The sequence below is a fragment of the Dendropsophus ebraccatus genome, chromosome 6, assembly GCF_027789765.1.
Source record: "Dendropsophus ebraccatus isolate aDenEbr1 chromosome 6, aDenEbr1.pat, whole genome shotgun sequence".
In the NCBI taxonomy this organism is placed as follows: Eukaryota; Metazoa; Chordata; class Amphibia; order Anura; family Hylidae; genus Dendropsophus; species Dendropsophus ebraccatus.
In genome coordinates this window covers 36,785,341-37,070,468 of record NC_091459.1, presented here as the reverse complement: position 1 = coordinate 37,070,468, position 285,128 = coordinate 36,785,341, and the positions used below count along the sequence as shown (strand labels likewise).

The 285,128-nt window shown below is 42.0% G+C and overlaps 2 protein-coding genes across 5 annotated transcripts; one reads left to right on the top strand and one right to left on the bottom strand.

The window, feature by feature from the left end:
- Positions 1 to 12,452: 12,452 nt before the first annotated feature.
- SCML4 (Scm polycomb group protein like 4) lies at positions 12,453 to 81,334 on the top strand. Of its 3 annotated transcripts, none has more exons than XM_069973617.1 (9): positions 12,453 to 12,649; positions 52,544 to 52,754; positions 60,016 to 60,135; positions 66,412 to 66,541; positions 67,813 to 68,013; positions 73,101 to 73,295; positions 74,096 to 74,371; positions 76,847 to 76,992; positions 81,026 to 81,334. In XM_069973617.1, the coding sequence occupies exons 2-9, from the start codon at positions 52,557 to 52,559 to the stop codon at positions 81,149 to 81,151; spliced, it is 1,392 nt and encodes a 463-aa protein (XP_069829718.1). In that variant the 5' UTR covers positions 12,453 to 12,649; positions 52,544 to 52,556; the 3' UTR covers positions 81,152 to 81,334. The 3 variants fall into 3 exon arrangements, with proteins under 3 accessions (XP_069829718.1, XP_069829717.1, XP_069829719.1); XM_069973616.1 differs by having other exon boundaries at positions 74,093 to 74,371; XM_069973618.1 differs by lacking the exon at positions 60,016 to 60,135 and having other exon boundaries at positions 74,093 to 74,371; positions 81,026 to 81,333.
- A 29,949-nt stretch (positions 81,335 to 111,283) lies between these two features.
- Positions 111,284 to 263,360, bottom strand: SOBP (sine oculis binding protein homolog). Of its 2 annotated transcripts, XM_069974802.1 has the most exons (8): positions 262,913 to 263,360; positions 261,722 to 261,778; positions 220,829 to 220,964; positions 206,623 to 206,817; positions 199,017 to 199,168; positions 160,205 to 160,300; positions 131,332 to 133,265; positions 111,284 to 113,229 (listed from the first exon to the last, which is right to left on the bottom strand). In XM_069974802.1, the coding sequence occupies exons 1-7, from the start codon at positions 263,006 to 263,008 to the stop codon at positions 131,334 to 131,336; spliced, it is 2,664 nt and encodes an 887-aa protein (XP_069830903.1). In that variant the 5' UTR covers positions 263,009 to 263,360; the 3' UTR covers positions 111,284 to 113,229; positions 131,332 to 131,333. The 2 variants fall into 2 exon arrangements, with proteins under 2 accessions (XP_069830903.1, XP_069830904.1); XM_069974803.1 differs by lacking the exon at positions 261,722 to 261,778.
- Positions 263,361 to 285,128: the final 21,768 nt, after the last annotated feature.

Genomic DNA, 285,128 nt, shown 5'->3' with positions numbered 1-285,128 from the left:
ATCCCTCTTTCACGGAACATGGGAATAAGCCCCTAGGTTGCACACAGGTGGTCTTCATTTCACTAAGCATGCGAATATGGCTATGTTCACACAACGTAAGTTTGGCGGTAATCATGACCGTTGTTACAACGGCCGTGATTTCTGCTGTACTTACGTTGTGCTGCAGGCTGAGGGAATCCTGGCCGGAGTGTATACACAAGCTATACACTCCGGCCCCGATCCCTAGCGGCGCCACAAGAAACTGACATGTCAGTTTTCTGCGGCTGCAGAAAACCCTGTCAGTACACATTACGGAGCGTGCGGCTGTAGGCGGGCACAGATGGGCCCGCATCAGGACTCAGCGGCACTAAAGATCATCCGGCCGGTACTGCAGTACCGTCCGGGATGATCTTTTCTGAGACCGGCTCTTCCGTGACCCAGCCGGTCTCATACAGTGTCTGAACATAGCCTATGTCTGTATGTAAGACCTCCCAGCTGAACTGGACCCTGTGGGAATGTCCAGAATTTTAAGGACTTCAGCTCTCAATGTCCCGAGAAGTCTGCTACATGTCCAAGAAATCCTGGTGAGCATATCATTTTAGCTGCATCTATGTTTTCAGTATATACATGAAGTTGAAAACTATACCAGATCAGAGAGCCATTGACTCCATTGCCTCCATTGCAATGATGATATTGCATTGCCTCATTGCATCAGGCGCCAACTGCTGTCAGAAGGAGGGTAGCTTAGGAGGTTAAAATTCTGAGGCCACCCCAGCCAGGTTACATATCTTGGGCTGCTTGCCAGGGTGTCATCACCATCAGGAGCACCACCCAGCCCTTTAAAGAGGCTGTCCAGGAAAGAATGACTTTTTAGGGGAACAGTAGGAGAATGCAGGGGGTACAACCTCAACCACCCCCGTGGGCTCTATTCCTAAGGAGGGGCAGAAAGAGCTGAGTACAGCGCTTTTCCGGCATCCTCAGCTCTTTCTGTCACTCCAGAAATTAATAAAAACACGGGTTGCACGGGGCCCTGTAGAGGCTCTATCCATAACAGAGCCAGTGGGGCCCGATGCGGAGATCGGCGGGGGTGCAGAGGTCGAATCCCCTGCAACCATCCAATTTTCCCCTGTGGAGGGGAAAAGTAATTTTTTCCTGGACAACCTCTTTTACTGTAAGTGCCCCTGATGAGCAGTAATAATTGTCGTGCTCTGACAGCGAAGACGCATTGGCTCCCCGCCCTGCCAATCAATTCACCTCTTATGGCCATAGATAGCTTCTACATAAGGGAAATGCCTACATAAGGGATACAACCTATACGGGTGTGTGTGTGTGTGGGGGGGGGTTTGCGTTATTGCCTACTGAAGGAGCTACGGGGAGATGCCTACAAGGGGCATACTACCTACATGGGGGATACTACCTTCTGGTTGGTGTAACTACCTGGGGACGCTATCTACAGGTGCATACATGGGGGTACCACCTACATGGAAGCTTAATTTATATATGGAAGCTGCACAGAGGTGCCCAAACGGGGGCACATAGGAGGGCGTTACTAATATTTGAGGGACAGGTCTTTACTATTTTGTGACCCTATTGTCACCAATAGGAGAGAAATAGCAGCATATCAGGAGGAGGCAAGGTTATTGAGTAAAAGTATAACTATATTAGTTGACACGCAGACCAAACAAACTCCCCATGCCTACTGCTTTGTCAACGGAGAACTAGCCAATAATAAACATTAAAATACTAATAAAATATTGTCCTCCAGCACCTCCCAAAATGGTAAAATCTATATAATGTTGTACATTTTATTGTTCCAGAGGTTATATTGTGTCTTTAAAAGTGTATTGTTTTATTTAATTTTAGCAATGCTGCTCTCTAGCATGTAGTGGTGTGCGACTGCACTCTTCCTTTTTATAACTTATTTATGTTTGCACCTCCTCTTTAATAAATAAATCTGTCATGTATTGTAACTGTGGTTGCATCGAGGGATTTACTGTAACTGCAGCCTTTGTGGCGAAGAACAACTGCTTGTGACAGGACAGATACTAGATCTCTCCGAGGGATAGCCGCTACATCAGAGCAGTCTCACTCACTAAAAATGCATCTATTTCACATAAACATTACTAGAATGACAAGGGAACTTGGCAGGAATTCACAGAATTGGCCACCGAGGTGTACATTTACTTCCTGCTGTAAGAAAGTATCAAACCAATACAATGCACAAGCTAAATTATATTTTTGATATGCATAGACCATATTGAAAGGCCTTTTATTAAATCTACAAGAGTAAATTGCTATTTTCCTGATTGGTAAAGTGAATGTGTCATCAATAAATGAAATATTATTTCAATAAAGTTATGTTTTTATGAATTTTTCTTGTTGTGTTCTGAATTTTCATTTTGCTATATACATTAGAAAATAATTCTGTAATCCTGCAGATTTCATTCTGGCCACTAAGCCTAACAGTAAGTGAAAGGTGACACCAGTATATAGATAATAAGGAAACAGGCCATTCACATTAGGTGATGGTCAGAGTGCAGTCTCCAATTCCTGCTCACTGACCTTTGCACAAGTCACAAAGCATGCCTAGAAAACTATATTTTAAAAGCCAATAGGTGTCACTACAGTCTTTCGTGACTTTGTTTATGTGGCCCCATAATAATGTACATTAAAACATTGGATTACGAGCATAATTCATTTTGGGGATGTGCTTGTAATCCAAATCACTTGTATATCAAAGCAAATTTTCCCCTTAGAAATAATAGAAATATATACAATTTGTTCCACAACCCAAACATAAGAAGGGTAAGGTGTTCTGTATCAATAAAGAACACTGGATCAGTAAGGAAAGGGTTAATCAGTTAACTCTCTCTCTCCCCACACACAACTTCCCAAGTAGCTGCAAACCTGCTGGTGCTGGTACTAGTGCTGGCTGCCTGGAGCAGCTATAGGTGAAGGGCTTAATTCAGGGGTCAGAGTAAAGGAGCAGTGATGTGGAGAGCCGGAAGGCGTCCCATTTCTGGTAGAGATCACTTTACTCAAAATGAAAGTATTGAGAAAAAATAGATTACAAAGCTAAGAGACCGTATTTCAGTATCTGACTCTAATCAGATTCTTACATAGAAATGAGCTTTGTCTGGTATTACAGTTTAGTCCCATTTACTTAAAATAAATGCATCAATTGTTTTCAGTATTTGCCACTCCTAGATAGTTATTATAACTTTCATTTAGTTTTGAGTGACTTTTAGTGTTTGTTTTTTTATTGAAATCTGCACGGATAAGATGAAATTTAATTTTAGAATATTGTTGCGATTTTTATTTTTGCATTTTCATGTATATATCATAATGCCAGTAAGGTTACATAGAGAGAGCTGAGAAGGCCACTTAAAGGGGTTATCCAGCGCTACAAAAACATGGCCACTTTCCCCATACTGTTGTCTCCAGTTTGGGTGCAGGTTTTGAAACTCAGTTCCATTGAAGTAAATGGAGCTTAATTGCAAACTGAACTAGAGACAACAGTAGGGGGAAAAGTGACCATGTTTTTGTAGCGATGGATAACCCCTTTAAAGTGACACTGTCACCCCCTTTGTGCATTCTGACATCTCTACACAGGTGTAAAGGGTAAATTTAGCGTTTTTCATACCTTATTTCATATCATACGTCATGGTGCTTGTTCAAGTAAAAAGTGTCCGCGAGGCCACGCCCACTTAATACAATCTGCAGTTGATAAAAGATCACTTTTTACTTGAACAAGCACCATGACGTATGATATGAAAAAAGATATGAAAAACGCTAAATTTACCCTTTACACCTGTGCAGAGATGTCAGAATGCAAAAAGGAGGTGACAGTGTCACTTTAAGTACAAGGTGCAGAATGAGTAAAAAGAACCTATGGTCCCTTGTGGATTCTGCTTGTTCTGTTGGTCTTGATTGATAGATAATACACCACTGAAAGTATAAGTCTGTTTGGGTGGCCATGGGCCCCCCAGGAGCTCAGGGCTTCGGACTTCTGCCCAAAACAGACCTATTGTAATCCCCTACTAACTGAAATATTCCCCCCCCCACCGCACTAGAGATGAGCGCACCTCAAACATGCTTGAGTTCAGTCGTTCACCATTTGATTACCAGTGGCTAAAGAAGTTGGATGCAGCCCTATGGAGTCCGGAGCTTATGGCTGTATCAATAAATTTGAGTTTAAGAAAAAAGTTTATTATAAAAACAAAAAACAATTTTTTTTCCACGTGTACAGGCACTGTAGCTTTATGTCATGTACGATTTTAGGCTGCTTTATTTCCAAAACATGCATAGTGTTCGATTATGAGAATAAGCCAGGCTCTCCTCTCCCCTTGAGAAGGCACAGGTGTGTGAAATGGCTGTTGGCAGGTTGGCTTGTTCTTCCTACTGAACACTGTGTATATGTTGGAAAAAAGGAGCTTAAGGGTACAAACACATTGGGCGTATCCCCAGCGGATTTCTCGCAGACAAACTCGCAGCGGGATGGACATATCAGCAGCCCGCCCCGTTAATCCCTGGCCGGCCGGAGCGTATACTTCACCTGCTCCAGGCTCCTGCTTGCTTCGGCAGTTCCCGGCACGTCCCGATTGGCCAATCAGTGCGCTGCCCTGCCGCAGTGCACTGATTGGCTGAGTGGGACGTGAAGACGTCGAGAGCCCCGAAGCAAGCCGGAGCGGGGACCAGGTGAAGTATACGCTCCGGCCGTCCAGGGATTAACGGGGCGGGCTGCTGACATATTCTCTATGGGCAGACTCCATCCCGCTGCGAGTTTGTGTGCCCATAGAGTGTACAGGGCAGAGATCCACAGCGGATACGCTCAGTGTGTTTGTACCCTAAGGATGAAATGCAAAAGCTCACTGCTCCTGTAGATATAACATATAGTATAGTATAGTGCTGGCTTCCAAGGCACATAGGATGTCACTTGAGCCAACTCTTGATGCATTCACTGTAAGGAGAAGGAAGGAAGACCCCTGGCTCAGGATGTATATAAAAATAATATGCTTTATTTGATCAGATTATAAAACTATTAGGCCTTGTGGCATAAAAAGTGCAGACAAAACACCAATGTGTTTCAAATAAATATTCTTAATGGCATAAAAAAAATATACATATAACACGTTCTTAAATGGAGTTCATAATGGGAGAGAAGCATGATGAGAGTCAGCCACCCCCCACGGCTTTCACATAGAAGAATCAACACTGAAACCTTATTACACAACCAAAATAGGATATGAAAGGGTGAAGCTTGCAAATATGCACAAAATAGTGAAGCTAGTAAAATATCTACTACATTGCATGTAACCAAATAAACAAAGAGGCATAAAGAAAGTACAATTTGAGCATGGTAGCATCTAGCATTACAGTAGTCTAGTTTTAGGCTATGTTCACACACTGTATATTTGCTTGGTATTTTGCTCAGTATTTTGCAACCAAAACCAGCAGTGGATTGTAGACACTAAAAGGCTATGTTCTCATACTGGTAAAATTCGGTGGATGGTCGTTATTTAATGGCAAATAGTGGCTGTTATTTTATTGCAGCCCTAGGGAGTCCTGGAAAACATGGATATAGCCTATGGCCTATGACTGTATCCATGTTTTCCAGGACTCCCTACAACTTTATCAGCCACTGGTATTTAAATGATGAGCAGTCAGTCTTGAACATGTTCGAGTCAGGCTCATCTCTAGTGTTTGGTACAGCTCCCTCCCCTGCCATCCTATACACTGCCTGCAGCTGCCTCTATTAGATATAAAGGATGATAAACACCTGCTAAAATGTAAATGACAGCACCAGTAAATCTAAAATATTAATAGGGGAAGAATTTTGCATTTAGGTAGAAATCTTAGTGTCCTAGATTCTAAAAATGGCAGAAATGCTGAGGCACAGTAATTTAACTCATAATACGTAACAGCTGCTAGGCCGCCGATATTTGTAATAATTCCCGAAGAATAGTCTTAACAGACTGTAAACCTGCACCAAGGTAGAAGATGTCAAGATTTGTTTGTTTTTTGTAGAATATTGTTTCAAAGCTTTCTGGGGGCAGTAGCCTAAACAGAGTATGTGGGATGTGGAAAGAGTAAAATTGTCATTTGTCATTTTTATTTCGTAGTATGGCAGATAGTGTTATAGGAAATGGGGCTCTGGGCAACAAGCAATGGAGGTTCTCATATCTCCCTTTTTTAAACTTTTTTTTAATAATTTGTGCTAATTCGAATAATCAGGGATCACATGACTGGCCCTTTAAAAAGAGTGTAGCTCAGAGTGTAGTCAGACCAGGTTTTCTGGCAAGTGCTATTATTCTGTGAATCTAATTTGGTATCTAGATGTATGGACTGTATTGTTCATTATCATATATGGAGCAAGGTTTTATGCCTGCATGCCCATTATGTCAGGATACCTTAAGGTTGCATTCACACGTACCAAACCGCAACGGATTTCACGCTGCAAATTCTAAGCGAAATCCTCTATGGATACCTTCCCTGTCATTTTCATTTACATAAACATATCACTAATCTCAGGGAGACCAGCCAAAGATAACATTGCCGGCTGCTAGCCAAACTCTAGGTGAAATTATAGGTGCATTGCTCCCTGGGCAACATTAATATGCAAAAAAGAGAGCCTGTGGAGCCTCATTTAAGAGTCTCGAAACACAGGACTAGCCAGACATCCCTCCGGGAAGGTCCCAGACAGGGGGTGGCTACTGTAGGGAATCCACCAAAACCACCATATTATTTGCCCAATGTCAATGTAATGACAAGGCCAGTTATCCGTCCACAAACAGCTGTTTCTAGGTGTTGCCTCTCATCAGTGTGGAGCAGGATTCTGGCTAGGCGGGAGCAATGCCTAGTAAAGCTATAAGAGAAACAGATCACTGATCTTAGTCCTGTGTTTTGAGACTCTTAAATGAGGCTCCACGGGCTCTCTTTTTTGCATATTCATGTTTCCCGGGGAGCAATGCACCTAGGATTTCACCACATTGAGAGCTTTGCCTAGCAGGCTACTCGCAGCCAGATTGCCAGTATATGAATGCCGCTCCCCTTAACCACCCCACTGCCCGGAGTATACTTTACCTAATCCACGCTCCGGCTGCATCTGAGGCTCCCTGAGGTCCCGCTCAGCCAATCAGTGACTGCGGCAAGGCAGCGCACTGTCTGGCTGAGCGGGACGTCCAGACGCCAGGATTCCCCAAAGCAAGCAGGAGCGTGGACCCGGTAATATATGCATCGGGCCACGGGGGGTTAAGGGGGCTGTTTTTTACATACTCACAGCAAGATGACAATCCCTATTGAATCCTATTGAAAGTGACAGGAGGGGAATTGCAGCAGATTTTGCGGCAGGGAATCCGCTGCAATTCTGTTACATGTGAACCCACCCTGAGGCTAGTTGTACAATAGTCTGGCTTTGTGGACTGCAATTTTCTTGCATGTCCCATGCATTTCATTAATTGGTGGATTGCTGGTCTATTTACATTTTCAGTAAGGTATACTGATTTTCCCAATGATCGCCCCATGTAAAAAAGACTCTAAGGAGCAAATTCAAGAAGAAAACAACTGGGAGAGACAAAGGCAAGTACAAGATACAGAAATAAGGCCTACACAGTAATGAACCAAGACCCAACTGCACTGACTAGAAAACTAGAATAGAAGAGGCAGGACATATGCTTGCATTTGGGCGGCCAGCTCCTACATTAACAGTGATCGCTAAAATATGGGATAGCACTAAAACATTGTTAGGCATAGAAGGGTTTACGATTTACACTCCCCTTTGGAAAAGTCGCCGCTGAATATCAGTACATCTATGGACGGGTGGAACCTCAAGCGGAGGCCGTGCGGTGGAATCTGCTTGACATCTCTGCGCATATTCCATAGTGTGCACATAGCCTTAGGGAGTATTCAGAAACTTCAAATATCACCTGAGCTGAGCAGAATGATCCGCTCATCCACACTGATCAGCTGTGAAGCAGTTTGCACAAAAATCGCAGCACAAACAGGCAAAAGAGTGATGTAAAGTAAATAGTAAAGTACTATAGGGTAGGGACTTTGTGTGAACCTAGTCATAATCTCTGTAGGGGTTACTAGTCACTCACCTTTCTTGGTTCTTGCAATGCCTGCTGGAGATGAGCATTCTGACTACTGAAACTGAGTGAGGAAAGCGTTTTTGTTCCTCTTTCAGGTTGTCCCTGAGGGTCCCATACATGGTTGGTATAGAGATGACTCCTTTTTTATGTTGCAGTTAACAATGCAGGCAAAAACCTCTTCTTAACCTAATGTTAATCTTTTTCCTTACATACTCTAAACCCCATAGCAATAACATTACAATAATGTACTTATGTATCATAGAGGGAGTTACTGCAGCTGGAGGGGGAGCACCTCTCAGGGTAACCTCATTCATACTTCTCATATGAACTCTTAGGGGGACATTTATTAAGTCCGGCGTTTTCTGCGCATCTCCGGCGCTACAGAGATTTATGTAGAGGCGGACTGCCTCTACATAAATCCCGTGCGAGCCGGTGCGCACGGCCGAAAACCTACGCCAGCTGAGGACTGGAGTAGGTTTTCGGCGTATGTTTAAAAAAAAAAGGAAAAAAAGATAAATCGCGCGGACTATGAGTCCGCGCCCCCGTTCCGCCCCCTCCACACCCCCTCCCCGCCCCCCTGCGTACCCGGCGTAAAGAGCCAATTTGCGAATATTTTATTCGCAAATCGGCCGTTTTGCGAATAAAACATTCGCAAATCGGCTCTTTACGCCGAAAAAAAAAATACGCCGGATGATACATGTCCCCCTTAATGTATAGTATAAGGCTTTTTCTGTTCAAGGCAAGTTTGAATTTATTTTCCATTATTTAAAGTAATGGATAGATCCAGGGGTGTAACTACCACTGTAGCAGCCATAGTGGCTGTTATGGGGCCTGCCGCATCAGGGGGCCCTGTGGCCCGCTCCTGCAATCCACCGGGCCCCACAAGCCATCATCATTTGCAGAACCAGGTGGCCGAGCAGGCCTTGCGGGATCTGCAAATATCCTTTTAAAGGAGAAGTCCGGCCAAAATTATTTTTTTATATGTTATTACTTATGGAAAGTTATACAATTTTCTAATGTACATTAATTATGGGAAATGCTCATATACTGCTGTTATCCTTAATTTAGTGTATCAGGAAGTGTTAGAATTCTCTTAGAAGCAGTGACGTCACGACGAATGGTGTAATTCCTATGGAGTGTCCAGCAGGGGGCGCTCTATATATAAAAGTCAAGGAGTACCATTGACTTATATATATAGTGCGCCCCTGCTGGACACTCTATTGAATCATTTGATGTGTATGTAATGTTATGTTATGTACTGTAGTTTGTGATTGAATACATTTATGGAGTACTTTGGGCAGCAAGTGTCCTTGCTCCCTAAAGTATCCCATAAATGTATTCAATGAATATTTGCAGGGCACCGAGCAGGGAGGGAGAGAAGTGCCATCTACCTCCCCCCTCCCTCCCTGCTCGGTGCTGGGCACGTATACAAAGTACTACTCCCCCATTATCTGCAGATAATGGGGGAGTAGTACCTGTGCTATCTATGCCCATCATACGCCCGCTCCTCACACTATCCCGCCGCTCTCTGCTCCTGCATGCCGGCCGCGTCAGCCCTCCCCCACCCCACTAAGGGCACCTGATATATACTGTTTCAGTAGCCCAGTAAAAGGCACGTGATACATATTGTTCCAGTAACCCAGAAAAAGGCACGTCATACATACTGTTCCAGTAACGTTCGTACAGCATGATGCGTGATACGTGCAAACAACATGACGCTCTGCGGACGCACATTGGAATCATGTATGTAACACTGCTCAAGAAATACGAAGGAAATGTGTGAACATTGCCAAAAATGTTCGTAAAGCGTTCACAAATATTTTTCCTTCGCAACTGCGGAGAGTGGCAATATACTGCAATTTTTGGGGTGTTGGGTGCACCCAGGCATGCTCCCCCTATTGTCCCAGTGTCATTCCGGAGGTGTTTGCATCGTTTAGGGAGGTTTTATGAGGGACTTGGTGACCTCCAAGTGGTCGAATTTAGATTTTTAAGTGCCGCAAATTTTCCCATATTGGATCGAATACTCGTTCAAATAGTTGAATATCGGTGCCTATTCGATTCAAATTTTTGAAAGTGGAATATTTCACTACTCGCTCATCTCTATTAATTATCTCTTCTTGCCGATTGTGACTCAAAACTGTTTTGATAAAATCCTGGCTCATTTTACATGGTTGGTGTCAATTTTTTTTAACACTGCATATTTCCTGGTTTTCAGGCCAGAGGTAAGGTGTAGGTCAATGAACAAATATGAAACACATTACAAACTGTTCAATTTTTAGGGGTTTCTAGGTTTATATATTTTTTTAATTGTTTAAACACACAACATGCTCTATTTGTAGAAACTGTATTGTTCCCCATGCAACAAAAAGTATGGGCGAAGAAGGCCATGTGTGTGAAGGATAGTGTTCAGTTATACATCAATGTACTAATTATTATTTCTATATTTCTTGTAAAACCTTGTGTAGTAAATAAGCGGAAGTGAACACCTAAGTGTGCCGTATTCACTTCTGACTTATGAGTGAGGACACCACAACACAAACCACATGTGACAGGGCGGAAGAGGTGAAGAAGTAGCTGCAAGCTCTTGTGATCGTAGAGATAATCAAGGTTTCGTCTAATCCACTTGAACAACACTATATATATATATATTTATACATATATAAAACTAACTTGGATTAGGGGGGGTTTGCAAGAAGAGCTCACAGTTTTTCAAAATTGTAACTTGGTTTAAGAGCATTGCTTTGGTTTAAGAGCTCCCTGTACTAGGTGGGAGCGCGAGTGGGTGAGAGGCATGGTCTGCATAGCCTGGTCTACAGCACTGTACTCTGACCATGGAAGTCTCCCTCACCTTCCAAATCATAGCAGATCCACTTCAGGCTGGGGCTTACATCAGGGGACAGGACTGTGGAAGCAATCTCTTCATAGCTGTAACCCCTCTATGTGCCCACATATGCCCTGCTCCTTCCTTCATGCTACCTGCAGTCTCTGTCAGTCCTTGTGTTTTCTATCCTCTCCATGCCTGCTATAATGTGCCTGCACTTACACTCAGCCATTCACACTGCTGTATAGAGAAGTTACTGTCACTGTCCTCCTGCACAGCTCTGTGATTCTCACTTCCTGATTGGTCCATGCTGAACACACACCCCTTCCCCACTGCTGTCATGTGACCACACAGACCTCTGACAGCAGCCCTGCTTCTCTATTCTAGCCTATGTACTACACTACTGCATTATGGGGATCTGCAGTTCCATCCTGTATCTACAAACTGCTGCTGTTTCTTCAGGTTTATGCCCTTACTATACATTATACTCCACAGGCTGATTGCTATACTGTACAGTCACTTATAATATCACATGTTTAGCTGTTTCAAAATTTTTTTTTTTCAAAAAATCATTATTTTTGGGATATGGAACCAATTGTCTGCATTTCAGTCATTTCTTATAGGAAAATTTGCTTTGATATGAGAGTGGAATTGGATTACAAGCACGTCCCGGAATGAATTATGCTCGAAATCCAAGGCACCACTGTATATATATATATATATATATATATATATATATAAAATGTGTCTTCTTACAATATTTGCACCACATGCCCGGATCATGCTGTTATGAATCAAAAGCCCAGTTAAGGTTTAGTGTGTGTTTTTGTTGGCAGCTAGGTCTTGTGGTGCAGGAAAGGACTACAATTAGGTGGAGGAGGGGAGAGAATGGAGCTGCAGCAGCAGTGTCTCCCCCCCCCCCCCCCAATAATATTAAATTCACAATCACTTAGGCAGAGATTATCCCAATGATGAATTTTCCGTCTACTGATTGAAAGGCGCTCCAATATTCCTGCATCTGCATGAATAATAACGTGTGTACACCAAGACAATAATTGCAGGCTGCCATATTCCCTTGCATGTCAATTGCCCCCAGCTTCTTCTTTGTATCTGTACGTGTGCATTGCTCACCCACTGCTAATCTAGGGAATATCCATACAGTCTATGTGAGTGTCATGTTTTTTTGCTGTGTTAGAGAGAGAGAGGACTTGGCTGCTGCATGATGAGGACAAAGACATGTTACAGTCTGGTTTCTATGGCAACAGAAGGATCCAAAAAATTCTTTATAATATCCAAAATGTTGTGAGTGTGTGTGAGTGTTGTGGAGGATTGTGAGCTGCACATTGGAGTCTACGACTACTTTTTGCAGAGTGACATTTTTGGGCTGAGGAAGGGGACACAACACACAGGCCCCTGTTTTTGTGTGTGCATAAATGTGTGTGTTCTGTACAAGCCAGTGGTTGGCTGCTTTTCCGGACATGATGTGGTTGAATCTGTCATCGTAATGGAAATTCATTGCTGTAGCTATGGTAAATGGAGTTTTCTGCCTGTGCTGAATGCATTAGTCTAATGAGATGTTTGCAGCTGGAGAGCTGAGCTGCTGCTGCTGCTGCTGGAGGAGACTTACAGCCTGAGAACAGACAGGGAGAAGATGGCTCTGCTGCTGCTTCACTGTCTGCATGCCCTGGCCATCAGCTGCTGTCCTCCCAGGCACAACACCCTGTGAACACACTGCCAACTGCTCTGCAAGAAGGAAAAGGTAAGGGCAGAGCTGCTGCTGGCTGCCATGCCCTTCTGCCAGGGCACCATTTGTGCAGAAGGCTGCAGCTCTACACATAGATGCACTGGGCAGTGATTTGTACAGAATATGGAAATATCACTTATAGGCACTGACCATATCTGATGGATATAGCATAGTAACATGTATATGCACAGCAACATGAAGGAATTAAGCAGTACAGCATATGGGGTTCTGTAGAATTCAGGCAGACATTTCCTATATATAAATCTGCTGTGTGTATTAGTGTGTTAGCTGCATTATTGTCCTTGTTTTGTTGTTGTTGGTATGTTTGTAAATATTATGCCTAGTGATAGTATAATAATATTCTAATTCTATAGTAGTATTCTAGTTCTATAGTATAGATAGTATAATAATATTCAAATTCTATAGTAGTATTCTAGTTCTATAGTATAGGTAGTATAATAATATTCTAGTTCTGTGGTAGTATTCTAGTTCTATGGTACAGATAGTATAATAATATTCTAGTTCTATAGTATAGGTAGTATAATAATATTCTAGATCTATAGTAGTATTCTAGTTCTATAGTATAGGTAGTATAGTAATATTCTAGTTCTATAGTAGTATTCTAGTTCTATAGTATAGGTAGTATAGTAATAATCTAGTTCTGTGGTAGTATTCTAGTTCTATAGAATAGATAGTATAATAATATTCTAGATCTGTGGTAGTATTCTAGTTCTATAGTATAGGTAGTATAGTAATAATCTAGTTCTGTGGTAGTATTCTAGTTCTATAGAATAGATAGTATAATAATATTCTAGATCTGTGGTAGTATTCTAGTTCTATAGTATAGATAGTGTAATAATATTCTAGTTCTATAGTATAGATAGTGTAATAATATTCTAGTTCTATAGTATAGATAGTATATTAATATTCTACTTCTATAGTATAGATAGTATAATAATATTCTAGTTTTGTGCCTCTGTAGTATCCTGCATGTATTTGCTGCAGACTCTGTATCCATAATAGAAAATTACATTTATGAGTGAACTGTCATGGGAAGGCTACAATTCTTCCAGGTGAATGAGCTTGTAAACTGACCTGTCTGGGCTATAATAGTAGCACTTTGCACAGTCAGTTCTACTTGCAAGTGTCAGACTCATGTTAGAGCTGCATGGTTAGTCTAGTAATAGAAAGGATAGAGCTCCCTGAGTGGACAAGGCCTTTTAAAGGGGATTGTATATCCTGCTGGTCATTTGATTGTTTCCTTGTACACTCCAGTTTTGGAAATAAATAATGTAATCTCAACCAATGTGGCGTTACTCGCAGCCCTTGTAATGTTTTCACAAAGCCATTCGGGGATTTCATGCAAGCTAAATTGCTTTTAACCCCTTCAAAACACAAGCATGGAATTCTTAGACATCTGCCACTGAATATACTCTCAACATGGTCACTTCCATAGATATTTGGCTCCTCGGACATGCTAAGCAAAGTTTGACAGCTGACAGCCTTATGGCTCAGAGGTCAGGCTGGTGGCTACTGCTGTCATCTCATTCAGATTTATTAAACTTATGAGCAATTGTACTAGAAGGGAATGAGAATGTGATATAAAGGAAAAGTATTAAAGAGGATGTATCACCAGGTACATCCTCTTTAACCTGACCAATGGATAGAACGGCGCCGTCACGGGGAAGCCGGTGCTGCGGTCCGTTTCTTGAACCGCGGCCCGGTTCCCGTGTACAGCGCTGTTCTATCCACGGGTATCGGGCCGGGGCTGCAGCACAGTAGCCGGGCCGGCTCGCTCCCAGTGGGAAGGAATTCCCTCCCCTCTATGACGCGGCTCCATTAGAATCAATGGAGCCGCATCATAGAGGGGTGGGGTTTTCCTCCCACTGGGGGCGGCCCGGCCGGCCTCTTGTGCTTCAGCCCCGGACCGATATCTGTGGATAGAACGGCGCCGTACACAGGAACCGGGCTGCGGTTCAAAAAACGGACCGCAGCACCGGCCTCCTTGTGACGTTCTATCAGTGGGTCAGATTAAAGAGGATGCCGCTTGATTTACTCAGTGTGAACAAACCCTTACAGATGATCAAGCGACAGCAATGCAATACCTGCTTTGTATGCTTTGGCCTATATTAGAAATATGTTCCAGAAAAAATAAACTGCAACATGGTTGTTGCCCTTGTTTGTGTGAGGGTGGACTCAGACTTGACTTTTTCCAAAAAATGCCAGTATTGACGCTTGGCTCTTGCAGCGCCCAGATGTTAGCTGAGAGTCAATGAGGACATATGAAACGCGATGACTTTCTGGGAATTTTTCAGGGCATTTTGGTGTTTTTCTGCTCTTTTGCAAATCCACAGCAGGCTATTGCTTTGGGTGTTTTATCATAGAAAAGTTGGTGTTTTTTCCCTCTAGACTTATAAAAACACCAGAAAAAAACATCGGGGGAGATTCACCAAACATGGTGTAAAGTGAAACTAGCTCAGTTGCCCCTAGCAACCAATCAGATTCCTCTTTTCATTCCTCACAGATTCTTTGAAAAATGAGAGGTGGAATCTGATTGGTTGCTAGGGGCAACTGAGCCAGCTTCACTTGTTTGATAAATCTCCTCTGATGATCATGTCTATATCTGTAGAAATTCTGAAATTACATGATGAAAGTAATCACATGGCTTTTTTAAAAAAAAAAGTATATAAAACTGCTGTCAGTTTTTTGGGCATTTTTTGCCTGCTAAAAAACTGCAATGCAAAATTACTGTCTGATGAAAGCCTTATAAAGCTGTTTATCACAATGCACATAATATAAACTGAATATGCAAACTCACATCTAGTAACCTAGCAACATAAATAGCGTAATGTCACCCTGGTAGTAATGTGCTTCAGACAAGCACGTATAGAGCAAGATGGATTTCACTCATTCAGTGTCAACAATGAGCGTTTGTATTTTTAGTACAATCTATTTTAAATGAAAGAACAGGAGTTATTAGATTGTATAGCTGCATCTACAACCTACCAATGTAGTGTTTCAGTGCATTTTTTTTTCATCTATTGACACCCCAAACATAGGAGTGTCATATCTTATAATAATGCTTTGTTGTCCTCTGAGGATCATTCATCTTTACGTATATACTGGATATTCCCTTTTTGAGTAATTTAGCTGGTTTCTAAAAGGTCATTTCAGTTTACATATACAGAAAGATTTTTGAAGTGTTTACAATTTTTTTTATGGTGTTTGAAACTGTATATCGTGTTATGTTGGTATATAGCGGAAACCATGCATGTATAGTAAATTGTGGAGCAGCAATGCGACATCTCTTATATCCACAACATAAAAAATTTGGGTAGGCAGATTGTGCAGTGCTTCCCTCCGGTGACAATACTACTAACGCCCACCCCCTTCCTGTCAGGGTGAGGTACAGAGGAGTCTGACTGATATACAAAGGGAGACCTCAGTTAGCCTCTTCTGTGCTCTCAAATCACCAGGCTCATTTGTAATGTCTAACATGTTAATATTTCTTTTTAATTGCTTTTTCTATGGGAAGCGACTGCCTTGGACAGGGTGTGTCTGTGAAGCCTTAAATACTGTTATATTTTTAGGTAGTCTATTCTTTCTTATAGAAACGAAAACCATAAATGGCAAACATATTTATTATATAGTCCGGGTGACTACTAATCCTCTGCACTGCAGTTGCCTGATATTAGCTTTTACAATATTAGATTATACACTGTCAGGCTGGGTTCACATTACGTATATTTCAGTCAGTATTGTGGTCCTCATATTGCAACCAAAACCAGGAGTGGATTGAAAACACAGAAAGGATCTGTTCACACAGTGTTGAAATTGAGTGGATGGCCGCCATATAACGGTAAATAACTGCCATTATTTCAATATAACAGCCGTTTTGAAATAACAGCAAATATTTGCCATTAAATGACGGCCATCCACTCAATTTCAACATTGTGTGAACAGAGCCTTTCTGATCCCCCCCGGCATCAGCACCTAGGAAGTGCTCACCCGCCTCCCCTCCTCCCTCTGATGCTGTAAGTTTGATTGTAAGTTTATGCCTTTTTTGCCAATACCGTATGTGTGTGTCTTTAAGGCAGAAATTTGAAGATACAAATAGGTTATGGGGGCCCATACACATTTTTTGCACAGGGGCCCTCTGCAGTCAGTGTCCGCCCCTGGCGGAGATCCTTCATCTTTAGGACTTGTTAGGATACCTGTGATTGGACCCATAACGGTCAGGAAGTGACGCTATCTTATGCCGTATCTTGTTATGAAATTACACACCCCTCACTCCCACATTTTTGCCAATGTTGGTTGATTTGCAATGCAGAATTGAAGGAAAGCTAAATGACTAGGTAAATCTGTCAGATAAATCTGGCTGTGTAAACCCAGCATTACTCACAACAACTCACTCGTTAACTGGGTTGTAGCTAGTAACTTGGCTAAACTTTAGAGATTTCCCAATCTTCGGGAATTCTCCTGTCAGCCAAGCTCTACTAACTCTCTATGAAGAATTGATCTGGCTTTTACCTCTGAATAGCATCTCTGTTCATGTGCCTTTTGAAATTGTCCTTACTCACGTCCTTACTCAGCCAGTAGCTCGCCCTCCTAAAACTTGGCGACCTAATCCTTTCTGGTAAGTGGATTCTTTGGTGGAGAAGAGAAAATGGATACATGTTGGCAGCTTGATGGTGGCTCCTGGCTTTAAGGCCGTAATGTGAGGGCTTTATTTACTGCCATAGCTGCTTACAGAGCGGAATTGTCTTCAAAACTTTCCTCCCTTGAAATTACTCTATTGTCGGCAGAAAATACCTACTGTATGTCTTTAAACCTACAGCAGACAAAAAAACATCTTGGTTAGGTGCGTAGCTTTCGCCCAGATGCAAGCAGGCTTTGCAACAAGAGATAAAACTACACAGGCCTTGCCTTCCTTGGAGGAACTAAGGCCCCTCACACTGCTGTGGCAGCTATTGCCTCAGATGAAAAAGACATTAATAAAGATGCTAGAGCCATATGTGACGCATTAATTTCTTATTATAACCAACTATATACCTCTCGATCTGTCTCCTTTAGGGAAGAGGGAGAGAGATCTGGCTAATGGGGGACCTATTTAATTGGAGAAACCTAAAGGTTGCACCTACCTAATGAGGAAGACTAACTACAAAGCGGACCTACATAATAGGGGTAATTACTTACTGGGGGCACCTGACTTCCTACTGGAGCAACCTACCTAAGTATTTGAGAGCTCTGCCCTTGCCCCAACCCACTAACCTATCCACTTTACTGTTTGAGACCAGGTAGGCCATTATTACTGTTTAGGGCATTGTATTGGGGAAAGGTAAGAAAGATAATAATAAGAAATTATTTGGGCTGGATAAAAAAGAAAAGGGAAAGTGAACAATCTTGTGCTAGGTAATATCATTATGGGCTCTGTATGGTCTATGGTGGTAATGATAGCAGTCATGGTGGACAGAATTATTGAGGCATTATGTAGGGGTATAATTGGTAATTCTGTTCTGGGTATAGGGCGTTTTGTTCAGTAGCAGTATAGAGGTAATAAGAGAAGATAGTCCTTTAATAGTCCCACCATGGGGAAATTAAGTGTGTTACAGCAGCATAGATATTACAAATATAAAAAGGTCCAAGGTAAAGTAATGGCATTACAGTTATAGTAGACAGAGAAAAAAAAAGGTAAAGAGATACAAAGGTAGGAAGGATATCACAGGCTTAAAATATTTCACCTCTCTGTATGGAATGATTTCTGCTTAGGGCGGTGTTGGTTGCAGGCTCGGACTGGGCCACCGGGGGGCCGGGGAAACCCCCGGTGGGCCCCGAGCTGGAGTGGGCCCCCTGCTCCTAGGGGGGCCGGGGGCCGCACCTCCCTTTTTAACTGGAAGCGATCGCAACAATCGCTTCCAGTTAAATGTAAGGAAGTGTTCTGATTGACAAAGCGGGAAGCCGTAGGCTTCCCGCCCTGTCAATCACTCTTGTGACCGCAAGCAGAGATTTGCTTGCGATCACAAGAGTGTCGCAAGCTCCGTTGCGAAGTGCCGCCAGCGCCATCACTGACCTCAGTGTGCGCCGCGGCGGCTAGGACTTCCGGTTCATGGAGCGAATACCGGAAGTCCCAGCCACCGCGGCGCACACTGAGGTCAGTGATGGCGCTGGCGGCACTTCGCAACGTAGCTGCTCACCTGTCAGGAGAAGAGAGAAGAGGAGGCCAGCGACCGACGGGGGATCGTGTGGTTAGGTGAGTAGTCTTGTGTTTTTTTGATTTTTTTTTATCAGAGGGGGTAAGATAAGGGGGGGGGGCTGTATACAGGGGGAGGACAACATAGGGGGGGTATATACAGGGGGAGGACAACATAAGGGGGGCTATATACAGGGGGAGGACAACATAGGGGGGCTATATACAGGGGGAGGACAACATAAGGGGGGCTGTATACAGGTTGGAGGACAACATTAGGGGGGCTGTATACAGGGGGGACAACATAAGGGGCTATATACAGGGGGAGGACAACATAAGGGGCTATATACAGGGGGAGGACAACAGAAGGGGGGCTATATACAGGGGGAGGACAACATAAGGGGGGCTGTATACAGGGTGGAGGACAACATAAGGGGGGCTGTATACAGGGGAGGACAACATAAGGGGGTCTGTATACAGGGGGAGGACAACATAAGGGGGGCTATATACAGGGGGAGGACAACAGAAGGGGGGCTGTATATAGGGGGAGGACAACATAAGGGGGGCTGTATACAGGGGGAGGACAACATAGGGGGGCTATATACAGGGGGAGGACAACATAAGGGGGGCTATATACAGGGGGAGGACAACATAAGGGGGGCTGTATACAGGGGGAGGACAACATAGGGGGGCTATATACAGGGGGAGGACAACATAAGGGGGGCTGTATACAGGGGGAGGACAACATAAGGGGGGCTGTATACAGGGGAGGACAACATAGGGGGGCTATATACAGGGGGAGGACAACATAAGGGGCTATATACAGGGGGAGGACAACATAATGGGCTATATACAGGGGGAGGACAACATAAGGGGGGCTGTATACAGGGGGGAGGACAACATAAGGGGGGCTATATACAGGGGGAGGACAACATAAGGGGGCTGTATACAGGGGAGGACAACATAAGGGGGGCTGTATACAGGGGGAGGACAACATAAGGGGGGCTGTATACAGGGGGGAGGACAACATAAGGGGGTCTGTATACAGGGGGAGAACAACATAAGGGGGGCTGTATACAGGGGAGGACAACATAAGGGGGGCTGTATACAGGGTGGAGGACAACATAAGGGGGGCTGTGTACAGGGGAGGACAACATAAGGGGGTATATACAGGGAAGGAAAACATAAGGGGGGCTGTATACAGGGGGAGGACAACATAAGGGGGGCTGTATACAGGGGGGAGGACAACATAAGGGGGGCTATATACAGGGGGAGGACAACATAAGGGGGCTGTATACAGGGGAGGACAACATAAGGGGGGCTATATACAGGGGGAGGACAACATTAGGAGGGGGGCTGTATACAGGGGGAGGACAACATAAGGGGGGCTATATACAGGGGGAGGACAACAGAAGGGGGTCTGTATACAGGGGGAGGACAACAGAAGGGGGGCTATATACAGGGGGAGGACAACATAAGGGGGGGCTATATACAGGGGGAGGACAACATAAGGGGGGCTGTATACAGGGGAAGGACAACATAAGGGGGGTATATACAGGGGAAGGACAACATAAGGGGGCTATATACAGGGGAAGGAAAACATAAGGGGCTATATACAGGAAAGGACAATATAAGGGGGGCTGTATACAGGAAAGGACAACATAAGGGGGGCTATATACAGGGGAAGGACAACATAAGGGGCTATATACAGGGGAAGGAAAACATAAGGGGCAAGGACAACATAAGGGGGCTATACGGGGGAATAGACAACATAAGGAGCTATATGGGGGGTAGGGATGGCCAACATAAGGGGGCTATCTATATGGGGGGATGGATAACACAAGCGGGCCAGTTATAAGGGGGATAACACAGGGAGCCATCTATAAGGGACACTGGTTGGGGGCAATTTATAAGGAGGACAACACTGAGGAGGCATCTATAAAGGGCACTACACAGAGGGGGACAACAATGTATAAGGGTAACTATACTGGGAGCGGTGTGTATACAATAGGGCATGCACAGAGAGGGGCATCTACTTTAGTGGACTACACAGAGGGGTCATCTATAAGGGGACTACACAGAGGGGGCTATATACTATAGGGCAGGAATAGGGAACCTTGGCTCTCCAGTTGTTGCAAAACTACAGCTTTAGCTGTGGCTGTCCAGGCATGATGGGAGTTGTAGTTTTGCAACAGCTGGAGAAGTTCCCTACCCCTGATATAGGGAATGCACAGAGGTTGTCATCTACTGTAAGGGGATTACACAGAGGGGGATCTCTACTATAGTAGAGGCACACAGGGCCATCTATATGGAGAACTGAACAAGGGGCCATCTACAAGGTGTGTACACTATATATATATATATATATATATATATATATATATATATATATATATATATATACACACACACACACACACACACATACACACGCTACAAATAGTCAGGGCTAATCACTGAGAGAAGGTGTAAAGGGGCCAGTACAGATGTGCAGTGTGTAGAGAGATGAGGATGGTGACAGAGTGAGGAGCCTAATATATTTCTCTGGCAGATTCTGTGGATTCGTGGCTCGGAGAAGTTCTCATAAGGGCCCAGGGCAGATGGAGAAGATGAAAAGGGAAGAACTCCGATCAGAGAAGACGTCCCCTGTGAGTCACTAAATCTATGTGCACTGTAACGTATATAGTGTAGAGCTGGGGCTACCTCTATATGACTGTATGAGGGGATATTGATCTTTTGTTCAGAGGATTTTATTCAGTAGCAGCGGTGGTGTTAGTCAGTATTTGGTGGTGTTAGTCAGTATGTGGTGGTGTTAGTCAGTATGTGGGGGTATTATTTGTTACTTGTAATCTGGTGTGGTGTTCATTGGTCTTAGTATACCAGATTTGGTCAATAACAATATGGTAGCAATGGTTGTGGTGTTGCGGTAATATTTCCCCCTTGTGTACTGGTAATATTGGTCTCAGTATACAGGATTTGGTCAGTAACAGTATAGCGGTAATATGTATGGTGATACTATTTCCCTCCTGTATACTGGTTTATTGGTAATATCGGTCTTGATAGACAGGATTTGGTCAGTTACTATATAGCAGTAATATGTGTGGGGATATTTGCTCTTTGTATACTGGTGTTATTGGTAGCTGTATGACTTGTATCTAAGTATACAGCGCTATCATGCAAAAAAAATTGTCTTATAGCCCAATTACACCGACCAATAATTGGTAACAAGTGCTCCTAGGAAGTCTATTCAGCCGATGATCGGCCCATGTAAAAGTGCCAGAGATCTGCTGACATGCAAGCAAATGTCCCATAGTCGACTGATTTGATCTTTTGTGCGGCTAAGATCATTGCTGTCGGCTGCACATCACCTGCCCTGCTGATTAGCAATCATTTGCAGCCCTATGCTGCCCCATATCACGCCGTGTTAATGGACCCTTATTAATGTTACCATAGATAAGTGCGGTGGCAGAAGGGTGGGCCCCAAGAATGATTTCCCCTGGTGGGCCAAGGCACTCCAGTCCGACACTGGTTGGTTGTATAGCCTAACCACAGCAGGGAGGAAAGACTTCCGATAGCACTCCTTCACACACTTTGGGTGAAGCAGTCGGTCACTGACAGTACTGCCTAGTGCTATCACAATTTTGTGCATAGGATGGGAGTCATTCTCCAGCATGGACCACTGAGAAAATCCTTCTGTCCCCTACCACCTGCACTGGGTCCAGGGGGCTTCCAAGGACAGAGCTGGCCCTTCTAATCGGCTTGTCCAGTTTGTTCCTATCCCTGGTTGATATGCTGCTTCCCCAGCAGGCCACTCCAAAGGCCCTAAACCTCCTGAGAAGGTTGAGCCTCTTGTGGTCTGTTTTATACCATGTGTCCATGTGATCATCCCAGTCCAGCTTATTATTGAGGAGCACACCCAGATACTTATAGGTGTTGACTGTCTCAATGTCCATCCCCTGCATGTCCACTGACTTTGAAGGAAAATTGCGCTTGCGGGAATCAACCACAATCTCCTTGGTCTACCTAGCATTAATCCTAAGGTGAATGATGGCATCATCCACCCCAATGTCCGGCCGATAAGCAAACTGGTGAGGGTGCATAGCCAAGCTCACTAGAGGGCGGAAATGTGTGAGAACCAATCTCTCCAAGACCTTCATCAAGTGGGATGTCAGTGCTACAGGTCTATAGCCGTTCAGGTTCCTTGGATGTGGTGTCTTTGAAACTGGTACCACACAAGATGAATCGCCTAGTAAGCATAGGGAATAAACTACTAATATCACGGAAACAGCACAGAGGATGAAGGTAAGGAAATTACCTTCATGCTCAGTGCCCAGGGCACTATAGGGACAAATCAGCAGGTTAGATTCTTCTAACCTGCTGATAGTTTCCCTTTAGGGTGCCTTCACACCTACCGGATGCGGACACTGCGAGTTGGTTAAAGCACATACTCACAGCGGGATGTCAATCCTGCTGCGAGTATGTGCTCTATAGAAATGAATGGGGCTGGATCTGTAGCGGATCTTGCTGCGAATACGCAGCGTGAAATCCGCTGCGGATCCGGTAGGTGTGAAGGCACCCTTAACTGCAGTTCAGTAAAGTCAGTTTTTCCCATGGTAAGTAGTTTGGATCAAACTGGTAAATGCATACAACTATATTGGGGAAATTTATTAATACTTTCTTTAGAAAACCAGGAAAAGGTCATACTTTTTATCAAATAAACAATTACACAAAAATTTGAGACCTAAAAAGTCTAACAATGTCAGATCATCAGGATAATCCCTATATATCAATAGTCATATCTGTCAGATGCAATTATTATCTAACCTGCATTAATAATTATGCACGTATGGTAACACTGCCATAGTATTGTTGGTAGATAGCTAAGCTTCATATTGCCAGACTGGGAACAATGGGGGAGATTTATCAAACATGGTGTTAAGTGAAACTGGCTCAGTTGCCCCTAGCAACCAATCAGATTCCACCTTTCATTCCTCACAGACTCTTTGGAAAATGAAAGGTGGAATCTGATTGGCTGCTAGGGGCAACTGAGCCAGTTTCACTTTACACCATGTTTGATAAATCTCCCCCAATATTTATAGCAAAATAGTGCAAATAAATGCATTGCTAAGGCTTCCAGGCTATTCATTTTGTGGACTTCCTCTGATTGGAGTCTTTTATCTCAGGGTAAGCACAGTGTAAGATGAATGCCTGCAGTTCCATATTGTAAGTGTTGTGTAGATCTAGTACTAGCAGACATGCATACTGCTAGCTGCTTGGAGAAGGCATGAGCTGAGGGATTTACCCTTCCTCTCCTGTTATGCATTACAGATGGAGCTGGTACCATGGATATTTGGGATTTTGCTCTCTTTATGTATATACGTACCACATACTACTACATAGTGTACATTCTCAGCTCCTCGGACTCTAAATGAATGGAAATGTATCAATGTGCGTATTGGACCTGCAGCATAGTGATCTATAAGAAAGCATTGTGGAGATGTGAAAGCCTTCCAGAGCTTTCAGAATTACCTGTGCTACTAACGTGTTTCCCCGAAAATAAGTTATTGCTCCTAAAGAGGCACTATGGGGAAGATCTATCAAACTGGTGTAAAGTAGAATTGTCTTAGTTGCCCCTAGCAACAAATCAGATTCCACCTTTAATTTTTCAAAGAATTCTGCGATGAATGAAAAGGGGAATCTGATAAATCTTCCTATGTCCTATTTGCGGGGGATGTCTTATTGCTTTGGTAGGATAAAGATTCATTGTGGTATTTATGAGTGACAACAATAATATATAGTAATTGTAGCTGGTATTAGATATCTGTTTAATACAGTCTGCTTACAGTCTAATAAATCACCACTTTTCCACTTTTTTTCTCAGCTTGTATTTTGTTGACTCACCAGAGAGTAAGAAACTGATAAATAAGCACATAAAACGTCTGCCACCTGCCGGAGTCCACATGCTGGTATTAAAATGAAAATATATTAATTACACAATGCTTGCCTGGAATTTTTTTTTTATATTTTCTGAAAATTTCTCTCACTCCCACAGCATTAGTCAGATTGGTCTAGCTTTAAAAGTTCCCAATCTAGTTAATTCTGATTGCAAATTGCACATTAAGTGTCAAATGTTATATGTATTTCCAGCCTACTGCACAGCAGGTGAGTGTCTGCAAGGATGGGGCTACATCAATACAACTCAATGGAAGCATGCCTGTCCTTGTTTACTAAGATGAGGCTGTAGCCGCTGTGCAAGCTCCTGGCTCCCCCATTCATTCTGTAGCAGCACATTTTAGCAATTGTTGTAACACAATTGGGCTTTTTTTTATTAAAGCAATCTAACAGAAAAAAATGTCTTTGTTGCTCAAAGGTTGACTTCTATTTCTTAAAGGGAACCAACTACGCACAAAAACGCTGTAAGGGCGCGTTCACACCTACAGGATCTGCAGCAGATCTGCAGCAGATTTGATGCTGTGTTCAGTTATTTAAATGAAATCTGCTGCAGAAAATCAGCTGCAGATCCTGTAGGTGTGAACCCACCATAAAGCTATAAAACATTGAAAATATATGATTACACAGACTGCCCAAACATCTAACTATTCCCTCTGTCCCTGCTCGTTGTGTCCCGAATACATACTTTGATAATCTCCCAGGCTCTATGTAAATTAGGGTGAACTAGTCATTTGGCTAGTAGTTTGGCCCGTCTGTCCAAACTAGTCACATTACACTTGTCCAGTACTGTATACTTCAGAGGGAGCTGGGCCTGGCCTCTTGTAACGTTCCCACGCCTGTATTTTTTACATGCAGCACGGTAGATTATTAAAGTATGTTTTCAGGGCACAGAGGGACAGAGGGAATGGTTATATGTTTTGGCAGTATATGCATTCATGTATGTGCAATGCCTAAAAGTTATATAGATTTGTAATTTACTTCTATTTAAAAATCTCAAGTCTTCCATTACTCACAAGCTGCTGTATGTCCTGCCGAAAGAGGTGTTTTCTTTCCAGTCTGACACAGTGCTCTCTGCTGCCATCTCTGTCCATGACAGAAACTGTCCAGAGCAGGAGCAACTCCTCATAGAAAACCTTTTCTGCTTTGGACAGTTCCTGTCATGGACAGAGGTGGCAGCAGAGAGCACTGTGTCAGATTGTGAAGAATACACCACTTCCTGCAGTACATACAGCAGCTGATAAGTACTGGAAGACTTGAGTTCCCCTTTAATAGCTTTACATCATTTTAGGACATGATAGTTTCCCTCAACATTATGGGGGAGATTTATCAAAGGGTGTAAAATTTAGACTGGTGCAAAACTGCCCACAGCAACCAATCACAGCTCAGCTTTCCTTTCAGCACTGCCTAAAGCTGAGCTGTGATTGGTTGCTGTGGGTAGTTTGCACCAGTCTAAATTTTACACCCTTTGATAAATCTCCCCCTATATCTCTATTGTGGTTCTGCCTGCCTGTAGCCAGAGTTCACTGTATAAACAGTATAAAGTGTAGTCCTAAGCCTTTCCAAATGGCGGCTGCAGGCTACCTTTTCTCTGTGGCTATACAGATAGGGTGGAGCTTCATATCGGCTCCTAATATTGAACCGCAACTTCTGTAAAGTCATATTGATAAATCATTAGCAAAAAAACCTAAACAGTATTTAGCCTGTTGTGGACGTAGACTGTTTTTTTTTTTCTTTTTTTCCTTCTTAACCTTAACCTTTTTTACATCAATATAGCTGCATTGGGGGGGGGTATTTATCAAACATGGTGTAAAGTGAAACTGGCTCAGTTGCCCCTAGCAACCAATCAGATTCCACCTTTCATTCCTCACAGACTCTTTGGAAAATGAAAGGTGGAATCTGATTGGTTGCTAGGGGCAACTGAGCCAGTTTCACTGTACACTATGTTTGATAAATCTCCCCCTTGTCGCTCGAACCTATGAAGAACAGGTAAATCCCATACAAATGTTGCCCTAGTCACATTAGAATCCTCCCATGTGTCCCTAACATAGTAGCAGATGTCCAGCAGTGCACAGTACATGTACGCCTGGTTGACTCATAGATGATTTGTTTTTGCATGGATCATTTTGAACATTAGTTTAAATAATCATTGAAATTGTTTATATTTCTCAAAATTATTCTCGGAGGAATGACTGTAACTGTGCACCTACAAGAACATGTGCACCCCGCTCCTGGCCTGTCTGCTTCTGGGAAACAGAAACAGCTGTATTTTGTTTGTTTATGAGCAGCAGTATATAGACACCTTTCTTTACCTCACAGGGTATCTGTGTACATTATGGACTGTTATAGAAACTGAATAAATAATAATAATAATAATAAATTTATTTGTATAGCGCCAACAGATTCCGCAGCGCTTTTTTTTCTATGCATACAGTACAGAGGTACATAATACGCAGTTAAATTGGAATAAATAATTACATAGTTAATAAAAATAAAAAAAAAATACAAAATACAGAGTATAGACGAGACCTGCTCATTGGAGCTTACAGACTAATTTTCATAGACACCAGGCATAAGTGCTTTATTTGTCCATGGTCCAGCCATTGTACATAATTAGAATTACAGGATGAGCCAGTAACAACGCCAATGTCTGATGCAGGTAAACATATAAAGTGCAGGAACAGTCAGAGAAATAGAGCAAGGGAAACAGAAGGGGGAAACAGTTTAGGGAACGTTATAAGCGAGCCTGAAGAGATGAGTCTTCAGGGCACGCTTGAAACTGTGGGTATTGGGTATTAGTCTGATGTGTTTGGGTAAGGCATTCCAGAAAATTGATGCAGCACGAGAGAAGTCTTGGAGGCGGGAATGAGAGGTTCTGATTATGGAGGATGTCAAGGTTAGATCATTTGCAGAGCGCAGAGCACGGGAAGGATGGTAGGTGGAGATGAGGGAGGAGATGTATGGAGGGGCAGAGTTGTGGAGAGCTTTATGGGTGAGGGTGAGGAGCTTGAAGTGGATAGCCATTTGTCAATGATGCCTGTAACTACGGTCCATACTAGGGAATGTCAGTACTTTTTGCGGCACAGATTATGGGCTATTTGCAGATCTGTAAAATTACGGATGTGTGAATAGCCCAATGGGAATAAATTGCTCCTTATATTTGTTTGCAGCACCAGCCGGTGTGTTGCAAGGACTTTATCCTATATGTTGCTGAGCACCGTGGATCCGTGATTTGAGTCCAGGTGAGCCAAATCCTGCTATTTCCAGGACGGTGGTGAGGCAGTGCCGTGACTCTATAATATCTACTGGCTTGTAGCTCCTTATATTTGTCTGTAATTGTGGATCCGCAATAAGGCCTAAGGCCTAATTCACACATCCTGTGAAGTTGTGATCAAGGACAATTTTAGGGCCTGTTGAATTCTGTGTATTCAACTGATCAGTGCTGTCATTCGTGCCATGAAAAAAATTGGACATGTCCTAGTGCGCAGCGGGATCACGTCACAGATTACCTATTACAAGTCTATAGGATCAGTGTTTTTTCACAGAATCCACGAATGCCACACCTGTGGAATTCTGTGGAAGTCATTAATGTGATGGCACCAGTGGGGAAATTAGGTGGGTGCGCGAGGGGTGTGAACATAACCTCCTCCATAACTTTTGCTAAACCAGATCTCAAAGCTTTTAACAGAACTATAGTGTAATCTCAGTCGATCGGTGCAAAAATAGTTTCTTCATGAAAAAATATTAATATAATTATTCATGGATTTTTTAAAGGTCAGTTTGGGTCAGAAAAAAGCTCTTTGAAGAGCAATTTATAATTTATTCTTATCACAAGATTAAAATAAATTATGTTTTTACTTTTAAGAATTTTTTTGCTCTGTTTCTTACAGTAAGTTAATCTATTGGGTGGCGCTTGTTCGGCGAGGACTTTGACCTATTACTTTCACTTTTGCTTCTCAGCTTATATGAGTTCACAACAGGCCATTCAGTTGCCGCCATAGAGAAGGGGTTACTGAATGGTGAATTATAAAGGGCCACACAAGGACAAAGCCCCATAGGTAATATTTATGCTCAGTCATTTTGATTTTAGTAAAATCAGGTGGATCTTACTTATCAAATATGTGAAGGAAGAAAATATCACAGTAAAAGAATAGGGCCCAATTACACCAACAGATTATCTGACAGATTTTTTTGAGCCAAAGCCAGGAATGGACTATAAACAAAGAACAGGTAACAATGGAAAGACTGAGATTCCTGGTCTTTTCAAATCCATTACTGACTTTGGCTTACAAAAATCTGTCAGATAATCTGTTGGTGTAAAAGGGCCCTTAGAACACTACATTGGGGATAGATGGTCTTTAAAGATTATTTTCTACCATAAACAAAACAAACAGTAAGCGGACATCAACAGTGAAGTTGTTAAAAATTATAAACAGCCATCTTGTAAGTCGTCTTTCCACGTTTCGAAAATTTGAATAATTTTCAAGTAACTCTTACAGTAATCTTCACATGTATGTACTTGTTCAAAACAACTGTGAATGGTTGAAATTATGATTGCAGATATTCAGGTACACATGGATGCAATGGCTCCATGGTTAGGCTGTGAAACCAAACCATGCTGCCCCCCCTCTGTTTGGTATGACGTCATTTACAAGTTTGTAAATGTTCGGCCTTTGCTAGGTCCTTCCCTGGAAGGATATCTGGCTAGTCCTGTGTTTTGAGACTTCTAATTGAGGTTCCGTGGACTCTTTTGTATATTTATATTTCCCAGTGGGGTAATGCACCTAGGTTTTCACTGTGTTGAGCACTTTAACTAGCAGCCTACAGTGCCCTCTTTAGTTGGTCTGCTTAAGATCAGTGATTTTTTTGCTGTAGTGGTCTTCTAGGCATTGTTCCTGCCTCGCCAGAATCCTATGATAAGGGGCAACACCCTGAAACAGCTGTCTGTGGATGGATACCTGCCTTTGGTATTTCCCTTGTCATGTCCTTAGACTTGTAATTAACTCGCATATTGACTAAAAGGGCCACTTAATATGGTGGTTTTGGTGGTCTTCTTACAGGAGCCACCTCTTTGCTAGGTCCTTCCCTGGAGGGATTTCTGGCTAGTCCCGTGTTTCGAGACTCTTAATTGAAGCTCAGCAGACTCTTTTGCATAGTTATTTACTAGTTTGTAGGCCTAATTGTTTATAGGTTTGTATCCCTCATTGTTTTCAAATGCATTTTAGTTCTACCCATAAATTTTCTGAGATTGAAGTCAAAATTTGTTATTGCCACTCCAATACCATGTTGTCCTAAAGCCATTTTACCACAACATTGATAGTATGCTTGGGATTATTGACCATTTGGAAGACCCATATGCATCTACGCTTCACTTCCTGGCTGATGTCTTAAAATGTTTCTTCAATATCTTCACACAATTTATTTTCTGCATTATGCTATCTACTTTGCAAAGTGCACTGGTCCATTCTGCAGCATGGCACCCTCACAATGTGATGCTACTAGGGATGGTCCAAACCCTCCGAGGTTCGGGTTCGTATGAACCCGAACGCTCGGCATCAGATTCCCGCTGTCTGCCCACTCTGTGGAGCGGGTGGATACAGCGAGAGGACCGCCTGGAAAACTGGGATACAGCCTATGGCTATGGCTGTATCCCAGTCTTCCAGGCGGTCCTCCCGCTGGATCCGCCCGCTGCATGGAGCGGGCAGACAGCGGGAATCATTACCGAGAGTTCAGGTTCGTACGAACCCGAACCGAACTCGGTTCGGACCATCCCTAGATGCTACCAACCTTGGGCTTCATTATTGGAATGGGGTTCTTTGACTAGTAATCCCCACACTATGGTCATTATGGCCAACCTATTCCATTTTAGTTTCATCACACCAGAGGGCATTTCTCCAAAATCAGGATCTTTGTTACCATGTGTAACCTTTAACCTTTATTATTGTGGTTTTGGACCTTGCTGTATAGTTTTTCTTGTCTACATGAGACATGTATTATTGTTGATTTTAACCTTGCATATTATTAACGATGAGCGAAGTTACATTACTAGCGAAATGAAGTGTTTCGCTAGGCTTGGCAGTTGGCTTGTCAGCTGACTGCCTTTGAACTCTGTGCTGCTCCGGTTTGGGTGCCTGGAAACGCTGGATTCAGTCCTGGGAAACTTCTCCCAGTTTCCCAGTATCGGATCTAGCTTTTCCAGGCACAGAGTTCCAAGACAGTCAACCGCCGAGCCTGCTGAAGCACTTCACTTCTCTAGTACTGTAAAATCGCTCATCCCTACATAATATCGTCTGAACAGATGAACATCTTGCTTCTAAGGATGAACCAGACATGTGGTGGTGTACGATTCTATTTCTGGTGTGGTGCGTGATCTCCCAGAATGTCAAGCAAAGACTTAAGTAGGCCTTAAAACCTGCCACAGGTGCACTTCCATTTAACTTATCCTATGTCAATTAGCTTATCAGAATCTTTTAAGGACATTACATTGTTTTCTGCCTATGTAAAAATCTGACCCACTGGAATTTTGATCTAATGAATTATAAATAAGGATAAGTGAACTTCGTCTGAACCTGAACGGTTGGCATTTAACTCTTGGTGGCTGGAGAAGTTGAATGTAGCCCTAGGGAGTCGTGGAAAACATGGATACAGTCATAGGCCTTAGGCTGAATCCATGTTTTCTTGGTAGCTCTAGGGCTGCATCCACCTTCTACAGCTATGGGAGTAAAATCCCAAATGTTCAGGTTTGGCCGAACTTGAACATTCGGAAAGTTCGCTCATCACTAATTATTAAAGTTTATGTTTGAATTGGATCTCTTAAATAACCTGCTATAGTTTCTGCACATGCAATATATGGAGGGGTTCCACATGAATTTTAATGACTTGAACCTAAGTATTTGTAAATGTATGACTTCCCATCTATGTCTGGGAAAGGTTAGTGGCCATCAATATGACTGATAACAGGGGCTTGTACTCATTTTTAGCAGTGGTGAATGTTTCCACTTAAAATCCACTATACCTGAAATCCCAGTTAATGCTATCCCTGTCCATAGACTGGTATAAATGAGACGTTGTATTATGTCTGATTTTCAGCTCTGTAATGCATATTGATTTTCTGCTGGAATGAAGACTTTGCCAGACAGAAGGACTCTCACATGGAAGTTTTTTTTTTCACCCTGCGTTATTTATTGAAGACAATCCTAATTGTACCTATATATCTGCCTCATAGTAAATCTACTGTGCATGACTGGAGTTTATATTGGATGGTGGCTGAAGAGTAGATCTGCAGCTTATTTCTGCAAGGAGCTACTATATTTTGTATTGATCGTCGCTACCACATGCATGTCATGCTGTAAGAAAGGTTCAGCTGAATGTTTGTACGTAGGTTATGCAAAAGATGGTAGCCATATTTTATTATTATTATGTCACCATTGAGCATTTTTATTATCTATTGTATGTACAGGTGTGTGTGGATAGATAGATAGATAGATAGATAGATAGATAGATAGATAGATAGATAGATATATTGGGGGAGATTTATGAAACTGGTGTAAAGTAGAATAGTCTTAGTTGCCCCCAGCAACCAATCAGATTCCACCTTTCATTTTTCAAAGAATCTGTGAGGAATGAAAGGTGGAATCTGATTGGTTGCTAGGGGCAACTGAGACAATTCTACTTTACACCAGTTTGATAAATCTCCCCCATTGTGTATCTGGATGTATTCTTAATAAAGTACCTCCCTTCTTAGTGATATTGCATAGAATGAACTAGAAAGCTTTTATTTGGTGAATAATAAAAGTAGATAAAGACATTTTCTTTGGGCATAGTGGAAAAAATGTCTTTAGTAGCAAAAAATGCATAAGCGCACCCCTCAATTTACTCAAGGGTTAATGCAAGGGCACCAGGATCAGGCCATGACCACACAAGGTCTGTTTTTTGGGTGGCCGTCATTTCACAGCCAAATAAAGTCAGCTTTTTCAAGACAACGGCTGTTATTCCACAAACAACGGCCATTGTTTTGAAATAGCGGCCGTTATTTGGACGCGAAATGACAGGCATCCAAGAAAACGCCCAGCAAATGACCAAAAAAAGACCTGTGGTGGTGGCCTCAGTGTCTTCTCTTCTTCAGGTCATGCTTTGATTTGTGACCACAGCTACTTCTGTGTGCAGATTTTTCCAGTCTTGGTATAAGATGTGATAAAAGAAATAGTAAACCTCAACGCACCCATCACCTCAGCAACTTAGGTCACAAATACCCCTACCAGGGGCACAGCAACAGTCATTCCCTTTTGGTCTGACATGTCACACCACTAAAATAAACACATTTTTAAAACAACACAAGTAATAAAGTTTATTAACAGAACTATAAGCTGCATATAGAGAAAAAGAGCCATTATCGGTGATGCTAGATTCAACTTGGCTATGTAAAAATAGGGGTGTTCTAAATATTCATCTAAACCCTGAAGATTTCTTTTGAACAGAAAACAATGGGAAAGATCTATAGGTCAAAACACATAAACACAACACAAAACACACACAAATAAAGGTGTCCTTCTTTATCTTGTAGGTGGGATAAAATATGGCAGTTAGTGCCCCGGTGTACCCACACCTGGGTAACTGTGTGAAAAAGCCAAGGGGTAAAAACGAAAGTACAAAAGTCGAGAATAACATCTTTATATTACAATGGACTAAGTGTATCTCCTGCAGGCAATCTATAGGAGGTAATATGTATTTAGCTGAAATACTGTCACTGTGTTCTGTCCAGGGCATATACTGTACCTTAGATATATAAACTGTACCTCTTATATTCCAAGACGAAATATTTGACACCACAATTTAAAAAAAATGGGAAAAAAAAGAAATACTCTCTCCTCCTCCTCCTCCTCCTCACACTGCCATCCTTTCCTTACACGCTAGCAGAGATGCCCCACTGTGAACGCTAAAGCAATAGAAATAAAACAAAACCTATAGTTTATAATATCCCTAACCCACATAATACTACTACCTACATTCATAACTTTATGAAATGATCACAATGTAAACTACTATTAGAATCAGAAAAAAACACAATATACACTATGATCAATACATAAAAATTATATAAGAATTTGTTCACAGAGTATTGTTAAACCTGAATCACAGCCACATCCAGCAAAACACAAATGGGTGTACTACGGTTATAAATTGCTTAAACTATGGTTTGAAGATCGTTTCGCGATTTGTCTGTGGTTTGAAACGATTGTTGTTTACATTATAAGATAAATCGTTCCAAACATTCTTTGTTTCGATTGCCTTAATATCCTTCAACAGATCATTTATGAATCTGCAAATGACTGTTTAGACAAACCGATCTGCAAAATCTCAGCAAGAGACCAGCGATTATATTAAGACATGTTAAAAAGGTCATGATTGACGATTTATCGCTTGTTTTGGCTTGTTAGCTGTAGGCACTAAATTTCAATCACTATCGCAAATTTTTGAACGATGATCGCTATGTGTAAAAAGACCAATAGTTAGAGTTTTGTGATGCTGTAATTCAACATGTCAATTCTTTGGGCAAGTGGCGGAATCCGTCGGCAATTATTGAGTCTATGGAATGGGCGGAACTTTAAGTGGAGGCTGGCTGGCGGAATCCGCTTGAAGTCCCTGCGCGGATTCCACAGTATGAACGTACCCTAAGACCTACATATCAAGTCTTTAAACAGCATCAGACATGGGGTTAGAAGACAAGCCTTGTCTTTCTACATAGCTCTCAACTAGAAGGAGAGCATGAGGACAACTTCATAAACTTCTAATTTCTGGCCAGTGAGCAGTACTAGTAGCCCTTAGGACAGGCTCACGCCTCTAAAAGAATCTGCAAATGAATGAATGCATGAATGAATGAATCTGAAAAGTCTTATTTTTAGAAATTGGAATCTACATTTCTGTGAGCAGACAGAGATTAGTGGCTTTTTTCCTTTAGTTTTTTTTAGTTTAGTTGTGTGAATGTAATTGTAACATGTATAAAACATTTAAAAAAAAATAGCCATGGAATCTGTTAGCACTATACAAATAGGTATTATTATTATTAATAATAATAAATCTGTCTGAAACGTGTGGGTGTATTTACCATTTGGTGCACCAGACGCAGACTGCAAAGAGTGTGTGTGCAAAAACACTGTTTGCGCCACTTACGCCAATGCGTAAATTGTAGTTGAAGTCCGTGTTAGCTCTGATCTTTACCTTCTTTATCTTGTAGGCGTCTTCTTTATCTACCGCCTTAATAAGGCTGTTTATATACCAACCCAACTACTTCAACTTGTGACGAGCAAAGCACATTGAGTAAAAATGTTTTTGACATTTTTTGGTGCTGTTTATCTTTAAAGCGTCTTTTTTTTTTACTGACAGATTTTAATTTTAGTACATAATTATGGAGCCAGCCATCTTGTTTTTAGTAAAAATGGACATACTGTAAGTTCAATGAACACCCCCAGACCCCACCCTTTGTATGGGGCAGGCTTGTGACCTGTACAAAGGTCATTCTACAGGAGAAGGGAGATGGAGCTCCATTTGTCACTTTTTGCTGTAATTCTGTACAGATCCAGCAGCTTCTTTCTTATCATCACAGACAGGACAGGAATCTCAGCTTAGTTTTAAGCATACCAGTCACAATGAAAACTGAAAGATTGCAGGGTTGTTTTGAAGTATAGACCGTAAATGGAAAATTGGAGAAAAAACAGCACTCATTTTTGACAAAAAGCTTGATGTAAACAATAAGACATTGTTCCTTATAACACATTGCCTTTACGCAACTTCTGATAGTCACTGTATATGTAAGGTGGAGGAGGAGATTGTGCCTAGAATGGGCTAAGGAGGTGCACAACTGAGGACAGGAAAAAGATGGCCTTACCTCCCCGATAGGTGTAAGGAAAGCTGAATCTTACTTCTATTGTTTTTGAGACAATGCCTGTGTACAGCACTGGGTGTATTTAGACACAAATAATCCAGTATTTCAGACCTTACAGAAGCAGACATGTTAAAACAGACTAGAGGAAGGAACAGCAATAAACGGAATAATCCTAAACGGAATGTTTTTCTATAACCTGTGAGGTCCTTTTAGCCAAGCACCCTTGTATGAAGACAGCTGCTACCCTTGGTGATGTTTGGTTCAGCGCTTCTCACACATAGGTGCTAACATACAGAGAAATAAAGGAACCCCCGAGCTGCCTGACCCTTGCCTGCTTACAGTAAAAAAGTTAAGTCCTTATATAAGGCAAGAATAAAAATAAGCAAAAGGGGCAAGTAGCCTGTAAACAAGCAATATTTGGTAATATGAGCACCCCTGTGTCCCCATCCTGATACTTTACTGGGTAGAACCCTCTTATTTTAAACCACTGCTTCCTGATAAACTCTGCTGCTGTTTGGACGCCATCCGGCTCTTCTGCAGTGCCTGTCAGTGTCAGGGACCAGAGCCGGCATCAGCACAGTGCCGGGGCCCACAGCGACTCTAGGGGCCCAGAGAGGGAGAAGAGCCTGGTGTTCTGATGTTCAGCCCACTCACTATAGTGCAGGGTAAGCGCTGGACATCAGAAGACCCAGGAGACAGAGCAGGACCTGCACAGAGAGAGAAAAGGGTGAAGGACCTGATCACTTAATCCAAAGGTCCTCAACCTCACAGTGTGGAAAGTAGCCTGACAGAGAGGAAGAGGGAGAACAATGAGCTGTAAGTGCTGTGTGTCAGTCTCTGAGTGTGTCAGTGTCAGTCTGTCAGTGTCTGTGTCAGTCAGTCAGTGTCTGTTTCAATAATGTGTGTTTGTATATGTTAGTGGTGTCTCAAGTGATAAGGCTTAGTGGACAGACGAGGGGCCAGCTGAGGCTCTATTGCCAAAGGGCCCACAAAAACCTGGAGCAGGCCCTGTCAGGGACCCTGTAGAACTGTGGAGATCCTCCTGTGGAAGCGAGCAGCTTGACCTTATCGCCTCTCCCTGCTGCTGGAGGACTGAGTGTGAGTGAGGCTGTGGCACCCTCCTACTAGCTTAGATTCTGCATGCATAGATGTAACCTATGAGGTGAAAAGACATCTCCACTGCTGCCACGCACATGCTGTCGTTATCTTTGGTACACATGGCTCTGGATGGTGTATAACTGCTGCTTCCCGCTGACCCAATTAACAACAATTAAAAATCTAATTCAAAAAGTTGCATCTAATTTGGATAGTCTTGTCTAAAAAAGCTTCATAAATTCATATTAGATTTATTTTGAGTGCAAACTAGATATATTAGACTAAAAACAGGTGCAATTAGTTTGATAAATGTCCCCCTAAGTGCTTATCTAGAAGCCTAGTCATCCAGAATACCCTGTCCTTTCAGGTTCTTCTCCAGGGCAGAGGGCAAATATAAGGCTATGTTCCCGCAGAGTTATTTTGAGTCTTAAAAAATTGTCATTGGACAGGGATAAAATTGTGAAAAGTTCATGTCTCTTTGCATTTAAGCAATTTTGGACCCTTTTAAAAATATATTGTTTTCAGTTGTTTTTTGGACTACAGGGAGAGCTATAGCCCAAAACCAGCTCTGTGCAATTGAGAAATTTCAAACTTGACTTTATATGCAAGAAAAAAATAATGATCACATTCTATTGATCTTCTCTCTAAATTGAAGGAAATGGTTAAATCTAAATTGCCTACTAATGCACAGGCATGGATCGACTGTGTCCTCATTACACATAAGGCCTTGAACATGTAGAAGCCGACTCAGCAATAATGTCAGATGCAGTCGTTTTCTAGAAATACTGGCAGCAATAGATCACTGGAAGACACACCATTATTAGAAGACTGCGTCATGTCTGACCCGTTTGAATTGTAAAATAATAGCAGCAATTACATTCATAGTCCACTGGGAACTGGTGTCCATATTTTACACCTTCTCACTCTACTCCTATTTATTTCAATGTCCCCAAAGCATATTATATAGAGTCACCAATAAAAGATCTGCCTGTCATCAAGTCTCTCAATAACAGCACGGCAATTCAATGTTAATAGGTTATCCTGATCCAGCTACATGCACTCAATGACTCACTTAGTACTTACTAGGATTAGGCCTCATGCTTGCTGCAGATTTGTGTGCAGAAGGGTTTAAGTTAGCAACCAGCTTGTAGGCCCATACCAGGGCTTGACTGGGACCAAAGATTAACTCTATCACACAACCCACGGCAGCCCACACATAATATAACATTTAGTATAGCAGAAATATATAATCGTAAAAAAAATTATTGGAACATACAAACAAAATATCACAGGGACAGGCGTACCCTCACTTTTTAGTTAGGAAAGGTGTACGTTGCCACAATATCCACATAAATATAACCAACATATGCCCCCAAATAGCGATAATATAGAGATTATAGTGCAGTTACATACAGTGACTCATAGCTGAAGTTTCCTTGTTTTCTTTTCCCTTTTTGTCTCTCTCCGGCTGAGACTGCCATGACACCTGGAGCCCACAGGACAGGTTAGAGGGGTAGAGAGCTTATAGATCTGTAGCTAAAAGTGAGACACACACATCGATCATCCTGATACTATCTAGAAAGGACGATATATGTGTGCAGGGCAGGCTCCAGAGGGCCTTTTGTTCAGTAGAGCCTTAGGCCTTATTCACACATCCACACTTTTTTTTAGAAAGTTAGTGCACATAGTGTACGGCAAGATGTGAATAGAAGAGAGATGTAGCTTCTGTCATCTTTTGTCCTCACATATTTAATAGAAGGAGCAGGCACTGGTGTAACATAAAGGAATCCCCTTGCTTAATGACTAATCAGTATACATTAGATTCTGTCGGCTTTCATATGGCTGAAGTTGTATTGATTTCCTGGGATTTATAGAAACAGGTTATATATAGCTGTTCTAGTCCTGTTTTCTGGCTAAGAACACAGCGGCTGCAGCAGACGGACACTGACTAATAAGCTTGAAATTTCAGTCACGTAAGTCTTCAGCCGCCCATTTACTCCTAAAGGAATAAAAATGTATGCTGTACATTTTTTCACTGTATCCCAATGCATAGGAAAGTGTGCTATATATTTTTTACACAAACAGAAGTGTGAACAGAGTCTTGGAGATACATTTGAGTGTATTTTTAGTTTTTCTTTTCCAGCTTTCCCCAGCTCCTGAAGTGCAGCAAGCGTACTCCCCTTCCCATACTCCCATACCTGACCATGCTTAGGTCCTCCAGGTGTCAATCAAGCAGGAAGGGGGAAGCAGGAAAGCTTTCCAGCTAACAGCTAATCAGTAGCTTCCTTGACTCTTTGTACCAGAAGAAAAAGTATTTTTCTTCATTGTGGAAGCTCAGACAGATATATGACAGACACCATGGGGGAGATTTATCAAACATGGTGTTAAGTTAAACTGGCTCAGTTTCCCCTAGCAACCAATCAGATTCTACTTTTCATTCCCCACAGACTCTTTGGAAAATGAAAGGTGGAATCTGATTGGTTGCTAGGGGCAACTGAGCCAGTTTCACTTTACACCATTGTTGAAAAATCTCTCCCAATGTGTCTCCTTGACCTAACAGCTATCTAACAGTCAGCAGTTTGGATCATTACAGCTGGAAGATTGACTTTAAGGCTTTATACACAAATTATAGAAATGCTTGATGAGTGCAGATCTTAGTGGTTTGGTAAACTTGAAGGATTTGGATCTTGGGTAGATAACTCTCTTACATGTACACAAATGCTTCTGAACATAGCGGGCCAGGGCTTCACAGTTAGAAAGTCTGCTAAATCTACCTCACTGAGTTGGGTGTAAGGGTATGTGTTAATCCGGGCAGATCAACCGCCACGCATTTAATAGTTCCCCCCTCGCTCGCGGGCGTGCGCATCACCACCCGTGCCATAGACTCCATTCTATGCACTACCAGATTCCACTGTTCGCCCGAAGAATGATCCTGTTCATTATTCGGGCGGATGGTGGAATCTGCCAGACCATAGAATGAAGTCTATGGGACCGGTGGAGATGTGTACGACTGCAAGCGGGGGTGAGCTGTGTACCTCCACTTCTACCATTATCTTTCTTCATCTTTGGAAATCCCTTATGCTGCGTTTACACGAAACGATAATTGGCCCAATCGTACGAATAACGATGTCGGAGTAACGTTTTTTTTTTTTTCATAACGATCAGCGTTTAGACGGAACGATACATCGTACGGAAAATTAGTTTTGTGATCGTTTTACGATCTCACACATTGGTTAAATCGGCGAACGACTGTTTACACGGAACGATCTACGAATTTTTTATGAACGACGATTTGAGAACATGTTGTAAGATCAAAATGAACGATTTCTCGTCCGCTGCGTTTACACGTACGATTATTGTTCGAATTCGATCATTATGGCGCAAATTCGCACGATAATCGTTACGTGTAAACGCAGCATTAGACTCTTTAGTGGAAACATGCTTTATAGTTTTAAATATGATGCATTATAAACTATTGGTATAGGCAAAATCTGAGACATAGCTATAGGGGATACAGATTAGTAGTAATAGCACCTGACCTTGGTACCTGAAGGGGCCCAAAGATCCTTCTCATATATAAGACATCATTATTTTAATTGGTGCATTGTACTTTGTTGCTTTATTAAAGATTTTGTATTGGAGCCCAGAAGCCTAAAAGGAGGTCTTTGGGAAAATTAATTTTAATCGAAAAAAGTCAATGCCGATTCCCCTCTACTATGTTTCCCCCCAAATAAGACTTATATGTCTTATATACATTTTTGCTCCCAAAGATGCGCTAGGTCTTATTTTCAGGGGATGTCTTATTTAACATAAAGAAGAAGTCACATGTCACATGCACAGAAGGAACAGAAACATAAAAAAAACATTAAGAAGATCCCTGGGTCCATCTAGTCTGTGCTTTTAGTATTTTCCTTCTTATTATCTTAGGATAGATATATGTTTATCCCTGGCATGTTTACATTCAGTTATTGTAGATTTACCAACCATATCTGCTGGAAGTTTGTTCCAAGCGTCTACTACAGAGCGTACGGTATGGCCTCGTCTGGCCACCAGGGGGAGCTAAACACAGCACACTCGCACAGCACAGAAGAGAAAGCGTACAGTATGGTGGCAGGCAATGGGATAAAAAGAATCGCAGCTGCATGCCGTGGTGTTCTGTTCAGCTGGCATGCTTCTAAACAAAATCTTTGCTTTACTTTTGGGTGAGGCCTTATATTTAGCAATTCAGCAAAACCTCTACTAGGTCTTTTCGGAGGATGTCTAATTTTTGGGGAAACAGGGTAGTGCCATTCTGCAGGTACCAGTCCCCGATGTTGATTGCTCCCTACGCTCTTCTTAAAGGAGAAGTCCAGCTAAAATTTTTATTACAGTATTGTATTGCCTCCCAAAAGATATACAAATCACCAATATACACTTATTACAGGAAATGCACATAAAGTGCTTTTTTTTTCCCTGCACTTACTACTGCATCAAGGCTTCACTTCCTGGATAACATGGTGATGTCCCTTCCTGGATAAAATGGTGATGTCACGACCTGACTCCCAGAGCTGTGCGGGCTGTGACTGCTGGAGAGAATGATGGCAGAGGGATGCTCAGTGTCCCTCCAGTGCCCTGTGTCCCTCAGTGTCCCTCTGCAATCATCCTCTCCATCAGCCACAGCCCGCACAGCTCTGGGAGTCGGGTCGTGACATCACCATTTTATCCAGGAAGTGACATCACCATTTTATCCAGGAAGTGAAGCCTTTATGCAGTAGTAAGTGCAGGGAAACAAGCACTTTAGGTGCATTTCCCATAATAAGTGTATATTGGGGATTTGTATAGCTTTTGGGGGCAATACAATAAATAATTTTCGCTGGACTTCTCCTTTAACACACAGAAAATCACTGGCTGAGGCGGGTCACTGCTATGGCAATTTTTACACCTATTTTAGTGCCGTTTTGATTTTACATTGTGTGAACATAGCCTTAAAGGGTAAGTATAATTTTTCGCGAGCAGCAGGATGCTTTTTTTTCACAGCATATCCTGCCTTCCACTAAACATTATAGTTACCCTTTAATTAAAATTCCAAGGTCAAACTGTTTTTTTTTTTTTTTTTAAATAAATTTTCTAGTTTGAATTTCCAGTCAATATTTAATTATTTTTTTGCTGATACATTTGAAGCATTGCCCTGAAATATATTCAACCTATTAAATTTTATTAAGAAATATATGTCAACAAATTTCCTAAATGTTGGCGTTTTGTCATCCCCTAATATTATTCAGTTCATTAATGTAATCATCGTCTCCATCATGAATATGCCAGTGTCATCCGCGGGATCCGATTAATCCAATTACTCTGAGTGATATTTTTGTTGTATATTTCATGAAATTAGCCGCTTCATTTTTTATCTACCCACTTTGAAGATACATTAAAGCTGCATATAATTACCGGATCACAGAGTATGGTAATAGTCACCTGCACCAATCATGCATAACGTATTTTGTGACTAGAGTATGGTTTTATTTTTAATGTAAGGTAAAAATTTTGACTTGCAGAGATGGAAAACAAAGTGACGCTTAGTGTATGCGGCAGTCATTGCCGTGAGCAAACAGAGACCTTTTGTCGGCAGGGGTATCTCTTGATCACTGTGTAATCAACGCTGCTAAAAGGCTGGAGGGAGATCATTTGTCACAGTGTCCAAGCTGCAAACCATTGCTAAAACGAATACATCCAGTTATAGAGAGAGACACTGAATAAACCGCTCAATAAATTGTTTGAATATATACATTTTTTTATGTTGTATATTTTGTTTCGCTCTTTGGGTCATCACGATGAATGACAGATTTTAGATATGGGCCTCTCCAAGTAGATGGTGAAACTGTTTGTGGAGTATATGTAGGAAACGTTATTTGCCTTAATAAGGAATTGCTTTATACCAGATCTGGCTTTTTTGTTGTTGTTCTTGTGATGGTATTTACCCTGTTTTTCAAAAAATTATCCGTACCTTGATTTTGCAGGGTTTTTTTTTTAAAAAAAAATATAAGTACTATCCAAAAATAATCCCAATTTAGGATATGTGCGCACTACGGAATCCTGAGGGGACACCCATCGCGGATCCTGCAGTTCGCACCCACTCGCGGACTCTGGCGGCATGCACGCATCTCCGCTGCTAATGTAGGCTTCATTCTATGGTTCTGTCGTCTGCCCGGAGAATGAGCGGGTTCATTCTTTGGGCGGACGATGGAATCTGGCAAACCATAGAATGCAGTCTATGGTAGCAGTGGAGATGCACACGGCCACCAGCAGGTGCTAGCTGTGGAATCCTCAACGAGTGTTCTGTCGGGATTCCAAAGTGTGCACATACCTTACAGTCAGCTTCTCCAGTGCTAGGTTATGTCATGTGACATCACAGAGATGGAGAATAGCCATATCGTAGCTCCCAACCATCCTGGACAAGTCCTCACCATCCTCAGTCCTCAGTCGCTTACCTGCTTCATAGTCCCTCTCTAGAGTCCCTCCTTCCGAGTCCACAGATTTGGGCTGAATCTATGAATAGATTCACTCAGCTCTATTTGGTATACTGTAACGGTACATTTGTACCCACAGACGGCATGAGTTCAAAAATCAAAAGCTACTCTGTAGAGTACAACAAAGGAATCGAGCATAATGTGTCATTGTTGTTCATGGGGGGGGGGGGGAGGGGGGGATCTACAAAAATAAGCTTTTTTTTCGGAGAAGCCAAATAAGCCCCTGTATTATATTATATTATATGGTATATACTTCTGTCAGGAAGGGGTATTTTTTAAACTCATTATTCATAGCAACCCCATATTATTTAGATTTTCTAGCTTTTTTGTATTTTGGCAGCACTACAGTATTAAAAAAATTTATACAAAATATTGCAATCCTCTAACAGTCAAGACTAGCAATAGAGCCGGCTATTGTCATTTTCCAACCTGCTGCAAAGTGAAGAGTTTATCTGCAGGGTAATTTCATTTTAACAATAGATAGAAGATTATAATAAGAGAATGACAGCTCTATTATATTGTATATGTATTTTTTATTGTCACTTTTACTGTCTACTAATATATAGTGAAATATAACTGACTGTACCCGGATATAATAATATGCGCATAACAGCATCATTGTTAAGTTATCCATAAGGACTGTGACACCCTTTGTATATTTAAATGTAAGCTATGTCCACAAGGGATGGGGACAAAAATCCAGAATTTTACACATTTATCGGTTAAAGGGGTATTCCAATTAATTAAAACTTACTTGTCCCCTATCCAACCTCCATACCCCTCAGCCCAGCCCATCTCCAGATCGGCCTCCGGTTCCTTTGTCATGAATATGACCCGCATCTATATTAGTTCTCTATGAAGCTGCCGATAGAGCTGAGTGCTGTACTCTGCCCTCTCTGGTGGCTCCATAGAGAATGAAGGGAGCTGCTGGTCATGTGCCAGGGATACTCTGCTGTCCTCAGTGATGCATCTGGCTGACATTCATTAGAGGGCACTCTCACTTTCAGCTCGTTCATTCTCACACATCGGATTCACAGGTTTGCGTGGTCTCAGCAATGCTCATATATAACAGTGAAGAAATATATATATCTAATACTGTTAAAAAGCCCACTAAGGCCTCATTCACATGTTAAGTAATTTTTCTGGGCCGTATTTTATGTCTGCAATCACATTCTGCAATTTGCAAAAAATTCATCCATGGTGCATCTGCAATTCATATTTCCAAATCTGGGAAAATTGGGAAGGTGATAAAGGTAATCCGTATTTTTTGAGGATGTTACATGTACGCAAAAGATACGGATCACCTTAATATCAGCAAAAATGCAGATCCCATTGACTTCTATATGCTAACTTTCTCACAATTACTGCCCACACTAGGACATGTCCTATTTTTCTGCAGAACGGATTGCGGAATTGTAAAACTACGGATAGTGTGAATAGCCCAATAGAAATTAATGGGCCCTAAATGTTTCTGTAATCCAAAATTATTGACAAATTTACAGATTGTGTGAATAAAGTCTAAGGTTTTTTTTTTATTTCACTTGCAAAACAAAACATTTGGTCACTAACATGTACCTAAATTGACTCTGTACCCACAATTTGCCCCCCCCCCAAACCGCTTGTATCGTCAGATAGATGCTTTTACTATAAGATCCTGGGGTGCGTTCGGCAGGTGATGCAGTTATTGTCCTAAAAAACAACTTTTGATGTTGCAGCCCTGTGGCCTAGAGTGTGTGCGCCCAAGTTCTGCACCGCATCCTGCCCAGGGCATTCCTAATAATGAGGAGGGCAGGGAGGAGGGACGGAGAGGCGGTGCAAGGCTTGGGCACACGCACTCCAAGCCATGCCAATTTGATACAGTGCTGCAAGTTTAAAAGTTGTTTTTTAGGACAATAACTGCATCCTTTGCCAAATCGACCCCAGGACAGATCTTGAATTAAAAGCAGCTATCTAAAGGTACAAGCGGTTTGGGGGATCAGATTGTGGGTACAGAGTCGCTTTAACAACTATCCGTCATTGGTGACCAAGTTGATCCTTGACAAAGTTGGGCGGGTCCTGATAAAAAAACGGTTGGATGGTCAGATGGGTTTAATTAGTTCTAGTACATAATCATTGTGTATATTTTAAAGTGAATGGTATGACAAAGCGTAGCACTGTTTACAGCCGTACCAGGTAGGACTCCACACCCCACATCTATTTTTTTTTTGTTAAATATTTATTTATTAACTTTACTTACAAACAAATCAAATCAACATACGTCCATTAAATTAGGACAACAATATCACATACATATACAACCCCACATCTATTTTTGATTTTTTGCTTTTGAGTATTGCCTGGACAGACCAATTTTACTGTTATTTTATTCATGTTTCCAGTAAAATGTGTAATTTTTTTTTTTATGACAGTGTCCCTCAGCTAATGCAATGAAAATTATTTTCCTCTTCTCTCTGTTTCTTTTACCAGTGCCACCCAACTCTATAATTACCTATTGACTAATGGTACTATCCTTTGGGAAAACTGCCAGATATCCCAAGTAGATAACACTTATCATCTTATACCAGTTGGACTATTAGGGAATTTCGAGGCTTATGGAGGCTTTTTAGACTAAGAGACATTCACTATATAGAAGCAAGTGGAACTATAGAAGAAACAGTATGAAGATAAATGCTCTTCTATAATATATACTATATGATAACAAATGCTCTTCTATAATATATACTATATGATGATTAATGCTCTTCTATAATATATACTATATGATGATTAATGCTCTTCTATAATAGGGCTCCTCTGTGAAATATGTAGAAACCCATAGCAACAACAGATGGACAGTAACATAATGTATGTTCCCTAGTAGCTTGGGGTCATTAAATACAGAAGCCATCAATGTGAAAATATAATGCACTCTGGGTGTTGCTAATATCTCCTGAGAGAGGCTTAAATGGACGGCCATTGATCCGTTAAAAGAAGCTGTGTTTAGTTCTTCAGGATCCCGCATCCCAGCTAAGATGTCAAGTAGCATTTTTCATGATTGATTATCTAATGTTTTGCATTTATAAAGCTAAATTTGGATTTTTTTTTTACCATAAATAAAAAACCAAACCCAAAACAAGGAGCTGCTATGGGGGTTGACTTATATATACGGTAGATATGGTGACACTGCATCTTTAATGAATGTAATTGAATCACTTGCTCACACTTGGCTTCTGAGGGATTGGATCCATTTTTCATTCCTTTTATTGTAGTGAAGGATCAATAAGCACTGATAGGTGAGGAGGTTTGTGTATGCACAGCCTATGTGCACAGAAAAGAGCCCTATTCTATATATGAAGTGTTTTGGGGATGCATGTTCTTTTGGACATTTATAGTGTGCAGCTCATTACTAGAAGCCTTATGGTGCATTTACACAGACATATTTATCTGACAGATTTTTGAAGCCAAAACCAGGAACAGACTATAAACAGGGAATAGGTCATAAAGGAAAGACTAAGATCTGTCCTCTTTCCAAATCCATTCCTGGCTTTGGCTTCCAAAATCTGCCCGATAAATCTTTCTGTGTAAATGGACCCTTAGCCAATAGAAGTAAAAGCTGACATGGAGGCACCTGTAAGGGTCTTATTACATGGGGCCATTATCTGCTGAACTAGGCAGAATCAGGCAGATGTCCCTATATGTAATAAAGACAATGATCAGTTAAGGTGGCAATTATCGGCTGATCGTTATGTTTCAATGTGAAAATATCAGTTAAATGTTAAAAATCAGCCGTCAGTAGCTTATAATAAAGATATTTTTCTCACTTGTCCCCACTCCCCCTATGTCCTCCTTGCTTGTTTCTGGGATTCCCTGCTCACTGCAGCCACCACTAACACTCCTGAACCTGTCTCTGCAGTGACAGGCTACTCGGCCAATCACTGATGTCGAGACACGTGATCTCCCTGAGGTCAACCAGCGTCCTTTTGCATGCACTTATTAGGCATTGCTCCCACTAGCCAGAATCCTACTCCACACTGATGAGGGGCAAATACCCCGAAACAGCTGTCTGTGGATGGATACCTTGCTCGGGTGGTTTCCTTGATTGGAGACATTCCTTGGCTTGGCTGTTCCTTCCCAGAGTAAGGTCTGGCTAGTTCACTGCCGTCGAGACATGTGATGGTGTCTCTGCAGTGTTCTTTTGCATATTTGATTTCCCAGGGGGCATTGTTCTAGAATGCACTGACGTCAAGACCCGTGGTGGTGTCTCTGCAGTGTTTTGGTTGATCTCCCTGAGGTCAACCAGCGTCCTTTTGCATGCATTTACTAGGCATTGCTCCCACTAGCCAGAATCGTACTCCACACTGATGAGGGGCAAATACCCCAAAACAACTGTCTGTGGATGGATACCTTGTTTGGGTGGTTTCCTTGATTGGAGGCATTCCTTGGCTTGGTTGTTCCTTCCCGGAGGAAAGTCTGGCTAGTTCACTGACTTTGAGATATGTGATGGTGTCTCATCCAATTGCTGGCCGGCTGTGGTGGTGTCCCGTCTTGGTCAGTGATTGGTTGATCAGCCTATCACTGTAGAGATGACTTCGGAAGTGTCAGTGGCGGCTGCGGTGAGTGGGGAATCCCAGAAACAAGCCAGGAGGACACCATCTTTCTTATTTTACACCTTTAGGCTATGTTTACACAATGTAGTCTTTTTTTACAAGAACGGCTGATGTTGCTGGTTATAACAACGGCCGTTCTTGTAGAAAAAAAGTATACACTGTTGAATCCTATGATGATTGTATTGCTCAACGGCCGCTGTTCACCTATGGCCGTGGAAATAATTGACATGTCAATTATTGCCGGCCAGCAACGGACATTGTTCACATTCTGTTCCCACAATGTATGACCATTTAGACGTTGCTTACAATATCTGTACAGACCTGCTAGCATAATTATTAAGACGTGTAATATGCTCGGTAAGCGAGCACCAGTCTAGAAGATTGGGTCTTCTAATACGGCCTTAACTAAATTAATCTATCTAGTCCTGCAGCCCTTTCTCTTGGATAAACATTGGAAAAGGCCAGAATCTGCGCCTTCTCTCTGGCATACACCCGGCACGCAGCCTTCATAAATCATCCCCCATGAAGAGCAGTTTGCATCGGCGTAACCATTTATTTTTGTACTATCCTTAACACAGTCTATTAATACCTGATTACACGAGGCCTTCCTGTCAGCTGAATAAAGTCACCACTACACTATTTGCCCCCTGCCATTGCTTAACAGGCAAAGCACTATGGGGGAGCTTTATCAAACTGGTGTAAAGTAGAACTGTCTTAGTTGCCCCTAGCAACCAATCAGATTTCAACTTTCATTCCTCACAGACTCTTTGAAAAGTGAAAGGTGGAATCTAATTGGTTGCTAGGGGCAACTAAGACAATTCTACTATACACCAGTTTGATAAATGTCCCCCTATGTTTTTTCTTCTGGCTGTGTCTGGCACTGCAGCTCACAGAAGCTTTCTCCCACTTAAAAGGGTAGTCCAGGGTTATAAAAACATGGCTGCTTTCTTCTAGAAGTGATAACACTCTTATCCTTCTTTGTTTGTGGTATAGTTTAAATGAACTAAATAGATCTATATTGTAACACCACACACAACCTGAAGGCAACTATTGTATGTTTTTCTATTCTTAGATAATCCCTTTAAACTGCTGAGCTGCATACCAGGCAACCAAATGTATGTGCTACATCTAGCATACAATCAGGACGTGTGAGACCATTAATGATCAATACAGCCCATATAGTCAGCTCATTTATTGATATCCTATACTATATTATACTGTACATACCATGGTGGTTCATTGGTTAGCACTCATGTGTTGCAGTCCTGGAGTCTTGGGTTTACTTCTGGCCAACATCAACATCTACATGGGATTTGTATATTCTCCCCAGATTTGACTCATCAAAGGATAAGTTAGAGCATACCTATCGTGAATTTTTAAAGAAATCAACAGAGGTTTTGATCACAAGCAGTTTTGCAATATACTTGCTTTATTTATTGATTTATTTTTATGTTTTCTATGTTTAAATCAATGGTATACATATGGCCAGACTGTTGTCCATGATCCCATATGGTATTTTCTCTGTTCAAAAAAAGAGACCAAACACAGGAAGTCCCAGTCCTTTTCCTTTGTGCGCTCACGCAAGGAAAGACACCTGTCCATCGTGCAGGTTGTATATCAACTGAGGGCAATTAACGTAGGCTAATTATATTATCAACTCTGCATGCTAACCAGGGGACAATGTTTGTTGTTATGCAGCAATTCGGTCAGTGTAATGTCACTGTGTGGTTACAGAGGTTTTGGTGCTGTGTCCAGGAGAGCTGACCATACAATGCGAGCACCCTCGGGATTCACTGCTACTGACTGTGGTGGCGCAGCAAGTGTACACATGCACAGTGAAGGGAGACACCTAGTGGCCATATGTATAACATTGCTTTAAACATTCAAAACATAAAAAAAAAAATAAAGCGATTTTTGGACCTTACTTCAAGGATGGGAATTCTTGCCACTATTTGCAATTTTTTTCTATAACATTTTGTTTCTGAGGGCTCGATGTTATGAGTCTAGTTGTATGACACCCTGATTTTATGACCCATCGAGGTCTGCCTGTACATTTTTGTGATTATTATGACGAATAAAATTATATTTACCTACATTTTTTTTCAATTTTCAATATTTGTTTTTTGCGACTCGATATATCCACATGACATAGAGGCAGCATGGTATCTGGAGTATAGCAGTGTTTTTTGACATGTTATAATGAGATAATGAGCAATGTGTTCACTTATGTAAAGAAAAGATCAGATTAATGAGAGTCCCAGTCTAGTAAGCTAGTTATGCCTTCATCTGACTACTTCTATTTGGCAACTGTAACAAATCGTCTTCATATTGAGGTGTGCCTAATGAGCCACCATAACACCCGCATGACAGGTTTCCACAAAGAAACTCAATATTTAGCACTGTGCATCCTTTAGTGAATGGTTTGGCCATACAGCATTAGTTCTATCTCTCTAATACATTGAGCTATTGATAATTTTATGTTATAGTTATTGCAGCAATATTATAAGTAAGTCTGCATATACAGCAGGTTGTACTTCAGCTTTATTTCTTACAAGGAATAAGTAATGAGTACCTTACTACCATGACATGGCCCAAATAATAATGATTTTAATTAATGTTGAGGTAATTTTAAATATTTACAGATAGATTGAGATGGACCGACCAGTGGTGAGGCCGAGTAATCTCATGGTTGGTACAGTTGGTCCACCGTAGAAAAAATAACCATAATAGGCTATGTTCACACAACGTCTATAGGCAAAAAGACTGTTTTTTGATAATGATGGCCGTTAATAATAATCGTGATGACACACAATGTCTTTTTTAGGCACAAAAATCTGCTGTTTTTTGATAATGACGGCCGTTAATAATGATCGTGATCATTAATAACGGCTGCCATTGTAAAAAACAGCAGTTTTTTTTGCCTAAAAAAATAGTGTGAACATAGCCACATAAAGCATTCAAAAATAGCTGTACAAGTAGTAGTTTGATAGCAGCTTGTAATGAATTAGGAAGGTATTTAGGCCATGTTCACACTATGTATGAACGTTGGCCGTTGTCTGACATGGCCGATGTTTGCTGTGTCAAACAATAGCTGATGTGTGTGATGTTCACCTGGCCGATATTATAGGCAGGCACATTTTGGTGTACCTGGGCTCCAATTTGCCATAGCACACAATGGAAAGTACAGCCGGGAGTCATACTTTACATTGTGTGCACAGTCTATTTTGTGCGGCCGTCCATTATTTTGTGCGGCTGCTGAAAAAACGCAGCCGTAGTGCATACAGTGTATATGCACTATGACTTTGATTCTATACAAATTATTGTAGTGCCGCAGTGTCATTAAACAAACGGTCATTGTTGTAATCGGCAAAAAAAAATCTGTGTGAACAACATGAAATAACGGCCGCTGTTCGCTCAATAACGGCTGAAAATTAAGTGACACGAACATTAATTTGACAGCCGTTATTTTATACATAGTGTGATCTAATGGGCGTTGTTTCCATAGACTTCAGAACAACTGTTGTTATTTTAAATTAAAATGGTGGCTGTTATTTTACTAAAAAAGACAATATGTGAACATGGCCCCGATGTGCAGTTATCTTTATATTAGTAGATAAACAGATCCACCAGAATGCTGAAGTGTAAGCTCCTGGGCCTCAAAGCAAAATCTGTTACAGATCTCCACCCCCCATACCATGTATTATTTATAGCGCTGGTCTTGCACTTTGGGCCCAATAAGGTACTAAGGATTAGGGTACAACTGCATCCCCTGCATCCATGTAGCTGTGTCCCTGCCCTGCATCTACGGAACAATTTCTGGAATTTTTTACAGGAATAGTACTACAATAATACTACCAAACATACCGCACTGGTATTTCAATGTGTAACATTTCAGCACAATGGAGCTCTCGGATCTTCACAATAAATGTTTGTTTAAACAGAGAGAACAGTTTTTTTTTCTTTCTTTCTTTTTTTTTTTTTTTTAAGTAACTACGCCCATTTTTATTTGTGCTTTACAAAGAGAAGGAAAACAAGTGTGACAAGCATAGACACTATTGCTAGATATACTATACAGGATTTTGTTCCCAGGTTTTACATTTTGTAGCCTGTTATTTATCAAAGCCGTATCCTCCTCCTTGTATTGTCCAAGTGCATCTACAATAAATAATTAAACAATTTTACAAAATCCAGTCTAGATTATAAATATCCCATTGGATAGATTCATGCATCTCTGTCTGCCTACCAAATGTACATCAGCAAATAGCAAAGCATAAAAAGGAATATGGATGAGGCTATGTTCCCACACAGTATTTTTGCTCAGTATTTTGCTACCAAAACATGGAGTGGATTGAAAACATAGAAAGGCTATGTTCCAACACTGTCGAAATTGAGTGGATAGCCGCCATTTAACGGCAAGTAATGTCTGTTATTTTGAAACAATTAATGCAATAATTTGCCATAACATGGCGGCCATCCACTCAATTTTGACAGTGTGAGAACATAGCCTTTCTGTGTTTTCAATCCACTCCTGGTTTTGGTTGCAAAATACGGAACAAAAATACTGTGCATGAACATAGCCTGAGATGGCACATTGATGTATTAGTGTTTGACTGTTCATTCTACGCAGTCAGGATTTGATACCTTCAAAATGTCTTTGTTAACCAAACAGTATTTGTATATTAGAGTGTTTTTTTTTTCTTTCAGGTCTGTTTGATAAATGAATCGCTCTATACTTACGGTGAGAGAGCACAGTGCAGAGATGCAGTCTCCTCGAATACCTGGCAGAAAACGGGGGAGACCTCCACTCCATTCCAACCCCTTAAAAATGACTGTCCACAACTTATATTCGGGGACTGCGGGGTCCATTCCGACTGTAAAAATTCCAAAGAAGAGAGGCCGAAAGCCTGGCTTTAAGGTATTATTCTGGACATATCTTTACACAATGCTTGTATATAATCATTTAGTTTTTGTGTATAAAAGAAATAAAACCTTTTGTTAGCATCAGACCCAATTTTCCCAGATTACTTTTGCAAACTCAGACGCTATCACTTCAAAAATTCTTTGACTTGACATACAGATATGTCATAATTTTGATCAGTCGGGGTCTCATTGTTAAGACCCTGGCTGATCACTAGATATAGCTTGGAGAAGTGTACAGCTGTGTGCTTTACTCCCCATCTCCCTGCTCGATCATTGCAAAGATGGGTTCCATAGACATATAATGGAGTAAGACTAAGTAGAGAGCCTTGGAGTGCAAGACTCCCAGCTATATCTAGAAATCTGTGATTTTTTTTTTAGACCTATAGGAAACCCCACAATTATTTGTTATGGTTGTATTATCTATCTAGTAAATGAGACGAGAATTAGGGAAGCAGAATTTTTTGCAAACCTGCATGTACAATTATATGTATAGTAGATCTAACACTAATAAAAACTATAGTGTCAGCGACGGCAAACACAACCAGACAGTGGGCCCTGATCTAATCCCACCCACTGTCCCTGCCTAATTGCCTCAGTCGACCCTAGGCGGTCGCGGACAACCACGAAGACGTTCCCTGTACTGAATATGTGGAACACAAAACACGACAGACGGACAAAACACAATAAAGAGAAGTCAACAAGCCAGGTCAAACCACACGGGCAACGCAGTACAGAATCGGCAGGCAAAGAATAGTCACAGGTCAGGCGGAGGGTCAAGAACACGAGAAGACAAGCAGAATGGGATATAGGGCAGGGAACGCTGGGACGGAGCAGGGGAGCTGGAACTAGAAGAACTAATAGCCAGCAAATACCAGCTGGCTTTCACATTACTTTATACTGGACCAGGAGCCCGGACCAGACACTGATTGGTCCGGTCTCCTGATCCAGCAATCACTGCAGCTGCGGTGCTGCAGACCAAGTGGCAGAGCGATCTGCCACTCAGCCCTCACGAGCCGCATCAGCTGCGCTGACCGGTCAGCTGACTGACTGTCACGTGAGACCGCGGCGCCCCCGGTTACTAGGGACGCCGTCGGGTCTCCGTGACGTCACTCTGCTCCGGCGGGCGGAGCTTCGGCGCGTTCTCGAGCCGGCCGCCGGAGCAGAGGCCGGGGAAGACGCCGCAGGAGCCAGGTCAGGTGAGTTCCTGACATATAGTTTATCACTGGTGGTCCAGCGTCAGTGTGCTTCCCACAGAGTCCCTCCCTCATGCCGGCAGAGTCCGACTTCTCACCGGGGCCCCGCTCTTATTATAGACCCTGTCTCACCCTTAGCCTGAAGAAGGGCTTTCTCAGCCCCAAAGGTTGCACAAAAAAATATTGTACTGCACAGTGTCATCTTCTATTTTTGCGCACATGGATAATGATAATAAAGTCTACTAGCAAAGCATTTTCCAATAGTCTGTTCTACTGTCTTGCAAATACTACAAGAGCGTATTCATTTCTGGCTTACTAAAGTGGATTTCTACCTAATCATTCTACACTTTTCCCCATCACTTTAAACAATAGACCCAAGTCCATTAGTCAGCATAGGAGAAGCAGGCTTTAAATCATGTGCTGATAAAATAAAATAGGGTTATCATTCTAAAAAGCACATAAACCTTCTGTTTATTGAGAAGAAACCTATAAGGGAACCTAAGGGAAATATACAGTAAGAACATCCACAAAGAATGTTACCCCCACATTAACCCTGAATAGATGGTCTTGACTTCTGTAATTAAGATATAACAAGTTGTGTTGAGTAGAGATGGACGCAACATGAGCGTGCTCGAGTCTGATCGTTCGGCATTTGAATACTGGTGGCCTAAAAAGTTTGATGTAACCCTAGAAAGTCTGGGAAAACATGGATACATGGAAACATGTTCACATTTGGTAAGAGACCAGCCGTTCCGTGACGCAACCGGCTTCAGAAAAAATCATCCCGGCAGTTACTGCAGTACCGGCCGGAAGATCTTTAGCGCCGCTGAGTTCTGATGCGGGCGCATTCGTGCGCACCCGCATCAGAACTCACCACAGCACACAATTTCTCGCAGCGCCGCTGGGGATCACATGGTATACACTCCAGCGGGGATTCCCTCAGCCTGCAGCACTACGTAAGTACTGCAGAAATCACGTCTGTTACAACTGCTGTGATTTCTGCGGTATTCAAATGCCGATCAGACTCGAGCACGCTCAAGTTGCGCTCATCTCTAGTGCTGAGCAGAGAGACTGAACTGTTTGCGTTCGGCGACGTTCTCTGAACCCAAACGCTTAGCATTTGACCCACTGTGGCTGCAGAAGTAAAAAAATCAAGGGTTGGGGGTTCAGAGAACATTACCAAACCTGAATAGTTTGGCCTCTCGGCTCAGCACTAATAACAAGGCATTGGGTAGTAATAATTTCTTTATATAGTGCCAACTTTACTTAGCTTGTCATTACTCAAATCTATGCCTTTCCTCATTATGGTTTACAATCTGAATTTTTAATGGATGTTTTTGAAGTGTGGGAGGAAACTCGCGTCAGCACAGGGAGAACATACAAACTCCTTGCAGATGTTGTCGTTGGTGCGATGTGAACCCAGGACACCAGTGCTGCAAGGCTACAGTGCTAAACACTGAGCCCCCATGCTGCCCACCATAGCACACAATAACACACAATATTACAAGATAAGAGTACGTGAGAGGTATTATGACAGTATACTGAATAAGGCTGACCATCGAAAAGAGATGGGGCACAATGGTGACAGCAAGTATGGTGATTATACACTAGCACAGCAGTAAAATAAATCTGTTACATCAGCATTAAGACATAAAGTCAGCAGACACAAGCAATAAAATGTACAATATTTCATCAAAACGGAGGAAAAGGCAGAGTTGGCACCAGATGGCCGCGAGCAGAGGAGGTCGTACTTGGAGCACCATCTGGAACACTGCATTTTTGTAATCAAAGGAAGAATCTCTGTTATTAATGAAAATATTTGGGTGTTTTACAGCTTCTCATTCACAACATGTAGTCTACAAGAATAGGCGCTTGACATTAGGTACAGGGGCAGGACAAGTTCTGTTGGTGCCCAAGGTAGTGATATCAGAGGCTACCAGGCACCCTCTTCCTCTGTCTCTTACATATTGCTTACTAACTGTGCCTATTGCCTCTTCCCCACCAATCCCCACTGTTCTTATTTACATAGCAACATTAAAAAGACAATATATTGTGTTTTTTCTTATTTAAATACATTGCTCCCCACCCCTCACTGGTACGCCAGGCAACCGCCTACTTTGCTTACCCAATTACCCATCCCTGATTACAAAACATCACACGTCCCGTAAAAATATTTGTGGTCGCTGATCTGTGACCACAGAAAATTTTAGGAACCATTCAAGTGAATGCAGCAATGCACATGATCTGTGCCACAACGTCCTCAGCTGGACATGTAAGATGTTCATACATGATCCGCTTATCCTAGAGTTCTGGCCATGCCATTTTCACTAGGTTCTTGTTCTTATATTAGCATTTTTATTGTATAGATTTTTTTTCTAAATCTCCTCCATCCATCCCTAAACTCCACAGCTTGGGGATTTTCTATATCCTCACTTGATTAATTTTGTAAATTGTTTCTACTTTTACTACACCCACTCTGACAATTCTGGCAGTTATTAGGCATTTCGAAATGTCACCGATTATTCAAACAGCTTATTAGAACTCATCAGGAGTAGGCAATCCATGACGCTCTCAATGACTCTATCACCATGGCGACAAAATTTAATCTGGAAAATCAACATTGGCTCTCTAAGGTCTGCTTTCTCTTAATATTTCTCATGTCGTTTTCTGTGATCTAATCTTTGTGGTCTGTGTGTGCGAACCATACAAATTACAAATAAACAGGAAACACTGCAGTGCTAAAGAGGGTAAAAAAAGATTCATCATATTTATCCCTTGTGAGCACAATCGTAAGACACAATACAGGCCTTTCAGAAAGGTTAATTGATTTGTCAGCTTAAAAAAAGTATTTTTTTTTTTTAGAAAAGAATTCACTTAACACTTTCACACCAGAGAATTTTAATTTATTGTATAATTAAAGTTTACCTGTCATGAAAAACACACACACACACACACACACACAAAAAACTGAATGTAGTTAATGCTTGCCTTATGCATGTCATCCATTCTGGTTTTAGTGCCCCATTGTGCTTCTCATAGTTTACTTTAAGGGTGGTGGGCAGACTTTTTACTTTTCCTTAGATCAATTAGTTTCCTCAGCAGCATCAGTGCACAGGGGTGTGTACAGGGGTGTGTATGCCTACAGAGGACTGAGTTGCAATCAGAGACACTGGCTGACAACTGAGCGAGTAGGAGGCTGGGCAGCCTTTATTATTCATGAAGAGGAGGGAGAGGAAGGAGTGGAGAGGTGTGCCAGTGGCACAAGCAACTCTTCTTCGCGTCTTCAGTACAGTAGGAGATATGAAATTGTGCATGATCCACTGCACGCAAAATTACCAAAAAGCACCATGCTCACTAGGGGACTGCCAACTACAGCACACTGTAAGTACCTTAGATAGGTCCCAGGAGCTGACAGATTTCCTTTAACTACAGTTTTAGACTAAGAGAGACATCTAGTGGCCAATTTTATATCATTGTATTCCATATAGAAAACAGACAAAAATGAATAAATAAATAAATTAATTAATTAAATGCAAAGATGTAGTATATACCTCCCCTGCTTATTGTAACGACAATGCACATTTTACTTTATAATGTGTCAGCATGGCAGTTTTTATGCCATTAAATGGTGGTTCATAATTCTCCAGAATGGTTGGTCTAAAGGTAGATTTTAGTTTTTTTTAGAGTTTGTCATATATTTCTGTTATAGTACTCCTTACTGTCTAACTTGGCAAACGTTTGGGTTTGGCTGAACTCTTGGCTTTTGACTCCCCCTGCCTTGAGGAGTTAGATGCAGCCTATGACTTTATCCGTGTTTTCCACGCCTCTCTAAAAATCCATCCAACTTCTCCAGCCACCAGAGGTCAAATGCCTAGGGTTTGGGTTTACCCGAACCTGAATGTTTGGCAACGTTCATACTATCAAAGTATTATTCCAAAGTTGTGTCTTTAAGATCATTTGGCATATTATTGTGGTACATTGTGCCATAAATATGTGAGGCATAACAGTATTGCTGCACAACATTTTCAGTTATAGTTATATTGAAAATCGCCACATAATATACTGCTACATAATACAGTATATTAACCTACAATAAAACTACTACATGATGTATAGTCATGTGAATTAAATATGTCCAAACCAAGTAAAGTAAACATGAAAATTTGAACAACCCGTGTAAAGTTATTTATAGGGATGGTCCGAACCTGCCGAGGTTCGGGTTCGTACGAACCCGGATTCTCGGCAATGATTCCCGCTGTCTTAAACCTCCATGCAGAGGGTGGATACAGCGGGAGGACCGCCTGGAAAACTGGGATACAGCCTATGGCTGTGGCTGTATCCTGGTTTTCCAGGCGGTCCTCCCGCTGTATCCACCCTCTGCACGGAGGTTTAAGACAGCGGGAATCATTGCCGAGAGTCCAGGTTCATACGAAACCGAACCTCCGCAGGTTCGGACCATCCCTAGTTATTTATTTTAAATTTTTTGGTATTAATTTGATCTACATTTAACCGGTATATCTACTAGACTTTGATGTGAACAAAAACATTGATAAATTGACTTTTTTGGTAAGTTTCAATCTTTTGGTTGCAAGATGGTCTCACATTATCCTTAAACACCTTCTGGTACACCAAAGAAATCCATTTAATAATGATTCTTCGCCTATAACCTTTCCACCACTATATTAATAGCTGGTAACAGGGTTTTTTTTTTGTATTGACCTAACAAGTCTTTTAGAACTACTGCCAAATAATTCTGCCTTTGCTGTATTCGTTCAGGCACTGTATTTAGGAAGTCTTCATTTTTGCTCAGTTGTTGTTTGGAAAACTTTACCATTCTTTCTAGAGAACAAATTTTTCCTCCTTGTAAATCTCACACATGGTTCTATTGGCAGGAGCTACATGTAGGCCCCATCATTCTGGACTTTTAACCTATTTTCCGCATCTTTTGTTCTATTCTCAGACTGAACTTGTGACAATTCATAAGAAAAGTTCAACGTAAACAAAATATTTATTTTGTATCTTCCAACCATATCATAATAGTGTATTTCTAGGTGTAAGAGTAGGTGGCAACGTTTTAGTCCCTCTCGAAGCTTTGTTAAGCCGTAACCACTCTGAAGCAGATCTAGGTGCGAGGAGGTCTGGTGGATGGATAGATCCACGACTGAAGATTATACATAGATATAGTATATCCACGCACCTTACACACCATGTCCAAGACAATAATTTACTACTGTTGTAATCTGAAGTGATAGTCACTAGAAATTACCTAACTTATAGTAAGTTCAAGTTCGAAAACTCCTGGATGCTTGGCATTTGACTCCCAGTGGCAAGAGAAGGGGGATGCAGCTTGAGAACTGCCTAGAAAACACGGATGCAGTCTATGATGTATCCATGTCTTCCAGTCAGTTTTTGGGCTGCATTCACCTTCTTCTCCGGGAGTCAAAGGCCAAGCGTTCTTGAGTTTGCAAACCCAAAGTTGCTCATTTGTGAGGTTGCTCATCTCTAATATTGACTCACAGTAATATCCCACACCATTTCTCAGCATAATTTCTGAATAGTGACACAGGCAAATTACCCTACAGAAATGCAAATTAATATTTGGGCCTTGTTATATGGTCTACAATAAAGCTTTAGAAGCATACAAATGCTCTGCATCAAAACCATGGTGCCCACCAGGGATCTGCTGCTGGTGTGCTTCCCCGCATGAAGACACCGGTAGATGAGGCTCTTTTGCTCATTTTATGCTGGTATTATAAACAAATATCAGAACAGCCAGTGACAGGAGCCACTTGGGTATGCCACATAGATTGCCCCTACGTAAGTGCTAACAGGAGTTGGTTTTTGCATCTATTATAGCTATAAAAGCCATGAGTAAGCGTGCTTATTTTCTGAACTATGCATCATGTCTAAAGTCCATGTGCATCTCTGAACTAATCCCAAAGGACATTTTATAACATATGTATTAACAGCAGTGTGATTCATTTCTATGCATCATTTGTAAAGACGAAAAGGGTGGTGTATCCATAATGGGAACTGATAGTGCTGTTCTCCCTTATGTTTTAGTATATAAGGGCTCCTGCACCACTGTTCACCTTACCCGATGAAGGGTCCATAGCCAACTCGAAACGTTGTTACTCTCTGCATGCCCTCACAATAAATCTTCAAGCATTGCATCTTCAGAGTGTGAGTATTTGATTTTTTTTATTATTTTTTTTAAATTCAGGATACACCACCAACCTTTTGTCTTTACATGCATACATTTTTCTGGGGCAAGAATAAGCCTGAACTCATTCGTGGTTTATTTTTCATTTACAATAAGCGGAATAGAAATGGCTTTCAGTTATGTGTTAAGATTTCACATAATGTCAATCCTATCAAATTCTAACATTTCTTACAAGAAGGTGACCTTTGATTTGTAAAATCAGCTGAGCATAAATTCAACGTCCAAAGACTGCAATACAAATATATTCATTTCACTAAGACAGTACCAAACAAATGTTTACTGGTAAATGCTGGGCTCACACAGAAAAACAGCGAGCTCTTTCCTTTTTGTACTATTATTATACCTTAAAGGGGTATTCAACTCAAACATAACTATTGATATGTTGCTGTCCATGGTGAGACTAACAATTCCTTCCATACTTGTTATTATTTAGTCTCCTACCCCTTGTTCTAAGCTGCTACTTTCTGCTGAAAACACAAAAATCTGTGTGTGAGCCTTGCTCTCTATCTCCCCCTCCTCTCTGAAACGGCTGATGTAAACAAGTCCCTGGCAGGCTTTATCTGTTACATTGTAGCTTCTTTGTAATCCTGGGAGGGGGGAATCACACAAAGTTCATTAGCAACTTGACCTTAAAATAACCCTCCCAGCATTACAAAGGAGCTACAATGTTGCAGATACAGCCAGTCAGGGACTTGTTTACATCAACTGTCTTATAAGGGAGGAGGGAGAGACAGAGAAAAAAAGCTTACACATAGATTTTTCTGTTTTTAGCAGAAAGCAGCAGCTCAGAACTGGGGGAAGGAGACTGCTCAGATAATAACAAGTATGGAAGGAATTGTTAGTCTCACCATGGACAGCAACATATCAAAAGTTATATTTGAGTGGAACACCACTGCATAAAAAAAAAATATTCCATGACCATGTCCATTATTAGGCAAGATCTTTAATATCTATGAAATGAAAAATGTATTTAGTCCCTTGCTAATTCCTTGTGTTTGGGTCTTCAAACAAAATCCTAATATAAGACAAAGACAACTTAAATAAACACAAAAGGCAGTTTGGAACAATTACTTTATCTACCACAGTCAGGATTTCCTATCCGGATTTCTTATATAAATGTATACAAGCCCCACATCATGACAGGGCCACAACCAGGATGTGATGTTCCTATTGTAGAAGGCTGGGTCACATAACACATGCATTCCATACCTTCCAGACGAAAAGAAACCCACAAAGCATTGTCTCAAAATGTTTTTTGCGAATGTAAGGCCTCGTTCACACCTTCAGTAATTTTTTAGGACTGTATAATATGTCCGCAATACACAAAAAAGTTGTCTGTAGTGCACCCGTAATCTGGATTTCTTGTGGATCTGCAGAAAAAAATGGGAAGGTAATTAAATTAAGGTGATTAGTATTACTTGCAGGCGTTTTGGTCATTACATCCGCAACGTCTGCAAAAAATGTGGATCCTATAGTCCTCTATTTGCTAATTTGTTCCACAATTACGGTCGATACTAGGACATGTCCTATTTTTTTGCGGCACGCATTATGGATCTGTAAAACTATGGAGAGTGTGAATAGCCCAATAGAAATGAATGGGCCCTAAATTTGTCTGTAATTGCGGATCTACAATTACGGACAAATTTAGGAAACTTGTATATATAAGACCTAAGATTGGTACTTATTTTCCTCTTTGTTAGTAGCCGTCTTCATTGTACAACCCCCTTTTTATACCATTTATGCCCAGTCAGGCCATGTTCAGACCTCCTAAGAAAGCGTCCGTTCCGTGACCCGCAGTATCGGCCGGATGATCTTTAGCGCCGCAGAGTTCTAATGTGGACGCATTTGTGCGCGCCCACATCAAAACTCCCCACTGCACACTATGTAGCGTGTGGTCGGAGCCGCTCGCTCCATAGTGTGCACTGACAGGGTTTTCTGAGGCATTCATAAATAGCGGCCGCAGAAAGCTGACATGTCAGTTTCTTGCTGCGCCGCTGAGGATCTTGGCCGGAGTGTATACTATGTGTATTCACTCAGGCCGGGATTCCATAGGTGGCAATGTTACGTATATTTTCGTATTATTCACGGCCGTTGTTGCGATTGGCAACAATGGCCGTAGTTTTACGAAAATATACGTAGTGTCAACATAGCTTCACTCTGTAGTTATCTATGTTACCATATTTTCTGGCGTATAAGACGACTGGGCTTAAAAGATGACCCCTGACCTTTCAGGGGTTCCTCTTATATGCCGGAAAATGTTAACCCCTGCTTGACCCTAGCAGGGTTTACTAGCTGGAGCCCTGCTGCGGTCAGGCAGGGGTTAACTGAAGTTGAACACTTAAAAAACAAACGATTTAACTCACCTATGACCCGTTCCTGGCAGAAAGTCTCCCGCCACTTTCTCATCGTAGAAGCTTAGAGACGCTCGGATGCTGGAAGACCTTCGGGAGAATGGCAGAGGCTTCGGGACCTTCCGTCACCTTTGCTATTCTCCCAAAGCTCTCCCAGCAACTGAGCGTTTCTAAGCTTCTCCGATGAGACACTCGGCTGTCAGGTGAGCTTCGGGGACATCTGGCGCAGGCTGCCGGGAACAAAGTGAGTTGAATCGTTTGTTTTTTTACAGGGGTCACCCCATACGGTGGGGATGCAGCCGTTTTTGAGCTCCCCCACTGTATGCAGCGACCATACCTGGCGTATAAGACGACCCCCAACTTCTGTGAAAATTTTCAGGGTTAAAAAGTCGTCTTATACCAAATACTGTATATAAGGTGAGTGGGGCCTTTCACTGTTTAGCTGCAAGGGTATATTGAGTTTTCAGTACACTTGTGGAGAACCTTTAATGGGTATGCCACTTGTATTAACATTTACCAGAGATGAGCGCAACTCTGCATTCAACTTGTTCAGCCATCGGTATTCAATCTGATCTGCCTTTTAGGCCGTGCCCATTTTTGACTAAGCAACTCCTCTTTCCCAATAACTCTTATCAGGCAAGGCAAAAAGTATCAAAAGTTAGAAAAATCCGCAGCACTCCACTAGCCGGCCATAGGGCCATGTTCACGCTTGAAAAATTAGACTGCAAGGTTACCAATCGAGGCAAAAAGTGTCTAAAGCACATAATAAATAGGATTTTGTCATGAAAGCCAATTTTTAGAGCAATTTGCACCAGAATTCTGGCACACTAGAAATTATAAATCTGCCCCAATATCTTTTATTGTACTTTCATGGAGTCTCATAGCAATAAAAAAAAATCGCTTTGTATGGCTGTATCCATGTTTTCCAGGTAGCCTTAGGGCTTCATCCAACTTCTGCAGCCAATGCTAATCAAATGCTGCATGATCGGACTTGAGCATGCTCAGGTTGTGCTCATAGCTATAGGCTTCAGTTGACCAAATGTAGTCTGCTTCTGTGGTCTTTTGATGCTCATGGCTATGCTGGTATTCTTTTTATTTTAGGTATAGAAAAGTTTAAAGCGTAACTGTCATTTCAGGGTCATTTTTTTGAAAACATTAAATATCAACAGTTCAAGCGATTTTAAGAAACTCTGTAATAGGTTTTATAAACCAAAAGAGTTTCCTTCTGTACTGAAAAAGCAATCTCCCAGCCTCCCCCCTCACTTCAGAAGCAGCAGGATTTCTGTCCCATTATGTGGCTATGGAGAGGGGAGGGGCTGTTAGGAGTGACTGAGCACGGAGCAGTCTTGCAAAGCACAACACCCTGCGATCTTCTCTCAGTAAGTTCATAGATAAGCACTGACCTTTCTGACCCCAGAATCCAGCGGTTTAGGTGCCCAGAGAGTCTACAAACAGCTGACCTTCATGTCCCCTCTTCCTGCTCCCTCATCTCCCTCAGCCCCTCCCCCCTTGATAGGCTTACAATGGAGAGAGCAGAGCCCGTCTTCACTGGCTTCTCTGTAATGAAGACGTGTTTGCCTGATAATGCACAGATAAGAAGTCAGGGGGGGGGGGCTGGGAGATTGCTTCTTGAGTACAGAAGGAGGCTTTTTTGGCTGATGAAACCTATTACAGAGTTTCTTAAAATCGCTTATATTACTGATTTCTGCAATAAAAAAAAAATATGACAGTTACGCTTTAAACATTATAAGCATTAAAGTATAGAATATAGTATCTAGTATAAGTATAAACTATATGCAATAAATAAAATGCATACAGACATAAAAAAGACCAAACATAGTCAAACGTTGGGTTGTCTTTGTCTTATATTATATTTTACTACAATATTTTTAGGTATGACACATACCTTCTTTATGTGACTGTATATGTGTAGTAGGTGTCATTTATTTAGTAGAGACTGATTTACAGCCTGGATGATTTTGCGTTGCTTCATTGCTTTAATCTTTGGGACACTTTACTGCTCCAGTGTGTTTAAAGCTTGAATGACATTACTCGATTTATATTCCTCTCAATAAATAAATACGCTTTTAGTTGCTGAGGATTAAGCACACTTGCTTCCAAACACACTGGAGGCCATCGTTCTGTGAGTTCTTCCAATATTTCTGGAAATATAACCGATCAATTCCCTGCTTGCATCTGTCAGGTGCTTAGTCTCAAACAGGGATGTCTCAAAGATCAAGCAATTGAAGAAGGGCCTTAGGCCACCAAGCCTCAATGGCTGTAACACTTTACTATTTGTGGATTTATACAATTGACATTGACTTTTCTTTATACACAACGAGTTTTATATAATCTTGTGAATTAATATTGATTATTGTTACAGTGAATCTAGCACCGGGTTACATGATGCTAGACTCACTTTAAAGTGTACCTGTCACAATTTTATTTTTAAAAGAAATCAACAAGGGTTGTGATCGAAAGCAGTTATACAATATACTCGCTTTATTTTTTAAGGTTTTCTATGTTTAGATCAACGTTATGCATACGGCCAAACTGTGGTCCATGCTCCCTCTGTGCCGATAGTTGGTCATTTTTATGTTAAAAAAAAGAGACCAAACACAGGAAGTCCCAGTCCGTTGTGCGCTCATGCAAGGAAAGACGCCTGTTCACCATACAAATTGTTTATCAACTGAGGGCAAGTAACTTCATTTAATTATATCATTAACTTATGCTAATTATATTACCAGCTCTGCAGCTTACCAGGAGGTAATGCTCTTTAATATGCAAAAATTCAGACAGTATAGTGTCACTGTGTGGTTACAGAGGTTTTAGTACTGTGTGACAGGAGAGCTGACCATACAATGCAAGCACCCACCAGTCTATCTGCTACTGCATGTGGACGTGCAGCATCTGTACACATGCACAGTGAAGGGAGACTCCTAGCGGTTATATATATATATATATATATATATATATATATATATATATAATGTTGATTTAAACATAGAAAACATAGAGAAAAAATAATAAAGCAAGTATATTGTAAAACTGGTTGCGATCACAACCCCTATTGATTTCTTTAAAAAAAAAAACTAATTTAAAACAGTGCCTCCTTAAAGTCTGTCAAACAGTTTCTTCATAGGGATCACTATAAAGATGGCCTAGGTATTATAACATGGCTGTCAAGAAAACATTGTAGCATATTACATTTTTTATAACATACATATTTGCAACCATCTCATTTTATTGGTTTCATTTAGATTAAGATAAGTAATAATTTTTAATATTATAATTTAATACGTAACCCAAATACAAACAAAATATAGCATTAAAGTAGTAGTGTGTAGTGTAGTGTCCATGTGAGTACTGTGTTGTCCTCATCGTCTACTAGACACGGTGGCGTATATTCGGCAGCAGTAGTATTGAAGCTCATCCTATTGACTCTTACTGATCTGATAGGCTAATATTATTTGCCTCCTGGAAAACCTGTTAAATAAAATAAATACTGAATATTGATCAATTGCCCGGTAAAGTGAATTTTCACAGTTGTATTAAAAATTCCTCAATATATGTCTAGAACCTGAATCACTCCCCAGTGTACGTGTGTAAACCTATGCATTAAATTACAAGTTCCAGGGGTTGCTGCATAGTTGCATACATGGATGACATATTTTTTACTACTGCTCTCTGCATCAAAGAAACTGAGCAGAGGATCTATATCTATATAGATTCTACCCCCCCCCCCCCCCCCACACACACACACTAAATCCGCATTATTCCTTAGGGTGCTATACATACAGACCATCTTATTTATTCAATTCATTTGTGACATAACCTGACAGTGTCCACATTTTTCCATTGAACATTTTCCATCTGTTCTTGCAGCTGAAATCCCGTGTTGTAATGACCCCATTAGCAATTTCGCCTCCTCGCAGCACTCCAGAACCCGACATCAGTTCTATTCCTCAGGATGCAGCTACCGTGCCCAATTCTGCTGTCCCACAGGCACTTACAGGTATAAGATGGTGATCTGTGTAATCTAGTCTATACATGGTATGTAGGAGTGTGATGACAGTGTCAGTGTCATCTGTCGGGAAGCACCTTATTTCCAGAAGGAAAAGAACTTGCTCTACAGTGCCACCTACTGGGGGTAGCTTCCCCTGAAATCAAAGTTTAGAGGGAATTTATCATGTAATTTATCTATCTATCTATCTATCTATCTATCTATCTATCTATCTATCTATCTATTATCTATCTATCTATCTATCTATCTATCTATCTATCTATCTATCTATCGGTTAAATGTATTTTAAAATGTTTTATTTATTTTTTTATTTTTTTTTATTTTTTTAAAATTATTTTAGTTTATTTACTTGTAAGGGAATTAAATTTTTTTTCATATTTCCCACTGTTGACTAGCAGAGGGAGTTAAAATTTTAACCTGGCACTTTTCTGACACCAATTGATCTAAAAGAAAAAAAAATTCACTGGAGTACCCCTTTAAGGATTGGACATTGATTTGAGTGGAAGCTACCTCCAGGAGATTGCACTTTAAACTTTTCCTTCTCTACTTTGCATGTTTTTTTTCCCGTGGATAATTGCAAGGACTCCATAAGAAATCCCACAACCTATTAAGAAAAACAAGGATCAAACCAGGGGTGTAACTACCACTATAGCAGGCATAGCGGCTGCTATGGGGCCCACCACATCAGGGGGCCCCATGGCCTGCTCCTGCAATACACTGGGCCCCCTGAGCTGTCATCATTTGCAGCACCGGGTGGCCCTGCTGGTCTCCTGGGTTTTGCAAATGTCCCTTTAACTGCAAGCACTCCTGACCAGAGCTAGCAGTTATGTAGTTATGACTTCACTTGACGTTTAGTGGTCAGTCGGGGGGGGGGGGGCCCAATCAAAAGTTTGCTATGGGGCCCAGCCATTTCTAGTTACGCCCCTGGATCAAACGTATGGCATTTTAATTGTCTAATGACTCCCCCCCCATCCCCCGCCACTTATCATCATTTGACTATAGAAACAACATGTCAGTTCTATTAATCTGAATAGGAGTTATAATAGAGTAGTTGATGAAACAGCCATATGGTATATGTGTAATATCAGAATAATGATAAATCTAACATAGTAGAGTATATACATATATATCCTTGCATCATAACATTATAGGGTCTCGGCAGGCAGTTAAGCATCTATGTTGCAGTTGTCGGGTTGTAGTTACAGTATTGAATTATTACACAAAACTAACAGAATGTTCTTCTTTTCTTCTTTAAATTTCAGTTTGTATTTATGTGAACAAACAAGGTAACACTGGACCCTACCTTGACAGAAAAAAGGTCCAGCAACTCCCCGACCACTTTGGACCCGAGCGTCCTTCCATGGTGCTACAGCAAGCAGTACAAGCCTGCATTGACTGTGCTCATCAGCAGAAGAGCGTCTTCTCCCTAGTAAAACAGGGTTATGGAGGAGAAATGGTTTCAGGTAATGAGAAATCAGGCAATGTATCTGCCTAGATTCTGTGTAGCTTTTATTATTTGTGTTCCATATTAGGGCTGGGTTCACACTACATATATTTCAGTCAGTATTGTGTTCCTCATATTGCAACCAAAACCAGAAGTGGATTAAAAACACAGAAAGGATCTGTTCACACAATGTAGAAATTGAGTGGATGGCCGCCATATAACAGTAAATAGCGGCCATTATTTCAATATAACAGCCGTTGTTTTAAAATAACATCAAATATTTGCCATTAAATGGCGGCCATCCACTCAATTTCAACATTGTATGAACAGAGCCTTTCTGTGTTTTCAATCCACTCCTGGTTTTGGTTGCAATATGAGGACCACAATACTGACTGAAATATACGTAGTGTGAACCCAGCCTAGAACTGTTCCGTGTCTGAAGGGTAGGGCATGTTTTGAGCTGATAATATTCAGGGGAGATGTCAGAGATTATGATAATGATCAGAAGAACATAACATCCATATCCTTTAGTTATTGTAAGACCCTATTACACAGAATGATAATCTGCCAAATCATCGGCTGATCGTGTCTTTTGGACCTGCCTAAAAATCATCGTCCGCCAGGCGCACACGGCTACATGTAATGGTGATGCATGGCTGATGACTGAAAAAAAAAATTATTATACTTTATACATACCTGTCCACGCACCCTGGTGTTCTTGCTTCTGCCCGCTCCCAGCTGCTGCCGCTTCTACATTGGTCTTTGAAATCACTGGCCGCATTGCTGTCCCATCTCAGCCAGTGATTGGTTGTGCAACCTGTCACTTCACAGACCAGCTCTAAAGGTCCGGCAGCGGCTTTGGGGAGAGGGCAGAAGCGGGAAGGACACTGGGGAGCGTGGGCAGGTATGTATACAATTTATTACGCTAACGATATATATATATAGCATTTGCTGCACGATTATCGAGCCGTGTAATAGGCTCAGTAAGGGCCCCTATTCCACCGGACGATTATCGTTCAGATTATCGTTAACTCGTTCGAATCTAAACGATAATCGTTCGGTTGAAATGCAGTTAACGATTAACGACCGAAGGAGAAATCATTGATCGCTTTATAAGACCTGGACTTATTTTTATCATTGCTCGTTCGCAAAATGTTCGCAAATAATTTGCATTGAATAAGACGTCGTTCGGTCTTTCACAATAGATACGAATGCAATAGCGAATAAATAGGGAAGAAAAACCGACCGCAATTACGATCATAAGTAACGATTATCGTTCCATGGAAATGAGTGAACGTTTTCAGGTCTTTCGCAATAGCGGTCGTTTGAGATCGTTAATTGTTAATGATTATGCAAACGATAATCGTCCGGTGGAATAGGGCCCTAAGTAAGCGCTGATCTAGCAGATGGCTAACATGGCACTGCTACACATTGTCATTAGAATAAAATATTACAATACTGCCACTCATTGTGGCTCTTGAATGGAACAGCTTGGAATATGGCACTGCCTCACAATGTGCTTCCTGAATGCAAAAGTGTCACATACTGTAAGCCATGAAAACAATAGCCCCATATACTGTGCCTCCTGAATATATTGTGTCCAGGTGTTACTCACCATATCCCCTAAGAGGAATTAATTAAAGGGCTATTCCACTCAAACATAACTTTTCATATGTTGCTGCCCATGGTGAGACTAACAATTCCTTCCATACTTGATATTATCTATTCCGTCTCCTTCCCCCAGTTCTGAGATTCTGCTTTCTGCTAAAGACACAAAAATCTGTGTGTGAGCCTTTCTCCCAGTCTCCTCATCCTGCCCCCTCCCTTGGGAGGGTTAATCTGAGGTCAAGTTGCTAATGATATCACTGTGGTTATCCCTCCCAGCATTACAAAATAGCTACAAGAAGGTAGCCTGGAGGAAAGAAGGGACATAATTGAAACCTTTAAATATGTTAACCTAAATAAGATTCAAGAGGTGATTTTAAGATTGAAGGAAGTGATTTTAATATGAAACTAAACACGGGGGCACAATCTAAGGTCAATTGGGGGAAAGATCAGAAGCGATGTGCGAAAATATTATTTTACCGAAAGAGTAGTAGATGCTTGAAACAAACTTCCAGCCGATGTGGTTTATAAATCTACAATAAAAGAATGTAAACCTGCCTGGGTCCATCTAGTCTTCCCTTTTAGGATATATATATATATATATATATATATATATATATATATGTATATGTATATATTTATATATATCTCCTAAAAGGGAAGACTAGATGGACCAGGTGATTTTTTTTCTGCTGACAGTCCTCTGTTTCTTTCCTCATTAAAATAACTATAACTATCAGCATTTTCCTGAGTCAGGCTCTGTTCACACAACGTAAATTTTCAATTAATCACGGCCGTTGTTGCTGATTTGCAACAACAGCCGTAAATAGTAGAAAACTTTCATTGTGCTGCAGTCAGAGGGAATGCCAGCTGGAGTGTATACACATAGTATACGATCTGGCTGGGATCCGTAGCAACCACAGCGAAAACTGACATGTCAGTTTTGTGCGGCCGCTATTCATTGAATAGCAGCCGCACAAACCTGACAGGTCATGCAATGTAGAGTGCTTTCTATTGTTTGCAATAGTGAATTGGGATGCGGGCACACACACATAGGCCCGAATCCCAATTCAATAGAAATGAAGTTTATCCCGGCCAGTACTTGAGTACCGGTCAGGATAAACTTCACTGACACCATCCGTTCTGTGACACGGCCGGGTCACAGAACGGCCGGTGTCATATATTGCGTGAACGTGGCCTCAAAGTGCATAAATATGATGTAGTTGGGAAGAAACTAATTGTATCTAATCTAAGCACTGCTCTGCTATAGCAGCATGTTCTGCAGAATGACACTTTGTAGAAAACTAGTAGAGAGATTTGTACATGTTGATATATTTGGCTCTGAAAGCTTTTCCTAGACCTGATACAACTGTATCCACATCACAGCTTAGAACAGGACAGCTTTTAGCCTCTGCATATAAATAACCACCTCCTCCAAGAATATCTGAAACTTGTATAACTTAGCATTATTATAGTGAATAAGCATTACAATCACAAAACTGGAAACCCCTGTTTAGTCTCTGTTACCCTGTGAAATGGCAGCAGTTAACATCCATGGCCATTTAAAATGGTATTTTGGAAAGGGATTAAATATCACCAGTCTTAAATGAGGGAAAAAGATAAGGCAGGCATGACTTGGAGTAGAAAGTCATCTAAACACTGTCACATCTAAAGGGAAGATGCTACATAAGAAAAATAAGCTTTGAGGAACTGCTCAGCCATTCATGATTTGGTGGCTGCGGAGATAATTAGTGAGCTGTCGTTCCAACAAAGAGAATTAATTAGAGCAAGAAAAGATCTAGCACACACTTAAAAGTGTACTGACAAACCTATGAATACTATAGTAGACGGCAGAGCCGCAGCTAATGTATCATCATGCTCCGCAATTTACGACACCATCAGCGAGTGTCATAGAAAAAAAAATGTATTCCAACAGACAAATCGGCTGACATGGAAAGGATAATTGGATTGGGTAAAGATTGGATATTCTTCTAATATAGTATATGGAGAGTATTTTCAAACTATTTGATCTGGAATTTCTTATAATAGGACTTCTCAAATTATAAATACAATGTCATGAAAAAAAAACCCTAAGATTATTTAGAATACATTTACAACTAAAATGTTCTTACTTCCAACCAACCTATTACTGGTATGGAGAAATATGTTTTTTCCCCCTAAATATTTAAAGGGGCAGAAAAAAATATTTCACATGTTCCGAGCCTGGTTTGTAAATATGGAATATGTGCTATGGAACAGAGCTCGGAGCTCCCGGCATCGTTATGAATGATGATACCTGAAGTTCAGAATTCCGGTCCGTAGTATATCGTTCATCCACGGACCGTAATCATGGAATTCCCTATATTTAGGCACTGTCAGTTAGAAAACCTGGTAATACATCACGGGAAAACATCAAATGTTTTGATCGGATTATGATCAGACTCCTCATCAGGAGAATGTGCTAAGAGAAGTGCATTTAATTCCCATGCTCTCAGCAATCCTGTCCTGATGCTTCATTCCGATTCTAAAAGAACGGAAATGATTCTCATGTTAGCTTCTATCTATATTATAAAATAATCTGGAAATCTGGCAGTTTCCATTCTAACCACTAGGGCTAAAACTGAGCTAAGACTTCCTGTTCTGTCTGTAGGGATAAAAGGAGGCTGCTGTAAAGCAATCTGTACAGCATTACAGCATCAGGCTATGTTCACACAACGTACGTTTAGCATAAATCACGGCCATTGTAATTTGCAATAATAGGAGTAATTTATGCTAAATATATGTTGTATTTAAATGAATGGAATCCCGGCCGGAGCGTATACACATAGTATACTCTGTGGCCGGGATTCCATCATTCATTGCATAGCGGCCGCGGACATGTCAGTTCCCGCAATGGAGCGTGCAGCTCCGCTCTATTGTGTGAACTGACATTGTGTGCATCAGTAAATTGGGTGCCCGCATCCGAATTCGATGAATGGTGAGCCCGCAGTGTGAATCGGTGAGTTGTGCGCCCGTATTCGAATTCACCGGAAACAAAGATCATCCGACTGGTACTGCAGTACCGGCCGGGATGATCTTTAGTAACACCAGCCATTCTGTGACCCTGTATGAACATGGCCTCACCATGTAATCAGTACAATAGCAGCAGCCTGTGAAATTACCTCTTTTAAAATTCTTTTGTCGGAACATAGCCTTACCCAATTTCCCTCCCAAGAATAAAAATTATAAAAATGATGCAATAAATTATACATAATTTAAAATAAAAAAAAACCCACCACAACTTTCTTCCTGGCAAAAAATGCCCGTATTCAGGAATTTTATGAAAGAAAATAAAAAGATAAAAAAGTTCACAGAACTTGGCAACACAATTTTTTTTTAATCAAACACATTTTTATTGTGCAAAACTACAAAACGTAAAAAAAACCCCATATAACTATATGGTATTTCCACATTAGTACCGACTATGCAATAAATACAATGGTGTTTCATTTTTTTCTTCAGTTTCTGCTTCATTTGAAGGAAAGCAGCATCTTCTCAGCCTTCCTGTGGTGAACAGCATAGGATATGTTCTGCGATTCCTGAAGAAGCTATGCCGCAGCCTCATCTGTGACAATCTGTTCAGCAATCAACCCTTCATACAGTATAGCACCACTTCAGACAACCCCAAGGAATATGATACTGGCAGGATGGAGTCAGGTAGGCGGACAACCTGGTGGACAAGCTGTGGATAATCCAGACAAAGAAGCAAATGTTAAATGGTTATTCCGACCTTTTTTTTTTACTTTAGTAAAATTACAAAACTTTGTAATCCAACTTTATATTACAGTTTGACTTTTTGTTAGATAGTATTAGTAAATCTGAGCCACTGGAGTAAACATTCACAGTGCAAAGAGCTAATTGGCAAAAGGTGGGGTAGTTACAGTAAGAAGGTTGGTAGTGTGAATTTTAAAATTAAGGGCACTATTACACCAAACGCTTATCAGCAGTACTTGGCCAGTTACCAGCCGTCCCGGCCAATAATCGTTTGGTGTAATAGGTCATGCATTGCTAAGAGGCAACGATCAGCCGACATGCACAATGTCGGCTGATTGTTGTCTTAAAGCATGTTTTTAAAAAACAATCACGATAGTGAAGATCTGCTGGCCGTTGCTGAGCTTAATAGATGTGAAGATAGCCTGGTGAGCACCACCCATAGGGTCAGTTAACACTACGGAATTTGTGCGGAATTTCAAGAGGAGTCTGCGCCACGGACCCCGCTTGACCCATTGATTTAATAGGATGTCTCACAAGCACTCCTTTTTTCACCCAAAGAATTGACATGTTATTGTATGTTTTAGTTTAGGTAGATTGTGTTTCATTAGAATTTTGACTTGGATAACAATCACATATTATTACTAATCAATGAAGAAGTCCAGTAATTCCAAAGGGTTCGCTCACATTTTATATGTCTATATATTATGATTTAATTGCTTACACAATTGCATTTTCCCCAGCAGAAACTGTAATTCCAGAAGATTACTTGGTTGATCCTGTGAATACAAAACGATACAGCGTTGATCCTTCTGATTCCGCCTACAACTACATGGGTTCTCTGTACTCTGTGAGACAGAACAATGCAGATGGACGGCTCGGAGGCGGTAGTGGTGGAAGTTCCTCCTCTTCGTGCAACCACAGGTCCAGCCAGATGTCTTTGGGAGGTCAATCCTCAGCGGGATTAAGACGTCAGACATCGAGTCCCACTAGAAGTGGAAGTTACCTTGAGGGAAGAAGTGGTAATGAAGCTGAATTATTTCCAGCTATGTTCATTTGTCCATTAGACATGTGTCTGTCTTTATTTTGCCAGCTCTTTGACATTAAAGGGGAACTATATGCAGGGGAGACTAATCTAACCTGCTGATAGCCCCCTAATGCACACGTGGCGCTGAGGAGGAAGGTATGTCTCTTACCTTCCTCCTCGGCACAGTTCCCATGCAGTTAGTAATTGAATTTACGACCCAGAGCACTGCCCTACCCCCCATCGCTCCGATCCAGCCTTCCTGCTCCATTGTGTATCATCAGAAAGAGCGGTCCCCCTCGGCGTGATGGAGTTAGTGCTCCTAACAGTGCTCCCGGCCGGGGATTCAGCTACTAACTGCACAGGAACAGTGCCAAGGAGGAAGGTAGGTGGCATACCTTCATCCTTGCGCCTGCTGCGCATTAGGGGGCTATCAGCAGGTTAGCTTCTGAAAGTTCCCCTTTAATACTTGTTCTTGGCCGGTTTGCTACAGTTCACAGTATTATCTATTAACACCTTCCTTCCTATAGTCTAAACACATCATCTAATGCAATTACTCTATGCAGTTAAAGTATAACTATCTATTCACGTAAATACTAATCATTCATTAGTATAGATCATAACTATAAACTTAATAAATCAGTACAAATTACAAATTCAAGTACAAGTACAAGTACAAAGTACAAATTCTCCCTTTTTCCTGCCTAAATCTCCAGTTATAGTTCCCATTGTCATGTCAAGCCAACCACCTCACTGAGTTAGGAGAGACTTGTACTCGTCAGTTTCTGTAATTTGGTCCCAGTAGACATTGGGATATGTCTGATATGCAGACATATCAAATAATCAATAATATCCTGCAAAATCTCTTATAGCTCTTATGCCACAGAATTGTTTCCCCCTGTCGGGTCTCATCACCCGATAAGTGAGCGGCAGCAGCTCTGAGCATAATTGAGGAGCTGCACATGTGATCACAGACTGAGCATGAGCAGACTGAGGAAGGACTTTGTCAGTACTCAGCGGCAGCTCCTGATTCTGATAGCCGGTGCAGGCAAGCTTGTGGACGGGTGTTGTTGGGGGGACTGACTTGCTTACTCAGTAGTCGTCCCTACAAGAGGCAGGAGATGCATAACAGGGGCATAAGGCTCCGTCCCACAGAATTATGACAAAAAGTTATGACATAGTTTGACAATAGGGATGGCGGTGTACCAGGACAGAACGCTGCAGCAAGATGATAAGAAGAATAGGGAGCCTACTATGGTATTACAGAGAGGCAATGGGGGCATGATTTTTTTTTTTTTACATGGTCAAGTGATAGGTACACTTTATATATATATATATATATATATATGAAAAGTTTAATAAATGTACTGAACAGAACAAAACCCTGTACTGCCCTTGTATGATTAGTAACTGAGACCCTATTTTTACATGAGTGACAACCCCAATCTTTTATGTGTGATTTTATCAAGAAATGTGGACACTTGTCTAGCTCATAATGAAAACTTATTAGATTGCTGTGACAGAATCAGCCTGATAAACCTATATTGATACTGTGTTATGAAAAATATCACCATATCTTAGTATCAATAGAGAATTAGTGGAAAGAAGTGTGAGCATGGGATAGTAAGCACACAACTGTTAAAAGAGAACTCCGGGCACATCTAAAAATCTGGTGCGGGCAGCGAGTACAAAAACCTTAGAAAAAACTTAGGCGAATATGTCAGCTTATATGAATGGAACAAAGGATGCACACCCCTTTTTTTTATTTCCGAGCTGCGTTGTTCACACTACGTAAGTTTCACACTACGTGAGAAAACTTCAGTTCACACTACGTAAGAAAACTTCAGCTCACACAATGGAGCGTGCAGCTCCGCCGCACGCTCCATTGTGTGCAGCGGCTAATTTGGATGCGGGCGCGCATGGGTGCGCCCACATCCCAATTCATCAGAAGTGAAGATCATCTGGCTGTTAACGCAGTACCGACCGGGGTGAACTTCTCTGACACCGGCCATTCTGTTACCTGTTCTAATTGTTAATAACTAGAGTCATTAATAACTAGAGAGATATTAAAGCTAATTTTTAACCCTCAACTGCCCACTGAGCTGATGGCACCACTGGATAGATATAGATGAGAACTTTAAGGACATAACTTTGTTTCCCCTGTCAACGTGGTATATATGAAGAGATGCCAGAGAAAGAAGAGAACATGGTGCCGATCCATGTTTGGAGCAAACTGCCGACCAGCTTGCCCCATACACGGATCTCCACCATCATAGAGGAAGTGGTCTGTCAGCTCCTATAGTATCTTCAGTGTCTAAGAGGGTGAATCAGCTACTGCACAACATCACAACACAATGTAGTTGCTGAAGACCCTGTTTTTGAGGAGACATTTTTAAAAAGGTATATTCATGTGTAAGATACATCAGCTCTATTACTATTACTATTATTATTATTATTATTATTATTTTCATAGCCTCAAGCCCTTCTCCTGAAAGCCAGGAGACAGTCAGACCATCTAGCAAAGATCCATCTAATTGGACTGTAGAAGATGTTGTCTGGTTTGTGAAGGATGCCGATCCACAGTCATTGGGTCCACACGTTGACCTTTTCAGAAAGCACGTAAGTAGATTTTTGTTTAAAATGCATTGGACAGTAAAATTTTGCTAAGTTTCTCCTCTGCAGCCTGCATGTTCCTGTATCTAACACTGGTCTTAACTAATTCAATGCCAGGGCATGAGCTCACAGGATTTAGACGGAGGCTTAATCTAAGTTGATTGGTAACCAGATCAAAGGTCACATTTAATTATGCAGTACTAAAAATTCACTCAAAGGTGTCCATAATAACTAATAAAAGGATGAAATATCTGAAATAAAAAATAAAGCATCAACATTTTTTTTGAGAAATAGTGCCACACTTGTCCATGTAATGACACTTGAATAAAGCTGAGCAACAATACAAGACAGTCACCAAATGTGTAACTTAAAGGGGTTGTCTGAAGATAGGTTTTAAAAAATAAAAAAATATTGCTGCTGGTGCATATATAACAATAAACATATTATCCATACCTGTCTGCACTCCCTCTGTGTCCTTCTTCGGTGTTGCTGGTGTCCCCCACTGACTGCGGAGCCTCCACTTCCGAGACAAACTCCTCTTGGGAGTCACAGTCTGTTCAGCCAATCACTGACTGAGACGGGACAGTCCTGCAACCAATGATTGGCTGAGCAGGCTGTTACCCCTGAGGGGAGGTTATCTCGAAAGCTGTGGCTCTGCAGTCAGTGGGGGACACTGATGACACCAGAGGACGCCACAGAGGGAGTGCGGACAGGTAAGAATAACATGTTTATTGTTATATATGCACCAACAGCAACAAATTAAAAAAGGCCAGACAACCCCTTAAAAGGGAACCTATCATCATCAAAATACTATCTAGCTATCATGTTATAGAGCAGAAGTCACTGAGCGGATTGATATATATCTTTATGGGAAATGATTCAGTATAACTTGTAAATTATTGATTGAAATCTCTGATGTTTCCATGCTAAGGAGTCCAGTCCATTAAGTGACACCACCCACTGGACTCCTTATCACCGAATGAGCAGTGATTGAGAATGAGCAAGTTATACTGATTGTTTTCCCATAAAGATATATATCAAACTGCTCAGCTCTTCCTTCTCTATAACATGACGTCCATAGATTAGATAGCATGGTCTTGATGATAGGTTCCCTTTATTTGAAAAGCCCACATACAGCCCTTATAACTGCCCTTAGTCACCTTGAGAGAACAGGACACCTTGACCACTATCTGATTTGCCCCCCTTTAAAACCATCTCAAGGGTTATGGAAAGGGGCAACTAAGATGAATCTCTCCTGTCCACATTAGGTGCAGGGAGATGTAATAAAGACTTCATTTTCATAGTTGCTATGGAATCCCCTCTGCTTTCATAAAAGTCCTGTGAGAAAGTTTAAAAAATAAAAATAAAAACCTATCCTTTCAACATTGTCGCTGTAATGAAGATTTCACAACAATTAAGTAATGAATCCTTTACTATTAGCTCTGTATTTATTTTGGTACTTAACGGTGATTATCGACATTTCTCACTATTGATTTGTCCATCTGACAAGGGAAAAGCTGAGAATATTTGTACATTAAGGGAGGCAAACCGTTCTTACCGCAAAGAACACAAAGTCCTATCAGGATGAGCTTTGTGAACTACATTTTTATCTAATTCTTAGCTCAGAATTTACCAGGTCTGGAAATGTCAACATCATCTTATTAAATACAGCCCTGAGAAATCTGTTTAACTCTCTGTTCTTTTTATGTCTCTAAAGACAATGTTGAAAAGAGCTTCAGGACGACTTTATATGTACTGTATCACAGTAGTTTTCAGTCTTAGTTCCTCTGGTCATATGTAATTGCAGAAATTATAGTGGAAATAAGGTATTTAAAGTGACTCTGTACCTACAATCTGACCCCCCCAAACAACTTGTACCATCAGATAGCTGCTTTTAATCCAAGATCTCTCCTGGGGTCCATTTGGTAGGTGATGCAGTTATTGTTCTAAAAAACAACTTTTAATTTTGCAGTCCTGTGTCAAATTGGCGTAGCCGAGATTACCCATGCCCTAGGATTGCGACGCCCCTCTGCCCCGCCCCCTTCATCATTAGGAATTCCCCTAGAACAATTTCTCCTATTCATCACCTGTGTGAACACTGCACAAGTGCTGGATAGTTAAGGCACCTGTGCAGTGTTCAGACAGGTGATGAATAGGAAAAATCCTGCCTGGGCCATTCCTAATAATAAAGAGGACAGGGAGGAGGGACAGAGGGGCGTCGCAGTCATAAGGCATGCATACTCTAGGCCATGCCAATTTCACACAGGGCTGCATCAGTTGTTTTTTAGGACAATAGCTGCATCACCTGCCAAATGGACTCCAGGACAGATCTTGGAGTAAAAACAGCTATCCAAAGGTACGAGTGGTTTGGGGGGGGGGGGGGGGGGTTAGATTGTGGGTACAGAGTCAATTAAAGGAAACTGCTAAACATGTTTCTTCTTTGCTCTCAAGCCGTACGATGCTAAATACAATAAACCCCATGCATATGCTTCCCTGAGATTCCCTCCATGGAAGCAGTTCTGTCAGAGGTAAAGAGGGGGGAGTGTACAAGTAAGGCTTCATACACACAATGCACAAGCCTGGAGAACACAGAAATGGCTGCACATCGCACCAATGTTTGATACAAAAGCATATTCAGCTACATTAAAAACAAACATCAGAAGTTGATATATAATTTGAGCAGACCATATTGCCTTATGTACCACGTGTAGGTCTTCTGATATACATGAGTCCCTACACTAGCCATGGTGCAGTGTTGGCCGGCGACCACCACAAAGCCAGTGCCCATAGGGGGTAGGAACCCAGTGGTCCAGCGACCCCAGTGTCTGTCTGCCAACACACTGTGTGCACAGTGTGAACAGTGGTTGCCAGACCGCTGGGCTGATCCCCCCTGTGAGCACGCTAGCTTTGTGGCCGTTGTGGTCACCGGCCAACACTGCACCATGGCTAGAGTAGGGACTCATGTGTATCAGAAGACCTGCACGTGGTACATGAGGCAATATGGTTTGATCAAATTATATACTAACTTCTGATGTTGGTTTTTAAAGGGAACCAATCAGCCCAATCGGGCTGATATGGTTCCCTGAAAAGCTGTATACAGCTTCTGAGCGGCCCGCGGCATGAACCGTAAAATATAGCACTATACCCAAAAAAACACTTTAATCGCCTAGGCGCATGACAGGCAGAGGCGGGGAGGTAGTCATCTGGGCGGCTCCCCGCCTGTGTCTAGTCACCACTCTCTGCCTGTCAGTGCAAACAGAGGGATGATTGACAGGCAGAGAGGCAAGTAACAGACCTCTCTGCCTGTCATTTATCCCCTCGGAGCGTGCTTTTAATGTGGACTTCATTGACCTTATTGATGTTTTACTTTTGCTAATTATACATACACTATTATGTTCTATATTTGCTAGTATGTTTTTTTCTTGAGGACTCTCTCGGTTCTATACATTTTTCGCCTTGCACCCAGTGTGAACAGGGTCACACATTTGAGAGCTACTCGGTTTTAATAATACTAACAATAGTGGTGGGACACACCTGTCTCTTTCTCATTTCGAAAGGAACGGCCATAATGTCCGTAGGAAATACAGATCCAGTAGGCTTCTATTAGTGTGTCTGTGCCGCAATCATTGTAGTAATTTGTCGAAATAACTGTAAGAACCCCTAACACAACACTTGACTGGACTATATATCTTTATGTAGGTTCCATCTGGCCCCATAATATGAAACTCTTCTCTTCTAGAAACATTGCTTCCATGAGAGACTGCCTCCAATATATGGTGCCATACAGTGTAAAATACATGGCTCATGAAGTGCCTATGGCTCTGTAGTATAGAACAGCAAGGACATCATGCGCCGCTGTATAGCCTGTGTGCATGGGGCCTAAGATCTGCCAATTTACTTTCCATATATACTATATGTGTGCGTTTTTCTGTGCTGCTCTAGTATCTTTATCTCTGTACAATGTACCATGTCACCATTATATGCCACTAAAACTTTACCGCTCTAATATTGTCTCTTTTTTTCCCTCTTTTTCTTATAGGAGATTGATGGCAATGCCTTGCTTCTTCTGAGGAGTGACATGATTATGAAGTATTTGGGACTAAAACTGGGACCTGCCCTTAAACTTTGTTACCATATTGATAAGCTGAAACAAGCAAAGTTCTGATCACTGACTAGCATTAATCCTGTAAGATGGTAGTTGTAACATGTTGCCTTATGAAAAGGCCATTCTGACACCTTTTTATTTCCTCTAGGCTCGTGTTAGATGTCATTTTCATCTTGGCCTATCTTTTTTTATTACTTAAAGTGTCACTGTCGTTTTTTTTTTTTTTTTTTGCAGAAATCAATAGTACACTCGATTTTAAGAAACTTTGTAATTGTGTTTATTAGGCAAATATGCCATTATCTGCATTCAAAAAGACTTTCCCCAGGTCTTCCCTCCCTCCCCTCTCTCATTCACTGCTCATTAACAGGACGTGGCCTGTGTAACCTATGGAGATGGGAGGGGGAGGAGGGAGATTAATCAGCAACAGAGAGCAGAGAACAAAAGATTACGCAGCGGGACCTGTGTGAAAGCTGATATTCAGAGGTCAGAGGGGCCAGTGCTGACTTCAGAAGAGATAGCCCGGTGATGTAGCAGTAAATTAACTCTTTGTTGTCCTTTTTTGGTGCCTCATCTCCCTCCACCCCTCCCTTCTCCATAGAAAACAATGAAGACAGGGGGGAGAGCTTCAAACTGCTTTTTCATGATAAAAATGGATTTTTGGCTAATAAACCCAATTACAAAATTTCTTAAAATCGCCTGTACTATTGATTTTTGAAAAAAAAAAAAAAAAATGTAAACGACAAGTACACTTTAAGGAGGTCTGCAGCTTATTTCTCTGGACATAACATCAGTGTAGACCACTATTGTAACACGTTGGCATAAGCAGCATGGAATCCCAGAACATTCCGTATGGCAGGTGTTGTGAGATATTACTGTATACTGACAAAGATGATTGCCGTATGAACTTAAAGCTCCTAAAAACCCTGAAAATATTAGCTTTGTACCACGAGTGTATGGCATTTCTCTGACACAACCCATTTTTATAAAGCTGATCCCCAATGCTTGCAGGGATAGTTGTAGCTGTCCCATAACCATAGTCATTTTTGTACTAGCAGTATGTATCTGGTCATCCTTGCAATGTGTGTCTGCTGTTCACGGTGATACATATGTTGAAGCTTTCTGTATGCATTCACCGCTTGTGGAGTGACCTAACGTTTTATTCTAAGAATATACATTTATATACATTGATTTACTTACTTGCCTACCCATAATCCAGAGATCTCACCCATGACTCCTGTATAGCAAAATCTTTGCAAAAGATCTATTAACTTATAGTTGGAAGATAGCCAGCTGTTAAAGGGTTACTCCAGCGGGAGAAAAAAAATCATCTGGCGTCAGAAAGTTATATAGATTTGTTATTCACTTCTATTAAAAAATCTCTAGTCTTCCAGTACTTATTATGTCCTACAGGAAGTTCTGTATTCTTTTCAGTCTGGCACAGTGCTATTTGCTGCCACCTCTGTCTATGACAGGAACTGTCCAGAGGAAATCCCCCTAGAAAACTCCTGCTCTCCAGACTGGAAAGAATACACCACATCCTGCAGGACATACACCAGCTGATAAGTACGGGAAGACTGGTGATTTTTAATAGGAGTAAATTATAAATCTCTGGCACCAGGTGTTTTGAAAGAAAACATTTTTTTTTTTGCTGGAGTACCCCTTTAATCTAGCTTCCATACAAAGCACATGCATAGCATTTCTACTTAAAGTCTAAAGTCTTTACATTTCAGTTGTTTTCTAGAAGAACTGTCTGGCAGCACCATGCGTATCCTCTCCCCATTAAGAACACGTAAAGGCCCCTGACCAAGCCGAATTATTAGAAGTTTCCTTCAGTTTTGGAGCTGCAGAAACCTGTCATGTGACCTCCAGAGTAGTCTTCTGGTTCTTCTATATATCAGGTGCTGTTCATCTATTGGATGATCTACACAGTCATCATGTTGGCCCCAATGTACGTGATGTCACTTCTCTGCTAGCCCGTCCACGGCCATGAAACTGGTTTGCAGCCTCTCTCTCTTTTTATGTCCCCCCACCCGCTAGCCTCTTGAAAATAATACATGCATTGTAAAATGGTGCAATTCTACTGCAATTTAGATGATCATGTTGAAGGTGCTATTTTATAATAATTTTGCAACTTGCAACATTTTTTTTTTTTACAGCAAATTTGGAAAAAATCACAGTAAAATGTGGCTTTGCCTCGTATAGATACCTATGGGCTAGTATTTAGTGTGACACATGCACCACTATTTCATAACACATGCACTGTTTCGAAGAGGCCTGTGGGCGAGGTGACATGGTAGAGTGTAAACACAGCCTAAAAGAAGGAACACTTCCCTTCTAGATCCAACTTGGCTATGGGATGAGCTGACTGCTAGATGGAGGAGTAGTGGGAGGGAACAGAGCGGGGAGGCAGATTGGTAGGAGGAGTAGTGGGAGGGAGCGTAGTGGGGAAGCAGATTGGTAGGAGGAGGGAGCGTAGCGTGAATGCAGATTGGTAGGGGGAGTAGTAGGAGGGAGTGTATTGTGGATGCAGATTGGTAGGAGGAGTAGTGGGAGGGAGCGTAGTGGGGAAGCAGATTGGTAGGAGGAGGGAGCGTAGCGTGAATGCAGATTGGTAGGAGGAGTAGTAGGAGGGAGTGTATTGGGGATGCAGATTGGTAGGAGGAGTAGTAGGAGGGAGTGTATTGTGGATGCAGATTGGTAGGAGGAGTAGTGGGAGGGAGTAGAGCGGGCATGCAGATTGGTAGGAGGAGTAGTGGGAGGGAGTGTAGTGGGGAAGCAGATTGGCAGGAGGGAGCGTAGCGGGGATGCAGGTTGGTAGGAGGAGTAGTGGGAGGGAGCGTAGCGGGGATGCAGATTTGTAGGAGGAGTAGTAGGAGGGAGTGTATTGGGGATGCAGATTAGTAGGAGGAGTAGTAGGAGGGAGTAGAGCGGGCATGCAGATCGGTAGGAGGAGGGAGCAGAGTTGGGATGCAGGCTGCTAGGAGGAGTAGTGAGAAAGAGCAGAGCGGGGATGCAGATTGGTAGGAGTAGTGGGAGGGAGCGGAGCAGGGATGCAGTTTGGTAGGAGGAGGAGTGGGAGGGAGCGTAGCGGGGAAGCAGATTGGTAGGAGGAGTAGTGCGAGGAAGCAGAGCGGGGAAGCAGATTGGTAGGAGGAGTAGTGCGAGGAAGCAGAGCGGGGAAGCAGATTGGTAGGAGAAGTAGTGCGAGGAAGCAGAGCTGGGATGCAGATTTGTAGGAGGAGTAGTGCGAGGAAGCAGAGCGGGGAAGCAGATTGGTAGGAGAAGTAGTGCGAGGAAGCAGAGCTGGGATGCAGATTGGTAGGAGGAGTAGTGCGAGGAAGCAGAGCTGGGATGCAGATTTGTAGGAGGAGTAGTGCGAGGAAGCAGAGCGGGGAAGCAGATTAGTAGGAGGAGTAGTGGGAGGAAGCAGATTGGTAGGAGGAGTAGTGCGAGGAAGCAGAGCTGGGAAGCAGAATGGTAGGAGGAGTAGTGCGAGGAAGCAGAGCTGGGATGCAGATTTGTAGGAGGAGTAGTGCGAGGAAGCAGAGCTGGGATGCAGATTTGTAGGAGGAGTAGTGGGAGTGAGCAGAGCCGGGATGCAGATTGGTAGGAGGAGGGAACAGAGCTGGGATGCAGATTGGTAGGAGGAGTAGTAGGATGGAGCAGAGCTGGGATGCAGATTGGTAGGAGGAGGGAACAGTGCTGGGATGCAGATTGGTAGGAGGAGTAGTAGGATGGAGAAGAGCTGGGATGCAGATTGGTAGGAGGAGTAGTAGGATGGAGAAGAGCGGGGAAGCAGATTGGTAGGAGGAGTAGTGCGAGGAAGCAGAGCTGGGATGCAGATTTGTAGGAGGAGTAGTGCGAGGAAGCAGAGCTGGGATGCAGATTTGTAGGAGGAGTAGTGGGAGTGAGCAGAGCCGGGATGCAGATTGGTAGGAGGAGGGAACAGAGCTGGGATGCAGATTGGTAGGAGGAGTAGTAGGTTGGAGCAGAGCTGGGATGCAGATTGGTAGGAGGAGGGAACAGTGCTGGGATGCAGATTGGTAGGAGGAGGAGTAGGAGCGAGTGTAGTGGGGATGCAGATTGGTAGGAAGAGTAGTAGGATGGAGAAGAGCTGGGATGCAGATTGGTAGGAGGAGGGAACAGTGCTGGGATGCAGATTGGTAGGAGGAGGAGTAGGAGCGAGTGTAGTGGGGATGCAGATTGGTAGGAAGAGTAGTAGGATGGAGAAGAGCTGGGATGCAGATTGGTAGGAGGAGTAGTAGGATGGAGAAGAGCTGGGATGCAGATTGGTAGGAGGAGTAGTAGGAGGGAGTAGAGTGTGCATGCAGATCCGTAGGAGGAGGGAGCAGAGTGGGGATGCAGGCTGCTAGGAGGAGTAGTGAGAAAGAGCAGAGCGGGGATGCAGATTGATTGGGGGAATAGTGGGAGGGAGCGGAGCGGGGATGCAGTTTGGTAGGATGAATAGTGGGAGGGTACAGGACAGGGCTGCCAGAGAATTACTGACACTTCCCAACCATGGGGGTTAGTGCACAATAAACAGCAATGCTCGAGTACTGTAAATATAAAAGAAAGATGCAAAAACATATCAAGGTATAGAAATATCTTTACTTATGCATGTCACATTTTGTAGAACTTCTCAATGTCCTGGATAACCCCTTTAATTATAGGGGTTAGGTGGCGAAAACTGGTTAAGTACACTTATGGACCAACTTTGTGGCTGTGTGTTGAGTTAGAATACTAACTTTTTTGTGACCCTATGCATTTTTTCTGGTGCTTCTGGCATTTTTTAGATTTCTAAAGAGGAGCTTAAAGAAAAACAACAGAAAAATAAAGCCTTACCTATACCAAGTACCCAAGTTAATCACTAGAGTAAAGAAAAACAGCACAGTATTGTTTGGAGTGCATTATTCATTTGTTGGCTAGCTTTCAGCAAACATCTGGTCACACTGTTTAGTGCAACAAAAAAAGCCATGTAAAACACTGCACAATGGGTCATGTTTCCTGAATATGCTATGTATAAAATGTGAAAAAATGTAATATGAACCTTTTCTTTCATATAAATATATATATATATATATATATATATATATATATATATATATATATATATATATATTTCATTCAGATTAATCAGTCTGCATGAAAAGACAGATTTGCTTGTAGCAACCAATCACATTGCAGCTTTCTTTTCTTAATGAGCTCCGGAAATATGAAAGCTAAGCTGTGATTGGTTTCTGCACAAAATCACCTACAAATGAAATTTTTGGGAGGGCAATAATAACAAAACTTAGACTTTTTATATTGATTTCTACAAGAGGAGTAAAACCCCTAAAATGTAACAGAATCAAATTATACATAAAATAGACACACAAATCTAGTAGTGAAAAAACATATTGGGGGAGATTTATCAAAGGGTGTAAAATTTAGACTGGTGCAAACTTCCCACTGCAACCAATCACAGCTCAGCTTTAGGCAGTGCTGAAAGGAAAGCTGAGCTGTGATTGGTTGCTGTGGGTAGTTTGCACCAGTCTAAATTTTACACCCTTTGATAAATCTCCCCCATTGTATACAGTAGATATAAATGGTGAAATAACCGACCACAGACATATCAGTACTGTAATATAATGTATACATATCAATGATGAAATAACATACCATAGACATATCAGTACTGTAATATAATGTATACATATCAATGGTGAAATAACATACCATATACATATCAGTACTGTAGTATATACTTATCAATGGTGAAATAACATACCATAGACATATCAGTACTGTAATATAATGTATACATATCAATGGTGAAATAACATACCATAGACATATCAGTACTGTAGTATATACTTATCAATGGTGAAATAACATATCATAGACATATCAGTACTGTAATATAATGTATACATATCAATGGTGAAATAACATACCATAGACATATCAGTACTGTAGTATATACATATCAATGGTGAAATAACATACCATAGACATATCAGTACTGTAGTATATACTTATGAATGGTGAAATAACATACCACAGACATATCAGTACTGTAATATAATGTATACATATCAATGATGAAATAACATGCCATATACATATCAGTACTGTAATATAATGTAAACATACCATACTATATAGACCGATCAGTACTGTATTAATAAAAGGTGCTATAGCATGTGGTTTACACAATGCAAATTGTAAGGTATTTTACAGTTGTTGAGTATCTGTTCTGTGATCATATACTGTACCTTACTGAATGCTTTGTAGACAAAGTGATGATCATACATTAGGGCACTAAAGCTGCGCTCGCACTTGTATTGGAGGCTCTGTCTGTCACAAATACCATCATGTTTACCAGAAAAATTAGTGTTGCATACCAAAAAGATGGACACAATGGATCCCCAATGGACCCCTAGAAAGTTAAATGGGGTCTGTAAGGCAAGGTTGATGTCCATCATGTGACAGATCCAATATGGCTGTCATTGTAATGTTTCTGTTCCTACAATGCTGTGATGGGAAATGTCCGGCCTACAAGCCAGCAAGATCCTTTCATCGTGACCCCATACTGATGACATCATAATATACAGAGGCACAGGTGGCCCCCAGAGTCCAGTTGTTTGGCATTTGAATACTAGTGGCTGAAGAAGTTGGATGCTGGGAAAACAGCATCCAACTTCTTCAGCCAATAGCACTCAGATGAGTTGCTCATATTAGTAATTTCCTTTTCTCTTCCTCAGATGACCCCTTTGAGTGAAGTGTTTTACAAATCTCCTTTTCATCATTGCCTAAAATATTAAAGTCGTAGTGATCTTTCAAGTTAATTAAACAGAGCATGGTATGGTCCCTGAGAGGAGATCTTATAAGCTGTAGTCGTACAGACTAAGATTTACAAACTTTTTTGAGGGATGAGGAAAGCATCCATATTTATGAGTGCCGTGTCCATGGATGGAGTTTATAGCTCTCTCTATAGCTGTGGCCTCTGAAATCTGCACATGGGACTAAGTTGCTTTTGAGAATGTAAGCGTCCTGAAAACCCCCTTTAACTTTGAGGATGTCTTCAAAGAATACTATGGATGACTTTAAAGGGACAAAAAGCAATTTATCCCTCAAGAACTCTTCTTAAGAAGCGAATGTAAATAGAAGGTAGGCAGGAACTAGAGCACTTGTCCGTGTGTGAAGATACTTCCACTTATTATTTGGATAGAATTTGAGCTTCGCCGAGTAAAATAAATGTCTTTGTTACAAATATATATATATATATAAATATAATTGATTCAAAATTGTTAAAATTTTTTATAGTTGATAAAAGTTAAAGAAAAACACATTCCTGGTGCTTTTTTAGATTGTATAGTTTTCTGTATTTGTTTTGTTCTGGAGATTACAGTAACTTTTGTTGTTCTTTTAAAGGACCTCTAATGCAAAATGTATAGCTTTTGTGGGAGATTGATCAAACTTGGTGTAAAGTGAAACTGGCTTAGTTGCCCCTAGCAACCAATCAGATTCCACCTTTCATCCCTCACAGACTCTTTGGAAAATGAAAGGTGGAATCTGATTGGTTGCTAGGGGCAACTGAGCCAGTTTCACTTTACACCATGTTTGATAAATCTCCCCCTTTGTCTTTTCTTATTAGGCACTAGAGTTGAGGGAATTTACAGTATGAACCAATGCGCTTTGTTAGCTCGGTAATCGGCTTTTAGGTGACTGCCTTTGAACTCTGTGCTGCTCCGCTCCGGGTGCCTGGAAAAGCTGGATCCAGTCCTGGGAGTGGAATGGCACAGAGTTCAAAGACAGCAGACTGATAAGCCGATTGCCAAGCTAACAAAGCACTTTGCTTGGTTAATACTGTAAATTCGCTCATCTCTCAGGCACCCTAGATGACCATGAAGCAAGAAATAAGTATTTAATTAGTATTTTTGGAGTGAAACCGTACACAGTATGACTCCTTTATGTAAAACAAAAAAGGCAAATACATCCAGCCATAATCCACCTGCCACCTATCTATCACAGCTGATAAATAAAGATGAGTGAACGCTGCATAAGAACCTGAGCGATCCGCCATCTGCCTTGGGCTGTATCCACCTTCTCCAAACAGCAGGATTCAAGTGCAGATTGTTCAAGTTCAGGCAAACCCAAAAGTAGAGTTCGCTCATCTCTACTCTCCATTTTGTCCACACTACTTTTTGTATATTCTGTGTTTTGGTGTTCTGCACAGATATTATTACTGTAGACAGATAGACCTGTGGCCACCAATGGCGCATGTACTTCGTAGCATTATTGGATAGATTTCATACCAATAGGTACACAGTGTATATGTAACGATTCTGTACATGGTGCTAAACAATACAATATTGAATCTTTACTATAGTCCTTTTCTTCATGTCCACTATGGGGGGAATTTATCAATTCTGTTTAAAGGGGTAAGCCACTTCATAGTAAAATAGTTCAGTGTACAGTACTAGTAAGTGTACTCACTGTATATACTGACAGCAGCTCCCTGTGTACCTCATAGAGCTAAAATCAGACTCCCCTAATCCAGGCTGGGCCGCCCTGCTCTGTGGTGTTTCTGTCCATAAAATGGCCGACATGGAGGAGCATGTGACCATGCCCTGCCCCCCATTGTCCACCACTGGGCCTGTATATGTCTATGGAGGACACAAGGGGCCTGGTCACATGCTCCTCCGTATCAGCTATTTTATGGACAGACTCACGACAGAGCAGGGCAGTCCAGCCTGGAGGAGGGGAGTCGGATTTAAGCTCTATGAGGTACACAGAGAGCGGCTGTCAGTGTATACAGTGAGTACAGTTACTAATACTGTATATTGACCTATTTTACTATAAAGTGGCCTACCCCTTTAATTAATTTACCTTATTTTCAGATGAAGAATGAGCGTTTGCTTATTCATCGGCTGATGGCTGGGTCTATTACATGCGGCAATATTGGTCTGGTCGCCCATGTTATTCTCTGTATACGGAATGCAGGTTTTTTTTTCTTCTTGTTCAGCTCAGGCAAGATAGCTTTGCTTATCAATATTCAATACTATGTACAGTTTTACAGCATTATATATATATATATTTTTAATCCTGGCAATAAAGTGATTTTATCATCCACCTAGATGTCCACTTAGAAACAAAAAAACACTTTTTTAATTGGCTTTAAATAATAAGAATCCTGTCCCTACAGTAAATATTTTATGAGTTGAAGTGACATTGTCACCCCCCCTTACTCTATGTGCGGTTCTTCTCACCATCCACAAGCTCAGATGTTGCACATTCGATATATACCTGTATAACACTTTTCGTTGTCTTCTTTCTGCTCTAAAACATCTTCATCAGTGGACAGTGTCAACTGGGTGCGGCTTCATGGCAGCTGGGCACTTTCCAACTGCTGTTAAGCCCCGCCTAGGTGACACTGTCTACCAATAAAATGAAGCGATTTTACAGCAGAAAAAAGACACAGATAAGTTTTATACAGGTATATATAGAATGTGCAACATCTAAGCTTGTGGATGGTGCGGAGAAACGCACATAGAGTACAGTAGGTGGTGGTGGTGGGGGGGGGGGGGTTGGTGACAATATCACTTTAAGGTTGGCTTCACTTTCACAAACTTTGCTTAGCTGCAATAAATATGCCACAGAGTTGTCTTCTCAGTGAAACCACTTAAAGGGTAATCCTATTTTAAACTTTTATAGGTTATCCATAGCACGCCTTAAAGTTTACACTTTTAAACGTCAAAATTTTTGATTAGTTAGCATCTGGGTGTGGTCTATGTGGAAAGCAGCTGATATAAATGAATGAGTATCCATGTCTCCTGATGGACATGGATAGAACATAAATGTTGAAAATAATAATACTCCTCTAACTCCAATTGGAGAAGTGATGTCATAGCTAAACATGATGACGGAAATTCATACTTATTATTTAGCTCTATTCTTACCTCCAGAATCATTATGTGTATTTTCTACATATGAATATACTGTAAGTACAGTATGCAAGCCTACCAGGATACCGGATGTGTCATGAAACTGTATGTCTAGATGCATCTGTCTCTCATGCACAATGCTAACCACATGCAGAACAGCATGTTTTCTATGGGTGGTGCCAATTTGTTTATGTCTACAATACTACCAAATGTACAATATAAAAAGTGTCAAATGTGCTCTCAGTTTTCATATATTTTCTTTGTAATTTATTAAAGTGTATGATGTCACTATTTAGAGGCATGTTCTGAATATTGTAATTGTATATTGACTGTTCTGTGTATTGTATCTCTGATGTTTGCATATGAATTACAATGGAATATACCTGGCCTTAATGTTTTTAATTACTTTTTAGTTAGTTACTTTTTTTTTTTTTTTTCATATAATGATGCTATATGTTTTCAATACTGTCAAATAAATAACTGTGATTAAATACAAAGATTTAAGATGTTTTCAAGATGTCTTAATTGTCTAAATCTCTGTAAGGCTTCATACTCACAGTGCGGAGGCCGTATGGAGGCCCCCGATTTATCAATCTGTCAGCTCATTCTAAAGGCCGTATTACACTGCCTGATGTTCCAGGGGGAAAGGGGCCCCCGGGACCTGTCAGGTCAGCGCTCGCTTCCACTTCATTTCCCACTCGCTGTCTTTGCTATTACACACACAGACAGCGAGCGAGAAGCAGCGGGAGGGGCCGCCAAACAATCATTTGATCGTTCGGGTTGCCCATTAAAGTCAGTGGCGATCTGCTGCCGTCACTTCTATCACATAGAGCATGACTGCACACACTGTGATCTTTCAACATGTTCTATTACACTAAACGATTACAGGCCGCTAATCAGCCAAATAAGGACAGCTAATCATTCCATGTAATAGGGCTTTAAAGGGGAACTCCAGGTAGAGGTAAAAAAAATGTACCTTTTGCAGAAGCAAATAGCATTACTTACCTATCTATCCCAGTCTTGAAACTACTAAAAATCCATTTGCTTTGGGGTCTTATTGTTCTGTATTGCGTTTCTGTACTTCCTGGTTGAGCAGTTGTACATAGTACTACAGGTTCCGGAATGCACTGCTTTCCCTCAGCTGTTCATTACAGTCCATTACACCCTGCCCATTCCCCACCCAAATCTGTTGCAGAACATCTAGGCTGTGATCACACATTGCAGTTTCATTGTGTTACTGAATTATTTGCAGTACTTTATCATTTCCTTGTGTTCCCACCCCCACACAGCGCACTGTTACTACCTGAAATACCGATATTGGAATAAAGTAAGGAATTTTTAATTTTAATCTTTTTTTTCTTTTCATCTCCACGCACATACTGTATTATGATCAATCTTTTATCTTTGATGTTGAGCCACACAATAGGGACTTAATCTAATATTATCTTACATGGGATATTCTGTTTATACCTCGTTTTTTCCTCCAAGTGGGATTGGCAGTGCCGGCTCTGATCCTCTCTGCCGTTTAGCATCATTTAATTGTGTTACTGCATCATTTTTGTGAAGACGCTGCAGTACTGCAATGAAACTCCAACATGTGTGAACACAGCCCTAATTTCACTGCAGACTTTTGCACAATCAGTGAAGTTGCAGCACCTGCTTCTGGCTGATCAAAGATGGTGAATCACTCAGGGGATTGGAGGATCCAGCCAAGCCTCCTGTGACATCACACCTCTTTTGTTGTACTGCATGTAGTCCCTGATGGTGCTCATAAATATACTCCACTAACCATTTCTACTGAATGTGAGTAACATGGCAGTGAACACAAGAGTGTAGCAATATGGAGGTATGACCCATTACCCAATCATGAATACAAGGCACCAGTCAAATATTTGCAACTTAAATTGATATTGTCACTAGAGATAAGCGAACCTGCGGGATTTCTGGTTCGTACGAATCAGAAATCTCGGCATCTGACTCCCACTGTCTGCCGACTCCGTGCAGCAGGTGGATACAGCGTAAGGAACGCCTAGAAAACTGGGATACAGCCTACGGAGCCGGCAGACAGCGGGAGTCAGATGCCGAGATTTCTGGTTCGTACGAACCAGAAATCCGGCAGGTTCGCTCATCTCTAGTTGTCACCCCTTTCCATATCAGGAGTTCTTAGCTCCATTCTTAAGCCTATATACGGGACATTTCATATCTTACGGTACAACAGATTTCTTGGTGGTCTCTCCCCTTAAAAATGCATGTTGGTGGACAGTACCATAGGGGCAGGTCTTAACGGCCGTGGTGTCCCATATCTCCACCGCATTGATGCCGTAAATCCCACACCTTCAGTGCCATCATCGCTGTCTAAGCCCCGTCCCCTCCGCAGCCATTGAAATGGGTCGAGCTAGAGGGGATGAGGCCTAGGCCTCTAGGTCGCCCCATTCCAATGGTGGCGGAGGGGCAGGCATAGACACTGATGGTGTCACAGAGGGGCGGGCCTATGGCATCGATGTGGGAGAAGATATGAGGCACCGCCATTAAGCCCCCTAAGGCACTGTCCACCAACAATAACATTCATATTTCTAGGACCAATAAATCCTTTATTTAGTAAGATATGAAATGTCCGGAACATTAGTTTAACAATGGTGTTGAGAACTTCTTATAAAGAACGGGGGTGACAATATCACTTTAATCAAATAAAAACAGTATATATTGCAGTAAACTGAATTTAGGCCTAATTCTGGGACATATGACTGGTATAATCCAGCATATCAAGGACAAGTGACCTTTTCTAAATTACTAATTGGAGCACATAAAAAGCTTTCCCTGGATCATCTAAAGTAAGCAGGGCTCATGTCTGCAGAAGCCGTGTGCCATGGAAGTATTATTTCTATTAAATTGCTGACATAACTCACTAATTATGGGGCCTTGATATGGATCTGACCTTCCTTTGCAATAATTAAGGGAAGATCTACAAATTGTCTTTTCTCATCATTTTCATTAATAAGAATTAACTTTCTCCTTGAGCAATTCTGTGATGAATCTCTAAAACTATTAAATACACATTTATTTTAATGAATAGCTGTCAAATGAAATAATTACAATCATGATATATGATAGACTGCCTGTAGTCTCTCCATGTCAAGTTAAGGAACAATGGAAACTAGTGTAACATTAACCTTCCAACCTCAAGCGCAGAAGAAACACAACTACAACAGTTGTACAGTATATCCTACTTTTACCTAATTTTGTATTTAAAACATTTTATAACTTGCAAAGCCTGACGAACGATCTGTAGGGATCAAAACAAAAGGTCAAAAGGAATGGGGCTGACTCAGTTCCACACATGGGGAAGGTGCATGGATAGAGGCGGGGAGTAAATAGCAGATCTATCCAACATATGGATAGAGGGGATCTCCATTAGGATGCAACCCCCCCCCCCCCCCCACACACACACACACCCACGCCATCACCACACACACATATTCAACAACCATGGGGAAATTGGTGGAATCTAGGGAGAAGCAATGTGAATTTTAGCTGCTGTGCACTTAAATTGGGACACCTTGGGGGAGATTTATCAACGGGTGTAAAATTTAGACTGGTGCAAACTGCCCACAGTAACCAATTACAGCTCAGCTTTAGGCAGTGCTGAAAGGAAAGCTGAGCTGTGATTGGTTGCAGTGGGCAGTTTGCATCAGTCTAAATTTTAAACCCTTTGATAAATCTCCCCCCTTGTGTTGGTTAAAAGAGAAGTACCAGGATGGCCTCCCAAGGATACATCGAAGTCACAAACGAGAAAAAAAAACACCAGTTTAAACAAAACTATACTTTTCTGAAACATACAATGGTACCAAGGGTACTAGCAACTCAAATATCACAAAATTGCATAAATCAGGCTTAGGCTCCTCTGCTACACAGTGCGTCGCCCAGAAATATGTCGTAAGAGTACACACACAGTAACTTTACCTACTAGCGAGCTCAGATAGTCTGGCTGCCATTTACCTATTAATTCCCTGAATAAACAGAAACCAATATGTAAGGGTGCGTCACATGGGTGTTTGTGGTGTAGCACAGCAGCTCACAATCATATAAACTATTTACACTGTTTCTTAAACCACAAATAACAGTATAACAGGACAAATGGCCGAGTATGCTGTGATGTTCCTTACACAATATAATGTGGCCTGTCACAGACAATAGCCCTGACTAAACTATCTACAGGCCCAATATCTGTCGCAGAAAGCTTGGCGTGCACAGTTAATGACCCGGGTCTCCTTTAGGCTAGGTTCACACATACCGTATGCGCAGCACATTTCACGATGTGACTTCGCAGCAGCTGTTATTTTCAATGAGGTTACATGATCACAGCAGGATTGTCATCCCGCTGCGAGTATGTAAATGCCGCCCCAGGAGCATACATTACCTGATCCACGCTCCCGCTGCATCTGAGGCTCCTGGTCCCCGTAGGTCCTGCTCAGCCAATCAGTGCCCAGCTCTGCCTCAGCGGGATAATAATCCTGCTGCGAGTATGTACTCTCATTGAAAATGACAGTTTGGCAACCGCAGCGGATTTCGATGCAAACTTGCATCGTGAAATCAGCGGTGGATACGGTGTGTGTCAATCTAGCCTAAGATGGTTACTGAACGAGGGAGCCCCTCTGGCCAAATGTCTGTTGCAAAGATGGCGGTCAATTCTCTTCACAACTGGATTTGACACAGCTCCTATGCTGTCTCAGCAAATCTCTCTCCTCTCAACAGGACCCAGTCACAGACTAGTATAGCTGCTCTCCTCAGAAGTTATGGGGTCCTAGAAGAAATATACTTCATGTGGATGGCACCAGGTCTCTCAGTCTGCATCTGCTATAGCCAGCTCTCTCATCAAAATGGCTGCTCCACACTTCCCTCATCTCACATCTTCCAACTGCCAGGTTTGTCTCCCTTGACAACAACACAATCTTAACAACACAGGCTGTGTACTGCAAAACAGCGACATCTTGTGGCCAAATGCAGAGTGTCAGTTTATCATACCATATATCAGGGGAGATATAACAGGGGAGATGCCTACCACGGGGAACACTAGGTGAGATGTCTACCATGGAGTTATTTACCACTCGAACCTTCTCACAGGTGGGTCAGGGATTACAGTAATCCAAATAAACACCAAACCCTCAGGCCGAAGCCCGGGGTACAAAAACCCCTTTAATTGTATACACCCCTCTAAAATTTAACTTTTATTAGATAATAGTTAAAATAATGAACTGATTAAAAGCACAAAATACCCAGTACTATGAGCACTAATCTCTACTAGAAAGTATTCAGGGATATAACCATCCTTCTATCTTACTTTACCACTACCACAGCCTGCAGTACTGCATAGGATAACTAATAGAGATGAGCGAACCTCGAGCATGCTCGAGTCCATCCGAACCCGAAAGTTCGGCATTTGATTAGCGGTGGCTGCTGAAGTTGGTTAAAGTCCACAGAAGTTGGATAAAACCACAGATCATGTCCAGGGCTATCCCCATCACCGCCGCCACCGATGCCGCCCCTGCTGTCACTGGTACGTCCGTTGGGTCCGCTGCTGTAATTGAGGCCCCGGTCTCAGGGGGGAAGTAGGCCTGAGACCGGGGCCTCAATTACAGCAGCGGACCCGCCGGACGTACCAGTGACAGCAGGGGCGGCATCGGCTGCAGCGGTGATGGGGATAGCTCTGGTACTACCAGGGCATATGTGGCGGCAGTGGGGGGGGGCCAGATTGGGAAAGGCCCACTGCTGGACACTCCATTGGAATTACACCCTGGTTCGTGACGTCACAGTATTTCTTAGCATTTGAAATCTCCATGATATACTAAATTAAGGAAAATAGCAGTAAATGTGCATTTCCCATAATTAATGTGCATTATGAATTTGTCTAACTTTCCATAACTAGTAACATATTAAAAAATGCTTTCGGACGAACTTCTCCTTTAACCCTTAGATGACCCTGGGCGTACAGGTACGTCCAGGATCGTCTACGGGTGTTCTGAGCAGGGCCTGTGCGCCGACCCCCCTCTGAACCGCCACAGTCCCGGGTGCCGCATGTAGCCCGGGACCGTGGCCATTAGCGGGCATGGTCCAATCGCCGTGCCCGCTAATTAAGTAATAGATGCAGCTGTCAAAGTTGACAACTGCATCTGATCACTTGCTGTAAGCCATCCCTGGTGTCTAGTGGGGTGGATCGCCCCCCCCCCCCCCCCAGGATGTTGTCCCAGAGGAGCGAGCCACACATCCGGCAGTGGTCGGGGTCTGCGCCGTAATGACGCTGATCCCGGCCCGTCACTCGATTGTTTTCGGCTGCAGCAGCCAAAAGCAATCCAGTGCCTATCTCATTGATCTATGCAGTATATCTTTACTGCATAGATCTCAATGAGAGATCAGTGTGCTTATACTAGAAGTCCTCCAGAGGGGCTTCTAGTAAAAGTGTAAAAAAAAAAAGTGCTATTATTAATAAAAAGCCCCCTCCCCTAATAAAAGTTTGAATTACCCCCCTTTTCCCATGTTATAAGTAAAAATAAATAAATAAACATGTTTTGCATCGCCCCGTGCGTAATCACCCGAACTATTAATTTATTTCATTCCTGATCTCGCACAGTAAATGGCACAAGTGCAAAAAAAATCCCACAGTGCGAAATTGCGCATTTTTGGTCGCATAAAATCCTGAAAAATTGTAATAAAAAGCGATCAAAAAGTCGTATATGAGCAATCAAGGTACCGATAGAAAGATCACATCATGGTGCAAAAAATGACACCCGACACAGCCCCATAGACCAAAGGATAAAAGCGCTATAAGCATGGAAATAGAGTGCTTTTAAGGAACATATATTTGTTAACAATGGTTTGAAAAGTTATACATGTTACATATCGTTGTAATCGTAACAACTTGAGAAACATAAATAACAAGTCAGTTTTACCCCAGGGCGGACAGTGTGTAAACAAAAGAAATACGTTGTTTTTTTTTTCAATTTCACCACACATTACATTTTTTCCTGCTTTTGCAGTGTACTTTATGCAAAAATTCAGCCTGTCATTGCAAAGAACAATTAGTGATGCAAAAAATAAGGGCTCACGTGGGTTTCTAGGTGAAAAAATACAACTGCTATGGCCTTTTAAGCACAAGGAGGAAAAAACGAAAACGCAAAAATTTAAATTGGCAGGGTCCTCTAAGGGTTAAGGCCTTGTCTGTGCCTTTAATATTTACAAGCTATGAAAGGCATTTCATTTGCATTTGTCTTTTATCACATCATTCCCTGCTTGATTTACTGATATACTTTGTAAATGGGAAGTTTTCATATAATGTAAATAGCCTGGAAATGATAGCTTTTATATACGGTAAGATGCCCACACGCTATGAAGTCTCAGTATCCATCCTTATGTCTAGTTGAGAATTATCTGTCTTCCAAAGTATGTATCAGTAACCAGAAGGATCACTACTGACATCTAGTGGTAGAAAAGTAATAAGGGAAATTGTGTTAGAGTTCACTCTATAGAGATATAAGATAGGTTCAGTAACACCACTGGAGGTCTGGCTATTGCAGCTGATGCAAAAGTGCGAAGGCATTATGGTTTTCTGAAACCAGGTTTCTAAGAATCCAAAAAACAGAATTTACCCACTTCATCATTAGTATATATATTTTTTTTTTATGGACATCACATAACTCAGTCCTTATCTTGTATGACACATGCACATAAATCCCACTGTGTTGCTGGGCATGAAAAATGAATAATTATAACACATACAGTATTCCTGCACAGTCATTTTGTTATTTTTTCCTACATGATAAAGCCGATGCTTTCCTAATCCGTTTTAAAGTGATCCATCTTACATCTGTTCATTTAATTTTATCTTTTGCTGTTACGGTTTGTCAATAATTCAATACTAACAATTGAAGTTGAGCGAATCTCAAAAATTCTTTTCAGATGGATTATGCTGCAGTAAATATTTTCATTTTGATTTATGGGGCGATTTACATTCTGTTGTTCACTCACTGGGCCGGGGGCAGCTACAGCAAATGTATTAGTAAGTGTAAGTGACAATACATAGAGTATTGCCCCTAACTCTGAGCCAGTGTACAGAAGCAGGGACTCCTGTACATACTGAGCAGTGAGGTATACACTGCATGCCTTGTTGTGGCCAGACACATACATCATGCTGCTTACCACTGAGCGGCCAGACACATGTGCCACCTCACTGCTCAGTTTTCAAGAAAAAAGACTCCAGTACTTACTGGCAAATATAATGTATGCATTGGTGCAGGGCAGTTTGGCCAACATTAGTAATAATTTTACATAATCAGATCAATGTAGATAAATTATGTCTGCTCTAGCAATCAAATCCCATTGCCAAATCAGGTTCATGCATTATTATGTGTTTTACTAAATAAAACTTTAACTACTAGAAGCCAACATTTGTTCTAATACACACCAGACTCCCTCTTCATTATATTACACACTGAACCTCCTGGGATTCATTCTAATACATACCATAACATCATTTTATTATAATACACACTGTGCCCCTAAAATTCCCTATATTACACACCATTCCCCCTTAAATTCCTTATATTACACCCAGGGGCGGATTAACTTTACCATAGGCCCCGGGCTGTTCACCAAGCCTGGGCCCCCCCGACCCCACTGTAACTATGGAAGCACTAGCCTGGCGTTCATAGTACAGGATAGATAATGTCATGATGTCCTGACTTGTGCAAAATTGCCATAAAAAAACTGTGTTTTTTTTGCAAATCATGGCAGAAGTGTAGCCAGAAGGCAGTCAGGGGCTGGCTGGCAAATTTTAGCCCGGGGGGCAAGTACACAGCACTGGCCCATGAGTAGCAGGCTGGCGGCCCATCCTTAAAGGACCACTCTGGCCTCTAACCTCTTACCTATAACATCTTCGGTCCTTCCAGTCATTGGTGACCAAATATCCTACTGTGCCCTGTGAAAGGGTCAGAACTCACTTTCCTGTATAAGTCTATTGGGCGGCTCAGTGATGACACGAAACGGTCCCATAGACAGATGCTAGGAAAGCTGGGTGACCTCTATCATACTGAGTATAAGATGCTGGAGAGCTGGGTGACCTCCATCATACTGAGTATAAGATGCTGGGAAAGCTGGGGTTACTGTATTTTTACAATAGTTTATATCACTCGATGTACTTCTGTATATATGTCTCCTCTATGTACTCCTGTAAATATGTCTCCTCTATGTACTCTTGTATATATATGTATCCTCTATGTACTACTGTATATATGCCTCCCCCTGTATATATGTATCCTCTATGTACTGCTGTATATATGTATCCTCTATGTAGCAGGGACACATGCAGGCAGGGGCATTTCCGGGATAAGCGAGGGGGTGGGGGTGGGGATAGCGGGACACATGGTGCCTCCATCTGGGTAGAGTGTAGTAGTGGAGGTATAGTGGATAAGGGGTGTAGTAGTACAGGTATAGATATGGGGTGTATTAGTAATACAGATGAGGAGCATTAGTAGTAGTAGTAGAGGTAAAGATGAAGGGTGAGGTAGTACAGGTATAGATATGGGGTGTATTAGTAATACAGATGAGGGGGATTAGTAGTAGTACAGGTAAAGATGAGGGGTGTATTAGTAGTAAAGATGAGGGGAATTAGTAGTACAGGTATAGATGTGGGCTGTAGTAGTACAGGTATAGATGAGGGGTGTAGTAGAAGTAGTAGTAGTAGTACAGGTAAAGATGAGGGGTGTAGTAGTAATAAAGGTATAAATGAGAGGTGACAGGGGCATACTGGGGGAAACTGGGGCAGCTGGGCGTGATTGGGGCAGGAGTGCACATATCCCTCCTCCTCTCACCCCGGCACACAGGTTCCCCTCCCGGCCACACGTGCCGGGCCCCGGTCTCTGGAGGAGGCCGCAGGCAGGGCTGTATTAACAGCTGTTGCTGCCCTAGGCACTAAACCTGAAGACGCCCCATCTTCAAGCACCTATTGGCGATACCAGACCTGACCAATACCACCATACCCCCCCACCCCCCTGGAAAAGACACCAGATTTACTGGCAAGTCTGAACGGGAGAAGGGAAACTAAAAAAATAAAAACAAAAGAATTAGTTTTTTCTGTCCCCCTGCTCCCTGGTGCTGCCCCCCTGCAAGGTGCTGCCCTAGGCATCGGACCACAGGTGCCTAGTGGTAAATACGGCCCTGGCCACAGGGACTCTAGTGGTGATAGCGTCACTGCCATTACTGGAGCTGTACAGCGGGATCGGGGGATGCAGATCCCGCTGTTCAGCTCCAGGACCTGAAGCGACGCTATCACCACTACAGTCCCTGCAGCCTCCTCCAGAGACCAGGGACCTGCACGTGTGGCCGGGAGGGGAACTGGACGTGATATGTATAGCTGGGGCAGGTCAGTCGCGGCTCTGTTAGGCGGACTGCCCGACTGCCCTGCACCTCACCTCCGGTGCGACACTCCACGCACCACCGCCCGCCATGCACCTCACCTCCGCGCCGCCTGCTTGACCTGCAACTCCAGCCCAGCCGCCAACCCATCACTCTACGCTGCTCTGCCTGCAGTGATTTTTTGTGAAAATTTAATTTATGATTTTAATCGAAATCGATTATAACCTTCTGGGCAAATTTATTTGATTAATCGCCCAGCCCTAACTCCTCTGTATGTCTTCTCCTGTATATATGTATACTCTATGTACCCCTGTATATATGTCTCCTCCTGTATATATGTCTCCTCTATATACTCCTCTGTCTGTCTCCTCCTGTACATATGTATCCTCTATATACTCCTGTGTATGTCTCCTCCTGTATATATGTATCCTCTATGTACTGCTGTGTATGTCTCCTCCTGTATATATGTATCCTCTATATACTCCTCTGTATGTATCCTCTATGTACTGCTGTGTATGTCTCCTCCTGTATATATGTATCCTCTATATACTCCTCTGTATGTATCCTCTATGTACTGCTGTGTATGTCTCCTCCTGTATATATGTATCCTCTATATACTCCTCTGTATGTCTCCTCCTGTATATATGTATCCTCCTGTGTAGGTCTCCTGTATATATGTATCCTCCTGTGTAGGTCTCCTGTATATATGTATCCTCCTGTATATATGTATCCTCTATGTCAGGAATAGGGAACCTTGGCTCTTCAGCTGTTGCAAAACTACAACTCCCATCATCTATGGTAAGCCTATGGCTGCCCAGGTATGATGGGAGTAGTAGTTTTGCAGCAGCTGGAGAGCCTTGGTTCCCTCCCTCTGCTCTATGTCCTGCTGTGTAGATGTCCTCCTGTGTAGGTACCTGGCTTCCTGCAGACACCATCTTCTCGGTCTTTATGCTCTTCTAGCCCAGACACAGGAGAACCAGCTGGGAGGAGAGAGCGGCCTCTGGTGGCCGGAGGAAGATACTGCGTACAGCAGTTTGCTTTTTACCATAAGCCTCATAGGCTTATAGGAAAGCATAATGGCCATAAAGGAGGTGGGGCTTAATGTCATGGGGGGCGGGGCTTCAGCGGCCGCTTCCATCACAGTCCGGATCCACAGCACAGCCACAGGTAAATATGACAGAAGAGGGCGGGGCTGTAAGCAGGGGAGGCACTGAGGACTCCAGCCAGCTGTCAGCAGCCATGCGGCCCTGACAGCTGGGGGAAGACCAGCCCAGGGGGCATATGCCCCCCTGCCCCCCGGCCCAGCCCGCCCCTGGAGACAGTACACCACTGAAAGTACAGTGGTACCTTGGTTTAAGAGTAACTTGGATTAAGAGCGTTTTGCAAGAAGAGCTCACAGTTTTTCAAAATTGTGACTTGGTTTAAGAGCATTGCTTTGGTTTAAGAGCTCCCTGTACTGGGTGGGAGGCGGAGCTGGGGAGGGGAATGGTCTGCATAGCAGGGTCTACAGCCCTGTACTCTGACACAGGAAGTCTCTCTCACCTTCCAAATCATGGCAGCTCCACTTCAGGCTGGGGCTTACATCAGGGGACAGGACTGTGGAGGTAATGTCTTCATAGCTGTAACCCAGCCCCCTCTCCCCCCGGACAGAGAGAGAGATGCATGTGTGCCCACATCTGCCCTGCTCATTCCTTCATATTCCCTACAGTCTCTGCCAGCCCTTGTGTTTCCCATCCTCGCCATTATGAGGATCTGCAGTTCCATCCTGTATCTACAAATTGCTGCTGTGTTATCAGGCTTATGCACTTACTGTACATTATATTCCACATGCTGATTGCTTTACTGTACAGTTACTTATAATATGACATTCACCTATTTCTAAATCTTTGTTTTATTAGTTTTACATGTTATTCAGATTTTAAAAAAATCATTATTTTGGGGGTGTGGAACCAATTGTCTGCATTTCAGTGATTTCTTATGGGAAGTTTTGCTTTGGTTTAAGAGTGGATTTGGATTACAAACTCATTCTCTGAACCAATTATGCTCGTAATCCAAGGCACCACTGTATAAGTCTTTTTGGGTGGTCATGGGCCCCCCAGGAGCTCAGAGCCCTGGGCTTCCGCCCGGAACGCCCCTATTATAATCCACTACTGACTACACCATACCCCATGGAATCTATTATAATACACACCATACTGCTATTATTTAATATAATAAACACTCTTCCCCTAAAATGCATTATATTACACACTGTTCCCCCGGAAATCAATTAGAATACATACTGTGCCCATTGAAATTCAAGATAATATACACCTGCACACACACTACTTTTTGCAGCACCAGTGGTAGTTTTCCATCCCAGCAGGACAAACCTGAGCACAGATGCTGTGAAAGGTAAAGTGTGCAAGTACAAAACAGGGTAAAACCCTACAAAACAATAACCTCCCTGACAGCAGATACTGTATCTATTAACAACAATACCCTACACAATTCCTAAATAATACTGCCACACCATGGCCACTGTCATTACCACCACAAACTATACAGGCCCTATAAAGGGTTACAGTATGCCAATGTCTTACCTGATTGGAGCCATTCACTTCTCCCTCTCTTCTCCATCCAACCCAAATGATTTTTTCGGTCACAACTAGTCTCCGTAGAACTTGCCAGACAAACATCTTAGGCTATCACATTCTTCTAGCTCCCTTTGTGTCCCCCCCCCCCCATTTACTGCCCCAAATGTTAATAATGACTGATTGGTGTCTTTCTTGACAGGTGTCCCCAGAGGGTAGTTACCCCTATTAGGTAGGTTCCCCAGTACCTAGTCTTTCTCATGAAAACTGCCCCTATAGGTAGTTTCCCCAAGTAAGTATCCCCCCATATGTAATTTCCCCCATTATTCAGGTCTCCCCATACGTAAATACGCAAGTAGCCAATTAAGTTCCTTCCTTATCCAGGTCTCTCTGTAAGGGATATCTCCCTTTAGAAAGGTTCCACCTGTTGGTAATTTCTCCCAGCAGCTCCCTTTGAGGTAATATCCTCCATTAGCCAGGCCCCATGTAGGTAATATTTTATTTTTATTATCTAGGGCCTGTAGATAGTCTCCCCCGTTAGCCAAGTCCTCCATGTAGGTAACATCCCCAGTAGTTAGGTCCCCCTGTAGGCAGTATCTTCAGTAGTTAGGTCCCCCTGTAGGTAGTATCCCCAGTAGTTTGTTCCCCCTTTAGGTAGTATCCCTAGTAGTTAGCTCCCCATGTAAGTATTATTCCTATTAGTTGCACCCCCTGTAGGTATTATCCCCAGTAGTTAGGTCCCCCTGTAGGTAGCATCCCTAGTAGTTAGGTCCCCCTGTAGGTAGTATCCCAGTAGTTAGGCCCCTATGTAGGTAGCACCCCCAGTAGTTAGGTCCCCCTGTAGGTAACACCCTCAGTAGTTAGGTCCCCCTGTAGGTAATATCCCAGTAGTTAGGTCCCCCTGTAGGTAGTATCCCAGTAGTTAGGTCCCCATGTAGGTTATTTTAGGGCCCCCTGTAGGAACATTTTATCTGCATTGATCAAGAGAAAACAAACTGAAAAATAAGCTGGAGTGGTCCATAAGGTAATGGACAAAGCGACTCCTTGTGTTCTCTCAGATCATTGTAGCCCCTTCTTTCTGGGTAAGTGAAAGGGCAAGGATAAATTGGACCCAAAAGACTAAGATTAGTTTAGGGATTATTGAATAATAACTTCTCTGAGTTTAACAATTATCACACTGTGTAATATGACCAGTGACAACTACAATATTTTAAAGCAGAAACAAGATAGAAAGTGCATTATGCTTGGCAGTTGCAGCATAAGAGTCTAAGATGCCAAAAAAACTAAAATAACAGTCTGTGCACATCCAAATTGACAGTGTGATTATTCTGTGTTATAAAGGGAGATGATGAAGACAGAATTGTGGGTGTCTTGTGTATGGAAGCTAGTGGAAAATTCTGACTGGCTCAGTATAGTAAATATGTGTGTACTGCTTGATACATGTGTAACATTAGAACATGTTCTGTTTCTTCTTCATCACTATTTGAAGCATTAATATAGTAGAGTGAGCACAGGAATGAATTCTTCCTAGTTTCAAGATATTTGATATAAGCCAAACAGAGAAACATTGGAAGCTAGAAAGTCATAAATTATCAGGCTTGTGTACAGCCAGAAACATGGAAACCAAGATGTGTGCCAAAGAAGCATGTCATCATTTCCTGCAATAAACTGGAAAGGGAAAGTGGCCATGTTTATAGAATAGAAAGACAATGTAAAAAAAGAAAAAACATTGAATGGGCCAGTAATATTGCAAAATGCCTGTAGTATGTACAGGATGTAGACGACAGCTACATGAGTTTTTAAAGGGGTACTCCGGCAAAAAAATTATAGGTTTATGTACTTAGCATGAAAGGGGTACTGGCTCAGCTTATCATGAAGACTTCTTCAGCCATAAATCTGCCAGACAAATGTTTTAGGCTCCTCACTCCAGCACAACCCTCATCTCTATACAAACTCCCCATGTGTATTGCTCCACACTGTAACAGTGCTGCCTCTGTGCCACCATATAAGCAGCTGGGCCCAATATATGCCTCCAAAGTAGTAGTCCTATAGCTGTCCTATAACCAAGCTGAGCACCACTGAATTGATCATATGTGGAACCGATATCTTTGTCTGCTGGAAGTTGTAGTACTGGTGGAATCTCTTGCTGGAAGAATAAGACAATTCTGTACCTCCATATGGTAGTTAGGCCCCTCTGTGCATCCATAAAGTAGTTAGGTCTCTTTTTGCCTCCATATAATAATTAGGTCTTTCTGTGCCCTCATATGGTAGTTAGGTCCCCTTAATGAATCCATGTGGCCTCCCCAGTTGTCAGCCCATTCAGAAAGTGGAATGTAGCTATACCCCCATAGGTAGTCCCTCCTAATTCCCTCCCCCAGGTAGATAATCCCCTGTAGTACTCCCACTGTAGGCAATTTCCCTGTAGTAAGCCCAGTTACCTTTAGGGGATCTTCTCTCTGTAGGCAATCCACCTGTAGATAAACTCCCCATAGGTAATCCCCACCCCTGTAGGTAATCCTCCTGTGGTCCCTCCTCTGTATCTAATCCTCTCTTTATGTAATCACCCGGAAGGTAATTCCCTCTGTAGTAATTCCCCTCTGTAAGCAATCCCCATGTAGATAAGCCCCCTAGGAGGGTGTAGGTGATTCCCTTGTAGAAACCCCCCTCCCCTGTATGCAATACTTTACTTTAGGCAATCACTTGTAGGTAATCCTCTTGGTATTAAGACCCCTTTCTTGTAGGCAATTCCCCTGTCGATAATCTCCTAGTGGTCCCTCCACTGTATGTAATCCCCATCTTTAGGCAATTCCCTGTAGTAATTCCCTCTGTAGTAAGCCCCCTTCTCTGTAGGTAATCCCCCTCCGTAGGCAATCTTCATGTAGATAAGCCCCCATATGTAATCTCTCACCCCTGGTAAACAACTCCCCTGTAATTAATCCCACTGTGGTAAGCCCCCTCTTTGTATGTAACCCCCCCCACTTTAGACAATCCCCTGTAGGTAAACCATTAGTAGTAGTAAGTCCTCTTCCCTGTAGGTAATCCCCTATGACTTGTACAGGAGCTTTGGTCACTTCTTGAACCCGTGGTCCAAGAGTAAAAGTTTTCTGTCTGATAGTGATGACAACGATATAAATATTTTTGTACAAGCAATAATTATCAGTATGGTGACCCAGGGGTGCGAGCTAGTAAATGCAAGAGCTTATGTTGCAGTATCACTTTGGCACTTGTTACAGCGCTGAGAATGGTATTAGCACTCCCTATGTACCAGGACACGCCCGTTAAAGGCTTCCCTGGTGCCCCCTCTGTAATGTGGTAGAACAGGAAGGACGGCACTTCGAGGTTGGTGGTGCTCGAGGTGGAGGAGTCCAGCAATATAAAGAGAAGAACCCGGTACTCACCAAGTAGTTTTGTTCACTTATTTAGTGCAGAATGCATCAATGTTACACAAGTTAAACAAGTACATGTTTTGGCCAAACATGGCATTCATCAGCTTGAGCCAAACTGATGAAGGCCATGTATGGCCGAAATGCGCACTAAATAAATTTGTAATGTGGTGATGCAATGTAGGAACACACAGACTCCAGAACAACTAGTGTTCGCTGACTGAGATGAGTGCATTGGGCAGTGATTGGCTGAGTGGACTGTGTCTCTCTCGGGAGTGACAGCCCACTCAGCCAATCACTGCCCCTCCATTTAGCTGTTTTAGTGTGGTTTATTTAAGGTTCGATTTGGACAAACTCGAACTTTGCTTCAAAGTTTGTTCATCCCTATTCGGTAATATGGCCTAGATCAGAAGTGGGCAATTCATTTTCCCATAGGGCCACATGACAAACTCAAATGGTTTGCGAGGACCAAACTAATGTACATACAGAAACTCAGTTCTGGTGGGGACAGCGGTGGGGCGGGAGCGTTTCTCAACCTTATCCACCTTGGAACACCCCCACCAAATAATATTCTACTAAATTTAAAAACCCTCATTCACTGACTCACAGGTGATGTCTTCTTTGAACTGAGGAGTTTACTTTCCCTTTTTACCTCTATCTGGCCCAGACTTCCATGATGATTTCTTCTACCTACAATTCATTGCTTCAGAACCTGCCAGACAAACATCTTAGGTTTCCCACTTTTCCTTCAACTTCCTTCCCTTTTTCCTACCTATAGGGTCCCATACAGAAGTAACTTTGCTGTTTGGTGTCATGCACAGTAAAGTGAGTAGGTATGTGGGTTTCCCCCGTATGTAGGATTCCCTATATAGTAATAATATCCCCTTCTATGACCCCCACACAGTAATAATGCCCCCTGCTGTGCTCCCATAGTAATATTGCCCCCTGCTGTGTACAGTGCTCCCACAAATAGTAATAATGCCCCTGCTGTATACAGCTCCCCACCCACAGTAATAATGCCTCCTGCTTTATATTGCCCCACACTAATAGCAGTAATGCCCCCCCCCCCACGCACACATTGTTCTCCAGCATAAAAAAAAACAAACAGATCATACTCATCTATTCCAGCCCTGGAGCAGCTCTTCTCCATTTTCTGGCTTCTAGCTTGTGAGCTGCGGGATATGTTGTCTCCAGCAGGCGCAGTGATGTGATGTCATCATGCCACCTGGAGACAACACGTCCCAGCTGCTCATAGGCTGCGAGCATGAAGCATTGGCTGTGGGCATGAATAGAGCAGCAGGAAGCTGCTCTATTGAGCATGCTAAACATTACAGCGATGGCACATCCCTAGCAGCTGAGTGGCTGCAGCTTCTAGGTATGCTGAAAGGGGGCACGGGCTGGGCAGAGTAGGTCAGTGGGCTGTATGTGCTTGCTTGCTGTATGATGCCTGGTCTGGTCTAGGTCATAGGCAGAATCCACCTGATTTGTGTAGGTCTATTAGGTTGGCCTATTGTATTTTTTTTTTTTCTTCTTCTAGTCCGGGGTTGGATAGTCTATTCAAGGGACCACTGGCACTGCTGTTCTCTTATTAGGCTTCTGGTCAGAGACACCACGTTAGTGATCATGCTCCTGAATGCTTCTTTCTGAGTAGTGCAATACAGTCAGCAAAGGTGAGCACACACAAAATTGTATTGAAATGAAGTCACCTAGTCGAGTTGTGCATAAATAGGCACAACTCTATAGAAGCGTGTTGTGGTATTTATAAGTCACTGCTTAAAGGAAGAGGGATCACCACCCATGTCCACTGGTGTCAGGAATATGTAAGGCAGAACGGCTTGATCCAGACCTATCGTGCCACTTGATCCTCTATGAAATCCCAAGCGCAGGTGGTTACCACAGTCCGTGATAGATGCAGTAGAGATGGACCATCAATTCAGGAGTACGAATAATTTATTAATAAGCGCAACGCGTTTCGGAACCCACATATAACGGAGCCTTTCTCAAGCATGTCATAACAAAGTACCTTGCTTGAGAAAGGCTCCGTTATATGTGGGTTCCGAAACGTGTTGCGCTTATTAATAAATTATTCGTACTCCTGAATTGATGGTCCATCTCTACTGCATCTATCACGGACTGTGGTAACCACTTACCTGTGTTTGAGTTTTTTATAGAGGATCAAGTGGCATGATAGGTCAGGATCGAGCCACTCCTTCTGAGTAGCACATGACAGATCTTCATAGTTCTACTGTGATCATGTTTCTACTTAACCACAGCCAGCCAAATTGTGGCAGTTTAATTGGAATGAGTTCCCTTTAAGTTAATCCGTAACCCAAAGCAACCAAGCTACAGATTTCTACTAATATGTCAATGTGAGAGAGATATGTCAAAAGTTTTGATCGGTTGGGGTCTGAGCGTGCAAACCGCAACCAATCCGGAGAACCAGCGGGAAGTTGACTACACTGCCGTGGTCCTCTCCCCGCTCTGTGTGTGTGTGAGCAAGACACCTTCATAGACATACATAGGCTTTCACATGACACAGAGCTGGGAGAGAACGCGACTGAGTACTGACTTCTCCCGACTTGTTCTGCTGATTGGTCTTGGTTTGAACACTCAGACCCCAACTGATCATAACTTTTGACATATCTCCCTCACATTGACAGAGACATATTAGTAGCGCACGAAACAGTCTGACGCTTTGTGCACCTCTGTTTGTCCTCCCTCACCTTTGTGTTGTGCATCAAGATTTTTATTATTTTTATACTACAATAAAGTTTGAAGAGAAGACCAATTGAGTGCCGCTATTCTATTTACATTGCTTACTAGACTATCATCCAATATCTATCACCTTATATTACTGAACACCACCTTTATCTCCATGTATTGCTCCGGCTTCCATAGAAGTTAATGATTGGGAGCGCTTTTGCCGCTGAGTGTGAACTAGGTAGTGCTGGTCCTACTTCTTTTTGTGGATTTCAATCCACTTGATATGAACCTAACCTGTTAGGCACAAACTAGGGCATAGGCACTAAAAAAGAGCCACATAGAAAAATTATAATATATATATATATATATATATATATATATATATATATATATATACTGTATATCTCCTTTTTAACAGGTAGACATCACAGATTTGCATAAAATAGGCTCAGTATACCACAGACCCATCATCTCTTAAAGGAGAAGTCCAGCGAAATTTTTTATTAAAGTATTGCATTGCCCCCCAAAAGTTATACAAATCACCAATATACACTTATTACTGGAAATGCTTATAAAGTGCTTTTTTCCCTGCACTTACTACTGCATGAAGTCTTCACTTCCTGGATAACATGGTGATGTCACTTCCTGAATAACATGGTGATGTCACGACCCGACTCCCAGAGCTGTGCGGGCTGTGGCTGCTGGAGAGGATGATGGCAGGGGGATGCTCAGTGTCCCTCCAGTGCCCTGTGTCCCTCAGTGTCCCTCTGCCATCATCCTCTCCAGCAGCCACAGCCCGCACAGCTCTGGGAGTCGGGTGGTGACATCACCATGTTATCCAGGAAGTGACATCACCATGTTATCCAGGAAGTGACATCACCATTTTGTTCAGGAAGTGAAGCCTTGATGCAGTAGTAAGTGCAGGGAAAAAAGCACTTTATAAGCATTTCCGGTATAATAAGTGTATATTGGTGATTTGTATAACTCTTGGGGTGCAATAGAATACTTTAATAAAAATTTTCGCCGGACTTCTCCTTTAAATCGTTTATACGACTGGCATGTTATTGTTTATAACATCATGACTTTATACACGAATGAATACTCATAGTTACATTTTAGTGCAGGTTGCTTTGTTTTGTAGATGCCACTCCTAGTAGTAAATCATGAGAATAAAAAACAACATCTTCAAAGTTTGCACAGAAATTTATAGGATAAAAAGAAATGTTCTAAAGAACAGTCCATAAAGTTATCATTATCCTAATAATCCAACAAAACACAAACACTTCAGTTCACTTCCTTTCCACACACACAAATCGCCTTCTTCACAGTGGGAATGTTAATAACAATAGAGAGTTTCTTCAAATGTACCAAAGAATGACGTGTCGTACTTTAATTCTGGAAACAAATGGATAGGTGGGATATTCTCAACAAGTTACAATTCTGGACACATGTAACATGACAGAAAGCGGATTTGACACTCCACAAATTCGGGATTCCATGTTAATAAATATAAGGGGGATCATTTCTGAAACAGTAGTTTAAACTGCTAAGTGATATTGTTTTTGTCTTTTTTTTTCCTCCATTTTTTTTTTTACAAACAAAGCTATAGAAATACAGTATATACATAGTACTAACAGTACACATACACTAAAAAAAAAAGCTGCTATGCTCCAATCCATACTGCACAGGATGCCTTCCTATTGAATCCACATTATTGTTTAAAAAAAAAAAAATGCACATCTACTTCAAATAGCAGGCACTGTGCAGGAAAGGTGAATGAGCAAATGCTTTATTTGAATTAGTAAACATATACACTGAATCACAATGTGATTGAATGAGATTTCTCCAAAATTGTATGAAAAAAATAAGGAAGGGGGGGGGGGGTATACGTGACATCGGTTCCACTCTTTCTTAAAGATAAGTGCTGGCACACGAGCTCTATGCTAGTGTTGTTTTGGACTCTTGGCTACATCTGTACAAGTGCACATAATTATATCAATGTGTCTTCTACCCTGTTATATCCTCACTCCAGTGACTGAGGACTGAATTGCACATTTTTTTCTTCTTCTTCTTCATCATCGAGACAGGCGTAAGCAAACACGAAAACAGAATAACAGGCAGGAAAAAGGGGGAGCTGTGTTTCCGAGAAGAGGGGTGTCTAGGGGGAAAAAAAATTCCTCTTGGCCCCCGTTCCGTCATTGGCATGCCCATACTATTCCAATTATCATGAAAGGGGCTGTGTGTATGGGGAGAGATTGTCTCGCTGGCTTCCTGGATCAGGGAAATCTAGGGAGGCTGAAATTTCATCCTGTATCTCTTATGACGCTCAGCAAATATCTCCTCCCTCCCTGGTCGGATTATTTTACACCCTAGGGGAATTTTGGTCTTTAGTTTAACACTTTTGCTCTGTTCCTTACTGGGGTGCTGCTTAAAGGGGAGGGGGTTTTAAAGAAATGTGAGTAGAATAAACATTTACAGATCTCTTTTGCCATCTAGCCTGCACAAGAAACCACAATATCAACTATTCATGCTGCCTTCTACTGCGCTCCGTAAGGATTCAAATTCATAAAGCCTAACACTGAGAATATGGCATTAGACATAAAGATGGCCTTTGTTAAAATAAAATTTAAAAAAAATTAAAACTTTTTTCTATAAATGTTTCAATTAAAAAGTGCATAATGGGTAAGAGAGAGATGACTATGAAGTGTTGCTACTCCAATGCAAAACCTTTTACCCTTTAGAACAGTTCCACACCCTATAGAACAAAGTACAATTCTCATTGTAGCAGCAAAACCATACGTCTCTTAAGCAAAATAAGAAGTCCGTAGAATTCCAGTCATACAGATATTTTGGGGTGGGGGGGTGAATAATTCATTGGTCCACTTTCTTCTTTTACGACACCAACGGTAGATGCGGGGAAAAGTGAAGTGAAAAGGAATGCTCAGCATCCTATGAGATATGGATGTCATGGCTTTTCTTGCATGACAGAGTGATGAGTAGAGACAGCAGGAAGTTAGTTTGTATTCAGCAAAGGCAGTCGCAGGCAGACGAATGGAAATAAGAAGTGGACCAGCTGGTGTTGGTTGGTGAAGTGTATGTAGACTGTGCTGCTCCCGTTTTCTCATGCAAGGTACCCTGTTAGCCAAATCCTGTAGGAAGATAGGAAAAAAAAACATTAGTCCACATGCATATTGGTCTATACTAATAGATTTACTATCTACATGATGCCATATTACTATCTACTTATTTACTATCTACATGATGCTATATTCTTTAAGCGGAGAGCGGCAGGAGCAGAGGCGCGCAAGTCCTCCCATAAAGAAAGTGTCACACGGACGCAGGCGGGATTCCGCCACATTTGCTCAGAGTGAACATACCCTTACTTTCTACATATTTACTATCTACATGATGCCCGTATAGTCTACAGAATTTTACACAAAAGGCTGCAGGTGTTGCAGTTGATCGGTAAAAAAAAAAAAAAGTAGAAGCTGAAATTTTCAGTTTTGTCTAAAAATGTTCACACACTGTCTTTTTTTAGTAAAATAACAGCCGTGATTTTAATACGTTTTAATAAAAGGGAAACTGTCATCAGATTTTACACCCCTGAAGTTGCCCATACCCAATTAATATGTAAATGAGACCCAAAGTGACCACTGGGCATATACAGTAATGCATGTTATGATGTCACAGGGTAGCTGACATATGTCAAATTACCTGAAATATTCCCTCTAAGGGTCAAGACCTAAGCTATTATACAGATAACGGTTGGAGAGGTAATACAAGAGTGATTGCCAGTCCTATGAATTGAACTCTGAGGCTGGATCTGTGAGAGGAGGTTAATAACTTGGTGACATTACAGCAGATGACATTATCAGGGCCACAGAAAGTGTCAAGAAAATAGTTTGATGTCATCATAAGGACAAATTTCAGTGGCATTTAGCCTTAGAGTGATGATATCATAAGTGACAGTGATATCAGAAGGCACGTCAGCCCTTTAAATAATGGTACTAGAAGCTGCAGTGGCTAACCCCTGGAACAAAAATGCAAGGCTTGTGTTTAAAGACATGTTTTAAAAAATGTTGAAAAATATCACTTTTATGATGATAAAAGGTGAGGTTATAATGGTGATTACTAGAGATGAATGAACCTCTAGCATGATTAGGTTCACCCAGACCTGAGTGTGCAACGTTTGATTAATGGTGGCGGAAGAAGTTTCATGCAGCCCTATGGAGTCCTGGAGAACATGGATACAGCCTATAGCCATGTTCACACAACGTAAATTTTGTATTAATTAACCCTTTAAGGACAGAGCAAATTTCGATTTTTGCGTTTTCGGTTTTTCCTCCTTGTGCATAAAAGGCCATAGAACTTGCATTTTTCCACCTAGAGACCCACATGAGCCCTTATTTTTTGCGTCACTAATTGTACTTTGCAATGACAGGCTGAATTTTTGCATAAAGTACACTGCGAAACCAGAAAAAAATTCAAAGTGTGGTGAAATTGAAAAAAAACCCGCATTTTGTTTATTTGGGGGAAATGTGTTTTTACGCCATTCGCCCTGGGGTAAAACTGACTTGTTATATATGTTCCTCAAGTCGTTACGATTAAAACGATATGTAACATGTATAACTTATATTGTATCGGATGGCCTGTAAAAAATTTAAACCATTGTCAACAAATATACGTCACTTAAAATCGCTCCATTCCCAGGCTTATAGCGCTTTTATCCTTTGGTCTATGGGGCTGTGTCAGGTGTCATTTTTTGCGCCATGACATGTTCTTTCTATCGGTACCTTGATTGCGCATATACGACTTTTTGATCGCTTTTTATTACAATTTTTCTGGATTTGATGCGACCAAAAATGCGCAATTTTGCACTTTGGGATTTTTTTGCGCTGACGCCATTTACCGTGCGAGATCAGGAATGTGATTAATTAATAGTTCGGGCGATTACGCACACGGCGATAGCAAACATGTTTATTTATTTATTTATTTATTTACTTTTATTTATAACCTGGGAAAAGGGGGGTGATTCAGACTTTTATTAGGGGAGGGGGCTTTTTACTAATAATGACATTTTTTTTTAAACTTTTACACTTATACTAGAAGCCCCCCTGGGGGACTTCTAGTATAAGTGATCTGATCTCTCATAGAGATCTCTGCAGCATAGATATGCTGCAGAGATCCATGAGATAGGCACTCGTTTACTTCCGGCTGCTGCAGCCGGAAGTAAACGAGTGCCGAGCCGGGGACGGCGCCATCTTGGAGCGGTCCCCGGCCGGCTTCATTTACGGAGATCGCTCCTCCGGGATAACATCCCGGAGGAGCGATCTCCCCACTAGACACCAGGGATGACGCTGCGTCCGGTAATCGGATGCAGCTGTCATGTTTGACAGCTGCATCCGATTACTGTATTAGCGGGCACGGCGATCGGACCGTGCCCGCTAATACCTACGGTCCCGGGCTACACGCGGCACCCGGGACCGGCGCGGTTCAGAGCGGGGCCGCCGCGCGGCCCCGCTCTGAACTCCCTTACCGGCATCAGGGCGTAAATTTACGCCCGATGTCGTTAAGGGGTTAAGGCCGTTGTTGCCAATTTGCGACAACAGCCATGATTAATAGAAAATTTATGTTGCACTGCAGTCAATGGAATCCCAGCCGGAGTGTATACACATAGGGGGAGATTTATCAAACATGGTGTAAAGTGAAACTGGCCCAGTTGCCCCTAGCAACCAATCAGATTCCACCTTTCATTTTCCAAAGAGTCTGTGAGGAATGAAAAGTGAAATTTGGTTGGTTGCTAGGGGCAACTGAGCCAGTTTCACTTTACACCATGTTAGATAAATCTCCCCCATAGTATACACTCCGGCCGGGATTGCAAGCGACTGCAGGAAAAATTGACATGTCAGTTTTTTGCGGCCCTATTCATTGAATAGCAGCCACAGAGCACTGACAGTTCACACAATGGAAAGTGCAGCTCCAGGCCGCACTTTCCATTGTGTGCTATGGTGAATTAGGATGTGGGGGCCCCCCGAATGTGCCCCCATCCCAGTTCAACAGAAATGAAGTCAATCCATCACAGAACGGCCCTTGGCTGTATTGAAGTTTACAAGGCAGCCTTAGGGCTCCATCCAATTTCTTCAGCCTCCGGTAATCAAACGTTGTACACTCGGGTTTGGGCGAACCCAAGAGTGCTGGAGGTTGACTTATCTCCAATGGTTAAGTCATAGGTGGACATCACAGTGGGAGTTTAGCCGGCTATATAAATGTGATAGGTAACGTCGTTCCTTCTGACAGGTCGTGACGTAACTGCTGCTCGGGAAGTCATTACTGAAACCATTTCAACTTCTTCACTGATCAGCAGAAACATTGTTTTGCAAGTCGTCGTGATGAAAATAAGATTTACATCTGCTATGGTAAATTAGTTAGTAATAATTTAGAATGATTATTATTCTGGAACAATACAATTCTTTCTGGCATGACATAGCTTCTTTAAATAGACATTAATTAGGTTTAATTGCTTCATTATCTGTATAGTTGGTGAGTAAAATGAGATGATGCCATGGTGTATAAATGGAGCTATTTCTGAAACCAGCATTGGTGATGCTATGCAAATGATTACAGCGAACTGTATACAACAACATGCAAATTAGCTGTGACCATTCTTATTCATATGGTAAAAAATAAATTTGAAATCCGTTTTGTTGGGTTTCAAATAACAAACTAAAACTAAAGTAGAAGGTGATTATAGTAATTATAGTTTTTACATTTCAATATAGACATGGAAAACCTGTCATATCTTGCTTGAGTGCCTTGAATTGGTAGGACGTTAATTTTTTTTGTAATGTGATACGTCATCAAGTTCAAACCATTCGCTTCTTGACAGCTTTAGTAGAGTTTAGACTTAAAGGAAACCTGTCACATTAAAAATGCAGCCCATTCTGTGGGTATCATGTTATAGATCAGGAATAGCTAAGCACATTAGTATATAGTATTGTGGGAAAAGACCTGCCATTCATTCATGTAAATCTCAAAACACAAGACTAGCCAGATATCACTCCAGGGAAGGGGCCAACCAAGTGGTGGCTCCAGTAACGAAACCAACAAAACCACAATATTAAGTGGCCCTTTTAGTCAATGTCCAACTCAATTTACAAACACAAGGACATGACAAGGGAGAAACCAAGGCCAGGTATCCATCCACAAACAGCTGTTTCAGGTTGTTGTCCCTCATCAGTGTGGATTAGGATTCTGGCTAGGTGGGAGCAATGCCTAATAGACCAACACACCAAACAGATCACTGATCTCAGGGAGACCAGCCAAAAATAACGGCTGCTGATTAAAACACTCAATACAGTAAAATCCTAGGTGCATTGCCCCCTGGGAAATTCAAATATGCACATAATACTCTGTGGAGCCTTATTTGAGAGTCTTGAAACACAGGACTAGCCAGATAACTGTCCAGGGAAGGACAAAGCCAAAGGGTGGCTTTGGTATGGAAACCATCAAAATCACCATATTATGTGGCCCTTTTAGTCAATGTCTAACTCGATTTATGAGTTTTTGAGCAGAACCATCCACTTCTTAGTCCAGAATTAGCAGAATTTCACATGTATAAATTAACGCTTACCTGTCACTACAGATAGACATGTCAAAAGTGGGACATCATAGTGGGTCTCACTACTGAGACTGAGACTGATCCTGATACCCGGCCATATCTTCTGATCAGAGCAGGTTTCAACAGAGACCTGCTGTGATCAATAACTTTTGGAATGTCTGATCACATGTCAAAAGTTATTTGTACTGATGTTGTCCAATAAAGGGGTTATCCAGTGCTACAAAAACACGCCCACTTTCTTTCAGAGACAACACGACTCTTGTCTCCAGTTCAGGTGCGGTTTGCAAGAGTGGAGACAAGAGTGGGGCTGTCTCTGGAAGAAAGAGGCCATATTTTTGTAGCGCTGGATAACCCCTTTAAATCTTTTCTCACAAACCTATATATTTATCTGCTCTAAACCCCATTCTGTACTCAATATTCCATAATGACGAAATAAAAACTGAATGTAGGAAATGTTTGTTCAATTATTGAAAAGGGAAAACTTTGGGATAAGTTTTTAGATCATTTGCTTAATACTTAGTTGAAGCAAAAGTTTAGTCTTAGTTTCATCAGAGCAGAGAATTTGCGGTACTATTTTGCATACCTCAGGTTTTCATGTGTCTTTTACAGAGGAGAGGCTTCTTTATGGCCACTCTGTCATAAGGCCCAGAAGGGTAGCGTGCTGCAGTGATGGATAGATCTATAGATGTGTATAGGTATTTCCCTTCTATACACAGGATCTTTAGACCTCAGAGTAACAATTGGGTTCTTGGTCACCACTTTAACCCTGGTGAAGCAGCAACTTTTGTGCAGATTTGTTTTTTACCCTTCTTCAGATCTGTGCGTCCACACAATCCTTGTTATATTTCACCCCCAAAAAATTTAATAAAAACTGATCTAAAGGCCATATGCACTCAAAGATGGTACCAAAGACAGTAAGGCGTACCTGTCACTGGGTTTTAGGTGGTTACATTAAATATATGGTTGTACATAGCCTCTTAGTCTGATTTCATGCATACCTTGCTTTTACAGATTGAGCCCTCAAGTGCTGAGATAGCTGTCTTTTTAATATTATGGAAATGAGCTTCAAAAGCCCAAAGGGTGTTCCCCCTGGATGCAAAATCCCGGCTATGTAAATCGCTGAGCCCCTGTGCTAACTTTTATCATTCTCCAGCTGATTGATTGACAGTCACCAGGCTTTACTTTCAACTACTCCTCCTGAGATGAAATCCCGCATGAATGCTCTGAAAACCATGCTCAGAGCATAGCACGGTCCTCTGAGCTTCTCCTGGCCCCCTTAAGGGTTGTTTGAGGTGCAGCACCCCTGACACCAACAGCTTCCCTACTCTAATCTATATTCTTGTGCTTATAAGCATTAGAATAGACATTAATGGGGGCTCAGCTTCTCTAAAGCTGCATGCAGCAGTGTTAGGGTCCTATTACACGGGCCGACTATGGCCCGATTATTTTTGTAAACGAGCACCAATCTGCTAGATCGTTGCTTGTTTACTGGACCTGTTAGATAGCCCGATAATCGGCCAGCAAGGGCTGCATGGAAATCATTAGTGATGTCCATGCAGCCCTCGCGCAAACACCTTATACCTTACCTCTCTACTGCTGCGGCCTGTGTTTGGCTGAGCGGACTGTCAGCTGATAGGCCGCTCAGACGCTGCAGCTGCTGTTATTGGGAAGCTGCGGAGCACAGGAGAGAAGACCAGGAGCGGGAAGAGGTAAGGTATCAGATGTTTAGGCAATCGTCAGCCGTTGGCCGTGCATCGCTATTACACGTAGCGATGCATGATCGGCACCCGACGACTTTAGGTCCAAACCTAAACCAATGATCAGCCATTGATAGTCTCATCGGTTGATCGTTTTCTCTATTACGTTTTCTCGGGTCAATTATCGCTCCGTATAATAGGGCCCTTAGTGATATCTAACTGTTGGCACCAGAACTTCTAAAGCCCTGCAGGTCCCGACACAGCCACTGGTGGCAGTAGAGGTGGCATGCCACCCCTTACTGCTGCCGGTCAATGGAAACAAGTAAAAACAGCAGTTAGATGAGTCAGCCTTGACGTACAGTGACTTACTAATTTATTATTATTATTATTATTATTATTATTATTTATTTTATGCTACAATGCATTTTAGCATGTATATTGCACTGATATAATAACCAATATTTTGCTGATCCAGAAACAGATAATACGAAGCCTCATTTTGCCTCAGTTTGTACTGCCATTATTTTTTATTTATTTTTTATTTCTTTAGATTGTAAAGTTATTTGCTAAAGTCTTGTTACACGGATCATTGAATCTTGGAAGTTTTCTGCTAACACAGAACTAATAAGGATAAAAGACGTTGTCTGGCTAAATAAGAATGGATAAATTCGGTTGCCGTGCGTGCCACACATTACAATTCTTTTATTATATGCATTGTTAATGGCATGGAATTAAGCTATAAACTATTAAGCTTATAACTATTTAAAGGGTCTTTAAAAACCGCTTTCTCTTTTTTTTTTATGGCGTTCGCATAAAGGCTGACATGAAATAAAATTCTACTAAAATAGAATTAGTTATATTTGGATAATATGGGGATTATTTTTTTTTTGCAGAATTAATGCATTTAGCTGGCAGATTAAGGGCAGCCGGCTATAAAATGTCTAATCTGGCTTCTAATGTGTTCCTCAGAATTGTTCACTATCGTTTTAGCGATGTCATCTGTGATTAGAAGCCAGATGGTTTACGGCGTACCATCTTCTTTATTTATAACTCATCAGCAACTAATTGATCCAGAAATATTACTGAATCTAATGAATTAGGTATGATGATGTTACTGCTACCGAGTTACAGTCAAGCTGCTTCTTATATTTACTAGAAATCAAGGCGCTACTGTATCCATTACATATGTTACTTAAAGCAGTGGAAGCAACACTCTCTACATATAGTCATAAATTGCCGCTTGGTGTCTGCCCCCCCATCCCTCCCTTCTGGCTTGCATGCTGGGATTTCTATAGAAAGAGACCAGTGACACACAGACTAATAATAAGAGCATAGTGACACATAGACTAATAATACAAGAGCACAGTGACACACAGACAAATAATAAAAGGGCACAGTGACACACAGACGTATATTCTATATGACAGATGCTGAGAGTGACAAGAAAACAAAAGGAAGCGTCATTGCCCTAGACCTGCTGTCAGTTACAGATGAGCGAGCACTAAAATACTTGAATGCCGCTAATTCATGTTAAGTATTTTTCAGTACTCAAATGCTCAATAAAGTAACGAACCCCATTAAAGTCAATGGGAGATTCAAGCATTTTTCAGCAGCCCTTGTTCGGTAGAGGGGAGGGTGTACCTGGAAACCTCAGACAGTAACAAAAATGAAATGGAAACCGCAGGGGGAGCGTGCATGGATGCATCTAACTTTCCCGGGCCACTGTATTAGCTGTACTAGCTGTATACTGGACCACTATCAAGGTATATTCACACGAACGGGCTCGCAGCGAGATTCTCGCTGCGAGCCCGGCAGGTCCTGGCAGTTCCCATACACTACATACTTGCTGCGGTCTAAACGACCGCAGCGAGTATGTAATTATACCGCCCTTAACCCCTTCTACTCCCGGCCGGCTCCCCCGCTGTAAGCATACTTTACCTGTCCTTGCTGCACGGGTCCGGCGTCCTGCTCTCCCGCCCGGCCAATTAGTGTGTTGCCCAGCCGCAGCCACTGATTGGCCGGGCGGGAGAGCAGGACGCCGGACCCGTGCAGCAAGGACAGGTAATGTATGCTTACAGCGGGGGAGCCGGCCGGGAGCAGAAGGGGTTAAGGGCGGTATAATTACATACTCGCTGCGGTCGTTTAGACCGCAGCAAGTATGTAGTGTATGGGAACTGCCAGGACCTGCCGAGAATCTCGCTGCGAGCCCGTTCGTGTGAATATACCCTCAGACTCAGTAGCGAAAATAGGCGGGGGCAAAGGGGGCGGTCGCCCCCGGGCCCACTCAGGCAGGGGCCCACTAAGGTCTCAGACAGTTAATGCTGTCTGCAAAAGCTATTGCTTTTGCAGACAGCCTTAACACATGTCTGTCCTGGCCGGGGCCCCCAAGAAGCTAACAGCACCTGGCAATAGCGGGCCCGCTCAGCTGTGGGATGCCGTGCCCGGCCAGGGCTGGATCTTCTCCCTGCTTCTTCCTCACAAGCTGCTGCTGGCCCCTCCCCCTCATACCACACTCTGTAGGACAGTGAGGGGGAGGGGAGAAGCAGCAGCGTGTGAGGAAGAAGCAGGAAAAACATCCAGCCCTGGCCGGGCACGGCATCCGACAGCTGAGGGGGCCCGCTATTGCCAGGTGTGGGGAGGGACCAGCAGCTGGAGGGATCCTGCCGTCCATGGCTGCCAGAGAGGGACTGAAGTCATCCAGCAGCAGCTCTGACAGTAAGTGAGGCTGCTGAGCGCTGGAAGGTGTCAGGTACTGTGAGAGGAGTGACAACACACAGACACACAACCACCCACCCACACCACTGACCAGACACAGCAGCTATATATATATATATATATATATATATATATATATATATATATAACAGTATATATATATATATATATATATACAGCTCTGGGACCATCTTGTACTCAGTATGATGGAGGTCACACAGCTTTCCAGAATCTTCTATTCAGTATAATGGAGGTCACCCAGCTTTCCCAGTATCCTGTAGTCAGTATAATGGAGGTCACCCAGCTTTCCCAGTATCCTGTAGTCAGTGTAATGGAGGTCACCCAGCTTTTCCAGTGTCCTGTAGTCAGTATAATGGAGGTCACCCAGCTTTCCCAGTATCCTGTAGTCAGTATAATGGAGGTCACCCAGCTTTCCCAGTATCCTGTAGTCAGTGTAATGGAGGTCACCCAGCTTTTCCAGTATCCTGTAGTCAGTATAATGGAGGTCACCCAGCTTTTCCAGTATCCTGTAGTCAGTATAATGGAGGTCACCCAGCTTTCCCAGTATCCTGTAGTCAGTGTAATGGAGGTCACCCAGCTTTTCCAGTATCCTGTAGTCAGTATAATGGAGGTCACCCAGCTTTTCCAGTATCCTGTAGTCAGTATAATGGAGGTCACCCAGCCTTTCCAGTATCCTGTAGTCAGTGTAATGGAGGTCACCCAGCTTTCCCAGTATCCTGTAGTCAGTATAATGGAGGTCACCCAGCTTTCCCAGTATCCTGTAGTCAGTGTAATGGAGGTCACCCAGCTTTTCCAGTGTCCTGTAGTCAGTATAATGGAGGTCACCCAGCTTTCCCAGTATCCTGTAGTCAGTATAATGGAGGTCACCCAGCTTTCCCAGTATCCTGTAGTCAGTGTAATGGAGGTCACCCAGCTTTTCCAGTATCCTGTAGTCAGTATAATGGAGGTCACCCAGCTTTTCCAGTATCCTGTAGTCAGTATAATGGAGGTCACCCAGCTTTCCCAGTATCCTGTAGTCAGTGTAATGGAGGTCACCCAGCTTTTCCAGTATCCTGTAGTTAGTATAATGGAGGTCACCCAGCTTTTCCAGTATCCTGTAGTCAGTATAATGGAGGTCACCCAGCCTTTCCAGTATCCTGTAGTCAGTGTAATGGAGGTCACCCAGCTTTTCCAGTATCCTGTAGTCAGTATAATGGAGGTCACCCAGCTTTTCCAGCATTTGTACTCAGTATGATGGATAGATAGATAGACAGACAGACATACATACAGACAGACAGACAGGAGATAGATAGATGATAGATAGGAGATAGATAGATAGGAGATAGACAGATAGGAGATAGATAGATAGGAAGGAGATAGATAGATAGGAGATAGATAGATAGATAGATAGATAGATAGATAGATAGATAGATAGATAGATAGATAGATAGGAGATAGATAGACAGACAGACAGATGGAGTGATATATAGATAGATAGATAGATAGATAGATAGATAGATAGACAGACAGACAGGAGATAGATAGATAGATAGATAGATAGATAGATAGATAGATAGATAGACAATCTGACAGGAGATAGATAGATAGATAGATAGATAGATAGATAGATAGATAGATAGATAGATAGATAGATAGATAGATAGATAGATGTCTAAAAGCTTATTACCTATACCACTATTATTTTTAGGCAAAGATAATCTGGTTAAAAGGGTTCTCCAGAAAAGAGGGTTCTCCAGAAAGAAAAACAGCATAATTGTTTTCTTCCAAAAACAGCGCCACCCCTGCTCTTAGGTTGTGTGTGGTATCACAACTTGGCTCCATTCACTTTAGTTGAATACCACACACAAACTGAGGACAAGAGTGGTGCTGTCTGTGGAAGAAGGCAGCTATATTTTTCTAATCTTAAGCCCTTTTACTTTTTTGCGGTTCTATATTCCAGATGTAGAAGCCTCTTACACAGCTCTGTATCCTTATTCACTATCAGAAATGTAGAACAATATTCCCTTTATTATTCAGAAATCCTTGTCACCTGCTGGGGTTCCCTATGGGTAACGTTGGTTGGGGGCCCACTCAGACTCACTCGCCCCCCCTAGGCTGAACCCCTAGCTACGCCCCTGCTCAGACTGAATAGGCCATCTAATACTGGTATACTATAATGTATGTCAGATGCTTTTTTTATTGTGTGACAAAGGATATCACTAGTCCTAAAAAGCACTTTTGTGTAGTTGTGGATTAATGCTAGTACTCCTACTGTGTACTCCACTAATACAAACTGTAGCACAGTATACGAATGTGTATACTAGCTATATACCAGTAAACTGAACCACTATCGGTATAATTGTAATACTGGTATATTATATGTAAAATTGCTTGTTTGTTGTGTCACACTGTGAGATTACTAGCCTTGAAAAGGACTTTTGGGTGTTTGTTAACTATTGGCCTACCTGACTATTAACACTAAGCCCTACACTCCCTCTGTCCCTGCTCCAGCAGCTCTCCCTCTCAGCTAACAGAACACAAGTAAACTGAGCATCAGGTGACCTGGTTCTATATACACCCAGGTCACCTGATGCGGGCAACCAATCACTGCTAGACCACCAGCCATCATGGCTACAGCATAGCAGGATGTGCCAGTCCCTTGTTTACTGGTTAATTTAAGATACCATAATGGAGACTAGCTATTTTACATGAGTTCTACACAGTACTCATTAGAGTATTAAGTACTTTCGATCACCCGAATAGTGTATACTTGCTCATCTCTACTGTCAGTCACAGTACTTGAATGACGTATGCAACAACTTTTATCTAAACGTGTGCTTTTATCAGCCCTATTTAGCTTTATATTATTGTAGCTATGGTCTGAACACATTTATAGCAAACCTGGCTCATGCTTTATTCATTATATATGGTAAAAATAAAAACAAATACAAGGAAAAGTTTACTTTTAACCATCTTCTGACATGCCGTAGAGACATATAAAATGGTGCTGTTTACAGACATCTATGCCCTGTGATGCCACCAGTTGCAAAAGCAAAGAAGACACAGTGCTCCTCTGAGCATGAAGCCCCTTTATCTTCTGACTGACTGAGCTTTTAGTGAAATGTCAGCAAATGTTTTCAGTATATGGAAGCATATATTATTTTTTCACTGAAAACATGGCTAATGATGGTAATTGCTTTAGTAAGGAAAAATACATTAAAGCAACTCTGTACCCACAATTGGGCCCCCCCCCCCCCAAACTGCTTTTAATCCAAGATTTGTCCTGGGGTCCGTTTGGCAGGTGATGCAGTTATTGTCCTAAAAAACAACTTTTAAACTGGCAGCCCCGTGCCCTTTGCCCGGGGCTTAGATTGTGTATGCATTAGGCTGGCACAACCTCTGTCACTCCTCCCAGCCCTCCTCATCATTAGGAATGCTCAAGGCAGATTGTCTCCTATTCATCAGCTGTGTGAATACTGAACAGGGGCTGGATCGTTAAGGCACCTGTGCAATGTTCAGACAGGAGAAAATGTTCCAGTGGCATTCCCTAATGATGAAGAGGGTGGGGAGGAGGGACGGAGGGGTGGGGCAAAGTTAGGGCACAGATAATCTAAGCCCTGGCCATTGGGCACGGGGCTGCAAGTGTAAAAGTAGTTTTTTTAGGACAATAACTGCATCACCTGCCGAACGAACCCCAGGACAGATCTTGGATTAAAAGCAGCTATACGAAGGTACAAGTGGTTTGGGGGGGGGGGTCAGATTGTGGGTACAGAGTGGCTTAAACTATTCTCTTCCCCAGTTCTGCATTTACTGCATGCGACAGCTCCCTTAATTCTCTATGGAGCCACATGAAGAGAGACAAATGCAGTTTTGCAGTACATTATTACAAGGGAAGTCACCTTGCCTGGGCTTTTTTTTTTAACAACATTTAGTGACATGCTTTGCAGCAAGCCTCATGGAGATAGACACAATGGATTTATCAACACCGGCGTACACCCATCTTTCACCCTACTGGACTTACTAAAAGGTGCACCCCTCTTAGTAAGTCTTTTGGGACCTGTGTGTGTTGCACGTCGGGCGCAGAAATCTACCTGCACCGGAGAAGGCGCACATTACTATCATGCTTTACGCCTGTTTGCAGATGTGAGAGAGGGTCGTATTCCCATGCTCGCCCATATTTGCAAAACACTACACTTTTAGGCTGCGTTCACACTACGTATATTTCAGTCAGTATATGTATATTTCAGTCAGTTTATTTCAGTCAGTATTGCAACCAAAACCAGGAGTGGATTAAAACACAGAAAGGATCTGTTCACACAATGGTGAAATTGAGTGGCTGGCGGCCATATAACTGTAAATAACGGCCATTATTTCAATATAACAGCCGTTGTTCTAAAATAACAGCAAATATTTGCCATTAAATGGCGGCCATCCACTCAATTTCAACATTGTGTGAACAGAGCCTTTCTGTGTTTTTAATCCACTCCTGGTTTGGGTTGCAATACTGACTGAAATTTACTGACTGAAATATACATATACTGACTGAAATATATGTTGTGTGAACGCAGCCTTATGTGGTGTACACCAGGAGCGCAGATGATAAATCTGCTCCAGTGAACATCTCCAGACCCTAGTGTTTGTATGGGACACATTTGTGAACATGCCCCAATCCTAAAAGGGAAGGATCTGTAACTGATTCAGGGCTGTAGCCCCTTCTTAATCTTTCCCCTGCGCAGTAGCACAAAAAAAAAAAAAAAAAGGGATGAAAACTAAATAAGTACTATAAAGTCCGTCATTCCGACGAGGACAGAGCCCTACTGATCATAAAGTGATGACATATTCTAGCTATAGCCTATCAATTTACTAGATTGCCACAATAAAATGTAGGAAACTGTAGAATAGGCACTTAAATACTATACTAGAGAGAAGTTAAAAACATTGTATAATGTAAAATTTCCCTTAAACCATAAAGAACCGAAGTTTTTCAAAGACGACTTTTACTTGATCTAATCTAAAACTGGTCACAAGATGGCAGCACAATACAATGGTCATTAAACACAAAACCACTTTTTTTTTGTAAAGCAAAATATTTTTAAGCCTTGTTCACACAAGGTTGCTTTGGTGCAGTTTTTGATCAATACTATATAGTTGGATAGGATCCAGTAAAGATCAGTATGTGTATTAGGAACAATACTAAAGCAGTCCATAAACATAAATCTATAAGTTTACTTGAAGAGCAATTTTATCCATTGATACTTCAGACCTGGATGACATTGACATACATTTAGAGAAAAGAAATCACTACAGTTTGTATAGATAAGAAATTTGTGATCAATAAAAACCGCAATGGATCAGCAATTGGTTGTAATGAACATCCAAGGTCTTCAGCTACATAGAACAGGTAGTGTTGCTAACAAGCCTGCAAGCCTGCTGACTGCTAAGAGAGGGTCACCGGAGTCTTAAAGGGTTATTCGGCGAAAATATTTTTCTTTCAGATCAACTGGTATCAGATAGTTATATAGATTTGTAGTTTACTTCTATTTAAAAATCTCCAGTCTTCTCATAATTATCAGTTGCTGGTGTTTTCTTTTCATTCTGACACAGTGCTCTCTGCTGCCACCTCTGTCCGAGACAGGAACTGTCCAGAGCAGCAGCAAACTGCCATAGAAAACCTCTCCTGCCCTGCACAGAGACAGAGGTGGCAGCAGAGAGCACTATGTCAGAATGAAAAGAAAACACCATTTCTTGCAGGACACACAGCAGCTGATAAGTATGGGAAGACTTGATTTTTTTAAATTGAAGCAATTTACAAATCTATACAACTTTCAGAAACCAGTTGATGTGAAAGAAAAAGATTTTCGCTGGAGTACCCCTTTAAGGCCCACCTGGAGATTCCAATGTGGCAGTCTGGGACTCTGGGCATCTATTAAAGGGGTATTCCCATCTCACCTAATATAGTTCAACTTGTAGGGCTTGTCAAGCGACAAAAAAGGGTCGGCATATCAGGTGAAGGAGGCAAGTTTGCCATTTGGTTGTATTTACAAAAATATCGTTTCAAGAGTCCTGAAAATTTACCTTAGTTGAGATGTTAGTTGAGAAGGGAATATCCCTAATCATAAGTGATTATTTAAGCAAATGTAGCATCAGAGGTTGCCCTTTAAATTTGATTCTGCCACCCAGTTCCCGAGAACGTTGCAGTTTTGTTAATATGCAGATTAGATTTTCTGGTGACCTGGAGACAGACCCTGCATCCCAAGTGCGAAAAATCGTTAAATCGTTTGAATTTAAACAATAATCGTTCTGTGTAGTTGCAGGCAACGATCGAAGAATCGTTCGTATGTGGTTGATCGTTGATATAGATCTGAACCTAAAATTATCGCTAATCGTTCGCTGTAATTCCACGTTCGTTCGCTTAAGTTGCGGTTTTTTTTCACTAATCGTTCAGGGTAATTGCACATTGTTCATTGTTTTTCTGGGATCAGAAGGAATAAACAATCTTAGTAACGATCGCAATAACGATCGTAGTAACGAACGTAACTAACGAGTACACTTACACTTCTGTGTAATATGGTGAACGATTTCAGGTTAACTATAAACAATCTCGTTTGCAATCAATTATCGTTAGTCGTTAATCGTTAAAAATCGCTCATTGTAATAGGACCCTGAGTCCTACAGCGCAGACCTGTACCCAGCTCTACACACGTGGGATCTCAGAGCCAGGCATGGGAACAAACCTAAATGAGGGAGAAGCATCACCGAGGGGAGGAGATATCGGTGCACTGGGGATGCAGAGTCAGTACACCAGAAAAGCTAATTTGCTTATTAACAAACATGGTGTAATTCTCGGGAGCCGTATGGTAGAATACAATATAAAGGGCAACCTTAGAACCAGCTAGGGGACACTGAGTGAAACCGACCACAGTAAATGCTAATACACAAAGGTTATTCACCCCTGCACTATTCCATTACAGATGCTCTGGTGGTCCCCATCGGTCTTTGTTGACATGCCATACATTCACATGACTGTTGCAGCCAATCAATGGCTGGACTAGTTATACTAGGGGAAGGCCAGTGATTGCCTGCAGTGGTCACATCATTGTATAGAGGTAAGTCATCATATATTAATATACACAGCCAAAAATATAGTTTAAGGCCCCTTTCACTCATCCGTGTATTCAGACCCACAAATGTGGACAGAATATGGACCCATTAATTTCTATGGCCCCATATACACATAGACTAGGAATGGAGGGGTTTGTACAACTGCAGTCTCTTTGCAAACAGTTGCGGATGTGCATCCCTAATGCTGTCAGTAGCTGTGACAGTGCCCTAGGGGGTCTATTACACTGAGCGATAATTGGCTGAATCGGGCCGATTTGGCGATGATCACTCTGTGGAATAGAGACAACGATCAGCCGATGAAACGATCATCAGCTGATTGTGACTTTATGCCCGCCGACTGGGCATTGCTGTGTGCAATAGTGATGCGCGGCCAATGGTTGGCGATTCCAAAACAGTTAATACTGTACCTGTCCACGCTCCCGGTCTCCACCTGCGCTCTGTATGCTTCCTGGCACCATGCGCTGCAGCTTCAGAGCGGCCTGTCTGAGCTGACAAGCTGCTCAGCCAATCACTGGCTCGGTCCACTGTGGCCAGTGATTGGCTGAGCAGCCTTTCGACTCAGACAGCCACTCTGAAGCTGCAGCACACTGTGCCGGGACGCATACAGAGTACAGGAGAAGACTGAGAGCGTGGACAGGTAAAGTATTACGTGTTTAAGCAAGGGCTGCACAGACATTGCTAACGATGTCCGTGCAGCCCTTGCTAAACTATTATGGGGCTGTGTAATCGTAATAATCTAGCAGATCGGTGCTTGTTTACATTTGGCTCGTGTAATAGGACCCTAAGACTCACGCACAAATGCATAGAAATCACCCTAACTGAACAGGATAATAATTTTGGTGCACATCACTATTTGCAAACCTAAAAAATATATAATCTTTATTAAGTCCAAAAAAACAGGACATGACAAAAAGCAAAAAAAAACAAACAAAACAAAAATACTGTATAACACAACAAAGCCCAGTGCATAGAAAGCAAAAAAAGCATAAAAAGCAAATACAGAAGTGCCAAAGCTAGATAAGAATACACACTGGGAGAGTATATACATTTCTAAAGACGCCCCATACATATATACAGGAGTGGGTGAGATTTATTGGGTGAGTATCCTTTAGTTTTACAACATATTTCAGTTTGCTACATTTTTTTAACTCCTGGAAAACTTCTTTAAAGTTGAACTTTTTGAGGGGAACTGAAGAGCATACTTTTATTATGACATTGTTCTATGTTTGATAAGAGGATTGAGCTTGGATGAAAAGATGTTGCGGTTGCACCCTTATCCCACACAGCAAAATCTTTAGCTGTTATTGCAATAGAAACGTTCATCCCTTGGATGTAATAAGCACTGCATGGCAAGCTCTCCCTAGGAAACCAGAGAAAGATACCTTTTCAGAATGTTACCATTCCCATACAGTGAGCAACCCGCACCAGTACTGTATATCTACTATTTATTCACGATATAGTGGCATTCTGACTAATGTAATCCTATTTCTGTTATAATGAATGTAATGTATGCACCTCGGGTTCACCCCAGGCTTCAGTAACCTCAAAAATGTGTCTATAAAATTCAGTAATTTTGGCAGCAAATTTCAAAGAAAACAGATAAGTAAGAAAAAATACACATAACCACAACATAGAGCTCTGCACTTAAACAGGTTTGCATAGAGTGCATTTTTTTTTTGTTAGATTTAGATACTAAGAGCTTCCTGAACCACAATCTCAGTTATATTTTAAAGGGGTACTTTAGCAAAAAAAAAATTTCAAATCAGCTGCTGTCAGAACATGCCATAGATTTGTCATTTGCTTCTATTTCAATTTTTTTTTTTCACTGTAGTACCCCTTTAAGATAAACATTGTATTTTTTTCACCTTTTGGTATCTGGTAAAATTTAAAAGAAAAAAAAATTAGTTTTACTGAAATAATAAATGCAACAATAAATAAATAAAAGTCTATAGAAACTATGAACTGGAAATGTTCTGAAAAAACGATAAAGCAAATTGGCGAAGCAGATGTAGTAATGGGTTTTGTCCTGCTGTTTTATGTCAAGAACTCATGAATTCAATAATCATCATGAAAATTGAATGGCTAGTATTTTCACAAACCTTCATTTATTTTGATTACGAATACGGAGGCACCTCCTTTTGAGCGGCGGCTCTAAGTCTTCTGTCCCTGTGGTGAGAATTGGAGAAGAGACTATACATGGTGCTATTGCAGTCTTTTCTGCTGGTTTTGGCACAGGCTGGATAACGCAGCCTGTTTTAGGCAACATCCTCAAAGCATAGGCATGGTCCTCATCGGCAGGGTTGTTTAGGTTGGGATCTTGTTTGTCCCCTGCCGTCAGAGACTCTTCCGCCAGACTCTTCTTGCCGGCTTCAAGCTCGGAGTGGCAATTTGAAGCGCAGTTATTTTCTTTAACAGATTCCAACTCGCTAACTACTGGCTCCTTGTCTAATGTCTTTTTCTGCTCGTGTGATTTATCCGAGTTTTTTGTCCCCTCTGTGCTCTTTGTACCATTTACAATTACATTGCAAACTGCTGCACTATTTTCATGTCCTGGGGTACTTGGGGCTCGGGTGGTTGAACCACAAAAATTCGAGTCATTGGATGGATACAGCTTTGTTTCCACTGGGTTGCCACCATCCATACAGTCATTACAGTTGCTTCTATCCGAGTTACTAAAAGCCAAGTTTACAACACTGATAGGTTCATTTTCAAGTTTTAACTGATTATTAACTGCTTTATGAATTACATTATGGAGTCTAGACCTATGAGCCACCGTTAAATCTATGACCCCATCCTGTGGCACCTGAAGCATATTAGGGATGTTAGGTTTACTGTTTTCTGGGCTTACTGTCCTCAACGTCAAATCCACAATTTCCGTTTTCAAACCGACTGGAGCCTGGTGAGAAGAGAGCCCTGAACCACCAGGTGAAGTATCAGAAGGCTTTAAAGACCTTTGTTTGGAATCCTTCATCTGCAAAGCATTCTCCTTTGGCTTTGCGCCTGGGCCATCACTGGATGAACTTGGAATGATGCTTTCAGGGTTACTGGAGAAGTCACTTGGGGGTTTGGAATCCACTGCATGAGGAATAGGTATGGGAATAGGTATAGGAACAGGTAAGGGGACAATAACTGGGTATGGCACTAAAAGGGTAGGTGGTGGCACTAAAGGAGCAAGTGACGGTAAACCAAAATTTACCATCTGAGGCATGTGTATAGGACCATTTGGCATCATGCCCATAGGAGGAAAAGGAAGACTAGGTATTGGACCTCCAGGTGGATGTGGTGGAATCAGTCCTGGTGGATTGCCTGGCATTGTAGGTGTAGTTGGCGGGTGAAGGTGAGGTGATAACATTGGTCTATGCATAGGACTTGATGTAGGTCCCATGACTCTAGGCCCACCTGGTGGACCCATACCAGGAATCATTTGATTGGGCAAAGGACTATTAGGATTAGAGCCATGAGGTCCCCTTAGAAATGGTGGCCGTATCTGTTGTATCATTTGTTGTTCCATGAATATGGGCAGAGGAACCGGTCCCCTATTTGTCATAATCATCGGAGGACTCCTGGGTGGCACACCCATGGGAGGCACAATGGCAGGTGGTGGGACAGGAACCGGGGCTATATTTGGGCTTTCATTCAGAGGAATGGATTTGGGAATCGGTGTAGGGATTTTAGTAACTGAGCAGTTGGCAATTTCAGAGGGGGAGGCAGTGGTTGAGGCTGATGATCCAGGACCTTGCATTTGGCCAGCTGCAGACACTGGGGAAGGAACCTTTCTTCGTGCATCTGTCAGCGGTATATTCCAGGAATCTGGAGTTAGCAGCTGTACCCCCGTGCCTTCTGCTTTATTGTCAACTGGAGGATGTAATGTGTTGCACAGTCCAGCTGGAAGGTTGGCTTGTGTTTCTTTGTAAAAAATGTCCATTTTGTATTGATTTAGACACTTTGCACTGCAGAACTGAAGCCTTCTTTCTCCGTCTCCAAAGTCCAGGTATTCTTTTGTATGCCGTATGTGCTTGCACCAGTCACATACCTAGAACAAAGAAAGAAAATTAGCAGTTAAAGAAACAGTAACAATAGCATACAATAAACACATTTATATCACATATTAAACACTCATCAAAACATTATTTTGTTTGCTGATATTATTATATGTTCTTTTAGAGCAATGTACTGTACCTAAAAGCAATTTTTTTTATCTTGATTTTCATCCTAAGCAAACACTATCTATTTCTTTTGCCTTATGGCTGTTTCCAGTTCTGTTCAGGACTCCTATGTGCCATAACTAATACTATAGCCATTTATAACATGTGTCTTCTTTACTGAATCAACCATCTAAATTACAGTTAAAATGTACCATAAATCATAGCAGAATTAGGTGTCTTCAAGGTATCAATTAACAAAACAACAAACTTTTACTATGTTCACACATAGTAAAAAAAAATAAATCTAAATATGGTCATAATTTTGAGTGATAATAAATGTTGAGCGAGCATGCTCAACTCGGTAAACAAAAAGCTTGTTGAAAGACTGCTAAGCACTGCTTATCAACAAAGCTTAATGTGTGTCTTCTATCTTCACTATTGCCAATCAGAAGTGTCCCGCCTCAGTCCCTGATTGGCTGAGCAAAGTCTGTGTTCAGCCAATTAGCGGCGATAGTAAAGATAGATAGAAGACTGGAGTGGTAAGTATACAGTAATTCCCCTCCCCCTCAACAGAGCACAGTCTGGCCACCACAAGGGGGACCTGGCTATAATTTTGTAAGATTTCAGGTTAATTAGGAACCCTCCTCTCTGCTGAGCAGGAGGCACCTGGTAAAATGCTCGAGTCTCTCATTGTTTTCAATGGGTCTTGTACTGGAGTCGAGCACTCGAGCATTGTAAAATGCTGGACTCAATAATGAGCATTTCAGTGCTCGCTCAACACTAGTGATAATAAAACAATGTGTGATCAGATCACTAATAATGAACGTTATTTGCCCTAATTTTTACATTGTGGGAACATAGCCTGAAAATACTGACGTATTTTAATGGACTTTTTTTTTTTTTTTACTTTTGTAAGAACATAGCGTGAAGCTAAACCAACACAATAAAAGTTCTTTATAAAAACCATAGTGATGTGATCAGTAATTGTAAATAATTGACCATTATTAGCCAAACAACCTGGAATCACATGGACAAACTGTGGATTCCATGTTCCCAAAGACATTAGAAAAGCACATGAGTTTTTCAAATATGTCAAAACTATCCAAGTAGTTTCACACAAATTCTATTGCATTTCCAAGTATCAGGAGTAGTTCCACAAGGATGTAGTAGGTAGAGATGAGCGTATTTCCCGAAGTTTGGGTTCGTATGAACCTGAACTATCGGCATCTGACTCCTGCTGTCTGCCGCCTCCGTGCAGCGGGTGGATACAGCCTAAGGAACACCTAGAAAACTGGGATACAGCCATTAGCATAGGCTGGATCCCAGTTTTCTAGGCGTTCCTTAGGCTATATCCACCCGCTGCACGAAGCCGGCAGACAGCGGGAGACATATGCCGATAGTTCAGGTTCATAAGAACCCAAACTTCGGGAAATCCGCTCATTTCTAGTAGTAGGCACAAAAGGTATGTCCAGTTTATATAACTGGACTTTAAGGGGATGATCACGTGGGGTAGAAAATGCTGCAAAATTTCCATCCAGATTCGCAGCCAGAAAATCCATATCAGCACACTTGCACCAAGTCTGCACCACAGGTCCATTTCCATATGGATTCTGCATGGATTTTCTTCTGTAACATTTGGATGTGATTTAAAGGGGTTATCCAGCACTACAAAAACATGGCCACTTTTCCCCCTCTCTCTCTCCAGTACAGGTGTGGTTTGCAATTAAGCTCCATTTACTTTAATGGAATGATAGTCGTTAGTTACTACGATTGTTTGCTACATCTGTTCCCAGCAAAGGAATGAGCAATGTGCAATTACACTGAACGATTAGTGAAAATGGTGATGTCACGACCTGACTCCCAGAGCTGTGCTGGCTGTGGCTGCTGGAGAGAATGATGTCAGAGGGATGCTCAGTGTCCCTCCAGTGCCCTGTGTCCTTCAGTGTCCCTCTGCCATCATCCTCTCCAGCAGCCACAGCCCACACAGCTCTGGGAGTCGGGTCGTGACATCACCATTTTATCCAGGAAGTGACATCACCATTTTATCCAAGAAGTGAAGCCTTGATGCAGTAATAAGTGCAGGGAAAAAGCTCTTTATAAGCTTTTTCTGCAATAATTGTATATTGGGGATTTGTATAACTTTGTATAACTTTGTAAATACAACACTATAATAAAATTTTTCCCCAGACTTCTCCTTTATTGATAGTAACATCTAATTTTTGAGGGACTCTTTAATACAGCATTTGCACGGTATTCTTTGGTAAGCTTACACAGTAAGATACATCCCTTGTTATTTGGTTTCCAGCACCAAAAGGCTTTGTCTATTATCAGTTCCATCATCACCTTACTCTAAAACCATTACCTTAAGATTCTCATTTACTGCCTCGGTGAAATTATTGTGAGTTCATTAACACATTAATTTCTTAACACCATCCGGTTCTCACAGATGGCTAAGACATCATCTACAATTCAAATACAACTCTTGTTTGCACTGATGCCATTCCTTCGTATGGCATTTTAAACAAGAATTAATATGGCTGCTCTTGCCATTGCTATAAACAGATAAACAGATGTCAGCGGTTCTCCTGATGCCTTCATTTTTGGACAGGGTAGAAGAAACGGATCCTTTACCCATCCTGTTCCAATTATTCATAAATTAATAAATTGTCAAAATATATTTGAATTTTGAGAAAATAATACCAACTGACTTGTTACACGTATTTCTGTCCCACATAACAATAATATAACTATTCATCAAGGAGGCTACCATATGATGTTAGACTAGAACTGCATATTAAGACCCCCTTCACACGTCAGTGAAATTTACCCGGATATCTTATCAGAGAATGAGAATAAATTTCTGGACCCATACATTTCTATTGGGCACAGATACCCTTTAGGATTTTTCCTGAAGGGTGTCCATGGCAGAAAATAGCCCCAGAAAATATATAGGACATGTGTATGGAATTCCAGCACGGATGCCCCATAGAATCCTATGGGGGCAACCAGAATTCTGGACAACTCTAAATGCACATGCCTAACCTGTCCAGAATTCTGGATGTATAGCATGGCAGCCCGGGCCAGCGCCAGCACCAGGGCAAGTACCATGAAGTGCTGATGCTGGCCCTCTAACTATTAGTGCTCCTAAACACGAGCACATACAGTTAAATGTGGAACCGTGATTTACAGTATGAGGATCCATTTGCTCCCCACCCTGTCAAACACTGTTGTGGCCAAGGCAGCATCATGCCCCTGGCCAGAAGAAGCCACTAACCCGCCCCCCTTGTGACCACACTTGTGCTCAAGCAGAGCCAGAAGACAGAGGGAGAAGCCGGAGGACACTGGTGCAGCAGGTGAGTACAGTATGTTTTTGTTTTTTTAACTTCTCAGTTTTTACAGCCAGGAAACACTGATGGTTTCCTGAAGCCTCCAGAAAGGATTCCTGATCTGTGTTTCCTCCTTGTAAAAACATCCAAAGAAGGGTAAAGGGGGGGGTCCTACCTATTCACAGCGTATTTCTTGTGTTTTTAAACATTAGTTAGAGGTGTTTTTTTTTTTTTTTTTTTTTTCTTTTAAAGTTTATAAAGTTTATTTGACTTAAATAAAATTCACATTACAAACCACATGGCTTTGGTCCCATCAATCAGGACAATCACACACATATACATGTACAAATCTTATTTCCCCCAGTACATCAATCAAAAATAATTATAATATCATAAAGACACCCCCCCCCCATGACCCCCCACCCCTGCCAGCCCCAAGACAGGAGAGACGAAGAGAAAAAAAAGAAAAAAAAAAAAAAGAATAGATAAATTAACCTAATTATATAAATAATTCACCACTTCCCCCACATCCTCTTAAACTTATCCTCTCTGCTCCTAACACCCTTTGCCGCCCACCAATCATATCTTTTAATCACATTCACTTGATTTATCCACTCCTCTATTGAAGGTCCAGTCTTCCCTATCCAGTTTCTCAATATTACTAATCTTGCCAGAAACAGTAACCTAACCAATAAATTTCCCTCTGTCTGTAATTCCGGTTCTTCCCCCAACACTGCTACCTCCAATGTGAGTTGCCCTTTAAAGATACCTTTATTATCCAAAACTTCCATTACTCCTATCAAGTATTCTTTAATCTTAGAACATAACCAGAACATATGGGTCAGGTCTGCCTCCATCTCTCCACATCTATCACAGCTTGAGCTCTCCCGGACTCCCACCTTGTGCAAAAACAATGGTGCATAATGAACTCTGTGCAGTATTTTAAATTGTATAAGTTTGTACTCAGGATTCTGTGATACTCTATCTACACTCTTAAGCATACCCATCCATCTAGATTCTGAGAGTGATCCACACACCTTCTCCCATTTAGCCTTAAGGGCAGGCACCCCCAGTTCATATCTTTCTTTCAATAATATTGTATACACCCGTGAGGGAAGCCCCTTCCCTTTTATCAAAGCCATAACTTTTTCCATTCCTTCATTACAAAAAATAAAAAAACTCTCTTTATTACGTGTTCTGTTAGCTGCGTGTTTTAATTGTGCATAACTAAATCTATTTTGCCAGGTATCTTCATACCCTTTAAAGAGATCTTCCCATTTCCTGAGAAGACCTTCCTCAAAGAAAAACTGTACTTTACTATGTCCAAACTCCTTCCAAAACTTCTGGTTGGATAATTCCTCAAATTCTGGGAAATTAGTATTATTCCATAGCTCAGTGCATACCAAACTCCCTCTAATCTTACAAACCTTCTTAATTTCCTGCCAAATCTTGTGAGTTAATGTGCCAAAAAAATCTATACCCTTTGAAAAAACCTGTAGACCACCTGACTCTAACCTCTCAAAGATCTCCAAATCCCTATATTTCATACGATTTGAGAAAACCCAACTTGACTCCTTATGCGTAATAATATAAGCAAACTGAAAAGCCAAAAAGTATAAAAAGAAGTCCGGGAGAGCAAAGCTGCCCCTGTCCCTCCTTGGGCAGAACCGACCATACTGAAGCCTCACCCTCTTTCTACCCCATATCAATCTATTAAGTAATGCCTCAATCCTCCTAAACCACTTAGTTGGTATCCAAATTGGTGAGGCAGCCAAGAAAAAGTTTATCTGGGGGAGAAGTACCATCTTGATAAAAGCCATCCTCGCCGACATTGATATAGGGAGACTAGACCACACCCCCACCTTCTTCTCTATTCTAACCACCAGAGGCTTAATATTCTGTTTTAAAAATAGAGAGGGATCTACTGCCGCCAATACCCCCAAATACTCAAGACCCTCCCCCATCTTACAGACTTTCAGGTTACAGAAGCCGTCCCCTAGGTCTCTGTCCAAAGGCATAACGAACGACTTGGTCCAATTTATAGACAATCCCATTAGATTGCCCAGCACCCCAAAATCGTCTATTATGCCCGGTAGATTCGCCCCGGGGTTGACGACAAAGAGGAGCAAGTCATCCGCATACATAAGTATTTTTTCATTATCTCCCCTTAAGCCGAAACCCCTAAATTTACCACAAGACCTTATCCATTCCGCCAAAGGCTCGATGTAAAGAGCAAATAACATAGGGGACAGCGGGCATCCCTGTCTAGTCCCCCTATGAATGCTGAATTGTGGAGACACCCTACCATTAATAAGGAGTCTACCCGAAGGCTGCCTATACAGCACCTGGATCAATTCTATAAATTTAACACTAAAACCAAAATGCTCAAGGGTCTTCCACAAATATGGCCATTCTACCTGGTCGAATGCCTTACAAGCATCCAATGCTACAACAGCTCTATCCCCCTCTGCAGGTATTTGCATATTCAAGTACATCCTCTTTATGTTATTAAATACTGTACGGCCTGGCATAAAGCCATTTTGGTCTTCCGAGATCAAAGCCGTAATAACCTTTGAAAGCCTCCTAGCTATTAGTTTAGAAAACAATTTAAAATCTATGTTCAACAAAGAGATTGGCCGGTAATTCCCCATCTCAAGATGGTCCTTCCCCTTCTTTCCTATAAGAACAATAACCGCCTCCTCCATAGACCCAGGGAGTCCTCCGTCACAAATAGAATGATCCAGCACCTCTAGCAGAATCGGAAGCACCACCTTAGCATGTCTTCTATAAAATTCATACGGTAGGCCATCTGCCCCCGGCGCCGTACTTCCAGCGACAGAGGCCAAAGTTGCCTCCAACTCTGCCAGAGAGAGTGGGGAGTCCATTACCCCTTTCTGCATTTCTGTTACTCTAGGCAAGGATATGCGATCAAACAATAACGTATCTAAATTAGATAAGTCTGGGGAAGAAGAGGAGTACAATTTAGTATAAAAATTTAGAAAAGCTGTTTCTATGGTTCTCTGATCAACAGCTAACCTACCATTTTCTCCCCTAATGGCAAAGATGTTACTGTTTTGTGTCTGATTCTTAATAATATTAGACAAAAGTTGGCCTGGTCTACTCCCTTCCCTAAATCTCCTGTAATCAGAAAATAACATTTTATTATGAGCTCTATCTGTCACAAATCTAGCATATTCCTCTTGGGCTACCTTTAACTCTCTAAGTGATACTTCGTCCGCCTTTATCTCATAGTCTCGTCTTTTCTGCTCAACATCCTGAACATGCTTCCTTTCCCTGTCTTTAAGACAGGTGTTTTTTTAAAGTAGGTATTTACTCAAGTAGGACAACTTTTCCAGCTGACAGTTTCCCTTTAATTAGCAGAGGCACTATGGCTGATACGGAGGCCTGGTAAAGGCCTCCGATGGCCTTAGCAACCAATCGTCACCCCACAATTGTGTTGTGGGGCACCTGTCAGTTCACTTTCTGCATGTCATGATCAATACTGATCATAGAATATAGAGTGTAAGGGTGCGTTTACACAGAGAGATTTATCTGAAAGATTTTTTAAGCCAAAGCCAGGAACAGACTATAAACAGAGAACAGGATTGAGATTTCTCCTCTTTTCAGATCCATTCCTGCCTTCGGCTTCAAAAATCTGTTAGATAAATCTGTGTAAACTACTCGAATTGAGCGAAGTCTGCCCCGGTAGTTATAGATAGGTGCCAGCTGTAACACACAGCCAGCAGCCTTATCATGAGAGTAATCACATAATAGGGTAAGGGGTGAAGATTAGGCGCTGAATATTAAACAATTTAATTTGACGAAACTACGAGGCGCTATTTATTTTAATGGAGCAAAGAAACACAATAAAAAAAAAAGGTTAAATTCGCCTCAATGTGGGGCCTGCTATTTATATATCCATGGCATTTTGCCCAACTACTACTTAAAAGCTGAATGGATTTGAGCTCATTCAAGTTCTTTCCTGTGAAACATTGTACTCCAGTAAACCACATAAAAGACATGGCATCAGCAGAAATATTAGTCTCTTTTGATAGAGTAAAACCGAAGCCAGGTCTCTGGGATCTGATAACTTGGTTAATAAGTGTTTTATTTGGCTGTTCTACACATGAGAAAAATGGTTTACATATACAGCACTGTGAACAACTGTACTCGTGTTGTGTAGATGCTTGTAGGTTTTGTTCCCTCAAATAGATCCTAAAGTGACTCTGTATCCACAGTCTATCCCCCCCTCCAAACCACTTGTACCTTCTGATAGCTGCTTTTAATCCAAGATCTGTCCTGCGGTCCGTTCGGCAGGTGATGCAGTTATTGTCCTACAAAACAACTTTTAAACTTGCAGCCCCAAGCCCGAGTAGCTTTAAAAAGTTCAGTTTCATTGTAAAATAGAAATGTGTGTGTTTTATTTCAGTTGTTGCTGCCCATGGGAATAACATGAATAGCCTATTCCTATTATTCTCTGCTCCCCCAGTGTCCTTCTATGTCATCTTTGTGTCCCCAGCTGAGCAATCCTGCCTCTATCTCTTCTGGATGGACTCTTCTGAGGGTAACAGACCGCTTAGCTAATCACTGGCTTGATTGGCTGAACAGACTGTCACCCCCAGAAGAGCCTGTCTTGCAAGTGGAGGCGGGATCACTCAGTCGGGGACCTGAAGACGCTGGAGGAAGTGAGGAAACTTAACCCCCTCCTGCCGCTGGGCAGTAAATTAACGTCGCTGCAGCCTATGCCGGATGCTGCAGCGACGTTAATTTACAATCGAGGATAACACAGATGCAGGAGCTGCGCCTGTGTCATCCCCGGCGGGTCCTGGCTATCAGTGATAGCTGGGGACCCGCCGCAACTCTCAGCACCGGAGTGCGGCTAACCCTATAGATAACCTATAGTTAACCCTATAGATACTGCAGTCAGCACAACCACAGCATCTTTAGGGCTCCTGACAGAGAATTCTCCCTCTACAGAGGGAGAATTCTCTGTCCGGTGTCCATCAGGGCTCTGCGAAGTGATCGCAGAGCCCCGATGATAGCCATGGAAACCGGAAGCCTCAGTCTTCTGGTTTCCTGGCTACGGAGGCCGGCGGGGGAGGGGGCGAGGGAAGGCAGGGCAAGATTGTGACAGTGGCAGGGGACAGAGGAGAGGGGGCAGACACACTGACATCAGCTTATGATATCACTATGATCCCATAAGCTGATGTCCAAAAAGAAAGGGTTAATAAATACCCCTTTAATTGTATCAAATTATGTGACATATTGCTATATTGTATATACAAACATTTTTAAACATGCACTGATATCTAAAACCTGTCGCATAATCAGAACAACAGTGTTTACCCTTTAGCTTGAAAATTTAGAAAGCAAATAAAAATAGCTCAGCGAGGCAAAAACAAAACAGAACTCCCCAGTCCCCCACAACGGCCATTGTGATGCTCCCAGGCTCTGTTGCTCACTGCTGCTTGCTAGTTTCTTTGACCCATCATAGCCAGTTATTGGTTGAGCAGGCAGTTATTTGCTTAGTGTTCACAGAATTAGGAAACAGTGAGCAGTGGGGACTGGGGGTGTTAGAACAGCAGCTTTTGGGGGTTCGGGTGAGTATGACTTCTTTTTTGTTTATAAGCCACCCTAAACTAGGTGCATTTCTATATTTTGAGGCTATAGCAAACTCAAGCTTACCCAGATTGGCACTGATTGTGTCCCTTTCTATCAAACTAAACCAAACTAAAATAATATCCAATCCCTGATGTTCCAAACATGTCATAGGGATGATTAGTTTTACTTTTTCTGTACAAATTTACTTCCTTAGGCTGGGTTCACACACAGTATATTTCTCATTATATATATATATATATATATATATATATATATATATATATATATATATATATATTTCTCAGGATTTTGGTCCTCATTTTGCAACCAAAACCAGGAGTGGATTGAAAACACAGAAAGGCTCTGTTCACACACTGTTGAAATTTAGTGGATGACCGTCATTTTATGACAAATAATGGCCGTTATTTCATAACAACGGACAATGTTTTAAAATATCGCCAATTATTTGCCATTAAGTGATGGACATCCACTAAATTTCAACAGTGTGTGAACATAGCCTTTCTGTGTTTTCCACTTCTGGTTTTGGTTGCAATATGAGGACCAAAATACTGAGCAAAAATACTATGGGGAGATTTATCAAACATGGTGTAAAGTGAAACTGGCTCAGTTGCCCCTAGCAACCAATCAGATTCCATTTTTCATTCCTCACAGACTCTTTGGAAAATGAAAGGTGGAATCTGATTGGTTACTAGGGGCAACTGAGCCAGTTTCACTTTACACCATGTTTGATAAATCTCCCCCTATGTCTTAAAAGGTACACATAGACACGCAAGAAATACTGATAAATAGATCAAGAAAGACAAGATAAATACTATGTTTCCCTAAAAATAAGACATCCTCTGAAAATATGATGTAGCGCATCTTTGGCAGCAAAAATTAATATAAGTTAATTTCGGGGAAACAGGGTAGATAATCAAAAACTTTGTAGTCACTAAAGAGTGTGTTATGTTAAACCATTAAAGGGGACCTGTCACCCTGGCTGCCGAGGTGAAGCCCGCCCTACCCCCCAATGGAGCCCCTTATACTTATCCCCCTCTTAAAGTCCTGGTCCCGGACCCCTTCCCACTGCCGAGAAATCCCCGTTGGAAGCCATGTGCAAGCTCACCAGAGATGAGTCCGACTGCTCCAGTCATTCTCCATGGGCGTTGGACTCATCTCTGGTAAGCGTGCACACGGCTTCCGATGGGGATTTCTCGACAGCTGGACGGGGACCGGGACTTCAAAGAAGGGGTAAGTATAAGGGGCTCCACCGGGGGGGGTTGGGCGGGCTTTACCTCGGCAGCCGGGGTGACAGGTCCCCTTTAAGAAAAGGTTCATGTTTTCAGCCATCACATAGTACATTGTAGTTATTTTCTTAAGCATACTATCATCTTCTGATTCACTATTAATGTCTTTCAACATGGAATCAGACAAATACATTTTTAAAACAATATTTTTTTGTTCTGTTAAAGAGCTGACACAGATATCATTTCATTAAGGTACAAAAATAGGTTGGGGGGGGGCAAGTTCTTGTTATAGCTGATAGTGACTTTTTGCCTTAGGCCTAGCTCACAGTCACTACCGCTAGAAGAGGGACAGGCAGAAGCTAAATTATCCCGTGCAAAAAGCAAACATCACAGCTGTTTGCAGGTAATTATTATTCTTAACACAACTATATTTTTGGCTTGAGAATTATAAGTAATCTATGCAAAGAGGTTTAGTTGCATTTGAAATAACAATGTTGGAGCCTATTGTCTAGGAACTCTGTATAAGGCTGTGTTCACACAAGGTCTTTTTTAGGTGAGAAAACGGACATTGTTTGGTAATGGCAGCAGTTAATACTGATCATGATCATTATTTACAGCCACCGTTATAAAATAACAGCTGTCATTTTAAAAACAATGGCTGTTATTTCGTCTAAAAAAACTTTTTATGGATGGCCGTCTTTTTGGAGGCAAAACACAGCTGTTTATGCCAATTGTGGTTGTAATTTGCATAAAACTGCAGTCTTTTAGCGCAAAAATGACGACAGTCCAAAAAAAATTGGCTTAGGGATTAGCCTATGCTACATGAGTGAGTGGGGAGCAAGGAGGAGGGTGTGCAGGAAAAGGAAGGGCAGTAAACAATGTTATGTATAGAGATGAGCGAGCTGAGGTTGGGTTTGTACGAACCCGAACCGATGTCTTTTGAATCCTGTGGTCTTCCAGGTCTGTGGAGAAGGTGGAGACAGCCCGAGTCTTGACTACAAAAAAGGGATACAGCTTATGACCTAGGCTATATTGATATTTTCCAGGCGGGACTCTCAGGTGTTCTCCACGGAGCAGGCAGACAACAGGATTCAAATGGCCGGCTCGCTCATCTCTAGTTGTGTACAGTGCTTGAGGCACATGAGGGTGAGACATGACCAAGAGCTATTGAAATATACATGTCAATCACATGACAGACAGGGCTCTAGAGACCACTATTGCTAGTTAGAGATGAGCAAATACGATTCGATCGAGATGGTATTCCATCGAATATTGCGGTATTCGAAAGATTCGAATTTAATCGAATAGTGAGGCGAATACATGGGAAACATTCGAAAGCCCTCCCATCGCGGTTGGGGCTTTTTTTTAATCCAATGACCATGCAGGGAGGCCGTGAGGAACCCTGGGAGTACGCACGCAGCGTCTATCCTCATTGGATGGCTGAACCACATGACCTCGAATCTTAAATACTTGGCTCCCGTCTCTCGACCGCAGATGCTCTTTCAACCTAGCCAGGGAAAGATCTTGGAGCAGGGAGAGATAGGTTTTAGTAGCGTTTTGGTAAGGCAGGCTCACTACAGAACCCAAAAGTCCTTTTCAGGGCTAAGATTCAGCGAAAAAGTCATTTCTGAATCCAAAGCACTTCTCAGTGCTAAGAAATAGATGATATTACAGCAGCAGCATCAGGTGTATTCATTCCAGTACCCTGTGTGTACAAATGACTTCTAGTGTCCCTGGTTTAGCCCACTAAAGGCACGTTATACTTACTGTTCCAGTAGCCCACTAAGGGCCCCTGATATATACTGTTCCAGTAGTCCAGTAAAAGGCACATCATAAATACTGTTCCAGTAGCCCTGTGAAAGTCACTTGATACATATTGTTCCAGTAGCCCACTAAGGGCCCCTGATATATACTGTTCCAGTAGTCCAGTAAAAGGCATATCATAAATACTGTTCCAGTAGCCCTGTGAAAGTCACTTGATACATATTGTTCCAGTAGCCCACTAAGGGCACCTGATATATACTGTTCCAGTAGCCCAGAAAAAGGCACGTCATACATACTGTTCCAGTAACGTTCGTACAGCATGACGCGTGATACGCGCGCATAACATGACGCTCTATAGACTCACATTGGAATCATGTAACAATGTGCAAGAAATACGAAGGAAATGTGTGAACATTGCCGTAAGCGTTCGCAAAGCGTTCGCAAATATTTTTCCTTCACAACTGCGGAGAGTGGCATTATACTGCGATTTTGGAGTGTTGGGTGCACCCAGGCATGCTCCCCCTAATGTCCTAGTGTCATTCCGGAGGTTTTGGCATCGTTTAGGGAGGTTTCATGGGGGACTTGGTGACCTCCAAGTGGTCGAATTTGGATTTCCAATTGCCGCTAATTTGTTTCCCATAGACTATAATGGGATTGAATATTCGTTCGAATAGTCGAATCTCAGTGACTATTCGATTCGAATTCTCGAAAGTCGAATATTTCACTATTCGCTCATCTCTATTGCTAGTATGATCTACAATTTGAACACAAATATGGTGCAACTGAGAACAATAAAGACAAAAGGTTACGCATGTCTTGTGGGCGCTGACTGGTCTTTTATTCTCTGACCTGTACTGTGCCTTTAAATATATAGTTTAAAAAAAAATGAACTTATTTCTAAAGCCAAAACAAATTGCTTAGAATTTCCCTAGCTCTAAGTAATCCTGATACAGACATAATGACACTAGTACATAAGAAGAGCAGTATGTACTGGATGACTAAGGTGATAGGTGTATGTAAAGCACCCTTTTATCACATTAACGTGAGCATGCCTCAAACATGAAGTGATAAAGCAAGTGCTACTTTTTGGATTTACTTTAAAGAACTTGACTTATCGAACTACACAACTATTATATAAACGCTAATGCAACAGAATCCAGAGATAAGTGGTGTACAGAGGCACCAACCGCACACCTAGACAGTACATTCCAGTGCAGTATGATTTTTATACTAAAATAATTAAGATCACTTTAACCTACTATAGTTTTTTTTTTTATTCTTTTACTTTTGGAAAAACAGGAGATGGTTTAGTGACAATCCGGCTGCCCTATTCCTCATATATGGACAACATGTGCAATATGAAATACACGAGACATAACATCAACACGTATCACATTCAACAAAACCCCATCAGGGAAATACGGAGACCTACACACATTCCCACTTAGCTTTTTAATACTTTAGTGGAATAAAAATATTCCTAGATGAGGGAATCAACATAGACCTCCAAGGAGGAGGTGTACAAATAGAAAAGGGGACAGATGAGGGAGAGGAGCAGTACGGGGACAGATAATACAGGGGGCTACAGGTAGGAGCAGAGGGGAAAGAGAAACAAACAACTACAAACAAAAGAGAAAACAACAACCTACTATATTCTAGGTATAGGTTATTGTTTTGATGTCACAAAAGGGAATTTCAATCTTCTATCACTTCAGTTTATATAAAATTCACTCACTGATATGATATAGAAAGACCCATGTATAAGTAAGTCATCCAAATGGTATGTGATATTCCACCCTCTTGCAATATTTCTGCATTATTAAAGTGTCACTGTCGTTTATTTATTTATTTATTTATTGCAGAAATCAATAGTGCAGGCGATTTTAAGAAACTTTGTAATTGAGTTTATTAGCCGAAAAATGCATTTTTATCATGAAAAAGCAGTTTGAAGCTCTCCCCCCTGTCTTCATGATTTTCTATAGAGAGGGGAGGGGTGGAGGGAGATGAGGCAACAAAACAGGGCAACAAAGAATTAATTTACAGCTACATCACCGGGCTATCTCCTCTAAAATCAGCAAAGACCTCTCTGACCTATGAATACCGGCTTTCACACAGCTCCCACTGTGTAATCCTTTGTTCACTGCTCTCTGTTGGCCACTACTCTCCCTCCTCCCCCCTACCCTCCCCATAGGTTAGACAGGGCTCGACTGATGTAAAAGAGTTGAGATTTCCTGATAATGAGCAGTGAATGAGAGAGGAGGGGGGGGGGGGGACCTGGGGGAAGTCTTTTTTTTTAATGCAGATAATGGCATATTTGCCTAATAAACCCAATTACAATGTTTCTTAAAATCGCCTGGACTATTGATTTCTGCAAAAAAAAAAAAAAAAAAAATTACAGTGACACTTTAACATTCTGTTTCTCAGGGAAAAAGTGGAAATTCTGTAAAATGTCAAGTTGCACTGTTTCTAAAGAGCGGCATTAATGACGTCGACCTAAATATATGTCTGGAAATATTTCCCTGCATATATGTCACAATGTCAAAACATATTTCCTTAATAAGAAGAGCAGAATGCACTTTTCTGAGAAGTAGATCACTGCAGGGGCGTTCTGCAATGCAAGAGCCCTCGGAGACAGACAAGCTGCATTTATTCAATACATTTAGTTATGAGTAATTACACACCGATATAATTGATTCATTACACAAAAAGACAGACAGATGTAGGCCCATTGCTGTGCTGTTCATTAGTGTAAATGAGCTTTTCTTCTTTCTCTAATAGGTTGTGTTCCTCAGGAGGGTCATTAGAAAGGAATTACAAAGAATGGGGGGAGAGCACTGCACCTATCTAGAGAAAATGCTCCTGACGGAATCTCCTACCAGGACATGTAACATATAGGAGGAGATTTATGAATCTGCCTATAGCGACCAATCACAGTGCAGCATCAATTATATTGTAGCACTGAGTGCTGTAGAATATGAAAGCTGAGCTGTGATTGGTTTCTATGGGCAATGTATACCAGTTTCTATTGTATACCCTTTAATAAATCTGGGCCTATAGTCCATAAGAATGCCGATGGGTTTATCCTTTGGATTTCACATGTGTTTGAAATTCTAAAAAGTAAAACTATTATGGAAATTTGATATCAAGCAAAATAATAACTTGAAGCAGCTTGGCATGCAAAATCTCCCAAACTATAATGTGTAATTTCTAATGGCCCTATTACACAAAGCTATTATCGGCCGTATTCGCCCAATATCGGCCGTCATGGTTGATAATCGCTTTGTGTAATGGAAGACAACGATTAGCTGACATGCGTGCTGTTGGCTGAACATTGTCTTTCAACAGGCTGAAACACAAATGATCAGCCTGGCAGCGATCTCCTGTTACTCAGAGCGACGTTAGCAGACCGCTGCTATCTCCTATTGAGCTGCCCGGATGATCTGGCGATTGCCGGAGCAGCCCCCCCACAAATCCCCCTTGCCCCCCGCATTTACTTGCTCGCTGTCGGCATCTTTAATATCGCTGGCAGCAAACGGGAACCAAGGAAAAAGCAATTGCTGACCAGACAGGATGGTGCTCGCTTGCTCCTCTGAATCGGCCCGTGTAATAGGGGCTTAAGGGTCCTATTAGACAATGCGATTTTTAGGGATAAACAATCGCAAGCAAGACCTGACATCGTTTACCATATTACACAGAACGATCTTTTACTCCATCTGATCCCAACAAAAGAAGGAACAATGTGGAATTATACTAAATGATTAGTGAACGATTAACAAAGATTTTAGGGTCAAATCTAAATCAACGACACACGAACGGTTTCTCGATTGTTGCCTGCAATTACGCAGGACGATTATCATTTATTCAAACATTATAGAGATTTTATGCACGATATGCGCAACTGCACCAGTATTAGACATTGTGAACATTTAGTAAAATGGCCCTTGTAGCATGCATCACATTAATAACGACTTATGGTATTCTTGAGGCACCGTTCACACTGTAATGAGAAATCTAAACCATTTGATGGCCTTTTTTGGGGGGATGGATGTCATTTTGAGCCCAAATAACATCCGTTATTTCAAAATGTTGTGTGGTCATGGCCAAACTCTATTATAATTTTTCTATGTCAGATTTTGGCTACACATACTGACCGAAATACTGACCAAAATCATTATGTGTGAACAAAGCCTTAGTCAGAAGAATAACAATGTTATTTCAGTTTTAGGCTGGGTTCCAACACATTGGGGGACATTTACTAAGGAGTCTAATGTGTGTGACTATTCTGATGTGGGTTGCTGTTTATTTTGTTCCAATATATTGTATGTGATTTATGGAAATCATAGTAAATGCATATAAGTAAAAAGATTGCTGGAAAAAAAAACTTGCAAACAAGTTCCCCTCGTACTGACGAGACGCAGGGCGGCAGCAGTTTTTGCGACTTTTTTAAAAGTCGCAAATGATAAATTGGATATAAATCCCGGATTATGCTAATTTTGGGGTGAATATGAGGAGCTCAGGGCCCCGAAAAGTACCTATTATAATCCACTACTGTTGGCTGAGCAGGCTAAATCCCATCAGTCTGTGGTGTGGATCCCAGGTCGTGACATACCTAGAGACAGGGAGAACTGGGAGGGTCTGGGAGCTCTGTGATGCGGCACAGTGCGGACTCGGAGATCGGTAAGCATTTTGCCTTTTTCAATTTCCCCCGCACGTTCTGTTTTTTTTTTACCCCACCCCCGCTCTTCCCTGCCGGACTTCTCCTTTAATTACAAACCACAGCTGATCTAGAGACAAGAGTAGTGCTGTCTCTGGAATAAAGTAGCCATGTTTTTCTAAAGCTTGGTAACCCCTTTAATAGAACACATGATTAGATTTTAAAACATTCACTTTTTATATTTATTTTACATCTGTTTTTTTTTTTTTAAATCATTTTACAGTGTGTGAACCCAGCCTCAAAGTGTAAACATATACATTACACATATTGAATACGCCAAAGCCTGAATCATCAATCATTCGCCATAATAAACTAATTTCTTTGCAGTTTGCGACTGTAATATCAGCTCAATGAAAAAATATTTCAATCATCAGTTCTAAGTGCTGACATGTGAATGAATAGCGGAGATCACATGACACAATTCAGATTCTTGCTTCTAGGTCAGCAAAGCAAAGGGGCATGATCATTTTGCTTTGGGTTTGAGGCCCTGAAACACTTTCTACTTCTAAGTAAACATTTCCAACACTTTTGCAACAGCCCAATGAAATGTAGCAAAACTACTGCTCCAGCCAACTTAGTGTGTTATTACATTATACATAATTTGCATTTATCATTTTATTTAAGTTCCCTTTCTCCTTAAAGGGGAACTCAACTGGTGTCAGAAAGTTATTTAGCTTAATAAATTACTTCAATTTAAAAATATCCAGTCAGGATCTGTTCACAGCAGTAGCAAATCCCCAGAGTTTGAACAAACCTGAACTCTACGTCAAAGTTTGATGGACATGCCAAAACTAACTTTTGAATGAACACGTCCCTAGTGGCCAGTCGTCAGCTGTCCTCCCGCACATCTGGGCGCCTTTCCGCTGGCCCCATAGACACCATTCTATGGGCCGGCGTATTCCGCTATACGCTGAAAGAAGTGTCTATGGTGTCTATGGAGCCGGCGAAAAGGCGCGCAGCCGTGTGCGCGGACATACTGCGGAATTCCGCTGAGTTTATCTGCGAGAATTCCTTAGTATGAACCCACCCTTACTGCAGGAGATGGGCTCTCTAGAATTACAATGGAGTCTGTTTTCTGTAGCGACAGTTTCTCCTGTCTCGCTGCATCCCTCTGTGCCATATTAAATGACATGGACTCTTTAAGAACTCATTCGGAACTTCCAATATAGCGTGTGAGAACATATGTGAGAACATCTACTTTGTATAGAGGACAATAGTGTTGGCCGAGCATAGTGCTCGGACAAGCATTGGGGTGCTTGATCGATCTTGATGCTTGTGGTGCTCAGATAGAGGTGGCCATACACCTTCGGGCTAGGTTCACACTCTGTATCTGTGCGGCTGTATTGCGGGCGGTAAATCATCGGACGGATTTTTCCGGTTCATGCGTACGCTGGAAAGTATACGATATATGGCTGCACAGTGCACACTATGTATGAATCTACGGCCCGATCGTAAACTGACCCGTAAAAAATGAACAAGACCATTGTTTGCGGCTGGAAATGCGGCCGTGGATTGACAGGCGGTCCGTACGGAGTACTTCAAAAATAGCCGGCAATGATGCCGAATGCCGATGCCTCTAATAGTTAATATATTAAATTAATAAAACACATTTTCTTTGTAATAAAGTCTCTTTCGTTGTTCAATAATTTAATTCTAACGAATCCATCATTGTGCAATTAAATATACTGTCAAAAAATAAATATATATATAAATATACATTTATTTATATATATATTTATTTTAACAGTATATTTAATTGCAAAATGAATGATTCGTTTAAATTTAATTATTGAACAATGAAAGGGACTTTATTACAACGAAAATGTGTTTTATTAATTCAATGTATTAACCATGAGAGGCATCGGCATCGGCATACTGCAGAGGATCGCAAACCCCGGTAATAGCGATTCATGTAAACTGTGTTCCCTGCTTTCCCAGATGCATCCAGAGGTGTTTGCATCACTTTCTTAAAATTTTATTTGTTATTTTTAGTTGAACTAGATTTCCAAGTAAATGACCGTATGTTTTCAGCCGCATGTCTATTTTTTCCCATGGCCGTAGTTTCAGCCGCACATTTACAAAACACAAAAATTTTAATAAAAAAACTTAAAGGGGTTATCCAGCTAAAATTGTTTTCTTTCAAATCAACTGGTTTCAGAAAGTTATTTAGATTTGTAATTTACTTCTACTTCAAAATCTCCATTCTTCCAGTATTTATCAGCTTTTGTATGTCCTGGAGGAAATGTTGTTTTCTTTTCAGTCTGACACAGTGCTCTCTGCTGCCACCTCTGTCTGAGACAGGAACTGTCCAGAGCTGGAACGGTTTTCTATGGAGATTTGCTGCTGCTCTGGACAGTTCCGGACATGGACAGAGATGTCAGCAGAGAGCACTGAGTCAAACAAAAGAAAACAACTAGAGATGAGTGAACCTTGAGCATGCTCGAGTCCATCCGAACCCGAACGTTCGGCATTTGATTAGCGGTGGCTGCTGAAGTTGGATAAAGCCCTAAGGCTATGTGGAAAACATGGATATGGTAATTGGCTGTATCCATGTTTTCTAGACAACCTTAGATCTTTATCCAACTTCAGCAGCCCCCGCTAATCAAATGCCGAACGTTTGGGTTCGGATGGACTTGAGCATGCTCGAGGTTCCTGCAGGATATACAGCAGCTGGTAAGTATGAGAAGACGTGAGATTTTTAAACAGAAGTAAATTACAAATCTATATAACTTCCTGAAACCAGTTGATTTGAAAGAAAAAGATTTTCGCTGGCTAACCCCTTTAATAGGTTAACCAGGCACTCTCCCCTCTGTTAAACAGGGGGCACCTTAAATAAATGCTCAAGTCTCCTATTGATTTCAATGGGGCTCGTTATTCGAGTCGAACACTTGAGCATTAAAAAATGTTCAACTCATGTAAAGAACACAGCCACCTGAGCCTATTCCTCTCCTCTTTGAGTGCTTCATATTGCTGGACATGTTAAGTAAGTTACACTTGTCATGTACTAAATGGAAACAATTTATCGGGTATATTGGATTTAGCATTGCCCTTTTAATGCAAAATGATAATATCTTCTTTTGTTTGTGGTTTCCCAAGCCACATTTCTGGTCATCATAAAGCGTCAATACAACTTTGACAGCATCAACTTTATCAGCAGATGTTTTATGACTCTCAGTCCGAGCCAAGTAAATATTAAGTGGGAAGTGAAGAATGGAAAATACATAGAAGTCCAGGAAGCTATACTATTGGGAATTCCACACGCTCCTGTTGTGAACCCCTCCATCCAGCCTGGCAGCTCCCTTAGAGCATGTTCATATTTAGAGGTAAAGAGGCCATTCAACCAGCAATAAACAAATGGCAAACGGCAAACAAGCGGCAAGATAACCAGCTGAACCCTGAAGGTAAGAAAGCACTTTGGATCCTACTGACTTGAAATTTCGCATGACAGGCCATTAGCACAGACTCTCTGAATTGTACCAGGAAAAGCCCCTGTGGATTTAAATGATCTGTTCAAGAAAATAGAAGGGAGTTTGCAGCTCTAGTTATAGTTGAAAACCTTTAACTGTACATGTAACATAGACATGCACCAGATATACTGAATGCTGCGGACCACTAAACTGACACTGATATACTCCATCTAGATCACTAAATTAATAACCAAGAATTGCTAACTGGTTAATTTTATGATATGATGTCATTGTATTGTGTTCTGGAATACCTCAATAATTTTAATAAAACACCTTAAGGTTATGTTCACATTTGGTAAAAGACCAGTCGTTCCGTGACCAAGATTTGTACTTCTATTTAAAAATCTGAAGCCTTCCAGTACATATCAGCTGCTGTATGTCCTGTAGGAAGGGGTGTATTCTTTCCAGTCTGTGCTCAGTGCTGTCACTTCTGTCTGTGTCAGGATCTGTCCAGAGCAGTAGCAAATATAAAACATCTCCTGTTCTGGACAATTCTTGACATGGGCAGAGGTGGCAGTAGAGAGCATTGTGTCAGACTGGATAGAAAACTGCCCTTGCTGCAGGACATACAGCAGCTGATAAATACTGGAAGACTGGAGATTTTTAAATAGAAGTTAATAGATGATGGCCGTCAAGTGGACAAAAAACACAGTGTGGGAGCATAGCCATAAAATTATTGTAGCTTCTATTTTTTACGAAAAGACAGGCCTTGCTTTATCTATAATAGTTATCTGGGTAGAAACAGCATAACTCTTGTCTCCAGGTTGGGTGGGGTTTTACAACTCTGGTTGTTTTGAGTACCAAATAACGGACATTGTTTAAAGGGGTTATCCAGCGCTACAAAAACATGGCCACTTTCATCCAGAGACAGCACCGCTCTTGTCTCCAGTTCAGGTGTGGTTTGCAATAAACCTCCATTCACTTTAATGGAACTGAGTTACAAAATTCCTCCAAAACTGGAGACAAAAGTAATGCGGTCTCTGGAAGAAAGTGGTTTTTGTAGTGCTGGATAACCCCTTTAACATACTCTGGTGGCCATCATTGCAATGAAGGACGTTGGTACATTACTTAAGTTTAGGTTGAATGATATCTGCTTTCCACACCCTTTTCGGTGTGGCTATTAAATTAATGGTCCATTAAAGGGGTTGGCCACTTTATAGTAAAATTGCTCAGTGTACAGTATTAGTAAGTGTATTCACATTACTTACTGACAGCAGCTCCCTGTGTACCTCATACACCTAAAATCCTCCTCCCCTCCTCCAGGCTGGGCTGACCTGCTCTGTGGTGACTCTGTCCGTAAGATGGCCAAAACGGAGAAGCATGTGTCCATGCCCCGCCCCCAGTGTCCTCCATAGGCATATACAGGCTCAGTGGCGGACACAGGGCCTGGTCACATGCTCCTCCATGTCAGCCATTTTATTGACAGAAACACCACAGAGCAGGGCAGCCCAGCCTGGAGGAGGGTAGTCTGATCTTAGCTCTATGAGGTACACAGGGAGCTGCTGTCAGTATATACAGTGAGTACACCTACTAATACTGTACACTGAACTATTTTACTATGAAGTGGCCAAACCCTTTAAATTTTATTAAAAAGACTGTGTGAAAATATTAAAATAACGAGTGCCAAATAATGTCTCCCAATAAATGTCCTTAACATTGAACGACCGTTACTCTATGCATTGTGTAAACTAACGGCTTTTGTTTCCATACACTTCAATGGAAATCATTGAAGACTAAAAACAACAACCCTTTTTTTGAGTGTGTGAGCACGGCCTACTAGTGAGGGCCAACTTGTGTGTATGGATGAATAAATAGATAAATTTAACATCATTTTTTTTTTTAACAAAATAACCTGCAAGTCCCCAATTCCAATTAAAAAGCCTGCATAGGTCATCTTAAGGCTATGTTCCCATGACATACTAACAACGGACGTTCTTTAGTAAACGGCCGTTGTTCAACACTTTACCACGGTCGATGTTGTAAAACCATGGCCAGAATTAATGATCATGAGCGTTAATTCCGTCCATTGTTTTTCAACAACAACGTGGTTAAACAACACCCATTAACCAATGATCGTCCATTTTTACAACATAGTAGGAACATAGCCTAGACATAACAAAGCTTGTCAATACTAATAATAAAATTTTTTTCCTCCTATGCGCTTAGGCATATATTCCTTGTTCTCACAATCGCACAGTATGACATCTGTACAGATAAAAAGCAGCATCTTTACATCAAACAAATCATGTTTGCTAATAGGCAATCTCAGTCTGTTCATTTAAATAGATTGTATAATATAGTGAATAACATAAATCGCCATCTCAAACCCAGTATCTGCCATATGAAAGAAAATTTCCATTTACTCCTAAAAAAAGAAAATAATAGTCTCAAACTGGCAGAGAATCTCTGACCAGCACAAAATAATCGAATGTGAATACATTAGCTGCTCGGGCTTGTTGTAAATCATGTCTTGGCAAACTGTGCTTGAAAATATTGCAGATAAACAGCCAATTAGATGGTCCATTCAGAGAAGTCATTGCAGCTGCTGTCAGCATGCCAGACAGATACCACTCTGTTTAATGCTACTACAGATTGGCGCAGGCTATTGTTTTGGCACTGTGAGCGCAAGAGGATGGGGTAGACAAATCCAGGCAGGATTATCCATCCCATTTATTCATCTTATATGTCTCTGTTTAAGATGTTATTCTGTATAAGACAGAGAATATATTTTATCTTACATTTAATGTTTTATCCTATTTAAGGCCATGTTCCCATGTTCTTTTTGAGACCAAATAACGTCCATTATTATAACGACAGCTGTCATTGTACAAATAACGGCCGTTTTATAAAATAATGGCCATTATTTGGTTTAAATAGATGGAATTTAAAACGAATGTACAACCAGGTACATCGCTTTAAGATATTTACATCAATAGGCTATGTTTACACAACATTCTTCTTCAGTAAAGAGGATTGTAATGGAATCAGCGTCCATTACAGGGGGCGGCATTGCATTGAAGTCAATGCAATGCCGCCCGCTGTGTTCACACATCGTTATTTTAACGCCCATTCTTGAGAACGGGTGGTAAAATAATGTATATGCCTATTATTTAGCGCTGTTTTAATGAAATAATAGCTGTTCACAAAATGTAAAGTGCGGCCAGCGGCCGCGCTCTGCATTGAAGTGAATGGGTAATTGATTTGCGTGCACACCCGACCTTGCCCGCAATTCTATTGTAAAAAAAGAATGTTTTTGCACCCGATACAGAGGAATCGGTTACAGAATCATGAATGCAGTCCGGCGTCAGGCAGTTTAACAGCATCCGTTGCTATGCAATGGATACTGTTAAATGAAGTGTGAACATAGCCATAAACTGGTGCTACCCACAGAGGGGAGGGCTGATCGTCACACTGGGGGCCAGCCGGTCCGCCTTCAGTGCTTCAGGCCGAGCCAGTGCCCAGGAATAGAATGCTGCGTGGGAATCTGGCCGTGGTAAATATACCAGTCTATTGATGTAAAGATCTTATAGGGATGTACCTAATGTTGCAGACTTTAAAGCCAAGCTCAAATAGAGAATATTAGACATTAGGGCACCTATTTTATCCTTATTATAATACAAATAAGTTCTAGGTATCACTACAATGTCGTCAGACATCATAAGGATACACTAATGGGAAGATTTATCTTGTCTATCTTTAATTGTCTTAGTTGCCCCTAGCAACCAATCAGATTCCACTTTTCATTTCTTACAGATTCTTTGAAAAATGAAAGGTGGAATCTGATTGGTTGCTAGGGGCAACTAAGACAATTCTACTTTACAACAGTTTGATAATTCTCCTCCTATATGTTCAAAACATAGGCTATAGGCCAAAAATATTTTAAATATACCTTTCAGTACAAAGCAACAGAACAAAAAACATCCCAGGGCTATATTGACACAACGATTTTTAACAACGTTATTTGATACTCAAAGTACAGGCCTTTGTTTTGAGTATCAAATAACGGACATTGTTTAACATACTTTAGTGGCCGTCATTGATAGCAATGGTATAATATTCAAGTTTTGGTTCGCCATGGCAGCTTTTTAACACCCTTTTGAATGTGCCAATTTTAAAGTTAGATTTAGTGTTGTATAAATTATGGTGAAAGAACCTTGTGTGAACGTGGCCTAAGGCAAGGTTTACACGCTGTAAGGCAGTGGCCGTTCTGTGACACGGCCGTGTCACAGAACGGCTACTGTCTATGAAGTTCACCCTGGCCGATACTCCAGTTCCTTACTTATCGTCATTTCTTTTGAATTGGAATGCGGTCACATTCGGGTGTGCCCGCGTTCCAATTAACCATTGCAGACAATGTAACGTCCGGCCATCAGTCTTGTGTCACCGCTATTTAATGAATAGTGGCCGCACAAAATTGACATGTCAGTTTTGAGTACGGCCACATATAATTCTGGCCGGAGTGTATACTGTGTGCATACACACCGCCCAGGATTCCATAGAACAGAATGCCATTAGACATTTTCAATAAATAGCGGCCGGTGTTCCAAACTGCAACAACGGCTGGTATTTATTGAAAAAATATGTGGTGTGAACGTGGCCTTAATTTGTAAATGTGTAGTGTATGCACAATAAATCCTGTGTTAAGCTATGTTAAAATGTCTAGTCACAGGGGGTTTCAAGCTCCAAAGACTATGACATTTTAAAGAGGGTCCTTTGTGAAGATAAAGTGACAGGAGAACAGGTAACCTGAAACTTATATGTAGCAATGTGGGGAATGTTTAAAGGCAAATTTGTTTTCTTTCATGTAAACTGGTGTCAGAAAGTTATATAGATTTGTTATTTACTTCTATTTAAAAAAATCTCAAGTCTTTTAGTACTTATCAGCTGCGGTGGGTCCTGCAGGAAGTGGTGTGTTATTTCCAGTCTGACACAGTGCTCTCTGCTGCCACCTCTGTTCGTGTCAGGAACTGTCCAGAGCAGGAGAGAATTTCTATGGGGATTTGTTACTGCTCTGGATAGTTCCTTTCATGGACAGAGGTGGAAGCAGAGAGCACTGTGTCAGACAGGGAAGAATACACCACATACAGCCACTGATAAGTACTTGAGCCTTTTAAATAGAAGTAAATCACAAATCTATATAACTTTTTGATACCAGCTCATCTGGAAAAAAAAAATCACAGCAGTTTCTGTTTAATGGAGCCCCATCAATTTCTGACTTTCTACTAGAAGATGCCATGTCCCCTAGGTCTTCTGCAGCCTCTGCACATCATGGAGGAGACATATCATTTTCTTTGCAGTAGAAAGTAGGAGATAGTGTACAGACATTTAACTTTTTTTGTTACTTTGTTCTCCTGTCATTTAATTTAAGCTACATTTCGTGAAAGAATACTACATGATGCTGAATGCTATACAGTATGTTCTATATGCTCATGAACATGTTTATGTTTTATCACAGTATAGACCCTATGATGGTTCTCATAATACTTAATCAGCTTGAGGGTTTAGAGTGTTTAGCACAAAGTGCCGTCGTTTGATATCCAGGGACATGCAGTATCGTAAAGGCTCTGTACTCACTTATATCCGGACTGTTTAATTTTGTGTATATTGTATTATGGTCAATAGGAACCATGTGAATGTAAAGGATTAAATTCTAGTAATGAAAGTAACCGCATAAAAGAAACACTACAGGGAAACTGATATCTGTTATGTTTGGATTAGAGACAGGGGTGGTGGCTGGCACATGGATACATAATCTCTTTGTTATATTAACGTGAGATTCTAACATAAGTTTTCATATGTTGCTGCCCATGGTGAGACTAATAAGTTGTTCCATACTTTTTACTACCTATTCAGTCGCTTTCCCTCAGTTTTGAGCTGCTGCTTTCTGCTGAAGACACAAATAACTGTGTGTGAGCTTTTCTGTCAGTCTTCCTCTTCTTCTCCCTCCCTTCCTAGACAAACAAGTCCCTGTCAGGCTTTATCTGCAACTTTGTGGCTGAAAGAGGTAATCTGAGGTCAAGTTGCTGATGAACTCACTGTGATTAACCCTCCTGGCATTACAAAGTTGCAGTTAGAAACTTGTTTACATTAGCTGTCACAGAAGGGAGGAGGAGGAGAGAGAGAATGAGAGAAAAGCTCACACACAGTTTTCTATGTCTTCAGAAAAAAAGCAGCAGCTTAGAACTAGGAGAAGGAGACTAATTAAATAAGGAATTAGATGGAAGGAATTGTTTGTCTCATCATGGGCAGCAACATATTAAACACTTTAATATCCAATCTGGGCCAACACATTACATGGGTGGGGGGCATAGGGCACCATTCAATTCTGTACCAAAGAAAAAGAGCTGACTATGGATGTACAAATACATACTGGTAATGTATTTCAGTATATAATATGTTTTTCACCTCTAATGAAAATTAACACATGATGAGAAAATCCAATCTTCTGTGAGTATATGTCTTTCTATAAATATACTCATGTATAGCAATAATGATAAAATATACAGATATAGCAGGCATTCATTTGCCATTTACGTAATTAGATTTATATAGAATTTCTGCATAATCCATAATATCACAAAATGGTTAATGACAAACTTAGCCTGCTGTTCTATATATACGGTTAGCTCGCTCAAGTGGAAGCATTTACACTTTGCTAAAGTAACAATCTCGACTTGTTTAAAAAATAATTATTGTTAACATTCTTACAAGTAGTTCGCAGTTATTCTTGAAGGCAAGTCTCGGAGTTTCCTTAGCATAGTGTTGCTGGGGAAAATTTTCACCATGTCCATCTTCATCTCTAGCCTAAAGGAAAATATAAGGGCCTATTTAGGGACTTGAAACAAAAAATAGCTCCATTCATAGCAAACAAATGGCAAACATAAAATGAAAATAATAATAAAAATATATATATTGTCAAATAAAGCTTAAACACAATAAGTGAAGCATGCATAAACTGTGAGAGGACTGACATGTTTTTAGAATCATTAAAAGCAGAACAAACATGGTAGTATGGACAGTATCAGACAGTGTATTCAGGGGTATTCTGCTCAAACATGTTGCTGCCCATGGTGAGGCTAACAATTTATTCCAAACTTGTTGTTCTCTATTCAGTCTCCTTTTCCCAGTTCTGAGCTGCTGCTTTCTGTTGAAGGCACAAAAAACTGTGTGTGGGCTTTTCTCTCCGTCTCCACCTCCTCCCTCTCCCTTTTTAGACATATTTACATCATAAGTACCTATCTGCAACTTTGTAATGCCAGGGTAGATAATCACAATGAGTTCATTAGAAACTTGACCTCAGATTAACCCTCCCAACATTACAAAGAAGCTACAAAGTTGCAGATACTTCTGCCCAGCGACTTGTTTACATCAGCTGAGCTGGGGGGGACAGAGAGTAAAGCTCACACACAGATTTTTGTGTCTTCAGCAGAGAGCAGCAGCTCAGAAGTTGGGGATGGAGACTGATTAGGTAATAAGGGTATGTTCACACTGAGCAAAATTGTCAGATTTCCGCAGCGAGGTGCCCCAAACAGTGCGTCTACGAGAGGGCTCGCACACCTCTGCTCAAAGAATTTACATGTCCATTCTTTGAGAGGAGGGTCGCGGAGAGAGGAGGCGCGCAATCCCTCCCATAGACACACTGTTTGACACTGAGGCAGGGGGGATTCCTTGGCGGAGAGCTCCAACATACCCTAACAAGTATGGAGGGAATTGTTAGTCTCACCATGGTCAGCAACATATGAAAAGTTATGTTTGAGTGGAATACCCCTTTAAGTTATGCTTTAACTATATATTTTAACTCTTAAAATATATATTTATGGCAAGTTATCACTTTGTTCTAAAGCACATTTCTATTTAATATACACATTTAGAATCAGTTGCGTGCCAAAAGTAAAATAATGAGTAAATTGGTGACAGGTTCACTTCTGATCCCCCTTTACTTACCTGAGATGTCAGAGCATTTTGCGGATTTAAAAATCCACAGTGAGGCCCAAACTCTATAGACATTTTTTCTGAAATATGTTAAATGAGTTTTGGAAAAAAAATGCATTGCATGTTAAACCTACAGTGCATAAACTGCAAGGAAACTCTGCAGTAAATCCAACCTGTATGAACACAGCCTAAGGCTATGTTCACAGGGGTTTTTTTTTTCCCAATGTAATTTTAAACAGGTGTCATTTTGATATGAAATGCGGCTGTAAATAAATATCATGCTCTATATTCATATCCATAATAATAAAAATAATGCGGCTGTTATTAAGTGAATAGCCGCCGCAGAAAAGCCTGTCAGTGCACACTATGGAGCGAGCGGCTCCGGCCGCACGCTCCATAGTGTGCAGTGGGGAGTTCTGATGTGGGCGCGAATGGATGCGCCCGCATCAGAACTCTGCGACCCTAAAGATCATCTAATAATCTTTTCTGGGTCACGGAACGGCTGGTCTCTTACGTTGTGTGAACATAGCCTAAGGCTATGTTCACGTTACGTGAACACCCGGCCGTGATCTTTCCGGCCGCGGAGCTCTGATGCGGGCGCATCAGTGTGCGCCCGCATCAGAGCTTCCCATAGCCCACAGTGAAGCAAGCGGCCGAAGCCCCCTTGCTTCACGGTGTGAACTGACAGGGCTTTCTACGTCCGGAATTCACTGAATTCCGGCCGCAGAAAACTGACATGTCAGTTTTTTCCCGGCGCCGCATGGGATCCAGGCCGGAGCGCATACGATGTGTGTACGCTCCGGCCGGGATCCCATTAAAAATAAGGCTATGTTCCACCCCTCAAAACTACGTCTGTAGTTCTGCGGCGAGAACTACGGCCGTAAATTTACGTGGTGTGAACATAGCCTAAGGCTGTACTTTCGTTTCAAAATGACGGCTGTCCAAAATTACGGCAAAAAAAAGCCATGTAAACATCACCTAAAAGGATTTCATCCAAAACCGAAAAAATATTGTATGAACATAGCCGAAAGAAGATTTCCGTTATATATATATAAAGCTAGTGGGCACCACTAATAATCATGGAGTGCTAAACCAATGCATATAAGTAGTACATCATCCTCTCAAAAGAAAAATAGCATATGCACAAAAATGGTAGCACATCACGAAAATCTTTATTATAACACTGACATAGATACAAAATACCACATAAATAAATGAATGTACAGGAGTAGTAAAATGAGGGAGACAACACCCTAAATACTGCTCTACATTAAAAACACTAAAATGTCCCCATAAGTCCTGCTGGTGTTCCAGCCGGGACTAATCTACCACTCTGACTCCGGACTGTATGTACAATAACAGAAATCCAACATCTCTACCTAGACAGAGACCCAGTAAAACAAAATATAACCACAAAAAATGGAGAATAGAAAAAAAAATTGGAAAAGATCACCATATGCAGTCCAACAGAATGAGAGTCAGATGGGATAAGAAATCCCTGAGGAAGCCGCTAGACGGCAGAACGCGTGGGGTGATTTCTTATCCCATCTGACTCTCATTCTGTTGGACTGCATATGGTGATCTTTTCCAATTTTTTTTCCTATTCTCCATTTTTTTTGGTTACATTTTGTTTTACTGGGTCTCTGTCTAGGTAGAGATGTTGGATTTTTGTTATTGTACATACGGTCCAGAGTCAGAGTAGATTAGTCCCGGCTGGAACACCAGCAGGACTTATGGTGACATTTTAGTGTTTTTAATGTAGAGCAGTATTTGGGGTGTTGTCTCCCTCATTTTACTACTCCTGTACATTCATTTATTTATGTGGTATTGTTGTATCTATGTCAGTGTTATAATAAAGATTTTCATGATGTGCTAACCATTTTTGTGCATATGCTTTTTTTCTTTTGAGAGAAAGAAGATTTCCATCTTTTTTCACTTTATACTTTTACATTTTGGGTTAAAATTAAAAAGAGTGAACCTCAAGCATGCTCTCGTGGGCCCTATGATTACTGGTGACTGCAGAAGTTGGATACAGCCCTAAGGCTGCCTGGTAACCATGGACAAGGACTCCTTAGGGTGGCATCCAGCTTCTCCAGCCACTGGTAATCAAATGCTGCACACTCGGGTTTGGACAAACCCAAGTGTGCTCTAGGTTCACTTATCTGTAGCTGACATTGTTTTTTTTTTTTCTAACAGAGGAGAAAACAGCCCAGGAACGTTTACACATAGGAGGGATTTATGAAGTTGCACTAAAATTTGCCCTTTTTTTTGGGCAAAAACTAAGCTGGAGTAGATTTCACTGACAGCGCACAGAGAGCTCTGATGCTCCTGGATTTATATGGAAGAGAGTGCATCTACATAAATCCTGTGCACGTGCGCTGGTGGGGGATTTTCTAAGACCAGTGTGTGAGATGCCTGTCTTGATAAATCCCACCATAGTCCAAAGAAGATGAGTTGTATTATACAGCATTATAAAATGAGCCATTATCTTTGCTGGAAACCCATTCTACACTGCTACATATCTCCTGCAGGGCCCATCATGTTCTATACTGTACTGCTGCTGCTGCTACTACTATTATCCCTACACTGCCACACATCTCCTGCAGTGTCCATCATGTTCTATACTGTACTACTGCAGCTTCTGCTATTATCCCTACACTGCCACACATCTCTATCATGCATAAGATGAATATACAGTGTATATATAAAAAACAAATAAAAAAAAAACACCTACCTAGGAGACATCATTGTGTCATAAAAAAAACTTAACAGGGCAATCTTTTGATTTGAATAAAATGTATTTTTGTCATATCAAATCTGACCTCTCATCTGTAGATGCAGTGTATTTTAGTATTACTTGGTATAAAATGTACTTTACACATGGCAGACATGTTGCAGAAACATCAATGACCGTCCCATTCATCCGAGTAGTGCTTGCACAAATCCATGCACATATTACAGAATCAACTCTGTTCAGATGTATGGACTGGATATGAATATTTACCCCATTTTAACCAATTGGGTTGAGCATGTTCAATAAAAATTTTTATTGGGTTGGGTTCACACTGCATTTTTACATGTTTTAGTGCTCCTGTTTCAGTACATTTAATTTGAACATACAAAAAAATGGGGGTTTTATAAGTCAATGGAAAGCAGATTCTGGAGTCTCTGTTTATACCATGCATTTTCGCCTATAATTTTTTTTCCTTTTAACCTGTACTTTAAATTGATATCTAATCTGCAGTCGACCTAGTCTTAGGACGGTATTACATGGGCTGATTCTTCGGCGATTAACGATAAACGCTCCTCCTTTACTAGCTGATAGACCAGGGAACGATGGAACAACGTGTTATTACACTGAACGTTGTTTGAACAATTTGTGATTGATCAACGATGAAAATAGGTCCAGATTCTATCAAACAATCAACAATTTTTCATTGGTCGTTTAATCGTTGCCTGCTATTAAAAAATGATTATCGTTTAAATAAATTTTTCGAATGATAATCTTCCCTTGTAATACGACCCTAAGGGGGACATTTATTAAGTCCGGCGTTTTCAGAAAACGCTGGACTTAAAAATGTCCCCGCAGCTCCGGCAGTACGGATGGATATTTATGTAGAGGAGGACTGCCTCTAAATAAATCCCATGCGCACCAGTGCATGCGCCAGGAAACCATGCCAGCTCCGAGCTGTAGTAGGTTTCCTGACAATTTTTTTGAGTGAAAATAATGATGAATAGCGCAGACTCTGAGTCTGCCCCCCCCCCGTTCCGCCCCCTTCACACCCCCTCCCGCCCCCCTGGCGTATCGGGCGGAAAGGGGCCTGATGCAAATATTTTATTCGCAGAACGGCCATTTGCAAATAAATTTATTCGCATCTTGCCCCTTTCCGACGAAAAATACACATTTTTACATTGATAAATGTCCCCCTTAGTCTTCAAGACAAAAAAATTCCCACTGCTCATAAGTGTTTCTTAAATAAGACAACAGGTTTTACAGCAACTGTACCAACTGTTAGAGAAAAGCTCCTCCGTTTTCAGGCAGTATCGGTCAATGCAAGAGTGAACACTGTTTTTCTACAATGCTTCTAACCTCACAGATTATGGAGAGGTGCGAAACTGTCAACAATAATAAAGCCTCATAATATATGCAGAGATAAATTATGTCTTGAGGATTGTGTATCACACGGTAAAAACGGCTTTGATCTAAATTGTTAATGAAGAAAAATTTAATAGTAACATTAAGTAGAGCCATTAGAAATTATGTCAAATGGGATTTTCGATTTCTACGACCACTTTGCTTTCTCTTGCAGGGTGTACAAGAAGAACAAGGTGAGCGGAGGAGTGTCAAAAACATGCTCATTAAAATGTTCATTTCTATGACATTTGCACTCTGCTCTGCTCTCATCTTGTATCACCGCTCTGCCCCTCTTTCTCTTTCATTTTTTTTCTGTCTCTTGAAACTCGCAGCTGAGCTGTCTACAGCCCGTATGGCTTGCATATAATTATGTATATTCCATTTTGCTCTGCATTAAATTGTGACTTTCTGGCATGTCGCCAACTCGTTTAAGAAAAATACCCATGAACCAAAGGGAAAAGATGAATTGAAAGTAGAAGTGTAGATGGGAGGAGGTGTGTGAGTCATTCAAGAGGCAGCAGGTAGTTTTGAGCTCTGTTCTGAGATAAAATATACAATGTGTCTGGCTCAGCGATAACAATCCGTGGTGCTCATTTCCTTACAAGCGCTAAGACCCCGAGTTCTAATGAAGAACACTATATATGTAGTGTCATCTAAAAGTAATTACACAGTACATCATCAATGATATCAGGGCACAGGTGACTTCTGGGAGAATTCATCAACTGTAAATTTCTCCAATCCAGAAAAGTGGTCTATGGTAACTCCAGTAATAACTTGTGTTAGTGTCTTTTAGACTGACTAACAAAACGTAATTTTTTCTTTATTCTCAAGCTTCCGTTTAATTGCAAAGGGTGTATTCAAAAATTTGTGAAATCAAGAAGTCAATTAATCTCAGCCACAATATAGAATTAAAAGAAAAGACTGGATGGCACTCCATGTTAATGTGGTGTTTGTGGAAGGAATCGAAATCCCGATCACATAGTAGAAAAAAAGCCCAGACACTCACCAGATAATGCTTCAATATTTATTTGGTTTCACACATCCACTCACAGCATGAGCGCAGAACGTGTTTCGACAATAGCCTTAGGCAGTTGAAAAAAGCTATTGCCGAAATGTGTCCTGCATTCATGCTGTGATTGGATATGTGAAACCAAATAAATATTGAAGCATTATCTGGTGAGTGCCTGGATTTTTCTTCTACGATATAAATTATACAGTGCTTTAACTTACACCAAGTTCAGTGAGAGTCAAAACATTTAAGGGTTTCCCTGATAGTAATATGTTTAGGAACTTCTGACTTAAGTGTTAGTAATTATTGGCTATGCTGTATTAGCAACTAGTGTTTAAGACTAGAGATGAGCGAACCGGGTTTGGGTTTGAGTCAATCGGAACTCAAACATTCAGCATTTGATTAGCAGTGGCTGCTGAACTTGGATAAAGCTCTAAGGTTGTCTGGAAAACGTGGATACAGCCAATGACTATATAACTGTTTTCCACATAGACTTAGGGCTTTATCCAAGTTCAGCAGCCACCGCTAATCAAATGCCGAAAGTTCGGGTTCGGATCGACTCGAGCATGCTTGAGGTTCGCTCATCTCTATTAATACTGATATTAACACTGATAAATACTGTATGTGTTCACTGCAATTTGTCAGCCATTGTTAGATTTGTTCTGGTGTATTTGGGTGCACAGACACAGGCACTGCCCCAGACACTAACTGAGCAGGCAATCGTTAAGCTGGGCCATGATGTTGCAGCTGGAAGAGCCAGGTACCTGATGTAAAAGCACAGTGTGAATCTAGCCTTAGGCTATGTTCACACAACGTAAGAGTTACAGAACGGCTGGTCTCTGAAAAGATCATCCCGGCCGGTACTGCAGTACCGCCCAGATGATCTTTCAGGCTGCAGAGTTCTGATATGGGCACATCCATACGCGCCCGCATCAGAACTCCCCACAGCACACTATGGAGTGAGTGGAGCTTCTCGATCCACAGTGTGCACTGACATGGTTATCTTCGGCCGCTATTCAATGAATAGTGGCAGCAGAAAACTTACACTTCAGTTGTTTATGGCGCCGCTAGGGATCCCGGCCAGAGCGTATACTATGTGTATACGGTCCAGCCGGAATTCAATAGGCAGCAATGGCACGTATGTTTTCGTATAAATATTCACGAAAATATATGTTGTGTGAACATAGCCTTAGGCTGGGTTCACACAACTTTTTTGCAATCCATTTTTTTAAAAACTGAGGAAAAAATCGGATGCAGTTGTGTATCTATTTTGATCAGTTTTTTCCATTGACTTCGATTATAAAAGAAAAAAGATCAAAATAGATCATTTTTTTTTAAATGTACACAAAAATGAGGTTGGCTACTGTTTTGTGTACGTAAAAAAAAAACGGATGCGGTTTGATCCATTTTTATTTTTAATGGAAGTCCATGGGAAAACGGATCAAAGCAGATGCATTCAGTTTTTCATCCATTTTTTTTTGGGGCAAAAACGAATGAAAGAATGGATTGCAAAAACGCAGTGTGAACCCAGCCTTACACGTATTATAGGTTGCATTTACAAATTAACATTGTACAGTAATATATATTAGTTGTATCTGTATAATTAGTTGGTTTTTTTGCAATACTGTACATGAATTATTATTTATTTTGACAATATATACTTTCTCTTAAGCTAACATTTAGCAGTCTTATATAATATCCCAATCTCAGGTCTGCTTTACTGAAGATGAAATCCTTTATGTGTCTGCCAAAGAAAAGATTAGATCTTCACTTTGGTTTCCCATGATAACACGTTTAAAAGGAAATGCTGCATTCATCAGCTAAACAATACATGGTGTTTCACTATAACACTCGGAGTAGTTACAATAGAGGGACAGCGCAAATAATTTACTGTTAGTTTACTTAGTCCTCACTCTAAATTATTGATGAAGGGAGAAGCGCTCTGCATTGTTCCCAATGAAACATATTGTAGCCTACAGAGAAGTTTCCGCATTATTGCAGCTGAGATTTTCTGCAATATGGTCATTAAAAGACATATTGTGCTTGAAATGAGCTTTTAGTATACATATAGTTACAGCAGTCTTGTTTTCACAGCTGCATAAATGTGTGTGTAGCAATAAATGTTTTATGGTGCAATGTAAACACATATTTAAATGTTTTTATTGTTTCTATATTGATAGACAATAGAAAAAACAAAGAAAATGTGTGCAACTGAGATGACATAAAAACACAAAATGTACAATGCTAAAGATGATGAAGAAGATTTACTTTAACACATATGTTAATTAAAATGATAGTAAATACTACAAAGAAACTCCAGTAAAAGAAGAAAAGTTTCCAATTACAGATAGCGTCTATATGCAAACACCCTACCAGTAATTGCTCCTGATCTACTGTATATTCCGCACATGTCCACAGCTTATAATGGGTCTCATGTATGTCAACCCATTTCGCTTATAATGGCTTTCAAAGAATTTAGCAAAAAATTTGTTTAGTTGACTAAGCTGTAAGTTTAGTTGACTTGATTTAGCAAAATTCATTAACAAAATTAGTAAAAAAAAAAAAAAAACCACAGAAAAAAACGTTTGCTCACCTGTCCATGTGCCCCCCCCCCCCCCACATGTCCTCTTACCTGTCTTCAGCCGCCTTCTTCAGCCTTCTCAGACAGTCACTGACTGAGGGACAGCGCCGTGGCCAGTGATTGGCTGAGCGGGCTGTCACTTTTGTGTCTCGAGAGTAACAGCCTGCTCATCCAATCGCTGGCCATGGCCCTGTCTCTCAGTCATTGCCTGAGCCGGCTGAAGGCAGCTGAAGACACAAAAGTGGACACTGGGGAGTGCAGACGGGTAAGTATAGATTTGTTAAGTTCATTTCGCAAATTTAGCAGTAAAAATTTGTGAAGATTGATAACCAAATTTTAAAAGATTCACTCATCTCTAACTATAACTTATATTTGTCAGAATTAGAGTCGATGGCATACACCAATCAGCTATAACAGCTATAATGTCCCTAACATTAAAACTGCTGCCATGCACTTCACCCCTCTTTAACTAATGATTGAAGACCCCAACCAATCTTTACTTTTAACATGTCTGTACAATATGTGGAAAGTAACTTTAAGGGTCTGTTCACACGTACAGACTCGCTGCGTAAAACTCACACAGAACTCGCATCAAACTCGCAAGAAAGTAGCTGCGTTTTTTGTGGTGTTGAACTTGCCTGTGAAAATCAAAACTCGCATGTAAAAATCGCACCAAACACGCAGCGAGAATACACATAAATTGACTTGATAGCAATCAGTATCAGGGTACAAACCCACACACCGTATACGCAGCAGATACGCAGCAAATACGCAGCAGATTTGAAGCAGATTTGGTGGTGCAGATTTGATGCTGTGTTCAGTTATTTAGATCTAATCTGCTGCGTATTTGCTGCGTATTTGCTGCGTATCGCAGCAGTAAATAAGCTGCGTATACAGTGTGTGGGTTTGTACCCTAACTGTGGATTTATGTGCAAAAAAATCACAGCGATAAATACGCAGCGAGTCTGTACGTCTGAACAGACCCTAAAGGGCATCTATCACCTAGATTTTCTTTTACTGATTACTCAGATTTTCTCTTCTTGTAGAATGAATGAGTCCAGGGTTTCTTAAATATTAGGGACAACTACATGGGGCCAGTCTCTGCATTTATTGATCATCCTATGGTAAGTTGCTATCCTTCTTCTATTCTTGTTACCTGCCAGTATTGATACATACTTTTTATGTTTTATTTGCAACTGTACTTTTTACTTTACTTTCAGAGTCATAACTGACTCCCAAGGAAGGCAACTAGTGTAGGTGAAGTAGATTTTGTTGTCTAGTAACGAACTGGCATTGTCACTATGAATTTTGTGTACCCTACAATACAACTAGCTGATCACCATTGATCATGTGATGAATGAATCATTTCTGATATGGCAGGCAATTGTATTTTTACCAATGTTTTGACTACACAGAGCAAATAAATAAGTTGGATGGTCATACAGTCATTTTTTTACTGCAGACACTACAGTAAAAAAATTTATATTTTCTATTAATCGAGGCCATTGTTGTAAATTGCAACACCGGCCGTGATTAATAGAAAATGTACGCTGCATTAAAATCAGAGGATTTCCTAGCGTCCGCAGTAAAAACTGTAACTGTAAGTTTTTTGAGGCCACTTTTCATTGAATAGCGGCTGAACGACACTGACAGCTCACACAATGGAAAGTGCAGCTCCGGCCGCACTCTCAATTGTTGGCTATGGTGAATTGGGATGCAGGCACACCCTAATGCGCCCATATCCCAGCTCAACAGAAATAAAGTTCATCCAGCCGGTGCTGCAGTACCGGGCGGATGAACTTCACTGACAACGGTCTTACTGTGTGTGAACCTGGCCTAAGACCTATTTTTGATGGAGAGTGCTATTTGCAGGTAACCACCACCAAGAACTTATTCAGCCCAAATTTGCACCCTCTTTTCCATCTGCTGTAGCCTATCCATCCTACAAAATATGGGGGGATGAATAGACTACAGCAGATGAGTTTTAAATATTAGCTTAATAAAAGTAAAGTTGTTTTATATTATCAGTTTGGATGGAAAAAGAGGGTGCAAATTTGGGCTGAATAAGTCCTTGGTGGTGGCTATTTTTTTACTGGGAGCTTATAGTAAGCTGTATCTATTTAAATGACTTATATAACAGCAAAACATGACCCATTGGCCACTGTGTTTCTTTGAATCTTCCTTATAACAGACAAGCATGAACAATGAAGTTTTGTGGAAATTGAAAAAACTGCCTAGTAATCTATATAATAATATAATAAATAGGCCAAACATTGTCGATTAATCTTGTGGAAATTAGCTGTAAACCCTATTTTTTCAGCACCATGGACAGAGGACGGCTTGAAGTCTTCACGCGCTGACCCCGGAAAAAAAGGAATAAAAATAGAAGGCTCTGTTTTTAGTTCCACAAAGGCAAAAGCCATCCAGGTTTTCTCTGTCGACTAAATTGCATTAGTTCAGAGGAATCAATGAGCTTATAGCTATAACACATTCCCTATGAACATACAGAGCATACGTACATTTGCATGAAACACGGCTTTCTTCTAAAAGAAGCTTTTAAATTCTGAAATGGTATGCACATTGCCTGAAGAACAAGGCATGAGTGTGGAATAGCCAGCCATGTTGCTCCTCAAACATAATATATTGGTGTGCTTTGAGGATTTCTGGCAATATAAAGGCGAGTGATCACAGAGTGTAGCGAAAGGCTTTCTCTTGGTTGGCTGCATGCACACATCCTGTGTTATCAGAGAGCACAGCTGTACTCTGCACACATTCACACTGATAAACTCTACGCTCACAAAGAATCTAGAGAACCCACTGAAGAAGTCACTTTAAATGAAAATTGCAATTTCATGAGAGGGATGGCGGTCTGCAAACTAATAGACGCGGTTAATGTTAGTTTTATTTATTTCAATTAAATTACAGGTATTTATTTTCAATAAGCTCAGCAGGAGAAAAGTAATGAATGAAAAGCAGAACGATAAAGAGGATTTTTATAAATGCCCACATTTGCATTTTCTGTCTCGGCCCCCTACTGCGTAACTAGCTCAACAACTAAATATGGCAATGGGTAAATACAATGCATCTCAGCAATGTGGGGGCTGAACCTTGACAAGTCATCATAGTGCTATTAAATATATCAGTCATATATTGAAACTGCATGTAAAACTGCTTTTTAAAAGAAAAGTCCCATGAAAAACAGGAAGACAGGGAGATGCGGGAACATAATACACATGGTATACAGTACTTACCAGTCCACGTGCCTCCACATTTTCTTCTGGAATCCTTGTACGACACATACCCAGCTCTTCAAGCTGCAATGTCATGGCCCAGCTGATCAATTGCCCACAGGCAATCGATCACCTGGGTACATGACGCTGCACCTGGAGGAGCTGTAGGAGGAGCTGCTGAATGCCCTAATTGTAACAGTTTTTTTGCTTACTCGCCACTCCCCATTCCTAACATGTAGAGGTTTTACTGTTAGATCATCTGTACTTCTCACTGAATATTCAGATGGGTGGGAATGCTAGACTAAGGCTATGTTCACACAACGTAAAAGTACAGCCGTTGTTGCCATCAGTAACAATGGCTGTACCTTGTGCGGTGTGTACATAGACTATCTTCTATGGGGTCCCGGCCGGAGCGTATACACATCGTATGCGCTCTGGCCGGGATCCCGTGCGGCACCGCAAATAACTGACATGTCAGTTTTCTGCATCCGCAATTCAGTGAATTGCGGCCGTAAGAAACCCTGTCAGTTCACACAATGAAGCGAGCGGGAGGTTCTGATGTGGGCACGCGCTGATGCGCCCGCATCAGAATCCTGCGGCCTGAAAGATCATCCGGCCGGTACTTAAGTACTGGCTGGGATGATCCGGGCAGAGACCGGCCGTTTCGTGACCCAGACGGTCTCTTACGTTGTGTGAACATAGCCTAAGAAAAAGAAAATATGAGGCTGAAGGGACGCAAATTTTGTCCGTCAGGGTGTGATTATTAAATCCTCTATTATATAATAATCCTGAAACCTTGCAGGTTTTATTCTTACTACTAGGCCTAAAATTAAAGGCTTTATTACACAGAGCAAAAATCTGCCAATTCAGGCCGATTTTCTCAGATTATTGCTTTTTGTAAATATCATCATCACTTCATAGACCGGCTCAGATGTTGCAATGGCAGCTGCAGGTAGGGGGCCGAAGCGAGAAATACACCAGGGAGTAGTGATGTCACAAAAAATACAGAAGCGCTGCCACCGGCTGGCGCACGCTCCCAGAAAAAATTCCATTGTCAAGTCCTCTACAATACTGCTACAGACTTTACATGTTGGAAGTTACTCGACGATTGCAAAACCATGGTCACAGACAACCTTTCCCATTAAGTAAGTCCATAACTATATGATACTCTTAGAGATAGTTGTATCGCACGACTATATTGTTACACATAGCTGATTGCGATGCTAGGTGCATGCACTTATATAATTATATATATATATAGCACTTGTTGCACGATTACTGAGCCGTTTAATAGGCTCAGTAAGCAAGTGCCGATCTAGTAGACCTACCCCTGTTTATTACCTACAGTAGTCCGGTAAAGAGACGGCGGTCATGTGATTTCTCCAACCTCATCTGTGGGCCAGGTAAGCCAGTGCACTGTCCTCATGTCCTCTGTCTCCAAGGGAAGGGGGAGAGAGTGATCAGAGGGAGACAGAGAGGAAGCTTTCAAGTTTAGAGAGGGTGGGAAGAAAATGAGGGTCGGTCAGGGAAGCAGCGCAGAATAGATTAAAGAAGTGTATTACAGAACATGTGGTATTAGGAAAAGGGGGATTGAGTATTAACTTTTTTTACAGGAACGCCCCTTTAATTTTGATACTTTGATACCAAATAAATGATTACAATTACTATTCTGAGTACATGCAGATTCATGGCACAAAGAGAATACACTGCTACCATATATAACTAACTAATGTAATATCTCAAAATTCTAAGGAATGAGTAGCACCTGGGTACCCATATATTTCACACAGCTGACAAATACATTCCTCTTGTCTTTTTCTGTGTGGAATTTTATGTCACTCATACTTCAAATGGTTAAACATTTAATTGTACAAGTAAAAGGGTCTGGCAGAAACCATTAAGGTAACGGTCCATATCGGCCAGATATTCCTGGGATATGCCATAACAGCTCACAACCAATAGGCCTAAAAAGCACCAAAATCCTAAGCTGTAAAGTACTCACATCTGTGTAAAAAAATGATTTTTTTTCCCCCAGCCATTCCAGCAGCAGTATGCCAGTTTATCAGCTCCTGCTCGCCTCTAGCATGCAATGTATTTTGTTACGAGAGCAGATTTCTGCTCTTATTGAAGCATCTGTGCTTCTGTGTTGCCAGGTGTGTGCATCCATTTTGATGACTAGCCAGGCCCTGTTAAGCCTGGCGGGTGCTGTTTTGCATGTCGATTTAGAAGTCTAGTACAGAAAAAGGCCACAACCATGTGTCAGTCTGTGAAGCTATTCATGATTTATGGGCCACTGGTAAACACATCAGATGTTTAAAACTAGTTTGTAAAATAATGTTCCAACAGAAGACATGGTGTACATAGATATATGCACAAATTGCTTAAATTAATGAGATAACCTACTGTATTGTCTTTCAAATAAATTACCCACATTTTTTTTTTAATAAAATGTTAAATTCAAGGCTATAACAATATTGTATTATACATGGTACTGCTGTTTGATACAGTAGGACTGAATGCTATGTGATCCTGTATATGTCTGTTTTATAGCTATTTATTAGAGCACTATACATTATTATTTACTGTATAAGACCACCCCTGACTTTGAGGAAGCTTTTCAGGGGTTCTTCTTATACGCCAGAAAATGTTAACCTCTGCCTGACCGCAGTAGGGTTTACCAGCTGGAGCCCTGCTGCAGTCAGGCAGGGGTTAACTTAAGTGGGAGGCAGGAGGCAGGACCCCCACCGTCAGACTCCCCCTGGCTGCAGGGCCCCCATTAAAAAAAAAAAATTAACTAACCTGTCACCTGTTCTCAATAGCTCCTCCCGGCAGCCGCGCTTTTCCCATCATGTTCCTGGCACAGGCGGCGTGATGCAGAGACAATGCCTGTGCTGGAGGTCCCTGTAGCTCTCCTGGGCAGCCAAGTGTCTCATTGGAGAAGCTCTGAGACACTCGGCTGCTGGGAGAGCTTCAGGAGAATGACAGAGGTGCCGGAAGTTCCCGAAGCCTCTGCCATTCTCTCCTCTGCCTGGGAGAGCTTCGGGGACCTCCATTGCAGGCAGTATCTCTGCATCATGCTGCCTCTGTGGGAAACATGATGGGAGACGCTCGGCTGCCAGGAACGACAGGTGAGTTGAATCGTTTGTTTTTTTTATAGCGGTTCCCGCATATGGTGGGGGTGTGCCCATTTTTGAGCTCCCCCACCATATGCGGCGACCATTCCTGGTGTATAAGACAACCCAGACTTCTGGGCAGATTTTTTGGGGTTAAAAAGTCACCTTATACGCCGGAAAATATGGCATATTTAATTGCCTGTCTTAGAGAGAGCAAAGTCCGGGTGCCTAACTGCTAAGCTAAGCTTGCTAGCTACAATGAGGGTACACAAGGTCTTGATGCTGGCCAGTGTTAGGGTGTTCAATGAAGAACCTAGACAGTCCACATGATCCTGACCATGGGGTCTGAAATTACTTTACTTGCTCTGAAGACTGATAATTAAGGGGTCTGATTTGGGGTTGATAATGCAGTGGTCCTTACTGGAGTTTGACAATTTGGTCTGGGGCCTCATATGGTAATCTAGGTGTCTAGGTCTTATAATTAATTTGTTTAAGTGGTGGTCCGATCACTTAGGTGTCCGGATTCTGATATTCTAACACTATGCTCTGGGGTCTGAATGAATTTAAAGCGACTCTGTAACCACAATCTGACCCCCCCAAACCACTTGTACCTTCAGATAGCTGCTTTTAATCCAAAATCTGTCCTGGGGTCCGTTCGGCAGGTGATGCAGTTATTGTCCTAAAAAAACAACTTTTAATCCTGCAGCGATGTGTATAACGGCCGGGGCTTACATTTGTATATGCATTAGGATGGCACACCCTCTCTGTCCTTCCTCCCCACCCTCCTCATCATTAGGAATGCTCCAGGCAGATTGCTTCCTATTCCCCACCTGTGTGCATAATGAACATGGGCTGGATCGTTAAGACATCTGTGCAAAACTCAAACAGCAGTAAATATTCCTGGATTATTCCTAATGATGAGGAGGGTGGGGAGGAAGGACGGAGAGGTTGTGCCAGCCTAATGCATATACAAATGTAAGCCCCGGCCGTTAGACACAGCGCTGCAGGATTAAAAGTTGTTTTTAGGAGAATAACGGCATCACCTGCCGAACGGACCCCAGGACAGGTCTTGGATTAAAAGCAGCTATCTGAAGGTGCAAGTGGTTTGGGGGGGACAGATTGTGGGTACAGAGTCACTTTAAGGACCTAGTCTTGGTCTGATTATTTTTGAGTCTGGGCTGACAAACCAGTGTATTGCTGCTAGTTACATTATTCCTAAACCTGTAAGGGTAAGAGCACACTTAATGGCCCAGTTGAAAAAGTGTGTTGCTGCTTTAACCTTTACAAGAGAACCAATCAATTGTGTTCAGGTTTAGCAACAGTTTTGGTTCGATAACGTCCTCCGAACAGTTCGTCCCCTCCGCTCAACAATACCAATCAAGAGCTTACTATGGGGCTCAGGATTTTAGACTTAAAGCCTAAAAGTAACAAAGCATTAAAAAGAAACAGCTGTTACCTAATCTGGTGGGTGTCTGGCGTCCACGCCCGATGTATCCAGTAACTTTTATGCACATATAAAGATGAAATAAAGAAAGAAGATCACGATATATGGTGAGTGCCATCTTTTTTCTCTCTATGGATGTTTGAAACCGGTGTATACCTAACTTCGTAGTGAGCACCAACCAGTGATCCACCTTCCTATCCCTATTAACCCGTGGGATCTCATATTGTGAGCCAAGATAGAGCAGTGCCGGTGGCTGTTTGTCTTTTCAGAAGAATATTCAAAAAGAATACTACACTAAGACTGTTCCAGAACCCCAAAGGATGCAAAGTGCAGAAAATAATTGTGTTTTGTTGTTGTTGTTTGTGTGTGTGGGGGGGGGGGGAGGGGGGTGTTCTTTGTTTCTCAATTCATTATATGTGGAAATGTGGATATGCTGATGCTTAATGATTATTAATATTTCTTCTTCATCTTATGCTATTCATGAGATACCATCAAATGTCACAGCCAAATGTTTCATCTTAAAGAAATCTGATGAAACTAATGAATCCTTAACCCTTTAAGGACATGGCCCATTTTCGTTTTTACGTTTTCGGTTTTTCCTCCTTGTGTTTAAAGGTCATAGCACTTGCATTTTTCCACCTAGAAACCCACATGACCCCTTATTTTTTGCGTCACTAATTGTACTTTGCAATTACAGGCTGAATTTTTGCATAAAGTACACTGCGAAACCAGAAAAAAATTCAAAGTGTGGTGAAATTGAAAAAAAAAACGCATTTCTTTTATTTGGGGGAAATGTGTTTTTACGCCATTCGCCCTGGGGTAAAACTGACTTGTTATGCATGTTCCTCAAGTTGTTACGATTAAAACGATATATAACATGTATAACTTATATTGTATCTGATGGCCTGTAAAAAATTCAAACCGTTGTTAACCAATATACGTTCCTTAAAATCGCTCCATTCCCAGGCTTATAGCGCTTTTATCCTTTGGTCTATGGGGCTGTGCGAGGTGTCATTTTTTGCGCCATGATGTGATCTTTCTATCGGTACCTTGATTGCCCATATACGTCTTTTTGATCGCTTTTTATTACATTTTTTCTGGATTTGATGCGACCAAAAATGCGCAATTTTGCACTTTGGGATTTTTTTGCGCTGACGCCGTTTACCGTACGAGATCAGGAATGTGATTAATTAATAGTTCGGGCGATTACGCACGCGGCGATACCAAACATGTTTATTTATTTATTTATTTGTTTACTTTTATTTAAAACCTGGGAAAAGGGGGGTGATTCAGACTTTTATTAGGGGAGGGGGCTTTTTACTATTAACAACACGTTTTTTTTTTTTTTTACACATATACTAGAAGCCCCCCTAGGGGACTTCTAGTATATACACTTGGATCTCTCATTGAGATCTCTGCAGCATAGATATGCTGCAGAGATCCATGAGATCGGCACTCGTTTGCTTTCGGCTGCTGCAGCCGAAAACGAACGAGTGCCGAGCCGAGGACGGCGCCATCTTGGACGCGTCCCCGGCCGGCATCAGTAACGGAGATCGCTCCTCCGGGACAAGGTCCCGGAGGAGCGATCTCCCCCACTAGACACCAGGGAAACGTTGCCTCCGGTAATCGGAGGCAGCTGTCAACTTTGACAGCTGCCTCCGATTAGCTAATTAGCGGGCACGGCGATCCGACCGTGCCCGCTAATAGCAGCGGTCCCGGGCTACTCGCGGCACCCGGGATCGCGGCACTTCAAAGCGGGGCCGCCGCGCGGCCCCGCTTTGAAGTGCAAGTGAGGACATATGACGTACCGGTACGTCATATGTCCTTAAAGCTTGTGACAACACCTGATTTTTAAAAGTAATATGTGCTCTTATGAGGATTCCAATGATTCCAAGGGAAATGAACTCTGCTGCAATAAAAAAACACTGGCTTCATGAACGGTACAAAACCTTAGGTAGCCCAGTTTTTCTTATTTGCTGCAGTCCTCTATCTATGGAATTGTTTGCCTCTAACTGACCTGAACATCAGTACCTGTGGGGTCAGTGGGGTCTGCCTGTCCACCTCATTTAAATGCATAAAATGATGCTGTGCTCATAGTGCAACACGTCAAGGTGAGCTTATGACTGTATTCCACTGTCTATATTGAAGTATGGTAACGGCACATTGGTTGCACCCATATGTGTTATTTACCCTACTGTATAATTTAGAATCTACCATAGTCAGTAGTCTTTGGCATGTTGTGTCAACCTGTGTTTGTACTCAACTTTTTGAATTGTTATTGTGTGATTTTTTTTTTTTAAATAACTCACCATTTGTAAATTTTGAAATTTTCCCAATAAATCCAATTTGTAGAAATATTTACCTTACTAGAAGTTGTCAGTCCATTTAACCAATATATCATTGTCTACATGTTTCCAATTCTAATAAAGATTCAAACCATTTCCTCAATCTTATTTTCCTAATTTTTTTTTTCCATTTTAGGCACATTGCTCCTAATTTTAGAATGAGTTAGGCTGCTCGAAGTCTTTACTCACAGATGGCTGAGCAGGAGATGAGAAAATCTATACAAGTGGCACTCTACGCTCTGTCAAGCTAATCCAATCCATACCCAAACAGCACACTACGTTTACCTTGTTGTGTCATAAAAAAGGAGGCAAAGGAAAAAGCATTTTGGCATTGAGATTAAAATATTCTGGCAGTAAAAAGGTCAATGTAGGTAGGGCATATTTCTAGAAGAACACACGACATACCCGACAGCCAAACGGTCAATGCAACGCTCAGTATACAATCCCCCGTCCATCAATAAAAGCAAAATGTCACATGCAATGGTTTTGTCAATTAATTGAATCATGTAACTACTCGGTCACTGTTGGGTTTCCGTGGCTACTATTGCCAAACGATTGTGTTAAATGTAGCTTGGAAACTACATGTAATTCGCCGGGCCTTCTATTGAGCAAAGAGGAAAGTGCAGCTGTGTCTGCAATTGTGCCCCTACCGAGAGCCTTTCATTGTCAGGAAAAATTATAGCCGTACTGGGCTCTATGCAGCAATGTAAACAAGCACTCAAACCCGCTACTACTAGAGGCACCATTTATACTGTCAGTATCAATGTTATCTATTATAAAAGAGAATTTTCGCCCACTGCTTTAATCAACGCCCATACACAAATACATTACTAAGACCAACTAAAATCAGTCGTTTTCCTCTTTTTGTTTATTTTTCAGCTTTTCTACTAAATTTTTTTACAATTTTCTACTAAATTGCACTTTTTTTGCAGTTTTGCTCTATATTTTTATTATATGTTGGCCTATATTCGTTTCCTGCTTCCAAGTAACAAAATCTAAGTAAGTATAGTCTGGGATACGACTCAATGTATGCAAACAATTTATGCGGCTATTGCATTTTTAGCTATAACGGAGGAAGAAAAGGCTCCCACCGAATCGGGCAAATAAAATGAGTTATTGCTGAGATTGGAATATTCGTAGACAAGAAGTGTGTATGTGTGCAGCTCTCTGTGAATACCAACAATAAAAGAGTTCCCTTAAGTGCCTGCCAGGGATTTCTTATAATAGCGTCGTCGTCTCGTTTGGTTATTGTCAGTGTGTGGGTGCGTGGGCGAATATGTGGGTGGTCAGCCAGTTTTAGAGAACAGTCTACTGCAAACAGATGGAGGAAGAACATTTCCAAATCCCGTATGCTAAAGTATATCTGCTAGTGTTTAATGCAAGTCGCTTTAGCACCTGTGCTCGGGAAGAGCTTCCAGATTCTCTCAACAGGGAAATAAAACCATTTACCAGGAAGAAATCTTGGGGTTTATGCAGATTACGGCACGATGACAAGTAAAAGCAGTACGGTGCGCACTAAACAAACACAGCTTGACGTGATGAGTTCACAGCCACCTATCGCCTTTTAATGATGTCAATCAATGCCCTTCTAAATTGAATATTTTATAGTACAACACCAATGGCGAGCTATAAAGACATTATGTTACAAGTTATATTGCTTCCAATGGGTCATTAATCCAGTGATTTATTCTAATTGACATATTGGGCTTGGGAAGAAATGTGGTTCCTACTAATATCACCCATTTAGCTACCATCTCATAGGAATAGGCTAAAAGTAACAGACTTTTTCAGCCTTGCTTTTTTGTGTAATGTATGTATAGATGTTTTGTGACAAATGCAAAAATTCATGTTAGCCTATTTCAGATGAACATTTAATATCATTCTGCATGTGGGTGAACAGGGAGATCCATGTTCTGTGAACCCACCTGACCAGACACAAAGCATTGATGCATATCGATTAAACCAATGATATCCAATCAATATATCCAACCCGCTCATCGGGGAACAGTTTTAAGTTTAGGCTATGTTCACACAACAATCTTCTACGCTCTTATTCTGAATTCAATGAACTGTGTGTGAACTAACACTGTTCGCAGGGACCATTACTTTATATATAATGTAAACCAACGGCAGTTGTCTCCAAAGACTTCAATGTTAATCATTGAAGGATAAAAAAAAAATGAAGTTATTTTAAATTCAAATGGCGACAGTTATTTTACAGAATGTGAACATGGCCTTAGGGTAGATTCACACATAACGCATCCGCAGCAGATCCATTGCCTTGTATTTTCTATGAGAATACATACTTGCAGCAGGATCGACATACCGCTGCGAGTATGTACATTAACCCCCTCCGGCCAGAGCATACTGTATCTGTTCCAGTTTGCTTCGGGGGTTCCCGACTGGACGTCCTGCTCAGCCAATGCTGCCCCACCACAGCAACTGATTGACTGAGTATGACATGCAGACACCGGAAGCCCCCGAAGCAAGCCGGAGCGCGGACCAGGTACAGTATGCTCTGGCGGGCAGGGGGGTTCAGGGGCCAGCATTTACATACTCGCAGCGGGATGTCAATCCTGCTGCGAGTATGTTGTCTCATAAAATACAAGGCAATGGATCCGCAGCGGATCCATTGGCCCTACTCAGTGTCAGCAGTATGAAACTTGAATTACATCTGAAAGATTCCCTTTAAGGGTAGCCTCACACGTACCGGATTCGCAGCGGATTTCACGCTGCGAGTTTGCAGTGAAATCTGCTGCGAATCCATGTAGTGTGAAGTTGAATGGGGTTATATACCCACAGCAGAATTTTCATTCTGCTGCCAGTATGTAACCCGGCCCCTTTAACCTCCCGCAGTCCGCGCCCGGAGCATACATTACCTGCTTGGTGCTATGGCTGCATGTGAGGCAGCACTAATTGGCTGGTGGGGACCGACAGGAGCCAGGAGCTTCACATGCAGCCGCTGCGCCGAGCAGGTAATGTATGGTCCGGGTGCGGGCTGCGGGGTTGCATACATAAAGGAGCCGGGTTACATACTGGCAGCGGAAAGAAAATTCCGCTGCGGGTATGTAACCCAATTCAACTTCACACTACATGGATTTGCAGCATATTTTGCTGCAAATTCACAGCGTGAAATCCGCTGCGAATCCGGTATGTGTGGAGGCACCCTAAGAATAGTAATAATACACACCTATCAGTAATAACATTAAAACCAAGCAAAAGCCATTGATCACATTTTAGGTTAGAGCAACTCCAAAATGGCAGGTCTTGTGTTCTTTCTATGTCAGGAACTGAACACAACTTTTACCTATTTTTTTTAAAGCCTAAAAGGAAAAAAAATAATTGTTATACACCCAGTCTCTGTCAGATGACATGCCAATACCTTAAGCTATGTGTAGCTGGCCAGCCACGGAATCTACAACAAAGGTTTCTACAAGAATTGAATGCATGCAAGAGGCAAGGGCAGCTGCCAACAATTTCACAGCAAATCTCCCTTTCAGAAAGAACGAAAGAACTTTTTACAGAAAAAAATTAGGTCTGAAGTTTATAGATGTGTTATTGTTCTTATTGTTTTCGTAAAAACATTTAAATGTATCTTGATGATAATGTCTTTCTAATGGTTTTGCTATTTTTAAAGCTATTTAAAAAAAAAAAAAAGAAATCTAGAATTAAATTTATTACAAATGTAATTTGCCATGCCAGAGTTAACCTATGCATAAAATATGCTGGCAAACCAGAAAACAATTTGTTTGTGAAAATTTGGGAAAAGGGGGTGATTCAAACTGTTATCAGGGGAGGGGAATTTTTAATAATAAAAAAAACTTTTTTTTAACATACACATTAATTAGAAGTCTAATACAACTACACTGATCTATTATATAGATCAGTGTAGTATACATAATAAAGCACTGATCCATTAGATCAGTGCTGTATTACTCGATACATCAATTGCCGAGTTGGGATTAGCATCATTCTGATGCTGAGACCCGGACAGGTAAGGAGAAGGGATCCTCCCTCTGCGATCACATTACGGGGGTGGATCTCCCCCCACTAGACACCAGGGATGCAGAAGGCAGCCAGGATTGGTGCGGCTCAGAGCGGGATCCTGGTGCGGCCCCTCTGAACTCCCCTAAGGCGCCATGATGTACAAGGTACGTCACGGGTCGTTAGGGGGTTAATATTATTTACTACTTGAGCAGCAGCATGTGTCCCCAAAACGGAACTTATGACCCCACAAATGCAAAATATCGGATACCAAGACACACCAAAATGAATATATCTAGTATAGTAATGTTGCCATCGTCCAATGATCCTCCCTACACATGAAATAAAAGTCAATAAGTATATATACAGTTAAAGTGCTCAAACTATGTAACACGGCTCAAATGGTTAATACAACCAATAAGCTGTTACTTGAGGGGGAAAAATACACATAAGGTATGCAACAACATGCAAAAACCTGTGAACCAGCAATAGCTTGACACTTTATACAATAGGTCATTTACTGATGACACATTCCTTAGGTTTAGAGCACTTTTAGATGCCACCAGTGTGAATGATGAGAAATAGCAATGTGATAAAGGATCTGTGGATGTGCTGGAATATAAAGTCTGATACATGGAGGTTCCACCTCAGAACTTACAGGACTTAAAGGATATTCTGCAAATGTGTTGGTTCTAGATATCGCACCTTCAAAGATCATGTGGAGTTCATTTCAGAGATGTTTTGGTGGCATGAGGGGAAGCTACACTACAGCAATAGCCACTGATTGGCTGAGCGGGATGTCAGGATGCCAGGAGCCTCAGAAAGACGGATGGAGTGTGAACCAGGTAATGTATTCTTCTGCGAGTATGTAATCCTATTCAGAATGACAGTTAAGGGATCTGCAGCAGATTTCGCTTTGCAGCCCCGCAAAAGTTATACAAATCACCAATATACACTTATTACAGGAAATGCACATAAAGTGCTTTTTCCATGCACTTACTACTGTATCAAGGCTTCACTTCCTGGATAAAACGGTGATGTCACGACCCGACTCCCAGAGCTGTGCGGTCTGTGCCTGCTGGAGAGGATGATGGCAGAGGGATACTGAGGGACACAGGGCACTGGAGGGACACTGAGCATCCCTCTGCCATCATCCTCTCCATCAGCCACAGCCCGCACAGCTCTGGCAGTCGGGTCGTGACATCACCATTTTATCCAGGAAGTGAAGCCTTGATGCAGTAGTAAGTGCAGGGAAAAAAGACCTTTATGAGCATTTGCCATAATAAGTGTATATTGGTGGTTTGTATAACTTTGGAGGATAATACAATACTGTAATAAAGATTTTTGCCAGACTTCTCCTTTAAGAGAAAACCAGGAAGTGATCAGTTCCATGGGGCAAAAAACAATACAAGGTGCTACGGTTTTACCAACTTTGTTTTGTGGAATAGCTCTTTTAAAACACTAAATAAGTACCGAGTATGATGACCTGTCCTTTAGTCACCTCAGCTACAGAACAGGATCTCATAAAAGCCTCAGGTAGAGAAACAAACTTGTGGTGATTTCTTTTAATGATTCCATAACACAGTAAAGAATACACAATTTCCTGTAGGGCAAATAGCAGCTGATAAGTACGAGAAGACTTTAGATTTTTAAATAGAAGTAAATTACACATCTATAAAACTTTCTAAAACTAGTTGATTTGAAAGAAAAAAGGCTGGGTTCACTCTGCGCTTTAGCAATCCGTCCCCCCCCCCCCAAAAAAAAAACAAAAAAACTGATGAACTGTGTGCATCCATTTTGATGCGTTTATCTATTGACTTCCAATATAAAAAAAATGGATCAGAACACATCCATTTATTTAGTGTACTCAAAAATCGTGGTCGACCACATTTTTGTGTATGTTAAAAAATACTGATGCATTTTGATCTGTTTCTTGATCCATTTTTTTAACCCCTTCAAGACAGAGCCCTCTGATGTCCGGGTCAAATTAGTGCAATGTTCCTCCCTGCCTTCTAAGATTCATAACGCTTTTATTTTTCCACCTACAGGGCTGGTTGAGGTGTCATTTTTGCGCCATGATCTCTAGTTTTTATTAATATCATATTGGTGTAAATTTTGATCGCTTTTTATAATTTTTTTTTCTGATATATAATTTTTAAAAATCAGCAATCTTGGTGTTTTTCTTTGTTTGTTTACGTGGATCACCGTGCAGGAACAATAATGATATATTTTAATAGATTGGACAATTCCGCACACTACGATATATAATATGTTTATTTATTTATTTTATTTTTTTAAATGTTTTTATTTTTATAATGGGTTAAGAGGTATATTAAACTTTTATTGGGAGGGGGGGTAGAAGGTTTTTTTTAATACTTTTAAAAACTTTTTTTATTACACTTTTTTGTACACTTTTTTTCACTTTGAACATGCAAATATTAGATTGCATATACTGATCTATGCTATGCCATAGCATAGATCAGTGTTATCGGCGATCTATGCATAGAGCCTGCCTGAGAGCAGACTCTATACATAGAACGCCGATCCGACAGGACGGAGGTAAGTGATCGGGACACCTGCAGCATAGGATCGCTATAGATCACGCCATTTAAAGGGTTAATAGCAAGCAGCTGTGGGATCGCAGCTGCCTATCATTACCCTCGGCTCCCTGGACTCTGATGTGTGCGGGGCCGCTCTCACTGCAGCGGTTCCGCACACATCAAACCCCCTGAAGTCAGGAATGTATATATACATTCCTACTGTACGGGGTATGTGCAGTAGAAACGTATATATACATGTTACTGATGTAAAGGGGTTAATAATAGAAGTCAATGAAAAAATAGATCAAAACTGATGTACACAAATGTATCTGTGTTTTGTTTTTTTTTTTGCATAAAATGGATGAAAAATGTGGATTGCCAAAAGCAGTGTGAACCAGGCCTAATTGGCAGCAAACATATATACTAAATAATACTGAAGTTTAAAAGTACAGTAAGTTTCTCTGTTATTAATAGGCAATCTTCTGGAATAGAGTAACTAAGGGACCTGCAAATATTTCAGATGCCATTTGCATTAATAAGCATAAAATATTTTCCCTAACTCTCCAGTGTCGCAGCATCACATCAGGGATATAATAATAATAGCACTAATTTCTCTGTTGAAGGAGAAGAAAATGAATAATACATTTTATACTGCCTGAATAACATGTCTGGAAAAAAGCGATGAAAAGCCTGAGCACAAAGATAATGCCAGCTAGATATAATTTGTTAATTACTATCTGCTAGGCTTTAATGTGGTCACATTTAAATGTATAGTAAACTAAATGACAGATTCCCCTGCTGCTGTCATTGCTCAATATTGGAACCCTTATAATTATTTATTGAGTGCTACTGCAGAAAATTCTGATGTAGATTATATGCCTATAGCACTGCCTTGTACTAGGTATGATGTTATGGCTATACTGTACAGACATCCATAGAAACATAGGAGATTGTTAGCAGAAAAAGACCACCTGGTCTATCTAGTCTTCCCTTTTAGTAATTCCTATTATGTAAGGATAGATATGCAGTAATACCTTGGTGTTCGAACACATTGGTATTCAAGCAAAATTTCCCCCTGAAGTTTTGTTTGGTACTTGAACATTGTTCGGTATCTGAACAAAATCAGAGAAGATTGCTGTCAACAGAACTACTGTTTAATTGACAGTTATTGAGGTGTTTGGAAACCCAGGTTACAGGAGCAGGGATCATTATGACGGGAAACCCTGCTTTAAATGGGTGTTTCCTGCAGCGGAGGCGCAGAAAAAGAGAGAGGAATGGGCCGGCTGTTTGAACTTGCCGCACGATGGCCGCTGTTAGAACTCGTCGCCAAATTCAAACTGGTTAGCACCAAGTTCTAACAGGACAGAGCGCTGGAAGCTGCACCAGCTGCAGGGACTCCTTTCCAGGTTGCCAGTGCCCTTGCTTCAGCACAAGGGCAGCAGCAGCCTGGAGAGGAGTCCCTGCAGCCCTTTCCACCGATCACCCAGCCATGGGGAACTGCTCCTTCAGCCTGTCTCAGCTTCAGAAACCCTCCTCTGGGCCGCCAGCACAGCCACTGGCCAACGCTTTCCCTGGCCCAACACTGCTTCTCCCTGCCACAGGATACAGCTTCTCCATCCTGCCCTGGCTGCGGGCACCCATCTCCAGGCCATTGGCGCTGAAACATGGGCACCAGCAGCCTGGAGATGGTTGCCCACAGCTGGTGCAGCTCCCACCGCTCAGTTAGAACTCTGCACCGGCCAGTTTGAATTTGGCGCTGAGTTCTAATAGTAGCTGGCGCATGACAAGTTGCAACAGCCACTCCGCTTCTGTCTCTCCACCCCAGGGAACACCTGTTTAGAGCAGGGATTCTTGTCATTATGACAGGAATTCCCTCACCTTTACAGTAGGTAGTGGTGCAAGTGGTGTAAAATCCAATTAAACACATTTACATTGTTCCCTATGGGAACACACAGCTTGGTTCTTGAGCTGCTCGGTTCTAGAACAGCATTCCAGAACTGATTGTGCTCAAGACCAGAGGTATTACTGTACGTTTATCCCAGGCATGTTTAAATACAGTTATTGTAGATGATTCTTCTGATCTTTCCCCCAACTAATTTCTCACTGTTTGCACTTGTTCTTGACTCCAGTTTTTTTTTTATTAAAAACACTTCCCTCTCTAGCCTTTAGTCCTTTAACATACTCAAAGGTTTCTCCCCCTTTCCTCCGGACTTCCTACAGATTTAAATCCTCAAGTCTTTCCTGACATGTCTTATTCTTAAAACTTTCCACCATTTTTGTAATTCTGGACCCACTCTATCTAGTTGGTGTTATTACAAGTCTATTATGCAATGCTAAAGCCAAAGGTGGGGTAACTACCACAACAGGGATAAACCTTGTCTACATCTGGAGTGACCATCCTTACTTATTAGTCAGGACGTTACAGTATCTAGAGGTTCATCTGCAGTGGAGCAAAGTGCAACTACAGCCGAAGTACTCCACTCATGTTCACTCGGTTATCTCGTGAAATCTTCAGTGGCTAGCTACACCCTGTTGTGCTAGCCCGGGACCCATGTTACCAGACGTTGCACTCTGTCATCCCTCTGGCAAGAGGCGGTATTCTCCAAACTGTGAGTACAGGTATGCTTTATAAAGTATTCTACAGCCCAGTCACCCTGACAGGGTTCTGCTTCTTCCTAGGCAAGGTCCCCTTGGTAGCCCCTTGGTCTTCCTTAGAAGTCAAGTCCAGCCTAAAGTAAAGTAAAGCCTATTCTTTAAGTCCAAGTCTACAAAGTCTATACATCTATATACCACAACACCCAGCTCAAGTGATCTGTGTTGTCCACCATGTGAAAGAGTATTATTTTTGATATTGCACCTTATTGCCAAGTTCTGGTATAATTTTTTGTGCACCTGTTTAAAAACAGGACTCTGTGGTTACTCTGCTTCTACACCTACACCTGTTCTACCACAAAGTCGTGTGTCAGTGTATCCAAGGTGGGCAATACCACTCCTGTCCACCATGGCAAGTGCCTAGACAGTACCCTAACACCTAGCCCTTAGCAAAAACACCTAGTTACTGCTTTTTTTTTTATTATTTATCTATTTACTTGTTTTGACCAGTCCATTTAAATAAGCAAGCTACAATGACAAAGCACACATCATCAGTCTATGTTAAAAGTGTGAAGTCACTGGTTATTTTTGCATATTGTTTGTGAAATTCTTATCAGTACATCATTATTCATAATATAAAGAATATACTATGGATTGAGCAATGCAATCAGAAACAGTAGTTGTCTTTTCTGCCAAGTGTCCTGAAAGCACAAGCATCAAACAGCTGGCAGTAGAATTTAATAGATTTTGTTCTATTCTAGGAGCAGAATAAACTGCTGAAATGCTAATGAAATCCGTGTAACAATGTAGATAAAAAAACATTTCACCTGAAATCTGACATTTTTCCATTAGCAGATGTCACAACCTACAAAAGAAATAATAAACCTACCGCACAGCTACTTATTCAGTCATGATTATTTAACGTGAAGGGGAATAAACTGTGATCATTTTATGACAAAATTCCTGTCTGCAGCTTCTCTACAGAACAATAGTCAGGAGAATCTCAGTAAATCAGAGTATATACACAGAAGAGATCTACAGTATATGTATACAATATATGAGCCACTATAAGTAAGATATTCTCTTATGTATCTACACTATGTAACTATTGGAATTACTCCATTTATTTGTTGGAACATCCCAATAATAACAGCTCTGCCGGGATCTTACACAGATAGAATACTACATGCTATCTGTTATCATGGTGTATCAGTTCTTCTCAAAGTGTAAGCTGCAGTTACTTAGCTGGTAAGGCACTAGTTTGTGCCAGCCCAAGGTCACAAAAACCCTTATAGAAGTGTCACTGTTGGCTAAAAGGGCCATTTCTTGCTTTAAAACAGACAGCCCCATGTGTATTCCATGCAAAAGACTGATCCATTGTTGAAAAGGGAGATAAGTGCCATGGCGCTATGCTTGCAGCTTGTACAGGAATGGCAATTAAATCTTTACTTGTAGTAAAAGGTAGGTAAAGAGCTTTCTCTTGGTCTAGCTTGGTTAGTTTGGCTCTGACACTCCTCCTGCTTCATTGTTGCCTTCCTCAGGGTTCCAGTCCCTTCTTTAAAGCCCCTGGAGGCATCCCAGCATCAGGGACAACATTCTAAACCTGTGGGAGACTAATTTCCAGTGGTCATTGATGAAGTGCCTCTCTTACTGTGGGGACCACAGGGGGCTGACTGTAACAAATGCTATAGTGCAAAGCTAGATGGGTGAAGTAGAGCGTAGTATATGTCACGTGGCATGAATTTAGCTATCAGACAGATATTGATATACTACCTAATATGTAGCTTGGTTGCTATATGTTACAGATCTACTTAAAGGGATCTCAGTCTAATTACATTAATCTCTGTTTGCAAGGATCGTCATTGTTTAGATGGCTGTGGTTAAGCAGAGAACATTCGTACTCACAGAAGAACTCTGTAGACCTGTCACAAGGAGGAACACATGCAGGAGCACAATCTCTGATGTGGAAGTTGATTAGCACTGTCTCCAACTGGAGGCCTAATAGGAGAATGGCAATGCCAGGGGGCCCTTAAGCAGATTCTCCAGCTCTGGACAAAGGAAGTTTGATGCAGAATGCCGAACTTAACCTCGCAGTGTGGACTAAAAATGGTGACTTGCTTCATTCAGCTCTGGGAAGTGCTAGAGTAGACTCATGTCTTCCATGTAGCTTGTTCTTCTCACAGACACTTCTGGAATACCTGACTTATGATCTTGAAGAGGAAACACACCTCTTTGCTATGGAGAAACAATTCTTCTCATTGGCTTGACCTTTGCAGATGATCAGGTTGAGCTCAGAGGTGATGTAAGGAGTCTTGATCTAGTCCAGGAATTTCCCCCCTATGTCTCTTCCTGTATACTGTTTTTTAAGCAATCATAGGAAAACTCACAGTCAAATTGCTGGCTAAATTGTCTGAATAGCAGTAAATGAGCTCAAGCTGCTTTAGACTAGTTTAGGTTTAACCCTTTTTAGGTTAACAAGGAGCTGGAGTAAGTTAAGAGACATCATGTGACCAAAGCATCTTACTTCGATACATCTGACACTGAGTGTGGTAAAGACACAACAGAAATATTAACTCTTTAGCAGCATGGCAAGTTAAACAGCAGTACTTACACAGAATTTCGATGCCCAAGCACAACACAATGTGCTTTGGCCCCACAACAACTTTATACATGCAGTGTCTGGGAAACAGGTACCAGGAGACTGCATCATCCTTCGGGTAAAGATACTACCATATTGTAACAAAGCTGTGTTCTCTCCCACCAGTGCCAACAGCCAACTCTAGCTTATTGTCATCCAGTACCAACTTGTCCACTGGGGGCATTCTGCCTAACTGCCAGGGAAAAAGTGGTGGCGGTGGCATCACTGGCCCTCGATGACAACTGACTGAGTGGTGTCGTGGAGACTTATTGGAACTCTTTAAGGAGATTGTGTCGAGTCGTGGGTGTCAAGGCACTTGGAGCCAGGCAATATCAATATCAAGGGAATGACTAAAATAAAGTCTGCATATCAACACTTCAAGTCATATCAGAAAGGCCTGTGTGTGGACACTGATCATCCTGCTGAGAAGTTACATATCAGGGTACTATGCTGTCAGGTAATAGTTTTTTCTGTATGCTGCCCTTTACAAATTTGGCATTTCTGGGCTGTATTTTCTCCTTCACTTTATATGTTTGGTTCTAATAGGTTGTTCTTCGAGAGATTAGACAGGTACAGTATATTGCTGGTCCAGCATTGGTTTCTTTAAACTGTTCAGCAAACAGGATATGAGCATGGTTTTACAGTATGACTGCCTAAGACATCTATTTCCAGGTATTCAATACAATTCAAGGAATAAAAATACTGAATACACCATTCTATTTTCTCAGATAAAAGTCTCCGTTGTATAGAACGAGTGGCCTAGCAGATAAGGAAGTGATAACAGAATACAATTCTATACTACATTCTGATACAATTAATTCTAACGCTTCGTTCATTCTTATCACCAATGCCTACAATGTTATAAATAATTAAGAATAGTAGTCTATCACAGGTTACGACTGCAGAAGTCACCTGATTTATTCATACTGTAAAATGGTATTTCCCAGAGTACAGCACAAACTATAAATCTAAAACGTCTATTATGCCCACCATGTGGCTTGGCAAATTGCCCTGTGGTTGTTATTATATCAAATTTACAATTTTATGACGGGTAGAGGACCACCCATCGACACAAAACTAAGAAATCGGGTACTTGTTATGTTTACAATCTTCTTATTTATTTAAAAGAATATTTGGCATTCACTTATGTCTGTAATTACTGTGATTACGGTTAAGATAAAGAGATGTTATAAACATTTTGATAAAATGAGTTACCAACTTTTCATGGAGGGCCACAGCTATAAGCTGTATTGTTGACAGAGGAAGTCCAACGGCCACTTAAAGGGAATCTGTCAGCTGCAATTCCCATTCCAAACTGCAAACACTGTTAGAGAGATGTCAGGTCAAGGAGACACGGGGTACCTTTCATATATCTATCTGTGCTTTCAGAACATAAAATGCTTTTATTCTATAGTACAAAGAGTCAAAGAGGCTTTTCCAAGCTCCTCAAGTGCTGAAACCTCTAACACCCCCCTCTTCCTATACCTGACCCTGCATGGGACTCAGCTTTCAGGTCTCCCTCAAGCAAGGAGGGGGGAGGCATTCCGGTCTACAGCTTTCCAGTCTAGAAGTTCAGGAAAGCCTCTCTGACTCGTAGGACCAGAGAATAAAAGTTCGGAATGCAAATTACATTTGACAGTTTTCCATTAAAGGGAACTAACAGCAGGTTAGAAGACTCTAACCTGCTGTTGTTTAGATATGGTATGAAAAGACGGGAATGAAAGTAATATTTTTACCTTCATCCCCAGCACAGTCAGTTCATTTAATATGTAAATTCGGTGATTTGTTGAAGTGGGGGCACTGAGACATGGATTCATGGGACAGGGATATAATATTACCGCTTTACAAGGCATTGTTGATGTCTTATCCGGAGTATGCTGTTTAGTTCTGTGGTTCACACAAAAGGATGTCTTGTATTAAAAGTTCAGAGGTACAAAGACACACAACTGTAGAGGAGATTTCAATAGGCGCTACCAGGGATGGATTAAATTTACCATAGGCCCCAGCTGTTCACCAAGCCTGGGCCCCCCACCCCACTGTAACTATGGCAGCACTAGTGTAGTGTTTATAGTACAGGATAGATAATGTCATGATGCCCTGATTTGTGCAAAATTGCGGTAAAAAAGAAGCCCCCCAGGAGCTCAGGGCCCCAAAACTGACCTTTTATAATCCGCTACTGGGAGCTACATTGTAGTAACCCTATAACTGCACAATATACAGAGCTAAGGCTTCAAGCTCTGTACATTGTTTATATTTGGGTACCATGTTTGGACTAAACAACTGATCACCAGGGTGTTGGCAGGGTGCTGATCAGGTATTCATGGCTTATCCTGTGGATAGGCTATCTTTCCATTTGCACTGGAAAAGCCCATTAAAGTGTCACTGTTACTATAACTTTTAAAACCTAAATCAACAGTTGATGTGAAAAAAAAATTACAGTCATGAAAAACACAGCACTTCCTGTGTTCTGCCTTTTTTTTAAGTGTCTAAACAGAGGAAGTCCCATGTTTCTTAGACCATCTGTGCGCTCACATAGAAGGCAATCATGTGGTCGATGAACACATTGAGCTGTGACACTTAGTACTGGTCGGGACTTTATGCGTTTGGTCTCTTTTTTTTAACCAGAAAAAGACTAAAAAGCTGCCTTCAGGAGACTGGACCTGGATACAAGTAAGTACAGCCTTGTTTTACAGCATGATAACAATAAAAAAAAATTACAATGAATGTAAATTGCAAACTTGCTTAATTTCACATCTACTGTTGATTTAGATGTTAAAAGTTATAACGACAGTGACACTTTAAGGGTAGGTTCTCATTCATTAACAGATTCATCCATATTAAATGAATGGATACGCAAAAAACTAGTGTAAACTTATCAGTTTTTTAATGGTAAAATACGTGCCCTTTTTCCTTCATTACATTTCACTCTTATCTACATATAAATTGTTAAATGTATCACGTTCCTTCTACAGAGAGATCACTAAATGGAAACGTTCTTTTGTGATTAACAATCAATTCACAATTATAAATAACAATAATGAACATAACTGAACGGACACAATTGTACAATTAGGATGATGTTGTTCTTTGATTAGAAGCAAACTAAATGCAAAATCAATTTAGCTGGATAGCTTCAAATTAGTTCCAGCTCAGAAACACAGCATGACTATGCCAGAATAATTGTTCCTAACACAGAGGCCATCTTGTTTTCAAGACAAACACCTGGAGATCGAGATACAATCAGAGTCTGGAGCTATACAAGGACTTTTGCCATACTACAGTTTTTAAAGTAATTGTTGCACCTCACAACATTCTTCTTGACATTCTGTCTTTGAATAATTGTATGAATGTTTTTTACATACAGTATATAATAGTTTAGCAAACTTGCCTCCTTCTCCTGATATGCCGCTCTTTTCTTCCCATTGTTGACAGCTTGTTGTCTAGGTTCCCAACTACCATTCTACCCTCAAAGCAATGGTTTGAGTGATATATATATTCATATAAATATATATAGTAGCAGGTATAGATGACTATACAGAGTGGCGTAGCTACCGTAGAGGCAGGGTAAGCAGTTGCTATGGGGCCCATGCAGGAGGGTGGCCCGGGGGAGAAGTTAAGAACGTATGTCCTTCTGCTTAACCCCTAATGTACTGCAGTGTGTAAGTGAACCAATGTTTATTTACATGCTGCAACACAAAAAAAGGGTTAACAAGCAGAAGACAGAGATCTTACATATGTCCAACATGTTCATTCTTTGAGCTGAGAGCAGACGCACTAGTGGAATCCCATTGAAGTAATAGGACAAGCAGAATGACAAGCCGACTCCGCTCGTAAATTCTGCCTCTTTTACTCAGTTTTCTAGGCCCCAATTGGCTCCATACATATAGTATGTCAGCCAGTGCAGCACAAAAGAGAAAACTAAAATTGGGGATACATTTTATTTGCTAAAATTCTCTTTAACCACTTTGGAACTAATGGTCCCTTTACACAGAGCGATAATTTACGCAATCGAACGAAAAACGATTTCGGAGTAACGCTGTGTCTAGACGGAACGATAAATCGTATACAAAAATTCATTATTACGATCTTTTAAGGATCGCTTAAGCCCATCTTACACATAGGGTGAATCGGTGAAAGACTGTTTAGACGAAGCGATCTGCTAATTTTCTGCGAACGGCCAACGACATGTTGAAAGATTACTTGAGCGTGCTCAGTGTTTACATGAGCGGTTATCGCTCAAATGCGATCGTTATTGTGAAAATTCGAATAATCGCTCCATGTAAAGGGACCGTTAGAGGCATTAACCTGTTTTGGATGCATTGTAAGAAAAATAATCTACCAATATTTTTTGTTTTGAAAAAACTAACTGGCTTTTCCTTATAGCATCAAAATGCACATAATCTACCCTGCATTTGTTATACTTGATGTACGTGTCCCTTTGATTATTAACTTTTTGTATATATACGCCCGTTGTGTGAACATAGTCTGAAGGTGGCTAAAATTACTGAGGCTAGATGCCAGCTGGGAGTCATTAGGGAAAAATGGAATACCATACCCATGTGGCATTTTTGCATTTGGCTTTTTATTTACTCCTTAATGGAATTTTATTTTCAGGGGAGTTTTTCCAAATCCTAGCATACTCAGGATAGGTGTTTTTTTTTTATTTTATAATTTTTTTTTTCCTCCCATAGACGTCAACTCTATATGTAGGAAAATTTTTTGCTGTTTTTACCATTGCTGTCTTTTCTTTTCTGTCACTTAGAGGCTATGTTCACACAACGTCAAAAATAAAGAAAAGGCGGCCGATTTTGATATTTAACATAACGTCCGTTTTGCCGCGATTTAACTGTCTGCAATGGCAATGCATTGAAGTCAATGGGAAGACGGACGTCCATTGCACACAGCGTATTGAATACCGGACGTTTTTACCGTGGACGTCAAAATAATGATCATAATCCTTATTTTCGGACGCCTTTTGCAAACAGCGAAGGTTTTTTATTAGTTGTTCACACACAGTTTTTCTTTTTGTCACCGTTCTTTCTCCGTTTTTACTAATAAATTCAATGTACTTTTTAATTAAGCCACAGCCAAAGGGCAATTACTAACCCAAACTAGAGTAATGTACAAACACCCGTCGGAGGCCAGACAGCTAAATAATTTCCATTATTTTAGACGAAAATAACAGACGTAATTTTAAACAAGCTAAAAAAAACGTTGCGTGAACATGGCCAGAAAGTCCATTGAGAAGCGAAAATGTGAATTCTTTCCCCTCGTTCAGGGGCAAATCAACAGCCAAATGTCTACAATACGTACAGAAAATCCTAAGACAATGAATTTGCTGCAATTTTTTTTATCTGGATTTCAGTACATGTAAATACATTTTTTTTAAACTGTATGTTATGAAAAATAATTATCGACATGCCAGTCCAAAGTAAAGTGTCACCTCTCGTATGCATGCAAAATATATTGAGAGGTATATGGCTCTTAATAAATCCAGCACATCTGAAGCTGGCCATGTGTTAGTGTCACAAATGTATGCCTACTCTGAGTTGGCATAGATTTGTACTACCATTTACACCTGCTTCCAGTAGTAAATTATTGGCGAGTGTGGACAGAAGTTGGAGAATTTGGCACAAAACATGTGACTTTTTGCCAAGTCTGGCTCAGTCTTCATAAATCTGGGCCATTGTATGTATTTTAAAAAGTAGGCAATTAAATATGTGGGGAATTAAATATTTCTATTAGAGATTAGCGAATTTACAGTATTAACAAAGCAAAGCGCATCGCTAGCTTGGCAGTCGGCTTATCAGCCTGCTGCCTTTGAACTCCGTGCCGCTCTGCTCCGGGTGTCAGGAAAAGCTGGATCCAGTGCTGGGAAACTGGAAGGAGTTTAATAGGACTGGATCCCTGGATCTAGCTGTTCTAGGCAGCTGGGGGGGAGGGAGTTCAAAGGCAGCAGGCTGATAAGCTGAATGCAGAGCTAACAAAGTACTTTACTTTGTTAAGGCTATGTTCACACAACGTATGAAAAGATACGTTGCCTTGTCTTCTATGGAATATACACATAGGGGAAGATTTATCAAAGGTGTAAAATTTATACTGGTGCAAACTACCCACAGCAACCAATCACAGCTCAGCTTTAGGCAGTGCTGAAAGGAAAGCTGAGCTGTGATTGGTTGCTGTGGGCAGTTTGCACCAGTCTAAATTTTACACCCTTTGATAAATCTTCCCCATAGTATACACTCCGGCCATTATCTCTCACAGCGCCGTAGAAAACTGACAGTTTTCAGCGGCCGCTATTCAGTGAATAGCACCTGCAGAAAGCCCTGTTAGTGCTCCCTTCATAGTGTGCAGTGGGGAGTTCTAATGCGGGAGTGCACGGATGTGCCTGCATCAAAACTCTGCGGCTGCAAAGATCATCCGGCCAGCACTGCAGTACCGGCCAGGATGATTTTTTCAGAGACCGGCCATTCCGTGACCTGGCCGGGTCACGGAACGGCTGGTCTCTTACGCAGTCTGACCATGGCCTAATACTGTAAATTCTATCATCTCTTATTTCTATTTATAGCAAATGATTAGACATTCTGTTATGAGATATCATATATTGATATGAGTGTTTTTTCTCCCCATTCCATAATATAACCCCTTTAATGGTCCATATACTGCTTACATACCCATACCCCATACAGTTCTTCTAAAATTAGCTTTCAGCATCATACTATCTGGTCTGATATGTCTAAAGAAGTTAAAACAAATGTAAATGTAACGTAGAACATACTGTAGTTACTAAACACAGTAAGGCTGGGTTCACACTGTGTTTTTGCAGTCTTTTTTTTTTAACATATCCAGTTTTAGGCCGGGTTCACACAGACCCGTCCGGGTCATAGAACGGCCAGTGTCAGTAAAGAGCATTCAGGCCGGTAGTGCAGTACCGGCCGGATGATCTTCATTTGTGCTGCATTGGGATGGGGGTGCATCCGTGGGTGCCAATTCACCATAGCACAAAATGGGAAGTGTGGCCGGAGCTGCACTTTTCATCGTGTGAACTGTCAGCTCTGTGCAGCCGTTAATGAATGAATAGCAGCCGCACAAAATTGACATTCCCCCTGACTTCAATGCAATGTATCATTTCTATTAATCACGGCCGTTGTTGCAATTTGCAACAACGGCCGTGATTAATAGAAAAGATACATTGTGTGAACTTAGCCTTAAATGGTACTTTTAACATACACAAAAATATGGTCGACTGCGTTTTTGTGTACACCAAAAAAAAAGAAATAAAAACACACCCTTTATCCGTTTTTTTTCTATAATGGAAGTCAACGGAAAAATGGATCCAAACAATTGAATGCGTTTGACTTTTCCATGAAACGTATAACTACAAAAACGCAGTGTGAAAATTATATTTAGGCTATGTTCAAACTATGTGAGTTCCGCAGAAATCACAGCCGTTGTTACAACGGCTGTGATTTCTGTGGTACTTGCGAAGTGCTACAGGCTGAGGGAATCCCAACCCGAGTGTATACACATAGTATGCACTCCTGCCGGGATCCCTAGCGGCGCCGTAGAAAGCTGACAGTGAATAGCGGCAGCAGAAAACCCTGTCAGTTCACACAATGGAGCGAGCGGCTCCGGCCGCACGCTCCATTGTGTGCTCTGGGGAGTTCTGATGCGGGCGCGCATCGATGCGCCCGCATCAGAACTCAGCGGCGCTAAAGATCATCTGGCCGATACTGAGACCGGCCATTCCGTGACCCGGCCGGTCTCATACTACGTGTGACCCTAGCCTCAGACTGTAAGAATATGAAACTACTCCTGCATGAATATACAACATGCATGACAAGTTATAGTAAAAGCAAGAACAATTATATTATGACATTATTAGGTTTTACCATGCAAAAGTGTGTGCATCCAATCATAAGCATGCATCAGGATAAAACTAGGTGATATTTGGCTGAAGTTTCTTCTCTCTCTTACCTTGTTTCTCTTGAAGTATGCTCTTCGGCAGGCTGCAAAGCACTTTTCACTGCAGAAGCTTTTTATTTCGCTCCCCATGCTTAAGGAATAGCGCTTAATCCCCACTTTCTGGCACCAGGCACACATGATTTGTACATTTGACACATCATCCTCTATAGTATAAAAGGAAAAAAAAAACATGATATGCTTTCCATCATTGTGAGTAGGCAAGATATGCATACTTAGGCAGCAGATTGGTGTGGTGTCTGACAGTCGAGCTGAAAGTAATGACCTATATCACTGGAATTGGCTAACTGCATTGAGTACATGTAAAAGAAATATTCCATGCATTCTAAGGGGGAGATTTATCAAACATGGTGTAAAGTGAAACTGGCTCAGTTGCCCCTAGCAACCAATCAGATTCCACCTTTTATTTTCCAAAGAGTCTGTGGGGAATTAAAGTGGAATCTGATTGGTTGCCTGGGGGAACTGAGCCAGTTTCACTTTACACCATGTTTGATAAATCAGCCCCTACGTTTATATCAGTATAGAAATATCCAACTTCCTAAAAAACCAAAACGCATATGAGAAATGTGTATCTAGAAATCTGAGTAAAGTCTGGTCTTTCTCATTAGAAAATCACATTACATACAGTATTTTCCTGCATATAAGACTACTTTTTAACGTATGCGGTGACCGTAAAAAAGGGCAGACGTCCGGAGCATGGAAAAATGAGATATGGTAGAGTGGTGCAGTGACCAGAAAAACACACAAAAATAAAAAAAAAACCACTTTCACTTGTCTGGCCCGCCCTTGAATCCTACCGGTATTACTGTACCTCCTTTTCTGACTCTCAGATCTCACTGCTGTCTGTATTTTTTATTAATTTTTATTTGGTGTACATTGAAAGAGGGGTAGTCTTATATGGCGAGTATATCCCAAACTCTATATTTTAACTGGAAAAGTTGGGGGGGGGGGGGTCATCTTATACACCCAGTTGTCTTATACACCAGAAAATACGGTAATAAGAAACCGATTAATATTGCACTTCCACTTTGAAGCAGGCAGACATGCCAAAATCAGCTGCTCTGTATGAGATGTCGCGGACAGTAATTCACAGACATCCTTAAAGAATACCGTCAGTTGAATGTTCTTTTTATATTTATAGCTTATTAAAGCCATAGAACTGTTAAAAAATGCTCCTATCCATCCATTTCAGTTGGATTATGGAGTGGTTGAAGTATGTGCCAGCCGGATTTTTATACACTGATGTCCACTGGATGGATTAAGAACTCCCTTTTGGCTTTGTTCTCAGGCTATGTTCACACACTGTAAAATAAAATAAAAATAGGGCCATAATTTTGAGGTTAAAATATGGCTGTATTTTCAAGATGATATTGTGCTCCATTGAAGTCGAAGGGAAACTAGCCAGCAGTGCACACACAGTTTAAAGCCATGTTCACACAATGTATTTTTTTGTAAAACAACGTCCATTGTTGGAGGCTGCCACAACGGCTGTTGTTTACAAACAGTGAGTAAGTGATTGGCAGTGAATGTGACAACGGCCGTAATGTACCCACACTGAATGCACTACGGGCGTTTTTCACTGCGGCTGCAGAAAATAATTGACATGTCTATTTTCTACAGCCGTAGTTTGTGGAACAGTGGCAGTAGAAAATAGTTTGTTCTCACAGTGTAAAGTACGGCTCCAGGCTGTTTTTTTTACCGGTTCATAAGATGGCCGACATGGAGGAGCATATGACCATGCCCCACCCCCAGTGTCCACCATTGAGCCTGCATATGCCTATGGAGGACATTGAGAGCTGGGCATGCTCCTCTTCTTATGGACAGAATCACCACAGAGCAGGACAGCACGGCCTGGAGGAGGGGAGTCTGATTTTACCTCTATGAGGTACACAGGGAGCTGCTGTCAGTAAGTGCAGTGAGTACACTTACTAATACCATACACTGAACAATTTTACTATAAAGTGGCAACCCCTTTAATGTGTATTAACCCCTTAGCGACCCATGACGTATCTGATACGTCATGGTTCCGCGCGGGGTGTTCAGAGAGGGGTCCCGCCGGGACCCCGCTCTGAATGGCGCTGATCCCGGCTGACATGTGCAGCCGGGCAGTGCCTCTATTTATTCGGCGCGGGTCCCGTTGCCGCACCGGCTAATTAAGCCTCTAAGTGCAGCTGTCAAACCTGGCAGCTGCACTTAGAGGCTTTCCTCCGTGCATCCCTGGTGCCTAGTGGGTCGGATCTCCCCGGGCCTCAGCCATAGCAATCTATGACCGATCTAATCGATCTTTGCTGTGTATATACACAGCATTGATCTCTATGAGAGATCAGTGCTGTCTATATACAAGTCCCCCAGGGGGACTTCTAGTTAAAGTAAAAATAAAAGTAAAAATGTTTTTTTATTAATAAAAAAATCCCCTCCCCTATTAAAAGTCCAAATCACCCCCCTTTTCCCATTTTATAAATATAAATAAGTAAACAAATAAATAAACATATTTAGTATCGCCGCGTGCGTAATCGCCCGAACTATTAATTAATCACATTCCTGATCTGGCACGGTAAACGGCGCATTTTAGGTTGCATCAAATCCAGAAAAAATGTAATAAAAAGTGATCAAAAAGTCGTATATGTACAATCAAGGTACCGATAGAAAGAACGCATCATGGCGCAAAAAATTACACCTCATACAGCCCCATAGACCAAAGGATAAAAGTGCTATAAGCCTGGGAATAGAGTGATTTTAAGGAACATATATCTGTTAACAATGGTTTTAATTTTTTACAAGCCATCAGATACAAGAAAAGTTATACATGTTATATATCGTTGTAATCGTAACAACTTGAGGAACATGTATAACCAGTCAGTTTTACCATAGGGCAAACGGCGTAAATGCAAAACTCCCCGAAATCAAAACTAATTCCTTTTTTTTTTTCAATTTGACAGCGCAAATGATTTTTTTTCGGTTTTGCAGCATATGTTATGGAAAAATAATGCCTGTCATTGCAAAGTACAATTGGTTTCGCAAAAAATATGAGCTCATATACGTCTCTAGGTGAAAAAATGCAAGCGCTATGGACTTTTAAACATAAAGTGGAAAAAGCAAAAGTGCAAAAATAAAAATTGGCTTTGACCTTAAGGGGTTAATAATTGCTCATTTCTTTTCTTTGTTTTTGCCAGGCTGTGAGAGGAGTGTGAACTGTTTCTGAAGGTAAAAATACTCATCCATGTCCTTCAACAAATACTAAACTTATACGGCCTGATAAGCAGGATTTCAGTGTGAGAATGTAGCTACAAAAGTGAGATATGAGAGCAAGGCTGAACGTGTGAAGAAACTGAATATATCAGAAGACTGAATAGCAACTTTGTGACTGGGTGAATAAGACGACATGAGAAAGGAGTGTCACTGGTAAGAGATAGAAGGTCATGAGAGAAGAAGATAGATATTGGTAGACAGGAAAAGAGGATCCAATCACCATAAAGTGCTCGCTCATCTAACAGTGTAAAAGAAAACCATTCTTGGCAAAAAGCCCAAATAAGAGGAAAAACATAACATGATAACATGCAATTGATACCTTATTAGGCTGTAAAAGCTACAATTTGATAAAGTTCAAAAACCAGTTGCGTAGAATGTGTAAGACATGGCATTTTATTTCTTGAAATATATAAAATATAAATATTTTGATGGACAGTGCATAAAGTGCATTACAGAAGATGGGCGGTATGCATAATATATGGTGGAACCAACCTGTCCCTGGAAATGTGGTCTCGGTAAGTGGGTTATTAACAAAGCTTTTACTGTACAGTATATAGATTTATGGATTTATACTGTCACAAACATATTTTTAATGTGGAAGAATAAAGGTGGCAAAACATACGTGAAAGAAGTTGTTGGATGGTTGAACAACTGTTGAAAAACAATTGTCTGGTGATTGATCATTTTTCCAACACATTTTAGTCTGTATTAACTATTTGAAGGGAAACTGACAGCACAGATGCTGATTACATGAGCATCGCATACACTTATAGGAATGCTGTATGATCCGGTGATTTCTACCCCCGCATGACGCTGTCACCCGAAATAAAAATCCTTTTTACAGACAACGCCGGATGATACAGCATTGCTAGAAGTAAATCAAGATTCGCTGCAAAACGCACTTTCAATTTGCTTCATTAAATTCAGGATTCATTAAATAAATTCGCACAAAAAAATTGCAGCCCACATGCTGTCTGGAGCGTCACTGGGCGGGAGAAAGGGATTAACCATAATCCCTAGCACCTGTCCAATCAGCTGCAGGCCCCTCTGTTATGTCAGCACCTCTCTCTATATAAGGAGGTTCGTTAACGGAGGTGGCCAGTCGGCTGTGAGTGGAGAAGAGAGCAGGATGGCAGCAGACAGTTACAGCAGAGCAGGGAAAGACTAGCAGAGCGATTTAGGGACAGAGAGGAGAGGATAGGAGGGCTGATTGTGGGTGATGTCAGCACCTCCCCCTCACCTTCTATATAAGGCGGTTCGGTTCCGCAGCAGGCAGTGAGAGCAGAGCAGGAAGAGACTAACAGGTTGATATAGAGACAGGGACAGAGGGAAGGGGAATGGCGGAAATTGGATAACTGACTGGCCGATTGACTTTTTTTTTTAAATAATGATTTTCTGATTTTTGACACTTTTACAACAAAATGCTTTAAAAAATTCTCCCTTCTGTAATAGTCCCAGTATTGTAGCTACTATCATTTTGGCTGTTTCATAAAAAAACATTAAGATTCGATTCACGAATCTTAACGAGTTTGACTAAAAATTCACGTAGCTTGCGAAACGCATTTCTGGCTGCTTTGCTCCAAATTGGCGGTGTGGATATATGCATATCTGTGCTGTCAGTTTCCTTTTAAACCAGCCATACATTTTCAATGAAACAGATAAAAGGATGAACAATATTTCTAGGAAGATTCTAGGAATGTTTTTTCAAAAAAAAGATTATTCTCAGATGAAACTTTAAAGTGACTCTGTACCCACAATCTGACCCCCCCCCCCACCCCCCAAACCACTTGTACCTTCAGATAGCTTCTTTTAATCCAAGATCTGTCCTGGGGTCCATTCGGCAGGTGATGCAGTTAATGTCATAAAAAACAACTTTTAAACTGACAGCCCCGTGCCCTTTGGCCGTGGCTTACATTGTGTATGCATTAGGCTGGCACAACCTCTCTGTCCCTCCTCCCCGCCCTATTCATCAGCTGTGTCAGGCACCTGTGTAGTTTTCACTGCAGAGGAATAGGAAAAATGATGAAGAGGGTGGGAAGGAGGGACGGAGAGGTTGTGCTAGCCTAAAGCATACACAAACTAAGCCACGGCCAAAGGCCACTGGGCTGCCAGTTTAAAAGTTGTTTTTATGACAATAACTGCATCACCTGCCAAACGGACCCCAGGACAAATCTTGGATTAAAAGCAGATATCCGAGGGTACAATCGGTTTGGAGGGGGGGGGGGGGGTCAGATTGTGGGTACAGAGTCGCTTTAATGAACACATTATCTTTCATCTGACTTTTTTCAAAATTTCACTGCCAACTTCCTTCCAGATAATAATAAACCATTATTGACCAGATGAAATATCATTTGGTAAATTTCATCCATCAGTTCATTCTTTTTGATTGAAATGATCTTTTTTTCCCCTATTTTTAATCTAACGTGCATGAAAACCTTTTAGTCTGAAAGTTTGCCAAAAAAGCACAATAATAGGAATGAGCAGCACAATAATAAAGAACAGGCCGGTAGCTAAGGCTCTTTCTATGAATACCACCATCCATAGACCTTCTTAGAGTTTGACAAAACGTGTGTAAAGGTGGCCCAACCCTTTAATATATTGGTTGCCTTGTATAAAATAAGTTGCCTTTACTCACTCTTATGCTGCATTTACACGGAACGATTATCGTGTGGATTTGCACGATAATGATCGAATTCGAACGATAATCGTGCGTGTAAACGCTGCGAACGATCAAACGACGAACGAGAAATCGTTCATTTAGATCTTACAACATGTTCTAAAATCGTTGTTTGTCGTCCGCAAAAAAGTCGCAGATCGTTCAGTGTAAACAGCCGTTCGCCGATTTAACCAATGTGTGAGATAGGCTTAAGCGATTGCAAAACGATCGCAAAACGAATTTCCGTACGATATATCGTACCATCTAAACGCTGATCGGTATGAAAAAAAATCGTTACTCCGACATCGTTAATCGTACAATCGGGCCCATTATCGTTTCGTGTAAACACAGCATTATTAATCTCACCAGTGGATAGTGTGAACTAGGCGGAGCTTCACAGCAGTTGGACCACAGCTTTTGGCTAGGGAGAGGGCCCAATTTTCATGAAGCCCCCCCCTTGTTGACAGGTATATATCAAATGTGCTGTATCTAAGCTTGTGGATGGTGTAAAATAAGTGTGTGTGTGTGTGTGTGTGTGTGTGACAATATCACATTAAAGATACAAAGGACTCATGGATGAATTACTACAGGTAATGCAATTCCCTTACTGCACCTCATTCATTCATGAATTTCAAATTCAATTCTAAGGAGAACTTATGTATGAACACAGAGCAGATAATGGACAAATACATTTATTTTTTCAAAACATAACTCACTATAGTCATGTGAATAAGGACTTAGGCTACATTAACAAAAAAATTATAGCTAAATAAGTGTGAATGGTTTAAAACAATCACTCATGCTTATTTCTTACAGATTCAACGTAATGGACGTTTTAATTAAGGACACTCCGACTAACTTCTATGGGAGAATCTCTGGGGCAATTACGGTCCGTACTAGGGCTTGTCAGTATATTTTGCAGTAGCAATTTTTGTGGATTACGGATCCGTAAACATACGGCCAGTGTGAACAGCCCAATTGAAATCAACTGGTCCTAAATGTGTCCTTATTGGCGGATCCGCAATTACGGACATGCTGCGAAATGTGTGAATGTAGCCTTAGTCATTATCATAAACCCTCGGAAGCAAGTTTATTTACAATGATATTATGTAATATTATTTATTCTATCTCTAAACTACTTTTTTGTTACCACCTCACCCATTACCGAAGGTACCTTTGTTGCCTGTGCCTGTTTATTTTTATAAAAATGCCTTTATACTGACTATGAATAGTGTCAAGTAGGCGGGACCTAGGGTGCTTATTGTGCGTTCTTAATTATTCAAAGGCCCCACCTCCTTAATACTATTCACATCCTCAAAAATTGTATATATTAGTGAAATAAAAACAAAGACACAGGCAACAAAGGTATGTTCTGAATGTTCTGAACATCTATTCAGCAGAGCCGTCAGCTAAGTAGGTGGTCGGAGGTGACAGATTCACTTCAAAGTATGAAGTATGAAAATTTTTATAATATCTACTTTACCCCTTATGCAATGATAATTTAACATTTTTATACATATTCAATTTAAAATGCAAATGTGATTCTAATAAAACAACTGCCTGTACTGTCACTTTGTCATAGTAATTGTTGAAATTGTCAAGGGATTTTTTATATTCATATGATTTCCTGTTGCCAGGGCATACACTATCAAATTTTACTACTACAAATAGTACAAATATAAAGTCGTTGTATACCTGCTGGTGGTTTCATGAAAGGCGGAGGAATTAAAGGTACCACAATTGGTATATTTCCATGATTTCCATGATCCTTTGACCCTGCTGGTAGTTCTGTGAGCCCATTTCCCGCGGCAAGACCTGAATAATTTAGGTTTGTATTGAATGGTGAGATAACACTTTCTTCTGATACTTTTGGCTTTGGCAATGAATTTTCTGAAATAAAATAAAAATATATATATATTTTTTTTTTTTACAAATAAACATATACATTGCTACTTTGTATTTCTACTGTTTTATCCAAATCACCTTTTGTTGCTCTACTCTAAACTGTAAAAACTACGATATACACTGATCAGCCATGACATTGAGTCCACCTGCCTAATATTGTGTACATCTCTCACCTTCCACTGAAATAGCTTTGAGCTGTTGGTGCATTGATTCTTTGAAACCCCTGAAGATGTTGTGTGATACTGGTAAACAAGACGTAAGATGTAAGATGTAAGGTGTGAACTCCATGGATGCTCTATCAAATTTAGATCTTGGCAATTTGGAGACCATGTCAACACCTTAAACTTTTTTTTCCTCCCCAAATTTTTTTTTACAGTTTGGCAGGACACATTATCTTGCTGAAAGGCCTTTGCCATTGGGGAGTATTGTTGCCATTAAGGGTGTACTGTACTTTAGGGTCTGCCACAACGTTTTACCAAGTTTCCCAAGAAAACATTATTTTGCACTACCTCCACCAGCATGCCTTCCTCCCATAAAGCAGTGCACTTGGCTGTCCACATGATATACTGTAAAAGAAAATGTCATTTATCGGACAAGATCAATTTCTTCTACTGCTCCATGGTCCAGATCTGATACTTTCATGTTCATTATAGGTGGTTTCAGCAAAGGACAGTGTACAGACCTATACACAGTAAGATGCAATGTAATAAGCTATAGTTATTAACTAGAGATGAGCGAAGCGCTCATCTAAACGAAGTGAAGCGCTAAGTTTGATCAGTACTCCGCTCATCAAGTTGGCTGCCATTTTAGCCCTGCTCCACTCCATGCTGCTCCATCCCGAGTGCCGGGGAAAAGCTGGATCCATACCTTGGAAACTGGAAGAAGTTTCCCAGGATTGGATCCAGCTTTTCCCTGCATCCTGGGGGGGAGTAGCAGGGAGCGGGGCAGTGATGAGAGGCAGTTGGCTTGAGCACTGATAAAACGAAGCACTTCGCTCATCTCTAGTATTAAATGTGCAGCTTTGGCAATGCTTTGGTCATCGTCTTACTGTTACAATTTGGCACTTGTTAAAGTTGCGTAGTTTCTTAGATTTCCTGTACAGGAAAATTTAATACTTGTTCAGGTTCCCAAGGCTGCAGGGGACATATAGTAATGCATATGAAGACATTGCACTGCCATCAGGAATGGTAACTCAGCACAGACTCCGAGCGTCTGATTCCTATGGGAGCGCAATATCATAGGATGTTCTGAAAACACAGAAAGCATTGCAGAGTTGGCGGCCCAGGATCTGACAGTGGTGGGGGAATGGGACAAGTAAGTATGCATTACCAACATGTCCCCTGCAGCCTGGCCAAGTATTCATTTTCCCCTTTTTAAGCTTGCCTATTTTTCACCCGCATCATGGTGGAATGGAAGTGCTTAAGACATCTTGATGGGTACACATCAATACCTAAATTCTTCCATTGCAAATGCCGTATCCATCCCCTGAGGACACCTATTCGGGGTCGAAATACCACGTAGGGATTTCTAAGTACCATAAATACTGCAATATTTTTTTTTGTTTATTTAAACAGCCGACACGGCTAGATCTCCTTTGCCTAGAGATAGAATTATCCAGGAGATATTTTTATCAGTACAATTGATCTGACACTGCACTCTGCATGTAATTGATTATACATTGCATTTGCTAATTTGTTTTGCTTTGAGAAAATTAGGTCTGTACATATGTTTTATTCTGAATTTGGTCTAGATACAGTAGATCTTAGGCTAGAGGTCTCACACTCTGACCCACCCAGCAGATATATAGCACCCAGTAGTTATACCTGTATTGGTTTTAAGCTATAACGGGGGGGGGGGGGGAAATATGTTCATGAGTGGGACTGCACTTTCTAGGAAGACTATCTCTCCTAGGCACAGGCCAGTGTATTCTTATAATAGGGCTTTCTATCCTTAGAACCGAGTCACTGCCCACCCCCTTTCCTCTTCTCCCTTGGACTGGATGTGGTGTGTGAGATACTAGGTAGTGTCAGGTCCTATTTGTGTACCAAGTAGTAGAGATGATCGAACATCGGGAAATGTTAGGTTCGATTAAACTCGAACCTTCTCGAATCTTCAGCATTTGATTCCCAATGACTTCCGTTCTGTGGGGAAGGTGGAGACTGCCCAAGTACCGCCTGGAAAGCAGGGATACAGCCTATTACCTAGCTCCTAATCGAGTTCGATTGAACCTAACATTTCCCGATATTTGATCATCTCTACCCAGTAGGTCAGGTTTTATCTCCTTTGTTGGGTTTGGAACACTATGTTTTTGGGTGTATTTAAGCATCTTTAATAAAAGTAATATTTGACGTTTGCACCTCTGTGAATTAGTCTTATTTGGCAAACTATTCTTCATTGATTTCTACTCTGTGAATTTATCCTTAGGCTAATCCATTTTCTCACCCTATTTTCTAAATTTTTTGGTTTTTTGGAAAACTCTGCACAATTGTTTTCCTTTTATAGATGTTTTTTGTCAATTCTTTCAGTAGGAAGCCATTAGTGGTAAGGCCCCCAAATCTGCACTAAACATTTTTGGTTGTATCATATCACTTGTAGTCATTTAAATTTGCTGTGATGATGCTGAATTTATTGCTGCCTTGCATACACTTATTTTACACTATGTTCTAATATACATTGACCATTCATAATTTTTCAAAGCAATGATACCTTGTCTACCCAGATGCCTTTGTTAAATAATTGTCAGTATATCTTCTAATAAGTGAAACCCAGTGAACCTTTAATATGAATGTATCTTTTATCTTTTACTTTATGTGTATATGTAGCATATGTTGCCAGCCAGGAACCATTTTTTGAAACACCTGGGTGAAAACAATAACATTCACTTACCTCCTCGTCTCTAGCGCTGCCACCTACATACCGCTGCTCTGCTCTCTGAATGCTTCCTGGTATTCAGGCAGGACTTGGGACGCGATGGTACAGGTCTGTTTAGCCACTCAGCGGCTGTAGCAGTGTCCCACCTCTGTCACTGAATGGCTAAGTGTGCCTGCCACATCACGCCCCAAGTTCCCTCTCAAGACCAGGAGGTAGGCAAAGCACAGAGAGGCAGTATGCAGGCACAGCACTGAAGTCGGGGAGGTAAATGGATGTTACTGTTTTCACCAGTGGCGTAGCTGCCATAGAGGCAGGGCACGCGGTTGCTATGGGGCCCGGGTCACAAGGGGGCCCGGGCCCCTGCTGGCAAAGCGTGGCCTGACTCCATGATGCTAGGACACTGACAGTGTCTCAATGACCCACCGGAACCCCATCACCCCAGCGTCCGGGAACAGCCCACCACAACCAATCACCACACTCCCCTCTCCCAGGGTGTCAGTGCAGCCAGAGCACAGCATCCTCAACGTCCCGTCCGCATCCAGGCGCCCCCCAGAGAGCAGTCACAGCACCATCACCAGTCGGAGAATCAGGGCTGCTGCCTGACACCTTACACGTCATTGCTGTGATGCTGTGCTGCCAGCGCCACGGCCCTGAAACTTTTACATCATTCCAGGTGGAGATGCCTATAGACTGTAGGCTTCCCAACCTGGAATGATGTAAAAGCTTCAGGGCCGTGGCCGTACAGCATCACAGCAATGACGTGCAAGATGTCAGGCAGCAGCCCTGATTCTCCGACTGGTGATGGTGCTGTGACTGCTCTCTGGGGGGCGCCTGGATGCGGGCAGACAGGACTGCAGCCCCGCTCCTTACATAAACAAACTGCCTGCTGCCTGGAGTGGAGAAGACAGAGTGTGACAGGCAGGTGACATCATCACTGCCCATCCTACTGCCAGAGGAGAGCCACAGCGTGGGAGCCAGGCCAAGTAAGCATGCAGCTGCATGGTGGGGGGACTATTGGGGACCTAGTTACTGAATGGGACAATATTGGAGATATAGCTACTATATGGATCATTACTGTGGCCATAGCTACTATATGGGGAACTATTGGTGTACTATCCACTATATGGGGAACTATTGGTGGTCTATCTACTATATGGGGTACTATTGGGGGCATAGCTAGGGCACAATTGGGAGCTTAACTATTATATAGGACACTATTGGGGGAATAACTAGTATATAGAGCAATACTGGGCGGAGTTAGCTACTATATGGGGCACTATTTGGAGGAATAACATATATGGAACAGTAATGGAAGGAGTTAGCTACTATATGGGGCACTATAGCGGAAATAAACTACTATTTGGGACACTATCATAGGATTATTGCATAGGGGAAATAATGGGTAACTACTGTGTGGGAGCACTATTATGAGGTAACTATGGGGGTAGGGGGCATTATTAAAGGTTACTGTTAAGGGAACTAATACTAAATGAGCTACAGAGACATTATTACCATTTGGGGCATTATGGATGGGCAGCTTGTATAGAGGTGGGTAGGTGGTGTAATAAAAGTGCAGAGCCTAAAATGTGTGTCTGACAGATTCGGTGGAGATGAATGGTGACCAGAAGACGTCATCATGACAGCCTGGGCCAAGTGAGAAACACAACCAAACAGGGAAGACGTCACATGTGAGTCACTGGATGTACTGTAACTGTGCTGTAATGTTCTCACTGTACGGAGGTAACAATGTTCTGCATATAAGGTGTTATATACAGTATGATGGTGTTAGTCCTTATGTGGTCATGGTATGGCGGTATTAATTGCCCCCTGCATAGTGTTATTGGTAAAATTAACCTTGGTATAATGGGTTTAATTTACTAACACTATATGGTAACATGTAGTTGTTATGTGGTGGTAATATCTGGTAATGGTGCAGTGTTATCATGTGGCCTTCTTATAAAATTGGTCTCAAGTGTACTGGATATGTTTAGTATGGTGGCACTATGTGAAGACTTTTAGTGAGCACTGCTCTATGTATCCCAGGCCTCACTGACACCTGTTGTTACCAATCCTCCGCTCAATAGGATGTGTCCCCACAGTCTCGCCTGTCAGTGATAGTTGGAGGAGTCAGTTTGTCATGAATTTACACATAGATTTCCAGGAGGAATACCAGGGGGACAGCACAATACAGAGGCAGGAAGGAGCACTGTTTTTCCTGAAGAAGAAACTTAATAGTTTATAGTTAATAGTTTACAGGGCAATATATATATATATAAACTATATAATTATCAATGAGAGACGACAAGAGAGCAGAGCAATTCTCTACTATTGCTCTGTATTCTGCTTCTCATCACTACTGTATACTCTTATATAGTCTGCAGGGTGATAATACTCTTCTGCATCTGCATAGACCTGATGTACCTGAAATTAATTCTGCACGTTCACAGTGTTTAATGGTATACGTTTTGTGCTTTGTGTGGGGGGGCCCTCTGCAGTTTTTTGCTATGGGGCCCCATGGATCCTAGCTACGCCCCTGGTTTTCACCCACTCCCTCCACGGGTGTTTTGAAAAAATGCACAATAGATGTTGATATTTTCTGCTGCAAGTCCACAGAAGAATCCCCAGAATTCATTCAGATTTTGGTGCAGAGTTTATAAACGGTTGCAGAACTGTATTTCACAGGGGAGGGGAAAATCCCTGATAAATCCTCAACATAAATTTACGAGCTTCAGCTTTTAAAATTCACACCAAAATTTCTGATGTGTGGATGAAATATCAAAAATCACATCTACTTTGCTTGTACTCTGCTGCGGATTTTCAGCGTGAATTACCACGTCGAAAATCCAATGCAATTTCATCTAGTATGCATTGGATCTAAGATATTCACATGGATTATAAGGGTGTTAAATAATTTTGCTTCTGAAACAAATTTGGTAGCAGTTAAAAAAAAAAAATGATATGTTCATTTTGCCATTGACAGATGTGATTTGTCCGATCAGAATGTGTTCAGCGGAACAAATACGCAATAATAAGAGGGCATCTGGAATGCAGAAAGTACTGCACTATAAACAATAATTTATGCTAAAAACATAAGAGCAGCCAAAGGGCAATGAAAAGAATTCAGTGTGTAAAATATGCAAATGATAACTAAGCATTACGAGTCTGCATAATTATTCCTGAATGTAATGCTGAAACGTTTTACATACGTTTGCCAGCAGACAGAAAAGTCAAGTCTGAGTGAACAGTGACTGGCAATATGGAACTGATGCATTAGGAATGAATAAGTAGACAGCAGGCCCCTACAGCTACAAAGAGGTTGCTGAAATGAAAGGCTGTGAGGACAGCATGTAGTAGCATTGGCGAGCCGGTCTCAGACCTCCGCAATGCTCTTTGCATGGTAATTAACTTACTTTATGATCTAGCAAGAGGACTTCTGGTTAGAGAACATGGTTAGAGAAAAAGCAAAGCCTTGAGCCTAGCTAGATATGGTGTGGAAGCTGCATATCTTCATATTGTTCAATAATCTCATACACCGCTTGCACTTCCAGATGTCATAAACTAAAACTTTCTTTTGTAACCAGATATGTCAAGCATTAAAGGGGTAATGCGGCGGTAAACAATTATTCACAGAATAACACACATTACAAAGTTATACAACTTTGTAATGTATGTTATGTCTGTGAATGGCCCCCTTCCTCATGTCCCACCACCCCCACCCGTGTACCCGGAAGTGTGGTGCGCTATACATACCTGTCACGTGCCGACTCGTCTCCGATCTTCAGTCAGCGATGTCGTCTTCGGACGGGCGGGCCGAATCCCTCCGAGCGTCCTGAGTGCCGGCCACCCTCTTCAGCGTCATCAGATGCTCAGCCGCGATTGGCTGAGCAGTTATGCTCAGCCGATCGTTGGCTGAGCAGCCGATGACGCGGCAGAGGGCGGCCGGCACTCAGGACGGACGGAGGGATTCGGCCGAAGACGACATCGCTGACTGAAGATCGGAGACGAGTCGGCACGTGACAGGTATGTATAGCGCACCACACTTCCAGGTACACGGGTGCGGGTGGTGGGACACGGGGAAGGGGGCCATTCACAGACATAACATACATTACAAAGTTGTATAACTTTGTAATGTGTGTTATTCTGTCAATAATTCTTTACCGCCGCACTACCCCTTTAAGAAAGTAAGATTCCGGAGGTCTTGTTCCCACTGTTTAGTAAATAGGTTGCTGTGGGTAAAGACTCATGAACTCTTTATTCTCTATAATACTGTGAGCATGGAATGTCAACGGACTAAAGTGACTGTGTTTATGTGTCGGGGTGTTTGAACCCTTTAGCAATTTCTATATTTCTGAATAAAATCAGATGTTCTAGTCCTAAAAAAAGGATAAAGAGAACCAAATCAAACAAACAACTTGATCATTTATTTATAGAGAATAATCATTCAATACCACATATCTATCTATATCTATTACACAAGTCGATAGTGAGGAGTGCTTGCTTGCTCCTCGTTCCCAGCTCCCTGCTGCTATGAAACGCACTGACAGAGTGGGTGTCAGAGTGCGAGGGGGTGTTGCGGGAAGCTAAGGGCCGTTGTTATCGTTGACAAATCTTTCAAAATGTTGAAAGACAAGGATCAGACAACATCGTGCACGTCAGTTGATCTATTAACTGGAGCTATTACACCAAGCCATCATCGGCCTTAACGGTCGATAACTGCTTGGTGTAATAGGGCCTTTAGGATAGGCAGATAATTTTAAGGTGAAATTAGAACCAAGTGTTCATCTGAACATCTATCTATCAAGTCTGAACTTTGTACATTTGTAAAAATGCATCATGGTACCAGCAAAGGAGAATTTTGAGGACCTCAAAAGAAGACTTGTTAAGCCCACCAGGCTGGAAAAGGTTACAAAAACATCTCTAAGGCTAGGTTCACACTGCGTTTTCAGCATCCGTTTAACGGATCCGTTTTTTTTAACGTCCAGAAAAATAGGGTCAGCAACGTTTTTTGGTCCGTTTTGGTCCGCCAAAAAAAACGGATCCGTTTTTTTTTATAATGGAAGTCAATGGAAAAACGGATGCACACAAATGAATCCGTTTTTTGCAATCCGTTTTTCATGCGTTTTTTGCAAAAAACGGATGCGTTAAACGGATGCTGAAAACGCAGTGTGAACCTAGCCTAAGCAGCTTCAACTTCCAATCCACAGTGAGAGTGTGCATGAATAGAAAATTCAAGACCACTTCTACCCTCCCCGGTAGTAGTTGACCAAGAAAGATCATGCCAAGAGCAATGTATATAATAGTCTGTGAGGTCACAAAAAATGCACTTTCTCATATTGGGTAATGTTAATTGAGTCCAATATCAAGAGGACACAGAACAATGGTGTGCATGGCAGGATTGCAAGGAGAAAGTCGCTGCTCTCCACAGTATTATTCAGAATAATTATAATTATTCTAATTAATTTAGCGTTGTTTTTTTTTTGTTTGTTTGTTTTTTTTGGGGGGGGGGGCGGGTTGCATTCTTTGTAGCTACATCTAGAATTCCACAGTGACAGTGAGAGTTTTGATTGACAAGCTGCTTTTACATTGAATGCTGATAAAAAATCCAGAATGTGTGGGCCTCCTAGTTACCAGATGAAGGTAACTGAATTTGTCAGATTTGGAAACATACCAGTTCTTTATATAAAAAAAAGCTGAACATATATCAAGCTTTAATGTTGATAATAGGCCTGAAGTACTGCACAAAATTGAATTCTCCACCACCATTTAAAGGTATTGTCGGTAGAATATAAGCACCATTTATGGCAGCCTGAAGCAGCTGTGATGTGCTGACAGGTGAAGCAAAAGCCCCTGCATGTACTCAATTCACATAATGCAGGCCTTAAAGGTAACTGCACTCTAATAGCACCGGCATCCTTTAAAGTGTCATTATAACTTTCAAAATCTAAATCAGCAGGGGATGTCATATAAAGCAGGTTTGCAATTTACATTCATCATTTTTTAGCTATCATGCTTTATAACAAAGCTATACTTACTTGTATACAGGTTGATTCTCCTATAGGCAAATTTTTAGTCTTGTGCTGGTTAAAAAAAGAAACACATGAAGTCTGACCTGTACAGAGAGTCATGACTTAATGTGTCCATCAATCACAAGACTGGCTTCTCTGTTAGCGCAGGTGACCTGGGAACAAGGGACTCCCTGTGTTTAGACTGGCTAAAAAAAAAGAGTCTAAACACAGGAAGTGCCGTGTTTTCCATGATAACTAAAAAAAACCATAATGAATGTAAATTGCAAACTTGCTTTATATCACATCTACTGGTGATTTAGATTTTAAAAGATATGAGGACAGGTACACTTTAAAGAGAACCAATCACCTAAAATTCACTATCCCTATTATCAAAGGTCCTCTCTCCCTAAGTCTATCTATGAAGATACAGACTGCCTTTGCAGTCTGTATCTTATTCTTTACCTAATTCTTCCTCTTCTGTGAAGTAATGCCGGGCGCCGCCATCTTGATGACGTCACGCTGGAACGCACCACTGGAACGCAATTGACGTCATCAAGATGGCGGCGGCCAGCATTAATGCACCGGAACAAAGGAGCAGGTAAAGTATAAGATACAGACTACAAAGGCAGTCTGTATCTTTACGAAGTCTATTTATGAAGATACAGACTGCATTTGCAGTCTGTATCTAATACTTTACCTGCTCCTTTGTTCCGGTGCAGTAATGCCGGCCGCCGCCATCTTGATGACGTCAATTGCGTTCCAGTGGTGCGTTCCAGCGTGACGTCAAAAAGATGGCGGCGGCCGCCATTACTGCACCGGAACAAAGGAGCAGGTAAAGTATTACATACAGACTGCAAAAGCAGTCTGTATCTTCATTTTGTCTATTTATAAAGATACAGACTGCCTTTGCAGTCTGTATCTTATACTTTACCTGATCCTCTTGTTCGGTGCAGTAAGGCCGGCGCCGCCATCTTGATTACGCTTCTTGCGTTCCACCGCTGGAACGCAAGTGACGTAATCAAGATGGCAGCGCCCGGCCTTCCTCCACCGAACAAGAGGATCAGGTAAAGTATAAGATACAGACTGCAAAGGCAGTCTGTATCTTCATTTTGTCTATTTATGAAGACACAGACTGCCTTTGCAGTCTGTATCTTATACTTAACCTGATCCTCTGGTCCGCTGTAGCATGGTCGGGCGCCGCCATCTTGATTTAGTCTCTTGCGTTCCAGCGGTGGAACGCAAGTGACGTCATTAAGATGGCGGCGCCCGGCCTTGCCGCTCTGCATGACGGGAGCTTCCTGTCTCGCGCCGGCTCTTTTAAAAAGAGCCGGCGCGAGACAGGAAAGTAAAAAGTAAATATTTTAAAAACGCAACCAAAAAAATAAGCAATTATATTTACAAATATTAATAAAATAATGAAATACATCTAATTAGGGAAAAAAAAAATTTTGATTATCATCCATGATTGGTTCTCTTTAAAGTGTCATTATCAAGCAGCAACACACCCTTCTCCTCGCTAGGTCTAGCAATCTGTGGGCGGTCTGAACAATAAGACCCTGACATATCAATACTTTTGCCATGTCTCTATGACATGTTGAAAGGTTTTATTTTTTTGTTTAAGTGACAGTGACACTTTAAAAGAAACCTAATACATTGAAGATGCAATGTGATCTGTCAGCAGCATCCTATAGAGCGGCACAAGCTGAGTAGACTTATATATAGTTTTGTGGAAAAGTATTCAGTATAGATTACATTTTATTCATTTAAATCCCTGCTCTTTCTATGTATTGGGAAAGTCAAGTGACTGACAGTTATCTCTGTACATATACTCATGTACACATACACATATACTAATACAGGAAGGCTAACACTGTCCTCTGGCCACCTAAGATCACATGAAATGGGAATTTTAATTAATAAATTACAAGTGCGGTATTTTCAAGGCTATATGACATACCTGACTGCAAGCTTCAGCCCTGGTTTAGAAAACTGAAATCAGGAAAGAATATTTTATACTAATTAAACTTTCCCAGTGGTCTAAGGGAGGGGAGATTAATAGTCAGGTAGTGTAAGTTTACTACATCATATGCTACAGATCCTTTTGACAGTTCCCTATGATACTGTCAATTTAAAGAGGTTGTCCAGGCTTTGAAAAATGTGACCGCTTGCTTCAAGCAACAACAGCTCTCTTGTCTTCAGTTTGGTTGTGGTTTTGCAGCTTAACCCCTTCACGACCAAGGATGCAACTGTATGTCCTCGGTCAGGTAGGAGAGCTCAGAGCGGGGTTGCGCGGCAACCCCGTTCTGAACCGCCGCGATACCGGGTGCTATTAATAGCCCTCCGCAATGGCTACTAATGAGCAGCGCCCGCTAATGAGCCATTTAGATGCAGCTGTCATAGCTGACAGCTGCATCTAAATTGCTATTACTCCCCCATCCCTGGTGTCTAGTGGGCAGATTCTTCCCACCCCTCCGCGATGTGATCGCAGAGGGGCGATCCATTTAACTTACCCGGCCAGACCTTAGGGGTGTAATTCTGCAGCAGACCAGATTAATAGAGCACCGATCTAATGGATTGATGCTCTATTATATACGCAGCATTGATCTCAATGGGAGATCAATGCTGTGTACATAGAAGTCCCCCAGGGGACTTCTAATTACTGTGTAAAAATAAATAAATAAATAAATAAATCTAAATCTAAATCTAAAAAAAAACTAATAAATAAACATATTTTGTATCACCATGTGCGTAATTGCTATGCTAATTGCACCGTGTGAACTATTAAATAATCACATTCCTGATCTCGCACAGTAAATGGTGTAAGCGTCAAAACCTGCAAAAATGCAAAATTGCACATTTTTGGTCGCATCAGGGGTTAAAGGGGTAGTTCACAAATTTTTCTCCCAGAAAGTGAAAGAGATTTGTAATTTACTTCTCTTAAAGAATCTCAAGTCTTCCAGTACTTATCAGCTGCTGTATGTCCTTCAGGAAGTGGTGTATTCTCTCCAGCCTGACACAGGGCTCTTTGCTGCCACCTCTGTCCATGTCAGGAACTGTCCAGAGCAGCAGCAAAACCCCACAGAAAAGCTTTCCTGCTCTACAGACTGGAAAGAATAACACATCCAGCAGGACATAAAGCAGTTGATAAATATTCAAAGACTAGAGATTTTTTAATAGAAGTAAAATACAAATCTTTGGAACCAGTTAATTTGAAAAAAAATTTTTTGCTGTTAAACTACCCCATTAATTTTACTGCAGTGAATAAAGCTGTACTATAATACCACACAGAACCTCTGGACAGGTGTGATGCTGTTTTTGCAAGAGAGTAGCTGTGTTTTCTCTAACCTAGGATATCTCCTATAAGCCATTATACCTGCGTTCGAGACAGGGCTGACATCCTTAATACAGACAAAGAAATGTTCCAGTATTACGAGTGTGATAATTGGTCTTTAAAAGGGTATTCCCCTCAAGTAAAATTTGCGCTGAATCATCCCCCCTTCTGAAGACTAACAATTCATTCCATACTTGATATTACCTTATTAGTCTCCTTCCCCCAATTCTGAGCTTGCTGCTTTCTTCTGAAAACACAGAAAACTGGTGTGGGAGCTTTTATCTCCAACTTCCCCTCTTCCCCTCTCCCTTCTGAGACAGCTAAAAACATGTAAAGAGGGTGCCCGCAAAGTGGGCACATTTACAGTGTGGAGCAATACTAATGGGAAGTTTTTATAGAGGTGAGGATAGTGCAGGAGCAAAGAAAAGTAAAAGTAAAGCAAAGAAAAGTAAAAGTGATCAAAGAAGACGTCCCCTATGAGTCACTGGATATAACTGCACTGTGATCACTTATATGGTGAACAGAGCCTGTGTACCATTGGTATCTACCTCTATATAGATCACTGTATGGGTTATAGTGTGGTGGTATTAGTCACTATGTTGTGAAATTGTAGTAATAATATATATGTTCCTTATATACTGGTATTACTAGTTGTGGTTTACTGAAATTTAGTCAGTAACAGCGTGACAGTATGATATGAATCCACTTCTGACTTTTGCCACATTTTGTGTAACAGGACCCTATGATTGTGTGAACATTGGTCAGAAACGGGTTTGGGTGTGGCTATGAGGCGTGGTATACTATGGGGCATGGTTATGGGGGGGTGGCTTGTTTAGTTGCTGACAAAAGTTGGGAAGTATGGGTAATAACAAATATAAAACAAATTGTTAGTCTCCAGGAGGGGAGATGATTCAGACAAATACCCCTTTAAGTGTTACTGTTACAGTGAATGGTTGCACAGTTCTCTCAGTGGTCAGTACAATCAGAAGGAAGGCAGTCCGGGCAGCCTTACACTGTCGGGTGGTCCTGACTACAGGCTATAAGACACTTTGGTAATACTGAACCTGTTACCACAAAACTATATATCAATCTGCTGAGCTCCTCTTGTTCTAAAACATGCTGCTTAACAGATGAGATTGCATGTTTGAGGTGTCAGTTTCCATTTAAAGTGAATCTGTCACCCCCTAGTGGGATAGCTGAATTGATATAAATAAAAGCATTGAGAACATACCTAGTTTTTATTCTCATAAAGAAAGTTTTTATTCCAGCCATGAATAATGTCAAGGAAGTGGGGCTAAGGGTTTACTGCGCGCCCCCTCCCCCCCTCCTAAATGTGGTATTTCTCCTTATGACAGTCATATGTATAATTTTATATAAAATACTACTCAGTATGAGCCTAAGTGAAACTTTAAAAAAAAAAAAAGATTATCAAAAAGGTTTATAAAAAATGGGATATCTGCTATATTTCAGGCATACAAAAATAATCAAAATCAAAATAATAGAAATCAAATATTTTTTATAAGTCCTATATCACACCCACTGGGGTTTCTGGCAGTCAACAGTCCTAGCTTGACAGACAGTTTAGAATGAGTATTGCCCATGGCCTTTCCATTATTCAGACATTTAAAAAAAGATGTAAATGCTCAAAAAGACTGCTTTATACAAGAAAAAGAGTGCTAGGTGCAAACTCATTAAGCATTGGGAAACCTGGTGGAATCCAACGTCTGATATTTCTATCAATTTGACTCCATGCTCTCGACTCATCCTTATTATATAAAAACCTCTTTACCTTTGAGAACAGAAATATGCTGCCGTCCCTCCCCATCTGTATAATTCTTAATTTCAATATCCTCTCCGTCTTTCAGCTCTACCTTGTCATAACCATACCAGCCAAGAAGTTCATTCATTGTATTCTCAGCAAAGTTCTGGAAAATAAGGAAAAAGAAAAAATTATTTGCAAATGAATTAAGCATTTTTTTAAATACACTTATTAGAAAATTGCAGCTGAATAGTAGTATCAGGTGGTAATACTAGGTAAGAAATAGTATTGGGTACAGCATCCGTAAAGCTATTTAAAGATACATAGCACTGGGAGCAGACACTAAAGGGGTACTCTGGTGAAAAGCTTTTTCCCAGTAATTGAAACACATTACAAAGTTATATAACTTTGTAATATGCTTCAATCACCTATCTGCCCCCCTTCCCTATCTTTTCCCCCCTCAACCCCCCACCAGGAAGTGAAGTAAACTCATTCTTACCTAATGACCAGTGGCGGTCTTTGGCACCAAGCACCCCAAGCGATCGCTTGGGGCCCCCAACATCCAGGGGGGCCCCCACGCCCCACTCTTTTCTTGTGCTCAAGACCGCTGGACAGGGCTGCTTCCCCGCTCACTGCTGCCATCTGAACTGTAACTATGAGCACTCGTAATGAGCGCTCATAGTTACATGCAGTAGCACTGACAGGGCGGGAGACATTGGCTCCCTTCCTGTCAGTCACCCTTGTGGCCGCAGGAAGTGTTTTCCCTGCGGTCACAAGTGGCAGCTTTGTCCTTGTGGTGCCGGCGCTCCAGTGACATCACTGAAGCATCGGCGCCAGGACAAGGGGGGTGCGGCCTCTTGTGATCGCAGGGAAAACCCTTCCTACGGCCACAAGAGTGAAGAGAAGAGGAGACGCCCGGACCCAGGTGAGTATAAGTGTTTGTTTTATTGTGTTATATACTATATGGGAGGGGGAGCACACAGGGGTCTGTTTAACTGGGGGAGCGCACATCGGGGGTCTATATAAATGGGGGGAGCACACAGAGGGGCTATATAACAGGGGGAGCACACAGGGGGGCTATAGACTACTGGGGCTTCACAGAGGGGTCTATATACTACTGGGGGCAGCACACAGGGGGTCTATATACAACTTGGAGAGCACACAGGAGGTCTATATCCAAGTGGGGGAGCACACAGGGGGGCTATATACTACTGGGGGAGCACACAGGGGTCTATATACTACTGGTGGGGAACACAGGGGTCTATATACTACTGGGGGAACATACAGGGGGTCTATATACTACTTGTGAGGCACACAGGTGGTCTATATATAACTGGGGGAGCACACAGGGGTCTGTATACTACTGGGGCAGCACACAAGGCGTCTATATAATACTGGTGGGCACACAGGGGTTCTATATACTACTGGTGGGAAACACAGGGGTCTATATACTACTGGGGGAACATACAGGGGGTCTATATACTACTTGTGAGTCACACAGGTGGTCTATATATAACTGGGGGAGCACACAGGGGTCTGTATACTACTGGGGCAGCACACAAGGGGTCTATATAATACTGGTGGGGCACACAGGGGGTCTATATACTACTGGGGGAACCACACAGGGGGTTTATATACTACAGGAGGTCTATATCCAAGTGGGGGAGCACACAGGAGGTCTATATCCAAGTGGGGGAGCACACAGGGGGGCTAAATACCCCTGAGTGAGCACATAGGGGGCCTATATACTAGTGGGGGAGCACACAGGGGGTATATACAACTGGGGGCAGCACACAGGGGGTCTATATACAACTGGGGCAGCACACAGGAGGTCTATATACTTCTGAGGGAGCACACGGGGGGGCTATATATAACTGGGGGAACACACAGGGGTCTATATACTACTGGGGGAAGCAAACAAGGGGTATATACTACTTGGGGCAGGACACAAGGGGTATATACTATTGGGGGCAGCACACAAGGAGTATATATTACTGGCGGTAGCGCACAAGGGGTATATACTACTGGGGGCAACACACAGCGGTCTATTGTTTTGGAACGCGTGTCGAGGGGGGGGGGGGGCTCGGACATAACTTCGCTTGGGGCCCCAGAAATGCCAAGACCGCCCCTGCTAATGACTGTTGACCCCAGGTTGTTCTGTGGCAGCCATTTTGTGACAATGACATCATCAAGGGGGAGGCGGGTCTAAGCCCTGTTAAGCCAGCCTCCATTTGTCAGATGACTCAGGTTGCTCAGCTCTGATTGGCTGAGCAAGATGTAAGCCATCTAACAGTTCTACAGAGTCAGTTACACATAACAGGAGACAAAGTGCATCATGGGAAAGGCCAAACCAGGAAGTAAGGAAAAAATGAAGCCACCAACTGGAGCTTCAGGGACCTGCAAACAGGGGGAAATTCAAACGGAGACAGACAGACTGGTAAATGTAAAATCTATGTTTATGGCTGATTGATTGTTGTTGTTTTTTTTTTATCAGCGCCGGAGTACCCCTGTAACTACTGCGGCTACTTGTACTATACAGTAGGGGTAGCAGCAGAAAAAAGCAGAGCTATATACATATCATGTACAGTATACAGCATAGCTTTCAACCTGTGACTCTCTAGATCAGTGCTTCTCAATCCCAGTCCTCAGGCCTCACCAACAGGTCATGTTTTGAGGATTTCCCATACAAAGAACAGCTGTGAGAATACCTGATGGACTGAGTATAATTACTTCACCTGTGAAATACTAAGGAAATCCTCAAAACATGACCTGTTGGTGAGGCCTGAGGACTGGAATTGAGAAGCACTGCTCTAGATGTTGCAAAGCTACAGCTTCTATCATTCTTAGAAAGCCAAAAACTTTATGGATATGATAGGAATTGTAGTTTTGCAACAGATGGAGAGCCACAGGTTGGGGAATGCTGCTGAGGTAAGGGACAATAAATTATCCGCATCACAGGCCCGGGATGTTTATGCCTAGAGATGCCCCGTGTACATCTCATCTCCACTTGATCTCTGCTGTAGTTTCTAAAATAAAGACCTCACACCAGCAGCCAATCACAGCTCATCTTTCTGCTCTGGTAGAATGGAAGCTAAGCTGTGATTCGTGGCAATGGGCGGTTTACACTCATCACTATAACAAACACTTTGATCAATCAGGGTACTAATGTTTTCTGTAATACTTTACAATGATAAAATGGTGCCATTTGAGTCTGTATCGGTTACTTTCCAACAACATTGTAATGAAAAAAAAAACAAAACTACTGTATCATTTCACAACGCAGCCTTACTTTAATATGGGCCGAAAAAGTTTCATATTCCAAGGATATTCACAGAGACACAGCTATCTAGCAAGGTCATGTACCAGGAGTCTGCAAAGCACAATCCCACCGGGCTCAGGGGAGAATCTTAGATGGCATTTATATCGATTTCCAAAAACACTAAATGCCCTATAAAAAGAAAAATGTCTCTGTAAACTGGTCATCCCCATAGCTATAAATAGACCCATTAAACTCTCAAAGAAACAAGTTTTTAAATCCTGTGCTGGAATAATAAACTAGTAACGCCAATAATACAGTGTATGTGACTGGTCATTGCAAACACACATTACTCCGGAGATCAAGACAGACAGAAAAACATCTAGGCAAGGCATCAAAAATGTGTTAGCCGAGTCCCCTTTTCCATAATAAAATCTTCTATCATACAATACAATGTAGTATTTTACGAGCCATTCCGTGAGTCATGCAGAAAACCTGGATAAAGCCACACCGCATAGGCTGCATCCTCCTTTTCTAGGGAGCAGGATTCAAATGCTGATCGTTCGGGTTTGTGCAAACCTGAACTTTCCGCATGTTCACTTATCTTTATTCAATAAGTGTTGACTGTAAGAAAAATTTTAGCTTTCTTGTCCATTTAAAAACAATAATAAAATCTGAGTAACTATTAGTAAATTAAAACTTGTAGTAGCCAAAGTTTGTAATCACATTTGTTTCACTTTGTTTTATCTTTAACGATGATGCTCTTTTACTTAGTTTAAGTCCATATATAAAGAGCCGCAGATGCCGGGACTATCTATGTAGTAGTCAGGTCAGCCCACAGAGGAGTAGAGGTATGTTAAAGCATGCACTGTAGCATAAGTATCATATATTTTAGACAGAAGTCATTTGGAGGCAAAAATACGGCCATACTTGGATAATTAAACAAAAAGGCTGTATTTTCACCTCAAAATGTCCAAAAATATGTCCGAAAACAATTCACGTGGTGTAAGACACCAGCTGTTCTGTGACCCTGCCGAGTCACAGAACAGCCAGTGTTTGAGAAGATCATCCCGGCTGGTACTGCAGTACTGGCCAGATGATCTTCATTTCTGATGACTTGGCATGCGGGCGCATCAGCCTGCGCCCGAATCCCAATTCACTGCTGGCTGCACGCTCCATTGGGTGCACTGATATGTCTTCTGCGGCCACTATTCAATGATAAGTGTATACACTCCTGTCAAGATTCCCTCTAGCTGCAGCACAATGTAAGTTAAAGAGGATGTACCATTAGGTACATCCTATTTAATCTGACCTGGGGATAGATCAGCGCTGTCACGGGGAAGCCAGTGCCGCGGTCCATTTTTCGAACCGCGGCCTGGTTCCCATGTATGGCACCATTCTATGCACGGGTACCAGTACCAGAATTCCCCCCACTGGGGGCGGGCCGGCCCGCCTCCTGTGCTTCAGCACCGGCCTGTGCATAAAACGGCGCCATACACGGGAACGAAAAACGGACCGCGGCATCGGCTTCCCCGTGACAGCGCCAATCTATCCCTGGGTCAGATTAAAGAAGATGTACCTGATGGTACATCCTCTTCAAGTATTAATCACCGTGAATTGGCTACAACTGCTATGATTAATACTTAACTTACGTCGTGTGAACATGGCCTTTTGGGGGGGGGGGGGTGATAATGGAAAAATTAAATTTTTTTGAAATATTAAATTAATGCTAAAAAAAATTAACTCATCTGTTAGTAGCCAACACCTTTTGTTTATGGAGCCTACTCAATACATTTTAAGTGCACATACAGCATCCAATGCACATCCAAAGTTGCTAACTCCGATGCCGACCATTTAACCACTTAGATGCAACAGTCTATGCCAACTGCTACATCTATACAATTAGACAACATGTGCCATTTCTTCCATCCTATTTCCTCCCATGATGCAATCTGAACTGTAAATTTCTGGTATATTTCTTCCTCACAATGCTACCAATAAAAACTACAGCTTACTCTGCATAACGCCCGCACAATTTTCCATAGATTAAAAAAAGTTAGGGCTCAGAATATGTTCATATATTTAGGATAAAGTTGAAGGAGGAAAGAATACCACACTCAATGCACACACCCACCCCTCCTAATGAATACGGAGGCAAGCTCTGCAGGGACATCCCTCTGGTGGTCTGCGGTGATCATGTAGAGTGTCAGATGAATATTCATTAGGAGGTGCAGGGTGGATTGGTACAATGAGGGCGGTAGTCCCACCCCCAGTGCACCAAACCTAATTTACATAGTAAATAAAGTCAATATTTCTCAAAAAAGAGATTCAAGGTAAGAAAATTAGATTCATCCTTGGCATCCCGTGTTCTGTGGGGACACAAAGGTAGTTTAGAGACTTCCAACCTGCTGTTAGTTTCCTTTAAAAGTGTTAAATCAGCAATGAATACACTTGCACATCTTTTTACTGTACAGGAAAGTGCAGCAGACTGTACATTTCTATACAGTTGGCCACTGCAAAAAAATGTACACAGATAAGTATTTCTGACATATACCCTAAATGAAATATGAAGGAAACCTAAGTGTTTCTGACAATTTGTATGTAATAGTTTTGATATTTACTATAGAGATAAGTTATAGTAGAGATGGGTTACTATCTACAAACCCACACACACCATTATTGGGGAGTAAGGCAACACCAAAACCAACTGCCTCTTTATTGTACTGCAGCAACTAACAGAAACTTCTAGAAACTGGGTGGAGCTATTCTAATGAGCACTACATAAAAAGCAGTTGTGACAGGAGTTCGCTGACTAGTAAGCGGATTGCTGACAGCTAACAAAGACTGTCAGTGTGACAGATGGGAGTTATGAAGTTTATGTCTTTTAATTGTTGAGAGAACGCCAAAAGTTGTGGCTTACGGCCCAGCCCAGATACCCTGTAAGGGTATGTTCACACTGACTTTTCGCCATGGAATCCCGTCTGTCTCATAGCCCGTTGATGGGAGAGAGCGCGCGCTGCTAGATTACTACACAGCAACTGTTGAGCCAAGACAACATCAAAGGTGTTGTAGAGACCCAGGGCTTTGAGTACACTGGACCACCAATGATTGGCATTTACATTTAACTGCCGCTGTAGGAACTGACAGCGACATTTAAACAGTTCCATGCCGGCTATTTTCCTAGAACCATTTTGGGGAAGCTGATTTCATAGCCTCTGCTTCTAAGCCCATGAATTAATGAGTTAATGTTCACTAAGAAGTACAGTTACGTCATGGTGTGTTATGGGGTTAATCAACAAATAGCTCAAATTCTAACTAAAGTACAAAAGCTACTTAGAATATTACTTTGAGGATATAACAATCAATTGTTCAAAGCCTATATAATAACTGTCCTTTGTACTAATGTTTAATTTGCATTATACTAAAATGCGCACAGAAATCTTTCTTTTCATGCTATGTATGCAGTGACTAATGGCTAATATAGAGCACTTTGATTGTGAATGGTATCCCCCCTTCTACGCTGTCTGTAAGTCCTAATAGGTCATATATAAGCGTTGTATTAATGGAACAACCCCAATAATAATAATACAATTTCCTGCAAATGTTTCAGTAAAATTTTGTGTCTACATTGTTAGTGTATTGTGAAAGAAGCAGAAATTCATACAGTAACCAGGAAGAGAATCTACTCAGAAGACCATATAACTTTTTTACTGTCAGGAACTTTTTGACAAACACAAAGCATGAATTATAAAATAAATAAAATATAAAAAATATAACATTATAACTCCATACCCATATATTTTTTGAAAGTAGACACCTGGCATATTGTAAAAACTTTATATTCATGAGAACCTTCGTAAAATTTTGCACCAAAGCATTAACATTTTGTAAAATTCTTATAAATTCATGTTTGTAGCTAAAAATCTGACCCAAATAGAACCTGACACATATAACACTTCCAAAACATAAAATATCAGAATCTACTGAGTTGACAAACATCCATAGAAACATAGAAGATTGTCAGCATTTGAAGACCACTTGGTCCATCTACAGTAGTCTACATTTTAGTATTTCCTTTCTTATTATGTTAGGATAGATATTAGGGATGGTCCGAACCTACCGAGGTTCAGGTTTGTACGAAACCGCTGTCTGGCCGCTCTGTGGAGAGGGTGGATACAGCGGGAGTATATAGAGGGTGGGGTGGATATAGCCATAGGCTGTATCCCAGTTTTCCAGGCGGTCCTCCCGCTGGATCCGCCCGCTCCACGGAGCGGGCAGACAGCGGGAATCATTGCCGATGGTTCGGGTTCGTACAAACCCGAACCGAACTCGGTTCGGACCATCCCTAATAGATATATATGTTTATCTCAGGTTTGCATTCACTTATTGTAGATTTACCAACCACATCTGCTGGAAGTTTTTTTTAAAGTGACACTGTCACCTCCTTTTTGCATTCTGACATCTCTACACAGGTGTAAAGGGTACATTTAGTGGTTTTCATGCCTTATTTCATGTCATACGTCAAGGTGCTTGTTCAAGTAAAAAGTAATCTTTTATCAACTGTAGATTGTGTTAAGTGGACGGGGCCTCGCGGCATTAGTGCCACTTAGCCCCGCCCACAATGTCACAGTTGGCCCGCCCCTCGCCGTTGGAATAGGCTGGCCGAAAGGTCTAGACCCCACCCCCTTTACGTCGACCAACCAATGGGCATCAAGGGGCGGGGCAAATGTTGTGGGCGGGGCTAAGTGGCGCTAATACGGCGAGGCCATGCCCACTTAATACAATCTGCAGTTGATAAAAGGACACTTTTTACTTGAACAAGTACCATGACGTATGATATGAAATAAGGTATGAAAAACGCTAAATTTACCCTTTACACCTGTGTAGAGATGTCAGAATGCACAAGGGGGTGACAGTGTCACTTTAAGCATCTACCACTAAAGTAATATTTTCTCACATTGCTTCTGATTTTTCCCCCAACTAACCTCTCACTGTGACCTCTTGTTCTTGGGTTTAGTTTTTTTTTTTTTTTTTTTATTTAAAACAGACCCCTCCATTTAGTCTTTAAATATTTAAAGGTTTAAATCATGTCCCCCCTTTTCTCCAGACTAAACAGATTTGGATCCTCAAGTTTGTCCTGTTTTATTTTTCACACCCTCCACCATTTTTGTAGTACGTCTTTGGACTTTGGTCTTTATCAATATCTTTTTGTAGGTGAAGTCTCCAGAACTGGACACAGTATTCCAGATGTGGTCTCATCCTGATAAGGAAAAGAGAAAATCAGATCTGAAATTGTCTAACTCTTTAGTAGTTAGACAATGAAAAATAGCAATATGACTATGTCTCTAAAATATCTGACTCTAGGACTAATAGTATACAAAATATGACTTTTGAATTAGATGACATTATGGGGGCAAATCTAAGTCTAAAGTGTGTCTGCCTTGTTTTTCGAGCCATCAAGAGACTCTAAGAATATGTAATTATTAGGTCTTCATGGTTATTCACTCTTTTATTTTGTAACTGTTCTGCATGTTTTATGTCATTTTATTGTGTCTCTTTATATTTTTGCAAGTACAGTACTTTTTAGGCTATGTTCCCACTATGGGAAAATTCTGTCCTATATTTGGGGATGGAAAGAGTCCAAAAGTTCACATACACTTTCAATTACTGATAGCCGAACAATTTCATGTTAAATCTCCCGCCTGCCACCCATTCCCTCTATACACAGGAACATTCTGTAAAGCAGAGGGGAGAGGTGAGCGGAGGGGAGAGAGTTCTGGTTTCACCTTATCTCTGACAAAACAAAGGGGTTTCACTGTGATTTTCCATCATGCCTGATCCATATCTCCACCCTCATCTGTTGGTCGTTCGAGAGAGCCCCAATACAATGCCATTACAGCAATACCATGATAATAAAAGACAAAAATGGGTGACTTTGTTAGTATATATGACTTTATATGATCGCTTCCTTTTCTTTCTCTTTTTTTTGGCAGGCACATTAACAAAATACAGTAAGTTACAGGTTTTACATATCTTTTCAGAACTCACCAGGTGTGATAAATAAGAAGATATTATATAGTTTAGGTTGCTAAGGACATGGCAATATCAAATACTAAACTTGGGGGGCATTATAAGGCCACTGGATTTCATGAAAACCCCTTAGCCCCCAACAATTGTGTCACCAGGGTGCCAAGGAGGTCATAGATCCTCACAATCTTTTAAATACTGTGGTTACAGTTTGACTGCAGCATCTAAGGGGTTAAACATCAGAAGCAGAATATGGAATGCTAGAACACGACCTTTAATGACCTTCATAAATAGGAGTATTGGTGGACATTAGTGATGAGTGAATAGTGAAATATTCAAATATTCGATATTCGTACGAATATCCCGCGAATATTCGAATATTCGATCGAATATTCGATCCCATTAAAGTCCATGGGAACAATTATTCAATTAGTGAAAAACATCTATTTGACAATTTGGATGTTAAAACCTGAAGCTGGAGAATTTGTACGCTTATCGAATATTTGCCGAATATTCGCGGGATATTCGTACGAATATCGAATATTCGAATATCTCACTATTTGATCGAATATCTATTCGATCGAACAGTATTCGCTCATCACTAGTGGACATTAGGAGGTTAAGTAAAGATGTATACCAATTGTAATGTAGAACAATAGGTTAATTTTTGTTCAAATGAATACAGCAATTTTAATAAATACATTGATAAAAGATGACTGGAGCAAAACTAAATATCTTCCACATGTGAACTGCTTGTTTTTGAGAAACCAACTAGCAGCAAAAGTTTCATACCCGATTTTCCGTAAAATCTGCCTTACAAATTAAATCAATTGGTTTAGTAAAATGACTAACACATACGACTGGAGAATTACATGCTTCATTTGGATACATCCTTACTGTACAAGAAATCACCCAGAGGTTATATGCTACATATTAAGTGCTGAGACGGTTATAATAAAGTAAATATACAGTTGCCAGTACCAATTAATATCTATTGCATAGTTGTCACTTATCCTCAACCTGTAATGAAATCCATCTAGAATGACCCAGGTAAACGTTTAATATGGACATCTTCATCTAATTTAGTACACACTACTAGAGTTTGGGGGGTTGGCAAACTTTAAAGGGAAGCAGTCAGCAAGAATTACCCTATTAAACCACTGGCACTGCGTTATGGGTATGACATGCTTTTCTACCGTGTCTCTTATATTGTTTTTTTTTTAATTTTATTATTCAAAAATGTGTTTTATGCAAATCTATAAAGAATCTATATACATAAACATACAGTATATCTATCATAACATAAAAACAAAATAAATATTATAAGGGCAGAATTGATGGACCAGGTGGTCTTTTTCTGGCAATTATGTTTCTAAGTAGGCAATGCTGCGGGGACCAGGACACTAGTCCTGGAGCTTCACCTGTATACAAACTTTCACAAGTTCACAATTTCTCCGTATAAGGCCCTGTTTACACTATGGAATCAGCGGCGAGATTCTGTGCCTTCAATCCCTTTGAATGGGAGGGCTCGCGCACCTTCGCTCTACGCACCTCTCCGCTTAAAGAATTGACATGTCAATTCTTTGAGCGGAGGTGTGCGAGCCCTCCCGCTCAAAAAGATTGAAGGCAGGATTGAGTGTTCACACACAGTATGTTTCATGTTCACACACTGTATGTTTTAAGTAAAACAATGGCCATTGTTGAAGGTTGCAACAACGGCTGCTGCTTACTAACAGTGTTTAGTTGAATTGAAATTAATGGGACTACGGCCGTAGGGTATACACACTGTATACACTACGGCCATTGTTCTCTGCGGCTGCAAAAAATAATTGACACGTCTATTTTCTGCGGCCACAGTTCGGAGAACAGCGGCCGTAAAAAATAGGCTGTGCTTACAGTGTATGACCGTACTTTACACTATGGTCAATGGTCAATTGAATTACGGACACACCCGAATGTGCCCACATTTCTCTTTAAATAAAATGATGTTCATGCAGCGTGAACATGTAACACAGTGGCCGTTGTTTGACTTGGCCATGTCAAACAACAACCTCTGTTTTTACACAGTGTGAACATAGCCTAATAGAGTAAAACATTAACTGGGGTTAAAACCTATAAAACTTTTAAGGTTCCGACAAAAAGGACCATGTTCAGTATTTTTATGACCGTGCTCAATGGCTGTTCTTTAGGAATGAGCGAATTTACAGTAACAGTGAAGCGCTTCCCTAGGCTCAGTGGTCGGCTTGTCAGCCGGGTGTCTTTAAACTTCATTCTGCTTCATGTCCCTCCACATCTCCGAGATTTACAAGACTGGATCTGAGCAGAGTCTAGCAAAGCGCTTTGCTTCCTTAGTACTGTAAATTCGCTCATCCCTACTGTTTTTCTCTACTGTGTGTGCACTGAGCTAACTTCAAACACGCTCAGGTTTGTGTGGCATTTGATTAGTGCTGGCAGCTGAAGTCGGATGCAGTCCTAGGGTGTCCTGAAAAACTCGGATAGAGCCATAGCCTACGGGCTATATCCATGTCTACCAGATTCCCTAGGACTGCATCCAACTGCAGCAGCCACCGCTAATTCAATGCTGCATACTCGAGTTCGCACGAACCCAAGCGGGCTTGAAGTTTGTTCAACTCTAGTGGTCATCACTGAGCTATCTTTTTGCGAATAAAATAACGTATTTTTTTTTTAATTTTCTAGCTAGATTCCATTTACTACTTCCTTTCATCCATTCAAACTATACTATGTCTTTATCCAGGAGAGAAAGAGGTCGGCACTACTGCTATAGCAGCATAATAAATGAGCAATCGGCAAAAAGGTTGTGTCTGAACAGACTCCTAGGGTAGTGCACACACGGAGGTAAGATTTCGCTACAGGTGCGCTTGACTGGGCTTGACAAAGCGCACCTTTAGCGCGAAACTGTTGCCTCTCTAGACGTGCCCGCTTGCCATCTTCCCCCTTCCTTGCCCTCACTTCGTGTCCATGAATAAATAGAAGACCCCACTACTTTTGGGTGAGTGCCATACGTCTTTTTCTTTTTACTATCTATATCCTAAAAATGAAAGTCTGTCTGTCTGTCCTTCTATCTGTCTGTCTGTCTGTCCCATATAGACTTCCAAACGCCTGAACCGTTTGACCCCAAATTTGGCACACAGATACATTGGGTGCCCGGGAAGGTTTTAGCGAAGGTCCCGTCCCCACCAGATGTACAGGAGAGGAGGGGGAGGGGGAAGAGAGGCGCTCCATAGAGATGAATGGGAAAATCTCACTGCAAACACAGGTGACATAATTAGCTGCATGTCTCCAGCTGCAAACGGCAGTTGGAGCCTTAGCAACCAATAGGATTACTGCTTTCATTTTCACAGGGAGCAATGGTTGCTAGGGCAGCTGCCTCACAACATCCACAGAAATAACTGGTAGACCCCCTACTCCATCTATACAGTACATGTATACAGGACCCCCTACTCCATCTATACAGTACATGTATATACAGGAGACTACAGGTATACTAAACTGTGACTGGGTAACACTGCCATACCAGACCTGACCAATACCGCCATACTGTGACTGGATAACACCATCATATCAGACCTGACCAATACCGCCATACTGTGACTGGATAACACCGCTATACCAGACCTGACCAATACCACCATACCGTGACTGGATAACACTGCCATACCAGACCTGACCAATACTGCCATACTGTGACTGGATAACACTGCCATACCACACCTGACCAATACCGCCATACTGTGACTGGATAACATCACTATACCAGACCTGACCAATACCGCCATACTGTGACTGGATAACATCACTATACCAGACCTGACCAATACCGCCATACTGTGACTGGAGAACACCGCCACACCAGACCTGACCAATACCGCCATACTGTGACTGGAGAACACCGCCACACCAGACCTGACCAATACCGCCATACTGTGACTGGATAACACCGCCATACCAGACATGACCAATACCACCATACTGTGACTGGATAACACTGCCATACCACACCTGACCAATACCGCCATACTGTGACTGGATAACATCACTATACCAGACCTGACCAATACCGCCATACTGTGACTGGATAACATCACTATACCAGACCTGACCAATACCACCATACTGTGACTGGACAAAATTTACACTACAGGTATACAGGACCTCAAACTATACACTACAGGTATACAGGACCCCAAAACTATACCCTACAGGTATACAGGAACTCCACCAACTATATACTACAGGTATATAGGACCCCAAACTATACACTACAGGTATACAGGACCTACACCAACTCTATACTACAGGTATACAGCACCTTCACCAACTCTATACTACAGGTATACAGGACCCCAAAGGTATATACTTCAGGTATACAGGACCTCCACCAACTATATACTACAGGTATACAGGACCCCAAACTATACACTACAGGTATACAGGACCCCAAAACTATACCCTACAGGTATACAGGAACTCCACCAACTATATACTACAGGTATATAGGACCCCAAACTATACACTACAAGTATACAGGACCACAAAACTATACACTACAGGTATACAGGACCTACACCAACTCTATACTACAGGTATACAGCACCTTCACCAACTCTATACTACAGGTATACAGGACCCCAAAGCTATATACTACAGGTATACAGGAACTCCACCAACTTTATACTACAGGTATACAGGACCCCAAACTATACACTACAGGTATACAGGACCTCCACCAACTCTATACTACAGTTATACAGGACCCTCAAACTATGCACTACAGGTATACAGGACCCCCGAACTATATACTACAGGTATACAAGACCTCCAGCAATTATACACTACAGGTATCCAGGACCCTCAAAATATAAACTACAGGTATACAAGACCTCCACCAACTATACATTACAGGTATACAGCACCAACTATATACTAGAGGTATACAGGACCCCCGAACTATACAGGACCTTTACCAACTGTACTCTGCAGGTATATACAGGACCTCCCTCAACTATACACTACAGGTATACAACCCCCCCCCCAAAAAAAAAAACACACTACAGGTATACAGGACCCCCCCCCCCCCCAACTATACACTATAGGTATACAGCCCCCCAAACTATGCACTACAGATATGCTAGACCCCTAAAAACTATACATTGTGGGTGTACAGAACCCCTCCAACTATGCACTACAGGTATACACAAATTCCACTGATTAACTCAGATGAAACAATACCTTTAGCTTGGCCTCCTGGGCACTTTAGAACAAATCTAATTAACACACTGACACTTTATACCCGGGCAGCGCCGTGTACATTTTCTAGTTATATACTAATGAGCAAAAGGAAAGTCAGCTCACCAAAGTGCAGTATATGTGTGCCGCTGTAATTCCCCAGTTCTGGAGCGCGTGGAGCAATATTGCGGGCCGTCTCCCGTATATAGGCTATAGCCTATTATATACTAAGTCTTTATTGTACCCTACTGCTCAAAAGTATCTGTAAGGGTTTTGTATAGAGCTATGTTCTCATCATGACCATTTATGCTTGTATTTGGTTTTGTAGCAGCTGCCTGACATTGGTTACCACAGTTAAAGGGGTATTCTCATCACTTTTATTAGGTGACAGAGCAAAAGCAAGAAATTTGGCAAATGCTTTGCATTAGTAAAATTGCTTAATTAAGCATTTTGGCCCTTCTCTCTTTCCCTATAAATGAAAGCTCGATGCCTCGGGAGCTCGACCTCGGGAGCCATAAGTATACATTTTTCCCCCTTTTATGTCCACCTCACACATCTCCAGGGCTTGGCAACTGTCCATGGAGGCATGTGCAATCCCACTGGAAGACACAGAGAAGAAGAGCTGATTCAGCTAAGCATTGCTGCGTCCTGTCCTCACTCCACCTGCACCAACAACACCTGCGCCCCGCTAAACCCGGAGGTGAGAGTGGAATGTGGCGGTGCCGAGCTGAATTGGAGTGATGCTAGGGATGAGTGGAGTGAACAAAGTTTGAAAAAATTAGCTTTGTTAACTAAGCAAATTTTAACAATCTTTGTTGTCAAATTTGCTACATATAGTGGACATACATCTAAAAAACAAAAAAAGGTATGCTCACCTGTCTGCGCTCCCCCAGTGTCTTCCTCTGTGTCTCTGGTGCCTCCAGCCGCCTCCAGCACACTCAACCAATTACTGACTGAGATGGGACAGGACTGCGGTCAATAATTCACTAAGCTGGCTGTCACTCTTGTGTATTGAAAGTGACAATTGGCCATGTCAGTGATTGGCTGAGTAGATTTTGGCTGCGGGGGAAACCAGAGACCAGAGACCAAGGACACCTGGGGTGCAGGGACAGGTAAGTAGAGATAAACGAACAAATGAACTGCACCAAAACAGCTAGACACCTGGAATCCTTCACATGCACCGGATCTGCACATTTGCAGCTAAATCCACTGTGGATCCCTTGCCTGTAGTCTGTATGGGTAGACATACTTGCAGTGGGATTGTCATCCCGCTGTGAGTATGTAACTGACAGCCCTGATAACCCCTGCCGGCCAGAGCATACTGTACCTGCTCTACGCTCCGGCTTGCTTCTGGAGTTCACGGCTGGACATCCTGCTCAGCCAATCAGTGCGCTGCCCCACTGTAGCCACTGATTGGCTGAGTGGGACGTCCAGACACCGGGAGCCCCTAAAGCAAGTCGGAGTGTGGAGCAGGTACAGTATGCTCCGGCCAGCGGGGGGTTAACAGGACAGCATTTACATATTTGCAGCGGGATGATGTAATCTTATTTAAAATAACTGACAAGGGATCCGCAGCAGATTTTGCTGCAAATTAGAAGCATAAAATCTGCTGGCAATTCGGTACGTGTGAAGCCACCCTAAGTGTGGTTTGTTTAAGGTTTGGTTACAACAAATTTTATGCCAAAACTTTTTAAAAGTTTGCTCATCTCCAGGTGGTCCTTTAAACAGACACTTTTTTCTCCACATATTCAAAAGTTGTATCTGATATTTCAGCCGAGCTCCACTGAAATGAATGAGGCTAAGCTGTATGAAGATTTCCTCACTGGCTCAGGATAACAGTTTCTGTAACTATTTTATTATAAGATAAGATAATAAAATAATAATTATCTTATTAAAAGATATAACTGCTGCGCTGAGTCATCTGTGCAAATGTGTGACCAAGCAGATGAAACTGGTCATACTTGGAACATATGAGAGCTGTTGGTTCCATTTATATGTGAATATTGCGTTAAGTACATGCTCTCAAAATGAATCAGTACCTTTAAATAACACTGTCTATATGATACAGAGCAGCCCCCCATACTGTATATTTTTATTAGATTATACAGTACATTGGGTATGGGACCCTGCTCTGTATCAATAGCACTGTGAGTCACACTTGATCATAGCAGGGGAGCAGTTGCTGTAGGGTTTAGATAGTCCTGCAATTTTTAACATGAACGTTGGTGGCAGCAGAGGCGCCCGTGTCGCCCTTTACTGCTCCCACTCAACAGAAGTTGATATATAAACCAAAAATATAGATATATTTTAATGAAGTTATATTAAAAAGTCATATAAATTTATTTAACCATTGCATTTGAAAAATATTCTCTTTAAGGATACCTGATTTTATTTTATCATTGATCTGTTAAGGTGGTATTACACAGGTGTTTCCTGGCACGAGTAGTGCTTGACATTTACCATTAATTGAAGGCTGCACTTGGACTTATCACTGTTGGGTCAAGGTGCAAGTACAGATGCAGAACGGCAATTAGTGGTAAATCCTTAATACTATCCATGGCCGCTGATGCTGGATTACCTTTAGCTTATGTATACACTGTTTGGTAAGCAGTTTTTTTTATAGCTGGCAAAAAAACTGGCTATTTTTGTGAAAAGCAATTTTCGGCAAATTGTTAAAAAAAAATCAGCTGATGTTTTGATGTTTTTCAGTTAATTTTAAAAGTTTTTTTCCTACTTTTGACACTTTTTCTCCAGAAACAGATGAAAATAAAGGACATGCAAGTTATTGAAATACTGACTATTTTTGTACACTAACAGCCGATTTGGATTGATAACAATAGCACATATTAATTTAAGAATATCTGCCAATTGTTTCACCATAAAAAATGGACAATGTTACTGTATGCAAACATGGCCTTAAGCACTTGAGCTGGGTAATAACAACCACTTATAATGATAACTGCCTAATGCAAACATGGGCTTGGTAACATACAAACTGTCTATTATATGAATACCTTGCATTAGAGATACAAATGTCAATGAGCAGGGAAGCAGGGAGCTATTACTACAATAAAATAAAAGGTGTGTAGTAAAGAACAATATATAGTTAACAAAAATTCCTTTCCCATGATATTTCAGCCACTACTATAGCGGTAATTGACCATTGTATGTAATCAGACAGATAACACATGATAACAGCTCATTTTGAGAACTGAAAGCTGAGATGTGATTGGTGACTATCTGTGTTGATAAATCCAGGCCATTGTGTTGATGAATCAATCAGCTTAATCCCATCAAGACAATACGAAGGATAATATAAAAACGTAAAAAATACATTTATTGATGATGTCCAGATAAGACAATTTTTTTAGAGGGTAGAAAACTAAAAATAAGTAAAAATAACAATAAAAAAAAAAGAGATACTAAATTTTATAACTCCTTCCCATAGTGCCCATGTTAATCGAATACAGAGCTTCAGTTTAAATCTTTTACTTAAAAGAGTAATTGAAAAGACCTGTTATTATGCCATCTGTGGTCGACTAGATGGATACTTCCAACTTGTGTGGCCTCCTAAACCGAACCCTCTACAAATATTGCTACAGGAAAATACAGTAATACTCAAGAGAAGCAAAATAGAACTGCTTCTGGCATCATTTAACGTTGGCTAAAAAAAAGGGGGAGTTAAGTATTTTAAAATATTATACTACAATGAAAATGTTCTGTTTGTATCTTAATTTTTACACAAAAAATTCACCCCAATTGCAGCATTGAAGCAAATGTACCACAAGATACATTGCTTTGTGTATTTTACATGGCGCACGACGCCCAAGTCCCAAGTCCCGCTGGCCCCCAGTGTGACAAAAAACCCTTCCCTCTCTGACGTGGTTCCATTAGAATCAATGGAATCATGTCACAGAGGGGAGGGAGACCGGCATCCTTACACCAGCGCTGGTCTGTTCATGTAAAAAACACAAAGCGATGTACATAGTGGTACATTACTTTAATAGGAAAACACAGAAGAGTTGGATGTACTGTGCCAAAGAGGGTGCTACGCCTTGTAAATGACTGAATTTAATTTGCAGAAATATAATAGAACTTATGTTAGAGTTGTGTATACTTCTCTATCCTGACCATAATTTATTTTTTTTATAAGTGTTAACCACACATGCAAAAAAGTGACTCAAAAAAGTGGTGAGAAAAAACAGAATTACTAGTAGACAATGGGGGTTCTGCAAGCACATTGTGGTATACCTTGCATTTTGTGAATGAGGTTAAATATGTACATTATATTTATGACATTATTCTGTTTATGGCTTTTAGTTAAAGAGGACCTGACACCCCCCCCCTGTGTCGGGGTGACAGGCTCCCGACCCCCTGTTAGATCCCCCTATACTTACCTCTTTACGCCAGGTCCCGCTTCCTGAGCCGGTCGGGTGACTGAGATTTCAGCGCCCGAAGCCCGGAGCGTGCGCTCACAGGAGAGTCAGATGATCATAGAAAATAAATGGGGAGTCCGATGTTCCATCATTCTCTATGAGCATCGGACTCTCCTGTGAGCGTGTGCGCCAGGCTTCGGGCGCTGAAATCTCAGTAACCCGACCGGTTTAGGAAGCGGGACCCGGCGCAATGAGGTAAGTATAGGAGGATCTAACAGGGGGTCGGGAGCCTGTCACCCCGGCATGGGGGGTGATATCCAATTCAAAGGGGTTAACAAACAGAAGACAGAGATCTCTGTTTCACTGCACTGATAACCTCTGACCTCTGTTCTCCAGCTGGCAATTAAGTAGGAAAGGAAAATGTCTAGAGCTCCATGCAGAAGTTAGGGGTTATCAGTGCAACAGCAGTAAAGCAGATATACTGTATATATGCGCAGTGCTTTGTGTTGTGCATAGGGGAGAGGGGCCCCTTAAAATTTTTTCTTAAAATTAATTCTATGGGGCCCCGTGAATCCATTCTACGCCCCTGAGTAAGATATATTAGATAACAACTGAACAGCAAAGTTTTTGTATAAAATGCAGAATGTTCCACTGTGAGTATCTAAGGGATTCTGACAAAATCCAAACTAGTCATGACTAGACGCACCACCTATGAAAACATAACAAACCACTAGATAATTGTCATCAAAATTAATTTTATTGAAAAAAACTAATATTTAAAAACATCAGCATAGTAAATACCAACAACAGATGGTCCAGGACTGATAAACAAAAGGGGGGTCTGCAACTTCATAACATGGACTACATTATATATATCAAAAAATGAAAGTCTACCTGTCTGTCTGTCTGTCCGCCTGTCCCGTATAGACTTCCAAACGCCTGAACCGTTTGACCCCAAATTTGGCCCACATATACATTGGGTGCCCGGGAAGGTTAGAGAAAAGGTCCTGTCCTCGCCAGATGTACAGGAGGGGAGGGGAGGGGGAAGAGCGCCCCATAGAAATGAATTGGAAAATCTCCACACTGCACACACAGGTGATATAATCAGTGCTGCAGCTGAAATGGCAGTTGGAGGCCTTAGCAACCAATAGGATTACTACTTTCATTTTTACAGGGAGCTGGAATCTGATTGGTTGCTAGGGCCAGCTGCCTCACAACAGATCCACAGAAAGAAATACAGTAATGTTGCCTTCACACACACCGGATCTGCAGCGGATTTCACGCTGCGAATTCGCTGTGAAATCCTCTGCGTTTCCAGTGTCATTCAACCCTATGACACTACATACTTGCAGCGAGATTGACATCCCACTGTGAGTATGTAAATTAACCCCCCTGGCGGCTGGAGCGTAACTTACACTGACAGAGGCCCCCATCATCCCGCCCACACAGACCGCTGTTAGATCATGCAGGTTCCCCTCCAGGGTCTTCAGCGCTGTGCTGCTGCTGCCGGGCACGGCTCTCTCATCACGGCTCTGGACGCTGCATACACCGCTCCAGCTTGCTTCGGGGGGGACGTCCAGAGCTGTGAGGAGAGAGCCGTGCCCGGCAGCAGCAGCAAAGCGCTGAACACACTGGAGGGGAGCCTGCACAATCTAACAGCGGTCTGTGCGGGCGGGATGATGGGTGCCTCTTAGTGTAAGTTACGCTCCAGCCGCCAAGGGGGTTAATTTACATACTCGCAGCGAGTATGAAGTGTTATAGGGTTAAATTACACAGGATCCTAAGTGGATTTCGCTGCGATTTAACAGCGTAAAATCTGCTGCGGATCCGGTAGGTGTGAAGGCACCCTAACAGTGTACAGTGTATATACAGTGTATACAGTAAGGGGCTTACCTGCCGCGTGGTGGCATTGGGGAATGCATACAGTAAGGGGGTGTTATGGAATGTATACAACATGGGGGCTACCTGGGGGGGTGTATACAGCATAGAGGCCACCTGGGGGGTGTATACAGCATGGGGGCTACCTGCAGGGGGGAGTGTATACAGCATGGTGGATACATGCAGAGGGGAGTTTGTACAGCATGGGGGCTACCTGAAGGGGGTAGTGTATACATTATAAGGGCAAGGGGGGCAGTGTATACAGTATGGGGGATACCTGCAGGGGGAGTGTATACAGTATTAGGGCTATCTGCAGAGGGGGAGTGTATACAGTATGAGGGCAACCTGCAAGAAGGGGGGGAGTGTATACAGTATGGGGCTACCTGCAAGGGGGGGGATGTATACAGTATAGGGGCTAGCTGCGGGGGGTGTAGTGTATATAGTATAGGGATTACCTGCAAGGGGGGGGTATAGAGTATGGGGGCTACCTACAAGTGGGGGGAGTGTATAGAGTGTGGGGGCTACCAACAGGGGTGGGGGGTGTATACAGTATGGGAGCTACCTGCGGGGGGAGCGTATACAATATGGGGGCTACCTGCAGGGAGGGAGTGTATACAGTATAGGAGTACCTGCAAGGGGGTATTCAGTACGTGGGCTACCTGCAGGGGGGGAGTGTATACAGTACGGAGGCCACCTGCAGGGGGGGGAGTGTATCCAGTAAGGGGGCTACCTGTGGGGGGGAGTGTATACCATATTAGAAACTTTGAAACCTCTTCTGTGTTGTCCTCACCAAGAATGAAAGGTAGTGCTTAAGAGGGCCAGAATATGATGATGCAGGATTGTGTATGAACTTATTATTATAAGCTGAAGGTTTTCTGCACACACACCTTACTTATGGTCTGTAGTCGGCAGGGGGACCCCCAAACTACACACTTCAGGTATACAGGACCCCAGAACTATACACTACAGGTATACAGGACCTCCACCAACTATATACTACAGGTATACAGGACCTCCACTAACACTGTCAATGTTGTATGTAACCAGACTCAGCATAACACTACCAATGTTGTACATAACCAGGCTGTAGGTAACACTGCTAATGTTGTATATAACCAGGCTGTATATAACACTGCCAATGTTGAATACAACCAAGCTTAGCATAACACTACCAATGTTGTATATAACCAGGCTCTGTATAACACTACCAATGTTGTACATAACCAGGCTGTATATAACACTGCCAATGTTGTATATAACAAGGCTCAGTATAACACTGTTAATGTATTATACCAGGCTGTATACTGTATAACACTGCCAAAGTTGTATATAACCAGGCTCAGCATAACACTACCAATGTTGTACATAACCAGGCTGTGTGCTGTATAACACTGCCAATGTTGCATATAACCAGGCTGTATATAACACTGACAATCTTTGTATATAACCAGGCTGTATATAAAAGTGCCAATGTTGTATATAACCAGGCTTTGTATACAGTCTTATCACATGACATCTCAGTTTGGCTATTAGGTATTTAGGATGTTTAAAGTTTTTAGTTTATTTCTAATGTGCATAAGCTACAATTTACATAGACACTGCAGAACTGTCAGGGTATATAGCCTATAAGGGATATATAGGGCTCCTAGCGATTTTCACTTAAAAAAAAAAAAAAAAAAAAAAAGGGCATAGATTGGCCTCCTGGCGCGACCTTGGAACAAATCTAATTAACACACTGACACTTTATGCCCAGGCAGCGCCAGGTACATTTTCTAGTATATAAGTACCAAAGTGAAGGCACATGAAAAAGAGCTGCTGAAGAGCATAAAGTATACCTGCAGGGAATGTTAAGTGTGTAGTCCAGAAGTGGCCCCCACCCCGGCGCACGTTTCGGCCTTAGCCTTAGCCTGACCTTGCTAAATAGGACTCACTTTAGTCGTCCAAGTGCCTAAAAAGTTTGGTCCCAAATTTGGTACATAAGTACACTGGATGGACTTTTTAATCTACTCCCACTCTGTGCTGTACATGTATGGCAGGGGGAAGGGAGCTAACACTTAGCACCATACCTGTACTGCACTAGCATTAAGTGTTTCTTGATTGGGCTCAGAGACTGAGTCCGAGTGATCTGCAGAAGCCAGCTGTCAATCACAGAGATCATAGCTTTAAAGGGAACCAATCAGCACAATTGTAATTTTATGGTTCCCTGCAACACAGTATAGGTCTACTGTGCAGCTCGCAGAGCATACCACCCGTGGCTGCAGCAGTAGCCTAAATAAAGGTGAAAAAGAAGTGTTATTAGACACTGATGTCAGGGAAGATCATCCCGGCCGGTACTGCAGTATTGGCCGAATGATCTTCACTTCTGAAGAATTGGGATGCAAGCGCATCTTTGCGCGCCCACATCCCAATTTGCCGCTGCACACAATGGAGCATGCGTCCAGAGCCGCGCACTCCAATGTGTGCACTGACAGGTTCTCTGTGGCTGCTATTCAATGAATAACGGCCGCAGAAAACTGACATGTCAGTTTTGTTGCGGCACTAGCGATCCAGCCGGGGGAATCCAGCCGGGATTACCTCAGCTGCAGCACTACGTAAGTTTCGTATTAATCACGGCCGTTGTTGCAAATACGAAACTTACGTAGTGTGAACAAAGCCTTATGCCGCGCGAGGCAGGGAGAGGGATAGTCATCTGGATGACCAAAGAGTCTTTGAGAAATGAAAGGTGGAATATGATTGGTTGCTAGGGGCAACTGAGCCAGTTTCACTTTACACCATGTTTGATAAATCTCCCCCTAAAAGTTCTGTGCACACCCATGTAAGTGTAAAATAGCTATATAGTTACAGGCTATAACTCAAAAACATTTTAAAATGTCTATATTACACATCTATTAAATGTCTATATTACACATCAGAAATACCAATGTACAACACTCCGCTCACTTTACTAAAAACAGCATATTTGCTCTCTCCTCTGATTATACCTTCTTTACTTCATGACACCTCCCCTTTAAGGAAAGTTTTTGGCATTAAAACACACAAATACAATTTAACATTCTCCTATTAATATGTACATTTAGCTGAAAATTACTGCTTTAGGATCCATTCACACTGAACAAAAGTGGCGGAATTAAAAGCGGAGCCCGTGCCTCGGCCACTGCTTGAAATTGCGCCTCTCCCATTGATTCAGTAGGATTTCTCATGCACCTCCACTCTCTCCTTAAAGAATTGACATCCTATTGAAACAATGGGACAGGGGGAATTTCAAGCGGCGTCAGTAGCGCAGGGTCAGCTTTAAATTCCACCACTTTTGCTCAGTGTGAACAGGCCCTTTCATAAGAAACATGGGGGTTATATGCACCCCAAAATTTCTTTCACAATTTCTCCTGAGTAAAGCAGTACCCATAAGAAGCAAAATACTGCTCTTTAGGGCGGGAGGGATGGATGAGCACCCGTTTTAGTGCAGATTTTGCAGGTTTTAAAGCGCCATGTAACACATGCACAACCACTGAGATACCAGTACAGAGGAAACCTCGATAAGTGACTCCATTTTGTAATCTACACCTCTCAAGGAATTTATTTGGGGTATAGTGAGCATACTTCACAGTGCCCCTGTATGAATGAAGCTCCACTGCCACTCCATTCAAGCTTTAGAGGTATAACTGGATGATAGCAGATACAGCGCTGGCTTTCTTGGGCAGTCCCATAGGGGGAGATTTGTCAAACATGGTGTAAAGTGAAACTGGCTCAGTCGCCCCTAGCAACCAATCAGATTCCACCTTTCATTTTCCTAAGAGTCTGTGAGGAATGAAAAGTGGGATCTGATTGGTTGCTAGGGGCGACTGAGCCAGTTTCACTTTACACCATGTTTGATGAATCTCCTCCTTAGTGGCTTCTTTTCTCGTTTTTTTTTTCTAGTCTGTTGCAATTGGCCACTAGTGGCTCCTCATTCTTCTGTGGCATAATTCTCAGATTTTTTGCTTCTTTTCATTTTTTTGCTTCTAACAGGCACAGATGACAGCGCCGGGTACAGTACAGGGGCAGGGAGTCTGGTGTTAGATTAAAGTCCTCTCTTCTGTATGCATATTGTGTAGCGCACCACTGAATATGCATACAGGAGGAGAGACATCAGTCTATTGCTGCTCCTGTACTGTAGTGAGCGGACATACATATAAATGCATGGCCACTCACTATAATCTTCCGCCTGAGACAATATCTTCATCTTACCTCATGGCAGATGCAGCCCTGAATGCAGCAAAAGCTGCCACAAATAGTCTCACATAATGCAAAAAGCACATATAGGCTATGTTCACACTATGTTTAACAGCGCCTGTTGCTTAGCAATGGACACTGTTAAACTGCCTGCCACCGGCTGCATTCAGCATGTCCCTGCAGCCAATTAGGTGCCCCCGCAAATCAATTAGCCATTGACTTCAATGTAAAGTGCAGCCGCTGCCGCACTTTACATTGTGTAAACAGCTATTATTTCCGGACGCTGTTTATTGAACAGCATGCTGAAATGATAGGCATGGACGTTATTTAAAGTAACAATGTGTGAACACAGCGGGCGGCATTGCATTGACTTCAATGCAATGCCGCCCCTGCAGTAAAGAGCGGACGCTGATTCCATTGCAATCAGCGTCTGTTCTTAACTGAAATACAACATTGTGTGACCATAGCCATACACAAGCCATACTGATCACTACACAAGTTCTTTTCTGACAATCAGCAGTCCCTAAATGGCAACCATCCTCATGATGACACCAGCCGTCATCGCTTTACAACATGGTGCCCAGTACATTTCATTATAGCAATTCATTTATATAATGTGCCAGGCAAGGTGCAGGCGAATTCAGATGTTACTAACTAGGGAATGCAGCAATATTTACTTGTAGTTGCAGCTGAATTTATTTCACAGGTTTATTAATTATAATAGGGATCATGCACAGAATTCCCCCAGCAGGGGACGTCTCCATGGCAAGCCTATCTTCCAGCAACAGCTGCAAATGCACATTGATCAGGGAAATGCAATATAATGACAGGTACGCATAAAGTATAAAGAAACGCACCGTGACCATAAAAGAGAATAGATTCACACTGCATTAACTATCTCAGCAGAGAGGGAAGGGAGACAAACGACAGGTTCCCTAAGGGAAAATGATGGGTAGTAGCTGTTTCAATGTAAACGCCCACTGGAAATATACATTGAGATTTAGTACAGGGATGGGGAACCTACATTCCCATCAGCCTAAAGGCTGTCCAGGCATGATGGGAATTGTAGTTTTCCCACAGCTAGAGGGCTGAAAGTTCCCCATTCCTGATTTAGAAGTCAATAGGGAAAAAAGCACCTAGGAAAACATAATTTTAAAGGTAACTGTTGCATATTAAAGGAGAAGTCTGGCAAAAATTTTTATTAAAGTATTGTTTTGCCCCCCCCCCCCCCCCCCTAAAGTTATACAAATCACCAATATACACTTATTATGGGAAATGCTCATAAAGTGTTTTTTTTCCCTGCACTTACTACTGCATCAAGTCTTCACTTCCTGGATAAAATGGTGATGTCACTTCCTGGATAAAATGGTGATGTCATGACTAGACTCCCAGAGCTGTGAGGGCTGTGGCTGCTGGAGAGGATGATGGCAGGGAGATGCTCAGTGTCCCTCCAGTGCCCTGTGTCCCTCACTGTCCCCCTGCCATCATTCTCTCCAGTAGCCACAACCCGCACAGCTCTGGGAGTCGGGTCGTGACATCACCATGTTATTCAGGAAGTGAAGCCTCAATGCACTAGTAAGTGCAGGGAAAAAAATCACTTTATAAGCATTTCCGGTAATAAGTGTATATTGGTGATTTGTATAACTTTTGGGGGGGCTATACAATACTTTAATAAACATTTTCAAAGTTCTCCTTTAAGTTATCAGCACCGAAAATTTGGACGAGAGCATGGATTTTATTTCACAAAGGTGTTTGTCTCTGAGCTGGTTATAAACGGATCAGTTTGCAACAAACCCACCTGCTACTGTATGACATTCATTATCAGAACAGCGGTTGTTCCATGGAAATACATTACATGATATCTGCAATTACAGTAAAAGGTTTTCTATGTGTCTGTCTCTTGCAAGTATAGTTTATGTATATTCCAACATTTACCGCAGCTATTCTAGGGGGGGGCGATATATACATATATACATTGAACAAATTGTACATTACAGAGGTACACATGTAGTTGTCATGTGAGACATGAGTGGAGGCCCTGCTCACAAGAGTTTACAATCCAGAACTGCATTGTTTTCATATGAGAATGATTAATATGAACATTCTATTAGGATCTTGTACAACCCTTTAGGCTATCTTCACACAACGTTCTATTTTTGAAAAGAATGACTGTTGTTTTTCATTAAAAAAAACAACGGCCGTTGCTTTCACACAATGTATTGAACAACGGCTGTTGTTTTGAGTGACAAACAACGGCCATTGTTCAATGAATTTGGTAAAAACAACGGCCGTTCTTTTAAAAAAATTGTACGTTGTGTGAACATAGTCTTAGGGTACAAACCCACTTGACGTATTTGCTGCGTGAATCAGTCTTAAAAATAAGTAGCCAAAACGCAGGTTGGCTTTATACGATTGTTCTGCGTTAAAATACGCAACTGCGTATTTTTGAAGCGTGAAGCTTGTTGTTAGCAAAGCATCAGTTGTTAACAACCTGTGCGAAAAACGCATGTAGCTTCACGCTTCAAAAATACGCAATTGCGTATTTTAACAACTGATGCTTTGCTAACAACAACCTTTAACGCTTCAAAAATATGCAATTGCGTATTTTAATGCAGAACAATCGTATGAAGCCAACCTGCGTTTTGCCTGCTTATTTTTAAGACTGATTCACGCAGCAAATACGTCAAGTGGGTTTGTACCCTTAAAGTGAATCATTTGTCAGCAGTAATTTATGTTTCAAACTGCTGTCACTGTTAGATAACTGTTAGGTCAAGGAGACACATGGTACCATACATCTGTCTGTGCTTTTAGAACATAAAAAATGCTTTTATTCTCTGGTACAAAGACTCAAAGGGGCTTTCCCAAGCTCATGAAGTGCAGCAAGCTGTAACACCTCCTTAGTCCCCCCACACCTGAATCTGCTTGGGAATCAGCTTCCAGGTGTCAATCAGGCAGGGAAGAGGGGAAAGAGGAGTTTTGACTCCTTGTACCAGAGAATAAAAGTGCAGACAGATATATGAAAGATACCATGGGGGAGATTTATCAAACATGGTGTAAAGTGAAACTGGCTCAGTTGCCCCTAGCAAACAATCAGATTCCACCTTTCATTTTCCAAAGAGTCTGTGAGGAATGAGAGGTGGAATCTGATTGGTTGCTAGGGGCAACTGAGCCAGTTTCACTTTACACCATGTTTGATAAATCTCCCCCCATGTGTCTCCTTGACCTAACAGCTATCTAACAGTGTCAGCAGTTTGGAACATGAATTACAGCTGACAGATTCCCTTCAAAGGGAATTTATCAGCAGGCTAGATGATCCTAACCCGTTCATTTTTTCCAGTTTCTATTATGGCAGGGTACAGTGAGGACAATTCTACCTTTATTATGTCAGTGGTCTATGCTGTTATTCTGAAAAGGTAGGTTTCCTCAATATGTAAATGAGGTTGTTCAGCGCACTAGGGGCGATCCTCTGCAGAGGGCCAGATGAATACTTAGTAGTAGGTTTTCTACAGAAGCTGATGGTGGGCGGATCAGTGCACTGAGGTAGTAAGGGAACACTCCCAGTGCACAGAACACCCTTATTTCCACAATTTTAATTAAATGCATACTGTAATAATATAGATTAAAGGGGAATTCTACTCAAACATAACTTTTCATAAGTTGCTACCCATGCTGAGACTAACAATTCCTTCCATACTTGTTATTATCTATTCAGCCTCCTACTCCCAGTTCTGAGCTGCTGCCTTCTGTTGAAGACAGAAAAAACTGTGTGTGAGCTTTTCTCTCTGTCTCCCCCTACTCCCTTTTAAGACAGCTGATGTAAACAACTGGGGATAGGAGAAACATTTTCTTGATCCAGCACTCCAAGACGTGTAGAAGATTTTCAATATTAAAACATAACCTTTAAAAATGTATAAAATCCATAAAGCCTTTATGTTTTAGTATTGAAAATCTTCTAAACGTCTTGGAGTGCTGGATCAAGAATCCGTTTCTCCTATCCCCATGCGTGAATCTACATCCGGCTAGCATTGGGATCCGTGCACCCTCCTCCACTCTCTTCAAATTGACACATTTTCACAGAAGCAAGGTGAGCTGATCCACCCACTTTTTTCCCTATATGTAAACAACTCCCTGGCAGGCTTTATCTGCAACTTTGTAGCTTCTTTGTAATACTGGGAGGGTTAATCTGAGGTCAAGTTGCTGATGAACACCCTGTGATTAACCTTTCCGGCATTACAAAGATGCTACAATTATGCAGATAGGGACTGGTTTACATCAGCCATGTCACAAGGGAGGGGGGAGGAGGAGAAGACAGAGACAGAAAAGCTCACACACACAGATTTTTGTGTCTTCAGCAAAAAGCAGCAGCCCAAAACTGGGGGAATGAGACTGAATAGATAATAACAAGTATAGAAGGAATTATTAGTCTCACCTTGGGAAGCAACATATGAAAAGCTATTTTTTTTAGCAGAATACGCCTTTAAGATAACATGAACACTCCTTATTACTGTTCTATATATTAGCAACCTTTTCTGCCACCAAAGTGTATGCCAGATCTAGCAAACAGTGACGGATCTTTATGAAGATACAGCCCTATTGCAGTTCATGAGCAGAAAACTTATATTGGAGCAAAAGAAACCTCTAAATACATAAAAAGAAGTGAGCCCTACTTAATATTAATTAAAAAAAAAAAAAATAAGATATTCTCTAGTTAGCCTATTCCCCTTGCAGCTGATAGCTCCTTATTTGTAAAATCTCTGATTGATTTACAATTTTGGCTATATTTCTAGATTTGCTTCGATCATCAATGTTTACAATGTTGGATTTATTGCTTTCTAGATTCTCTTATCATCCAGCCACTGGTACATGAATCCTTGCCCTGATTAACCATCCCGTGGTGACAAGACCACTATTTCTCACCCACAGCCCCCATTATCTTTAAGCTGCAAATGAAATCGCCCAGAGCACTTTCTAGGCTATGAGCGCTGTGTCTGTTGAATTAATACACTCCAGTGGGCTCAATATGTCTTACAGCCAATAGTAGGAATCCCTTCAGTAGGAGCAGAGTGTTGATAAATAATCTCATATTTTATGAATAGGATACCATGTTCATGTCTTGCTGATTTAGTACATGTACACATATATCATCAATTAAGTTTGACAGGCACAGCAAATTACAGTCTTACACTCCTGTTTTTGTGCTATAGTTCTGAGAGTGTTAACTGATAACGGAAACAAAGCTACAGGAAAGGCACAAGGAACATGTACCCACACAATCTATCTATCTGTCTGTCTATCTGTCTGTCTGTCTGTCTGTCTTTCTGTCTGTCTGTCTGTCTATCTATCTATCTATCTGTCTATCTATCTATCTATCTATCTATCTACAGTATCTGCTAGATGTGTCATAAGATTATAAAAAGTCTTGTTCAATTAAAGGGGTACTAAGCCAAAAATGTGTTTCTTTCAGATCAACTGGTTTTAGAAAGTTATACAGATTTGTAATTTACTTGTTCTTTTTTTTAATCTCCAGTCTCCCAGTACTTATCAGCTGCTCTATATTCTGCAGGAAGTACTTTGCTATTTCCAGCCTGACACAGTGCTCTCTGCTGCCACCTCTGTCTATGTCAGGAACTTACCACAGCAGTAGCAAATCCCCATAGAAAACCTTTTATGCTTTTGGACAGTTACTGTCATGGACAGTGGAGGCAGCAGAAAGCACTGTGTCAGCCTGGAAATATTACGCCACTTTCTGCAGGACATACTGCAGGTGATAAGCGCTGGAACTTGAATATGCAAAGGAAGAGCCGGTGGAGCCTCCTTTAAGAATCTTAAAACACAGGCAACGCACCTAGGATTTCACTGAATTGAGTGCTTTAACCGGCAGCCAGCAGTGTTATCATTTGGCTGGTCTCCCTGAGATCAATGATCTGTTTTTCTTATTGCTCTACTAGGCATTGCTCCCACCTAGCCAGAATCCTGCTCCACACTGATGAGGGGCAACACCCTGAAACAGCTGTATGTGGTTATTTTTCCCTTGTCATTACATTGACTTATAGGGCCACTTAATATGGTGGTTTTGGTGGTTTCCCTACAGGAGCCACCCCTTGGCCGGGTCCTGGCTAGTCCTGTGTTTTGAGACTCTTAAATCAGACTTTAAAGGCTCTTGTTTTGCATATTCATGTTTCCCAGGTAGCAATGCACCTAGGATTTCACTTCATTGATCGCTTTAACCAGCAGCCAGCAGTGTTATCATTTGGCTGGTCTCCCTGAGATCAGTGATCTGTTTCTCTTAAGTACTGGAACTTGACATTTTTAAATAGAAGGAAATTTTCTGGGGGTACCCCTTTAAAACATTCCAGTAAAGTGGTAACCCCAGAAAGGGCTTAGTCTGACAAAAAAGTTATGACAAAGGCATAACTTGATGATTTGTGGGGTCTTATTTCTGGGGTTCTGGGTTGTCATCCTTACTACTTATGCAATCACATTTCTGGATTATTTATAAGGGGTTGTCTCCTGAAGACATCCTCTGTCTATGGGTGTCATAGAGGTAGGTCACCTGACCTATGATGTAGATATTAAATGGCATGAAAGCTAATGCACTGACAATAATAATAGTCCCTTCAAGTCTACAAGTCAAGCTGGAAAATGATTAGTCTGCTTTTTGCACTGTCCGCTACACAGCTGTAAACTGACCAGTTTAATCTTACACATACATGCAAATTCAATCACAAATTCTTCTATTTCTTGTAGAATGATTGGAGTTCAGTGCAGTGCACCAAACACTCATATATCAATGTGTTATATATTAATACATCATAATTATATCTTACAAACAATCAAACAGACGACAAATGAAATGTCTACATCTACTGATATGGGCATTATATCATCCAATTTACAAACTAATCTGAAAAACATTGGTACAGTTACCATTTAACTTTGGTGACAGTCATGTTTTATCTTTTGTAAAATTGACATGGCTGTCGTGGAAAAATAAATACATATCTGTTTTCTGCTTTGTTTAATCCCCTTCCTATGTTCATTAGTATATTGCACAATATACTTCTTTATTTATATAATATAAATATTAAGTATTTATATTTCTATACAGCACACACATAATAATAATAATAATAATAATAATAATAATAATAATAAATTATTATTATTATTATTATTATTATTATTAATATTAGTGCTAACATATTCTGCAGCACTTTACAATTCTCACTGAAGTCAAACATGAGGGGTTAGGGCCCTGCTCACAAGAGTTTACAATGTAGAGGGTTTAAGACAAAAAACAGAGGTGCTCAGGAGACCCTTTTATTACAGAAACGAAAGGGAAAATGACATATCTGAGTACCCTAGCAAATTTATAAGGGGGACTATTTTTAAGGCTATGTCTGGAACATGGCCACCATCTTGAAAGCCACCATATTGCATCAAGGACAAGTTTTTCCTTTGTGAGTGTAGCATACCAAAGCCCAGAACTGTCTTAGAAACTGATTGCTGCAATCATACCTGCAATGTCTGGTCAAAAAGTAATTAACACAGAAAGTTGCTTTGTGTTGGTACCAGCTCCGTGTTCAGCACCATGGACAACACATTGAACATAGGTCAAATAGCTGTATATATGCTACATGACCACCTTTCCATTGGAAAAAAACTTTGATCTGCATTTGATCCAATATGGTTTTCTTTTAAATATGTCATTTTCCCTTTCATTTCTAACAAAGGTGTCCAGAGACTTTTGACTGTACAATGGTCCGCACCAAAGCAGGACAACAAAGAGTTAATATACAGCTATATCACCGGCTATCTCCTCTGACAGTCAGCACTGACCTCTCTGACCTCTGAATACCAGTTTTTACACAGCTCCCCACTGTGTAATCCTACTGTGTAACTCCCTCCTTCCTCCTCCCCCCTCCCCCCTCCCCCCTTCATAGAACAGACAGGACCCGACTGATGTAAAAGAGTCGAGATTTCCTTATAATGAGCAGTGGATGAGAGAGAGAGGAGGGAGGGGGACCTGGGGAAAGTCTTTTGAATGCAGATAGTGGAATATTTGCCTAATAACCCCAATTACAAAGTTTCTTAAAATCGCCTGGACTATTGATTTCTGCAAAAAAATGAAACGACAGTGACACTTTAAATAAGGTTCAGGAGGAAAGTGTTGATTAAAAAAAAAATGTACACAAGAACAAGGGGACAGACTCTGAGGCTAGTTGGAAGAAAGATCAGAAGCAACATGAGAAAATATTACTTTACTGAAAGAGTAGTAGATGCTTGAAACAGCAGATGTGGTTGGTAAATCCACAGTGAGTGAATGTAAACCTGCCTGGGATAAACATATATCTATCCTTATAATAAGGAAGAAAATAATATAAGGGCAGACTAGATGGACCAGGTGGTCTTTTTCTGTTAATAACCTTCTACATTTCAAAAAGGAGGTGGGTGAAAAATTCACTGACCAATGTCTGCATGAACTGGTGTTTGGAGTATAGGAGAAAGGTGATAGTATGGGGTAACCAAATTAGGGTACCTCCTGTTTTCAGAGAATTAGGGTGTTCTCTGAAAACACACATCTTTTTTGGACTTTTTGTATCTGTTTTGGGGGAACAGCTGTCAAAACGTTGACATTTTATGCAAATTTTGGGCATAATTTGTATTAAACGACCGCATTTTGGCACCAAAATGACGGCAACTCCAAAAAACAGCTGCAAAACAGCCAAAAAGACGGTGTGAGAACATAGTCTGGCTTTCTGAGGTAGCACATTCCAGAGAACTGGTGCAGCTTAGGTGAAGTCCTCGAGATGGGAGTGGGAGTGAGTGGTGCGTATTATGGAGGATGTTAGTCGTAAGTCATTGGCAGAGCATAGAGAGCGGGTAGGGTGGTAGACAGAGATGAAAGAGGAGATGTATGGAGGTGCAGCATTGTGGAAAGCTTTGTGGGTGAGCATGAGAGAGGCTCATACCATGCGGAATGGGCTTCCAGTGCTCTGAGTGGCATCAGGTGGGGTGAGGGGCATTGGTGTAGCTGCTGGATAGGGAGATGAGCCTGGCTGCTGCATTTAGAAGGGACTGAAGAGGGGAGTGTTTAGAGAAAGAAAGGCAGATTTGTAAAGAGCTGCAATAGACAATATAGGAATCAATCAAAGCAGCAATAAGAGTTTTCACTGATTTAACAGTGAGGAAGGAAGGGACGGATTCTAGAGATGTTTTTCAGGTGAAAGGGATTGAATGTGGGGAGTGAAAGACAGATCAGAGTCTAAAGGCCCTATTACACAAAACGATTATCAGCCATACCCGGACGATTACATGTCATTCAGGCCAATAATCGTTTGGTGTAATAGGACATGTTAAAAGGCCACAATCAGCCGACTTGTAAGACGCAACAGGAGCAGCGGCAGCAGAACGCAGCTGACCTCAATCTAAGGATTGTCTGGACAGCTCCTCCCACTGCTCCCAATGACCTCTCCCACCGCTCCCCGCTCACTGTCTGTGCGTGTAATAGCACAGGTAGTGAGTGGGGGAAGAGGAGGAAGCGAGCACTGACCTGACAGGTCGGTGCTCGCTTCCTCTTTACTATCGAGCAGTGTAATATGGCTTTAACATAGCCCCTAGATAGCAGGCTTCCTGTCTAGGGGTTATGGCAGTACCACAAACAGGAATGTACAATTATTGATTCATTTGGGCCAAACTCATACAAAAATCATGCAGACAACTTATGCAGACTTATTTGAGACTGACATCTAGGAAATGACCCATTCTACTGAATGTTAAATGTTTTTCCTTAATATATGACACAGGAAAGCCAGAGGGGCAGCAAGAGATAGCTGAGGGGGAGAAATGTGATAAAGGTCACTGTAAGGTAAACATATTTCCTATGATTCTCCCATTGAAATCTAATATAAGGAAACTATGCAGAGTCATGCACTTTTTGAACACAGTGTTGTATTGTATCACATTTATATTTGCTACAACTGTTATGTACATTACACAAATGATAAGCTAATGAAACATAATATCCGTCAGTCTGAAAAGGCAACAAGTGTTAGCGTCTAATCAAAGTAAAACTGCCAGGTCAGATGGGAAACAGACAGTTTTATAAAACTGGTTATAGGAGAGTACTTTCCCTTTCTCACGCTAAGGTAGGGTTCTCACACAGAAAAGTGAAAGCAAAATATAAGCAAAAAATAAGGAAAAAAATACAGTTATCTAACATTGCGCTACAATAGAATTGTGTAAAGGCATTGTGTGGGAATCAGAAGACGGCACAAACTGTTAAAGGGATGCTCCCTGTTCAATCCCCATCTATAATCTAAGCTTGTTTGTAATAGGTTTCTATTACGTTTGAACCACATCCTGGCTCACACCCTGAAGCTGCTGAAAATCCTCACTTCCTGGTCCACTCTGTCTCCACTCCTCTGTCTTTCCCCTCTCTTCTGAGACAGAGGACAAGTGATCTGTCTGTCTGTTGCCCAACAAGCTATAACACCTCATCTGTAACCAATGGTCACTCCTGAGTAGTACAGGGGAAAGGAGACCCTGTTGTTTCATCTCTCTCTCGCTTTTTCTAATCTATATGTAGATGAATAGATAGACAGAAAGATTGATATATACTGTGTTTACTGTGCAAAGCACAAACAGATCAAGCCAGTGGTGGCCAAATACTACAAGACAGGGGCAGGTACCCAGCAGTTGCTCCTTGTTCCGCGCTCGCTGCTGCCGCTATTCCACATGGCAGCAGCGAGCGGGTGAGTCTGGGGGGGGCCGCGGGGAGCTGCGGGGGGGGGGGCTGCCCAGGGGATCGCTGATTGTCCGGGCAGCCCATAGGATACAATAGCGTCTGCTGCCGACGATCTTATTCCAAGAAGCAACAGCAGCAACGTTGCTGTATCAGTCGTTTTTGTCTTTCAACATGTTTGAAAGACAAAAGACGCACCGATCAGCCGACATGAACGATGTCGGCTGATTGTTGATGTCAATTCCATGGGACAATATCCTTTCAGTCTAGCGTGTACACTCTATATTCATACCCTACACGTATATAGAATGCTACTGTTCGGTGTACCTACTGATGTTTCTATACCTGCAATTTATATCTTGCGATTTGCACCCATAATATTCTAGCATGCTTTAACTGTTTTAATACCTGCTACTGTATTATGTTTGTTTGAAAAATTCTCTGAAAAACTTCTCAATAAATACTATTGAAACATAGAATGGTGTCTATGGAGCCGGCAAATATGCACACCGCCGTGCACGGGTACAAGCGACGCTATCTTCCGGAACTTATCCGTGCAGATTCTATAGTTTGAACCCACTTATGTTTTAAATCTAATAATGTACTATAAAAAAAAGTCTATGGTAAAGCAGTTGCCTGTGCACAAATTGTGAAAGAAAAAATAGGTATTTTACAGTGTGTGTACAGACTGACATTTTTCCATAGACTTTCCATAGCACATTCTTAGATGCAAAATACAGCCGCATTTTATACCTATTTTACTGCTGTATTTTGCTTTCATTTTACTGTGTGTAAATGTAGCCTCAAAGTCTATGGAAAAATGTTGGTGCACACTTGTAAAAACTAACTTTTTATTTTTACAATGTGTGACAGATGGCTGTTTTTTCATGGCGTTTTATGTTACATATTATTAGATAAGATGAACAGACATCATTTTCTTGCTTGTTTTACAGATATATTTTGCTTTTATTTTACTTTGAGTATGAACCTAGCCCAGTTATATCAATCTGTGTATATGTTAAAGAGCTCTGGTAAAATGAAACCTGAGCTGTGATTGGTTGCTGTGGGAGGTGACATAAGGTAATCTAGTAAGATGTACCAAATTTGTCACAAATAGTGCACAATTGTGATGAGTTAGATGCACCTTTAATAAATTATGTGTGTGTGTGTGTGTGTTTGTGTGTGTGTGTGTGTGTTGTAAAAATTTCCTTTACAACAATTTCCATTGTGAAATTTCTTTTTTACAATGTGTACACAGACTGATATTTTTCCATAGACTTTGTTGTACATAATACATCTTTTAATTCAAATTTACTGTTTAATTTAAAGGGGTACTCCGGGCTGGGGTCATTTTTATTGTATGGTCGGGGAGGGGTTGGATATATAAGCCGCCGGTCACTTACCTTCCCGGTTCCAGCACTGGGTCCCGGATCGCACCGCCCCGTTCTACTGTACGGCTGCCGCTTTCTGGTCTGAGCTGCGGCTTGAGATATGACGTCTCAAGGCAGCTCAGCCATTTAGCAGTCGTAGCAGAGCTCCGCCTCAGCCGCTAAATGGCTGAGCTGCCTTGAGACGTCATATCTCAAGCCGCAGCTCAGACCTGGAAGTGGCAGCCGGACGGGAGTACGGGGCGGTGCGATCCCGGACCCAGCGTTATAACTGGGAAGGTAAGTGACTGGCAGCTTCTATATCCACCCCCTCCCAGGCCGTACAATAAGAATGACCCCAGCCCGGAGTACCTCTTTAATCTTACTTTTGCATTTTGTTTTTACTTGTGTGAACATAGCCTTATACTTCTTTGAGTATAGGTATACTATTGAGATAAATATACAGCATTCCATATGACTTCCTGTCTTCTCTCAGGGTATGTTCACACTGAGGAATAGGCGATTATTCAGTGAGGAATTGAAGAGGAAAATTTTCTGCTTGAAATTCCTCGCCTATTCAGCTCTGACAGAATATGAGCAGAATTTGAGCGGAATGCAAGTGGTATTCAAGCCCCATTGACTTCTATAGGATTCTTCTAGCAGAATCTGCCCAAAGAGTTGACATGTCAATTCTTCAGGCAGAAAGTGGATCCGTTGCAGAAAATTCCACTGTGTGAACAAATATTTATTTCTTACCGGCAGAATTAAGGGCGGATTCCGCATCCATTTTGAAACAGAATCCATCTGAAATTCTGCGCGTATTCCTAAGGGTGGTATTACACGGGCCGAGCAGGGCCCGATAATACCTGTAAACGAGCGCCGATCTGCTAGATCGTCACTCGTTTACTGGGCCTTTTACACAGCCCGATAATCTTTTCACAAGAGCTGCATGGACATCGTTACCGATGTCCTTGCAGCCCTTGCTAAACTGGCATATATTACCCATCCACGTTCCAGGGCTGCCCCTGCCGCCCCCTTCTCCCCAGGTCCTGCGCGCGCTCTAGCTTCACAGCGGCCTGTCAGCTGATAGGCCCGTCAGCCAATCACAGGCCGGGACCGCCCCGGCCTGTGATTGGCTGAGCGGCCTATCAGCTGACAGGCCGCTGTGAAGCTAGAGCGCGTGCGGGACCCGGGGAGAAGCGGGCGGCAGGAGCAGCCCTGGAACGTGGATGGGTAATGTATATCGTTAGTCGCCGACCATGCACCGCTATTACACGCAGCGGTGCACAGTCGGCGCCCGACAAAAATAGGTTCTAACCTATATCAACGATCAGCCAATGGTCGTTGTCATCAGCTGATCGTTGCATTTATTACACGGAGCGATAATCGTCCGAATCGGGCCGAATCGGGTTGTCATCAGGCTAGATGCATTGTAGACTACTTCCTGAAAAGTCTATGGGGGAGATTTATCTTACATGGTGTAAAATAGAACTGTCTTAGTTGCCCCTAGCAACCAATCAGATTCTACCTTTCATTCCTCACAGACTCTTTGAAAAATGAAAGGTGGAATCTGATTGGTTGCTAAGGGCAAGTAAGACAATTTTACTTTACAGCAGTTTGATAAATCTCCCCCTATTTGTTCTACTAATAACTGGGCTCACAGCACCCATAGCACTACAAATTCATCTGAGATTTCCGAACATACCAAATCGTACATCTGGGTGCAAATTTATTGTACTACTTTTACAAACATGTACAAACTTCTCCAGAATTGTGAACACAGAATATGTCATGACAAATAATAATATGTACAGTATCAGAAGGTGTATACTCTATCATGATACCAGGAAAAGTCCTAACAAATCATACCAGGCTCATACAAGTCAGTTAGTGAGAGATACATCACAATACTATACAGACTCCAGCAAATAAAAAAAAAGAAGGTGGGCAGCTGCAGTTAAGAGCTTGAGTTGCGAAAGCAAATTTGCCTGTTATTTGTCAGTGTCATTAGGATAGATGTCTGGCTGCCAGTCATCCATTCACTCATTCTCTGCTGGAAAGACTTTGGAAGAGTTAATAAAAAGTAATAGCCTCTTATTACTGTGAGGAGGTAGACAGGGAATGAGAATGCACACCAGTTCTTTTCCTTCTGTTAGCAGGGAGAGGCAATTCAATCCAATGTGGTTTGAAACATGAGTAGGTCACTGTACACCATGATAAAATTCCCTAATCCCTGGGCCAAATTTCCCTGAGGAGGGCCTCCTCCTACCCCTTTACTTTCCAAGCTGACTTTTCCATTCCCACTCTCGTGTTTCCCTCTCCTTCATTTCTTTCATTTCCCCTACCTTAAAGCCTTGATACCCGATCTGTGGCCAGTGCTCAGGTTTCAGTTTTTACAGCTTAGACCGTCTATTGCTGTATACATTCCTTTCTTTCTGCTCTGCAGTGATTACTTACCAGGGCTTATTTTACACTAGTCTAGATGAAAGCTGCTCAGATGAAGGGAAACATAGCCAGGCTGTTTGAACATTACAGATATGAAACTACACAAGAGCACATTGTGTCCTTCTTGACATTTTGTATCAAACTTATTTTTTACTATAAAAAATCAGTGTGAGCATGCAGAAGTTATGGACAGTCAATGCTTGGGTCCTTTTCCAGTACCATAGACAAATCATTTGACAACTTAAAGGAGAACTGTTTAACAACTACTGTACAAAGTCTCACATGGGTGGGATGGTTCACCTTCATGGGGAACCCTTAAATGTATATAGTTACAATTTTACCGCAATTCATGTTGCTGTGGAATCCTAAAAGGGTTAAAATAATATCTTTCTTTTTTAAATACATGTACTGTACAAGTTGTTAGGAAGAATTTCCCATTACAAGAAGCATGATAGGATGTTCTGTCGTTCTGCTATGTTTCATACTCATTGAATTTCTCATTAATATCTAAAAAGTTGGTTCACAATAAATAAAATAAAAATAATATAAAAAAGTTGGTTCACAACCAATATAGCTACTTTTACCACTGGATAGTGAGCCTTGGCTCTCCAGCTGTTGCAAAACTACATCTCCCATCATGCCTGGACAGCCAAAGGCTGTCTAGGCATGATGGGAGTTGTAGTTTTGCAACAGCTGGAGAGCCAAGGTTCTCTACCCCTGCTTTAAATGGTGACACAGAATGTTAATATTTGAACTTTATTATAGTTCAATTATTATATTATATACTATTATATTATATTACAAATAAAATACATGCTGTTACCCCCTCCCCCCAAAAAAAAAAAGTTGTGTATTATTGCCACAAAGATATTGCCTTAGAGCACCTTGCTGAAAACTAACATTAAGTAGAAGAAAAGTCTAAGATTTCGCCCCTCAATACTAAAGCATAAGTTAAAAATAGTGTAATTTCCCCCCTTTACAATGTTGTTTTTGTTTCATCCCCACCAGTTCAGACAAACATCTGCTATGAAGAACAACTATCTCCCAAACCACTGAGAGCGCCTGCAGCCAAAATAAACAAAACAAACCCAGAGGATCCAGCACAGTCAGCCTTTATATCCAGCCAGGATAACATTTCACATGTTTTGATTAAAATTAGCTAATTTGTAATTCTAGAACCTATGTTAAAAGCTGCAATCCATATAGATCACATTAAGCGATGGCTTCGAGCAGCCAATGACAATGTGATAGATTTAGGCAGCCCTGGAGGTGGGTGGGTGGGTGGGGGGAGGTTGGAAGGGAGGGGGGGTGCAGGAAGGCAATTAACCATTTCAATTATAGTTTATGTTTTGTATTCAGAAAAATAAAACAGACCCTCTGAGTTGATGTGGAGAAATGCCTGTCCACTTTAGACGATGTGCAACCTGAAAACTGAAAAATACCAAGGATCACTGATATGGAAATGGAAACGCCACATTTGCCATCAGAAAGTTACAAAGATTTATTTTTTTTTTCAATCAGGAAAGACAGAGATGTAAGTCTACAAACTGAAGCAGGGCCTCCTGGTCCACTATTGTATATACTATTGTATGGTATCATGCAGTCTAATGGCAGTGAGCGGTCTATGGAGATACAGACTGCTTCAATTGTTCAGCATCACCAGAAACATGCACATTACTTATCACGGAAGCTTTTCTGGTGAGAGTCTAAGTTCTTTACTTTATTATACATGTTGTATTTAGGCAATTCTAGACAATGGTTTGGTGGCTTTCTCTGTTGTGCAGCATCTGAAGGACCAGATTGAGGGCAACCTCTGGAGAACATCTGGATGGCCATGGCTGTGCGGGACTACTGCACACCACATACACCCCCTGGGGTTTGTCATGCATATTAAACAACAAAAATACTATAAATTATAAAAAAGCACAATAGAGGTGACAAGTTATTCTCGGTGTATAACACCTAGCCAGAGGAAGGGAGCTTCTTAGAACTAAGTAAAGCATGCTTCATCTGCTTCCTAGCCTAAAACACAGAAGCAAAACTCATGTTTTAAAGTGTGATCTCAGGACACTGAAGATTTGTATGGCATCTGGAGTGATGGCTTCTAGATTGACTATGATTTGTCTCCAGTGTCGGACTGGCCCAACGGAGGACCGGACAATCTTCCGGTGGGCCCCCAGCTTTAGAACCTGCACAAACACTGACTGACATGTCGTTTCTCACTGGTTTTATATTGGTGGGCCCCAGGATCATTTCCTCTGGTGGGCACCAGGTACCCCAGTGCGACACTGTTTGTCTCTATATGTTTGGGAAGTCATCACAACTGACTGCAGGAACATACAATGCACAGAGCAGCATGCAGCCTACTTAAAGTGTCACCTTCAGTGATATAAAATGATAGCTGGTCATTTGACAGGACTTGTGTGTGTGTGAATGTGTCTTGAGCCCAGGAGGGAGGCGGAGCTGAGACATTCAATGCATCCTGCACAAAATGACAAGCACCTCTACATTCTGGTATCACGGGAAGGACCCCCTGACAAAGCAGCGGTAGCAGCAGCCCCTTACCTTCATCTCCTCATTGATCTCTCTCTTCACAGGGTGCGCAGGCTTCCTGCTTCTTTTATTTTCCGGTGGTCTCCCCTCTTTTTCCATTTCTGCCATTTTTTCTATAGTTTGTGCTGATGAAATGGCTGCGTGAATGAAAGAGTATTGGTAGGATGGTGGAGGAGCAGCAAAGTGAAGTGGCTTTCCCCCCCTTCTATCTAGAGGTGAAAGACGTCAGGGATTGTGTGAGAAGGGAGGGCTGGGGATGCCAGGCTGCTGGGCTGAGAGTGCCCTGCTGTCAGGTCAGCCATCTTCTGCCTCTGGCTCTGTCTGCATTAGTCCTCTCAAGCTTGCTGCTTGTTGCTTTGTGTATGTGTGAGTGGGTGTGTGTGTGTGTGTGAGTGTTGTAGTGCTGGCTGTGTGTGTGTGTGTATGTTTCTGTGACTGTACGTGAAAGAGAGGGAGGAGAGAAACACAGAGAGAAAGCTCCTTGTGTGGAACAGCAGAGGGGGTTACTACCTCCCAGGCTGGGAGAGGAGGAGGAGCTCTCAGCTGCCAAAATCTTATCCTCTGCCCCCTTACACTCCAAGTAGTGCTAGACACATCTGGATGATGTGCATGGATGGAGCAGCGCTATGTCTCACACTTGCTAGGGGCTCCCATTATCCCCTGGCATTCAAAATATATATATATATATATATATATATATATATATATATATATATATATATACTGATAGCACAATGACTTGAATTAACACAGTTAATTTACCTGCACTTAATAACATTGCCCTGCCTTGTCTGAGCACATAATCAAAATAGTATCACCTATGTTAGACACTAATATAAACTTATTCTCTGTAGCTGACACATATTCACATAGAGGTATCATTTTTCATAAGGTGCTATAATGTGAGTGTCAATTGTGAATATTTGATACAATGTTTCATTTATTATTTATTTACTTATATAGTGCCATTATATTCCACAATGTTTTATAGCATAAAACACAATTATAAAACAGAATAGTAATATTAATGTGTAACATAGAACAATACAAACAGTTGGTGAGAGAGAGATATGCCCATAAGAGCTTTAAATCTATAAAACAGTAGGGGTGGGTAAAAGGGGTAAAGCAGTGAAACGAAATAGGTTCATGGGCAGGCGGTGCAGGAACAGTGGCTGGGGGGAATACTTTAGGCAGATGTGTCAGAGATGGTTAGGTCATTAAAGAAATCCCTACATTTCCCAGGGAGGGAATACGAGTAGGAGACCACAATTCTATTATACAACTACAGTAAAGATAGATAGATACTGTAGATAGATAGATAGATAGATAGATAGATAGATAGATAGATAGATCTGAATATATAAAAGACAGATAGATAGATAGATAGATAGATAGATAGATAGATAGATAGATAGATAGATAGATATACGTAGAAAATTCCCACAGCACTCCGATGTAGCAATCAAACGTGATTTATTGCATAGTGAAACACAGCACAAAAAAGTCAAAGCAACGTTTCAACGACCACCGTCGTCTTTTTCACGCTTGAAAAAGACGACGGTGGTCGTTGAAACGTTGCTTTGACTTTTTTGTGCTGTGTTTCACTATGCAATAAATCACGTTTGATTGCTACATCGGAGTGCTGTGGGAATTTTCTACGTATAGCTAATTGGAAGCCGTGGTCGCGGCCACCCGCTGGCACCCACCTGGATTCATCAAGTAGTGCTGCTCCAAGATACAAGTTTCTAGATAGATAGATAGATAGATAGATAGATAGATAGATAGATCTGAATATATAAAAGACAGATAGATAGATAGATAGATAGATAGATAGATAGATAGATAGATAGATCTGATTATATAAAGTAGATAGATAGATAGATAGATAGATAGATAGATAGATCTGATTATATAAAGTAGATAGATAGATAGATAGATAGATAGATAGATAGATAGATAGATACTGTAGATCTGAATATATAAAAGACAGATAGATAGATAGATAGATAGATAGGAGATAGATAGATAGATACATTTAATACACAATGGTAGATATATCTTAAGGTGTAGCCCCCCCCCCCCCCCCCCCCCCCATCTATTACAATGTGATTGTGAAATAGCTGCACATTCTCTTCTGCTTCTCTTTCCTGGGTACCAGAGGTGGTTGTCTACTTAATTATTATGTGTCAGTTTGCATACATTGTCTTTCAAGACATTTTTCGACTTCGCAATGTTGTTTAATCTCCGCCTGATACAAAAGCTGGAGTCACCTATGAGAGCAGGATGAGAGCAGGGCAGGCTGCCTCCTCTTGCTGGATGTGACAGCTGGATAGAGAGGAGGGAGTGATGAGCAGACGTGCTGAGCATACCAAGCACCTCGGTCACACTGCCACTGATGAGGAGGATGATCAGGCAATGTTCGGGGTGATGTTCATTCCAGCCAGTGAGCACTGAGATGGAGGGGGTGACAAGAGATAGAGCCATATCCCTGTCACTATAGCAGCAGCTTTTTCCAGAAGCAGCAATTTAACCAAGAGGCTAAACTCATCTATGTACTTGGTTTTCCCAGCTTTCAGCTACAAATGTGGCAGTTGTGAGAATGTAAATGATGCACTATTATTTAGTGTTTTCTATGGACCCATTTATATACTTTGTGATGAAAAATACTAACGTGTAGTATATTACATGGTTCTTTCATTATTTCAACATCCAAGGCCAAGTTCACTTTGCGTATAACACCGGCGGTTCTGTGACCCGGTCGGGTCACAGAACGACCGGTGTTACTGAAGATCATCTTGAGGGTAGCTTTATTCGTACCGGATTCCCAGCGGATTTCAGTCCAGTCAGTCCCGCTCAGCCAATCAGTGCTGCCGTGCACTGATTGGCTGATGGGGACTGACAGGAGGCGGGAGCCTCACATGCAGCCGCAGCACCGAGCAGGTATGCTCTGGCCCAGGGCTGCGGGCGGTGCGAGGGTTAACCCTTTGAGGCCAGGCCCAAAATGACCCAGTGGGCCACGCAAATTTTAATCTTTGCGCTTTCGTTTTACCCTCCTCCCCTTCTAAGAGCTCTAGCACTTTTAGTTTTCTATCTACAAGGCCATGTAATGGCTTGTTTGCTACAGGAATAGTTGTACTTTGTAATGGCGTCTTTCATTCTACCATAACATGTATGACGGAATCCCAAATATATTATTTATGAAGATATAAATAGGTGAAATCATAAAAAAGAATGCAATATGGTAACGTTTGGGGGGTTCCTGTGTCTACGTAATGCACTATATGGTAAAAGCGACATGATACCATTATTCTATAGGTCAGCCCGAACACAACCATATGCAGGTTTACACAGATTCTCTAATGTTATATATATATTTTTTTTAATTAAATCCTTTTTTTGGCAATTAAATATTAATAAAATGGGCCTATTGTGACGCTTATAACAGTTTTATTTTTTCACCTACGGGGCTGTATGAGATGTCATTTTTTCCGCCATGATCTCTAGTTTTTATTAATACCATATTTGTGAAGATCGGACGTTTTGATCACTTTTTATAAATTATTTTTTTTGTATAATGTAACATAAAATCGGTAATCCGCGCACTTTTTTCCCTCTTTTCGTGTACGCCATTCACCGTTCGCAATGACGCTTGTTATATTTTAATAGATCGGACAATTTCGAACGCTACGGTATATTATATGTTTATTTATTTATTTTTATGTGTTTTATTTATATAATGAGAAATAGGGGTGATTTACACTTTTATTGGGGGAGCGATTTTGGGGTAGTGTGTTAGTGATTTAAACTTTTTTTTTTTTACACATTTGAAGTCCCTCTGGGGGACTTTTACATACACTTGTGTGATTTCTACACTGACCATTGCTATGCCATAGGCATAGCATTGATCAGTGTTATCCGCGCTCTGCTCATTGAGTCTGCCTGTGCAGGCTCAGTGACCAGAGCGCCGATCGGACCGCACGGAGGCAGGTAAGAGACCTCCGGCGGTCCGTTTTACCGATTGGGACCCCCGCAGTCACACTGCGGGGGTCCCGATCGGTAAGTAACAGGGGATTCCCCCTGTCACTTACACTTAAACGCCGCAGCGTTTAAGGAGTTAATGTCACGCTGCAGCGCGATCGCTGCAGCGTGTCATTAACGGTGAGGTGCCGGCTGCTGATTGCAGTCGGCCCCCACCTGCTATGATGGAGCGCGCTTCATAGCTCAGGATGTATCGGTACGTCCAGGGTCGTCTGGGGACAGACTTCCAGGACGTACCAGTACGTCCTAGGTCGCCTAGGGGTTAATGGGGCCGGGTTACATACTCGCAGCCGAATGAAAATTCTGCTGCGGGTATGTAACCCCATTGAATTTCACACTACCAAGATTTGCAGCAGATTTCGCTGCAAACTCGCAGCATGAAATCCGCTGCAAATCCGGTTTGTGTAAAGCTACTCTGAAGATTATCTTAATTTCTGGTGTGCTCCCACATCCCAATTCACCGCTGCACACAATGGAGCGTGCGGCCAGAGCCGCACGCTCTATTGTGTGAACTGACATGTCTGTGTGGCCGCTATTAAATGAATAGTGGCCGCAGAAAACTGACATGTCAGTTTTTCGTGCGCCCGGATGGAATCCCAGCCGGAGTGTATACTGTGTGTATACGCTCTGGCCGGGATTTCATTAATTCAAATACAACGTATGTTTAGCGTAAATCACGTCCGTTGTTGCAAATTGCAAAAACGGCCTTAATTTATGCTAAACATACGTTGTGTGAACATGGCCTAATTCAGTATTTAAATGCTCTCATTTAAACAAAAATCCACATGTTCTTGCCTGTTAGCATAAAATATATGAATAATGTAGTGAGTTTGATTGTGTTTTATCTTTTCAGTATGCCTGAGGTTGTGGCACCTACATAGTGTGGCACTTGTCACAGTTTGATAAGAATCCCATTTTTAAAAAATCTTTTCAACAGGTTTTTATCTTGTGTATGCTGAAGGGAGTATGTGCAGTAAGTCCTGGCACTTGCAGGTTGCTGTTGCACTTTCCTGTTTTTGTCTGTATTTTTGCCATAGCAGCGTGCAAACTGCATAATGTGAACAGAGGTGTTGGAGTGCTGGCCATTTTTTTTGCATCTTGTGTTATATGTGTGGGGTGTGGCTAACTCCATCCATCTGATGTGGGTGTTTTAAACAGAGATTTGTTGAATCCTTCATGCCCAGTTTATAGGCTTAGGGTACAAACCCACTTGACGTATTTGCTGCGTGAATCAGTCTTAAAAATAAGCAGGCAAAACGCAGGTTGGCTTTATACAATTGTTCTGCGTTAAAATACGCAATTGCGTATTTTTGAAGCGTGAAGCTTGTTGTTAGCAAAGCATCAGTTGTTAACAACCTGTGCGAAAAACGCATGTAGCTTCATGCTTCAAAAATACGCGATTGCGTATTTTAACAACTGATGCTTTGCTAACAACAAGCTTCACGCTTCAAAAATACGCAATTGTGTATTTTAACGCAGAACAATTGTATAAAGCCAACCTGCGTTTTGCCTGCTTATTTTTAAGACTGATTCACGCAGCAAATACGTCAAGTGGGTTTGTACCTTAAATGTGAGCCTGAGAGAAGCCATTTCTAGAGTAGGACCATCTCTCTGAGGGCACCTTGATGTGCTGAGATGGCACACTCCGTGCAGTGACCCAGAGCGGGTGTCCACTGCTCTTTTTCTACAAAAAGCATTCCAGAGCTATCCACGTCTGGCTAGAACAACTTTACGGGAGTGAAAGACATAGGGAATAACTGTCAGGATTGTGCTGAAACCTGGTGTGAACTGAACCTGCTTTTGCTTCTGTGTGCCTTACCCGCTTGCTTCTCTGCTACCTGGCAATGCGGGAGTTAATCTGATTTCCTAGGAGACTTGATCTTTCCAGCTGATTAGGTCTTTAGACTGACAGGAATCTCTGCCTATCTGGAACCTGGATATCTGAGCGCCGGTCCAATGGGGTATTCGGACTGGGCTCTGGTTCAGTATAAATAGGAAGCTAAGACAGAGTTCCAGTGCTGGTTATTAGCTTAATACCCTGATCCCAGCTTCCCTTGTCTACTCCTGCGATCCCCACTCCTAATCCCTCTGTTTTGCTCGACTTGATCCCTGACCTCCTGCCTGACTTTTTGACTACCCGTTTGCTTGCTGATTTTGTACTGCATTGCCTGTTTGGATTTTGGACCCGGCTTGTTTGACCATTCTTTTGTGTTGTTTGTCCGTCTTGTTCCGTGTGCACGTATTTAGCGCAGGGAACGTCAAAGTGGTTGTCGACGGCCGCCTAGGGCAGGTGACAGTGGGTGGGTTCAGATCTAGGGCCCACTGTCTCTTGTCTTGTCTACGCCGTCAGTCCTGACAATAACTCTATCCACACAGAGGGGCTATTGTAGAAGTAAAAGGGAGGATTTGATATTAGTCACGTCAAGCTTTCATTTAGCTAAGTGTACTATTCAAACCAAGACTCTGCTGCAAGTTGCTAGTATTCCTGAAGGATCACTCCAATGGCTAGCTTACCCAGATTTGGGGCCTGCATTCCTGATTGTGTGCCACTCAGTGCCCACAGGATAGCCAAGGCAGATGTTCATTCCCATGGAAGAAGGTACTTTTCTATGCCACTCCAACGTGGTACCTTGTGTTGAGAACCTTCAGGTCTGGATAAACCTCCTTCCCTCAACTAACACCCACCCTACACCAAGCTAAAGTCAAGTTCTCCTATATACCCACAGTTTTTAGCTGCTCCCCAACTTAACTACCTATTTCAAGTATACCCAGAGTCATCCCCATGCAAGGGATCTCGGATAGCAAGTTTATTATCTACTGCACTGTTCACACTTCATACTCAAGAACCGCATAAGTTGTATTATTTGCAGAGTTCCTCAGTAAAGACTTTAACTGTTTGAAAGTTGAGCTGAGAGTCTGTTTTCAATAGTGTGCAACTCACACAACTCCTCATCTCCATCACTACACCTACAACTTCTAACAAATTGCAAGTGCCGAGTCAGTGCATCCACGGGTGGGCATAGTTCATAATATTCCTGGCCACCATGCACAAGTGCGGCGGCAGAGTCAGAGAGCGGCTAACTTGTAACTGTGCTCTCCTGCGGATCAGTCCCACTGCCTCTCTTAGATGATGACTGTCCTAAAGTTAGGAAACCTCGGCGTTGGCAAGGGGTGTTCCTATTTGTCCGGTTACCCCCAGGTCTAGGTTCAGCAGTTCATGACTGCTGTAGTTTCTCACACTGGAACTGTTCTGACTCCTCTCTGAACTCCTCTTTGGACTACAACCACACACTGAACTGCACTAACCAGGAAACCCTTATCTTATATAGGGCCATGTGACAGGAAGCGTGAAGCGTGTGTAAGAGAGATTGAAAACAGGCTAACCTTCCTAATTGTACTGCAGCTGTGAGACACCTAGTGGCTGCAGTGGGAACAACAACTAACAAACCTAGCTGTGGCCCCTGAGTGAACTAGTTTTACCTGGGTGTATAAGATAAGGAGAACTACCCGTAGTGAGGCACTACAATATTGTAAGGTCACAAAGAAGTAGCAGGTGACAGGTACAGGGCAAGATGTTTACCTGTCAGTATACTCTAATGCATGACATCTGAAGTCTGTGACAGTGTCTGACTATTCAGCAGATGACGCTGAATAGTAGTAGCTACCAAAGACTTCAGACGTCATAAAGTAGATGTCCGTCATTGTAATAAGTTACATTTTAGGGGGTGGGTTTTTTATATAATAAGGGGGCTTTTTTGCACCAGGCTTTGGCCTCTGGGTATATGTTTGTTAAGGGTTTAAACCCAGTTGCCGGATCTGCAGCGAGTCTCCTTGCTGCGTTTTTGCAGCGAGACTCGCTGCAGATCCCAGCCCTATACTTTCATTAACAGAGAAACTCGCAGCAGGGATGTACATGCTTGCTTCGGGGCTCCCGGTGTCTTCACGGCCCGCCCGGCCAATCAGTGCGCTGATTGGCCGGGCGGAACGTGCCGGGAGCCGCCGAAGCAAGCAGGAGCCGGGATCAGGTAATGTATATCCTGGCCGCCCCCCCTGCAGCCCCGATCGCCCCCCTCAGCCCCCGGCCGCACGATCGCCCCCCGCAGCCCCCGGCCGCACGATTGCCCCCCCCCCCAGCCCCCGGCCGCACGATTGCCCCCCCCCCCAGCCCCCGGCCGCACGATCGCCCCCCCCCCAGCCCCCGGCCGCACGATCGCCCCCCGCAGCCCTCGGCCGCACGATAGCCCCCCGCAGCCCCCGGCCGCACGAAATCCCCCAGCCCCCGGCCGCACGATCGCCCCCCGCAGCCCCCGGCCGCACGATCGCCACCTTCCCCCCCCCCCAGCACTAATTGCTCCCCTGCAGCTCCGATCGCGGGGCGGGGGGGCGCGGTGCGATCGTGCGGCCGGGGGCTGCGGGGGGCGATCGTGCGGCCGGGGGCTGTGGGGGGCCATTGTGCGGCCGGGGGCTGCGGGGGGGCGATCGTGCGGCCGGGGGCTGCGGGGGGGCGATCGTGTGGCCAGGGCTGGGGTATTTTGTGTGGCCGGGGGCTGCGGGGGGCAATTAGTGCTGCTGAGGGGGTGATCGGGGCAGCAGGGCGGCGGCCAGACTATACATTACCGGGTCCCGAAGCAAGCAGGAGCGGGGACCCGGTAATGTATAATGTCCGGCGGCTAGGGGGTTAATGGGGAGGGCTGCAGACAAAATCGCAGCAGGGATGTACATCAGAGTTTCTCTGCTAATGAAAGTATAGGGCTGGGATCTGCAGCGAGTCTCGCTGCAAAAACGCAGCAAGGAGACTCGCTGCAGATCCGGCAACTGGGTTTGAACCCTAAGACTGAAAAGAAAACTCTACTTCCTGCAGGATATACAAGAGCTGATAAGTATAGGAAGGTTCGAGATTTTTAAATAGAAGTAAATTACAAATCTATATAATTTTCTAAAACCAGTTTGAGAGTTTTCAAAATCATAACTTGGTTTGGTTTAAGAGTATTGCTTTGGTTTAAGAGCTCCCTGTACTGGGTGGGATGGGGGAGGGGCATGGTCTTCATAGCGGGGTCTACAGCAGCCTGACCCGTGAAGTCTCCCCCACCTTCCAAATCAGGGCAGATCCACTTCAGGCTGCGGCTTGCATCAGGGGATAGAACTGTGGAGATAATCTCTTCATAGCTGTAACCCCTCTGTCCCTGGAGAGAGTGCTGCATTTATATGTCCACACCTGCCCTGCTCATTCCTTCATGTTCCCTGCAGTCTCTGTAAGCCCTTGTGTTTCCCATCCTCTCTATTCCTGCAATAATGTGCCTGCACTTACACTTAGCTATACACACTGCTGCTATAATCTGCCTGCACTCACACTCAGCTATACACACTGCTGCTGCTATAATGTGCCTGCACTTACACTCAGCTATACACACTGCTGCTATAATGTGCCTGCACGCTCACTTAGCTATAATATGCCTGCACTGTCAATGTCTTCCTGCACAGCTCTGTAATTCTCACTTCCTGATTGGTACATGCTGAACACCCCCCCCCCCTTCCCCATTGATGTCATGTGACAACACAGACCTCTGACAGCAGCCCTGCTCCTCTATCCTAGCCTGTGTGCTACATTACTGCATTATGGGGATCTGCTGTTTCATCCTGTATCTACAAACTGCTGCTGTTTTTTCAAGTTTACGCCCTTACTATACATTATACTACACATGCTGATTGCTATACTGTACAGTAACTTATTATATCACATATTCAGCTTTCGAAATCTTTGTTTTATTTGTTTTACATGTTATTCAGAATTTAAAAAAATCATTATTTTGGGGGTGTGGAACCAATTGTCAGCATTTCCGTTATTTCATATGGGAAAATTTGCTTTGGTTTAAGAGTGGATTTGGATTACAAGCACAGTCCTAGAACAATTTATGCTCGTAATCCAAGGCACCACTGTATTTAGTTTCTTACAAACTATTTCCCTGCCAAAGTAAATGTTTTCAGCTTTTTCAAATATTTTTATGTGCGCCATTTTTGTGCCAAAAATACACAGATTTTGCACCCAAAAATGCCAAAAGATCCCCATGTATTTCAATTTTGTCAGGTGTTTGGGTTTTATTCAGGAAAAGGGAGGGGTTTTTAATTGTTTGCTACAAGTTTTGGCACAAAACCTAGCAAAAAGCAGAGTGAGGGTATATTCACACGAACGGGCTCGCAGCGAGATTCTCGCTGCGAGCCCGGCAGGTCCTGGCAGTTCCCATACACTACATACTTGCTGCGGTCTAAACGACCGCAGCGAGTATGTAATTATACCGCCCTTAACCCCTTCTGCTCCCGCCCGGCTCCCCCGCTGTAAGCATACTTTACCTGTCCTTGCTGTACGGATCACGCGTCCTGCTCTCCCGCCCGGCCAATCAGTGGCTGCGGCTGGGAAACACACTAATTGGCCGGACGGGAGAGCAGGACGCCCGACCCGTGCAGCAAGGACAGGTAAAGTATGCTTACAGCGGGGGAGCCGGGCGGGAGCAGAAGGGGTTAAGGGCGGTATAATTACATACTCGCTACGGTCGTTTAGACCGCAGAAAGTATGTAGTGTATGTAAATTGCCAGGACCTGCCGGGCGAGATTCTCGCTGCGAGCCCGTCCGTGTGAATATACCCTGAAAAGTTTAATTTATTCCCCTCTATTTAGTTGTAGAAGAACACAGAGAAACATTTGCGCATGTTCGGAAGTAACCCCAATAAATATGCGTTTTGTAGCATTCAGGTAGTCTGATTACTTACGTTTTTTCCTCCTTGTGTTTAAAAGGCCAAAGGAATAATTTTTTGCATCACTAATCGTGCTTTGCAATGACAGACTTAAAGGACAACTCCCACAAATTTTTTTTTTTGCTCATTTAACACACATTACAAAGTTATATAACTTTGTAATGTGGTTAAATACCCGGCCTGGCCCCCTTCCCCCACTTTCGGACCCCCGACCCCCCACCCCGGAAGTTAAGGAATGTATACATTACCTATTACGATCGTCACGGTCCTCTTCTCCGGGGCGGCATCTGGTGACGACGACGTCAGAGCCGAGGGGCGGTCCGGGTCTTCTTCCTCCTCGGCGTCTTCATGCAAAGTGAATGGGGATGAAAAGGCTGCTGGTGCACATGCGCACCAGCAGCCTTTTCATTGGCTGGAGCGCATCACATGGCTTCCAGCTTGCTCAGCCCTGATTGGCTGAGCTTGCTGGAAGCCATGTGATGCGCTCCAGCCAATGAAAAGGCTGCCGGTGCGCAAGCGCACTGGCAGCCTTTTCCATCCCCTGGACCCGGAAGTTGGAGACATCGCTGGATGGCGGACGGCGGCGACGGAGAGGCGGACGGCGGGCGAATCGAGTGGCGATCGTCACCGGAGAGATGGTGAGTATGGTGTCTGTGTGTGTCTGTGTTTTTTTTTTTTTTGGGGTCCCGCGGGAGTTGTCCTTTAATAGTTATACAGCAAAGATCAATGAGATCGGCACTCGTTTGCTTTCTGCTGCTGCATCTTGGAGCAGTCCCCGGCCAGTATCAGGTACGGAGATCGCTCCTCCGGGACAACGGCGCGCGGCCCCGCTCTGAACACCTCTTAAGGGCGCATGACGTACGGGTACGTCATGCGTCCTTAAGAGGTTAAGTGAATGGCCTCCTTCCCCGTGTTCCCCCACCCCGGAAGTGTGGTGCGGTATACTTACGTATTGGCTGTCGATGACACGGCAGAGGGGGGCCGGCATGAGGGACAGCTGGAGTGGTGCGGCCAGCCTCCCGAAGAGGACGCCTTCAACCCAAGATGGCGGCCAGGGTCGACAGTGAATACGTAAGTATACCACACTACACTTTCGGGGTGGGGGGAACACGGGGAAGGAGGCCATTCACCTTAATAACACACTTTACAAAGTTAAAGTTAAGAGCTAATTTGGCCCTGGCTCTTTAAGAGCGACATTGATACTGTCCCTTTAAAATTTACTTTGATACCATCCTGTCAGGGAGTCCTGGGGTCCGGGAAGATGGAAGTCCCTTGTCTAGACCCGCAACCCCTGTCCCTACCTGCTTGCCCCCCTAGGCTAACCCCTAGGGCAGCAACTGGGCGACAGTCCCTAGCTTACCTAGGGATACGGGGAGATAGACAGTACACACAGACAGGTATATACAAACAGATCAGGCAGTCCAAGTCAGCAACAGGAGGTCACGTCAAAATCCGAATCAGCAAACAAGGGGTAAACAGAGTCTGGTCCTAGGTCAAACACAAGAAGAAACGCAGTACAGAGGATGAGGCAAATGCGAAGTCCAAGTGTCAAATAGCTAGCAGACCAATAAGATACGCTGGTGTAGCTGGAGACCAAACATACACTGGCAACTACACGGTGTAAATCACCAGCTTAAATGCTACCAGAGCTCCCGCCCCAGCCTCTGATAGGAGCAAGGAGTTTGACAGCAGCATGAGACACCAATAGCAGCCAGGGAGCCCTCCCCTGTACTCAGACAGGAGCAAGCCTCAGGAGAATGCAACACCTGAAGGCTTAACTCCACAAGCACCAGAGAGGAGTCAGGAGAAAGGCATGAGACTGCTGCTCCCTGGCAGCAGAGCAAGAAGTGTGAACAGGTCAGAGAGAAATCGGGCGCGTCGGCTGATTCTTCCAGCCGAGTTCACACACACAGACTGAACTCTAACACATCCCTTTAAGAGTTACTTTGGTACCGCCCGTTTAAGAGCTACTTTGGTTCTGTATCTTTAAGAGCAAATGTGGCCCGAGGCCTTTAAGAGTTACTTTGATCCCGTCCCTTTCAGAGCGAATTTGGTACCATCCTTTAAAGAAAATCTTTGGTACTGCCCCTGTAAGAGTGACTTTGGTACCATCACTTTAAGAGTGACTTTGGTACTGTCCGTTTAAGAGCGACTTTGATCCCGTCGCTTCCAGAGTGACTTTGTTACCATACTTTTAAGAGCGACTTTGGTACTGCCCCCTTAAGAGCGAATTTGGCCCCGGCTTTTTAAAAGCAACTTTGGTACTGGCCCTTTAAGAGAGACTTTAGCTTCTTCCCTTTAAGAGCGACTTTAGTATGGTTACTTTAAGAGCGACTTCGGTGCCGGCCCTTTAAGATAGACTGGTGTTTTCCCAGCGCTGCAAAAACATGGCCACTTTCTTCCAGAGACAACACAACTCTTGTCTCCAGCTTGGGCGGGGTTTTGCTGCTCAGTTCCATTGAAATGAATGGAGCTTAATTGCAAACCGCACCTGAACTGGAGACAAGAGTCGTGTTGTCTCTGAAAGAAAGTGGCCATGTTTTTATAGCACTGGATAACCCCTTTAAGAGCAACTTTGGTGCCATCCGTCCCTTTAAGAGCGATTTTGATGTTGTCTCTTTAAGAGCGACTTTGGTGAGGTCCCTTTAAGGGCAGCTTCACACAAAACTGATCGTAGCGGAAATCTTGCTGCGAGTTTTGCAGAGAAATCCTCTACGATCCCAGGTTCTGTTTGAATGCATATTTACAACAGATCTTTCAGATCAGCCGCCCCCTTAACCCACAAGCTGCGGGCACATACATTACCCATCCTTGCTTTTGCTCGATGCACAGGTTCCCAACTTCCTGCTCAGCCAATCAGTGCGTTGCTCAGCCCACAGCCACTGATTGGCTGTGGGCTGAGCGTGAGAGCAGTGTGTGGGTTAAAAGGGCAGCTGTTTTACATACTCGCAGTGGTCGGAAAGATCCGCTGAAAGTAAGTATTCACATAGGAACTGAAAGGACCTTGGATCGTAACAGATCTCGCTGCAAAAATCGCAGCAAAATTTCCTTTTGTTTGTTTTTTTTAAATCAGATAGTTTTTATTGAACATTTTGCAATTTTACAATAAAAAAATCCCTTCTATTCAGCCATTATGGGAGGTTCAGCTTGCAACCAATGCTGAGCTATCAATTTACGAGCTGGCTATAATATCCTACACACCACTAATTCCACCCCTGTCGCAGGCAGATTTCCGCTTTGAGCCATTGTGTGTAAAGCTGCACCTTTGAGAGACTTTGGTACCATCCCTTTAAGAGTGTCTTTGATGCTGTATCTTTTAGGGTGCCTTCACACGTACCGGATCCGCAGCGGATTTTACGCTGCGAGTTTGCAGCTAAATCTGCTGCGGATCCTGGTATAGTGAAGGCCTATGGAGTCATTTTCATTCCGCTGCATGTATGTGACCTGGCCCCTTTAACCCCCAGCCGCTTGCAGCCCCGTCCTGCAGCATACATTACCTGCTGAGCGTGCGGCTGCGTGAAGCTCCCAGCTCCTCTCGCTCCCCATCAGCCAATCAGTGCTGCCGTACACTGATTGGCTGATGAGGAGCGAGGGGAGCCGGGAGCTTAAAGGCCCTATTCCACGGAACGATTATCGTTTATAAACTCACTCCAACAACCACTCGTTAACTATCACTAAACAATTTTTTTAGCGAACAATAACACATAACACACGCGGGAACGGGAATGATATATGTAGTGTAACGATTATTTTGCGGTAGTTACATGGTCGTTTAAAACGTTCGCCGGGGTGATCATGACCATACGACGCACCTACTTTTTTAAACCTTTTTACGAACGACTGAAAGATTTCTAATTTTACGAACCAATTAGCGAATTATCTTTCAAACACCAATGATTTTTTTTGGACATGCTGAATAACAATTTTGAACGACAATATAACGATTTTGCCTTTGTCGTTTGCTCGTTTACACCTCTTCCACAAAGCGATTATCGTTAACGAGCGGTCGTTGAAGTGAGTTTATGAACGATAATCGTTCCGTGGAATAGGGCCTTAACACAGCCGCAACGCAGAGCAGGTTATGTATGCTCCAGGCCGGGGCAGCCCTGGAGCATACATCACCTGCTCCTGGCTCCTGCTTGCTTCAGAGCCTCCCGGCATCTCCCGGAGGTCAGCCAATCAGTGGGCTGCAGCGGCAGCGCACTGATTGGCTGACCGCAGGGAGATGCAGGGAGGCCCCGAAGCAAGTAGGAGCCTGGAGTAGGAGATGTATGCTCTGGGCCGGGCTGAGGGGGTTAAAGGGGCCGGGTTACATATCCACAGTGGACTAAATTTCTGCTGTCGATATGTAACCCATAGACCTTCACACTACATGGGTCCACAGTGGATTTCGCTGCAAACTCGCAGAGTGAAATCCGCTATGGATCCGGTACGTGTGAAGGCACCCTAAAAGAGAATTTGATGCCATCCATTTAAGAGCGAATTTGGTGCCGTCTCTTTAAGAGCAACTTTGGTGCCAGCCCTTTAAGATCGAATTCAGTACGAGCCCTTTAAGAGCAACTTTCGTGACGACTCTATAAGACATGGGTCTACAAACTGCGGCCCTCCAAAAACTACATTTCCCATCATGCCTGGACAGCAAAATCCAAAGCTTTAGCTGTCTAGGCATGATGGGAGTTGTAGTTTTGCAACAGCTGGAGGGCTGCAGTTTGGAGACCCATGCTATAAGAGCTAATTCGGTACTGGCCCTTTAAAAGTAACTTTGATGCCAACTCCTTAACAGTGACATCCATAGCAGCCTTGTAATGGTAAATAAAATAGCTCAGTTACCATGACAATCATGTGGAAATCTGTATTTATGTCAGTGCGACAAAATGGTTAAGGACCTTTCATCTTCTACATCTTGTATTGGCCAATAGTGGACATGTGACTGCGTGGATGTTGTCAGGCATTGACAAGACCTTCGAGTTTCTATTGGCTGCTACATTTAAGCTATTTGCATATGTGCTGTGAGTGGCTTTTAGTGCTCTGCTGTGTGGCTATTCCTGCTGGCCCTATATTTCCTATGGAAAATTAGGGGTCTTTAAACGTAAATTTCCGAAAAAAAAAAAAATCCCATCTAAACGAAAAAATACTTGCCACACCTCTCACCACCAAGGTCTTCAGCATGCAGTTTGAACATTGTCTTTGCCCAAGGTTGCAGGAAGAAGAAGAAAGGAGAAGGAGAAGATTTATAGACAGTCAGTCAACACTGGCTCAGAAAACTACAGGAAACATCTGAACTTTCAAAATCTTTTAAAATCTAAATCAACAGGGGATGTGAAATAAAGCATGTTTTCAATTTACATTTTTATTTAGTTATCATGCTTTAAGACTACGCTATATATACTTGTATCCAGGTCAAGTCTCCTAAAGGCAGCTTTTAGTCTTGTGCTGGTGAAAAAAAGAGACTAAACGTAGGAAGTCCCTGTTATCTGCGCTCACAGAGCTGTGACACTCTGTACTGGGCCGGACTTCCTGCGTTTAGTCTCTTTTTTTCCGACCAGCACAAGACTAAAAAGCTGCCTTTAGGAGACTGGACCTGATTACAAGTAAGTATAGCTTTGTTTTAAAGCATGATAACTAAATATTGGAACCCAGTATTAACAAAAAAAACTAATCTTTAGGCTAGATTCACACATACTGTATCAGCAGTGGATTTCACACTGCGAGTTCGCAGCAAAATCCACTACGGGTACCATCACTGTCAGTTTATATGTATTCCATATTTGCAGCAGCATATTCATTCAGCTGCGAGTATGTAAATGCCGGCCCCATTAACCCCCCGCCTCCGGGAACATACTTTACCTGATCCACACTTCAGCTGCATCTGAGGCTCCCGGCTTCGGTAGGTCCAGCCAATCAGTGACTGTGGAAGGGCCGTGCACTGATTGGCTGAGTAGGACCAACGGTGATCAGGAGCCTAAGATGCAGCCAGAGCGCGGACCAGGTAAAGTATTTTCCCGGCAGTGGGGGGTTAATGACAATCCTGCTGTGATTACGGAAGACAATGAAAATGGCCGATTCATTTAATAAGTTCAAGGGAGGCCTAGATGCTTTTCTTGAACAACATAATATTACAAGTTATGGTCATTAGATTTCCGGTGATACGGTGATCTGCCTCATAGGGGTTTTTTTGCCTTCTCCTGGATTAACACAGTAGAGTTTCCCTAGGTTGAACCTGATGGACTATTGTCTTCTTTCAACCTTATTAACTATGTTATTATGTTACTATGTAACTATGACAGTGATAGTATCCACAGAGGATTTCGCTGCGAACTCACAGCGTGAAATCCGCTGCGGATACAGTATGTGTGTTTCTAACCTTACACAAATAAGTATTGCCCTTGGGCCATGCACTGACAAAACCTTTGCTTTTGTGCAGCACTACACTTCAGCTTTGTCTGGGCCATGGTCTGAGAAGGGAGGACTGTCCTGAAGCTCCCATTAGTTTTAATGTGAGATTCAGAACAGAACCATGCAAAAAAAAAAGTCACGTCTTTTTTATGTGTTCCACTATTTCCCATCAATGGGGGGGTGTATGTTTATGTTTTTTTTATTCCCAACTGGCAAAGTTATCCACTATTAAAACTGGTCAGACGTCACATGATCTCAAGAAGGAAGACCAGAGTTTCCCACTGGAATAGAACGGCAGGTTGTGCACGCATGCTGCCGCTCCACTCATTCTCTATGGCAGGGGTGTCAAACTCGTGACTCTCCAGCTGTAGCAAAACTACAATTACAATCATTTCGCTACAGCTGGAAGGCATATCACTCTTACCATTACACATACATTGTACTGTTTTGTTTTATATTTTTATTTCCAGTGGAAAATTCATTGCATCAAGATGGTTGGTGCGGTTATTGGTGGTAAGGAAGGTGCTGTTGGTGCAGTAGATGAATTTAGGAATAAAGGTATTATGAAGCTTAGTAATCTTCGGGCAATGTGTACGAATGCTCGCAGCTTAGGAAACAAGATCTGTGAGCTGACGGCCATTATGTCTAGAGATGATTTGGACCTTGTTGCTGTAACAGAGACCTGGTTCAAAGAGTCTAATGATTGGGAAATAGCTATACCGGGATATATTCTGTACAGGAAAGACAGAGCAGAGAGAAGGGGAGGCGGGGTAGCCATTTATGTCAGGGATAGTCTTAAATCGACACTCATCCAAAATACATATAAAGAGCTGGAGACTCTCTGGGTTTGTATGCAGTCCAAAGAGGGATCTGTTATTAGGATAGGTGTTGTCTATAGGCCTCCGGGGCAAAGCGAGGACTATGATAATATGCTGATGGATGAAATTACTAAAATGTCATTAAAGGGGGACATTGTAGTTATGGGCGACTTTAACATGCCGGATGTGGATTGGAATATCCCTTCTGCACTTACATGTAAAAGCAAGAATGTAATGGAGGCCCTTACAGGGGCATCTCTGAAACAGCTTGTGAAGTCACCTACCAGAGGAGAGAACATTCTAGATTTAGTATTTACTAATGTGGATCGGGTGTCTGAAGTTAGAGTGGAAGAAAATCTAGGTTCCAGTGACCACCAGTGTCTATGGTTTGACGTACAAACTGACTACGTCCAATCCCATACTACAACAAGAGTATTGGATTTTATGCGGGGTATGCGTATAAAACCAAAATGAATTTATTATGCAAAAATAAATAAAGACCGCCCCTAGCAGTTATACAATCACTGCAGGTATATGGCCATAAAGTCTCCTGTACATATCTCCAACGATCTGCTAATACAGATCCACATTTAGACAATAAGTCCCGGTCCGTGTCTGGTCCAGTCACGGTCCCGTCTCAGTATTGTAATCAGTAGTAGTGCTAAATAGTAGTAGTCAGCAATGTACTACAGTCAACAAAGTACTATATATTGGATCCCTGTTGATCCATGCAGCACGACCCAATGTGGTCAATTAATCTGTACACAATTCATGCAACTATAATTCAGACCCGTGTAACTCATTCCATCATACACTGTAAGGTCATATAAGTCACTTAATCCCTATGCGTTTCAGTCAGCAAGTTAGTGTGACATCATCAGGGGCAACAAAATATGTGACAATCATCAGGTAGCATGAAATATATTTCCAAGTTGTGGGTGATTACAAAGATGCCGCTAATAACAGTACTCACAAATCCTCGGTGGGTGCAGGGCCGTATTTACCACTAGGCACCCGTGGTCCGCTGCCTAGGTCAGCACCTTGCAGGGGGGCAGCACCAGGGAGTAGGGGGACAGAAAAAACTAATTTTTTTTGTTTTTATTTTTTTAGTTTCCCTCCTACCGTTCAGACTTGCCAGTAAATCTGGTGTCTTTTCCAGGGGGGTGGGGACTATGGTGGTATTGGTCAGGTCTGGTATCGCCAATAGGTGCGTGAAGATGGGGCGTCTTCAGATTTAGTGCCTAGGGCAGCAGCAGCTGTTAATACAGCCCTGGGTGAGTGGGGTGGTACCATACAGATTCAGCATAGCAGTGGCTATTGCCGATCCTAAAAGAACAAGTATTACACATTGGCAATGACAAGTAGCTCTATATATCTAATAAGAGTACTGCAATCTTTCCCATAGTGTAACTTACTCATGTCCTAGCAACCCCTTTTCTTGTGAGCCTGTACGCTATATAAATCCGGTAGTGTCCCGGCCTAAAAGTATACCAGCAAAGTGTAAGTGCTGTGATCATAACTTAAAGGATATGTCAGTATGTGTCTGACTATAATAATACTCACAGCGCGTTCTGGCTATCGAAGACCTGTGTGCTCCGCTCGTCCACAGTGGCAGACTGAAGGGGAGTTCTCCGGCAAGTGCGTACCTAAGTATGGCCGCGTAGTGCCGGCGCATGTGACGTCACTACAGGCCCGAGCGCACGCCAAATTAAAAAACCATTCCCTCTGTCTTGCGCCCCCTATAGCCACACCCCCACAACCAAACCCATCCACATCACCAATTACTATTATATAAGAAACAAATATTATCAACACCACACCTTTACCACATGGTGACTTACACCGCCATACCATTACTACAGAACATCCAATATACAAAGACCAGTATCTCCCCATACACTAACCCACATGGTGGTAGATACAAATGGTACACAGGTTTTGTAGGCCATTTAAGTGATTAAAGTGCAGCTACAACCAGTGACTCACAGGGGGTGTCTTCTCTGATCGGAGTTCACTACTGGCAATGCCTCATCTCAGAAGAATATGCCAAACATTTTAGGTTTTTGCTTTTACACCATCCTCATCATTTATACAAAGTCCCCATCTGTATTGCTCCATAATGTAACAATGGGCCACCATCTAGTGTTTAGGCCCAATGTGGACCTCTGTGCCTTCATATAGTAGGTAGACCTCTCTGTTTTCCCCATGTAGTAGTTAAGCCTCTCTGTCCCTCCATACAGTAGTTAAGCCCCCATATAGCAGTTAAGACTCTTTGTCACCATATAATAGTGAGGCATCTCTGTGCCTTAATATAGTAGTTAGACGACTCTGTCTCTATATAACATTTAGACCCCCTCTGTGCCCCCATATAGTAGTCAGGTACCTTTAGCCCCCAATATAGTCGTTAAAGGAGAAGTCCGTGGGAGGGGGGGGGGATAATTGGGGGGAACATAACAAATTCAGTATGCTTACCGGACCGCGTGCCCACGCTAGGCTACATCACCGGGCTCCCATACCCAGCCGGATGCAGATTTCTCCCGGCTTCAGGGTACATCACAACCTGGCTGAAACATCACTGAAGAGTGGGATTTAGCCAGCTCAGCCAATTAGTGACTGCAGCGGTGCCCTACCCCAGTCACTGAAAGGCTGAGCGGGGCATCCATCAGCAGGGGAGATATGCAGACTGTCAGCAGGGTCCAGGAGTGGGACATGTGCTGTCTGGGCACGGGGACAGCTAAATTGACCTTCTTTATGTTCCCCCCGACGGTTGGGTGGTTATGGCTAAGGTCACCCATTGAATGCATAATGTCCTGGTTGCCCGTGTGTAGGACGGCTTCCTCCTTCTGATTGGCTGACGCATGTCTTCTCTTCACTGTATGCAAGAAACTTTGAGTCTCTATAACAAGTCAGCTGTGACCTTCATAGAACAGTGAAATGTGCCACTTTCCCTGTGTGCCTTGATGGCTGAATCCCTGTACACATATAACTGATAAGTAAGGGATCGCCTATGTTAGTCTTTATGGCTATGTTCACACAATGTATAAACAACTGACGTTATTTGGCACTAAAGCCAGGAGCCGTTGAATATCAAACAACGGCCATTGTTTTAAATGAAAATTGCATTGAAATCTATGGACAACGTCCGAAAATAATTAACATGATCATTATTTCGCTGGCCATAGCAATCAACAGCCATTGTTCAATATATTGTATAAAACAACGCCCGTTGTTTGCATTCACTTTAATGCCAATCATTGCATTATGAAAAGAACGATTATTGTGTAAATTGAAAACAACTGCCGTTCTTTTCATAAAAAGTATGTAGTGTGAACAGAGACATTGTTCACACTACTGTGTTTTCTAGATGCCAGGATGGACATCAAATAATTCTATTTTAACGTACATATCTTTTTAAGGCACTAGCTTTCCGGTCTATTTATATTCATATGAGTTTTTTCTTTTTGGTGTACATATACTTGTATAATGTTTTGATATAGCGCTTTACGCACCTTATTTGCACACATTTGAATAAATATTTTTAACCCTTTTCTGATTATAGACCAAGCACTTTAACTTTTTCACATCACGCACTTTAACACCTTCACTTCACACTCTGATTAGTAATTTACTTTCATGTTAATACTTTCATATCCTTTTATGTGTGCTTTACGTCTTTTAGTTATTTATGTACTGATGGCAATAAGTTCCTACATCTTTGCTGCTATATGTATGTATGCTTTGGGCAGTGCAATCCAGCACTCTTTATGTAAGTGATGGTGGAATGGTGGTGAAGCAGGGGTGAACACACCCAGCTACAGGGATCAGGAAGAACCCCCCTACTGGGAGAAAGAATTGGTCCAATAGTTCTTTACTCCAGCCAGGATGAGGTCACATGACAGGGGGCGGGACGCCTAAACCCCTATAATGTAACAGGACGGAGATTCCTGACACTGCGCAGCCGCACTGCGGACTTCCCCCCTGCCACCAGACGCCGGCTCTACACATGTGCAACTATCTCCTCTCTGCCCAGGGAAGTAAGTTATGTGCTATATTCTCATATTTTTATATTTGATGCAGTCATGTCTGAGGGGTGATGACGATTATTACTAGCACATATGTCATGCTGCATTAGTATTCGGGCTGCTATTGGTGGAGTTGCATATAAATAGTTACACTAATTACTGTGCCGCTATCCACACTAGGACAGGACCTATTTTTCCTAATCGA

Bases quoted from the DNA above. Each gene is read 5' to 3' on its own strand.
- SOBP (XM_069974802.1), bottom strand. From the start codon at position 263,008: ATGGCAGAAATGGAAAAAGAGGGGAGACCACCGGAAAATAAAAGAAGC. The intron at 261,779-262,912 runs GTAAGGGGCTGC...GGTATTTTTCAG, and splicing joins AGATCAATGAGGAGATGAAG to TTTTCAGGTTGCACATCGTC. The intron at 199,169-206,622 runs GTATACAACGAC...TTTATACTATAG, and splicing joins TTTCATGAAACCACCAGCAG to AGGATGATGTGTCAAATGTA.
- SCML4 (XM_069973616.1), top strand. From the start codon at position 52,557: ATGAATCGCTCTATACTTACGGTGAGAGAGCACAGTGCAGAGATGCAG. The intron at 73,296-74,092 runs GTAGGCGGACAA...CATTTTCCCCAG, and splicing joins TACTGGCAGGATGGAGTCAG to CAGAAACTGTAATTCCAGAA. The intron at 76,993-81,025 runs GTAAGTAGATTT...TTTTTCTTATAG, and splicing joins TTGACCTTTTCAGAAAGCAC to GAGATTGATGGCAATGCCTT.